We start from the raw sequence: 288,358 nt of genomic DNA on the forward strand, positions 1-288,358 counted from the left end.
CTACACGGTTAACGAATTAAAAAAAAAAAAAATTAATGTGATCATTGTCCCATACATAGAAATATGGGCCAAATTCGAAGAAAACCGTTTTAGTCAATCCTAAGATATCTTAGGATATCTTAAGTCCAAGGTCAGTGTTACACACATATGTGCATACGTATACAAATATATACACAAATATGTATTTTTGGTCTAGGTTTAGATGGTACTTAAAATAAAAATTTGAAAAAAAACCTGATACAACATTTTTGACACGATCATCATACTTTTCCGTTTAATATAGGTATTCCAGCTATACTCCCCGGGAAATTAAAGATGAGTTTTAATAGCAACTACTATAACTTCAGTTAATAGTTAATAATTTACAGTTTCAAATTCAGTATGAGAAACTGAATGATCCTAAAATAATATATAAAATATAATGAAACATGTTTTTCCCCGAACAGCCTGCACTTAAATTTTATCAGATTATATATTAATTAATTTATATTGCAGAGATCAATTAGTCTGTCCAGTGAAAGTAGGGAAGGTCCATTAGTAACAGATAAATCCACTTATTTCTGGTTTAATAATTCTTCTTCAAAAAAAAGTATCAGTACTTATGCTCAGAGATATATTTTTCGTAGAATTAACAATTATATATGTTTGTATCTCATAACTTTAATATGTACAGTATTCACAACACTGTTGTTCAGAATTAAAATTCAATAAAAAAATATTACTAAATATAACGTCATGCACACCATTCATCCAATATCAGCTTTATATCGTTACCAAAAAAAAAACTAATATAAGCCTATTTGATTACATCTCACAGTATCATATGCCTTGAATAGTATTAATTGTCTCTAACAGAACAGTGCACTAATGTTTATAAATATTTAATTTATTATATTCAAATTACAATGATAGAAACAGAAATAATACTTTCTACAATTAATTTTTATTTATAGAAAATGCGTCACCGTTTTCATCCAGGTATTCCTGAACAAGTGTTAACATGTTTCAAAAGATACGAGTATACTGCAGCACAAAAGAGGAGTGAGTACATTTATAAATTCAGCTATGTTATTTTTCCCTTCATCCCAGAGATGGGGAACAGAAATCTATTCCATAGTATTCATGAAAAAAATCTAAAATCTATTCTACGGTATTCATGAAAAGAAATCTGTAGGCGTAAGATCTGGGAATTTTGGGGCCCAGATACACTTTGAAATAAGCCTGCCCCTGAAAAATTAACACAGAAAATTTAACAAAACATCGATGGTTTGGGCTGTTACTCCATCTTGGCAGCCCGCTCCAATAATTTCTTCCTCATTTAGTTGGTCGACGAAAGGATAAATGATTTCATTGCAACAACGTTCTGAATTAACTTTCTTCTGGAAAAAACCTTTGTAATGTAATGGTCGTTCCATGATCTTATGCGAATTATATACAATCTCACCTGAGTGTTGCTACGGATCGATAAATGAAACTATGTTATATCTGAATTATATCTTACATTCGAAAATTATGTCTTCTTTTACAATTAAAAAAAAAATTCTGGCAATATTCAACAAGTTTAAGATCACAGTTACACTTGGGATATTCTGTATATTAAGTTCTTTATAACCCAAAATATTTTAAGTTTAATAGGTATAGTAAGTTTATACATTATATATTTTTTGTATAAACTCTTTGAAAAAATTGTCGGTAAAGGTCACATATTGGTACTTATTTAACCCTGACATTTTCCTTCTCGCTTTTAGTGAAACAAATTGTAGAACATATTTTCCATTTTAATAATGAAATTTTATACATATATATGTGGTAGGCGAATTAAAAAATCAGGTTTATTGTAATGGTCCGGTTAATTTGAAATAATAAATATAATCTAACCAAAATAAACCAACGCTCGCTTCGCTTGTTAACCTTGATTGGCCAGCGAAGCGAGCTAGATTAAGTTTGGTTAGATTGTATTTATAATTATAAGTAACAATGCAAATATATTGTATTTAATTTTTCCAATTAGCCGGGCGCATTGCAATAACACTGATTTTTCAATTTGCCTACGACATAAATACATAATGTATATAATTAAAAAGGGAATTTTATCAGTTTAAAAATACACTTCAATAGTATTAATCTGTGTAACAAAAATCTTTAAAAAAATAAATATAATATTTAAAAAAAAAAATTAAAATGTGATAACGCTATTTTTATATATATATATATATATATTTTTATATATATATATAAGAAATGTGCAGAAAAAGTGGGACTACAAGTTTCGTTTGAAAAAACGATGTTCATCGTTGCTCCAGAATAGAAATCCCAAATTTAAACACAAAATATGGAGTAATAAATAAAGTCCCTCACTTTACGTACCTTGGAAAATTTATTACGCCGAACAGCTCTGAGAAACCAAGTCAATTGGACCGTCTGCAGAAAGTAAGGAAAGCTCTAGGTTTAGTCCAAAAGTTCTACAGCAAGAAATCCCTCTCGCGCCAAACGAAAATCCGGCATTACAACACAGTTATTAAACCCACAGCATTATATGCCAGTGCAACGTTGACTTTAAATAAGAAAACCGAAATAGAAGGAATAAAAAAAAAACAGAAAAGGAAGATTATAAGGAATTGGGACCGAGACAAACTGAAAAAGGATACAGATTACAACCGAACGAAATTATTGAAACATACTCTAATATCGAAACCTACATAAGTAAAAGACGAATGAAATTCTTCGGATACCTTTACAGGCTGCCGGAAAACCGACTGACCAAAAGAATAATCGCGTGCTTAACGTCATTAAAAGTTGCAGTCCACTGGCTCAGAGAAACACGAAAAGATTTAGAACACGCCGGAATTTCGCTGGAGGGGATCATAGACAGAAACACATACAGAAATAAAATAGATAAATGGGAATTTAAACCAGAAACGCCGAAGCCTAAACAACATCGTCCGAAATGGTCTGAAGAACGGAAGAAGGCCTTTTCTGAAATAATGAAAGAATTTTGGAGGGAAAAGAAGAATGCCAAGAAAGAAGAAATATGAATCTTGAATGCTTAACGTCTTCCATTGGGAAGTTCTCGACTTATAATAATTATATATATTAGCATCCCCCCATTACGAATTCATCCGCGCTATGTAATTAATTGTGTTTTAGATAGTTTTATATTAAGAAATATATTAAGTCTTAGATATTTTTTATATTCCATATTTGATCAAATTCCATATTTTAAACATCATTATTTAGAAGGTAATATAATAGAGGATATTACAAATGGAGCTATTTTATAAATTTAATTCCAATTAATTTGATAAAAATAAAATTATATCTTTATTAATTGTTTTATAATCATAGAAACAAAAAAAAAAAAAAATACAAAAATGAGACTGATACAGTTTACAACATCGTGGAAAGAATTCATTTCCAAAACCCAAAAGTTGGATATTTATTTATATATTATTATTATATATTTATTTGGTTCAAAACCAAAAATAAAATAATTGTTAATATCTAAAACTATGTTAAGTGTTAAAAATTATTTTATTCCACGAAAAAAAACTGATACAGTAAAATAGATAAAGAGTTATATCAATCGTTTCTTCTTATTAAATTTGTCTGCGATTTGATCTAGCTTAATTTATCCTTGCCTGATTTCATCCACATGCACAAATCTGATTTGACGTACAATTCTGATAAACATAACTAGCCAGTCAATTTGATGTTCAAATAAACATAACTAGCCAGTCAGGGGTCACTTCGCTCACCCTTCCGGTCTAGCCAAGGGACTCTGCTCCCTGGACCTCTTGTGTTAATTAAACTCATACTTGTGAGAATAATAAATAAAAATAAATGGCTGTTCAATTTATAAAAAATATCAGTGTATTGTAATTTCTTCACAGCAATAGTTTGATCAGTACAGGCCTTAACTTTGAGTTATTGAAGAGTGTGGGTTCCAGAACAGTCTGCCTCCATTCTAAAAATATTAGTTATAACTTTTTACCAGTAAAAATGTATTTTTCCCGGTGGTTATTATTACCTGACAAACCCTGCTAGGAAGATACCGTACTTCATTTCTCTTTTTTTTAAAATACTTTTATTTTGTTTTAGTCAAGTAAATGAAGGCAGGTGCAGTCTGTTGCGTCGTACATACAGTAACAATTGCAGTGGCGGTGATGGTTGAGCCGCCGCGCTATTTACCCCCTTAAAAAAATCGTAATTCAGAAAAACTGAAAATTATTTTTAGATATTTATCTGTGGAGTACTTTTTAGCAGAAATCTACTGAATATTTCGTTTAGTATAGTCGTAAACGGGGAAAATTTGCAATCGTTGTTCAAAATATTTTTATTTTCTTCACCCCTTTCAAGGTCGAATTTTAGAAAATTAGAAATTGGCTTTTAGATATTTACATGAAGATTATACACGCCAAAAATAAAGTCGATATCTTCGTTTGTTATCGAGAAATTAAAAAAATAATGAATTTCATTTTACTTTATTTCAACCCTTTAAACTCAAAATTTCAAAAAGTCCTTTCTTTTTGTGCATTACACCGTAACAAGAACTTGTATATAAATTTTCATCAATTTATCTTCAGTAGGATTTGCTGGGCGTTCATGTATCAGTCAGGCAGTCAGAACAAGTTGCTTTATAACTACAGATGATAAATTTACAATTTAATTGCTGCGCTTATATATATGCACAGACCTTTGTAAAACACTTTTTGTTAAATACAAATAAATTTCTTTGTACGTAGAAAAGTATATGCACAATCTTGTTTTAAAAAGAATTAAAGAATGTTAAAGAAGATTTTTAAATATATTTTTTTTTTGAAAAACAATACAAAAAAAAATAAACAAACTACTACGATAAAAATGACGTTAATTATTATTAAGGAGCACTCGGGGAACCTTAACTTTTTCTTAACTAAGAAATACGAGACATTTACAAGTTTTAATTTTCATATTAGTTTATTACAAAGAACTGGAATTTTTAATCCTTAAAATCGGAATTTACCAATTTTTAATCGGATACTTTTCTGTTCTATTTCAAACAAAGACATTTATTGGATTTAGAAAAATCCTGTGTATTGTTAGCACAGATAGTAAATGCACGATTGCCGTTAATTTTACCTGTTTAGAAAAATACTTATATAAGAATTGCGAAGTCTTATTATATTCGTATATTCACAACAAAAACGTTCTCTAATCAAACGGATTAATTTAAGGCCGTTTTGTTTAATTGTAAAGTAAAAAATGACCATTAAATATAAATTTGAAATTTTAAGTAACCGAATTTTTAAAACAAGAAAATTTATTTGGACTTTATCTATAGCGGTGTTATAATACATAACCTGAAATATTGGTAAAATAATAAAGAAGCTATTTAAAACAGTATTATAAACACTTCATATTACCTCTAACGAAATTATTTTCTTGTAAAACAGAGAATCTCACAAAGAAAACTCCTCATTTTTCAGGATTTCTTTTTAATTTTATAGTGTTTTTTCCTTACAATTTGATATTTTTAGACTAACGACTTTCCAACTTTAAAATACTCTAAGTATAATGCGACTTGTCCAACTCTACAAAATCAGCGGTTGTCTCAGCTTTGAGCTCATTAATTTTTAAGTGAATCTTTGCCCAGAGAGCTATTTCTTCAAGTTTGGGAAGAGGATGTCATCCCTGGAGCGAAATATGACATGTGTTATACGATGCATCTGGAAGCACTTTAAAGGGTGTCTTAAATCTTTACGACAACAATGCGATACGTGAGCAGGCACATTATCCTGATGAATTTTTTTTTTTTTGTCTTCAGTCATTTGACTGGTTTGATGCAGCTCTCCAAGATTCCCTATCTAGTGCTAGTCGTTTCATTTTAGTATACTCCCTACATCCTACATCCCTAACCATTTGTTTTACATATTACAAACGTGGCCTGCGTACACAATTTTTCCCTTCTACCTGTCCGTCCAATATTAAAGCTACTATTCCAGGATGCCTTAGTATGTGGCCTATAAGTCTGTCTCTTCTTTTAACTATATTTTTCCAAATGCTTCTTTCTTCATCTATTTGCCGCAATACCTCTTCATTTGCCACTTTATCCACCCGTCTGATTTTTAACATTCTCCTATAGCACCGCATTTCAAAAGCTTCTAATCTTGTCTTCTCAGATACTCCGATTGTCCAAGTTTCACTTCCATATAAAGCGACACTCCAAACATACACTTTCAAAAATCTTTTCCTGACATTTAAATTAATTTTTGATGTAAACAAATTATATTTCTTACTGAACGCTCGTTTAGCTTGTGCTATTCGGCATTTTATATCACTCCTGCTTCGTCCATCTTTAGTAATTCTACTTCCCAAATAACAAAATTCTTCTACCTCCATAATCTTTTCTCCTCCTATTCTCACATACAGCGGTCCATCTTTGTTATTTCTATTACATTTCATTACTTTTGTTTTGTTCTTGTTTATTTTCATGCGATAGTTCTTGCGTAGGACTTCATCTATGCCGTTCATTGTTTCTTCTAAATCCTTTTTACTCTCGGCTAGAATTACTATATCATCAGCAAATCGTAGCATCTTTATCTTTTCACCTTGTACTGTTACTCCGAATCTAAATTGTTCTTTAACATCATTAACTACTAGTTCCATGTAAAGATTATAAAGTAACGGAGATAGGGAACATCCTTGTCGGACTCCCTTTCTTATTACGGATTCTTTCTTATGTTCTTCAATTGTTACTGTTGCTGTTTGGTTCCTGTACATGTTAGCAAGTGTTCTTCTATCTCTGTATTTGAACCCTAATTTTTTTTTTAAATGCTGAACATTTTATTCCAGTCTACGTTATCGAATGCCTTTTCTAGGTCTATAAACGCCAAGTATGTTGGTTTGTTTTTCTTTAATCTTCCTTCTACTATTAATCTGAGGCCTAAAATTGCTTCCCTTGTCCCTATACTTTTCCTGAAACCAAATTGGTCTTCTTCTAACACTTCCTTCACTCTCCTCTCAATTCTTCTGTATAGAATTCTAGTTAAGATTTTTTATGCATGACTAGTTAAACTAATTGTTCTGTATTCTTCATATTTATCTGCCCCTGCTTTCTTTGGTATCATTACTATAACACTTTTTTTGAAGTCTGACGGAAATTCCCCTTTTTCATAAATATTACACACCAGTTTGAATAATCTATCAATCGCTTCCTCACCTGCACTGTGCAGTAATTCTACAGGTATTCCGTCTATTCCAGGAGCCTTTCTGCCATTTAAATCTTTTAATGCTCTCTTAAATTCAGATCTCAGTATTGTTTCTCCCATTTCATCCTCCTCAACTTCCTCTTCTTCCTCTATAACACCATTTTCTAATTCATTTCCTCCGTATAACTCTTCAATATATTCCACCCATCTATCGACTTTACCTTTCGTATTATATATTGGTGTACCATCTTTGTTTAACAGATTATTAGATTTTAATTTATGAAATGACATCCCATTACATTTCATACGTGTGAAATGTAATGGAGACGGTCTATCGAGGTGTTTGAGATGTTAGTAAGGTTGGGTACCTTCAGTCTGTGATCATTTAACACGGCATTGTGGATTTTTTTTTACGATTTCTTCAGTTGTAGAGTTTTTGGACATCCCGTACATTTATCATCTTAAATGGATATACTAACAGATTTAAATTCAGCAGCCCACTTTTTTACTGTAAAATTGAAGAGAAAGAATCCTTTAAAGAGGAATCTAATCTTTTATACATCCGTCGATGTTAATCCTTTTAAAGTAAAGTAAAATGCAAGCATCTAAACCCACCATCTAAAGAATCATATTTGACAAACGTCATAGTCATTTGAATATACTTGAGCTACATCTATATCAAGTCGAGAACTACCCGAAGGCTCCCGATAAAAGTAATTAAATCGTATGTAAATAGAATAAAGGAAACAAAAAACATAACATTATATTTTAATTCGCTAAATAACAACTGTAACAACAAAATCAAATCAAAAATTTCTGTTATGTTAAGATATATATATATATATATATATATATATATATATAAATATCTGAACCTATAAAGCAACTTGTTCTGACTGATTTAATGGCTGATTCATCAACGCCCAGCAAAAACTACTTAAGATAAATTCATGAAATTTGTATACATAATCTTCTTACGGTGCAAGTGCACACTAAAAAAGGATTTTTTGAAATTCCAAGTTTAAAGGGTTAAAATAATGTAACAATGAAATTTACTACTTTTTTTTTAATTTTTCGGTAACAAATGATAACGACTTGATTTTTTATGTGTGTCCATCATCATATAAATAACTAAAAACTTATTTCTAGATTTTTGAAAGTCCGTGTTTAAATTGTTTTAATAGATTTTTAATCTTTTATTTTAAAGCCGGATATTTTTTTTTTTTTTAACAACTCGGTAATAATTGACGATCCCAAATCTTTAAAAATTTTGATCTTTTGTGTGTGTTATTTTCATGTGTATCAAAAAACCGATTTTTAGATTTTTTTGAAATTGGATCTTGAAAGGGGTGAAGAACGGTAAAAATAAAAAATTGAACAATGATTTTAAATTGTCAACATACCAAACGAGATATATTCACTAGACTGGAGATTGCAAATTATCTTCAGACAAATAAGTAAAAACCATTTTCGGGTTTTTTTAAATTTCAATTTTTTAAGTGTTCGATGGTGTACGGCGCAGCAGTTTAACCAATTCAGCCCCTGTTACTGTATGTGTGGCGCGACTGGCTACACCTGCTTCCGATTACTTGGTTAAAAAATGTAAAATAAAAGTAATTGAGAAATTAAAAAAAAAGAAACACGATTTTACGGTCACCTTCTAGTGGTGTTTTCCGGGTAACGTTAAGAACCGGTCAAAATACGTTTTTACCCGAACGAAGTATGGGTAAAAACCCATACTTAATAATGTTAACAAGTCGTAACTAGTATTTTTAAAATGTAGGATGACTCTTTTAAAACCCACTTTCTTAGATCACTCAAAGCCTCGGGTCCTGTACTGACAAAACTATTGCTTTGAAGAAATTACAGTGCACTGATATTTTTTATAAATTGAATAATTTATAAAATTATTCAATATATCCTGACCGCGGCGTGAAACGCAAGCAACCATGTAGCGGGGGAGAAGCTGCAACGAAGATTTGTGTGTGTGTGTGTGTGTGTGTGTGTGTGTGTGTGTGTGTGTGTGTGTGTGTGTGCATGTGCGTGTGTGTGTGTGTGTGTTAGAAATGGTTCTATCGCTAGAAGAACATTACATAAAAATGCACAGAATTTGAATCAGTCTCTTCATAAAACTTCAATAAAGAAAATAAAACATAATTTCTTTTGAATGGGGTGAAAACTTTCTTGGGGTAAATAAAAAAGCAGAAACGGCAAGTTTTGTGGAGAGGGGAAGAACTAGAATTTTTAGGGTTGTGGTGGAATGAACGGGGCGTAACTTCAATTGTCCACTGATTTAAAAAAACACCTCAATAACTGCTATCGTAGGGTTACGTCATAATACTCGTACATCTACTATTATTATTAAATCTCTTGTTGATAGGTAAAAATAAAGAGGAAGATAAATAGAGCCGCCCACTTTCCTGGATGACCCACCAAATGCACGGATGTAAATTCTTTCCGTGAAATGAAAGCGGTAGACTCGGCTATCCAATTATATTTGGAAATATTCCTTGATTCAATGTTATATGGATATGATCTTTTTATAACCCAGAAGAGTAAAGATAATGTCCTGTACTAATTATTTACGGAATACGGAAAGGAGAAATATTGCCAAGAAATGCAAAATCAGTTTTTACGAATGTTTTGAATAAAGATGTTTTAAAATTTAAAGTTATATTTAGGTTCAAGTGAAATGTTAACAGTTAATGATTTATTTGGAATTCACTAAAATTCAAATTAAAACAAATTTGATTTTAACAGGTTTAACAGTAATTATTATTGAACCGACCATCAAAAAACGGTTATTAATTCCATTTTCACCGGTGCTAAGTAGGGGATAAAAAATATTTCCACCTTAAAGCTAATAAAAACTTCAAATTTACTCAATACGACAATGGTTGCATGTGAAAAAAGTTTCACATGTTTAGCGTACGACAAGCCACATCTTCATACTATTTAAGCAGTATTTTTGTCATTCCTTGCCGTAAGAGTTCGTGATATCAAAAATTGTTCCAAACATAAGTTTTAGGTAATTTTTAGAGGACTAGCGACTATTTTAAACCGATTCGATACTGTGCCTATTAAGGGAGGTACGATGTTTTTGTATTCAAAACCCCATTTTTTCCACCCCCTACCATGGGCCAATGGTTTGTTATATCAAAAAACTTTATTAGATAAGTTTTTGGCCCTTATCCAAAGAATAGTAGGAACTTTAAATAAATTTGATATTTTACTTAATAACATAGTTATAATGATTTTTTTTTTCGAAACCCCCCTTTTCCATTCCCATGGTCCGATTTTGGCAGTTAACGAACTCGACCGAGATTTTCTGAGAAGTTATTTTTAAGGAACAATTTGAAAGTGATTAGCGCAAAACTACGGCAGTTATCGTGTCCACAAGAAATTAAAATATATATATACACACTTTTGAGCTGATGGTGGTTTTGGGTATGGGGATGTGAAACGTAGTGTGGATAGTAGTGGATGTAAAACGAAGTAAAATCATTAAAACCATTACAATAAGTAGCTTTCTTATGAAATCTACCTAAAACATTAGATGGTCCAAAAATATAATGAAATAAACTATTTAGTAATTTGGGGGTTTTACCCATTTACAACCCCTTAAAATTTGATAATTCATTCAGTTTGAAAAGTGATATTTTACATAAAAATAAAAACAATAATTTATTTTTTTTTTATTAAAGATCTTTAACCGATTTTGAATAAAAGTCCATTTAAAATCATGACCTCGTTTATATTAGAGTAAAAATCGGACCTTTAATTATTAACTATGACATCATTATTTTCAAGTCATTTAAATATGAAGGCATTTTTAATATTATTTCGTTTTATTAACTGAAATGTTTTATCTCTTTAATTTTTAAATAGCAAATCTAATATTTTTTATTACTTTAGACAGAAATACTCGTTTATAGTTCTATTTTGTAATATGTCGACGTTACAGTATAAATAATAAATATATATAAATATATAAAATTATTTAATTATAAATTAAATTATTATTTTGTTAGTATATAAAAAAATATAATAATAAATAAATATATATATATATATATATTATCTTTTTTTCTGTTTAGCTTCCGGAACTACCGTGAAGTATTACTTCAGAGAATGAATGAGGATGATATGTATGTATGTATGCATGTTTGTAAATTAAGTGTAGTCTTGTACAGTTTCAAGTCGAATATTCCAGAGATGTATGGTTAATTGAATCCCAACCACCAAAAAAACTAGTATCCACTATCTAGTATTCAAATCCGTAAAAACGTTATCTTGCCTTTGCTGGGATTTGAACCTCAGATATCTCGACTTCGAAATCAGCTGATTTGCGATGTAGAGTAAACAACTAGACCAACCCCGTGGGTTTACTAATTAAGCCTGCTACTCTTCAAGATCTGCGAAATCGAATCATTACAGCAGTGAATTCAATACCAGGGACCAATTACCAACATAGATAATTTGGGACCAATTAAAAACAGTTTTTTGTAAATCTCGATTTTTACATCCTTGTAGAAACAAAGGAAATATTGTTATCGCGAAAAATGTTAGTTTTCAGATTTTAACAGAAATTTCCATTTGACCATCCCTGAATCCATTTTGACTAGTTTCGGCGTGACTTCTGTAGTATGTATTTGCGTATGTATCTCATATAACTCAAAAACAAATTAGGCGTAGAATGTTGAAATTTTGGATTTAGGACTGTTGTAACATCTAGTTTTGCACCTTTCCTTTTGAGTGCAATCGACTTGATCGAAACTGTCCAAAAAAGCTCAAAATCCATTGGATTTTGGAGTTTTTCTTAACTGAAGTAATAAGCATTCATTGAGAGCTTTTCAACGATAAGTGGTACTTATTTTCATTGGTTCCTGAGTTATAGCCAAAAAAAATTTTAATTAATGAATATTTTGCTCTTACAAGGGGCAGATACATCGGTTCGAATCAGACTTCATTTCCTTCTTTTTTTTTTTTTAATAAGTACATAAAACTTTATTTCACTAATAACTTCAGATTTTTTTTTATTGTTATTATTAATTATTACTGTAAAACTTTTTTTACAATCATAGGATAATAACTATTAATAAATCAATATAATTAAATTAAAAAAAAGTTGAAAAAAGAGATTCCACCGGTGGAAAGGAAAGGATAAAAATAATTTTCACCTTAAAGTTAAGAAAAACTTCAAATTTACTCAATACGACAATGGTTGCATGTGAAAAAAATTACACACATTTTAGCATACGGCAAGCCCCATCTTTTAATTCCAGAAATATTTTGGTCATCCTTGTCGTATGAGTTGGTTATATCAAAAATTGTTTCAGACAAAATTTTTTACGTAATGTTTAGAGAACTAATGACCTCTTTAAACCGATTCGATACTGTGCCTATTAAGGTAGGTATGGCTCTGTTTTATCTTCTAAACCCAATTTTTTCCGCTCCTTGGGCCAATAGTTGGTTATATCAAAAAGCTTTACATATATAAGTTTTAGATCCTTATCCAAATAATAGTAAGAACTTGAATTGAATTCGGTATTTTACGTAATAAGAATGTTTTAGAGATATTTTGTTTTTTTCTGTTTTTTTTTTTGGTTTTGGTCATCCCTTGCCGTAAGAATTGGTCATATCAAAAGTTTCGACAGACAAAAGTTTTAGGTAATGTTTAGAGGACTAACGACTATTTTAAACCGATTCGATACTGTGTCCATTAAAACAGATAGGATTTCTTTGTTTTCAAAATCTCATTTTTTTCCACCCCCTGAGCTAATGGTTGGTAATATCAAAAAACTTTACTTACAAAATTTTTGGGCTCTTATCCAAAGAATAGTTGTAGGAACTTTAAACGAATTCGATATTTTACTTAATAAAAACGTTATAGCAATATTTTGTTTTTTCGTAAAATGCATCCCATTTGCACCCATATGGTCCGATTTTGGCCGTTAACGAACTCGACCGAGATTTTGAGTCGAGTTTTTTTTAGGGAACAATTTGAAATTGGCGCAAAATTACGGCAATTATCTTGTCTACAAGAAAGTGATATATATATATATATATATATATATATATATATATATATATATATATATATATATATACATTTGAGCTGACAGTGGTTTTCGGGTCTAGGGGTTGTGAAACAATGAAACGAGAAGATATGTCAAAATTTTCTGGAAGTCGAGTCATGGTACCCAATACAATAAGTATCTATCTTATACAATCTAGCTAAAAGATGTAGGACAATTTATATAAAAAAATATATATAACATATATCTTTTTCTGTTTGCATACAATGCGTTATAATCGTATTTACTGTCATTAAAGTAGCAGAAAATTTCTATTTATAAATTATTTTATAAGAGTGCATATAAAAATTTAAGTAATGTAAAGGTATAAATTCAGTTTGTTAATTACTGAAAAAGTTACATTTCAAAACTCAATTTACGCAGTTTCTATGAAATATCCTACATAATAAAGTAACAATTCTTGTAAACCCAATTCCATTATGCGCATTCAAATTAGTTAAAAATATATTTACTACAGTGGTTTAAACAACTTTCTTGAAATGAATTTTCTTTAAATAAAAATCTATGGTCTATAATTTTTTGTTCTTTAATGTAAATTCAACCTCACCATGAAATTAAAACTGTAAAAACTTATTTTTAAAAAAATTTATTTTCGAATTAAATAATCGAATTATAAAACTTTTTGAATACATGTAACAAACTTCCAAATTCTACCACGTAGTATTCCATAAAGTGGTACAACATGTCACTAATTATAAAATAAACTGTAAAAAGAGCATTCTAAAAAAAATTACTTTTAATCCTTTAATTCTATTTTTAAAGTTAACCTCAAATCTAAAACAAAGTTAAATAAAAATATTATCTTTTAGCTTAACTCTAACTTCCAAAAGTCGAAATCTATTTAATTTCTTTTTTAGCTTTTTGTTTTTTTATATTGATAATTTAATTTTAAAAAAAGTAATCCTAAAACAAAATCATAATTTTATACTTTAGTAATTTACAAAGATTTTTCAATTTTAACGGTGTGGTAAAAAAAAACAAGGATAATGCATAGCAACAACCTAAAAACGTCTGCTGATGACTGGAATCTAAAATTCTTTAAGAGTATTACTTATTATTTTTCTCCCATGCGTTTCTGATTAATATTTTTTTTTTAATTTTGGTCGAAAAATATATCGGTTATCAGTCCTAAACTGTATAATATAATATTAAATTACGACAATCCAATAAAAAAAAATCATGAGAACAAAAAAGAGGAAAATGAAAAACATATTCAAAACTTTTATACAAAAGCGAAATCTTTGTTTTAAAAATCCTACACTTATCTGATAAAAATGGCACCAGAAGGTGTTTCAGCAGGATAAAAAATTAATCATGAAAGTTGATCTATTTTGATAAAATAAAGTTTGAACGTATATATATATATATACACACACACGAGAGGTTTTTTTTTCAAGGTCCGATCGGTCACGAAATTAAAACCATAGTGAAAATAAAAAGTTTTTTATTTGTAAGAAGTACTTACATAGTTACGCTATTTCTCTACATAGTCGCTACTCCGATTTAAACATTTTTCGTAGCGTGGTACCAACTTTCCAATACCCTCGTCATAGAACGGAGCCGCCTGTGTTTTCAGCCATGTTTCTACGCTGGTTTGCAGATCGATGTCTGTACCAAAATGTTGTCGTCCTCGCCAGCGTTTCATGTGAGCAAAGAGGTGAAAATCGGATGGAGCCAAGTCCGGGCTGTATGGTGGGTGATCACACTTCCCAATGAAAACGCTGCAGGAGGTTCTTTGTTACAGCTGCAGTGTGCGGCCGAGCATTGTCATGGAGAAAGACAATGCCTGATGACAACATTCCTCTCCGCTTATTCTGAATTGCCCTTCGTATACGTTGAAGAGTCACGCAGTATGAGGCTGCAGTGATGGTAGTGCCACGTTCCATGAATTCCACCAAGAGAACTCCATTCCAGTCCCAGAACACAGTAGCCATACAATTTCTGTTTGAGAAGGTTCGCTTGAACTTCTTTGGAAGAATGAGAATGCATCCACTGTTTGGATTGTTCTTTTGTTTCTTCAGTTTCGAAATGAACCTATGTCTCGTCCCCTGTGACAATTTTGTTCAAAAATTCTTCTCCTTCATTGTGGTAGCGCTGGAGAAACGTAGGGAGGCGTCCATTCTCATTGTTTTGCGATGGTCGGACAGCATCTTGGGAACCCATCACGCACACAGTTTGCGGTACTGAATTCTCTCACTCACAATGATGTAGAGAGCTGAGCTTGAAATTTCAGGAAACGAATTACTCAGTACAGAAATTGTGAACCGACGGTTTTCTCGAATCGCCTCATCCACTCGCTCAACGAGATCATCGGTTGACACTCGCTTCCTTCCCTGACCGCCTGCATCATGAACATCAGTACGTCCTGCTTTAGAGTTCCTGCACCATTGTCGCACTTTGCTGTCACTCATTGAAATTTCACCGTACACATTACTTATTCGTCGATGAATTTCAGCTGCATTACACCCCTCAGCCTGAAAAAATCGAATTACCGCACGCATTTCACACTTGACGGGAGGTGCTATTGTTGTAGACATGTTTACACGCAGCTGCGTGTTCAGAACTAAACGAGGTGACGCGGCGTGATTGAGGGCCATACTAGAGACGCTGGACAAAACATATGCGCAAAGGTTCATCCGATTTTTGCGCGGGTTTTTATTTCGCGACCGATCGGACCTTGTAAAAAAATAACCCTCGTATATATACGAGGGTAAAATTTAACCCAAATATATATATATATATTTATATATATGGGTTAAATTTAACACTTTGTTGTTTATTTAAAGTTGGTTGAAAAGTATATAAGATTTTTTACCAACTTTTTGAAGAAAGTACGGTATTACTTCGGTCGCACGATGGAATTGGGGGTGAAAATGAATATTCTTTACGTTTCGAGGTATGAGGTGTACGAAAATTCCATTCACTTAAAAAATAATTTCCTTGTGTATATATATATATATATATATATATATATATATATATATATATATATATATAGGTATATATATATAGGTATATATATATATATATATATATATATATATATATATATATATATATATATATACCTTATAATATATATTAGGTATAAAATATTATAGCTCAAAAATTTCCAAAACTACTGGATCATTATATTGAAATTTGGATATACTGTCGTAGTGTATTTGAAGTTGTGCATGTAAAATTTTATTGATGAATGGTTCAGTCGTTCTTCAGTTACGCTCAATTTAAGGTCGATAGCAGACAACATAACCTCAATTGGAAGTTATGTTGACTGTGTAACGGTGTACTTTTCATCCCCACTTAAGTGACACAGTGGCAAATTGAAACTTGATGCTTGTGTAGGGTCTACTCGTTAATCGAACGTACTTAGTGCGTTGTACTCTGAAAATCATCAGTGCGTTTTTGACTGCGTAATATTGAGGGCGTCGGAAACGAAAGTCTTCTTGCGCAGTTCTGCACAGGTGGTTTTTTTTATTATTAAACTGATTTTAACCTTAGAACCTCAATCTAAATTAACAAACGATATATCAGAAAGTAAAATTTAAAAAAAAAAATATTTGCTACAAATATAATCTATTTATTTTTTTTTTGTTTTTTTTAATAGCATAAAGGAATAACAAAACAAAATTATTAATAATTTTTACTAATACTTATTCATTCAAATACAAAATTGAAATTAAAAAAATAAAATATATTACCAAAAGAAAAATCCAACAGATCAAGAAATAAAGCAATCTAATCTAATTTAACAGAAATTTGTGATCGATCGTGACAGATAGAATGAGAAAAATCAGTTGAAAACCGTATTTGGACACCAAGCTGACAACAGTCTAAATGTTTTCAAAGATAAATTATAGTTCGAGACGATAGAGCGACACTACGAATATTGCCATTGATGGATTGATTTCTTTTTTTGAAGATGAAGAAATTTTACTACAGAAGCTTTACTAATATTTTTTTTTACGATAAAAAGAATAGTGATAGAAAGGTAGTATTTTTAATAGAAGAAAAATATATTTATTTAGTTTTTTAAACACAGAAATATTTTTTTTAATTTCTGTAATTCAATAAACGAAATGTTTTTAAAAGAAAAAATAAACAAGGTTTGCAGATAAGGTGGAACAAAATTTGAAAATATAATGGAATTACATCTAAATTTTATGATGTTCGCGAAGTCACTAAACTGATAACGTTTTTGATTTTAGCTTGGTAGAAAAAGAAAACTAATAAGAACGAAGAATAAATAGAATTTAAAGGAACTGACGAATCACGGATCATTAAGGATCTTAGCGTAGACATTATTAAAAAACTGGCAAAAGAATTTACAATATTTTACTACCCTTACACAAACAACTGTTTACTGACATTACCTCCATATCATTGACCCGCTAGTTTCATCCTTAAGAATTGAACATAATATAATTTAAACTTAAGCTTTCATCACTCCGTACATACAATAAATTCGAGAATATAAAGAGAAAAATATAATTACTTTCCCCGCGAATGTACGTAGATAGCTACATTAAAAGTGAAAGTATTGGTGATTATATCAAAAATGAGGTATGGATTTTTGCAAACGTTTTAGAGTCTAATCATTTCATCTAGATCAAAATTCATATGTATGTATGTATGTATGTATGTATGTCACACTGCTTTTGATCGTACATTTCAGGATTGACCGATATTGTTCAAATTTAGCTGAAATATTTCTATATAAGGGGAAAATTCAATTTTTTTATCAATCTTTTTCATAATTGCTTAAGGTGGTGGGAAATATCGCAGAAAAAAATTTATCTTAATTTTCATTTTCAGGCATTTTAGAGAAAATATTATCAAAATAATTTTGCAATGGGTATATAAATAATCCAAATTATATTTCAAAAAATCAACCCCTCACCACTTCAAATCGAAATATATGTTTTTGTTCTTTTGTACTATCTATGCTAGATTTAAATATTTTTCAAAAAAATGTTAATAGTTTATACTTCACATATAGACTTAATCGGCGTAGCCGGGAAAATAATAAAATAAAGTTTTTTACGGTTTGTTACGGCAAGTTTTTTTTTTTTATTAATTCCCAATGACCCTGAATATTCAAATATCACTATGTTAAACGATTATTACGTTCATTAAAAACTGATTAATAATGAACGACGGAGATCAGACTATTATTATGAAAACTATTAATTTTTACTTCCTTGTACGAAGTAAAGGAAGTATTGTAATTGCGAAAAATCTCGGTTTTCAAATTTCAACGGAAATATCCATTTTGACCAGTTTCGGCGTGACGTCTGTACGTCCGTCCGTATGTATCTCTCGTACCTCAAAAAGGATTAGCCGTAGAATGTTAAAATTTTGAATTTAGGACTGTTGTAACTGTTGTAGAAACGAAATCTAGCTGTTCCCCTTCCTATTTATTGCAATCGACTGGATCAAAGTGTAAAAAAAGGCCAAAATCAACAAAAAAAAATCTAAATTTTGAACTTTTTCTTAACTGCTGTAATAAGCCTTCATTGAGAACTTTTTAACGATACAATCACAACTGCAACTTATTCTCATTGGTTCCAGAGTTATAGCGAAATGAAATTTTAGTTAATGAAATATTTTGATCTAATAAGGGGAAGGGCACATCGGTTGGAATTTGACTTCATTTCCGATTTTTTTTTTAAATTTAAATATATTGATTTATTAATATTTATTAACATCTGATTGTAAACTTTTTTTTACAATAAATAATAATTCAATAACAGCAATAAAAAAAATAATTAATAAATCAGTAGTTATAAGTAAAATAAAATTTTATGCACTTTTAAAAATGTGTGTATGTAATTTAATAGGCGTACAAGGAAGTCATGTAGTGTCCAAATCAAATTTGGTGAAACATATAATTATTTATTATTGATTGAAAATTATAATTTTGAATCATATTATTTTTATTTATACATTTGTTTCAGTCTACTTGATAATAATCATCGCTATAAAATTCAGTAAGCTTCTCCTGTTTCGTTTTCGTATTCACTTTTTGATAGTTACATCATAATAACAGAAAAAACATAGAATTAGATAGATACATGACTTACATTTATTTAAAGAGTAATCAAGGGACTTCTATTATAACCTAATATTTCAGGTAAGATTGTTGAATTAATAATTGTATTAATATTTGATGTTAATAAAATCTAATATTGATTAGTTAATATCGTTACACTAGACTTCATATACATATATATTTTTATAACTTTTTTTTTAATTTAAATATATTGATATATTAATAATTGACCCCTGACTATAAAAAAATTACAATAGCTAACATGATAATTCAATATAACTATTTGTTATAATTATATAATTCATAATTCAATAATAACAATAAAAAAAGATATGAAAAAAATCAGAAATAATTAGTGAAATAAAATGTTATATACTTTTCATTTTAATTCAAAAATTTTTACAGAGGTTAATAATTATTAATAAATCAAAATATATTTAAATTGAAAAAAATATACGTATACGAAATAGGATTCGAACCGATATGTCCATGATTACGGATCCGACACGTTCCCACTTACACCACATAACTTCTTCAACCATGTGAAACAAAATTAATATATAATCTAATATAAAATACTGAAACGGACACCACAAAAAATGTGATGCAATGTGGTGTCTACCACAGTGCAATTGTGTAACTGTCCACTTTATTAAAGAATCTCACTTCTTTCAAATGAAATAAGTTTAAATAAACTGCAGAAAAAATGTGTATATGTAAGACGTACTAGGAAGTCATATGGAGTCCACGTAAGACTTGTTTAATTATTAGACGTAAAAGAAATATTTGGTTAATTATAACAGTAAAAGTTGAATATGTAATAAAAAGTTGTTGTTTTAAATGCAGTAATATATTCTGTACATTCAAAGATAGGAAAAAGCGCAAATTACAGAAACTGTATTAATACCTAAAAATATTGTATGATACGTTATTAAACTAGAAATGACTGAAAATATCTTACACACGCGAACACGCACTCTCTCGCTCTCATTGATTATTGTTATATAATTTTTTTTTACCTCTAGGATCACCGTTAGGTATTGCTTTAGAGGATGAGATGAATGATTTGTGGCGTATGTGAAAATGCCATGTGTGACCGGGATTCGAACCCGGGACATCCTCATGAAAGCCCGAGATGCTACCACTCTCGCCACGAAGGCCGGCATATGATATAAATTTCACTTAAGTCACAATAAAATATTAATAAATGCTTTTAAATTTAATGATATCTATTCTAATATGTAAAAGTTGTTATTTAAAGTTAACAAACCATTAAATTTTGTTCGATTAAGAATAAGGAAGACACCGAACAATAGGGGATAGTGTATTACACGTACTATCATAATAAATAAACTACTTTATTACTAATTATTTATTTATAATGTCGGTATACCTCTATTAACCTACTATTCATATCTTACGAGTCTTTACAGTAATTTATTATGACATGAAAAGCTTTCAAGTAATTTAAAGTCATAATAATATATAACAATACTGTTCTAAATTTTACTTCAAGTAACTAAAAAACAAATCAATGTACTGGCATGCGCGCACAGATGTAGATAAAAACACGCTAACTAATTTGCTTCCTTAAACAACATAATACTCATCAAAAACAAGTATAAAAATCATAGATTTTTATAGAATTATTATTCCTATATTTGGGTAGCATAGTTGTTAATTGGTATACCTGAGGACAATTAGTAGGTGATGACGGATGAAATATTTATAATATTTCATAATTTAAATGTTTTATAACAGACAAACATTCCATAATATGGTTAAACGATAAGAAAAACACTAAAAACAGCAAGGAATTAAATAGAATTGTTTTGTATATCACGTACATTTGTAATACATAATTTATAAGCGACGATTAATTATTTTATGTTTAGGATTTATTTACATAACAAGAAGTTAGCGTGCAATAAAACCACAGAAAATAAAAAAATATGTGTACTTTAATACAGAAAGTAAAGATGTACTTGTGCTATAAACATTACTGTCGCATTGCTGATTTATAAAATATTCAGCTAGCAGTTGAAATTTACTGATTACAAACCCGTGTGTCTCTTAACTTTCTATCTTTTTCCTGTTTAGCCTCCGGTAGTTACCGTTCAGATAATACTTCAGAGGATGAATGAGGATGATATGTATGAGTGTAAATGAAGTGTAGTCTTGTACATTTTCAGTTCGACCATTCCTGAGATGTGTGGTTAATTGAAACCCAACCCACCACAGAACATCGGTATCCACGTTCTAGTCTTCAAATCCGTGTAAAAATAACTGACTTTACTAGGACTTAAACGCTAGAACTTTCGACTTCCAAATCGGCTGATTTGGGAAGACGAGTTCACCACTAGACCAACCCGGTGTGTCTCTTAAGTACCAGAATCGTTTTGTGATACTTTCAAATATTAATTAATTACGGCGCATTCACAAAAATCACTGATTATCATATTTTAAGATTAATCGCTGCAGTTAAATCAAAATGAGTACTTAAATAATAACCATTATTTTTAATCGATTCGTTCTTCTATTTATATATCCGAACTCGATAATAGGATTCTAGTCTGATACAGCCAGCAATACTATGTGTTGAGCTAAAGATAAAGTTATTAAATTCTGAAACACATCCCACATCTATTCGTTTCTTGGTTAAGTTCTTGCTGCTTAAAACATTATTATGAAACTTAGTAAACTTTATACGACTGGTTAAACGATGTTCTTTTCAAAGCCATTCTCCTTCTAAACTATATTACCGAGATGACAAACTATATTAGAAGAAAAATCTCCATTCGGTTATCGTAGATTTCGATCATATTTTATCGATAGTGCCGATTAATGTAATAAATAGTATGCATCATTTGTTCCATCGTCTTTTTTTATAAAATTCTGTTTAAATCATTCATTTTATAATTATTTAGCCGTCTGAACCTGAAGATATTTAATTATTTTTTAAACAAACCTATTAGGTAATTTATTTTTAATAACATACATTTACTTAGGTGAGGCATATAATCGCCAATAACTGCTCGAAGACCTGCTTATAATACATGTATTAAAAAACATGTATGGTCTAATTTTAAAATCACTCCATTGTTTAGCAGTAATCCAAAGACGTACCCTTTTTTCTACGTAAGATATAATTAATAAAATCAATCTTACACGTTTATCATAAGCCGACGATTTTTCACGAAAAGGAAAATATTTACCTTTAATAAAATGAAATAAACAAGCATTATTTAGTATTTATACATACTCTGAAGTCAATTTCATTTATACTAGTTTGCCTTTACCATAATGAATTAGATATGAGTAGCAATCTACTGTTCAACACGTTAACGGTAAAAATTAAATTACTTAATTTTTAAAAAATTCATTCATGAAAGGAATTTTATTTTAAACAGTACGGGAAAGAAAAAAGATGAATAGTAAGAAAAACCATGCGGATTTGTCTACCATTTTGCTGAATATATATAATATATACGCACGCGCGCGCACACAAACACACACATACACACATATGATTTATATTATTAATCATGGCCCGTTGGTATTGATAGAAATTAATCGTATAATAATTTCCACTTACCAATTATTTTTATTATTATGTCCAAGCGCTTTCAGATATTAATCCATCATCAGGAACATTTAAGTGTTATGGATTATGATTATTTCCTTCACAAATTAATATATTAAAATGAATTTTGAATATTTTTAAAACAAAAATTGTAAATAAAACAACTGGTCGTCAAAAGATAAAAATAATGTCGACGTTGTAAATAAATAAAGCTCTCAGTTGTTATCGTATTGACAGCTTTATACTGATATGACGGGCACCGTCGACATTATCTTTACCTTTTGACGATCAATTGTTGTACGTCAAAAGGTAAACGACCCCAGCTGACGAGTCATCCACTGACTCCGCGATCAGCACAGCAGAATCTCCTTTAACAGTATTTTGTTTCTGCTTGGGCCCTGCTAATGACGGAAACCGTGACTGTGCCTGCTTATTAGTCGGTTTCACCTCTTCTATATAATCATCCTCCATCTCAACCTCACTCTGAACTAGAGTAGCACCTGATACAACATCCTCCGACAATTAAACAGTTGCAGAGTGGCCATGTGACAAACCGGCCTGTCCTGATTGTAATCGGCAGAAAAGTACGTCAAAAATTATAAGAAAAGCAATAAAATAACTGAAAATACCGTCACAGCCACACAAACTTACTTCTTTGGCGGAAAATTGCTGAAACCTGTAGTTGGTCTATGGTTGCTAGGCACGAATCTTGAGCTAACGAAATCGTTAAAAAACGAGCCCCAAGCCTCTAAAACGACATAAAACGGGTCGAAACGTGACCGAACGGCCGCAATATTGTCCATAAACACCAATTTCGCTAAACGTAGTCCAATATTAAAAAGAAGTGGCTTAGCTCACCGTTGCTTAGGCAAGCATAGCGTAGCCTCGGGAGGCTTCAAAAAAAGATGTAAATAACACGGAAAACGAAAAAAAAATACGGAAACAAAAACCACATAACAGTAAATAGAAAATAGTAAAAACTGTAAACGAGTTGTTGCAGACTCGTCTAAACTCCACGAGACATCAGCTGACTCTCTAAACGTAACCTTATCTTGCTTAAACGTAATCATGATTCTTGCTTACGTCATAAAAAAGCTGTAGAAATCTTTTTGTTTGTAAAAGAAGCAAAAAGATAAACATAAAACACATTATTTAAATGGCTATTTCCAGGTGCTCACATTAGCATATAGGTACACATTTTTATAGCCTTCCTAGCTAAATCAATTGAGGCTGCTAGTTTAATCAAGAGTTACGAATCACATCGTAAAAGTTTGTTCAAATTATTAAAATTAAAGCCTTTTTAAATGTTATCTAAAAACATGTGAATTATTACGATGGTGCGAGTCGAGCATATGAAGCAATACCTATATTACATTTTTATTTGATATTATCAAAGTAAAAATAAAGTGACATACCTTCTCTTCACTAGCTATAGCAAGATAACGTCGATGTTGTTCATGAGATATACCAAACGCTTTTTGTGCATAAGAATAAAGATCCTCCTGATAATGCGAAAACTGACCGCTAGATGCTCCAACTTTATTCGTTATTGTATATAGCACCTCCACATAGAGTTGTTCCAACTGAAATTAAATAAAGAAAATGTCAATAAATAATTTTTATAATAAAACATAATAATTATTTTAAGTTATTGAAAATTTTTCTCAAACTGTCCGTCCAGTCTTTTAATCAGAAAATAATTGACAATTCAAAAATACGGTTTTATTTGTTCTGGTAATAAAATAGTAAGGACTGGAGAACATCCCACAATTTTGTAGAACATTTGTTATGCTTATTTTAATATCGTATCGGTATAAGTTTATAAATATCTTTGCAACGACAGAAGTTAATTTTGAGCCGTTTTCTTGTATAGTACTTGTTATTCAAGAAAACAGAAAGCACCAATTTTCTACGAATACCACAATCACAAGAACCGGTAGGTGCAACCGGTAGATTTCAACACTATGACTTACAAAGTAGGTACATTTACAATGTTTAAAGTATGTAATTTCTTACCCAAAAATAGGTACGTACCTGCCGGTACATGAATTCACATAACTACAAGTCCAGTACCTTTATGTTGGTACCAAGTTATTTTTTATTACGTTGATTTACGACTTGCCATCTGATATCTAATCTGATACATTCATAAAATACACTGGTTTAAATATATGTGTAATAGAATATATTAAATCTAGTTAGAATCTAATAGTTTCTGTGAGATTGTAAATCATTCAAGTAAAAACTACTCAAATGATTGAGCTGAAATTTAATTGAAATTGAAAAAATAATTAAAGATCAAATAAATTCAAAACTAAACTACAGAACCAAATATATAAATTAATTTGAGTCTACTATAAACACAAACTCCTATCCTCATACATCTTAAATTGATGACCGCAACAACGACGACCTTTTCCCACGACTGCCCCGGTAGATCTCTTAATTTACAAAAGAATAATCAAGAACATTTCAAAAGGATTCAAATACTACCTTACGCCAATGTAGTTGGCTTTCGGAAGCGAAGTAAACGCCTTTATCCTTCCACACACAGCTCCATCACAGAGTTACTAACGCATTCTATCATCGATCTGATCTGCTCTCGGAAGCGAGGTTCAATGCCCCATATATAAAAATGTTTGAACCATTTTCCAAAAAAATTATCTTGAATTAGTCCGGAAATATCAATCAAAATATAGGCGAAACACGTACTTTCGTACATTTACCGGAAATATCTAAATATCTATGGTTTTTTTGTTATTTTTTATGAAATAAAGGAGTGGAGTTACTACAATTTTTTTTTTTTGCAAAACCGACAACAGTTTTGACTGATCGTAACTAACACTTTTCCTTTATACGTACAGATGCTTGTCAGGGTGGCCTGTGCGTATCGCACGGTGGCCAAGGAGACGATTTTTGTGGTGGCTTCGGTTACGCTGGTGTAGTTATTGACGGACAATAATAACATTTATTATAATTATTAATAATAATATAATTAATTATAATTAGAAGAAATAGTTAATTTTCGACAGTAATAATAACTAACCTAATTCTAATAGAAATAGTAGTAGTAAATAATAAGTCTAATAATAATAAACAATTTCAATAATATTCATAGAGTCCGGCTCATCCGCTGCGGAGACATCATCGCTCATTAGTTTAGATTCGCTAGCAAAGATGCTAACAGCACCGGCGAAAGTTTCATCAACTGACGTCAGCCGAAGAACGTCACTGGCATCCGAAATAGAGGAAGACGATGCCGTGTCTGAGGCCTCAGATACGCTGTCATCAGAGGTTGAGGCCGTCAGAAGAATGGAGAAACGCAAAAAAAGGATGGCCGAAAGGAAAGCCTAGAAAGTAATTTTATTGGATCAGAAGTTATAAGAAAAACTAAAATTTTGATCATTTTTTGACACATGAAAATGTGAAATATTGAACCCTTTTTTTATTTTTATTTGAAGTGGGATGGGGCTAATGACCAAAGTAATCGATGCCCCTAAAAACCTCAACAAAAAAAAATAAATAAAAAAATAATATTCAAGAAGCTATTCCACTCAATAAGTTGTGTAAAAACAATTTGTTGTTTTGGGATACACCAAAAAGATTTATTAAAAGCTTTTAGATTAGACCGAGCTACAAGCTTATTTAATTGAATAATCTAATCCTAGCCAAAGAGTGAGTCGTAGTGTTTAGATTAACTTCAAAGTAAATTTGTATCGATTATATTTTTTTTCCTGATGTAGTAAAAATTATTATTATTCAATTTGATAATACTTTTTATAAAAAAATATACATGTTATGTCTTGAAACTAGACATGTTAGTTTTACATTAATATGTTTCTTAAGCTGTTGAACTATTTTTTTTTAATTTTAAATACAAATTATTACATAAATTTTATAAAAAGCATGTTAAATATCTTTTAATAAAAAAAAAATTGGTGTTACTATCATGCAGAATTACGGTTTTTAAAGTATATACCAATGAGTTCAGAACTTAATCCTGTGAACACTGTAATAAAATTTTTATAAAACAATAAATTTAAGAAGGTTTATAGCTACATAAAACTGGAAAAAATATAAATTCAAAGGATTGTAAAAATGAAAAGAATAAAGCAGGTAGAGAAGACTTTTTCGAGTGTGAAGTGTGTGTGTGCATCGGTCCCTAGAGACGAGTACGCTGGATTCATCAGAGTTCCTTGTTCAGTTTCGCTTGCTCGCTCTCATCATCTACTCTTTCTTTTCCTTTATCCTTACTAATCCAAGTTGCACGTTTCAACTAAAGCTTTCTGAAAAAATCTTCTGATTTCAACCACTTATCTGATAACGGATTGCAGAAAGTAGTATAAAAAAAAGGAAAAATATGAACAATATAGTTCACAAGAGAAAAGAACTGCACCTCCTTTACAAATGAAAGAAAAGTGCCAGTAAAACTGATTGGCATTTTATAATATTCTTTTGCCACATAGCTGGTTATCTCATTTTTTTTTTACTCGGCAAAAAAATTAATTTTAAATTCTACAAAGTATATATTTGTTTATTTTATATGAAAACATATTTTTTTCCGGGCTTAAATGAAATTTAACTATTACTTATAAAACAATTTTAATGACGAACATCCAAGTGTTCAGTGATTTTTTTATCATGGTGTTACATCCGTGTATTAAATTACTGTTTTACTATACATTACAAGCATTTTTAGTAAAATTTGTGTTTAAATTTCACAAAGTTAAAAAAACTAATCATATATAGCTTGATTTTTTTTTAATTGTTACTAGATGAAGAACTATAAAAAAAAAGAGAGGATGATAAAACTTACAGTGAACCGCATATTAAATAATAGTTCCATGAAAATAAAATCAATTTAAATTTTTTAAATATAATCAGAGGGATATGCAATATAACATTATAGATTAGAATTAGTTGGAGATTGAATTAGGTGGTCGCATCAGTGCCAGGTATCCGGTCAGTGAGGTCTCTTGCGGTCAGTTTCCGAGTTGAACCGTAACTAAAAAGCGTCTCTTGCAGTTGGTTTCCAAGTATCTTCGCCATTAAAAGGTATAAAATAACCTTAGCAACGCTACATCTGTCTTCAGGTTATAATGAAACTAATCGATTCGAATCTCAAAGGGAATTTTTTTTCTCTATGTTGTATAAATTTACAAACACTTTCATTTAAATAAATAGACTTTAATCGTTCTTTGTGGACAATATAAAATTAATCGACGTCGCTGTAAAAACATCAAAATTAGAAAATTTAATATTTAATCTTGATGTAAATGTTTTATATATTTTAGGAGAATTTTTTTTAAAGTAAATATTTGAAGATAATTAAATTACGTAAAAGATAAAATTAAAAATATTCTCATTAAAACTAAACCATATATTTAGAAAAAATATGGGGCTAGAAACCTACTTCCAATCCATGTGGGCATTGTACTGGACCAATCGGGATCATTTTCTTTTTATTCTGCAGAAAATAAATCAACAGATACGTCGTCTAGCGTTATCGGACCCCAAACTTGTCTCTTCCGAAAAATCCTCATTTATTCTTCAATTGAGGAAATTTCCGAGGTTAATATTGATAGAGAAATCATGTTTGACGTCAGTCGATGCTTAGATGACATATCTGCGTGTCATTCCAAGCAGAATAAAAAAAAGCTCGATCCATCCAGTAGAACAGACGGACTAGAAATAGGTATTGAACACGTACTTTACTGCGGTAAAAAAGAAAAGACAAAAACAACGGTTGGAGATGAGACGTGTTGTAAATGGGATGTAACCAATTTTTTTAAATATATTACTTTACTATGATAACGCTGTGGAGCAGCAAGGGGTCACTAGTTAATTAATAAGGCAAAGAAATTTAAACGTATTACTTTTACTACCTTGGACTTTCCAACAGAGTATGGTGTTTTCATAGCGTTACCAAAATATACGTTTTATTATCCGTGCTGCCTTTTTATGCCTTGATTGATATTCCTCTGAGACTGAACTCGGTCGGAACAGCAAATAAATTTTTTATTTTGGGGCCAACATGAATTTTCTTCATAAGGCTACGTTTACTAAACTACCAAGCTTTTTTTTAATAAAAGCTGTGTAGATCTAACGGAAAATAATATGAATATATACAAGAGTGTGCGTGCTTGTACGTGTTTAGTTTTTACTATTTTATTCTTAATTTATATAATAATTAAGATGAAATATTTTGTAAACATTATTTTTTTTTTTAAACTATTATAGTAATTAAACCACAAATTACTTATAACACAATATTTTCAGATTCTTTAAGTTTCTTTTATTCTTATCACCAGGGAATCGAAGGAAAAGTTGGTGTTAGATGAGCTTTCTTTTAATTCTTACTGGGTTTTCTATCATTTTTTAAATCGATCTTTTTATAGACTACATAATTTTTGTATTAAGTTGTTTAAGAAGAAAACCATCAGTACTCGACATAAAAATGTTACAGGAGACGAATTCACGGCAGTTTTATTTCAAAGGGACTGAAGAAAATGATGAAAATTAAATTAAAATGAAAACAAAATTTGTAAAAAAATTTGTTTTATACCGCATCGTCGGATCAATTTACGTGATCGGTTATTTGAAAGTCGTGTATTTTTTTTCAAACGTTTGTTTTTAAATTGTTTGTATAATTAAAAGAGTGAAAATGGCATTGTCACAATATGGGATATTTATGTCATCCTGTAACGTCACGTTTGGCTGGAAATTTAGTATAGCCATATATTTGGTATTTTTATATCCAGGTAGATGATCAAAGCAAAAAATGTCTATAGATTATTTTAGAAGAACTGAGAGAAAAACCCGAGATTATCTGTGAAAAACGCTTATCGCCCGTAATAAAATATTTAACGAAAACGAAAACTACGTTAATAACTAAAAAATTAAACAAAAAGTTAAAATTAACATCACAGCTAAATATCTCTTAAACAAATTTAACATTAATATCACAGACGTAAACACAAATAAAATTAAAATAAACGTAAAAATTAAAAATATAAAACTAATTAAAATAAATAGAATTTGTCAAAGTCGGAGAGGAATGTGTAAAGGGCCCCGTCTTGGATAACAGAATAAAAAAATTAAATAAAAATTAAAAGAAAAAACAACTACATTAAAAAAAATCCTTTTCGGCAGTCCAGAAGGCGGAGGGTAGATATGTCACCAGTGCTAAGTAGGGAATAAAAAAGATTTCCACCTTAAAGTTAAAAAAAAAAAAACTTTAAATTTACTCAATACGACAATGGTTGCATGTGAAAAAATTTCACTTGTTTAGCATACGACAAGCCCAATCTTCTTACAGTTCCGGCAACGTTTTCGCATCCCTTGCCGTAAAGGTTGGTCATATCAAAAATTGTTTAAGACAAAAGTTTTAGGTAATGTTTAGAGGATTCAGCTGATTTCGAAGTCGAGAGTTCTAAGGTTCAAATCTCAGTAAAGGCAATTACTTTTATACAGATTTGAATACTAGATCATAGATACTCGTGTTCTTCGGTGGTTGGATTTCAATTAACCACACATCTCAGGAGTGGTCGATCTGAGACTGTCCAAGACTACTACACTGCATTTACATATCATCCTCATTTATCCTCTGAAGCAATATCTTATGGTAGTTCTGTAGGTTAAACAGAAAAAGAAAAGGTACGGCTGGTAGCTTTCGTATGACCTAACCGCAAACGGCAGAGGACCACTTCCTCCCGATGAATTTTCTGTATGAAGAGTCAACACAGTATCTTTAATGTGTCGTGTTAACTGAAGCAGTCCAGTCACCTTACTGCTTTGCTCGAATGGTGTGTTTTATACAATTAATAAAATCTGATGTAGTAACATGAGTGGTGAAGGATGGGTGATTATTATCTCTTGATTAACAGTCCTGTATTATATAATTTTTTCACAGTTTTAGTTTCACCCCGACATTGTCATTCCAAGTCAGACGACCGTCAGTTTGTAGGCTTAGATTAGAAAACTGGTTTGCGGAAATAGAATACTACAGAGGAAAACCTTTTAACAACACTGCTGGGTAATAAAACTTATTAATTTTATTATTTCTAAAAAGTGGACTTTCGTCTGTAAAACTTTCTGAACTTTCTACTTTTGACGAGTACGTAGTGTAAGGTGATGCGTAGTAGCAAACTCATTATTAAAGGATAACGCTTAAAAATTACAAGAAGAAAAGTGATAAAACGTTTTTAATTATATTTGGCAAATTAAAACATAATAAATAGTGTCTTGTACAGTTTTAATGCTTCTTCAAAATTTAATTTATTGATAGCCCGTTCATAACGTTCATATTTTTTTTTTTGTAATAATAAGAAAATTAAGAAGAAACAGTTACCACGTTGGTAATGATAATAATAATAAAAATAATAATAGTAAATTTCTTTCTATCTTTTTTCATGTTTCTCGAACTTTATTTCTTAATAAAAAAGCGTATCAAAATCTTTATTATATTTCTCCTACACTTCAGTGAACTCAAAGAAAAAAAAATAGTATTAAAAATAAAAGATCATATAATCTTACATAGGGGTTACATTTCTTTTAAAAGGGAACTTTACGCATTAAATTAGTTCTAAAAAGTTGTAAAACAGGCTGTAGTATGAGTCAAAAGACTTTTGAAAAAAAAAGTAAAAAGTTACCACGTTCTACATTTTAAACTTAGTTTCTTCTGTTCAAAGTACAACACTTTACTTGGAATTTTCTTAATACTTCAATAAGCAACTTGATCAGCTTATATCAAATTAATGTCGCCTGTTAAGGTTCTTAAGGGAGCTTCTATCATTCAAGTTGTAATCTGACTTCATGGCTTTTTCTAACGTAAAATGAAAATAAATTATTCCAAGACATGATGTAAAATTACAAATAAATTAAAAAGAACCATTATTTTATTAAATTAATAGCGTTAATTATTGAAATAGATTTTTATTTATAATACTCGTACATGTATATGATTAAAAAAAAAATAGTAATTATTTTTTTATCTTTCGTCGTTCACTTGCTATATATATTTTATGTATCATAACGATTATTGCAATTGATTTGACATAAATCACAAATCACTCCAAAAAGTGGTAAATCCATTGTGAAGAACGAGTGTTGTTAATGATAGACTTGGGAAATTAAGGAGTAACGTAGTTTCCTTCTTTACGAAGATCTTAACTTTACAAAGTTAACGGTTTGTAAACTATTTACAGCTAGTTTACAGAAAGGCAGGTGACAGAAGAATCTAAGAAAGAAAACCGGCCCGCCAACACAAAGTGGAATCCGTCACGACGGAGCCCAATAGAGACGTTGCACCGAAGAGGCAGCCCGAGTGAAGGAAGACTACAAATTTCAATTTTACCTCACCAATCAGCCACCATCTTCTTTACCAAATTCTTACTATTATGTCCCCGGCCAGTACATGCGACTCCCTCCAGAAAGGGGAGCTTATTGCTTCCTCCAAACACTAGGGCCCCGATTCTGTTAGCCTGAAAGAAGCAAAAAGAAATAGGCAAAGGATTTACATGTCACTTTAGATAATTTTTCTCCATTCTCTTCTAATACAAATAATGATGACGCGGTCTCTGAGTTTCTTTCGTCTACATTTCAAACGACTCCTTCGTTAAAACCTTTCTCTATTAACGAAATTTCTGTTATCATTAATAAAAACTTATATCTTAAAAAAATATTCCGTTGGGACTTAATTACTGGAAGTATATTGAAACAATTACCGCAAAACAAATTGTTTTTTTAAAGCCATTCCAAGAATTTAATATTTTTCAGACCGATGTAAATTAATAGAAATCATTGTCATAGTAAAAATTATCGTGACCAATTTATTTATTGTTAGAAAAACTTCCATTTTATTTTATAGACTTATATAGCTTACTTAGCTTTTTCGAAGGAAAATAATTATTTAAAAATTTGCATTAAAAAATTGTGTTGAAAAATATTATTAATTACGTTGTATATGGTAGAACTAACTTTTAACAATATAAAAAAATCATCGATAAGATTAATTGAAAAGAAAAACCGCATTTTACTGAGAGGGTATAAAAAATTGAAAGTGAAAGGTCAATTAAAAAAAAAAAAAAAAACTCTATTTGGTTTAATCTTTCAAAAGGCAGAATAGAATTATTTTGTAAAATTAAGAACTTTCCAAATGAAAATTTCGCCTACGCAGAGGTTACTTAAATAAATTTAGCTAAGTAATCATTCTTGACTAATGACTTACGTAAACTAATGGTAGTTAGAGTATATGGATGTAAAATAGGGGCGTACAAATTCGCTAAAGATACTCTTAGCGCTTGTTTACTTAATTATTAACCCTTGTTTTGTTGATATAACTATTAATGTACCGGTTTTCATTTTAAGCCCTGCAGTCAAGTCATATATGCAACTAATAGCTTCTAAACAAATCTCAACAGACCATAACCCAACAACAAACAACCGCGTATGTATCTCATTTACCAAACGTGTAAACAATATGTACAACTTCTCAAATAACATAGTCATTAAGTCGGTTTACGTAACATTTAAGTTAACGGTAAAAGTAAATTTCGTTGAACGTATTTATAAATAAAACTACAGGAAAATAAATAAAATGAATTTTAATTAGAAAACGTTACTTATAATTTATCAAATGTAAATAAATTTATCGTATTCCAAGTTAAATTTTAATCGTATTTGTAAAATTTCATTTACGGGAAAAAATACTGTGTAACAAGAAAGTCTACCTGGCTATTCATTTTCGGATTATATGGATCAAAATAACAGAATGTTTATTTTTCTTTCGTGTTCCTTCCGTTCACCACTTTGTGTTAAAAAAAAAATTATATCTCAATTTCTTATTCAGGAATCGATTATATTTCTACCAACTTACTCTCATAAGTAGAAAATTAAGGTGAAACACGTTTATAAATTTAGAAATTATGACTGCATCAATTTTTAAACTTTTATAACTCGATAATAGTAAGTTTTATCAATAATACGTTTTAACGTCTAAAATTGTTTGGCCTTTTATTAAAAATAATACTACATCTTATTTTTAAATACTGGTATACAAAAACCCAAGTTACTGCAGAAAATTTATGAAAAGTTTTCAGCCGGATTTTTATTAACATCCGGCAATTTTTGACGAAAGTTGTACAGGACTTATAAGATCATCTGATCTAAACCCCACAAAAAAATGTAATAAGTTTTACCTTTGAGGACATAAAAATTACGGTTTATAATACACCAGAGCTCAGATTTAAAGGTCTTCCACAGAGTTTTAAAGAATATTTTCACAGTATCAGAGCTGCACTTCGTCGGCTACTAAAGTATATTACCACCAACGGAGGCTACTTCGAACATGTTCTCTAGAAATAAATTGCAAGTAATACTGGTATATAAATTATTTATGTCTATTTATTGTTTGCGTCGTTTAAATTTCGTCTAAATTTGAATAAATTTGTTGTTTATTGTAATTACGTTGAGTTTTCTTACCGTTTTCTTTTAATGATGACAAATCACACAAAAAAGAATATAATAAATTCATACCAGAAGAAAAGCTAGTCAGCTGAATCATACATAATGATAAAAATGAATATTTAATCCAAAAATATCAGAAAACTAGCAGACCCGGCAATGCTTTGCTATTGCTAGATTTTAGTATATATATATATATATATATAGATTAAATAAATACAATTGAAAGTCTGATAAAACATTAAAAAAAATGAATATTACGCAACTTCACGAAATTTAACTTTTCACTTTATCTCTTTTCCCCTTCTTCCCTTTTCCCGTTTTTCCCATCTGTTTTCCCTATTTCCCATTTTACTTTTCCTTTTCTAATTTACTTTTCCCTTTACTTTCCCCTTTTTCCTTTTTCTTATTCCCCTTTTCCCGTTCCCTTTTTTCCCTTTCCCCACCCATAAATCGGTCCAGTAGTTTTTTAGTCAATAGTGGACACACGTACAAATATTACCTTTCATAAATATATATACATAAAAAGAAAGTCTCTATATTTTTGTTTCGTATATATCTCGACACCGGCGCCACCTTGCGGGTATAGTTTTGGCAAAAATGTTTCTTTTCATGTAACTATTCTGAAAATGCGCCAAATCGGTCAATATAAATACAATTTTTCGAAATATCTCGATCCCCAGCGCCACCTAACAGTTTCATTTTTTTGCAGAAATATCTCTTTTCACGTAACTAATATATATTCTGAATATGACCTGTTGTTCGGATGAATGGAATAGGTACACATATCAAACAAACAAACAAACAGACATACATACATACATACATACAAACAATTATATATATTATATATAATTTATTATTATATAAAAATTATAATATATATATTATTATTATATATATATATATAAAAATATATATATATATAAATATATATATATATATATATTATATATATACATTATTTTTATATATATATATATATATATATATATAAAAATATAAGATTTAAAGGAGAAAGTATATTTTTGAGGTAAAACTGCAGAAAAGAATATTTCTACACTAGAGTGTTAGGGAAAAACTGCCTCCGGACACTATCTTTTTTAACGTCGAAACCTCTGTAATAATAACTTCATATCCTACGGAATCATAAAGTATTTTAACTTTATCCACCTTTTCCAGATGTTAGCACCAATTAATTTTACAATGCATAATTGCGTCTACCAAACGAAGATTTTCTTAACGATATCTGAAGTTGTTACTCTACATGTGAAGCCATATACATCTTTTAAAAACAAGTAATTTTAGTTTATTCTTTTTTTAGATAAGAGTGTAAATCTCACTCTCATAAAGTCATCGTTTTATAGAATTTAAATCTTATTATTTTCTTCTTTTTATTTTTTATAGTTGTATAAATTTCCTGGCGGATGTGTCAAAATTTATTTAGTGTATTCAAATTTGATATCTTTCAAAGAAACTGGGAAATTTGTAATGCGGTTTTACAAGAGAAGACTTCTAATTTTATTGCAATTCTTTTCATCTCCTTTGAAAAACGAAAAAAATTGTTGTACAGTTCTGCACAAGAGACCAAATTTTTGTTATTTTATTTTGTATAATTTATTGCAGAAGAAATATACAAAACATAAATTAAATGAGAAACCTGAAGGAGATATAATTTTTTTTTTAATATTAAAATAAATTCTCCGGTCGTAAGAAAATTAAATTATTATAACGGTAATTTGATGAAATAATTAAACATAGCAAGTAAACCTTAAATACAAGCTTCAAGTTTAAACTCGCTCATCACTCTAACTTACTGCATAAGCGCATATGAAACGAAATTAAATTGAGCATAACTGAAGAAACGACTCAACCAATCTTCATCAATTTTTCACTTGCATATTTTTAGATACACTACTAAAACATATCCAAATTTCAACAAAAATTTATTTACTAGTTTTAAGAGATTTTCAAACCATAAAATGTTATACTATTTTTGAGATTTTCGAGCTACAAAATTTTATACATCAATGGTACTTTCGTAATTCTCATCCCTCAAAACGTAAATAAAATCCATTTTCATCCTCCCCGCCCCACAATCACACCATGCGACTGAATAAAATACCTAAAATTGAGGTTATATTGTCTGTCGTCAACCTTAAATTAAGTGTAACTCAGGCCCGACTCAACGAATCTTCATCAAATTTTCACATGAACAACTAAATTACAATGTAGTTTTTGAGATTTTTAAGCTACAAACTTAATATATGTATATATTAATTTATATAACAAAATTATATTTTATGTGAATGGGGGTACTCCTTTTTACTTCTCATACCTCAAAACGTAAAGAAAAATATAATTACTCCCCCCCTCCGAAATCACATCGTGCGATCGAAAGTAATTCCATACTTTTCATCGAAAACTCGGCAAAATTTTAAATCTTAGAAGATTCCTACTAAGCTTAGAGTTTCTACATCTCCCAGTCTCAGCACATGTTTCCAATAGATGTTTAATTTAACTACGTAAAGCAGTTACTGACAAATTTTTCTCCCCCGTTACTTAAAAACCACCTCATGATTAACCGTACCAAATTACAACTTTCTACTATTTAAGAAGTGGCAGTATCAATGATGAGCCACTCAATAAGGACGTTATCCCATTTACATCATATAAAATTACTATATTCAACGGAGAAAACGTGTTTCGTGCATACGTTTATGCACATTTTATTAGTTTTTACCTACCAAGACTTTTCTTCTATCCAGCAGCAAAGACACATTTAACCTAAATTTTTATAATGTTTAATGGAAGCAACAAGCAAGATAGAATTCGTCGTAATTTTCCGATCCATAAAATTGGATGAAGGTAAAATAATAGCATATAATTTAGGTCTACGATTCTGGTTTCTATAACATTTAAAAAAGCGTTTCCCTACCTTTATTTTTTTCGTAATCCTTTTAACGACATTTTACACCTTCACTTACATATATTTTAAATTGATTAGATATAATTCAAAATAATTCGTTTAATCTATTATACATCTCCATAAGTCGGATGAGAGATCTCCGGCCATCTCTAGCATATGTTTTATAACATATAAAGTTATGAAATAGACTGGAATTTTCTGTCATTATTACATATTTCTGGATCTGAGAATACCCAAGAATGTTAGTATATTTACATAGGTATGATGGTGATATACGTACCCTATATTGATTACCACAGATATAAATAGTTTACTATACAATAGAAAAATACTTAAAAACTGTTTTTATAGAGAATGTTGATTTTATTTGACTGGTGGTTATTTCTGATTAAAATTAATAAAATAAAGTTATATATAAAAAAAAAAATTAATGAGTTTTAGCCGTCAATTTCTATAAAAAGTGTAGCGCCTCTTCCAAATGTTTTTCTTTTAATCTTCTTGGTACGTTTTTAAACTGTACAAAATCTTTTCATTAGGATATCTCTGGTTAAATCTATGATAAAATATAAAGTCACTTATTGCGGTACGTCATGTAAATAACTACATACCAACGTATGTAGATTTGTTTGATAAACAAATCTAGATATTATTTATGCATTTATACACTCAAAAGTAATTTTTTTTATGTAACAATAAAATCATACTTTCTAAAGGTTTTTTAGAGTCTCCAATTTACAGATTATATTATTAAACGTATGGATAAATGATTTAGACAGTTTACTGATAAACATTCGTCACAACAAATGCACTCACTTGTTGTAGGCTGTAACTGTATTCGGGAATAAATTCATAAGTCTGAAAACCGAACTCATATTGTAAATGTTGGACAGATTTACAACCTTTATTAAATTTCTGAATGCGGTTTATAAAGGGGAAATATGGTGAAATAGGAAAATGGTAGAGGGGATGATGGTAGGATCAACGAGATAAATGATTTCTCAAATTTAATACTAAACGTGTTGCACAAATTCTAATTTTTTATTTACATATTTACGCGTAAATATTTTTTATCTGAGTTTACACATATACTTAATTATAATTTCTTGTCAAAAATTCTGACAGCTAAATCTGGTTTTTCGTAGCATAAAACAATGATATCTACAGTGTATCTAAAAATAATTCGTTACTTTCTTTATTACACTACTGTTATCCTGAATTATCTAGGTTTGAAGCTTGCTCAGATATGGAATTTTCACAACCTAAAAAATTCACTTAATATAAAAAAAAGGTTAGTTAGCTGTAATTTGACATTATACTGGAGAGAAGAATACATAAATAATCGTCAGTTAGTGAATTTTTAAAATATTTTTAGTATACGATTTAGTAATAATTTGAGGAATAATGAATTTGAATTATGTGAGCTCTACTCTTTCTTTGATTCTTTGGCCATACACCTCATTGAGATGTCTCTTTTCTTTCCACGATATGATATCATACATCCTGAATCAGATTTTCTATCCACATAATCTATGATGAAACGTTTTTCGATGTAAAATATGACAGTAACTATTTGTAACTTATATTTGGGATATTAATGATAAAAAATTTAATAAAAAAAATCTTTTATTTTATAATTTTTTAAAGAAAAACATACCAACATACTTGGCGTGTATAGACCTAGAAAAGGCATTCGATAACGTAGACTGGAATAAAATGTTCAGCATTTTAAAAAAATTAGAAGAAAGAAGAAGAAAGTAAGGGAGTCCGACAAGGATGTTACCTATCTCCGTTACTGTGTAATCTTTACATGGAACTAGCAGTTAATGATGTTAAAGAACAATTTAGATTCGGAGTAACAGTACAAGGTGAAAAGATAAAGATGCTACGATTTGCTGATGATATAGTAATTCTAGCCGAGAGTAAAAAGGATTTAGAAGAAACAATGAACGGCATAGATGAAGTCCTACGCAAGAACTATCGCATGAAAATAAACAAGAACAAAACAAAAGTAATGAAATGTTGTAGAAATAACCAAGATGGACCACTGAATGTGACAATAGGAGGAGAAAAGATTATGGAGGTAGAAGAATTTTGTTATTTGGGAAGTAGAATTACTAAAGATGGACGAAGCAGGAGCGATATAAAATGTCGTATAGCACAAGCGAAACGAGCCTTCAGTATGAAATATAATTTGTTTACATCAAAAATTAATTTAAATGTCAGGAAAAGATTTTTGAAAGTATATGTTTGGAGTGTCGCTTTATATGGAAGTGAAACTTGGACGATCGGAGTATCTTAGCAGAAAAGATTAGAAGCTTTTGAAATGAAGTGCTATAGGAGAATGTTAAAAATCAGATGGGTGGATAAAGTGACAAATGAAGAGGTATTGAGCAAATAGATGAAGAAAGAAGCATTTGGAATATAGTTAAAAGAAGAGACAGACTTATAGGCCACATACTAAGGCATCCTGGAATAGTCGCTTTAATATTGGAAGGACAAGTAGAAGGAAAAAATTGTGTAGGCAGGCCACGTTTGGAATATGTAAAACAAATTGTTAGGGATGTAGGATGTAGAGGGTATACTGAAATGAAACGACTAGCACTAGATAGGGAATTATGGAGAGCTGTATCAAACCAGTCAAATGACTGAAGACAAAAAAAAAAAAAAAAAAATATTTTTTTCTAAGCCGTATCACTAAAATATTTTTTTTCACTAAAATAAAATATTGCCAAAATAATAATTTAAACCATATTTATAGAAAAAACTTTTATAATTTTAGATGAAAAAAGAACTTCTGTATTAGTGTGTGTCTTAAGTTTGTAGATCATCGATTTAAGAGATTTAGATATTTTTAATTTCACGCGGATTTTTCTATTATTGAAAAATTGGTTTTACGTTTACATTTTTACAAATAAACAATATAATAAAAACTTGTTAAAAAATTGAAATCGAAGAAAAAAGTCACAATAACCTGATAAAGAATGAATGAATAGTACTTATATATTCTACTAATAACACTGCTGCAGACTCTATTGTTTAAATTCGCTGTATGTAACAATAAAAATAATACTTTAATACTCGAAGTTTTCAACGTAGGTCAACCTAAAAATAATGCAATTGAAATGGAATGTAACTCATTTTCCTTTTTATATCTAATCTACCCTTTTGTAACCATTTTAATTCTCTTCCATATTTTTTGTGTAAAATTATTTATTGTCCTTACCGATTATTTTTTTTTAACAAGCATGGTTTTTGAAATATTATAAAACTATCTGTTCTAACTGCTAATTTTTTTTTTTTAATAAGGAAATAATTGAACAGTTTTGTTATAAATTAAAGAGTGTTTAAAATAATTAAATTTTAGGTTATAACTTAAAAAAATAAAAATATTATTACAGGTATTGTTTATGGGTGCAATATTCCCTCCAATTATTAAATTTAATCTCTTTTCATTTATTTATATTTTAAAATAGAAGGTAAGTTATATTATTGTTTTATAAATCAGGTAAATTTAAAAATCCTGTTCGAGCTTTTGCAAATGTTTTAAAACGTAATAAAAAGAAAGCAGACAAAGTATTGCAAGAATTTTCCGGCTAGGGCGGTTAATTTTTATGAAAATAATGAAAAAAATTGCTTCTTATTTTGCGTCCGAAATGTAATATAGGTGCCAAAGCTACGGTAATCTAATAGTTCTTTTAATAATAAAGAAAATGATATCTAATAATAAAAATTAAAAGAGTTAGAGCAAAAAAAACAACACAAAAAACAGAATATATATATATATAAATTTAATTTATATATATATATATATATATATATATTTTAGAGGCGGGAAATATGTTTTTGTAAAAACATTACTTGAAAACAATATATGTTTGTTAATACTGCTGAATAAATTTGCTTAACTAAATTTTATCTAAATTTAACATTCCCTTCGATAAAGTATAAAATAAGAAAAAGAACATTTCAAAGTAACTTTTCTGCATTTTCAGTCCGAAATCTATAATTAAAAAAAAACTTCGTCATATCTCTTTTACATGAAGTACAAAATATCAACAAAAAAAATTGACGATATTTAAACCAAAGGCAGATAAAGCAAAAGAACAAAAAGCATATATTTAAATTTTAAAAGGTCGGATTTCATTTAAAAAAAAAAAAAGTTGGATTATCTATATATGCGTTGTAGATAACAAATTTACTTTAATAAAGTTGTTTTTTTCTAAAATGCCTCTGAAAAAAAATAGAAATTGGGTTTATTTGCTGTACCTTCTAAATCCCTAAACGAATTTTGACAAAAGATAATGAGATTAATGTCCCATATATAGAAATATTCGAGCCAAATTTGAAAAAATCTTTCGTCAATTTTGAAATGTAAGACCAAAAAACAGTGCGATACATACATACGCACGATATTTTGGTGTAATGAACCACCTAGTTGGATCCTAAAAGGTAAACATTGGCCAAAAATCTAATACTTGACGTGAACACTCTCTAAAACGTGACGTGATCAGTTTTGTTATCACGTTACGTCACATTTTGTTATGTTATATTATAAAATAAGAAAATATTGGGAGAGTAAAAATAAATGTTTTATTTTCATTATAATACAATACTTTTCATAGAAAACATAAATATTTTTTGTAGAAAATATAACATTGGTTGATAAGCTACCTGTTGAAAACATAAAAAGAACTGGTCCAGAATTTACCTAGAAAAATTTAAATTACACGTAGTGTTATACGGATGATAAACCCCTTTGCGTGTTCACGTAGTCTTACCTGGCTAATACGGATAAACGGTCCTTAGAATATATGAATATATACTCGTACATACACGTATAATATACTAGCCGGCCCGTCTAGAACCTAGACCTTCCTGGATCAGGTTAGCTCAGGCGAATTCCGGAGCCAATTCAGGGGCTCCTCGGCGCCGCCATGGGGTAGAGCCAATTTTTCAGGGAGACTGGCGCCCTGGACACTCGCAGAGCTTGCTTTGGTCGCCATACATACCTACTCAGGGGCTCCACCCCCCTGGATCTCGCACTGTACGTTACCGTCATTATTGGGAGAATAATGCTGATAAACAATAATTATAGTATTCAGGCTGAAAAAGAAACTAAATTACAAAAGATAGAATAATATTAACTATTGTAACTTTTCTTTGCCATGGTGGCAGAAATATAATAATGAAGTTAAAAGGATGAATCTATTTTTTCCTTAATAAATCTCTAATTCACAACTTCACCCTTCTTGGGGGCGAAAATATAAAGAATATTTTTAATATCTTAAATTTCAAGGGCGTTAGGGCCTTAGTCAATGACTTAAAACCTTCCCTAGAATAATACGAATGTATCCTGCAAATTTGAAAGTAATCGGTTGGTTGGTTGGTTGGTTGGTTGGTTCTCACGCGATGCGATAACAAACAAACAGACAAACTTTATATAATATAACAAACTTCCGAATCACCGTGACCTGTTAGATCGAGAGAGTAACTGATGCAATTCATTAGCTCAATTCATTAAAGTTTGTGCTTCATCCGTAAAATCTTCACTACTACAAAAATATATTTTCTTTCGAAATTTTTCAAGATGAAATACATAAAAAAACCCTCTCAATTATGCCAAGAAACATGAGTAAAAATTTGGTTGCGGGTTGATCGAGTAGTTTTTTGTTCATCCCGAACAAACAAAACCCCTCTTGCTCTTTATATAATAGTATATAGATTTTCTTTACAGAAAAACTAATGTAATGGCACTCACATTAACTTAATTTAAAAGCTGTAATTAACGATTTACCAATACCAAAATCAGTGTTGGTTTAAATATCTCGTAAAACTTTATAAAATTTAGAAAATTCCTAAAACTATAATGAAATATGACTGAATAGAAAAATTCTTTACTAAGAATATGCGTTTTAAGAAAATACTGATGATGCTGTTCTGAACAAGTAAAACGCTATTATATGTTGAATATCAGCAATGATATACTATTCAGACGATACATAATCTGTATTTATAAATAAGAAATTTTGGTAGCTGTTTTATATATTTAACAAATACGTACTGTTATTTAATAAATTATACGTAAAATAATACATCTGTACTTATAATAGAATTTATGAATAAAGCATAAGGGAAGTATATTCTAATCCCATTAATTGGTAGTATTCATATATCAATACATTAAAATGTGCATCGATCAACTTTGCTGAAATATAATTTAAATGTATTTGTTCAAGAATTATTTTATCGACGAAGTATTCAGACGATATTTTTTTAAGAACCATCGATATGAATAAAGATGAATATTTTGAAGCGATATTATTGGTGAATTCGTTACGTGACAGACCACAAATTTTAAAGACTTAAAAACCAATTAGCATGATTTTTAATTAACCCCAGTGTAAACCAATCAATCGATTACAAAAGCGTAGATGTCCTAAGTGTTTCTAATTCTGCGGATATCTGCTTGTACGCACCGATGCATATTTACTATATAAAATTTCTACGTACAGTATTTAGTTACCTCTTTTGTGTGTATCCTGTGAGTGGGAGGAGGTTTGACCCCGACTGATATTTCTGAAGGTGGAGGTTGGTCTTCTCTGTGCTCTTGCATTGTAAGCAGACGTCTATTTTCAAGTTTCCATGACAACGCAGTATAACTTTCAAAAAATGATCCATCTGTCTCTTGTACGCTGTAAATAGAAATAAATAAAAAATATTATTAAATTTACTTCATTTTATTTGTAATCTAAGAAAAAAACATTTTTTTTTATTTACAAACATTAAAAGAATTAAAATATAATTTGTAATAACGGCTGTTTCTTAAACAACACAACGAATGAGATTGTAAAAATTAGATATCTTTAAGTTTGTTTTATGTTACTTTATTTTTCACAGCACGCAGTTAAATAATATTTTCAAGCATTATTATCATTTCCTTTATATTATTTCCACTATATATTTTACCAAGAAAAAGCGTATGTTTATTGTCGAGATTGTTTATCCGTATAAATTGTTCAAAAGTGTAAAACCAGAATTAAAATTGAAATGTCCTATCAAGTGTTTCCACTCAGGCATATAAATTATGTTTAATAAGTAAATTCCATAAGAATGGAAATGTAAAAAATCAAAACCCAGGGCGAAAATCGTTGTTAAACTCAGAAGCACTTGAAAATGTAAAGTAGTATTTAATCCATTCAGTAGGAAAAGCTTTTAGAAATTTATCGACTCAGATGGGACTGTCGACAACTACTGCTTTCTGGTCTTCAAAAATGTTTAAAAGCTGTTTACTTTCCGCTTTGATATTTTTCTTTGAATTGAAAAAATCAGCCCGTAAAAAAAACGTATTAGCGATAGTATTGTAGATAAAATGGGATTTAGACAATAAATTTTATTTTGTTTTATAAAAATAAGGACCCTAATATAAATCCTCACACATTTCAAGAAAAATCGTCGCAAGATCACTTAAAATGAACGGTTACCTGCGATCTCCTGCCAGAGTACGACATATTTTATTTCTTTAAAAAATTGTTGATATATCGTAACGCAATGGTTTACTGCATCGTTAAGAGGGAAATGGGAGAGAATATTAGTTTCAGGAAAATAGCACTAGCTGTCATTACACTGCTAAATGAAACAACAGCTACGTTGCAGAAAACTTGTAAAGAAAAAAACTCATTAAAAGTCGCAGAACAACTTACACCGACGGTGTTATTTCTACAAGTTTTTATAATAAAATTTACGCATTTAATAGTCAATTAACAAAGTTATTGCGCTCGCAACCTAAAAAAATGTATTTTTTGTCACAGATTTTTTCTCTTTAACGTTGGATATAATGAAAACTATGGGAGATAAAGTTCTGGGACATGTTTTATTCAATATTTCAGGTCATAAAACATAAACAATGAGAAAAAAAAAACTACTGAAGGTAAATTTATGAAAATTTTTATATACGTACTTCTTACGGTGTAAGTGCACTTTAAGTAAGGAATTTATGAAATTCCCAAGTTTAAAGGTTTAAATGGAGTAACAATAAAATTTAATATTTTATGAGTTTCTCGGTAACAAATGTAGTGTGCGAAACAAATGTTTATGTGTAATCTTTATGAGAACATCTAAACACAAATTTCTAGATTTTTGGAAAATCAACCTTAAATGGGGTGAAGAATGAAAAAAATTGAATTATTGCAAATTTGACCTATTTACGACTACACTAAGCTTGAAAACGGTGGGTCTCACTCTTTAATACTTTGGGGGTTGGCATCTCCACGGGACCAGCCTCTGCAGATTTTTTCCACTACACTTAGGGCGGCTACTTAGGGTTGTTTTGGGGTGTTTGCAGCTTTCTTTAACTAATCGCGTTGTTTCGAACGACATTGTCTATTTTCTTCAAAGGGTAGTCCGTGATAAGTGGCAAAGTAAATGGAATTCTAACAAAGACAATAAACTTGTCTCACAGTGAACCAATGTCACTGTGGAGCTCTTCATGCAGGAATAACTTATTTGGCACTCAAGGCTCACTCATGGTTACCTCATGATTCAGACCGACGCATCCGTTTCTGTTCGCTGCGACTGCCAACTAACGGTACACCTCATTCTACTTTAAACTGGGGCAATATATTTCCAAATTTTTGGACGTTTTTTTTCTTAAATATAATATAATCAAATTCTCACTAATAGACGAGTTGTGCCAAATTGCATGACTGTAGCGAAAATAAGTTTCTATAGAATAGAATCTATTATGAAGCTCCTTTATTTTAGAAAAATAATAAAACCAATTCGCACATATGATTTACGTATATATGTAAAACTACATAAATATATAAAACAGTTATATGTAAACTGTACTTTACAGTTATATGTAAAACTGTAGTAGAATTTTAATATTTTTTTTACACAGGGCAAGTCAAACAACAATAAATAGAATAACCAGGACTATTTTCATTTATTTTTAATCTCAGAACTTTCCAATTCTTAGTTTATATAGCAACAGAGAAACAAAAATTATTTTTTTATTTAAAAAACGTTGGCTATGAAATTACTTATTCATCTTTTTATAACAAGAAAACTTACATGATTTCAATCCATAACTTGAAAGAATAAATTTTCAGTCAGTTTCTTTGTGTAAATAAGTACACTTACGGTTTTCTTTGTGTACACCGTGCAAATATAGGGAAACCATACACTGACTTCGAATCGTAGTTCAAGAACAACTGAAACCCGAATATAATGCCTTTGAGACATTTCTATTTTACTTATTCATGGTCTGTATAGCATACCCACACACACACACACAAATATATATACACACACAAACACACAGAATCAAAATTTTGCCTAAGGAATTAGTAATTTCAAACGATTCAAATATCTGAATTATATAACCTTTGATATTAGTTACGAACAAAACCAAATCAATATGTTTGTAGACATACAAAGGTCTATTTACAATATAATAGAACATTAACTCCGGAAAGGTCAATATTTGACTTTATTTAAATCTATTTAATTGCGGTTTACGATCGTATTTTATACACCTGCTGCAAATGAAGGTATATCTTTTAGTGACCATTTTTAGATTTAAGTTAAAACTATTTCTTCAGAATAGGAAATTGTTAAAACAAAAAGCTATAGAAATATTGTAATATTCCTATAAGATATTGCTGTGAGTATTTATTACGTGAGGAATTCTAAATGTTTATAATTCAGTGGAATATTTTTATCGTTTGCATAAATTTTGTTAATTCTGTATTTCTGTATTATATGTATTTCTGTACGTCGCAGTGTTTCTTAAATTTACGATTGGGTAATAATCAAAACTGATTATTCTGAGAGTAATAAGATGTTTTATTATACAGTTATTCTCTTTACAGACAGTAAAGATATTAATCGTAGAACTTAATATCACCTGAATTTATGAAAGCAATGCGTATTATAGGCGACAGTAGGATTAACTCAGTGATAAATGGGAACAAGAGATAACTCGTACCCAAACACAAGTATAAAAACTTTTAACCGACTGCAAACAACAAACGCAAATATTTCAACCAATTACAGTTGCTAATTTAGTAACCAATCACAACCCGTAAAGAACCTAACCAATCGGAAAACACTAAATTAAACCAATTACAGTTTTTCATTTAGTAACCAATAATAACCCGATAAGAAACTGACCAATCGGAACGCAATAACTTTTTTTCTTTTCATTTTCTTCCTTATTTCTTCTGAGTTTTCTGTTGTTTGGGAACATTAAACAACAGAAAAAACAATTCATTATTATTAAATTTTAAGTAAAAGAATTCAATATATACTTAAAGATCTACTTAATTATAAGGAATCATCATCATAGTAATCAACATATAACGATATCTGCAAGACTAAAAAAAATTATTATAAATTAAAGGAAAATTTACGATAATAAAAAATTATTTTATCTGTTTTATTAAAATTAAATAAACTACTAATGATGAGAAACCCATTCACAGTAATCAAAATTAAAATAAAAGTTTTCCTTTTAAAAAAATATATATATAATTGGAAAAAATGTTTAGAATAATTTTTTTCATAATTTAAAATTAAAGAAAAAATTAATTATTGTACTTTTGATGATCTTAAAACCGAGAAGTTATATTACAACGGTAACCTACCAGGGGCGAACCCAGCCACTGAATTTGAGGGGGGTCATTAGGGGTCAAGGGGTCCTACTCCCTTCTAATTAATATAATATTGGATACATACTACATATTCTGAACTATTTTTAAACATAAAAAATCGTTTAACCAATCATTAGTGTTGTGTCCTTGGAGTGTGTGTGTACGTAGGACAACTTTTGTTGCTAACACGGGGACAGAAATACATGAACTTACCAGCAAATGCGAGTGGAACCATGTGAAAGGCAGTAATAACCCCGCAGATTACTTTTCACGCGGATTTTACCCAAGGCAAATTCATAAGAATCAATTATGGAGGCACGGAATCAAATGGTTATCTGAAAATCCTAGTCAGTGGCCAACTACTGAGCTTAAACAAACTACTTTAGAAAAACGTAAGGAATCAGTACTTGTAATGTTTATCATTTTATCTGAAATTTGGGAAAGATATTCAACATTAACCAAGCTTCAAAGGGTTATTGCATTTTCTTTGCGATTTATTAATAATTGTCGAAAACCACTCAAGGAGAGAGTAAATAATAAGTTTTTAACAGTCGATGAATTAAATATTGCTTTAAATCACTTAATCAAATTGGCACAACGTGAAAATTTTTCAACTGATTTGAATGAGTTGCAACAAGGTAAACAAGTTAACAATAAAAGTACATTAAAAAAACTAAATCCATTTGTTGACAATGCTTCCATCATTCGTGTGAGAGAAAGATTAGAACTGTCAAATCAAGAGTATGGCCGAAAACATCCAGTACTTCTACCTTCCAAGCACCGACTTATCTACGTAATTATGGCACAGGAACACATTAAACAGTTACATGCTGGACCACAGCTTTTGCTTTCTTCAGTCCGTCAGAAGTACTGGCCACTAAATGGACGAAATATTGCACGAAGGATCGTTTAAAATAGTGTTATATGTTTTAAAATCAAACCTATACCATCATCGCAACTAATGGATAACCATCCAGCAGCTAGGTTAGAACTTATAAAACCATTCGTCAATACCGGATTAGACTATTGTGGACCGTTCCATGTGCGTACCAATAACAGAAGAGGTACTACACCAAGAAAAATTTACATTGCTTTGTTTGTATGTTTCACCAAAAGAGCTCCATAAGCTTTGTCCTCTTCCAAATAAACTGACCTAAAATGTGATATTTGACTGTTTACCTGTATTATATAATTTATTATTAATGTTTAGTTTTAGTGTATGCACAGACAATTTTGTATTCTAAGTTGTATTGTGTAATAGAGTTTGTTTTATGTTCTAACAGACTGTATTTTGTTATTTTTAAATTGTACACTTTAGTTGTATTTTCTCTTAGCAGTATGTTCTTGTGTCTGTGTGTGTATAACCTTTGAAGGGGTTGAAGGGGTTCCCTTCAAGGTGGGGGGCATGTTGTGTCCTTGGAGTGTGTGTGTGTGTGTGCGCGCGCGCGCGCCCGCGGGCATATGTGTAGGTTATAGTCATTGTTGCTTGTGTCAAAACGTTGTATTGTGCAGGTGAAGTATGAACATTTTTGCGGTGTTTCATTTAGTAGTGACCGAATAATAATCAAAATAAAATTATTTTGTGGTGCTACCAGCACCTATTTTTATTTCTTGTGCAACCCCAACAATTAGTATTGCTGTAAAAGAGGCAAAAAGGGACGGTTTCGCAAAACCTTAAGAGTGCTTAAGTTTCTTCAATTTGATTTCTATTTATAAAAATAAAGCTTAGTTATTCTGTGTGACCATCACGGGGAATCCAGAAACTAAATTAACTTTAAGCTCGACTGTATAGTCATTTTTTTCTAACCTCTGGGACCATCGTTAGGTATTACTTCAGAGGATGAGGTGAATGACAATTTTTGTAGCGTGTAAAAATGCCATGCCTGATCGGGATTCGAATCCGGGAACTCCGGATGAAAGGCAGAAACGCTACCACTCGCGCCACGGCGGCCGGGCGACTGTATAATCCTAACAACTTTAATCAAAACTGTCATACAAGTAATTAGAATTATATAATAACATAAGATGGGATTAAAAATAAGATGAAGAGTTGAAGTTTTAGTTGATATTATTTGTTCATTCATTTTAATATTTATAATTAAACCATTAAAATCCAGAATTTTACACATTTTATTTAATACAATAATTTATTTACAAAATAAATTCAACTGGATGCTTACGGATCTTTGCATACCGATCGATAACGCGATCTACATCAATTTGCATATCGTTATGAATATGCAATAGTATAGAGCAAGTGACATCTGCCTTAATTACCTATTAAGAAAAAGATATATTCACGTTAGAGTTACAACTGGTATTTATAGTGTTATTCTTTTCAACTGGGTTTTCAAAAGACCTTCGAGCCTCCCCGCTGGATCCGTCACTGTAACTTATATGATAATACTCGTACTATAGCTTGTATATGCTTTCTGAATCAAGAATCACAAAAATAAATAAAAAGATACTTCAATTAGAGAAATTCGGACGAAATCCGTTTGAAATTTCAAAAGAAAATATTTTATATAAAATTTCAACAAATTTCATTTAGTGGCATTTTTTTATTATATTTTATCAGATCCTTTTTTTTAATTACGGTTTTTGTTAAAAACCATATCATATGGTAATAAATACCGCATAAATATGTGTTATAATTAACTCTTCTAGTACATTTCATTTTAAATCCCATGAAGAAACTGATTTAATTACTGAGAAAAACCTAGAAATATTTTGATAAAAAAAATTATAAATAGGTAAAGGGAAATATGGCTTCAGTTCTGTAGGATACGTTAAGATATGAAATGAATCAGTTATAAGAAATATGAGGGTCCTATATCAAAATATACGAATAATTCTGCCTAATTTAAACTTTTTGGTCAATGGATTTTTCAGATTTGAGGAAAAAGGGAAAAATTATTTTTAGACAAAACCTTGAATACTCCCCACTTTGACTTAAAAATTTTTTAAGTAACTTAAAAGTACTTTCACGATAGTAAAGCTCAATTTTCTACGATCGCTACACAAAAAGTAAAAATTTGAAATGGTGAATGTTAGCCTTCTCCCTCGTTTTATTTGACAAAATTTTAACACCATCAATGTCTCTTGTATAGAAAATTTTGAGTCATTTCTGAAGAATTATGATGAACCAATTCGGAGATGTTAATCAAAATACATGGCAATATATATGCACGTACATATATATTCCAAAAGGTTTTGTTTTTTTTTGTGTTTTTAACCTGAACTGATCTCTATTTTCTCTTAATAGCTAGCTAACTTGCTGTAGTCGGGAAACTAGGTTTCAATATTACATTTCAATTTTCTCTCCATGTTCATCGAAGAAGTGCTGTGTAGGGTTATGGGAGTCTTCAACCAGACCAATCTTTGAGTTAATCTTCTCCCTCCCCTACTTTGTTATTTCATTTCCTAATACTAAAACATTGAATGGAGTTTACTTACTTAATTTTACATAAATTAATAATTCTATCAAGAAGTAAAATGATACTGTATCACTTAACCACGAGAGTTATTTTCACTTTATTAATTATTTATCATTGCTAGTCTCAAAATAATTTTTTTTTTTTTTAGATACACACTAAAACTAAAGTTTTTAACTCTTGTCATATAATTCAATCTCGGGTAGGTCTAGACTTTTTTATAAGTTAACTGGTAAATTAATGTAGTTAATCATTTTAAAAGTCTGGTATTTTAGTGTATTTATCTTAATATAATTTTTTTTTTTAATGTATATAAATGCAAACATAACATGGAGTAATAAAACGAATCGTGGCCACGGAAAAGTGGGATGACCTAATCATTCATTATACTAATTGTCGTTCAGATATGACGAATTCTTTAAAGAGAATATTTTCAATCGGTTTAGCAGTTTTTTGTTATATAAAAAATTATTTTTTTTGAGAAATTTTTTTCGTTTACTGATGGTATGACAGTTCTTCAAAAACCTTTACATAAGAATTACGTTCTACCCTCAGAAGTTCTTTATAGTACTAGTATATAACTTTTAAGGAATCTAAACGGGAATTACTTTCTAATATAAATATATATGTGATAATTTACTTGCTTCCTACAAAAATATAACCGATGAAAACAAAAGATTTTTTTTTATAGTCAATATTTGTGATTATTTCAGATAATTAATCATAAAGTTTTTCTAAATTAAAGATAAAATTAATGAAAATATCTACGTAGAATAAGTTAAATTAAAGTACATTTCATTAAATTTTAAAAGAAAAGAAAATATTTTTCATTTAAGTAAGTATGAGTATTAGAGATTATATTTCCAAAACAAGGTGTTGGAATGAAAATGAATCAAAACGTGATAATGTTTTTTTTTTAGTTTTTTTTTTAATATTATTTAAAAATTCATATCGATTTTGTGGCTATCTAAATTAATACTGTATTGTGTAGAAATTTTAATTTTAATTGATGGACGAAAAATTAAAAAATCACTATACACAGAGTGTTTCTAAAATGGTGGCCTGGCTATACTTTTTCCGATTCTACTTATAAAACTAAACAAAAAATATCATTAGGAAAAAAGCAATTTCTCCTTCGTTTTATCAATGCCCGCCATTTTGTTATTTTTATATAAAAATGTGTATCTCAAGTTCGGATAGAGGAATCACATTAATATTTTGTAAGCTGCTTCATCTCCATAAATATTAGTTTTATCAAAATGTATGTTACTTTGCTAAAATATTAAGCATTTTATTTTGAACAAAATGACACTTTATATTTTTAAATCGGTTTACAAATAGTCGTGTTACGGCAGAAAATTATAATTGTAATTTTGTGCAGAGAATATGGCAGAAAATTGTAATTTTGTGTCTGTTTTCATGTCCACAACTTAACAGAATTAACAATAAATAAATAAAAAATTAATATTTAATCGAACTGAACGTAAAGTGGAGGACATGAAAACAGACACAGAATCGCATCAATTTTCTGCCATAACTCGGCTATGTGTCAACCTATTTTAAAAATTAAATCAAAATAAAAGACTTAATATTTTAGCAAAGATATAACCACGGATTGAAAAAGAAACGTGGCCGCCATTTTGTAATTTGCAAAGATATTTAAGTCCTAATTTTTTTCTTATTTTAAAACTTTATTACCAAGATGCTTTCCAAATATTAATGTGAGTCATCTATCCGAACTTGAGATATAAATCTTTACATCAAAATAACGAAATGGTGGACAGGAGGAGAATGAACGAGAAATTACCATTTTTTCTAAGGATATATATTTTGTTTACTTTTACAAGTAGAATCCGAAAAATTATATATAGCCAACCCACCATTTTAAAAAAACTATATATATAAAAGACTATGTAATATATTTTGATTCTATGAGACCACTTGTAAAATAAATTTTATTTTAAAGAGAATATAAAGCAAAAACGTAATCTGTAAAACAAGAGTTTAATACGTTTTAATTCAAATGTATATCTCAAAAGACAATGCATTCGATAACGTGATGATGAAAAGAATTCAATCTTTTAAAACAATGAAAAATTAACATACTGTTTTATCAAATATATAAAAATGAGATGAAGCTAAATTTAACAATCTAACTTTATTGTTATCTCATTAACAGAAACAGACGGCATTTAGACGATTTCATTAATTTCTCATATTTATTTACAGTAAGAATAAGAAGTATTCTATATAATATTCTTCTGGTAAAACATATTTAATTGTAACTCTTATACTTAAATAACATTGTCATACTAATAAGTATTTTTTAAGTACGATTATTTTAACAGGTATCCATGTTAGGAGTCATAAATAAAAAGACTGTAGGTGACGAGACATGAAATAATGTTATCTGAAAGCCATTCCCAAGATCATAAACCCAGGCCAGTATTACAAAAGATGGAGGAGTAAAATGGTTTTCCACTGCCTTATTAATTGAGGCAATCATATTGTTGAACATCAGCAAGCCAACTACTCGTATATTAAAATGTGTTCTATTTTTGACAACTACAAATTATAACTTCACATTTTTTTTTTTTACTATAGTTGTTTAGAGTAAACATCAAAGAAAGAAACTCTGCGTAGTGCATCTTTTGCACGTCCCTTCTATTGAGAAACACACATAATATATATAGGCTCTATCCAACAGGATTACGGCTTACGTTAATGTAATAATTGAGAATATTATTAAAATATAATATACATATTCCGATTTGACAATTTTTAATAAACTTCTATGTATATATATATCTGTACATATAAAGCAACTTGTTCTGAGTGACTAACTGACTGACTTACCGATTTATCAAAGCTGAGCAAAAATTACTGAAGATAAATTGATGAAAATTTGTATGTACGAGTATTTCGTCTTATGGTGCACAATAATGAAGGAATTTTTTTTAAATTCCGAGTTTAAATAGTTAAAATGAAGTAAAAATGAAATTTACTATGTTTTTAATTTTTCGGTAATAAATGAAGATGTTAATTTGATTTTTTTGTGTGTATGTAATCTTAATGTGAATATCTTAAAACTAATTTCTAGATTTTCTGAAATTCGACCTTGCAAGGGGATGAAGAAAGGTAAAAATATTTTTAACAATGATTACAAATATTCCCTATTTACGACTAATACTGAACGACCTATTCAGTAGAACTGGCCTAGCAAATAGTCTACAGATAAAAATATCTTTAAAGAATTTTCACATTTTTTCAATTACGATTTTTTAAGGGATGCGACGGTGAACAGCGCAACTGCCACTTATTACTGTATGTGTGACGCAACTGGCTACACCTCCCTTCGTTTACTTGACAAAATATATAAAATAAAATTTAAAAAAAAAATGAAAATCAAGTTCGGTCATTTCCTAGGGGTGTTTTTCTGGTAACAATAACAACCGGGTAAAAAACATTTTTACGGGTAAACAGTAATTCTACGACCTGTACTGATCAAACTGTTGCTGTGGAATATCCCCCGGCTAGACCAGAAGGGTGAGCGAAACGACCCCAGGATATACACATACCAGGATATATATATCCTGGCATATACCAATACAATATATATATATATATATATATATATATATATATATATATATATATATATTGTCGCCCAATGGTTCGACGGTACGTAATTCTAAATCCTGAAAAGGGCCGCTGTTTGGTCCGGAATTTGGTCCTCGGACGAAGTCAGGGATTTGCGGCTCGTCCATTGAAGTCCGACCGGACTTTCCCTCAGCGGCAGTTGGGTCCCCACTACAGCATGGCAGTGGTGGCCCCCAGAGCCCCGCAGTGTCGGGTCGGCGTCGGTCGTTCTTCGCCGGCGCGGCCGAAGCGGTTCTCCCCGAGCGATTCCACGCTAGGCCGGATTCTGCTGTTGTGTCCGTCGGCTAGGGCGATTTTTGCTGTTCAAGTCCGGCGAGCTGGTGCTGGAGCGGGAAGGTAGCGTCCGCGGTCCGCGGCTAGCGGCTCCCTCGGCGGGTCGGCCATGCGAAACCCGGCGAGCTGGAGGTGGAGCGGGAATTTAACGTCCGCGTCCAGCGGCTCTCTCGGCGGGCCGGCTAGGCCTGCTGCTCCGGCGGGATGTTGACATCCACCGGGAGGTCCCACGTTGAGCCGACCAGGGAAAATCTTCTGTCTTCTTCAGGTAGTGGTCGACGATGAACTGCGACGGAGAACTGCGATGACAACTGTGCGGTTATCTGCGCAGTGGGAGTGATGCTTGTATCGGCGCGTCCGTATATTGTGCGCCCCGCTCACATCATTGCTACCGTTATCGCCCGCCGATATTAAATTAGGCATATATGTGGTAACAATATGTATATATATATATATATATATATATATACAACATTCTCAGATTTGGCATTTATTTATCTACTTTATTTTTGTCGTGGAATAAGTAATTTTTAACACCTAACATAGTTTTAGATATTAAAAATTATTTTGTTTTTGGTTTTTAAACGAGGACATTCTGTCGATGCTTTAGGTTTCCTTGATTTGTAAAAAATGAATGCTTTCCACGATGGTGTATACGAATTAGTAAACATGTAAATAGTAAAGTAATGTATAGAGGAATGTTTTGTAAAAATATACATTTTCTTTTGTTTCTATGGTTGTAAAACAATAAGTTATGATATGATTTTATTTTTATCAACTTTTTTATTGCCGGTGAATGAATAGAAGCTCAAATCTGTATTATTTATCATGTTTGGCAACAAAAAAAGGAACAGATAGAATGAAGTGTAGACTCGGTTTAAAGCTGGTATAATTAATGATACTATGAACACCAAAAGTTTAGTTCACATATAAGAAAAAGATAATATAAATTCGACGAAAACAATGAATTACTGATGTTGCAAAAACTATTTTTATTAAAAAGATTGACAATCTTACTGTATGTCATTTATCTTATAAAAAAATAAATTGTATTTTTTTTAAATGAGGTACCACAAAAAGTTAGATTATCCTTTACTAAGTGATTTTTATATTAAAGAATTTCTTTAAAACGTCTGAAAAAGATGAAATCTAACATACACAGTATATAATTTTAAATTTAAAGAACTGTTAGTTGACTGAAGTTTTGCTCATATTCAAATGGGATGTTATTAAACAAAAAAATTATGTTGTTTTCAGGGATGATTTAAAAATATTGTACATATTTTGTCGTCCTCATATATAAAATAAAACATATTTTACTTAAATATATTATGTTTAATAATCTCGGGTTAACCAATCAACAATACAAACTTATAAATTTACTACGTTTCACTTAGAATTATCTACGCTTTCTCAGATGACAACACATATCACCTGAGGAAACTTAGAGAAATCTAAGTGAAATGTAATGTTCAGTCGACCTCTGTGGCGCGAGTGGTAGCGTCTCAGCCTTTCATCCGGAGATCCCGGATTCGAATCGCAGTCAGGTATGGCATTTTCACACACGCTACAAATCATTCATCTCATCCTCTTTGGTAATACCTAACAGTGGTCTCGGAGATTAAACAAAAAAAAAAAAACAAATGAATTATAAAAGTGAATTTAATCTATAAGTTTGTAGAGCTGATTGGTTAACGCAAGAGATTAATAAAGATAATATTTTTAAGTAAAATATGTCTTGTTATTATATCTAGTTATATCCAATCAAGAGGAAAATAAACTTAAATTACATTTATGTTAATATATATATGATTTTCTATAAAAATTAGAAAATGTGAACATTATCACAATCTGCAAACTAATATTCTAACTGCTGATAAACACATTTAGTAAGCAACGGATTGGTCGAAACGGACCAGTAAAATGGCCACCTCGATGTCCCAGTCTCACGCCAGCAGATGTTTTCCTTTGGGATTGGATGAAGTCATTAGACTATTTCGCTCATATTGGCAAACAAGAAGAATGGAGCTTCTATTAGGAATAATAATAATAATACTATTAGACTTCCCAGTTAGCATGAATTCGCTAACATGGATCTTCAGGGACTGATAAAAATTATTCTATTTAAAATCTTATCACTTTTCCGATCCACTTTGTGTTTAGTTTCTAATTAAAGTGGAATTTCTCAAATTTGTGTTAATTTTATTCGGCGTTATTTACATCACTCTTCTCAGATTAAATTCTGTATAAAGATAACTAGAAATGTTTGTTTACTGGTAATTTAACAAAAGTATTTTATTTCAAACCTAAAAAATTGTATTTTCCGACAAAACGTTTTCGTGTTTTACCCCGTTTTTCTTAAAACTTAAATGACAGAGGATCAAAAACCATAAGGAAGCACCAAATTTACCCTTCGATTTATACCCCAAGATTTTAGTATGATTTAATTTCACAGAGGGAGCAGAAATCAGTGTTGAATGTTCGGGAGCCGAAAGATAGATAACGAACTGTTTTTTACTTATTTTTGGTTATAGAATCATTTCGTTAGAGATTGCCGTGCAATTTGGAATCACTCTGTATATATAAAATTGGAAACTCAAACCTCATGTCAATTTCACTAAAAAACTTAAAGATTTTTTTGACATTTATTTAAAGAGCTTTTATAGTTTCATAAACTATAATTAAAAATTTTGTTTTATCAAATTATTGTCAATTTATAATTAGCTTAATTTTCTTACAACCTTAAACATCTATTTTAATATTTAATAAATCATAAGACTGCTAATATGACTTCCAGTTGTATGTAATATAAACAACGACAAATGATAAATAATTAATATCATCCACTCTCATTATTTAGTGGTAGATTATTACAATATTTCATAAAAATTAAATACCGACAAAGAAATTATATATAAAATAAACCACAAAAAGAAAATAAAAAATTAAAATAAGTTCAAACAGATTAGAATAATATCTTCCTTAATCAAAGACAAGCTTTGCATCAATTGAATTTTAGTAGATAAGACTAGCATTGTTTTTTGTTAATTCTAACAATTTTTGTATTATAAGAATTTTATATTACAAAAATTTAAACATCACTGATAAAAATGGTGGACATCTCCGTAAAACTTATTATTATTTCAGTGTTTCAACATAAAAAAGAATGTGTTTTAACTGAATAGAAAGAAAAATTAAGTACGCAATTTTTTGTTTTGAAAAAAGAAATACGTCTGATATCCGTTCTTTTTCTTTTATTATATCTTACAAAAAAACTATGTTGAAGTATTTTTACACATTCATTTTCCTTTAAATAAATCCTGCTTTTATTCTGAGCATTCCATAAAAATAGATTTTTAATGGTTTTTTATGTCTCTCTCTGTGTCGTTCTTCCTTGGCTACAGCTATTCTCTCGTTGATTTTAGATTGAAAATTAAGTATTCGGCTTTCAAATAATTAAATTTACTACTCATTCTCTTATTCCCGCTGAACATCAATCAAAATCATTTTTTTTTCAAAATATATAAAAATAATGATTTCATAATTATTTTTTATAGAAAAGCAATTTTGATAATTGATTCTTATATATTTTTTAGTGCTGAATCCTAAAATAACCATTTTTCCCCCATCAAGTCAGGGATTTTGGCGAATCGCAAATTTTAAATAGTGGATGGTATATTTGGATAGACGTTGTTTTGTTATTCTTCAAATTGAAACCACGGGCACCAGTCGAACAAAAGTATTTCAATCACTGGTTAGATTTGGAATTCCAATGATGTGGCTCTCGCCCCAAATGATTGGAACTCCAAATCTGAACGTTTCTTGTTCACCCTTTGAGCATCGTCTAAGTCCTTCAACACATGTGTAGCAAACGTAGCGGGGTGCCCAAGTTTTATTTTGATCTCCTATTTTCACTCCGAAATACGTGAGATACACTTGTCGAACGAAACTTTTTATATTTCTTTTTTGCCTTTCCACCAGGCACCTCTAACTCACCAAAAATGTACCACAAAGAATCTGCAGAATATTTGCAGCTTCTTGAAACAATTTTGAAAAAGAAAGTTTGATTTATGGCCTGAAAATATATATTCTACTGACAAACGCGTTTGATCACGGAGGACGGAAAAAACTTGAGTTACATAGGCCGATAGTTGAAACAGCACTGATAGTAGTTGCACGGTGCATGAATGGTGCGGATAGCTCCCAATAAACATGGTACATCTTGTTAAGTATTGTCACAACCTGTCGGCGAAGCTCTCCCACCGTCTCGTCATCATCAACCCAAACGCCCCCCCCCCCCCAAACTTTTCAGACCACTCAAATGTTTAGCTATAAGGATGCATAGTATAAGCCACACAACTGGTTGCACCACTCTCCAGTTATTTGACTAGAAATTAAATATAAAAGTAATTAAAAAAAAGCGAAACAAAGAACTGTAACTTCCTAGCGGTGCTATCAGTAAAAGGTTAGAGCTTGTACTGATCAAACTGTTGCTGTGAAGAAATTCCAATACACTGATTTTTTTATAAATTGAACAGGCTTTAATTTGTATTTATTATTATTCTCACAAGTATGAGTTTAATTAACATAGGGGGACCCAGGGAACATAAACCCCTAGCTAGACCGGAAGGGTGAGCGAAGCGACCCCCTGACTGGCTGGTATATATATATATATGTAAAATCACTATATTGGAATATAAAAAGTATTGTACCGTTAAACAATATTCTGTTTCAAAAATCGATTCGTTTGCTCTCTTATGTACTGATATTATATCAAATTTTCGAGCTGCGAAAATACGTTTTTGACATTTTATACATCATAAATCAAGAACCTGACCGTTTGTCTTTGTCTAACTTTTTCTAATATTAAAAATAAGGAGAAGGCAAATATAAAAAGCTTTATGTAAAGTTTAAATAATCGAACGTTTCAATTTATCTCCTCTTTAAAAAGACAAACCAGAATAAATGGAAAAATGTAATAGAAGTAAGTTTAATTAATTACATAACACATGATAAGTACATATATTTTTTACAAATTATTTTTAATTATTATTATTATTATTTTACTGTTTCTATTTAACATTACTTTGTTGGGTATTAGATTTAGTTTTTAGAAATATAATTTTTTTCCATATTTGATTTTGATTTCGAACATGTTTGCCGTTTGGTTTTTAATTTTTTAGTGCATTCTAGACTGGCAAACCTAAGATTTAATACAGATACTTAAAACAGTCACTTCGCGTACAAGGGAATCAGCTAACTTCTGTTTCCAAATAAATCAAGTTGCACTATATATACCGGCAGCTTCCGAACTGTAACATGATGTACTCTCCATGACGTCGGCTTTTCTCTTTCTAATGATCGATTATTTTTTTTTATACAATGAACAAAAGTTGAACAGTATCATTAATAAATTAAAAAACTCTATAGATATTTCACATGAAGTTTCCGTTAATTCGGCTATTTTATTTTATAAATTCTACTTAGTCTATTTAAGTTTTAATCAACTTTCTAGATTCTATTTGTGTACTACAATTACATTCCAAATTAAATGGATTTAAAAGTTCAGTTAACAAGGAATACTTAAGAGTAATTGATAAAATTTTCTTATCGTTTGTTAGATGTTAACGGTAAAATTTAAAAATATATAAAAATCGAATAAATAAATTTTATTATTTTAAAGCCCCAATTCAAAAAGATTGAGGAATGTTACATTGCAATATGAAATTCTTTAAATTAATAATCTATACCGATTATATTTGGTTTATCTGAAAAAACTATGCTACTTTTATTCAACATGCTCTTTCGTTATTCAGTGGAATGCATGATGGTGGAAGCCAAATTATTCCATCAAAATTCATTGATAGAAAAGTATTTGTAAAATGTTTGCTGAATACAAAAAAGAGTTATGATTATTAAAATAAACTGGAAAACAAGAAAACGCTGAATAATCATTTCTTCTTTACAGAAATATTTCAAGATTTAAAATATGTAACTATAAGAACAAAATGAGTAATCTAATCTTTATGAGTAGTAATCTTTCATAAACTATTGTACTATTAATATTTTCTGTAGAAATAAAAAATTAAATGGAGAAAAACAACAAACGATTTTGAAATAAATTTATAAAAATTTTAATTTTTTTAAATTTACAATACCAGTGAGATTTGAAAAAATTGAAAACTATTATACTGGTAAAACATTAAACTAATTATCAACGATAACTTTCATAGAAGTGTTGACTAACATTCAAGTAAATTTACAAAATTCTCCTCTTTTTTTCGTCAAAGGAGGGGAAACCTTTAATAGGTACAATTTGATCTCAACTCGAACCCCATGATGGTAGTATTCTCTCTTACGAGCCTATCCACTAAAATCTCTCCTCCTCTACAACAAGGGATGCCGGGCCCTCCTTACGGTATTATCACATCCCCCAAAGGGTCTGGTTTCCATCCAACCCCCATTGCTGGCTCCAAGCCTCAAACCCATTGGGATCTTGCGGAATTTCTTTACCTCAATATTCCGAGACGTGGGCCGAGACGTGGAGGCCCGTTAGAGTTAAGGACATTCCTCTGGGCTGTCTAATACTTAACTGCAGGATCCGGCCCGAGGAAGAAGAAGAAAAATGAAGAAAAAACTACCAAAATACACCGGTATTCACTACCTAGTATTCAAATCCGTACAAAATTAATTGCCTTTACTACGACTTGAACGCTGGAACTCTCGACTTCGAAATCAGCTGATTTGGGAATACGCGTTCACCACTAGACCAACCCGGTCGGTTTCGGCATGCTTCCCTATGTTGCAAGAACCGATCGCACATGAATAAAGTGTTTTCTGCGGTATCCTCCTTCCCGCAATAGTTGCAATCCGCGGAGTCTCAGCGTCCAATATGCCTTAAAACATCCGTGATCGGTATGGAACTGAGTCAACTAGTACCACAGTTCCCCGTGTTTTCGGTTCAACAATTCCTGAAGATCAGGGATCAGTCTGTAGTTCTATCAGTCTTTCGTCGACTGATCCCATCTCTCCTTCCACCTGTAGTCAACCGATGCCTCCGCATCCGCTGTACCCACACACCTGTAGATCTCTTTCCTCTTTCGAAACGAGGGGTGCAACTTCATTCACTACGCCGGCGGTACCAACTCACCTTCTACAACTAGCTTAAAGTTTTGGGATCTGAAAGTTAGATAAACAAAAACATAGATTTAAAAAATTATGACAGAAATCCGTTATGGCTCCTGATGAAAGAAGAAATATGTTAATATGGCCCTCGAACAGGTAAATCTATCAAAATTGAAACAAATGAAGTCGATCCTTCCTAACCTGTGTGGAATTATTAAAATACTGAAATACGGTTGACTATGCGGAAATTTAGGAAAAACGTTAATAAATTACTTTATCTTATTTACCAAGAGTAGAGAATTTAATTCAAGGAAATAAATGACGCTTTCAATTATTTGATACTAGATTACCTTTGACAAAGATTACCTTTGACAAATGTATAAGTTAAATTTTACTTTTTACGAGTCACGAAATATTAATTGATTAACCATTTCACTCGTCTCCTGACGATTTAGCGGCTACGTACAGTTCAATTCCCACAGCTCCTTACGGATTTGACCCACCGGGTTGGTCTAGTGGTGAACGCGTCTTCCCAAATCAGCTGATTTGGAAGTCGAGAGTTCCAGCGTTCAAGTCCTAGTAAAGCCAGCTAATTTTACACGGATTTGAATACTAGATCGTGGATACCGGTGTTCTTTGGTGGTTGGGTTTCAATTAACCACACATTTCAGGAATGGTCGAACTGAGAATGTACAAGACTACACTTCATTTACACTCTATATAATTTTCACTTGTATAATTAGCAAGTTCCTCGCTTCATTCAGGCAGGTCCTATTCTAGTCTTTGACGAGATTACTACAAGTTTCTAAGAACTCATCAAGTCTTATTTCATTACATTTAATACAATGAACTTATATAAAGATTTACAAGTTATTAATGTTACACCTATAAATGATATTTACAATTACAATAAAATCATTATTATTAATGTTATACATATAAAACATATAAATAATTATAATCACCAATATAGAACTCAAAGACTCAATTTATTAAAAGAATCAGCACCACTTTTTGACATACAGTTTTATTGTTTTCATTTCATTTATTGTTAACCAGATTTCTCCATTTCCGTATTTTTTAGTGAATTTAAATCCATCTAATAAATTCTATTTAAGTTACCTAAGTACAAATAAATTATTTTGCTAAATATTAATGAAATAATTATAAAAATAAGATTACGCTGAAAAACTGTTTACAAAAGTTTTATTTAAAATCTAAAACTTGATGACCATTTCAACTGATCATCCCAGTAAACAATGAATAAAAACCGTAATATAAGAAAGGCTTTTAATAAATTTCATAATATAAATTATTAATTTCCACAGTTAAACATTCTATTTTTCAAATGTATTATACGTTATATGCATTAGAAAACACCAGTATTAAAACTATAATGTATATAACTGCATCAATTAAATAATCGTTTTGTCATTTAAAATACTGGCCGGGCAGTACACAAAATAAATGCATAGTAAAGTAATGGACAACAGTAATTATAATGTATGTCAAGTATATAATCCAATGAGACTACAAAACCGGCCAGTAACTTATATATTTATAACAAATTAATCATACATGTACATGAACAGAGTCTTTTATAATTATAATTTTTAATTTCTAGTAATATTATTTTTTTAAACTAAAATTAATTCATTAAAAAAGTTATATCGTTTTAAATTATTTAATTACAGACTTAAAACTATTTATTTAAATTATTTAAGGGCATCAGAGCCTTGGTTCGGTATACTGGATACTTACCGTGCTATATAAATATCAGTACGCGTGTGTACCTGCGCGCACCATGCCATGCTATGCGGAACAACCTTTACTTTACATATTGAGCAGACCTATAATATATAATGTGCGTCTATTATCTCTACATAATTAATTTTTATTTAACGAAAATAAAATATAATTTTGAAAAATCCTGAAAATTTTAACAATCTGAAGCGAGAATAAAACACGTGAATGTAAGTAAATACTTAGATAAATCTAAGTAAATCTTGAGTTATAGTAAACAGCAGCTGATCATTCATAATTATACTTTGCAAAGCGATGACATACATCAATACAAAGTATATTGTCTAAGTATTAGTATGAAGTATAAGTACAAAGTAAGTATATGCCACACTTACGTTTATTACAGAGTACCGCTTTGTACTCTAATAAAATTTCACAGAAAAATAATACATTAATCGACAACAGTACTTACGGAACGGTGAGTATTTTTATGTAAGGTTGTTTGATTAAGCTTGAAGCTTATGCGTTGGATATGGAAATGGGATTTTTTGTAGCGTATAAAAAATGCCAACCCTGACCGGGATTCGAACCCAGAACCACCGAATAAAAGACCGAGACGCTACCACTCGCACCACGGAGGCCGGTTTGTAAAAAGGAATAAAAATATAAAATAAATTATTTTACTTTTATAACTTTTTAACCGACTAAATATCATCTAGATTAAATTTTAAGTAAAATTGTGGTTTTTCAGGGTAATTTGTTTTCAAATATATTAGTTCATTATTACAACAGTTTATATTTACATAATTAAAGTTATACGTTTTACGGATTATTTGTAAACTTAGTTCCCACTATCACACAAGACACACAGGATAAATAGGAAGTGTACTTTATTTAGTAAAAAAATAAAGTTCTTAAGCAAAGTATAAATTAAATGTAAAAAAATAATCATATATTTTTTTTAATTCACTATGCGTTTGAAAATACACAGAAAAAATTTTAATTAAACTGCAAAGAACATACATAAATTTGAATCTAAAAAACACACAAAGCTACAAAGAATGTATTGACAGTTAATTACCACTAATTAATAAATTCTTTAAAAATTAAACCTGCAGGTAATGCAATACTCAAAACGGTATGAATATAATTAGAAATCAATTGAAAATTAATATAAAGAAAAATATTTTCGCGGTATATTAAGCATTTATTTTACAAGAATTTTCAACAGACCAACAGATCTATTTGAGGTAATGTACAGTAACTACTATATTGTAAATAAAATTCAAACATTATAAAAAATTTATGTGCATTTTCCTTAGAAATAGAGTAAATTTAACGAAAAAGAAGATTAATTTTCAAAATATTTAGCACGTTAATTCTCAAAATTAGAACTTAAATACGGTTAAATGATTGAATCGTGCAACTATTTTATTAGATGAAAAAATAAAAAAATACGTAGTACAAAAATAAACAGAAATTTTTTTTAATGATACAGAAGAACAATTTTTTTGTTATTCAATTATTTCTTATTTTTCACATGTGTTTCTGGTTGACCTATATGTGAATATTCTAAGAACGATTTTTCTTCTTTCAAAAATATACTCAGTAAAAATTATAATTCCTTTCTTTATTTTTTCAAATTCTTATGTAAGAGCAATTGTTCATTGTACTTCTATATTTTAATTTTCTATATAATAATAAAATAACAAAGGACAGATCTCGGAAGAATTAAGAAGAAGGGCAAATTTAAGCACTTTGGTGAAGTTATACGACCAAATGGAGTGGACAAGAAAGCAAACATCGTCAGGATTAATAACATTCTTAACTCCTATGGCCTAAAGAAGGACGTTTATAATAAGAAATAGATCTCAAGGATGGGTAAGATCCCATCCGGGAATTTTATACGCGACAGAAGGCGTAGCTCTGAACCGATGGGAAATAAATAAACGATACTAAGCAAACTCTTAGAGCCCAGAAAAACTAACGGTGGTTGGAAATTAAGGAAGAAAGAGGAACTTTACCGTTAGTTAGATAGAATCCGAAAGCAATACGTAAGCAAAAATTGGCTTTCTATTGACTTGAAGATGAATCCAAACAGATGAAGGGAATTTTTGATAATTGTAACTGTGACAAGACGAAAGTTAAACGGTTCAAGAAAGTTAAAGGAGACCTACGGATAGCAAACATAAACGTGACGGATTTAAAAGACGGAGTGATTCTTAGGAAAAATTCTTCAACTTAAAAGGATCCAGAAGGAGAAGAACCAATGCACTAACCTAAAATGAACAGAAGAAAGAAGGAAGCGGGACAATGAAAGAATTAAGGAGTATTAAAGAACTAAAAAACTACTGTAGAAATTAACTATTCTATGAGGTCCTACTGTGATCGATGTCAGAAAAAAGACTATATTGTAAAATAAATAAATAAAATAAAATGTAATATTTAAATAAAATTATATTATAACTAAGTGGTTGCTGTGTAATACAATACTTGGATTTAAATTAACACAAGGGAGAAAATTAAATTATCACAAGTTGTACTGTAATCTTGACTGCAGTGGAGAGAAAGAGAAAGAGAGAGAGAGAGATATAAGTAGTTCTTGAGTTTTCTATTCATAATATCATTTCACGTGTATAGTGTTTTTAATTTAAAACGTTTTCCGCTTTTTTTTATAATCAACAAACGCAGATGTTTTAATATTCCAACAAACAATATTGTATAAGACACGTGATTAAACTTTCATGTTATAAGTTAAAGTACGTATTTCAAGATACAACAAAATAAACCGACTTTACTTGCTCTTTCTTAGACGAACTTTTCAATTTAATAAGCGTTTTTCATTTTACTTAAAAAGAAAAAATATAATATGTCTTACTTTTCTGGCGCATGGAATAAGTTTTATTATTTTTTTTTCATGTTATCAATAAAATAAATAAAAATTTCATTAAAAAAGTATCAGAATTTTATTTACTAAATTATATGCTAAATTTCAATTCACATATGATTGTACCCAAAACCAACCGTGTAGTAAAATAACTATTACAATACACAGAACATGATCTTATTTTTAGTTGTAGTAATCTAAAACATAAAACAGTAAAAAAAAACTCAGATATAGTTTTCCCACGAATAAATAATACAAGATTTTGACCACTACTCCCATCAATAATATTATTAATTTCAATATCAATCGTAGGATCAGGTTCAGGAACGGGATGAACTGTTTACACAACTCTATAAGCAGAAATTGCCCATTCAGGCCCATCAATTGACTAACAATCTTCTCACTACTCATTGCAGGAGTAAGTTCAATTATAGGAGCGATTAACTTTATCGCAACGACAATAAATATACGATCAAAAGGAATAACAATAGAAAAAATACCGTACTATTTTGCTAATCAGTACTAACTACTGTAATCCTATTACCAGTACTAGCTGGAGCGATTACGATATTATTAACAGGCCGAAACTTCAAGATATCATTCTTCGACCCAACAAGAGGGAAAGACCCCAATCTTATATCAACATCTGTTTTGATTACATTTGTAAATTGATAATTAATAAGAAATTAAGTAATAAAAGTGAAAAATTTCATATGAAATTGCACGAATTATAAGGTTTTATTTCAAAAATTTTCTACATAGAAATACTTAATTACTTAAAAAAAGAAATACTTATTATTCATTAAATTTATCTGTTTGTCTATTAATCTATAATAAAGAATCACTAATCTGATTTGAATCAATGATCTTTATCGTTGCAAAAACTTCTTTTCAAAATAAAGAACAAAAACTACATTATACAACTTTTAAAAATTTTAGTGTTTTTATATTTTGTAGTTTAATTTTCATTCTATCCAATTTTAACAGGAATAAAATAAACCATTAGAAAAAGTGAAAATTGATAAAAAAATAATACCTTCATAATTATTTCAATTTTGATTTTAAAAAATAGACAAAATTGAAAGCTAATAACTACTTGTTAATTTTCTATTTTGTACTGACTTCGAGAAGTCAAAATTTAAAAGAATAATTGAAAAATTATTACTTTTTTACTTTTTGAGTACTTTTTTGGATGTTTTTATTATTATTTGTTTTTAAATTTATTTTGTTTTAGATGTTTTACTTGTATTTATATATAGAAACGTTATTAGGTAAAAGCGTAGCCTGTATTAAAAAATAATATTTGCAGGAAATCAGAGTTTTGATAAAAATATGAATCAACGCGAGAAAATGTGAAAAAGAAACAACTACCAAGCGAAAGCCAACGCTCAATTTAAAATTGAATGTGCATTTTCCTTAGAAATAGAGTAAATTTAACGAAAAAGAAGATTAATTTTCAAAATATTTAGCACGTTAATTCTCAAAATAAAAACTTAAATACGGCTAAATGTTTGAATCGTGCAAGTATTTTATGCGATGAAAACATAAAAAATACTTAGTACAAAAATAAACAGAAACCTTTTTTTAATTATATAGAAGAACAATTTCAAATCGAATTCTTTTAAAATTATTTAAATCTTCATTTTAAATTAGAATTGTTAAACAAAATATTTTCAACTAATTTCTTTTAAGTTTTGTGAAAAAAATCGTATCACAATAACGTTACCTTAAATAACATCCTATTATACTTAGGTATAATAACAATCAATCGTGACGTCAAATAAATTTTAATAAATCTTATTAAATGTCTACATAGATTACGAAATATTTCATTAAAAAAAGTTCCACTTTATTTACTTGGAAGTGATATATATATATATATATATATCCTTTTTTGGCTGATCCTTAAATTAAATAAGATCTTATTAAAAATAATTTAATACATTGAAATAAATTTTAAAGTTTAATTAACCTAAGAAATATAATTATATTAGAATAAGTATATTTAAAAATACATAATTATTAAAAAAAAAAAAAAAAAAAAAACCTTATGGTTTAACTCTTATCTTAAGTTTTAGTTTAATAAGATAATTACATATGTTTTATTTAAATATTTTTGTTTGGTTCCTTAAAAACAAATTTATTATTATAGTAATTTCATTTTTTTTAAATTAATATTAAGCATTCTATAAAATTTTAAGTTTATTTTTATCTATTTTGAACCATTGTTTTTATTTTTTTGTATAAAATTAGGATAATGCTAGGGGTAGCTTTATCTTATGTTTTTGAAGCTTTAGATTATTAGCTTTTAAGTTTATTTTTATCTATTTTGGGCTATAATTTTTTTATTTTAACTTCAGTTAGGGGTAGCTTCGGAGTTATTATTTTGCTTAAGGGGGGAGATCCTTTTTTGGGTGTATTTTGTTTTATCAATTATTTATAAATTTGGTTTTAAGGTTCCTCTTTAATATATTTTTGAAAAAATTTGATTTTTGTTTTAAAATTTGGCTTTAAATTTATAACGCATGTCTATTTTTGTTAGGTTAAATATCCCTAATGGTTAATTTTTATTTTCAGTGTTAAGGTTTTTTAATTTAATTTTTTTAATTTAAGTTATATTTTTTAGAAACAAAAATTGTTGTGCCAGCATTTGCGGTTATTCCTCAGGTTCAAGTTAATTTTTTTTAGAAGTTAGTCTTATTTAGTTTTAATATTTTGTATTTAGGTGAAATTTATATAATAAATTTTTTTTTCTATGTAAATTTGAATTTAGACCAGGATTAGATACCTTATTATTCTTAATTAGTAATTTTTTTCTAAGGTAGTATATTTTTTATAATTGAAATTTCAAAGATCTGGCGGTTTTTAAATCTTTTTAGAGGAACCTGTAATTTACATGATATTCTACGATTTTTTGTACCTTTTTTTTCTTGTATATCTCTGTCGTTGAGTGTAATGAAAATTTATTTTCTTTTTCTTTTTAAAGATTTATGTTAGCTCAAGATGCAGTTATAAAAAGGTTATTATGAGTTACATTAATTTTTGTTTTTTGATAATTTAATTTGATAATTTAATTTGATTAAATTTGAATTTTGGATTTAATAAAGGTTATACATATATATATATATATATATATATATATATATATATATCATTTTTTTTTATAAACAATTTAATTGCTTTTAATTGAAAGTTTGAACAAATTTAATTCCCACTCATTACTTTCACAGATGTAAATATTCAGAGTTCTTTGAATCAATGGAATTTTTTTTTTACTGGTTTAGCAATCGTACCAAACATCTGCCTTTCTACACCCGATTTTCATTAATATGGTCTAATATCATATATACAAATATTTATTTTTTGAAGTATAGAATGATCGTTCAACTAACTCATAAAGGCTATTTACCTGAATAAAAAGCACACGTGAAATACCATAATAAAAAAATTTAAAGGGTATTAAAAAAACCTGGAAACTTTAAAAGAACGTTAGCGTAATGGTAAATTAATTTTAAAAAATAATAAATTTTATTACAAAACAGAATAGCAACACAATTCAAGTAATAAATTAAAATGCAATAAAAGATATTTTGTGTATTTTCAACTAAGATCTTAATAAACTAAAAATTTATTTTTCAAACAATCTCAAAGATTTTCGCTAAATTTAAGCGAGCTTAAACGAAGTTGAAAATCAGATGGTACCTGAACTCTGTTTTCTGCATTAATGGTTCTTAAGTAGTAGATATAATTACAAAGAAAACAGCTTTGACTAACGCTTTTTGTTCCACAGAAGTTTAAAAGCAAAACTGGGAGATACACATTGAAATTATAGAAATTTTTCACTTTGAATTGAAAAGTCTTGCTAAATCTTAAGAACAAAAGTCATTAAAAAAAAAAAGCGTGAAAGAATATTTAGTCGCATAAATAAAGTTACTCGTGCCTATCATTTTTATACTGAAAATATATATTTTTCAAAATATTGATTGATCCTCAAACCTTTGTCAAAACTTTGTTTTTTCTTTTAAATTTAAACTTTTTACTTCTTTTCACTTCAGTATTTTCAAACAAACACTATCTTGCGACTATTTGAAAACTTTTCTTACGTACAGAATAGAGATTGCTATTAAAAAAAAAAGAATAAAAGAAAAAATCACTGAAGATATTATATTGTAATATAGGCTATCAATAAATTGACTTAAAACCTTAAATTAACAAAAATTGACTTACCAATTACCGCAAAGTTACAAAAAAAAAAATAAATAAAAAATAAAACTAAAAAGAAACAGGAATAAAAATTCAATTCGGTAATAAATAGATACAGAAAAATGGATTTATTCAAAAATAAGAAGAATGTTATTCCGATCAAGGGATAATTTTTACTGTTCATAGAAAATATCTTTTTACGTAATTAAAAAATTTATTATAAAAAAGTGCAATAAGAAAGGGAAACTGTCAACTAAACTTTACGATTTCCAAATGCTTAATTATTATTATAAATGCAAAATACAACTGAAGAAAGGAAAAGTATAACCTAACAAAACACAGATGTAGGGTTTGCCGACACGCACCTAAAGACACGTTCAGGGAAGTCCTACAATGTAGTTTTTTTATGCACGGCCTACAACAAATACACACACACAACGTAATTTAAAATACTTAGCATTTTATTTAAATACAGGTGATTCAAAGAAACGGGCAATTTTAAAAATTAAATAACGTCAATGAAAAAACGTTTTTAGAAAATGAATATTATTTCACGTAATTGTACAAATGTTGCCATTTTAGGATAAATACATTTTAGTTTATTTTTTAAAGATGACATCTTGCAGGTGACCTCTTCTTCTACGTAAACACTCACGAAGTCTCTTCGTTAAATTGTTCATGGTTTGACGTAACATCTCAACTGGAATTTCCGCAATTGCTTCTCGGATCTTTGCCTTCAGTTCTTCCGTTGTAGCAGGTCTACTGTGGAACGCTTTGCTTTTAAGGTGACCCCACAAAAAGTAATCGCAAGCTGAGAGATCAGGCGATCTGGGGGGCCATCTAATGTCACCGTTTCGTGAAATGACACGTTGTCCAAACAATCGGCGTACAGCTGCCATCGATATTCGTGCAGTATGTGACGTTGCTCCCTCTTGTTGAAACCAGGCTGTGTTAAGAATCGGTGGAAATCTCTTTTGTTGTTCCACAACAAAGGTTTCAAGCACGGCTACGTAACGAGCCGACGTCACTGTAATCGCAAGACCGTTGTCATCTTCAAGTACTTATAACACCGTAAGATGACATAGCCCACACACGATCACTTTCTGGCTGTGCAGTGGACGCTGGTGTAGCTGCGTAGGATTTTCTTGTGCCCGGTATCTGAAATTTTGCTTGTTATCAAATCCACTGAGGTGGAAATGCGCTTCGTCTGACATCCACAGTTTGTGAACAAACTCTTCGTTATCATTGATCTTCTGAAGCATTACATTACAGAATTGTGCTCGCACAACTGCATAGTTCGGTTTCAGTTCCTGGACGATCTGCAACTTGTATGGATGGTATTGCAAGTCCTTCACTAACATTCTTCGAACACTTGAACTATGCAGATGTAAAGATGCTGAGAGACGACGGATTGACCGATGTGGACTTCGTGTGACAGCATCTTGTAAAGCTTGAACGTTCTGTGGTGTACGGACGGTTCGCTCACGGCCTGGAGGTTTCTTTTTCATTGCCGAACCGGTTTCCTCAAAATTAGATATCCATGTTTTGATTGCATGTGCTGATGGAACACGGTCGTGCCGTCCCAGATTAAAATGACGGTGAAATTCTCTTCGCACTCCCTCCACACTGTCATTGTTTTTGTAAAACGCTTTGATAGCAAATGCACGTTGCGTACCACTCCAAGGATCTACGACAACTAAATGGCAGGTTAGGTTAGAGAGGCTGACGCCACTTATCAAGTGGTACCAATCGCCCACGACTACCAACACAACTTTCAAAATTTCCCGTTTCTTTGAATCACTCTGTATAATATTTTTTTCGTTTATTTAATTCAATGATTCTAACTAAAGCGCGCGCGCATACCGTATTTAATTCGCGCGGTATTAGCGGTACTAGCAGTAACGGTCAGCACTAACTAAACTAATGTAATTTCACAACTTACATAAAACACCTTTCACTTGTACGGTCAGAAGACTGGTGTAGCCGCGAAGCTTAACGCACAAGATATCGAGTCGATCGGGCGATCGAGTTCGGGACCCAGCCAGACCGAATTACTTTTTCATATTTGAAATATTATTCATTTATTTAACTCTACCGCTCATCTGTGCCAACACAACATAGCAGAGGACTACAAGAGCTGAACGTCAGTGCTATCGACCTTTGAAATATTAAATAAAATAAACATTAATAGTTAAAGTGTAAAAAATAATTTGGTTGGCAACCCTGTGGAATTTCAAATTTCCCGGTCCAAGATTACGAGGAAAAAGGGAATTACCCACAGGGAAAAAGGAAAATTTGAAGATGGCTGACTACAACACTAGCGCTAGGTTTAGTGACAGGGAATACTATTGACACAGTATGCCCACTTAGCCACTAGTTTAGAGTTCTTTTTTTGGATAGGTGTGCGATTTTGCAAAAAAACATTTTTGGGCAAATATTGTTACTTTCTAATTGTTAATAAATGTGCTTAAGAAAAATATGACCTTAATTAGGCGAAATCTACAGATACTGAGGATTACCTCGCTCTACAGCTTCACCCCCTTGACCTTTTAAGTTGAAAATTTAATGGCATCAATGCCACATACATAGAAGTAATGTGACCAAGTTTGGTCAAACTTTGTCGAGTAGTTTCGGAGATATAAGGTGATTTAAAAGCCAACACCAAACACACGTATATAAGAACATTAACATCCGATGAATTTCCGTCTGATTTTTTTGGTTTTTGGGTTCGTTAGGTGTCAAAATGTCAAGATTCGGTGATAACCTCATATGCCCAAATTGGACCGATTACAATACTTTCTTTCTAGATATAGTTCTGGTGTACCGCTATCTAGACGGAAAAGTAAACATGTTGAAAAAAGAGAACTCTTAAAAGTGGTTTAACAGTTGAAACAAAATTAAAATTTCACTAGTTATTTCACGATGACATAACTGTCGAATTAATAATACGTTTGAAGTTTAAAATTTTTGTATAAATTAGTTTTAAAAAAAAATGATTTATGATTCAATATACTAATCTCTTACTACTATTCTATTACTATAGGGAACAGAACGCAAGAATGGCGGGAGTTTCAATATTTCTCTCTACAGATCGCAGAGCCTGGACAATATCCCTTGCTGCTGTATCTTTCTATTATCGGGCGGATTTCATCGGTTATTTAGTGGCCGTTACAAATTTTAAGTTTTATTTATGGTCGGGTTTGGTAATTTGCGTTCCTACCGTGAAATTTATTTACTGGTTCTGACCGTGAGAGACTAAGCTTATGAGCCTAGTAATCCCGGCGTGATTCCCCTTCAGACCATCCCGGCGGATGGACTAAAAGAGGCGTATTTCTAAGCCGTTTAATACCAAGTCATTTCGGTACCAGCACTTATGGGCTAACAGGAGTGCTCCTAACGGAGCCCTAGTTATTTGAAGGGAGAAATGCACCCCGTTCTCCGGAGGGAGTCGCATATGCTGACTAAATGAAATTGTGGTCTCTTCGTGGGACGGTGTGGGGTGTTGTCTAGCTTTTTATAGATTTAACAAAATTTAATTGCGAAAACGATTACTTTCGTGGCCGGAATTTTCGTGCGGTTTTTATTTATAGGTCACACGATCTAGAGGCTCCTAAGCCCGGTTTGTCATTTTTTGACTCTCTTACCGCCTCTTCACGGTGGTTCGTTTAATACGGCACGAGGCCGTTTTCTTATACCCTGTGGAGTACGGTTCTCTCGGCAGATGTCCAGGCTATTACTATAAGAACGACAGGAGTTCAATAGAACGAACAAGCGTGGTGTGACGTTAGTCTAAGGTAAGTATTTTCCTGTGTGTAACATTTAACCTTTTACTTTAAATTTAGTTTCAAACTTAAAGTGGTTTGTTAAAATACTATACGAACTAACACGAAGAAAAAATTCTGATGAGTATTCCATTTAAGAGCATCTGCAAAAGTATTTGACAGCTGTAAATAGTTTTTCTCCTATCACGTTTCATTGTCTAAAATAGAGTACGGGAGAAAATAACCAATTTATCTTAATTTTACTGTTCGTAATGTTAACCTATGCATTGTTCACCACATTAATTTCTTTAGTTTGACATACCCGGTGACTAACTCGGATTCTCTACATTATCATATTTTCCATGTCTAATTAGTTTATTAATTTAAAAAAATAATAATTAAACATTATACTATTTTTTTTAATAACTTGAAACTTATTTATATAAATTTTTAAGCCGTTTAATACCAAATTATTTGCTGATCAAAAGTAAAATGTACAATGACGGCATTAAAGGTAAGTGAAGCAGTTATTTTCTTTTCTATCTAATAAATATTTTATGGTTCTTTAGATATAAGATAGCAAACACGTTTTAATGTTTGTTCATGTGGTAAAGGTAATGTACTCGTATAAATATATATATATATCCTTCCTTTCCCATAAGTAAACAACTTCCATCTATATAAATATACATACTTAGTTTGTTTTACGTCATTCAAAAGATGGATGAGTAAATAAAACAAACGTTTTTAAAAATTCAATAATGTTTTATTTATAAATTAAAAAAAAAGAAGAGATTTCACTACAAATTTATTTATAAGTTAATTCCGTAACTATAAGGTTATTTAACAGCATTTTGCTGAAAATTACATTCTGAAGATGACCAGGTTACCAGTTAGGTTTATCCACACTTCAAATCGAATATTTATGTTATCCATCACCACATATACACTAAAATTCAGTAACTTGGTTGCGAAAATTCTCTTTTAGTTTTTCAGTTTCGTGGCGGTTAATAATTGAATACCTCACACCTACAAATATATTTATAACAAAACAAAACGGTGTGAGATCCGGCGGTATCATGGGTCAAGAAGTATCAACTTTGTCTGAAAACAAATATTTAACTGCATTCATCGCAAGTGTCTTAAATCATAAGGTTGTCTGAAAATTATCGCGTTGAAATCACGTGATTTCAACGCGATCATTACAGACATGCATCTGTAATGATTTTAAATTTCTCTTTAATGATTTTAAATTTTGTTCGTTGAGAAAATAAAAATTGTTCAATAATTTGGACTTATCGCTATGACGGATCGGTAACAGCATTTTCATTATTTTCCTCAAAGAAATACGAACAGATTAATCCAGAGGTCATATTGCAATCAGTACAGCGACTTTTGTAATTTGCTGTATTACGTGACAGATTTCATTTTGGTTATTTGTTATTCAATAGTAAAAGTTTTGTTTGTTCATATAACCACGTAAGTGGAAATATGATTCATCATTCATTAGTGTATTAGTAATAACGTTTTTGTTATCGCTGATAAGATTAATAAAAAATACATTAAAATTTTTTTTTTTTTATTTTGTTCACTCTGGTATTAAATCTATTAAAATGTAGAAAATAAAAAATATGTAAAAAAAATGTTTTAAAACACCACTGCTAAATTTAACGTAGTAAAAGGTAAAAAATAATTTTAGGACGGTATCTCAGAATAGACTTGGCAACAAGGTTTGATGGTAATATGTAAGATTAAGTGAAAGTCATAGCTTATAATTAAAAATCTTATGTTTTTGCCCATTTTTTCTTATGCGTGATGAATGCATCACCCTAATTCCCCCCCTAAAGAGTGGGGTACAATGATTTGTACTTTGTCATTCATCACGCATAACAAAAAATTAACAAAGAGATTTAATTTTTAATTTGAAGCTACGGCTTTCACATAATCTTACATATCACCACCATCAAAGCTTGTTGTCAAATCCATTCTGAGATACCGTTCTAAAATTATTTTTTACCTGTGAGTGCGTTTAATTGTGATGTTTAAATTGCATTTAAGTGATGTTTTAAAAATTTCTTTACATATCATTTTATTTTCAACTTTTTAGGGAATAATATAATAATGGTTTTTAAAAGTTGTTTTTATATGTTTTTTTTTATTTTCTATTTATTAGTCTTTATAAGTTTATACTTTGTAGCTGCGCCAAGGCACAGATTTGAGCGTATTTCGTGAAAGATCGGATCAGTACGTTTTACGGCGGGCGAGTGCAATCAAAACATAAGACTGAACGGTTTAATTTCCGGATAATCAAGATCCGGTAGATCAAGATTCCCATTGCATTAAACAGCTAGCGCTTGATCTACTGATATATACGCCGTTTCAATTGTGAAAATTGGACGAGCGGTTGCCGAGATATTACGGTGGCACCTCATCAGGAAGGGACGCACCCCTTCCTCAATTTCTGAACGCCGCCACGGGTACACTGTCACCGAGAGGGGTCGAAAAAAATTTTTCAGAGCGCTAGGACCGACAGTTTTTGAGGTATTTGTGATCTTCGTCCGAAAATTTGGATCCGGTTTTAAAGTATTAAATTATTCCAAAATTTCGGTCGCTGCTGTACAGAATTTCTAATAGCAATTATACACCCTATATCACACTTGTTTATAAAACTAATAGCGTGTTATCATTTAACTCCAGTCGGTTGTTATAATAGGTAGAGCCCTACACTTAGGTAAAATTATGTATCTCAAACGTGTGCGAATTTTAAGTCCAAACTTACCGAAACAGGCTAGGGTTTTGGTTTGCTTAGCATTTCTCCCGCTACCACTCCATTCGATCGCCCTAAAGTATAAGACCGAATGTCTGTGCCACAAATGGCTACTGAGCCTCGAAACAGTTTAGCGACCGGTGTCCTAACTAGCTCCTACAGCTAACCTGAAAGCGTGAGCGTAATAAGCGTGGTATCACACACCATTCGCTTGTGTGTCGCACCGCCCACTTATCATATATCACTAAAATGGGTAAGCGAACCCCGTCAACTACTAAAACATATATGACTATCAATAATTAAATTTATCTCGTCAAAGATAGTAATTCGCTGCCACGCCTAGGCCGCTGAATTCCAGCTAGTACCTCTCCACCATTAAAGCGCTGGCTGGTAGCCATATCTCTCGATTAACTTCCTACAGCATCGCGATAGGAGTCCTTAAGCAAACTTCTTCTGTAGCAGCATTAGTCTCGTTATTTAACAGTGGCTACAAAAAAAAAATATTTTTTTTTTTTGTATGGAATATATTTTTTTTTTTTTAATCGCATAAAATACTTTTATGATTCAATCTTTTAGCAGTATATATTAGTTTTACTTTTGAGAATTAACGTGGTAAAGATTTGAAAATTACGATTTTTTTTTTTAATTTCTAAGGGATTTCTAAGGGACGCATATAAAGTTTGGAAAATGTTTGAGTTTTATTTACAGTGAAATAGTTACTGTATTCAACCTCAAATAAATATAGGCTGTTGAAATCTCTTTTAAAATAAACGCATAATATTCCGTGACAATGTGTTCTTACACATTTAAGTCACAACACACGTGACAAAATTTTTCTAATTATATTCACACAGTTTTGAGTATTGTACTTCCTGAAGGTTTACTCTCTATATATAAAAATGTTGTTCGTTTGTGTACGGCTTCAAAAACTCAAAATGTTCTGCACCGATTGAGCTCAAATTTTAGCACGATATAACCCGCATCAAAGATTGTTTTCATCTATTTTTAAGAAATCTATCTATTTATTTTTAATTTGTGTAGTTTTTTTAATAAATAAGAGGCTAATAAATCAGATGGAAATGTAAACAAAGGAAAACCAATCAGATCAATGCAAGATGGCCGCTGTCAAACACAACGACCAATCACAAAGAGCCCGTATGGCCGTTGCCAATGTAAACAAAATCACAACTGATTAAGTAACAAATTTCTTTGAATTATATTTAACAGCTAAAACATCTGTATTTTATTAAAAAAAAAAAAAAAAACTCCAACAAAAAGAAAAGCCACCAAGAAGGATGACTTACAGTAAAAAAGTTAAAACACCCAACTTTCTTATAGCCCAGATAGACTTAAGACTATGCAAACAAAAAAAAGTCGAAATAACCAAATACGCAAAAAATAATATCCCTACATAATGACCAAAAAATCCTTTGTTAGGTTATTTTTTTACATATATATATAACCAAACAATCGTTTTTTGGTCATTTAGCGTTCTTTGCTATGTAAAAGCAAAGAACAAAATTCACAAATAGTAACACTGAAACCACACAACTAAGTATTAGTTTTTTTTTTGTTTTTTCTAACCTCCGAAACCACCGTTATGCATTGCTTCAGATGATGATATGAATGATTTATAGCGTATAAAAATGCCATGCATGACCGGGATTCCAACTCAGAACCACCGGATTAAAGTCCGAGACGTTACCACTCGCGCCACGGAGGCCGGAAAACATGTTCGTTAGGAGCCGAATAAAAACACGACTTACCAATATGGCGTTGTGTGTCAAACCAATTTTATACGGACTATAATTACTTTTAATACGCGAATCCCTTTGCAATGATTGAACATTAACTTAAACCGTTGAACCTTATTCCTTTTGAACTTAGCCACATTTTGATATCACTGTTTTCCTATAACACGGCTGGAATTCTTTTCGTTTAATGATAAGAAGCGTTGTCGAAGACAATAACCAAAATCTCTTCCAAAGGACATATAAACCGCTAAACTATTTCTAAATAATTCAAATTCGTGTAATTTTTTACGAATCGCGTTTTTATCAAAATCTCACCTTTTTCTCAATTGACCTGCGGGGTTTTGTTTTCTTTGGAGACCGTAATTCATTAGTAGATTCATACTCGAGAATCACGTTGTACACTGAAGCAGCACAACTTCTACTTACGTTAGCAGTTTGTTAACATCTGAAATCAACGGCGTTTGATTATTCTGTAATTTGTAAACATTACTCTGCTTTCGTAAACATTTAAAATGATGTGTTTTTTTCGCACGACAAGGGCTTTTTTTCGCAGCCCACAAATCGTTATATATAAAAATGTTAAGTCCGTTTGTATACGCTTCGAAAACTCAAAATGTTCTGCACCGATTGAGCTCAAATTTTTGCACTTTATATAACCCGCATCAAATATTGTTTTTATCTACTTTTCGCATCAGTCACATACCCGCGACTGCGAGAAAACAGTTTTTTTAACGGTCAGCTGTGTTTCAGTGACCGCGCCATCTGCCGGAAGCGAGGGGAACACTCGCCATACTAGCTAACAACAACCGCAGTCACATGTGAAACAATACCTGTTCCCAATTACATTGTTTATTAACAAAAAAAAAAAAAAACGTATCCACTTGCATCTGATTCAGATTATTATACAATCTGAATTAAATATTCACTTTAATCGAGGCACTTTTGTGTGATCGTGTCGTTATTGAGCTCCGCCTTTCACCAAGCTCTGAATTTATTAGAAAACGACCAACAGTGGGATATATGTATTAATGACGCGTGCAACACTGCAGATCCAAACCAAATTAGCAAATTATTCGCAATTATATTGACCGCTTGCTTCCCTTCATCTGCTACAGAGTTATGTGAAAGATATCGATCGCATATGGCTGAATATACTTTGCATAGAGTACGCCTACAAAATACCAATATGACCATGGAATTTACAGAAGACATTTACAACGAAGCATTGATAAATATTGAAGACAAGTGCTTAGCTATTGCAAATAAAGTTCTTAGTCAATTGGGAATGCCAGCACCCACCCGAGCTGCGATTGCTTCATTTGATGTGGATTTACGCCGTGAACAGCGTTACAACATTGGTGATCTTCAGTCATATGTCCAAACAAACATTCCCAAATTAACGCGTGAACAGAAAGCATTTATGATCGCATAATGCAAATGATAAATGACGGAGTTGGGGGGGCCTTCTTCTTGGATGCGCTAGGAGGAACTGGGAAAACATTCCTCATTAGGTTGATTCTAGCAACGGTTCGATCAAAAAATGACAATTATCCTGTTGCGGAATATTAATCAGCCAAAACTCTGCAATGGCACGCGACTTGCAGTTAAGAAATTGATGAATAACTAGTGGAAGCAACGATTTTAACGGGGCCTTTCAAAGGTGAAGATGTCCTCATTCCTCGAATACCCATAATCCCTACCGATACACCATTTTAATTTAACAGATTGCAATTCCCAATTCGATTGGCATTTGCAATCACAATCAATAAAGCTCAAGGTCAATCTTTAGAATTGTGTGGTTTAGATTTAGATGCGAATTGCTTCTCACATGGGCAACTGTATGTTGCGTGTTTCCGAGTCGGCAAACCAGATAGCCTTTATATCTACGCAGACAGTGGAAAAACAAAAAATATTGTATATCCACAAGTATTCCAAAATTAAACTTCTATGAAACGTATGCTTTGTTTTGTTTCTCATTTCTCATCCATGCAACCACAATGTGCCACAGCGAAGCGTGGCGGGTAGAGCTAGTTTTTAAATAATTTATTAATTAGTTATAGTTAAGTAGTAATTAACTGTCAATATATTCCTTGTAGCTCTGTCTGTTCTTAGTTAGCAATTTATGTATGTTCTATGGAGCTTTAGGAAAATGTTTTTGATAAATTTTCAAATGCAATAAAATAATGTAAATAATTTCCTTTTTGAGGGAACATTTCACTTAATTTTTTTTTACCAAAATTAACTACGCCGGTTAACTATTACTTGAAAATCATAATTTATAAATTTCTTATAGACAATCAATCAATCTTTGAATGTATTTATATTGTTGAACTTCCCTTATTATTTTCAAATGTTAGCTAATCATATAAAGAACGGTTTAATATTTGTACAATGATATGAAATATATATTTTCCTGACCTGTTGTATTCAAGTGAGAAAATCAGTGTAACTTTGTATATTACAATATAACAAACGTGAAGGTAGAATAAAGTGTTAGCCTTTATTCTACCTTCACGGTAGAACATGCACACTGCAAATTGTGATATATTCTAGATTTTTAAATGAAACTGTCATACTATCATACTCGTATTTATTGTATCAAATGGATACAGCGACAATTTTTATTAGTTGTATCTTACGAAAGATTTCGTTTTAAAAGTGTTTAAAAATTAAATTAACCGCTTAATGTGGACTAATACTTCGTTTTTAATGTTATGAAGTTGTATAATAAATATACAGGTATATAAACTTATTTTTCCATTTAATTTAACGCAATGTACAGATGTAACTTAGTATAAATGTCTTGTAGCTTTATAAAAAAAGACTTATTTTTTCATAATAAAAACACATTTTCTATAATATAAAAAAAGATTCTATTGATTTTCTTTATTAATCCGCAATGGATTAATAAATAAAACGCTATTATATGTTTCGTTTAATTGTTTTTGTTACCTAAAATTGTATTTTTAATGCTGTTCCGATATACGAGAATATAATAAAGAAATTCCTTTTTTTTCAATTGAATTTTTAAAATTCCAAGTATTTTATGATTAAAATTAAAAAAATATTTTCTAATAGAAATTGCCTAAGAAAATATGTTTTTAATATTAAGCTGTTTAACGAATGAAATTTATTGAATACTAAGTACGGAATGTGTTACCCTACCGTTCGGATAACGAGTATTAAAAAATATAATAAAAGAAAAAAAATTTAAAACATGGTTTTAAACAAACCTAAAAAAATGGATTACCCAATAAACATAAATAGGAGAGGTAATTTTGTTTTCAACAAAATAATATGTATAAAGAGTTATATTTTTGCAAGCCACAATGAAAATCACGAGACGCGATCTCACTTCTATTTCCATCTTAACTTTAATTCATCCGAAAAGATTTACTAGATATTGTATATTGAAGCTATTATTTCCATTTTGCATCAAATCCTTCTTCATATTTAAAGAATTTATGAAGAAATTGCGCCTGCTTTTCATTGTGGTTTTGCGAAAATAGACAACTTTATACATATTATTTAGTTGAAAACAAAATTGTCTTATTATTTGTCTTAATATTTACTGGGTAATCTATTTTTTTAGATTTGTTTAAAAGCATGTCTTAGCAAATTTTTATTTAATTTTATACTATTTATTAGTACTTTCTTATTTATTATATATGCACATTTCTATATTTTTACATTTTTACATTTCTATATAACAAATTCTAAATTTAAAATTAATTATAGGGTATCATAAACTAAGGAATAAACAACTGGTAGTTACTTTTATTGATTTCAAGAAAGCATATGATTGTGTACATCGAAAGTACCTGCTAAAAATCCTGAGAAATTTAGGGCTTCACCCAAAACTAGTCAAAATTATCGGACTAACACTAACGGATACCAAATCCAAGGTTAAATTCAGGGGAGAAATATCTGATCCATTCGACATCAAAACAGGACTGAGACAAGGAGACGGACTGTCACCACTTTTATTCAACTGTGCCCTTGAATTTATAATACGGGATTGGAAAAAATTAAATAAAGATAACGTTAAAATAGGAAAAGGCATCTCAGTAAATTGCCTAGGCTTTGCGGACGATTTAGCCCTACTAGCCCAAAATATAGAAGAGGCCAGATACCAACTGTCAACAATGGAAGAGATTGCAGGAGAAATTGGTCTAAAAATTTCACACGAAAAAACCAAAATTATGGTGAGAGACCCGCTATGCATAAGCAAAGTAAAAATAAACAATAATGACATAGAACTAGTAGAAAACTTTAAATATTCGGGGGAAAACATCACACACAACCTCCAATAAAATCCAAACTGGAATGAAAGATAAAAACTGGGCCCTTCAAACTGGAATCAAACAGATAATTGAACTTTGGAAAAAGAAAAGCAGACCGAACTGGTTATACGAAGTACAGAAAGACATGGAGGAATTAAACCCATTAGAACCTAAAAACTAGAAACCCTTAGAAATTACTGGCAGAAAAGAAAAGCTGAAAAACAACAAATCAGCAAGAAAAGAAAGAACTGCCAAAAAAATGAACTAAAGTGATCCATTATAGTCTTAAAAGTAAAAAAAAAAAATATGCACATTTATGTATTGCATTATTATATATTTTTTATTAAGTTTAAGAAATAATAATAACAATATTAATAAAAAAATCAAAATAATTAAGAGTAAATCAATTAACAGCATAATAAAATCAAGTACCAGATTTAATACAGAAGGGGATGAAATCGGGCAAAAAATTACGTTATACATTTTCCGTCATAAGTTGGTTATTTATTAACCGATTTTCAAAACTAAGGAAACATTTTATTCGAAATAGAATGCTTAAAATTTCTTAAAACGTAATATGATAAAACTAAGGACTACCATGAAACAAAGGATTGAAAAATTTACATGGCTGCCATTTTTAAATTTGAAACGTGTTTACAATAATATTTTTTTATTAGACGTCAGTACAACGTGTGTACCAGATATTATTGCGATTGCTCAACTCGATCTTAAGAATAAATTTTTCATTAATAAAAATAAAAAACCGGACAGAAGGAAAACCAAACCGAAGTCGACATTTTTTGTTGATTTTGACACTTAGGTTAGGAGAAGACCAATTTGGATTCAGGAAAAGTATAGGTACAAGGGAAGCAATTTTAGGCCTCAGATTAAAAGTAGAAGGAAGATTAAAGAAAAACAAACCAACATACTTGGCGTTTATAGACCTAGAAAAGGCATTCGATAACGTAGACTGGAATAAAATGTCCAGCATTTTAAAAAAATTAGGGTTCAAATACAGAGATAGAAGAACAATTGCTAACATGTACAGGAACCAAACAGCAACAGTAATAATTGAAGAACATAAGAAAGAAGCCGTAATAAGAAAGGGAGTCCGACAAGGATGTTCCCTATCTCCGTTACTTTTTAATCTTTACATGGATCTAGCAGTTAATGATGTTAAAGAACAATTTAGATTCGGAGGAACAGTACAAGGTGAAAAGATAAAGATGCTACGATTTGCTGATGATATAGTAATTCTAGCCGAGAATAAAAAGGATTTAGAAGAAACAATGAACGGCATAGATGAAGTCCTACGCATGAAAATAAACAATAAGAAAATAAAAGTAATGAAATGTAGTAGAAATAACAAAGATGGACCACTGAATGTGAAAATAGGAGGAGAAAAGATTATGGAGGTAGAAGAATTTTGTTATTTGGGAAGTAGAATTACTAAAGATGGACGAAGCAGGAGCGATATAAATGCCGAATAGCATAAGCTAAACGAGCCTTCAGTAAGAAATATAATTTGTTTACATCAAAAATTAATTTAAATGTCAGGAAAAGATTTTTGAAAGTGTATGTTTGGAGTGTCGCTTTATATGGAAGTGAAACTTGGACGATCGGAGTATCTGAGAAGAAAAGATTAGAAGCTTTTGAAATGCGGTGCTATAGGAGAATGTTAAAAATCAGATGGGTGGATAAAGTGACAAATGAAGAGGCATTGCGGCAAACAGATGAAGAAAGAAGCATTTGGAAAAATATAGTTAAAAGAAGAGACAGACTTATAGGCCACATACTAAGGCATCCTGGAATAGTCGCTTTAATATTGGAAGGACAGGTAGAAGGGAAAAATTGTGACAGGTAGAAGGCAGGCTACGTTTGGAATATGTAAAACAAATTGTTAGGGTTGTAGGATGTAGGGGGTATACTGAAATGAAACGACTAGCACTAGATACGGAATCATGGAGAGCTGCATCAAACCAGTCAAATGACTGAAGACAAAAAAAAAAGACTATTTGTCCTATCATAGGTTCCTTTCTCAATTCTCCTTTAGTCCTATATACCTTTAGTACTTAAAACATTGAAAATTCCTATTTCATTTAAATTAATTTTTTCCCAAATATATGACACGCATGTATTTTTGACTGATAAAAAGATATCCTAAACTAGATGAAACTCAATTATTAATAATACCTAAATGCTAATAAAGAAAATAATTAAAGGAAGTTAACAAAATTAAAATGTATTCTTTTACTTTTAGCTCTTCCTTCTTATGATTATCAAACAACAGCTTTATATTATTTCATTTGTACTTAATTAACCGTAGTTGTTAGTTTAAAACAAAACGAAAACATCGCAACTTATCTCTCTAAGCATAATTTAGGTTGTTTGTGGGTTAAAACAGTACCAGGTAATGATATCAAATGGTCTGTTATATACCGGTTGTATTATTACATTAAAGCTACTTTTAAAGGGCTTCTACTAATGGTTCATTCATTAGGGATATCTTGCTAAGGTGTGAAAAATATAAAAATTATTTTTAACAACAGTTATATTTTAACAACAGAAACGGTAAAAAAAGCGATGTTCAATTATTTTTCCACAAAAATTCATTTCATTTAAATTAAATACTGTAATGGTGTATATTATTTTATAGAAATGAGTAAAATTCGGTTCTATTTTACTCATAAATATTTAATTTTTTCCTTTGCTTTAGTAAAGTAATTCATTAAATTACAAAACTATACTTTTTTTCATTGATACTGTTCCATATATTTTTCTTAAGAGATATTATTTTTCTTAATAAGACATATTTTTAAATTTTCTTTAAAATTAAAATGTTGAGCTTATTGAAAATATTATTTAATTTACATAAATTTCACACCATTGAATTTTAACAACTTAAATGAACTCATACATTAATAAAGGATAAAAATATTTCTAACTTTATGAAAAAATAATGTTACTGTAGTTTATATTTCTTTCTAACTAGGAAAGACCTGAAATTAACAAGTTTTGTAAGGTTATATATATATATATTCATTTGTAATAGACAAAATAATAAAGTTAATGTTAAATAAAAAAATAAAGTTGATCCAAATATACCGGATATAAGCAGAGTATGGGAGATAGTAATTTTTCAGCTGTTAAATATAAAAATTTCAAAATTTAGAAAGTTCTTTACGTTGAAACGATCTATTTTTCGGTATGGGAGACCATTACACCCTAAGCATTCAGGTGGCCTCTACGGAAGGCAATTTAACACTTTTAAATTTAATGGAGCGGGTTGTGATAAACCATTTTAAAAGGGATTAAAAGTAAAATTAATGATTTAAAAACCTTTAGACTACGACAACTATAAAAAAAAAATTGGCAGCCATTTAACATGTTTTATCAACTAGTTTTGAAAGTAGCCTACATTAATCCTCATTAATATCTCGTACATCAAAACAGATCTACTTCAGGTGGAAAATCTGCAAAACTTCTTTTTTTTTTTAGTTTTTTACTGTAAAACAGTTATTTAAAGAGTACTATACGTACAGCACTTTTCAAAGTAATTGTAAAAAACATTACATTCTGTCATTTAACAACAGCTGTCGTAGCCCAAAGTAATTTAGTCAAAACGTTTTTTTCGAAATTCTTTAAAATGATGTAACACAACCCTTACCCCTTTCTATTTAAATTTTTGAATTGCCTCTCTTCACTGACACTCCCTGGGGCCTTGGGTCTCATACTAAAAAATAAATAGTTTCGAAGTAGAAGAATTTGCAAAATTTCATTTTTCTGTTTAATTATAAAATGTAATTTCAAGAATGCGTTTGTTACAACCGGTGTATAACATAAAATTTTTATAAATTCATGTAATAAAGATAAATTATTAAGTTATGTATCCAAATTAAAGTTAGTTAAATATTTAAGTTAGTTTTCTTTTTACTTCACAGAAAAAGAATAACTAATAAACCTTGTTGTTACAAATTAATTTCTGAAAAAATGCTTCGCGAAACTGTCATTGAAATAAATCTGAATATTAGAAATATTCAAGAACAGTAATAAGTTTATGTTGTAAAAAAATACAATTAAACAAATACGGTATATAATATAAATTATTAGAAGTCATAAATCTTTTACATTTCCGGCTATAGCGATATATGCCGCTATAGCAGCTATGAATATAACGGCAAAGTGTGTAGATCGATAAAAAAAAATCTAAAAAATTGGTTTTTGTTTTAAATTTTGTGTATTAAGGATATATTTTAAAAAATCTCTTACGAAAAAAAATGTATTTAAATAATTTACTTAATTATTTAAATAAATTGTAAATACACTGCGAAAAGTTTTTACTTCCTTGTACGAAGTAAAGGAAGTACTGTGTTGGCGAAAAATTTCGGTTGTCAGATTTCAACGGAAATATCCATTCTGACCATCCCTGATGCCATTTTGACTAGTTTCGGCGTGACGTCTATACGTACGTATGTACGAATGTATCTCGCATAACTCAAAAACTATTCGCCATAGGATGTTGAAATTTTGGATTTAGGACTGTTCTAACATCTAGTAATAGTAGTGTAGTTGTACACCTCCCCTTTTCATTGAATCCACTGGACCAAAAGTATCCAAAAAAACCCTAAAATACAAAAAATTTTATTTTTGATTGCCAAGAATAAACGTTACTCATTTGTTTCCTGAATTTCGAAAAGAAAAGTAAAGTGAATAGATGTTAGCGTTTGCCAGTGTCGGAAAAAGTAGTAAGTACTTTTTTTATTAATAAATCCATAAACGGAGACAGTAAAAAGTGGTCACATTACAATATTGTGATGTCGCGTAGGTAGCGTACCCCCCGCGGCTTTGACCGCGCCGCGCGCGACGTTTCAATATTGTAATTTGACCACTTTTTATTAATTTTTGGTCTAAATTTTTTTTCAGATATACAAAAACAAACTATTAGAATCGACTTAAAAACTGATCCTGAACATAACATTTCCCGGTTGTAACACGTTGTATAAATGTATATAATTATTAGTGAACCACCACACAGTCGGGTAAAAAAAATATTACTAATAAAGTAGGGACAAAAAGTTCAACCTTTCTCGCCTTTCTGTTCTTTTAGGGAAGTCTCTAATAATAGCTTTGTTCAGTATTTATTTTTTAATACGTACCTACTACACGCAAACATTACAAATATACTTATTACAACATAAATATATCTTTATCGCAGGTGGGTTGGAAGAGATTTCTTTTAGGAATAAGCCTCGCCTTTTGTACCTACGTATTTTTTGTAATTTGTGCATTTTTTGTTTACTGACGTGTACAATAAATTGTCAAATAAATAAATAAACAATAAATAAAATAAAAGTAAGATAACAAAAAAGCAGGTAAGTACTTACTACTTTTTCCGACACTGGCAAACGCTAACATCTATTCACTTTACTTTTCTTTTCGAAATTCCGGAAACAAATGAGTAACGTTTATCCACGGCAATCGTATTTATATTAGTGAAGAAGCAAACAAGTTCATGCAAGATTGCTAGCACACACACCACAAGTCGTATTTCGTCCCTTTGCACGTCTGAACAAGCGTTGGACGGCGGCGGTTTGCAAGTCTCGACACGTTTGTTGTACTGAATATGGAATATGCAAGTTTTTACAAGTAACATTCGCTGAGCTTCTCAAAACATTATCTGCCTAGATTGATACGCAAAGTCAAGCCAACATTTTAGTTCTTCACTATCGAAACCAGATGAATTTTCGTGGACCCCCGCTTACGAATCGTGAACCCCGATTTTTTTGTCACGCCAACGTAGACCCCCGTCGAGCCTCCCGTGGACCCCTGCGGGTCCACCTGGACCACTTTGGGAATCAATGCTTTTGAGGATGACTGAGTATGATATGTATGAATGCATTAAGTGTAGTCTTGTATCTTTCAGATCAACCATTCCTGAGATGTGTGGTTAATTGAGACCCAACCACTAAAGAACACTCCGTAACCACGATCTAGTATTCAAATCCGTAACGCGTTTCTACCTCCTAATATCTCTCAGTTTTGAAATACGAATCCGTTTCTATACTTTAATATCATCCTGCATAAATATCCAGAACACAAATAAATTAACCACGGCTAAATAATTATACGTACTATGTCATCATTATTTTCCAATTACATTTGCTGTTCGTAATTATAATTTATAAATGGATTTCTTTTTCCTATAAAAGAATTTTTTTTCTAAACGGAAAAAGAATCTTCTTATTTTAATAGATAAACTTTGACATCTCTTCCTGATGTAAGAAATTATAAGGTTAAAAAGTTAAAACTAATTTGTACTTATAACGAATCTTCCAGTTTAATTTTTATTATGTTATAATGTTAGAAACGATTTAATGAATGAACTTACTGAAAAGACTTCAGCCGTAAAATAAATTTTATATTCTTTATCTGTTTACACTTAGATAAAATAATAAATATTACTTATAACATTAACGTAATGAAAACCTTTGTATTTAAATTTATTAGTTCTGACATTTACTTTCCCGTCTAGCGCTATAGCAGAGCTATAGCTTTAGAAGGGAAAGTATTCTAATCGGTCCAATTTGGCCACATGCGGTTTTCACCGGAGCTTAACGTTTTGACACCTAAGGAACCCAAAAAACCGAACAGAAATTTTCCGGAAGTTCGTATGTACGTATGTATGTTCGGCCTTACACTTATATTTCTAGAACTACTGGACCGATTTTCACCAAACATTCTCAGATTACTTCTATATATGGGGCATTGATGCCGCTAAATTTTCAACTTAATAGGTCAACAGGGTGAGGCTGGAGTGAGACTATAGAGCAAGATCGTGCTCAGTATCTCTAAATTTCGTCTCGCCTCGCCTTTCTTAAGCACATTTGTGAACGTTTAAAAAATAATATTACCAAAAAAAATCACACCCCCACCCCAAAAAAATCTCTAAATAAACTAACGGCTAAGCGGGTATACTGTGTCATTAGTACTCTCTCACACCCCAAGGAGCGCTAGTGTAGCACCGACGTAGCTGTAGTCAACTGCTACGTTGTGACGTCATAGGTGATCAATAGAATTAAATAAATTAATAACATTTAAAGTGTAAAAAAGTATTTAAAGTGACCGCTAGTACCGCCACGCCCGCGCGAATGTAATACGGTATGCACGCGCGCTTTAGTTAGAATCATTGAATTAAATTAAACAGATAATATTATATTTAAACAAAATTATAAATATTTTTAATTAAGTTGTGTATGTATATGTGTGTGTAAACTGTGCATCAGAAAAAAGCCGCGTGACGGGAGAGTCCTACAACTGTGTTGCCAGCTTTTTTAAGTTAAAAAAATATTATTTATATTACATAATTAACGAACAATTTACTTTTTTTTGTATTAACTGTTAATTTAAATACGGTACCAAAAGATATAGTAATATCTTAAGACAAATTATAATATTTTCTACATTTATAAAATTTTATTCACAATGTAATTCATTGTAATGTATTCATTGGTTTTCTTTTAAATTTTATCATAAAACAGAACTTATTGTTGAGTATTATGAATAAATTTAGATATTATTACGAATAACGGCTGTAGGATATTCAACAGGTAGTATTATCATAAATCGCTTGTCACCGTCTTTCTTCTTTTTGTAACCATTATTCCTTGTAACATTAAAAAAAAAATCTTCTATTGTAAAAATAAAGCATTAAGGAAATCGGTTTTAGTTGTTTTATTTTTCTTTACAGTATGTTAATAGTTTATATTTACTGATAATAAAACTGAAATTTTCGGTATATTTTAGTTAAAAAAGAAAGATGAAAATAAATTGAAGTATTTGATATATTATTAATCACAAATATTAGTACAGCAAAATGAAAAAAAAATGATGAAAAAGGGAAAAGAGTAGACGTGCAAAGAAGAATTATAAAATCTATAAAAACAAATAAACTATATTGAATAATGGATATAAAGAGAAAATCTGCAACTAACGAACGCTTTAAAAGGAATGATAGAAGGAAAAAAGAGAAAGTGAGATACTGAAAGACAATATCAAGATTTAAAAAGAAGTAAAAGGACAAGCATGGAGACCTATTATTCGATGAAAATTTGCTACATGGCAGAACAAAAAGTATGCTACGTTACTCCTTTGCAAGAAAGTAATTTCCGCATTTTTTTATTGTAATACAAAATTTAGAAATTTATAGGACGTTTTACCTCGTTTTATTACCGTTTTTGCAATTTTGAATGCTAATAATTCGAAAACGAAGGCATTTATCAGAAAATCATCCGAAATAAAGCACCACCAAAATAAATTCCACCTACAAAAACAAAGTAGAGTAAATAACAATAGATTTACTCTATTTTTTTTTTTTAAACAGTAGCATCAGAAGAGGGATTTATCTGTACCAAACACCGGAAATCACAAGTTAAACCTGCATCTTTGACAAACCGCAACCAGTTGGCAACCGCGTCCCTAGTTCCTACAGTTAATATATCTACCTATTTAAATCCCTGGATAGCAAAGTCGGGATCTTTTATTATTTAGAAACCATCAATAATAGAATAGCCGGAAGACAGAATAACGGAAATGATGGTGTTTAGTTTATTATTTGTTGACTTTAAATTGAAACTTTCTACGTGTAAAGACAATCGGTAAACATAAGCGCCATCCACTCAATATTAACTCTTCCTCCAAAAACACTAAAGATATATGGTAAAAATTAACTATTTAAACAAGTTACACTTCAGCAGTTATTTTTTCCCCTAGTATATAGATTGGCGTTGATTGCAACCTCAGTATTTATACCTTACAGTATTTACTCGTATAAACTTATGTATAACGAGTAGAAAACTTGAGATGATCTTAATATGGGGCCTATAAGACTAAAACAATACTTTGATCTAATTTTACTTCCTTGTACGAAATAAAGGAAGAATTTTGATCGCGAAAAATGTCGGTTTCCAGATTTCAACGGAAATATCCATTTTGACCAGTTTCTGCGTAACGACCAATTATCTCGCATAACTCATAAACTATTGTTAATCGTAGGAAGTTGAAATTTTGGATTTAGGACTGCTGTAACATCTAGTAGTGCACCTTCCCTTTTAATTATAATCGGCTGAACCAAGAGTGTCCAAAAAAAGCATAAAATCCGAAACAAATTGGATTTTAAACTTTTTCTTAACTGCAGTAATAAGTCCTCGTTGACAGCTTTTCAATGATATATCATAAGTAGTACTTATTTTCATTGGTTCCAGAGTTATAGCCAAATAAAATTTTAATTAATGAAATATTTAGATCTTTCATTTCAGATTTTTTTTTTTAATTTTAATGTATTTATTTATTAATAAGTGACTGTAAAACAATATTTACAATAAAGAATATTCAGTCATAACAATAGAAAATAAATGAAAAAAAAAAAATCAGAAGTTATTAGTGAAATAAAATTTTATGTACTTTTAAATTTTAATTTTAAAACTTTTACAGAGGTTAATAATTACTAAGAAATCAATATATTTAAATTGAAAAAGAAAGTTAAAAAAATATACGATGAAGTCGGATTCGAAACGACGTGCCCTTGGTTACGGATCCAACACGTTCTCAATTACACCACATAACTACTTGTGTGACCTGAAATAAAACTAACATATAAACTAGTATAAAATGCTGATATGGACACCACAAAAAAAATGTGATGCAATTTGGTGTTCGCCACAATGCAATTGTGTAACTGTCCACTTTCTTAAAGAATTGGAGGATCGGATCTCGCTTTCAAATAAAATAAATTTAAATGAAATGCAGCAAAAAATGTGTAAATGTAATTTAATAGGCGTACAAAGAAGTGATGTGGTGTCCACCTCAGACTGTTTTTTATAAAAATTAAGATTAAATGATTTCATCGAGTCAATATCCTGGTATTTAACCGATCAGCGAGAATATCTTATTATTATTCTTTGTTATTATTTCGTTTTGAAGTAAAAACTAATTCTTAAAATGTGAAATACTCAATTTAATATAAAAATTAGAGTACTGATCAATTGCTAGTCTTTTTTTCTTTTTTATTAATTCACCATAAAATTTGGAAGACTATCAATGGAAATATGAATATCATTTATGTCAATTTTAAAAAATTGTATCATGGGATACAAATTCAAGGATGAACTGTTGCTTTTATTATCAACTCTGAATTCTTTCTTTAAATGCTAAAAATATTGGTAAATCAGATTGAAGATATACTTAGATACCGATTAGATTTTTAAAAAAATTTTATCAGTTTTTTTTTTCATTTATATGAAAAGAAAAAATTAATTTTCTCGGAATTTGAAAATAAACGATCATTTTTCCGGTTCGGTTATTTATTCACACATCACTTAAATTTTTAAAATATACTAATATCATTATATTTTTGTAGGGAAACTCCAAAAACATTAACGTATAATATTAATTTAAAAATATATATTTTCATCACGCATTGGTTTTAATAAACGTAAATATATTTCGTAAAACCTTTATCAACGATAGAAATTTATCAGCTATCTGTTTATTTTTTGTCTATAATTTTTACAAATACGCTCTCTTAACAGTATTATTTTTATGAGCGTTAAATTGTTTTGAAAGTATAAAAACCTGATTCGATACACTATCGGAATTAGTTGTGGTTAACGTAACAATGCGGTAACAATTCATTTTTTTAAACATTTTTACATTCCTGGCTGTTGGAGTAAATAAAAGAAAGTATTACTATCGGTAAAAAAATACACTCCCGCAGGATTTTTGTATTTCTTGAGGGTTAGAGATTCTAAAAAAAATATTTTTTTACTAAATTTAGTATAAATGTAAGCAATTCGTAAGCGGGGTAATCATTATTTGGTTTAATATATTGCAATGATATAATCTGATTATTATGAAATTTGGTGTGATAGTTTTTGTACTCGTATTTGCCGGATTTCTGCTCAATTTCAGTAGTCCAGACTAAACGGGCTGCAAGTGTGATGGAGTACTGAAAAGGTCGGATTACTGAATGTTAAAGAATTACATAGAAATTAACAATTCAAAAAAAAAATTAACAACAGACCTTATTGACATTATTGATAAAGAAGATTTTTTATAAGTTCTTACTTATTGACAAACATTTTTTCTACAATAAAGTCAGGATAGTATTCGTTCTACAGCCAATACATTAATAACTACAAAACTTTAGTAGTCATAGTTTTGAAAATATTTTTTAAAGTTTTGTTTATTTGAATTCATTTTAAGTAATTCTTTTTAATAATACTACAATTTATTCTTACATGTAAAAGGCTGTAAAATTTTATAAGAAAATCGTTCAACTTAATTGATTTTATAAACTTAAAGATTACGAAAACAAAATTTACGAGAAATGGAATGATTTATAAAAAATAGAAAGAATGAATTGAATTCGGTTATTTTATGTATATTATAAATTCTACAAGTCTTTATAAAATAATATTTTATAATATAAAAAAATATCAAATAAGATTGACAGCTGACACTGACAAAAAAGTGAACGCTCTGTGGTCATATGTCTAGTGAATTTTGTGACCATCCGCTACGTAGATAGATGGATAGATAGAGATATTTGCAAACTTACCTGCCCTGCACCTGAGCTCTGGGAATATCGAAAAGGTGGGGTCATTGAGCCCCAGCCGTCTAGCGGGTACTAAACCCCTTTCCCATATCGAAGCAATCGATCTGTAAAACCCTAAATGCATTGGTTTCCCCTTTATAAAAAAAGAAAGAAAATATTAAGTCCTTTTTAAAATGATGAAGGAAATATATACATTTTAAAATCGGAAAAGCATTAGAAATACGTAAAAATATTAATAAAACTGAGATATAAATTACGTACATCACAGTATTTTCTTGAGATTAATTTCAGTACTTGTACTGTAAAATATAACGTGAATTCTAAATGTTTAGAAAAAACTGCTTTTCTTCTTTTGATAAAAAAGTACAGAAAAAGATTTCATAGAAAAAAATTATTTATTTATAAATAAATCAATATCGTTCAAAATACTGACAAAATGATTTTTCTACTATGCTAAAAAGTACATTTTTTTTACTCTTTAACATTATTAAAAACTACGGAATTAACTTTTAAGTTAAAGGTACTAACTATTCTTTCGAATGCCATTCGAAACGAATTAATAGAATTTTCAATGTGCAATTTTTGATAATTCATATGTTATTAATTTACTCAATAAATGAAAGTGCTCAATTCGAGTTAATATTTTATCTATGTTACATATTTTTTACGTTTATATTCGTCCCAAAACTAAGCTGAAGTTGGGTATATGAACTTTTATTACTTGTTTTCAGGTTGATGTTTGCTTTAAACAATCAAAATTTATAGAAAAACTTATGTCATTTACATATCCATTAAATTTCTTAATTTCCTGGTATCATAGCTCTAGAGCTATACTGCTGGAAGGAAAGTATGAAAATTAGTCAAAAAATGGGGTACGGGTTTTTGCATTTTTCAACGTTTCATGGCCCAGGAACCCTAAAAACCAAACCGTAAGGGTAATGTTAGTGCGTACGTACGTACGTATGTTATGTGCGGTGAGATGTTTGAAACATAATAACTTTTGACCGATCTTAATGAAATTTTATACAGACTGACGTATATGAGGTAATTTATTGGTAAAAACAATAACTGCAAGGAGTGGAGGAAATTTTTTTGAAGTAACTTTTTCAAAATTTTGCAAATATAATCACACTTTATATTAAGTTACTGAGCTTAAAATAAAGCGGGGTATAAAAATAAGCATGCACGCATGTACTGTCACGCGTGAATCCTTATTTTAACCACACATCTCAGGAACGGTCGAACTGAGACTGTACAAGACTACACTTCATTTACCCTCATACATATCATCTTCACTCATCCTCTAAAGTAATACCTGAACGGTAATTCCAGAGGCTAAAGCAGGAAAAAGAAAGGCGTATAGTGCAAGTGACCCAAAAAAATACTTTGTTGGCAATATTACTCCAATAAAAATTATTTATCTATAATTTTATACAAATTTTATTGAAGCCTCCCAAATTTGGAGAACAAAGTTTTAAAATATAGATTTTTTGAATTTTTTAAAACTTGTTTTTCACATATCGTTACTTTTCCTCTATCTAAGAATAAATTAAAAACACCAGGAAGTTTTTTTTTATATTTTTTTATCAGTTTTTTTTATTACCCATCTTGATATTGTAAAAATTTCTTGCACACACTAGTATAAAAAGCTCGGGGCTGAGAAATAAGAAGGAAGATGAGAGAGCCCATCGCCCTGTAGTGGGCCTGGTTTTTCAAAACTATTATAAACTTATCATAATTTTGAAAAATTCTTTCTCCCTTAAAGAAATTACCATAATGTATACAACAGAGATAAAAATAAAAAATAAAAGAGATTGCTTAAGTATCAGAACATCCCAGAGATTATCTGTAAATTACCACAAACTTACTCTTTATATCTGTATCAGCTTAGGAATTGAATACTGAATAGAAATTAATATTATCCGCGACTACCTTGTTTTTGTTTTAATACGCAAATAAATATATTCTCTTTTTTCCACTCAATTATGTGAAAGAGACAATGTTAAAAAAAGATACTAAGAACTATAAGAAAAAACTCGTAACAATTATTTAACCCAAAAAAAAAATGAATGAAAAGAATAAAATTATTCTTAGGATACGGTTATATAAATATTTCTTCTATCTTGAAAATTGAATGATAATAAATAAGAAAAAAAATCATACTATACTCAAAAGTTCATTGTTATTTGGTTTCAACAGATCAGAATAATTAAAAAATTGAATGAATTAAAGATTAAATTTAAAAATTTATGTTAATTAAAATATCATTATAAAAAATATTTCTTTTCTCGTTGCATTAAATATTAATAAAAAAAAAAGAAGTATATAACTGAGAAAAGAATGAGGAAAGTGTTTTGAAAGGCCATCAGTCACAAAACATTTCAAGGAGTTACATAAAATCAGTCAAACAAATGATAAGGATATAAGAATGAGAGTTTGGGAAAGAGAATAAAAAGACGGAAAAAGAAAAAGGACGGGAAAAAAAGAAAACGAAAATGACAGAGGGTAAATGTAACGGAGACGGCAACAGACATCCAAACAGAGAGAGTAGAATGAAAAAAAAAAAACTAGAAAACACATTATTTACCCACAGCAACATTTACGTTAGGGAATTATTTTATACATAAAACATTATTTTCAATGCAATTTTTTGGGTTTTTTTTTTTTTTATCTCTCCGAGAAATTATACTACACAATCCGTCATAGTCAAACGCCTGTAGGCTATAGATAAGATGCAATAATACTATAAACAAACATATAATTTTTCCGGATGATTTGTTTCTGTCAAGAAGCTATAAATATTTGATAAACTCGTTAAATATAAAGTGAAAGAGATATACAGATGACATCACAGTTATTTTAGATGAATTACGGTTTATAGACTCGCGTAATAAATTTAAAATGTGAAATGTGTATGTAATATTTCATACAAAAAAGAGGAATCCACAAAAACTTTATTTAAGTATATAATCAGGATATTAGAGTCAATTTTTAAATTCAAATTTATTGGAATTTCCTGAGTAATACTGTAAATACAGTAAAATATTTTCTTATAATACAAACAATATTCTTTTATTTGTCTGCCGGCAACATCCAATTACTTTTGGTTTATTTTTTGAATCGAAGAATAATAGGAGTAGAAGAAATAAGAGTGCAGATATAGAGATTAAGTTTGCAATATTTTACAGCTAATCTCACAAAAAAATTATTCTGATCCTTAAGAATCCTCCTTCTTTCTGAATAATACTCTTTATGAGATATTTTTAGGAATTTCTATTCAGAATTTTTTTTTGTCAGCTTATCTTATTGTTATTATTTCTTTTCTTTTTTATTTTCTACTTTTGTTCTACAACGGCATAATCTCTTTAAGTGAAAAAGAAGTAAGTAGCAATCAACTTTAACAAACTTGATTCTTGAAAACTAAAATGAATTTTGAAATAATATGAGGCAAAATCTTGAAAAAAACGAAACTTCTAGTCTGAGCAGAAGGGTAACGTCTTATGTAAAGAGCAATAAAGAAGTTTACATAAAATTCATTCGGTAAGGAACTTCTGTTATCGTTCCCAAAGAGGGAAAGGGTAATGGAAAAACTTAATCCGTTACAGATGGCATGTAAAAGCAACACATCTTTCGGCCCTTCTGTAAATTATAAATACATTTCATAGAGGCCACCGATAATTTCTGCAGGAACGGCATAAAAAGGTTAATTGTACGATCGATCAGACCAGACCTCTCGTCACGCTGCAGTAGAAATTCTGTTCTAAATCGATGACGACAATGCTTGAGGGAATTTTCTTTTTAAATGGGAAAAAAATCACAACATTGTTGTAGTGGACAGATATAATATTCGTATATGGAAATAAAGAAAAATCCAGGATAGTATTTGAATCGATGAGGGACAGTTTAAAGTCAAACATAATAAAGTTTAATGCTGTAATTTAATTAACGTCAGTGGGACATTAATTTTGGCAGGAAAGTCATCCCAAGTTATTTGTTATCTAATTTAAAAAATAACGTACTGGTATCTTCATGATAGAAACTGAGGTGTTAAAGACTAGGATTACTATTGCTATCACATCTTCGGCAATCACATCTTGGTTATGGCAACCACATCTTCGGAAATAGGTCCACAAATGAGCCGAAATTGAATTTTGTTAAGGAATGCTCAGAGGGAATAAATAAGCTGTCAATGAAATTTATTGAGATTTGATGAGTTTAGCAGTAAAATACCGTAAATCACATTTTGTGATATATAATTTTTCAGTTAAGAAAAAAACTTTATAGTTTATAAGTTATTTCATATTTCCTTTATTAAATAATTATAATAATAGAATAAATTTGTTATAAGGAAAAAAATCTATCTTTGAAGAGTTTTAATTTATCCCCGACATTGAATTTTGGTCATGACAAAAATTAGTACAGTTAACGGAATGAATTTCGTTTGAACGATACGGATGGAAAATTAACGAATGATAATACCGATAATACCGAAAGTCCGGGATTCAATTCTCGGGTGGATTCACTCGCATACTTCTTATATATACTGTAGGTATACAGGTATACCTCGGAGGAAATACCTAGGAAATTCTTCTGGGGCTTTCTTAACCTCTTCGACTCGTAAAAATAATGCAAAAGGTTTTACAAACATATCTCTTCGAATGCTTCGTTTGCTAGTTACGGGTACAGAAATATTTAGCTCGGATTTCAGCTATCCCGGTGAAATAAGATTGTACTGAAATTTTTAGATTAAGGAGCAAAATTAGTCTTACTTGTTTCAGCGTGGACGCAACGAAGATAACTTGTGCCAGTACTACGGTGCAGTTGATGATGTCGAACACGTTATCTTCATGTGCGATAGGTAGACAGATTCACGGGTGCGGTGTGTAGCGGTGACGGGCTCTCTTTACGCCAACAGTATTGTTGGTATCATGCTTACGCCGAAATATGGAACGCTGTCTCTTTGATGGTGAGAGGCAATATCACGGGAAAGGAGCTGGAAGCGTAGAACAAGGTGTCAGCCTGCGGGGGTGGGGGGCGCCCGTCTACGTATCGTCGTGAATGTGTGTTTTTTGCTGCCCATTATTCGAATTTACATGTATCCTCCATTTTTCTAGCCAATCGCTGATCAGGTATAACATCGATTGTAGCTTCGTTGAGGCCAAGTCCAAGAAGTCAACTACTTCCTTATCATCAGCACTCCAGCCGTCGTGTGGATTAAATGTCTTTCAAAGACGTGCAACAAATAAGTCCCGTTCTTGTTTCTTGTTTGTCGATCATGATCTATGACCTACCATACGCTTTCAATGGACAGAGTGATGGTTTAGATCGCTGAATATCCCTCGTGGCTTTCCACAGAATGCATCCTTCTCTATCCGAGTGGGCAAAAATTTTCCATATAATCTTTGAAAGTCTCATTCCTAATTGTCCTCGGCAGACTTTTCAACCTCCTCGCAGCCCTGTTTAGGGATGTTCTCTCCTCAGGTCTCCTGTAGTATTACCACTTCATCCTGAGTTGCCTGTTTGTATTAATAAGATCCATAATCTCTTTCGAATAGTCCGCGTCTCTTGTCTTCTCATATCGCTCCACAGATTCTGAATCGCCAGGCTCCCTCTCGCATGATCATCGTCAAATATTACGTGGCATAATCGACGTCATCAGAACATTTCAATGGAATCGGTTCGACTGGCTCCTCTTCAATCTAGCGCCGATTGAATTCAGTCTGTTCTATTGTTATGACGGATAGATTATTCCCTCTTTCTATATGTGTAATAATTATGTGTGAACTTATAAACACCACAAATAATTATATAATAATCAAAAAGAAAAATTTTAAATGTTAAACCTTATCGTTAAAATAATTGTCAATGGTAAATTGGGAATATTATACATCCTTTATTTTTGAGATAATTATGAGGGGCATCTATCATAGTAAAATTATGCTAATATATTTCACGTTGAAGGAAACAACTTAACTTTTATTAATAAATAAAATATAAAATTCGGACAACAGAAAGATATCAGTTTACACTCGTAATTATCGGTACTACGAAAAAAATATAGGAATGAAGTAGAAAACCAAACTCAAAACATATTAAATTAAAAAATTATTCGAGCTGGACCGAAGGTGCAAACATATCGGAGAGGTATCTGTTGAGAGACTAAGGAATGATTCCTGAAAGAGGGCAACAGCTCGTTCAGTAGTTGTTAGGAGCGTGAGTCACAATGACTTAAACGGCCATATCAACATCACTCAGTCCTCTGAGTACTGCGCAGCTGAAAGCAATGGAAAACTACACCTGTTTTTTTTCCAAGAAAATGTAGCTCTCTGCATTTTCATTTAACAAAAATGGAGGCGCCTTCCTTGGTAAAATATTCTGGAGGTAAAATAGTCCCCCGTTCGGATATCCGGGTGGGGACTACTAAGGAAGGGGTCACCAGAAAATTAAAAAATAACATTCGACGAGCCGGAGCGTGGAATGTTAGAAGCTTAAAAAAGGTTGGTAGGCTAGAAAACTTTAAAAAAAATTGTTGAAATGTAGGATGTAGAGGGTATACTGAATTGAAACGACTAGCACTAGATAGCGAATCTTGGAGAGCTGCATCAAACCAGTCAAATGAGTGAAGACAAAAAAAAAACAATATTGATTTTACTAGTATAACAAAACAACTTACTAAAAGTTAAAAAAAGAATGCTAAAATAAATATTGGGATCCAAATTATATTAAATGTTTCGAAATGTGTAAAAGTATTTTGTCAAACGAGCCAATATTTATCCAGATTTTATGAAAGAATTTAACCTTACAACAGATGGCAGCAATTTTTCAATAGGAGGTGTATTACGCCAAAATAAAATAGCGTAGATCTACCCATTCCGTATCAATTCGAACTCTCAGCGAAAGAAAAACAAATTATTTCACAATAGAAAAAAAATTACTCGTTGTAGTTTGGGCAACAAAATATTTTCGTCCATATCTTTACGGAAGAAAATTTAAAATATTTATCCATCGTAAAACTTTATAATGCCTATTTTTTATTAAAGAGCTGAACTACAAACGTTTAAGGTGACGAATAAAATTAGAAGAATTTGATTATGAAATAGGCTATAAAAAAGGAAAGAAAAATCAGCAAGCGGATACGTTATCAAGGATACAATTAAATATAAACCAAAAAATAATTAAAATTTTTGAAACCATGGCAGGGGATACAAATGAAATAGATCAAATAATTAATGCAACTGTTAGTTTAAATTTTCCTGAATTAGATGACCAGTCGATGAGTGTAAATATAGATGACAGTAACACCAACACCTTCTAAATCACTACAAGTAGTTAATATCGACAATATTTCTTTTAAAAACAAAAATATTTGTCAGTTATAGATAGTTTTTCTAAGTATGTACAAACATGTTTGATTGCAAGATAACAAGCAACCGAAGTAGATGATAAATTATGAAATTATTCTACACATCTGAAACAATTATTTCTGATAACGACACGGAATTTAATAATAGTATAATTTATTAAACAATTAATGCAAATACACAAAACTAAAAACATTGTAAAAACACACAACATTCACCATCGTCTAATGCAATATGTGAAAGATTTCATTGTTCATTATTTGATCATATTAGAACGAAAACTACTGAAATAAGATATGCTTATTTCGCGTGCAGCAGTAGTACCCATTCTGTTACAAAAATTAACAGTTTGAAATTTTTTTCGACATATTAACCCAGATTCAGTATTAGTAGCAGATATACAGCAGCAGGTAATAAAGAATTACGTTAAAAATCATAAAGATAAAGTGAAAAAAAATTATACGTACTTGTAAAGGAAACTATTGAAAAAAAATAATTAAAAATTCTAGAAAAATATAAATATAAATAATGATGATTTACAGGAAATCCCACCTGATGTTTATGTCAAGACTGTTCAAAAACAAATTAAGATGAAAAAAAATATTATAAAAAAAGAATCAATTCAATAAATAAACAAAGAAATAAAAGCAAGATATTATAAAATAAAAAATAAAATTTATCTGTCGAAAATTAAACGACCTCAAACAATTAAGCAGATATAAAAGAAAATCCTTTCCTCTAATAAAAAAAACTGAAATCTTGGGTGTCATGGACACCAAATGACTTCCTTGTACGTCTATTAAATTACACATACACATTTTTGCTGCACTTCATTTAAACTTATTTCAGTTGAAAGTGAGATACAACTTTACAATTCTTTAATAAAAGTGGACAGTTACATAATTGCTAAAATATTAGTTTTTATTAACATCAAATATTTATACAATTATTAATTCAACAATCTTACATGAAATATTAGATTAGAGTAAAAGACCCTTGACTACTCTTTAAATAAATTGTTTACCAAATAATCCAATAATAAAAACTGATTATTCTACACCCTAAGGTCAAAATTAATATTTGTAACCAGTTATACAGGAGTTCACCAAACGTAAATTGTTTAATTATTATTAACTTTTATTCGTATACGACACACCAGAAATCTGAACTGTAAAATGTATTTTATTTTTCTGTCAAATAATTAAATAAAATATTTTTTTTTTTAAATAAATATACAATTTTTATAAGAATTTGCTAAGAAAATCCAAAAATAATACGATTCTAAATCATAATCTCTAATTAATATTAAATAATCAGATGTTTTACTAAACCTATTCACATATGTAATAAGGTCCACATTTTTAATAGTACATAAAATTTTATTTCTCTAATAACTTCTGAATTTTTTTCATATTTCTTTTCTTTTATTGTTATTATTGAACAATTATTTATTGTAAAACTTTTATTACAATTACAAGTTAATATTAACGAATCAATATAAATTATTAATAAATCAATATATTTAATTTTAAAAAATGTAAAAAAAAATAAATTAAAAAAAGTTAAAAAAATAAAGAGAATAAGGAGATGAAGTCTGATTTGAACTGATGTGCCTTCCTCTTATAGATTTTGCTGTAACTCTAGAACCGATGAAAATAAGTACCACTTATAACACATTGTTGAAAAGCTCTCGATAAGAGCTTATTATTGCAGTTAAGAAAAAGTCCAAACTCCAATTTGTTTTGGATTTTGGGTTTTTTGGACACTTTTGTTTCAATCAATTGCAATAAAAAGGAGGTGCACAACTAGATGTTATAACAGTCCTAAATCCAAAATTTCAACATCCTGCCGCTAATAGTTTTTGAGTTGTGAGAGATATATACGCAAAAACTAGTGAAAATGGATTAAGGGATGATGAAAATGGATATTTCTGTTCAGATTTGAAAACTGAAATTTTTCGCGATCACAATACTTCCTTTACTTCGTAAAAGGAGGTAAAAACCAATCAGTATTTATATCTTGCTTGTAGTAGGTCTTTCCTGTTGCTAAAAGGAATTTGTCCTGGAGCAGCCGAATTAGGGGATATAACTATTATTCGGAAATAGTTCCAATAGAACTAGAGTTAGCCAAGTTAGAAGCCTCATATAAATACATTTATGCATTATTACAGTTTAGATAAAGTATTTCATCGTTTAGAAAATTTGAATAATTTTTATGAATATGTATTTAACCGTTTCAATAATAATCAATGTGCCGCAAGTAAAAAGGAAGATTTTGTAATTAATAATGGTCTTAAGTCCAGAAATGTAATTAATTATTTTATTTGTTAATCATACGAAAATGTTAATATGTGAAAAATTATAGTTTTGTTAAGTAGTAAAATAAGAAAAAAAGGGATTGTTAATGGAGGTTGAATTGTTAGATTGTTTACTGGTAATTTAGATTAATATAATGGAAAAAGATATGAAAAACTGTTAGAACAAATAAAAAATAAACAAGATGATATTGTAAATCCGATTATAGATCAGTACTCTGGTCTAATTACCACTCTCATTAGTGGTGAAACCATTAATCGCCGTTTTAGAATTACAGGGCGTACAAAAACATGTCTTAAAAATGAATGCTTTAACGAACTGGTTAAGTAAGATAAAAACGTATAATATTGATATTATTCACAAAACCAAACTGAACCTGATCATTTTTAAATTTAATTCTCAACAATAAAATGTATTTTGGTATTCTGTAATTTATAAACCACCTGTCTTCAAAAAAAAAAAAAAACTATCTTATAATTCCATCCACCAATTTCTTTTATTACAAAAAATCAAAATACATTTTGTAGCTGATAACTAGCATTACTTCCGTTATCTCCCATCTGGATCAGCTTACGGTGTAGACCCGGAGTCTGTTCCTAGGAATTCTTACTAAAGTGAAAATTGTTTTACAACAATTTACCTTTAAAATACTCTAACTTTCTGACTTAAACTATTTTATATTATAGAATAAATTGAGGGTGGGTAAAACCTTTCAGACTCAACTCAAGTACGCATCCACAATCTGCACGCCGACGTAGATTACTAAAATCAGGCGTCAGAGTTATAAATTCACATGAACTTCCGTTGTGAAACGGCTTTGGCAGTTTCCAACGACATAGCAATTTTTTGGCTGTGTAATCGTTTATACCGGTTAGAATCTGAACACAATTTTGATCCTCTGAATAACCATTAAAGGTGAACCTAATCGTTGAAAGTTGAATGAAACAACTTCTTTGAATAATATTGCTCGTGCCACAAAGCTTTACCGTTATTGAAAGGCCTCTTATCCCTCTTATCTGACCTCAAAGTTGGAGGGTGATATGATCCTAATCACTCAAAGAGAAGGAAAATCGAACATCTGCTGTTTATTCTACTGACCTAACCCTCTGCAAGTACAAAATCCATCAACCATTCACAATAAATCCTCTTTTAATAGTTGAAAAATATCACTTTTTTGTACATCCTTAGCATCTCTATGTCTAACATTAAATTTAGGGGCATATATTTCTCCCGCGTGGATATATCTATATAAATAAAAATGTAAATGTTCGTTTGTTCAAAATCTTAACTCTCCGAAAGTTCTTCACCGAATCCTTTGAAATTTTTACAAAACGTTACATTAAAATATGCGCTTGTATATTAAAATATACCTACTATTTATATACCAAGATATCACACCTCTGACAGGTAAAAACATGCTTTTTTTACAAAAAATCGCTATCTGTTAGACATGAAAGCAACACACGCTAAACATTATATTTTATGATTCCATTTCAATTTTTCCGATATTCTGCTATAGATTAAAAAACTACTGGACTGATTTACCCTCGGGGAAAAAGCGAGAAAGGGAAATAGGGAAAATCGAAAAAGATAAAAGGGAAGAAAGTAAAAAGGGATGAAGAGGAAAATGGAAAAAATAAAAATGGGGAAACGGAGAAAAGGAAAACCGGGTGGGAATGGAAAGGAGGAATAGTGAAGAGGAAGGGAGAAGGGAAACAGAAGGGAAAGGTGATGGGGGAAATGGAGGAAAGGAAAGAGGAAAATGAGGAAAGAGAAAAGGGAATGTGGTAAAAATGAGGTGGGAAAAAGGAAAACGGGGAAAGGATAAAAGGAAAGGTGGAAAGGGAAAAGGGAAAGGTTAAATTTTGTGAAAGTTCCGTAATGTTCATTTCCTTAATGTTTTATCAAACTTTCAATCGTGTTCATTTAATCTATATGTATATTAAAATCTAGCAATAGCGAAGCATTGTCGGATCTGCTAGTGTATATACATATATATAAAATTTGGCAGTAAATAAGAGCAATGTCTGCCTAGATAAAAATATACGCTGCAATTTTAATAAGTCTGCGTTATCAGCATTTAAAAAAAAATTATTTTCTGCTAGAATTATTGTTGATAACATTATGATGTTATAAGATTCAAACTGTTATAAAAAAAATAACACAGATAACTAATTGTATTTGATTTTAAAGGCTCTTGTTAAAATGGCGTTAAATAAACGGTAATGTCAAGAATAATTAGTCTGTAGGGGAAGAGTAAATTCCAGACAGTAATTGTATGTTATTAAAATTATACTTATGCTGTAAGCTAAAGATTAAATATTTAAAATTGAATTGAGAAAGTCGTATAAAAATTAAATATCGTATTTTTGTTGATAATTTACGCGCTTCTGAAGACGTCTATTAATTTTTTTGTTTTAATTTTGTGAAGTAGTATTAAAAATCTTTTCTAATTACTTTTCATTTTTAATGTTGTCATACATTTATTGATGCTAAATGAAAGAATTATTTTTGTCAGATTTCAAAATTATGAAATATAAATATCAGAGGAATGCTTGGTTGTTAAAATCCGGTAGATTTATTTTATTATTATTGCACTTGAAAAAATGAAAAGTAGGCAATTATTTTAATAGACACCCATCGTTTTTAGTAAAATACAGCCAGATCGTACTAGCAGTATAAAAAAACATTGATTTTTAATCGAAACTAGGCATAATCTTATAATGAATAAATAGTTTCTCTTTCTTTATTAAACATCATAATACAGTTACGTATTTAATTTACAAATTCAATTACAATTTAGGACTAAAGGTAACGATAATTAATGTTTAATAAAGTTATTGGAGTGCAAAGTTCCCTGTTTCAACAAGCTGGACAAACTAACTATAAAGGGAATTAACACACAAATGAGGATTTCCCCTAACCATATTAACTCCTTAATCATTTCCACCGGCTGAGCTTCGATTCTGTACACTCGATCCCTCGATATTCTCAGTACGGCATGATAGCAAGTGATAAGCGTTTAGAAGGTATTATTTGAAACAATAGCCTACTGTAGTATTACTTAAATACCTGTTTGTTTTTATCTCTAACAGATAAATCCATTTCCTGTCTAAAATACTGACAGCATCTCCCTAGGGGAAACAATAAGCCTATGTATAAATGTCATCAAAACTAAATTAGTTTACTATGACATAACATACAATTTTTAAACAAATTATTGTTAAGCAATCCCTTCGTGGAATGAAGAAATTAAGACGGGGTAAATATAATTCATCCGTTATTAATAAACAATATTTAAAAACATTTTTAGTAATAATTTATTTTACGTTAAGAAAGTTATCATTTAGGTTCGTTTCCTAAAGAATTTCTAAGGAAAAGTTATTCGTATCTTCATTGTACATTCGTTCTGCAAAATGATCGATCTAAAACTAAAGTCAACATTTTGCAAAACCCTCCCAAAAAGAAGAAAACGTGGGTCTTCCCAAACTTTAAAATTGAAAAATTCCAAGTCGATCATGTTGCGATAACAGTTAGAAATCGAAAGGAAAATCTAAACTTCAAGAAAAGAGGAATCAACGTGGACTCAGATCACTACTTTTTGGAAAAAAAAGTTAAACTTTTTTGGAAAAAAAAGGAAATAAAAGTTAAATTGCAACCAAATAGTTCCAAAACGAGAACGTCCAGAAACCCGGAATAGATAGGAAACATTAGGATATGATCAAGAAAAGTATTTGGAACGACTGAAAAATACGATTTAGACAAAAATTTGAACAAAATTAAAGAAACCAAGGCAACGAAAGCAATATCGGAACTAAAAGGAAACAGAGAAATAGATGGTAAAATGGTAAATGCTAAACGGCGCTGGAGAAAAGAGCAGCAGCGTGGAAAATCTGAGACACCACAAAAACAGTGGACAAATGTAGGAAGCAAAGGAAGGAAACAACGAAAACAGTAAGATATACCAAGAGGATATACGACCAGACATAACTGAAAAACTAGAGTAAGACTTCAAGATGCATAACACTAGGGATTTCTACAACATCTTCACAGGAGAATTAGGAGGATACCAGCCAGCAAAAAAGAACAATCTGAACATCAAGCAGCGAATTCCCCGAGGTCCAAGAAAGACCAAAACGAATATGAATGAATGAATATATACATATAACATACAAACCTAAAAGGAAGACGATGAGAAATTAACTATTAAGAAGATGGAACATACAAATATAAGATGGAAGTAGGAGAAATTTTAAAGGAAATGTATAAAGGATGGATGTACTGCAGATTAATAAGTAAATTGGGGCAAATAGGAAGAGCTTTTATCTAGAAAAGATTTTGCTAATGTCAAATATAGGCAACTTAAATTATTATCTTGTCTATTATAACCCAACCATGGTTACTTAATTTGGTGATAGATGGAAGAGGAAAAAAGAAAAACAATTGAGAAAGAAACGGGTTATATACAGTAGGTAATAGAGGATGTAGAACGTTAAAAGAAAATTGGAATTAAAGATAAAAAACTGAATAGAATGAAAAATCAAGCTAGCCAAGTGAGCGATTTAAAAAAAAAAATAGTAAACTTCTTCCCATCCCTAAAATGAGAAGCTTTTAATTTAAATCTTTTTAGGGAATTGAAAAAAATCACTCAAAACTCTACACTTAAAAAATTATTCCATTTTTATAAATATATTTATTTCAAATCTTGGTTACTTACTGCAACCGACAAAAAAAACTTTTAGCATTTATTTTCTAAGGAGATGGAAAATTGAATTTTAGTTTCGTAATGAAGCAGGAGTATTAAAATATTTGTTACGTCAGTAACTTTTCTAGTAAAAATTATGATATCAGCTTTGTTGATAAAATTTCAGGTTTTCGATTCCTGTAATAAATTTCATTTTATAGAAAATGTTGTAGTTGTACTTCTTCAATTTATGCAATCATGTTTTTAGGAAGATTTCACAAGAAAGCTGCTACCTATTGTAATTTTTTTTTTTTTTTTGTGGAGGGCGAAAAACGTCTGTACGTTATCATCGCCCGGGTATTTTTTTTTATGAAAAAAATAAATAAAAGTAATTAAAACTAGTACGTAAAATTAAAACTTAAAATAAAAATAAAAAATAAAAGCAAAACAATTAAACAAAGTCCGAGATGGGTGTAAAAGGCCCATTCTCGGATAACAAGAGCACAAAAATGATACAAAAAAGTAAAAAAAAAATAAGCAACAAACATAAAACATAGAACTAGATTAAAACTAAAATAAAGAAATTAAATAAAACTTAAAACTAATATCACTAGAATCTTAAAACTAATATCACAGACTGCGTCATTAAAACATAAAAGCTAAAATAATAAATAAAAATATTGTAATGGGTACCATGATTTTACTTCCGGAAAATTTCGACATATCTTCGCGTTTCACATCACCCAGACCCCAAAACCACTGTCAGCTCTTAAGTTTATATATATATCTATATTTCACTTTCTTGTGGACACAGTAACTGCCGTAATTTTGCGCCAATCACTTTCAAATTGTTCCCTAAAAATAACACGACCCAAGATCTTGGTCGAGTTCATTAACGGCCAAAATTGGATTTTCATCATAAGGGTGAAAATATGGTGGGTTTTCCAAAAAAAAAAAAAACAAAATATATGCTATAACCTTTTAAGTAAACCATTAAGTAAAATATTGAATTCGTTTAAAGTTCCTACTCTTCTTTCGATAAGGGCCTAAGACTTATCTAAGTAAAGTTTTTTGATATCACTGGCCCAGGATGTGGAAAAAATGGGATTTCGAATACAAAAATATCACACTTCCCTTAATAGGCACATTTTCGAATCGGTTTAAAGTGGTCGTTAGTCCTGTAAACATTACCTGAAACTTTTGTTTGAAACAATTTTTAATATGACCAAGCCTTACGGCAAGGGATAATTAAAATATTGCTGGAATTTTAAGATGGGGCTTGTCGTATGCTAAACATGTGACACTTTTTTCATATGCAACCATTGTATAGAGTAAATTTGAAGTTTTTATTAACTTTAAGGTAGAAGCTTTTTATCCCCTACTTAGCACAGGTGAAATCTACCTTTCTACCTTCCAGCGTGCCAAAAGAGATTTTTTTTTAAAAACCTATAAATTATTAAATTTATTTTTTATATGCGCAGTATTTGGAAGAGAAAGAATGATAGGTCTTTTGTCGTCTCATTTCAAATGTTCTGGACTCGAATTCTAGCCAGAATTAACATTTTTCACACGCTATGAGACTCATATATTACCACCAACAACATTAATAGGGATAAGTTTGTTTTTCAAGGAATAGGTAAATATATAAATAATGGCTTTTCCAATTTTTTTATCTTCTTCTGCTTCCTTTATAAATTTTTCTCCCTTCAAATTTGTAAGAAAATATATCGCACTTTTATTTAAAACACCATCTTGAAATCCGTCATTTACGTCACATATATTATACCACCCTGTTACAAAATTTACTTCAAAAATGTCATCGTAAATATAAATAATTTCAGTAATTTAAATTAAAGAGTTGTTATGTTGCTAATTTAACCACCGACTTTACAGATAAGTTTCCACTTGTTAAAAAAACCAAGAGACAAAAACAAAAATCATAAAAAAGCATTTGTCATCGTAATTATTTTTTACATAATTTTTTTTAGTCTAATCCTTCAACATGACTGACAGACGTGACAAAAACAAGTTTTTTTTAATACATACATTCCATGAACTAAAAAATTGTTTTAAAATATTTAAAACACAAGTATTTAAATAGGGGTTGAACAAACTGTCACAATTATTAAAAAACAGTAAAAAAGGAGAAAAAAAATTTATTAATTAATTTTCATTTATTTTACTTTTAATCCACCTGGCTTACCTTTTTAATAATAAATCTAAAACATTAGGTATGTTAAAAATTGTTTTTACTATTTTTCGAATCTGTTTAATGTAGAAATTAAATCTTTCAGGTGTTCAAAAAAGCATTAAAAATTGAATAATTTTAAAGTTTAGTTACATATTTTTTTAGAAATGCTTAATTTATTATAAGTTTCAAAATCCACAAAATTAAATATATAATCGTGTAAATCAACTTATACATTCATTATTATTTTTCAAACCGCTACTTCAAGGAAAATGAAATTAAGTTGAATTCATTACAGCTTTTTAGCATCTGATATAAAAACTTTAAAAAAAGTTACACATTTAAATGAAGAGCATTTTTAATTTTGTGATCATTATTTACCCAATAATGAACACAATGTATCAGATGATTATAGTGCATAGTGCATAGACCATTCTCAGGAATGGTCGAACTGAGGCTGTACAAGACTTTTTTATTTTTCCTGTTAGCCTCCGGTAACTACCGTTTAGATAATTCTTCAGAGGATGATACGTATGAGTGTAAATGAAGTGTAGTCTTGTACATTCTCAGTTCGACCGTTCCTGAGATGTTGTGGTTAATTGAAACCCAACCAGCAAAGAACACCGGTATCCACGATCTAGTATTCAAATCCGTGTAAAAATAACTGGCTTTACTAGGAGACTTGAACGCTGTAACTCTCGACTTCCATATCAGCTGATTTGGGAAGACGCGTTAACCACTAGACCAACCCGGTGGGTTAAGGCTGTACAAGACTACACTTCATTTACACTTATACATATCATCCTCTGAAGTAATACCTGAACGGTAATTCCCGGAGGCTAAACAGGAAAACGTAAAAGAAGTAGCATATCTTAGCAGCATTATTACTTTTATCTTTTATTAATAATGTAACTTCATAATCGGCTAAAACTATTTGCAACGCTTACATGTTACATCAACGTACAGTTTATAAATTACAAGTAATATTATAGTTATTAAATAACCGAAACGTTTATGTAGTTCTTTATTTAAATTTAAATTTTAAATAATCGAATTCAAGAGATACTTTAATTTTTTAAATATTTTATTATTAAAGTATGGAAAGTATTTAATTTTTTGTTTAAACATTAAAAAATATTAGCATACCTAATTTTTATACATCTCATATTAAAAAATTATAAAATAATTTTTTTTTACAAAATTTAATGTCAGTATTTTAATTTAGTATTTAAAATAAATGGATTATATCAGGAATAATTTGAAAGAATAATAATAGTTTTTTTATATCCTAATTTTAAATCAAACCTGAAAATGCAAATACGTTAATCAGCCGAACTGGAAACTGATGAGCCTTGGAAATTGTACAATGTGATCATATGGGAATAAACTTCTGAGAAGTTACGATAGAAAGCAGGTGTTCTTGATGAAGAGCAGTTCCTTCAGGAAAAGGCACGAGTAAAAGAAGAAAAGTAACTTTTGTAGACTTCTTAAAAGGCTTTCGTGGAACTGAACAAAATAAACTTTAGTACATCGTAAACGAGCACTGTTTAAATGATAAATTTTAAACAACGGAATCTTAAATTCACTGGAAAAAAGTTAAACATAGATTTAAACATGAATTTATTAAGTATGCATGTATTATCACATTATTACTATTATTATTACCTTCCCTCAGCTCTCTTGCCCCATATATATATATATATAAAGCAAGAGAGCTAATCTAATATATATATTAGATTCTTATGTTTTTGTACTTTATTATTTTATTTTTATTTAATAAGGCTTACACACCCTAAATGAAAATTTTTGTCAGTTATTTTCTTACAAGGTGTATATGTTTAATAAACGAAAACGCATCAATTAACTAAGAAAAGATAATTTCACCCATTTTCACAAGAATTTTCATTTGAAAATGTTTTGAATGGAAGAAACCCTGAATGATAAAATCAGTTTTTTACAGTTTACTAGCTGAAGATGCATTTTGAGAAAAATTAAAGAAAACGAAGGGATCCGTTCTTTTCTACAGCATCAGTAAATAAATTAATTTAAGTTACAATGGATAATTTAATTTGCACTTCCTTAACTGTACGTCGAACTTTAAGGTTCATTCCCACTTTCACATTTGTAAATTTTTGTGTATTCTCAGTTCATTAAACCAGAGAGCATATATACGTGTAGTTTTCCTGGTTAATTTAATTAACGTTCCCTCAAAAATTTTATCTGAATCGACCGACAGAAGTCGGTGTGGAATCATTTGATACCTTGACGTAGTGACTGTTTTAAGACCCATACGAATTCTTATTTTAAATTAGTCGCTGAGATATCTCGATTAGAATGCCACTGAGGTAAGCCTTTGCAGATGAGAAACGCTATGTTCCCATAAAACTGCTCTCGTAATTGAGTGAGCGAAGGCGATGCAATATAGTTTTACCTACAACCTGTTGTAATGAGTGTTTTAAGATCCCTAATGAAGTCGGTAACTATAAGTTACTGAATAATTGTAGAAAACTAAATTGTTTTAGTTTGTTGTTTTAGTGTGAATTTTGCCTTTCGAGGTAATAAGAGAATTCATCGTAATACGACGAGCCGGATTATCAAATGTAAAAATATTCAAATAATTTATTTTATTGTTTTAATTATTTTTATTATATTTTAGAATTATTATTTATTATAGACACATTACAGAATTAATTTAAAAGTAAAATAAAAAGGCGATAAATTCTTCTTCACATTCTTGCCACTGATTGACGATGTGCCCTCTTCATTTTCACTCTCACAAGGCTTATTGTTTGTTTAGTAAAAGCAGATCAGTTTTTAAAAATTCATACGACAAAAAGTATTTTTATTTATATTTTAATTTAAAAAAAGATTCGATTAATATTTTTCTAACCTATATTCTATATTTGAATCGGATTAGTAATTTTATTATTGCATGATTTTATTCCAGATATAGTAGAAAAATTATTATAAATACTTATAATATAACTTTTTCAACATTAAACACCTTTATGTACGAGTAATATATTGCTTTAACAAACAATAAAATTTTTGTTTGCTGCTTGTGGTATACTTCATTTTTATTTAAGGAAGAACTGACGGTGTGAAAGGGGGTGTCCTAAAGTCTGGAAAAATCTCTAATTAAGGTACTATGGGAAGGAATTTAAATGCATAATTTTATACGTGCCTAATTTTGGATAGCTCATCGCTCGATGATTGTAAAGATGTTTTAATTCCACTTTCAAAGAAGTCTTTCATTTATCTCTCAAACCGGGTAATTTTTATTGATCTCGTCAGTATGATTATTAATATTTTCCCCTCTTATAGTTCAATCTTACAATCTACGATTTCTACTTACAAATATATCGATACCAATCTCACTAATGGAGAAACCATTAGTTGCAGTTTCGGAACAACAGGACTTACATAAACATGTCTTCCAAACTAATGCATTAGCGAATTGGTGTAACAAGATAAAGGTGCATGGGTAAATATTCATCTTATCCAAAAAACTAAACTGAACCTGTTAGTTTTAAATTTAATTGTCACCAATAAGAAATATTTTGATGTTCTTTTACTGGTAAACCCAGTCAAAAAAAAAAAAATTCTCTTATTTTTCTTTTATTCTCATATTATTCCAAAGTAAGATAACGCACAAAATAACATCAAAAACAATTAGGATTTACGAGTAATTTCACAAACTACCAGTACTAAGAATTTTTTTTTAATGTCTATTTTTGCATAGCTATAATGCAGTAATTGACATTAAATAAAATAATTTTTTATTTAAGACTAAAATTTTTCCCCTATAATTATATATATATATATATATGTCGGAGAATAAAGTACAGTGGAGTATCTTCCGACAAAACGATGAGAATATTCTTTAGAATATCTGTATTTTTAGTAGTTTTAAGAAATGTACTATTACTTGTAATGTTTTGTAAAATAAGGTTTAAATTGTTTTATTGCGGTAGGCTTAGGCCTAGGTAGGCACATGGTTGTCAACGTAGTCGGGATCCCAGGACGATAGGGGTATCATAAAATTAATAAGGAAAAGGAAATATGCAGTAGGTATATTATTTGAGAATATGGAGAAAGGGTAGTCTTGCTTTGGAACCCAGATCGAACAGACGTCCTGGTGGTCGCGAATTCGTTATTTCCCTGAGCCTCGGTCTATCGCAAGTTGTTTTAGTATTGTTTGAGTTCTAAATTAATCTTATATTATGATTCGTGTACTGCTGAGTTATTGATGGGTGATAGTCATCATTTGTAATTGTTTCATTGTACGAGTTGTCTACTCATTTTTATTGGTTGAGCTTTATTATAGTCTTATATATTCTCCACTTGTAATAATAAAAGTGAGTGAAACACAAAACGTTGAATCCCTGACAAATCTCCTCGCCTCTCCGACATCAGAAGTGGGATCGTCTCCATCTGGTCCATCACCTGATCAGTGGAATACATTGTTTGAGTTTATGAAGTGTTGTATGCAAAAGCCATTATCGACAAAGAAAAGTGTTGCGTTACCACGATTTAATCCAGAGAGTGCGGGATCGGATTCTGTTGCTTGGTGCTCTGCAGCAGAACTGTGTCTATTAGAAAATCCTCTTCATCGCGCAATGTGACGTGTTTCAAATGTGGGGTAGCTGGTCATATTGCGCCAAACTGTACGGCTCCAGGTAGCAGCCGTAGCGGTCCAGGGAAAACAAGGAGACTGGTAGCGTCGAACGCCGTGTGAATCGTGTTGTACTAACAACAATAAAAGCTTACAACGAAAAGCTTCAAAAAGCTGAACATGTTTTTTTCTTGAGATGTGATTTTTTAAGAGCTCTTACCCTCAATGTATTATATTTTATCCCCAAAACACAAATACAATTTCAAATAAATCGTTCGTATAAATAAGTACAAATCGTTCGAACAAATGATTCGTCCGTGCGTTCCGCGCAGCTGCCCGGCGCTCCACGTGGTCTGCTCTGCGCCAATAGCAGCTAAAATGTGAGCACATACATCAAACAAATAATCCCACGCACAATCCTTTTTATGGTAAAAAAGGTTTTTTCTTGTTTCCATGGTTATACAACAATAATTAAAAATATAATTTTATTTTAATCAAATAATTTTTTATAATTGAATTTTATAAAAGAGCTCCTTTGGTAAAACCCCTAGTAATAATTACCTCTAAATAAAAGATTTGTTAAATATCGAATTTACCAGTAGAAATTATTAAAAGAGAAGGATCAACATTTAAAAATTTTTTCGTTAAATTATATTATTATTTGAAGTGATTCTAATCTCTTTTTTAAAGAGGTATTTGTTACAGAATAAATTTTTGGGGAATCATTTTAAATTTTACATATTTACACTATATATGTACTTTTAATAGTGGTCTATGTAAAAGTTATAAAACTTTTTCTTTATTTTATTTGCAGATGATTTATAAAGCATGACAACTATTATATTATTAAGCATAGAAAATGCTTAATAATTAAGCATTTTATTTGAAGATGCCCCGGTTATAAAACGATCTACTTATTTTCACTGAGACAACTACATCAATGAGTCTTCATGGAGGATCTAATGTTTTTAATGAGAAGAGTACCTAAAGTTAGAGGTATAAAAGATTATTACTTTGAATTTAAAAGAAAAATATTTAACTATTTCTGTAAATGGCGAGAGGGGTCGACGTAATAAAACGATATTTTTTAAAACTTAAAAATTTATGTCGACTGTTATTTTTTTTTTAATTATTTACATAGTATTAAAGGGTTTTTATTAGGCCAATAATTCTTTAATAAATAACTAATCTGATGTAACGTAAGTAGCTTTTAAATTGAATTTAATGTAGTTTTTAAATTAAAATTTTACGCAAAGCATTGGCATATTCACAAGTTTTATTCAATAACGTCGTAATATTTTTTAACAAGAGTTTTACTATTGCGATGCGAAGTTTTAATAAAAGTTACTAGAATAATTCAGTTCTTATAAAAGATATATAAGAATATTAATGCCATGAAATGGAGTAATGGAAATGAAATAAAAACAAGAATATTTTTAATTATTTCCAAAAAAAAAGGTTGTAGTTATTTGTATTACATCCATTGTTAATAGCGATAAATAACGATAAAATTTCATAGCTAATCTGCTTTTATACTTTGGTATATATTATTTCTCTTTTAGCTTGTGCTAGTGGATAAATATATAAATACCTAAAGGATGCTGAATTAAGTACAAACATGTAATATTTATTGCTATTATTTTTTTTTTCTTTTGTTCATTTTTAGTGCATTTTAAAAATGCTGGTTTTATTATTATTTGTTTAATGTTATTGAAATATCGTCTCCGGCAATTTCAGAATAAAAATCATTTTTTATAATTTTCTTGTTTATTTAGTGTTTGATATAAAAATTGAAAAGAGCAAAATTTAAAGCTTTTATTTTTCTTGCGAACCAAGTTGTATGACATTCTACTGATGATAAATATTTTCTGTATAATTGCTTATGTGCATTCTATCAAAAATGCATACCTCTTAAACACTTTTTAAAAGTAAGTGAAAAAGAACCCTTTAAAAATCTTAGATCTTAAATGATTATTAAATTTTGCTTGATTAGTAAAGTAAATTTTTGATAAATAGCAGTAGTCTTTTTTTTTAATTATTTAACGCCTGAAATAAGAATGAAGGATAAAATTTGTAGTCTCAGAAAAAAAAGTATTTCTATTTTACCCTATAAGTTATATTTAAACATGAAAATTATTCTGATATTGGTCATATTTGTTTATATTATTTATTTAAAATCTGCTTAGATTTTTTCCCTCAATTTTTCATTTTTAATTCTCAACGTGCCGTTGCAAACTGTTCGACTTTTACAATAATCAATCTCTACGGTTCAATGAGATGAGAATATGAATGACATATAAATACGCTGTGGTTTTGTACAGACTCAGGCCAGTCATTCGTGAGATGTATGTTTAGTTAATTGAACCCCAATCACCAAAGTATACCGGTATCTCTTATCTAGTATTCAAATCCGTATGAAATCCTTTACTAGGATTTGACCTTCAGAAATTTCGACTTTGAAAATCAGTTGTTAAAAAAACAAATGATTTGCGACGATAATTTTACCACAAGACCATCCCAGTGGCTTTTACTTAAATTAAAGCCACTTTTTTCAAAGTTTTTATTGGAAGAATTTCATTAAAGAAAATTTTCATCATTTCTACTTATAAAGCAAATATTACTAGTGTTAATAGACCACAATTTGCTAAACATTAAACTAAAATCATGCCTCTAATATTTCTGTGATTTGAAAATATGTAAAGATAAATTTACGGAAAATGATAAATATAGATTTTATTTCAAATATAAACACGACGTGAATAAATTAAATACTGCTACATATTCTACAGACCTCTAGTGCTAGTTGAGTAAGTGTACTCGTACCGTACGGACGTGTCGTTGTGCTGCTCCGCGATTACAATATTTTTTGACTGGTTTTTCCGGGGTTTTCTTGAAGACATACAATAGGTATTGTTAGATGAGTGTTTACTGGATGTGTGTTGAAATTTGCAAGATTTTTGGTTAAGGGAGGGATTTTTTATAGTGATTTTTATCGTTTCGACCTTACTGTCACAGACAATATGGATTATAGTGGAGAGTTTCTTCGCTGAACGTGATTATTCGGTTATCTCCAGCTGATAACAGATAACATATCAGTAAACAGTAATATAATTAATATAAATGTTATTTACGATAATAGTTAACATCGGTATCTGAGGTAGCTTTTCCCTAACACAAAGGATGGCACAAAGTACTTCGGGGACTCAGAGTAGGCCTGGCACCCCACAACGTAAGGTCTCGGATCTAAAAGGAAAAAACGTATCAGACAGTCCTCTGAGGCGGATATGGCGTCAAATGACCTCAAAGAGATTACAGGCAGCTTGGGGGCAGCCATGATGAAATATAAACAACATTTCGGGAAGGCCATGTTAAATTACATGCATGAACATAAAAGGGAACTAAAGAGTCTTTACATGTCTCTTAAGCAATTACAAGAAGTGTCAACACCGTTACAGATGTCTTCACAGTCCACTCAGACTGACCCAGTACCGGGCTTGGATCATGGCGATATTCTGAATCAGGACTTAAGATGACGAACTACATGAGTCACTGCCTAAGAGGTGGTCTACCTGGGCATTGAGCAAGGCTAAAATTGTCACTCTTCCCGTGGAGGGGGCGGGTGAAAATATCTCATTTTGTCGACGTTTCCAAGTCCAGGAGAGCTGCACTGGAACAGATCAAGACGGACATGATCTTGCAAGATACTTCCTCGTTTATTGAGGGTCAAGAAGGGAAAACGATCCAGAGACGTATATTTGCCGTATTCTACGAGTCATATAAGGGCGATAAGCTGACGGCCAAGTGTGCTCTCGGCTCTATAAAGAGGGTCCTAAAAAGGTCACCTATTGTGATCTTTGTTCTACCCACTGGTCCTTTCGGAACATCATTTGAAAGATAGTGATATACTTGCACAGGACGAAGATGAGCCTGTTGCCTTGGTGGTACTCAGGAGCGCGGACGCGAGTAGGACGCGTTCCCGCTCAGCTTCGGTGCGACACCTCCTGTGGAAGGAAGTAGTGTTGTAGTCGTAAAGACGCAAGGGAAGTCATATACTGACTTACTTGACGTTGGACCTTGAAGTCCAACGTAACAAGAGAGGAGGCTGAAGAGGTTCTATTCCTAAGACGGGGTAGAAATGAGGAGCTAGAAGTCCGCATAAAAGGAACGCAACAGGCGGAGAAGTTTACAACTACCCTGAAGGACAGGGCGGCCGAATTACAAGTTGGCGTTCGTACCCGAGGTGATAGCCTCGCGGTGGTCCACATCAGGTCTTCAAGGGCTGAGGTGATTGATTTAAGGGAATCGTTCCGAATCTCCTCATTACGAAAAGCGTACGGTGACAAGCAAAATGTTACGGTTACGACTAGTTAACGCTAACAAGCTAGTAGCCAATAGAATAAAAATAGGGTGGATCCATTGTCGGGCCTACATTCGAACCGAATCTGTCAGGTGTTATAAGTAATGGTCAACGGGCACAGAAGTGCCGACTGTAAGGGTCCCGACAGAGCAACATTGTGTTACAACTGCGGAGGTGTTGGACAAGTTATTAGAAATTGTAGAGAGGCCACAAGATGTCTCGATTGGAACTCAACCGAACATCGCACCAGAGACAGGATGTGCGTTGAAAATCAACATGACTAAAATCATGTTAACAAACGCTAATAGAAGTATTCTCTCACACGATTTGGTAGGAGAGGTTGCAAGAAGGCATGACATAGATATTGTGGTCATGTCGGAGCCTAATCGATATACGGTGGCCAGACATGATTGGTGTGCCGATACAGCTGGGGATGTCGCTCTGTACAACGTTACTGGTCGGCATCGTTGGCAGCTTCTTCACCGGGAAGAAGGCATAATTGCGGTGGAAACGAGACACAATCATTGCAGTTTATGTGAGTCCCAACATTCCTCTTGAGGACTATGTAACCTTTGTCGGCGCTATGCAAGATGTCATTGTGAGGTCCCCCAAAAGCGTTGTCCTGCTCAGCGACTTCAATTGTAAAACAGTGATAGCTGGTTATTCTCATAACAATAGGAGGGGCTTAGTATTGATGGAGATCTTCCAAGCAGTGGGCCTTAGATGCCTTAAGACGGAACTCCGACGTATGTGGCGGAGTACACTGGCCACACCAGTGTACTTGGCTTAGTGATGGTTGACGACAGGTAGGGTAACGACTGTTTCCAAATGACTGTACTAAATGAAGAAATAGCTGACGACGGCACAGATAGAGCTCGTGGTTAATAGAATGACTACAAAACTCTCCAACGGCAGGGTTTTTACCCCGGAGGTGCTTCCAGACCTGGTCTAGAAGCACCTAATGGCACCTGTTACACGTAGGCGCTTCCATCCAGTGTACTGGTGGACACCGGAAATTGCCGCTTTATGACATTCACTTCAGGCTCGGCACCGCAGAAAGCAACGGTTGAGAAGAATAAATAGTCCTGCCTGCGATGATGTACCTGACCCCCCTTCGTCACTGCTAGAAGGACCCTTAACTTCAAAATCAAAGAATCCAAGAGATCGAAATGGCGACAATATTGCCTTGAGTTGGATGCAGATCCGTGGAGGCGGGCACACCAGGTAACGACAAAGAAGCTTGGAAGGCGTCTACCTGCCCTCACGGCTATACAGCGAACGAGCAAATTAACATACTTTTCCCGGAAGGTGACCGGGATATTGTAGAACATATTAAATGCGTCGTGGACCATTCACTCAGGACGAGGTGGCATAGGCAATTGCCAAACTGCGTGACAAAAAGAGTCCGGGTGCTGATGGCATTCCGGCGGCCGTTCTTAAGAGGCTTATGAAGGAGGTCCCTTGCGAACTGACAGACGTCGCCTGTTTCGGGCTACAGAATAGGTCTTTTCCAAGATTTTGGAAAAGACAGATGTGCCCATCTGTCACATCAACAACATGGGCAAGACGGTAGAGAGGCTCGTACCCGGCAGATTGATGCAGGTTGAGGATGGACTCCAAACTAGTCAATATGGCTTCAGGCGAGGACGTTCCACTTTACAAGCCTTCAGGCGGGTAGTCTCCTCGGCAGGAAGAATATAGTGGGACATGGTGAATGCGGCAGATTTCGCTCGTGATTTCACTGGACGTTCGTATTGCATTCGACTCAGTAGGGTGGGAAGCCATCATGGCGGCTCTCACAGCTAAGGGGGTCAGTGATTACATCAGAAGGCAGATTGGAGAATATTTCTATGACAGGCAAATAAGAATTGAGACTCTGGATGGTCCAATTAACTGTAGTCTTGGCCGGGGAGTTCCGCAGGGATCAGTGTTAGGCCCCCTCCTCTGGATTCTTGTTTATGACGGTGTTTTTAGGCTTGCCATGCCGGTGGAAACTGAACTAATTTCTTATGCCGACGATCTCTGCATTCTTGTAAGCGGAACTACGAAAGAAGAGGTGGAGGTAAAAGGAAATCAAGCCCTAGAAATGGTTTATACATGGTTGGGTGATCATGGTATAGATCTACCCGTACATAAGTGCGAATACATCATGTTTACTGGTCGGCGTCCGGTAAGAGACCTAGTCTTAAGGGTAGGCGGCCAGACTATAAATAAGCGGACGTGTATACGCTACCTGGGAGTCCTGTTGGGCAAAAATCTGAAATTCAGTGACCACGTCCTGTATTGCTGCGAAAAGGCCGGAAAAACGGTTCGGTCAATCAATGCCTTGTTGGCTGGCCAGAGGGAGCCAAGGATATCGAAGAGGAGCTCATCGCCTCGATGGTGGCCTCTTCTTTGCTATATGCGGCCTCGGTATGGATCGCTGCCACAAACGTTAGGCGTAATGTTGTGAGCCTTCAGTGGGTTCATTGGAGTGTTCTCCTTGGTGTCATCGCAGGATATCGTACGGTCTCGTATGATGCGACTTGCGTCCTGTTGTCGGTTCCTCCTCTTCCCCTTCCCGTCGTTAGAGGCAGGCAATGCTAATGACTGAGACCCTTTCACTGGCGGACGGGCTGGAACGACATAGTCGGACCTGGTTACCGTCCGCTGGGGATTTGAGGCAGGCAACAAATGATCCAACCGGGGGAACCAACCTGCCGTGCCGGATTTTTAGCCGGTGGGTGGGGGCCTCCTTTGAGTTTAAGGACACGCCCCCGGGCCAAGTATTTGATTGGATGTCCACCCCGGTGTGTAGAGATATATAAATTTAAAAAAAGTAAAAAAAAACCTCTAGTGCTGCTACTCAGAGGATAAAATGGTTTTCAAAAACACGACTATACAATAAAAAATAATCCTTCTTTTTGAAGAACTGATAACTGAATTTCCTTATTTATATAAAGAAAATGAAAATCCTTTATTAAATCATTACATGAGATAAATGTTTAATTAATTTTTTCCTTTCCAGTAAACAATAGGGAAGAAATATTCCAGTTCTAAATTATACTTGAATTCAATATAGTAAACTTATGGTTCTTTTCTTTAAAATATATTCAACGTGTTGATATAGGTTGATAAGTGGTAAGAAAGACGTCAAGGTATAGTCGGTTTTAAATAAAGCAGTGTAATAACTTTAAATAAAAATAAATCATGTATCCTTTTTTTAAAATCATTTTATAATTAAAAAACCAATAACCTTATTTCATTTTTTCAAAACACCAGTTTTGAACAACAAAGAATTTTTCTTTATTATAAGCTGATTCAGCTGATGTATTCTGTTAAGATACTCGTATGCCGTTAGGCACAGTCAGAAAGATGGTTTAAAAAAGAAAATGTTTGGTTACATGTTTTGAAACAAATTTCGTACATGGATAGAGGATTGATACTGTTTGGTACAATAACATTTTTACTTTCCTGACATCATATTCTAGAGCTACGCTGCAAGAAGGAAATTATGGTAATCAACCAAAATATAGGGTATAGATATTTTTGTATTTCTCAACGTTTCATGACCCAAGAACCCCAAAAAAACAAAACTGTGGGTGTAATGTTCATGCACGTATGTATGTGTGTTGGCGTATTTGAAGCTTAAAAACTTTTGACTGGATAAACAGATTTTGATGAAATTTTGTAGTCTTATACATGGGACAATTTTTTGTTAAACTTTTGTGGAGACAGTTTTCTCAAAATTTTGCAAACGTAACTACAATTTTTAAGCTCAGCATATGCTTGCGTGCTTATCTTACCATTTGTGAAAAACCTTTTCCCAAAATCCCCCCGTTCACCAAAAATTAAAAAAATAGCTATCTTTATATTTAGTGCATATTTTTTTAAACTGAAAGTCTTTTAATGCCTTCCTAGGTATAGTAGTACTGCAATCGACCAAAAAATATACTTTACGAGGAACATTGTTGGCAGGATAGCAAATCAAAATTTAAAAATATAGTTTTTTAATTTCTCAAACCTTTTTTGCTTTATTTTTTTTTTGTCTTCAGTCATTTGACTGGTTTGATGCAGCTCTCCAAGATTCCCTATCTAGTGCTAGTCGTTTCATTTCAGTATACCCTCTACATCCTACATCCCCAACAATTTGTTTTACATACTCCAAACGTGGCCTGCCTACACAATTTTTCCCTTCTACCTGTCCTTCCAATATTAAAGCGACTATTCCATGATGCCTTAGTATGTGGCCTATAAGTCTGTCTCTTCTTTTAACTATATTTTTCCAAATGCTTCTTTCTTCATCTATTTGCCGCAATACCTCTTCATTTGTCACTTTATCCACCCATCTGATTTTTAACATTCTCCTATAGCACCTCATTTATAAAGCATCTAATCTATTCTTCTCAGATACTCCGATTGTCCAAGTTTCACTTCCATATAAAGCGACACTCCAAACATACACTTTCAAAAATCTTTTCCTGACATTTAAATTAATTTTTGATGTAAACAAGTTATATTTCTTACTGAAGGCTCGTTTCGCTTGTGCTATTCGGCATTTTATATCGCTCCTGCTTCGTCCATCTTTAGTAATTCTACTTCCCAAATAACAAAATTCTTCTATCTCCATAATCTTTTCTCCTCCTATTTTCACATTAAGTGGTCCATCTTTGTTATTTCTACTACGTTTCATTACTTTTGTTTTGTTCTTGTTTATTTTCATGCGATAGCTCTTGCGTAGGACTTCATCTATACCGTTCATTGTTTCGTCTAAATCCTTTTTACTCTCGGCTAGAATTACTATATCATCAGCAAATCGTAGCATCTTTATCTTTTCACCTTGTACTGTTACTCCGAATCTAAATTGTTCTTTAACATCATTAACTGCTAGTTCCATGTAAAGATTAAAAAGTAACGGAGATAGGGAACATCCTTGTCGGACTCCCTTTCTTATTAGGGCTTCTTTCTTATGTTCTTCAATTGTTATTGTTGCTGTTTGGTTCCTGTACATGTTAGCAATTGTTCTTCTATCTCTGTATTTAAACCCTAATTTTTTTAAAATGCTGGACATTTTATTCCAGTCTACGTTATCGAATGCCTTTTCTAGGTCTATAAACGCCAAGTATGTCGGTTTGTTTTTCTTTAATCTTCCTTCTACTATTAATCTGAGGCCTAAAATTGCTTCCCTTGTCCCTATACTTTTCCTGAAACCAAATTGGTCTTCTCCTAACACTTCTTCCACTCTTCTCTCAATTCTTCTGTATAAAATTCTATTTAAGATTTTTGATGCATGACTAGTTAAACTAATTGTTCTGTATTCTTCACATTTATCTGCCCCTGCTTTCTTTGGTATCATAACTATAACACTTTTTTTGAAGTCTGATGGAAATTCCCCATTTTCATAAATATTACACACCAGTTTGTATAATCTATCAATCGCTTCCTCACCTGCACTGCGCAGTAATTCTACAGGTATTTCGTCTATTCCAGGAGCCTTTCTTCCATTTAAATCTTTTAATGCTCTCTTAAATTCAGATCTCTGTATTGTTTCTCCCATTTCATCCTCTTCAACTTCCTCTTCTTCCTCTATAACACCATTTTCTAATTCATTTCCTCCATATAACTTTTCAATATATTCCACCCATCTATCGAATTTAACTTTCGTATTATATATTGGTGTACCATCTTTGTTTAACACATTATTAGATTTTAATTTATGTACCCCAAAATTTTCCTTAACTTTCCTGTATGCTCCGTCTCTTTTACCAATGTTCATTTCTCTTTCCACTTCTGAACACTTTTCTTTAATCCACTCTTCTTTCGCCAGTTTGCACTTCCTGTTTATAGCATTTCTTAATTGCCGATAGTTCCTTTTACTTTCTTCATCACTAGCATTCTTATATTTTCTACGTTGATCCATCAGCTGCAATATATCGTCTGAAACCCAAGGTTTTCTACCAGTTCTCTTTATTCCGCCTAAGTTTGCTTCTGCTGATTAAAGAATTTCCTTTTTAACATTCTCCCATTCTTCTTCTACATTTTCTACCTTATCTTTTTTACTCATACCTCTTGCGATGTCCTCCTCAAAAATCTTCTTTACCTCCTCTTCCTCAAGCTTCTCTAAATTCCACCGATTCATCTGACACCTTTTCTTCAGGTTTTTAAACCCCAATCTACATTTCATTATCACCAAATTATGGTCGCTATCAATGTCTGCTCCAGGGTAAGTTTTGCAGTCAACGAGTTGATTTCTAAATCTTTGCTTAACCATGATATAATCTATCTGATACCTTGCAGTATCGCCTGGCTTTTTCCAAGTGTATATTCTTCTATTATGATTTTTAAATTGGGTGTTGGCAATTACTAAATTATACTTCGTGCAAAATTCTATAAGTCGGTCTCCTTTTTCATTCCTTTTGCCCAGCCCGTATTCACCCACTATATTTCCTTCCTTGCCTTTTCCAATGCTTGCATTCCAATCTCCAACTATTATTAAATTTTCATCTCCTTTTAAGTGTTTAATTGCTTCATCAATCTCTTCGTATACACACTCTACCTCATCATCATCATGGGCGCTTGTAGGCATATAGACGTTAACAATCGTTGTCGGTTTAGGTTTTGATTTTATCCTTATTACAATGATTTTATCGCTATGCGTTTTGAAATACTACACTCTCCTCCCTATCTTCTTGTTCATCACGAAACCTACTCCTGCCTGACCATTATTTGACGCTGAGTTAATTACTCTAAAATCACCTGACCAAAAGTCGCCTTCCTCTTCCCACCGAACCTCACTAATTCCTACTATATCCACATTTGTCCTACCCATTTCCCTTTTTAAATTTTCTACCCTACCAACCTTTTTTAAGCTTCTAACATTCCACGCTCCGACTCGTAGAATGTTATTTTTTAATTTTCTGGTGACCCCTTCCTTAGTAGTCCCCACCCGGAGATCCGAACGGGGGACTATTTTACCTCCGGAATATTTTACCAAGGAAGGCGCCTCCATTATTGCTATGTGAAAATGCAGAGAGCCACATTTTCTTGAAAAAAAAGCAGCTGTAGATTTCCATTGCTTTCAGCTGCGCAGTACTCAGAGGACTGAGTGATGTTGATACGGCCGTTTAAGTCATTGTGACTCACGCCCCTAACAACTACTGAAAGAGCTGCTGCCCTCTTTCAGGAATTATTGCTTTATTGCTTTATTTAAACTTTTAATACTACTTATAAAATTTATTATAACTCATCTCTACCCCTAAAAAAAAAAATCGTAGGCAACTTTTTATTGGTTGTACATTTTTAGTGGACCTTTTTTTAGTTTCTTCCATTTAATATAGTAAAAGTAGAAAAATCAACAAAAAAACACTTGGAACGGCGATTTTGACGGTGGGGAAACAGAAAATTAATCGGTTTTTTGATAATGATAATTTTACAATAAAACTTCATCATAAATTAATTACCCCTTCCCCTCAAAAAAGTCATTTTTCATGTATAATTATTTTTTCATAATATAAGAATAAATAATCATTGCCAGGGAAGTATTACAGCTTTATTGTCTTTTTTACTTTCTTATTCAAAGAAAAAAACGTAGTTACCTGGTGTGCTGAAATACAACATGAAAAGAGGTTTTTCGTCTTTATTTTCCAGCTATTCGACAACTGTAATTTAGAGAAGATAAGTATGTCAAAAAAATTATTTATTGTTTTTATTTTATGTGGGTTTATCTGCATTACCATCTGTGTTTCTACTTTTTATTGAAAAAGGCCACTTATTAATTCATTGTATAAATATCATTCTTTACTTAAAAGGGTGTAAATTTTGGTAACTTTTGACGTTTATTATAGAATACGAATCTTAACAATTTACAATGGTCATTTTATACGTCTCTTTATGACTTGAAAATTTAATAATCTGAATTGTTATAACGTAAAAATCAAATGTAGTAGACCCTTATTTTCAATTAATCTCCTCTTTCATCAAACGGTGTTTTTTCATAATTAAATTTTTCTTCCAAATAGGTTATTTAAATTTAAATAACCTAAGGAAAACTTTTTTTTTCATCTAACTGAATTTTTATACAAATATGAAAGCAATAAAAAAAACATTTTAAAAATATACCCCATTAACTTTAAGTAAATTAATAACTAATTATTCTCGTTTGGGCGCTTTTACAACTAAAGTATCATAGTTATTGACCATTCAAATAGCAATTATTTCAGACAAAATTAAAAATATAAATTAATAAAACTGTAATGATTAGTTTTTTTAATAGTCTGTCCAATAAAATAAACATTTCATTTTAAAATAATTATTGCCTTAGGCGTAGAATGGTGTCTGTAAAAAAATTATTCTTTCAAAATACCATATTTATTCGAGTAAGCGCCCCCGAATAAGCCCTTCACCTCGATTTTCCGGACCGAAAATCTAAAAAAAAAAAAAATTAGTATATACCGATATTTTAAAGTGCAACAGATATGCTAAAAAAATACGAAAATATTCAGAAAGTAAAGCATTTAATTCGTTCATTTAATTACAACATTAATATTACATTAATAATTAATTACCGTAAGTACCAGTTTAGTTCAGAATCAGTAGGCCGAAAAGAAAGTATCATGTTGAAAAGGATCGTTTCATCAATACACTTTTAATATGGGATTTTATTTTTAATTAAACACTGTCACAGTCAATGTCTGTAGAAGAGTTACCGGTAGTCTGCACGTCGCTCTGCCAAAGTAATCGCCTTCACTACCATCAAGTTCATTAGATATTCCACATTTTTAAAAACTTTTCCTTACTAATTCCGTGGAAATACCTTCCCGAGCATCTTTTATCCAAACACAAAGCCGGTTAAAATCTGGGCGTTTCATTCCTCCTGTAGGCGTGAGAAAGAAATTTTCATCAGCCATCCATTTACTGTACAGTTGTTTTAATGCAGATTTGAACGGTTTATTAATGCAGACATCTAGTGGTTGCAATAGAGATGTCAATCCGCCTGGAATTATTACTTGGTCTGTCATACCCTTTCTTAAAATGTCTTTCACTTTATCAGTCGTATGCCCCCGATAACTATCCATTACTAGCATACCGGTATTTTTTTTTATTAAGTAAATCTCCTGATCGCTTTTGACACACCTGACTAAAATTAAGGTTTCGTCCATCCAACCTGATTACTGTGCTTTGATAATATAACTCCATTTACTTGTACGGTAAGAACAGTTTTTCTTTTAAAAATAATGTACGGAGGTAATTTTGATCCATCAGAAGTAATGCAAAGCATAACACTACTTGTTTGTTTTTCATTACCACTAGTGAGAATCGTAACACTTTTTTCACCTTTTTTGTTTACGGTTATGTCAAACGGCATTTCAAAATATACGGGGGTTTGATCAGCGTTTCCTATTTGAGAAGGCAAACAGCCTTTACCTTTTCTAAGATTTATTATGTACTTGTGAAAATGTAATATTTTTTGTTCATAAGCGTCTGGAAGTCGTTGAGAAATGGTCGTCTTTCGTCTTATTGACAAATCATTTCGTGCAAAAAATCGTGTTATCCATCCACGGCTTGCCTAAAATCAACTTTATTCACAGATTTAGCGATTTCATGAGCATATGATTGACACATTTCTGTCTTGACAGCATAACCGCATTTCCTTTCTTCCATAACAAAGACATACAATTTTTTTTCTATATCTGTGTATTTTGGTTTTAAGCCACGAAAAGCCCTTCTATTACTAGTGCCTTTCATCAGAAGTTGTTTCTTCTTACGCCAGTCTCGCATGCAGCTTTCATCTACGTCAAATTTTCTTCCTGCCGCCCGATATCCAATTTTATGGATTTTACAGTAAATTATAAACGCGCAGATTTTCATTTACTGTAAAAGATCGTAGACGATGTCCTTTTGTACTCATTTTAATGCCGTAACTAAAATAAATCACCGTATTAAACTTTACAAGATAAACAGATAAAATGCACATAACCGTCCACATAGAGAAACAGTACAATGACTATGGCGAATAAACAAGACGACGACGGGTAACTGATACTGTAACTGTACTGGCATTAGAACCGGATGCAACTTGTACAGAATGAATCAGTTTTATAAAAATACCGTAACTTCGTTCCTATCGATAATATGAACAGGATGTTAATAATTAAGGATGTATTCTGTATAAGCGGCATCTGGTATTGATAAACGAAAGCCTAATGTAATTATATTTTTAGCTATGTTTCAAGTAAGCCCCGCACTCTTATTTTTTCTCTCCAATTCCAAGAAAAAAAGTAGGGGAGGTACTCGAATAAATACGATAACTGCTGAGTAAAAGACAGTACTGTAAATACCAAGGACACTGTCTTCAAAACCAAAAATGACCAAGGTTGTCGTATATAATTGATCACGGTAATCAACTGTACTTTAAATACTGCATCATAAGTCAAATTTTTTCACTAAATATGCTGATCATTTAAAATTATATATTAACATTTAAAAAACCTATTGCTTATTTGAAATTAAAATTTTGTCACGGACAAAGTCAGGATGTTAAACAAACGATTGTCGACTTTTTCTTTTACTAGCAAGGGAATCGGTAAAAAAACAATAAAAGTTTTTATTTAATTTTTTTTTTTAATTTATAAAAATCATTTTGCCGTTCATTTTTACTAAGAAATAAGAATTAAATTCGTAAAAGGAACCCGGAAGAAACTGTTTAAAATTCACATGAAATTTTAAAAACGCTACACGACAGTTAAATTGAAACGTTTACAAGTTTAATGTTGGTCGATCAAAAACTAATTATTACTGGAGGGAGATGAGAATCTCTTTCAGAATTACAAAAAAATTATTTTTTTACAAAAATTTATAATAATTTACTACTTTAGTTTCAAATAAATTTGTTTTAAAAGTTTCATTAAAATCAGAATGCAGAACATTCCGTTTTGTTGTACGGACAGAATACATCATAACACATATAAAATCTGAGATAACAAAATAATTCACTTCAATATTGAAAAAAACCCAAAGATATAATGAAAGGAAAAATTACTTGGCAATTTATAGACAAAATCTTTGATTTAATATAAGCTTAAATAAAATATATACTACATAATGGATACCGGTGTTCTTTGGTGGTTAAATTTCTATTAACCACACGTCACAGTAATGATCAGCCTGAATTTGTTCAAGATTACACATTTACAGTTACATTTCACTAATAAGTCGCTAATGAATTAAAAAAGTTGATAAGTAAAAGTATATTTAAAAATGAATAAATAATATACCATGAGAGAAAACATCACTTTTCTACTTCAAATAGTATTAAATAAAAGATTTTCTTATTAAATCGCAGGTTTTTTCTGAAAAAACAAAATTGTTTGACGGATAAATAAAAATCCAAAGGAAATTCAAATAATTTTTAAAAAAATATCGTTGAAATTTTTTTAAAATAATTAGTCTATATAAAATCAGTTTTGCACAAAGCTATGAATAAATATAAAGGAAGATTTTTAGGATAGAATATTCAGCAGTATTTTATCCAACAAACAGAATTATTTAAAAATTATTATATTAAAATAATGATGGAATGAACGGTAAAAGATGATAACAAAGTCAGGATAAACAATCGTCATAAAATATTTAAAAAAAAAACTACAAATCAGGTTAATAAAAAAATTAATATTGATAATAATTATATACGATAAAATTATAGTGTATAAAAACAATGAGGTAAAAATATTGAAAAAACCATAATTAGTGTTTGTTACATATAACAATAATTTTTATAATCTTTACAATACAAATAAAAATTGACGAAGATTTTCTGTTTGTGTATATCTGTTCTTTTTATTATTGTCATTTAAAATAGTAAAGATATTTTGTTATTCAAAAGATGGTTGTTGGCTTTCTTATCGATATCTAAATCACGGATGATTTTTTTTTTTGCCTAACATTTATTATTTTCTACTTTTTACCACAGATAAATTTCATTCTGCATTCGAATTGGATGTCAGTAACTGAAAAGATGAACCGATGTTTTGGATCTTTTCCATGGAAAAAATAATCGAAGAAATATTTTCTTTTCATAGTCAGCTATACGAATTGTATAAGTATATCATATTATATCATATTTAAACGAGATCACCGCCTGGGCATCATGCTGAAATGAGTTGTAAGGAATCGGTCGTTTAGATACCCGATACTAAGCAGAAATTACGTAATGGTGTTTCGAATTATTTAGCCGTAGACATTTATTTTCTGGAAAAAAACGTAAGTCAGAATCCGAGAAAATGTATTCTACAGTCTCTACGATCGGACAGACAGTTGTCAATAGTAAAAGACAGCAACAACCGTATCATTCATAATCGATCCTCTCACCGAAAAACGGTTGTCCTCTTTCACGGAAAACATTTTTCCTTACCATGTAAGAAAGTTATAATTAAATAGCTATAAAAATAGCTCTATTAAGGACTTTCAGCGTCCTTAAATAGACCATATTTGAAATTCATTTTCATAAACCAAGAAGAAATAAAAACGTTCAACTGAATTTTTGATTGACACCTGCGACAATTGTGTTCTTAATTTTGATTTTGTAAATAACTATTCTTAACCCCAAAAAGACATTTATTAATTTGTTTCTTTACACTATTTTTCCTTATTTTTGTTTTAAGTGTAACTTAAATAAAGTTCTGATGGACTAGCAATACTTCCTTTATTTTAATTACATTTCCCAGGAGTAATGAAATTCACTACACAACTGTCCCTAGTATACAGAATGAAGATATGACCTGTGAAACCGAATATCGCCTGCACTTCGGTAGATTTGGTATTCTGATACATCAAACTATATTTCGCTCGGTGAAAAAGGTAACATGAAACAAATTCATGAAAAAGGTAAGTTCATTTGTCATACTCCTTAGAAAGGTCTGGCATCGAATGCCAATAATATCTCACCAACCAATTAAGATACAGCATGGGTCGTATGGGTTTTAAAATACTCACTATGTGAAGCGCATCAAACGGTCCCACACCGACGTTTATCAGTCGGTTGAGAAAACCTTTTTGAGGGAACGTTGTTTAAATTAATCAGAAAGACTGCAAGTATATATGCTCTCCGATTGGTTTAACGAAATGAGAATACAAAATTCTGAAAATAATGAATTCTGAAGAAAAAAAATATATATACGTTAAGCATTTTGAAAAATGACCGTCAACAAAGCACAGGACAAAATCTGGACAGAGAAGAAATTTACCTACCGAGTCAGTGTTCAGCCTTAGAGAATTGTACGTTATCACGCGAAAAATCTTTTAAAAATATGATAGTGGTGATGAACGCTAAGAGTCGACACACAGCTAAGGAAGTCCTATTAACAACAAATTAAATTATCTATTATAACTTAACTTAGTTATTGATGCTGCGAAGCAGCACAGATCCCTCAGTTTGCTTTAAGTTTTCTCTAAAATGAATCCCCAGCAAATAAATCATAAAAAAATTGATTCCATGAAACAGGGAATGGAGCCTTCCATTCAAAAATTTTTCAAATAAAAATTCCTTTGAAAGTTGGTGAAATGTTTTTCTCTTTTTTTTTATTTTTGCGCATTCAAATGTTTTACTAAAAAAAAATAGATCTTGTAAGCGAATAAGTAACAAACAAAAAATTTTCATTTAGAGTATAAACCCTATTAAATAAACATTAAATAGTAACATACATAAACGCACAAATGTCGTCTCGTTTTGTCGACTCTGTAGAAAAACTGTACCTTATTATCCCTCTTCACTTATCTTTCATTCTCCTTTTTTTTCTACAAGTTTTTGCTTCACGGTAATTTCGATCTAGATTTAGGATGCTAAGATATGATCGGGAAAGTATGCCGTTGTTTGTAAGGTTTTATGGGACAGCACTGTTTATTAAAACTAACCGGAGATTCTAATTCATAACCGGTGGCCAGTAAGAAAATTCTACCTGTACTGAGTTGGTTCACAAATAAAAACGGTTTTCCTACTTTGGCTAAAACAATAACAAATATTGTAATGAATTTTTCAATTTAAAAAAAATATAATTAAATGTGTTCTTTTTTTAGAAAAAAATGGATCGGGTCAAACATAAAAAGTTTATTTAGTAACGTTTGATTAAAGCAACATAAATCCATTTTTGCCTTTTTAAAGGCAAAATTGAAAGGCATTATAATTGTAACGCAATAAAATTTGGTCAGCAATATGTTTCTTTGTACCGTAGCCACGCTACTGGTATTTGTTTATAAATTTCAGTAGCCTTTGTGCAATCAGTAAAATAACACTCCCTTTGTTTATTTTATCCCTTACCGATCGATATACACTAATTTATTTTCTCTTTTTATACTTTCTCACTCGTTCACAAATTCTCGTGCTCTGTCTCCCATACACTGACTCGTAAATATATATATAAACTCATGAAAATCGACTACTATTACAATCATTCCTTCTGTAACAACATCGATAATACAGTACAACTACACTGAGCGTTCACGAGGGTTTGTGATGCTAACGTGATTAGTAACAGGATATTGCTGGTAACGGTAGGGTTCCAAGGCATAGCTTCCGCACAACGGGCAGCCACTAATAGAAGTACGTCTCTTCCTCCATTCCTGCAACGCTAGTCTTTTCTTCCGTTTTTCTATTTAATTTTCTATCTTATAAAATACTGAACCTTAACGCTATTTCTGACCCCCATTGAATAGAACTGTATACTACGAAGCACAATGATATGTTATTTTCTTACTAAGAAAATTATTACGCGGAAGTTATCGTTAACTTTATACGAGAAGTTTGTTTTTCATGTAAGATATTCAGAAGGTTTTTATTTTATTTTTTTAAATATAAAAACAAAAATTAATATTTATGTAAATTGGTATGTGTATTTTACACATAAAATCAAGCGTTAAATCCGAAGGTACCATTAAAATTTTCTTGTATTTCATTTCCCTTTATCTTTATTTTTGTTTGATTAACGTACTTCGGTGAATGCGTTTTGTTTCATACAGTTTAGTTTTATATGAAAAAATGCAGATAGATGGAATAGAATTTCTTTCATATAAATTCAATGACACGACTTTTACTAAGCCTAGCAAAATTTTTCCATTGGCCAGAGTTGTTGTAAATGAAAAATACTAAAACCCATAGTAGAAGCTACAAACACCAAATGAAAAGAGCCCAGTTTTATTCTTGATACCGGGACACTTTTAAGTATTTGAAATGTAAAACCCACTAATCAAAGTTATTTTTTCTAGGATTAGTAATAATCAGGAAAAAAACCATTCTTTGATAAACTTATAGAAGATATTGTTAAAGAAAAGAATGTAATTAACACTATAAGAGTGTTCATAAAAGTAAAATGTCAAGGAATGTGATTACAGGAAATTACATAATTCTGCAGATTAACTAGAAAACATGAAGAACAATGTATTTTATCATTAAAAATGATTACTCTAATTCTGGAAATTAGTTGTGTGTTTTATCACTTTGCCAACAACAGCTTGAATGTGAACAAACCTGCCAAAAATTAACTGATCCACCATACTGCAAACACGGATATTTTTATTTAAAAAAAAAAAATTTCGTCTAATTTAAAAAAAAATCCCTTATTATTTACTTTTATTACTACCATGTACAGCTAACTGTATTAATATTTCTTATTAATGATACAATATAAGGATGAGATGTGTAAAAGTATCGCGTTTTATAATTTTAACATTGACAAAATTTAAATTATTAAACTGGAATTATAACAGATTAAACATATTATTTTTCCCAGAAAATTACCCACTCACTTTCTCGGGATTCTTGATGATTACAAGTCATGAAACGAAATGAAAGATCTTTGTAACACAATTTTTTATCACGACTAATCTATCTTGGATTTTTTTTTTAAATATAATTATAATTCTATTTTAAAATATAATTCTATCATGATGAAAACAAAATTATTAACAGCATAAAAAAGAGAAAAAACGGAGAATAATTTATCATTTTCTACTGAATGTTTTATTCAGAATAACTCTGCCGACAAGCAATAAAAAAAAAAAAATTAAACGAAGATTATGAGAAAAATATCATATGATAATGTGTTGTCGCACTTGGTCACAGTCGTTTGTAGAACAGACTGATGGCCATAAGATATTGTCACGACATGTTCCAATAGAGAATCAAAAGTTTTATCCCGAGTTGAGTAATTTATTCCGTCTACTGCTCCCTTGACGATTTTCCTTTCATCATTGAAAATATAGTTTTTCAGAAAAAGGAACAGAATTTAAGGTTCAGAATAAAACACATGTAAAATGATCTCGATGAATAATTTTTCATGTATTTTATCTCAATACAAAATCTGAAAATTTAATACTGGCAGTTTGTGAAATAAATCGGAAAGCCTAATTATTTTTTTTTTTTTTGTTTTGTGTTCGTTCAAACATACAACCACTTTATTTTTTTTTAATTTATTCAGATTAAATAAGTGGCTTATTTGATTTTGTATAAAGTATACTGAGAACAGACTTTGCTAATGTATTTAGAAAATTTATTATCTGTGATCTTACTTTGGAATAATATGAGAATAAGAGAATAATAAAAGATTTTTTTTTATTTAGACAAAGGGTTTAAAAATTAAATAACACCAAAATATATCTTACTCACGACAATTAAATTTAAAACTAGCAGATTCAGTATAGTTTTGTGGATAAGATGATTAGTTTTCCATGCATCTTTATTATAATACACCATTTCGTTAATGCATCAGTTCGGAAGGAATGTTTATGTAAGTCCTGTTGTTCCGAAACTGCAACTAATGTTTTCACCATTACTGAGATTGGTATCGATATATTTACGAGTAGAAATAGTAGATTGTAAAACTGAAAGAAATTATTTAAAAGTAATGGCGCGATCATTAAAAACTACATAGTTTGGGAAATGAATGAAAGACTTCTTTAAAAATGGAAATAAAACATTCTCACAAACATTGAGCGATCCGTAAATTGGTTATGTATAACACTCCCTTCCATAATTCCATAATGCCAGACTTTAGAACACCCCTTTTTAACTCCGGTACTTCTTACGTGATTAAAACTGAAGATAATATAAGTTGAAAATATATATTAATCACTTCCTTGTATAAAGCAAAGGAAGTATTATGATCGCGAAAAATTTAGGTTTCCAGATTTTCACGGTAATATCCATTTTGATTAGTTTTGACGTGATGTTTGTACATACGTAGTATGTATCTCGCATAACTCATAAAAGATTAACCCTAGAATGTTGAAATTTTGGATTTAGGACTGCTGCAACATCTGGTTGTGCACCTACCCTTTTAATTGCAATCGACTGAACCAAAAGTGTCCAAAAAACCCAAAATCCAATTTTTTTTTTTATTTTGGACTTTTTCTTAACTGCAGTAATAATCCCTCATCGAGACTTTTTTAACGACATATCATAAGTGGTATTTATTTTTCCTGGTTCCAGAGCTATAGCCAAATGAAATTTTAATTAATATTTTGATCTTACAGGGGGCAGGCACAACGGTTCGAATCCGACTTCACATAAATATTTTTTTATTATTAATAATTATTAACGTCTGACTGTAAAACAATTGTTACAATAAATTATATTCAATAATAACAAGAAAAAAATGAGAAGTTATTAGTGAAATAAAATGTTATGCACTTTTCATTTTAATTTTAAAATATTTACAGAGGTTAATAATTATTAATAAATCAATATAATTAAATTAAAAACAAAAAATGAAAAACATGTAAGTATATAAAGTTGGATTCGAACCAATGTGTCCATGGTTACGGATCAGACACGTTTTCACTTACACCACATGACTTATAAATATAAACTGCTGATACGGACACCACAAAAAATGTGATGCAATTTGGTGTCCACCACAATGCCACCACAATTGTATAACTGTCCACTTTATTAAAGAATTGGAGGATCGTGTCTCACTTTCAAAAGAAATAAGTTTAAATGAAGTGCAGCAAAAAAAAAGTGTATATGTAATTTAAGAGCGTACAAGGACGTCATGTGGTGTTCACATCAGATTTTTTTTAATTTATTTTTTATAAGTTAAACATAAAAGTATTTACAGTAGTAATCTTTCAACTATTTCTGGGAAAAAAATCATGAAATAATAAAATTAATAATCCGAATCAAATACAGAATGTAGACTAGAAAAATATTATTTAAATTAAAATATAAATAAAAAATATTATTTCGCCTATACATTTTTAAAAACGGATCTGTTTTTATTAAACAATAAACGTTGTTAGAGAGAAAATGAAGACGACAAATCGTCAACCAGTGGCAAGAGTGATGAAGAAACGTAAATATCAAAAATATGATGACGGCTATTTGAATTATGGATTTGCGTCAACTGAAATTAATGGAAAGAGATGTCAGATTGTGTGCTGTGTATGAATGTTTTGAACCAAGTAAGTTCAAACCGCTCATTTCAGCGTAAGTAGTTTTTTTTTGCTTGGCATTTCTCCTGCCACTAGCCCATTCGGTCGCTCTAAAGCATAAGACCGAATGTCTGTGCCTCAAACGGCTACTGAGCCACGAAACAATTTAGCGACCAGTGTTCTAACTAGCTCTTTAGGCTAGCTAGAGCTAACCTAAAAGTGTGGTACCATATACCACTCGCTTGCATATCCCACCGCCCACTTGTCATAAATCACTAAAATAGGTAGGCGCACGCCGTCAACTAGTCAAAGATAGCAATTTGCTACCACGCCTAGGCCGCTGAATGCCAGCAAATACCTGACCATCACTAAAGCGCTTAGAGCCTTAATCTGGCTGGTAGCTAACCATATCTCTCGGTTAGCTTCCTACAGCAGCACGGTAGGAGTCTTTTCCCAGTTACCCGTAGTTATTTATACCCGTAAGTATAAATCTCTTGGCTGCTTTAGGAAAAAGCTGAAAAAGTTAAATCAACGAAAGGGTAAATTTTTTGAGCAGACAACAATAATAACAGGCAATGATTTGCTAGCATCATACAAGATAACACATAGAATGATAAGAAGCCCCGTATTATAACAGAAGAGCTTATTCTAACGGATGCTGTAGATATGAATATTATGTTAGGCGAGTCTGCTGGAAAGAAACTTCAAAAGGGCCTTCAATAGATGCTTTAAAATCATTCTGCTTCAATGAACAAAGGGACAGATCGGCTGTTGTTAAGTTAGGACAAGCTCTTGGCCCGGGGGTATAAATAATCGAAGGCCAGCGAATGGAACATCCTTCCTTCACCTTAAAATATTAAAATGTAGGCAAACCCCTCTGACTACCGTATGCGACACGCTCTGCGAACAGAGTATATTGCATCCTTGTCAAAATTACACCCCACCAAGCGCATTCTTGGCAGCTCTTCACAGGTCGGACTCAAGGGGAATCGTGCCAGAAGAAGAACTCATAATAACAATGACCAGGTTTCATTGTTCATTAATAGAGAGAATAAACTAGTTTATCTATGTTAAGCGTGTATAATTCTTAAATAAATTTCATTATTGATTTTGTATCTGGAATGTCACTACCACAGTCAATTCTAAATTCTGTGTTAAGTTTTATTAATTGTTGTAAATTTCATAATAGAATCAGTAATTATTATTTGTGATATAAAAAAAGATTAGAAAAAATATGTGTGTGTGTGTATATATATATATACACACATCCATTTCTCAACAGATGTTTATCAAACTGATAATGAGGGATAATACTGTTAAATTTTCCACTAACAGAATGTAAAAGTAAGATTCTGTAAAATTAATATCTCAATCCCTTGGAGCATTTTAATCAACCGAAATCCATTACAAAGGAAAAAGTAATTTTGATTAAGTTGTAGATTAACTTTTTTAAACAGAATTCTTTCCATACTTAAAAAAACTATATTGGTAGTCGACGTCGATTTTTCAGTTGAATATACCAAATGGCTCAAGGTTAGTGGAATTGAGATCCCAGATCAACCGATGATCTATAAACTGGGTGTGCACTCAGTCCCAAAGCAATATTATTCCAGTAACAAATAAATGAAATTATAATAAATATAATATTAAAACTGTTTAATATTAGTATTCGATTAATAATATACTTTTCTTATTTAATATTTTCTATTTATTCAGTATGTTTAATACACTGTATTTTTTTTTTAATTTTATTTTACGTATATATTTTCTGTAAATAAAACAATATGAAGGAGAATAACGCGATTCACGATAGTGAAAATTTTGCTTGGATAACAGCACGTAGTATATGAAAATGTGATACTAAAAATACGGGGTTACATGCTTATACGAGTAACATTACTGACATGAGTATATGCGATCTAGCAAGGAAGTTAAAATTTGTATTGGATTATACACGTATGATTCTAAAACCAAATATATATACACAGAAAAAATAGATTATTTATTTCATTTTTTATTCGTAAAACATACCGAATATATTTAATTCAATAAAGTGGATAATGAACTAATCAAATGAATTAATTATAAAAACTCTTCATTAATTACTCTTCATTAACAGGTCAGAAAAACATTTTAGGTACATTTTATTATCATATTATTCTAATGGTCCAAAGGAGGCTTTTAATTAATGTCGTCCTAGATTCTGCAGAATTTAGAATTTTTAATCACCTTATCATAAAACCGAATATTATTTATTTAAGGCTTTATATTTTAAGAAATAAAACTTTTACTTAAACTAAAATAAATCTCGTAGAAAGAAAAAATAATGGAGAGTGGCGAGTACAAAAATATAAAAGAAATAAAATAGAACAAGAACAATTGGAGATAACGTTCGTTTAAGATATTTGATTCTAACCAGAAATTACATAATGATGTTTTAAATTAATCAGCGGTCGTCTAGTTATTTATTTTCTGGAAAATCTTGAATAGAATCCCAGAAAATGTATTCTACAGTCTCTTTGAACGGACAGTCGCTCACAGTAAAACAGCAACAACTGTATCGTAATCGGCCCTTTCTGCTGGTACTGGTAGTTATATTTTTAATTAAGAGCGATTTTGTTTCAAGACAGGGTTTCCTGCAACCGGTATGATTATAACATATCATGCACATACAGACTTGTAACAATAGATGAAAACCTTTTTCAAATTTTATTCGTATATTAAAAAAATTTGGTAAACAAATGTTCGATCATGGAAGCATCTGTTATTTCTTTTTATTAATTGGTTTGTTAAAAATAGATTTTTTACGTTACTTTTATATTAATTCTGCAATATTTTTATAAGCAGTAATTTTAAATCAATAATTAAAATAGTAAAGCAAATCATTAACAAATTATCTGAATATTTCTACATTTGATAATCTGGCATGTGATGGTGCGATGAATACCCCTCATGAATATTCCTCATGGGAATGGTGCCCTCTTAATACATCTAGAAGCCGAATTCACACGTAAACAACAAACTAGAACAATCTAAATTGCATCGACTTCGTTCACTCAATTATGATAGGAGTTTTACGGGAACGTTTACATTGCTCATCCTCAAAGGTTTATCTCAATCACATTCAAAAAGAAATATCTCACCGACTAATTTAGGTAAAGAATTCGTACGGATCTTAAAACACTCACCACGTCAATCGCATCAAATGAGCTCACATCGAATTCTATTGATGAATTCAGATAAAATTAAGGGAACTTCAATTAATCTAAATAAACCGAGAAGATTCGCCCAGCGAGGTGATTCCTGGGAGGTAATCGTGTTTCTAAGTAGAAATATAATGTAAGCCGGATTTATCCAACTCAGTGGCTGTTCGCAAGTTTTCGCAGAGAAACGAGATAAGTTTCTTGTATCTTGTGCTATACCGGTCTGGGAAACACTTATAGAGGCAATTGTACAAGTATTCAACTGGATTATATCTCATATATAGAGGGGGTACGAAGGATTACGAATTATGGCTGGAATGCAGTACGAACATAATGAAAAATCCACTTTTCGACATAATGAAAAAACGGATCTTTATTTACAGTTTATTTTTAATTAGAAATATACAGGCTCATTCACGGGAACCGGATGTTTTTAAAATAATCATAAAAAATTGAATATTTACTTTAAAAAAGTTTTATTGGTACTGAAACACTTGTTAAATCAAAGCATTTGTTACTTACTCATGAACGAAAAATTATGTTCAGCAAGTGATGTCCATTTTTGGCAATACATTGTTGTAGCCTTTCACGGTAACTGGCCTCAATTCTTTGCAGCATGTCTACATCAATCTGGGTGACGTGATCACGAATTGCGATCTTTAGGTCCTCCAATGTACGCGGTTTATTGCCGTACACACGCGACTTCAGAAACCCCCGCAGAAAAAAATCACAACTACTCAAGTCGGGGGACCGAGGGAGCCAAGGAATGTCGCCGAATCTGGAAACGATCCGTCCCGGAAACAAGTTACGGAGAACAGCCATCGTTGCCCTCGCTGTGTACGCTGTAGCTCCATCCTGCTAGAATAAGACATTTTTAAAATAGATTCCCCGGTTTCGTAACTCAGGGATGAAAAACGTATTCAACATCGCAATGTAACGATCAGCTGTTACAGTTACGGCAGTGTCATTTTCTTCAAAAAAATATGGTCCAATAACACCGACCTTACCTATTGGACACCAGACAGTCACCTTTGGGCTATGAAGTGGTCTCTCGTGAAGCCGATGTGGGCAATTCTGTTTGTTGATGAAGCCATTCAGATAAAAATTGGCTTCGTCACTCATTAACAATAACAAATTTTCATTTTCTTCAAAAACGGTAAGCATTTGTCGACAAAATTGTAATCGCTGCGTGAAATCTTGCTCGTTTAACTGCTGCAGACGGCTATCTTGTAAGGATGGAAATGCAGGTCTGTATGCAGAATTCGTCTTACCGTACTTGTGCTCGTTTGAAGCGCTGCTGAATGCCTCTGAATAGAGCGGCGTGGGCTTCTGACAACGGCTTCCCTTACTCGTTCGATGTTCTCCGGAGTGCTAGCAGTTCGTCGGGGACCCGGTGGTTTTTTCTTCAATATTAAACCGCTTGTTCGAAGGTTGTTTACCCATCGCAATATTGTGTTACGAGAAGGGACACTTGCATTACGATGGATATTAAACTGACGGCGGAAATCTCACTGAACAGCAGTTACGGATCCGTAATTTCGCACAAATCTGTCATACGCGTACAAGTTTGGTCTAGCGTCCACGGCTTCATCTCAACGACTAAAATGCTATGAACAAAGGAAACGTCAGACACCAGCCACGTGCCCCTCCCACCACGAACGCCCGAGTACAACCCACTTCAAAAACATCCGGTTCCCGTGAATGACCCTGTACAAACATTCTTTTTTCTAATCTGCTTTACAAAATTCTAGTGAGATTTGCTTATTCAGATGATTATAATTTTTCTCCTAACGAAATTCACAGAACTTTTACCAGAAACATAAGCACGTTTTGGTGTGGAAATAAACTTGAGGACGAAATTCTGTATTTAAATAATAAAAATTCACAAAAATGTTAAGCTATTACACGTTTAGTATGTTTTGATTTAGTAGGTAGCAGCACTGAACAAAAAAACAGAGGGGAGATCAGAGTAGATGGCTGTGGCAAACTAATCAACTACGAAAGAAAAAAAACTAAATTACCTGATTATAGAACAACTTTACCGATTTTTGGATTTACTCATCTTATGAAACAAAATTCGTATCGCTTATCATTTGACTGTTTAACAGACATTTTTTGTTTACTTTAATTATTACTAAATAAAATATCGAAATAAAATTCTTAAACATCTTCTTTTTTTGTTTCTTTTTTTTATAATTTGTTTCGGTTTCAACATTTGGGAAAAATTTGCGCACACTGGACGGCTTTACTCACCGTCATTTTAGATTATGTTAAAACTAATGAGGATTTCAGTAAATGAATTTTCCCTACAAAAATTATTCAATTTTTATAACGTTATCTTTAACAATTCATAATGTAGATTTTTCTTATTATTAACTATAAATCGTTAACTAATTTCTTCACATGTTTTGACACTTAATTTCACAATAATTATTAATACCATTTAATTAAATAACTGTTTTTAATAAATCTTCAATTTTAGAAGTGTTTATTTCATATACAAGTATACATAAAATGTATATAAGTATGTATGTGTATATATGTATATTTATGGAATACGTGTAAATAAATCTTATCAGAATAAGATATACAAGGATATACAAGGATATTTATCTTTCCCTATGCATATACAATAAGGATATCTGTCAATAAACAACATTATCTTGTTTTAATTATTTAAATAATAATAATAATAATAACAATAATTATTGTGGATATCAGTTTTTTCCTACAATTAAAACTAAAGAACTGGTATTTTTTAAATTCTAATTTTCGTATTTAACCTGGGCATAGGTAGACATCAAACAATTCCTGTGATTAAAAACATAACCGTTAAAACAATGGATTCTAAATATCAATTTTTTTTTTAATTCATTTTAGTCAACAATTAAAAATGACGTTTCGCTTGAATTGAAACGACGTTAAAAAATTAAATATAAATGCAAGGTCCTTTCTAAAAAGAATTATAGATAACAGTCATAGCTTCTAATTTGTTTTACCTAATAAAGGCTGATCTTGTATTATTTGACGCAGACAGGCTTAATAATTACTTAGTTAATAACAACAAAATGCTGTTTTCTCATCTTAATCAAAAATCATACACATCTTCCTCAAAACAGTACATCTTGCAAATAAAAATCAAATGAAAAGCTCGAAACTTTTATTAGTGTTATGGATCATAAGAAAGAGGAAATAAACTTCTTTCATATGAATCAGAACATGAAGGATTGAAATAAAATATAATAACCTTTCTCATAAAAAAAGGATGGTGCGTGGGTTTGTTTGTGGTATGTGCTCACATTTTTATTTTATCTGCTATTGGTGCGAAGCGGACCACTGGCGGTGCGCCGGGCGGCTGCCCGCAGCGCATAACGATTCATTCATTCGAACGATTTATACTTCTTGATACGAAAAATTAATCTAAAATTATATTTGTGTTTTAGGGATAAAAAAGGAAACATTGGGGTTAGAGCTGTGTTAAAAAAATCAGAACTCAAGAAAGAGCTAAAAACGTTCAGAATTTTTAAGCTTTTCGTTGTAAATGTTTCTGAGTTGTTAGTACGCTAAATTCATGAACGTTGTTCAGTTACAGTTGGCAAAAACATTTAAATCATATTGAATGAAACATCATTTTAAATCACGGGTAATGAAATATAAACCATATAACATTTTCGCGGCGAGCCCGTCTTTTTTCTAGCAATTAATAATAATAATAACTACTCTATGGTTTCTATTTAAAATAGATAAATGTATTTAACGAAAATCATTATCGAACCGCAATCAGGGATGCCATACACAAGCAAGTTAATCCGTTCAGTCATTCAAACATCCGTAGATAAGATAAATTTCGTTTATCACTAATAGAAATCAGATTAAAGGGAAAAAATTGGCGATGTGTTATTTTCGTAAATATATAATTTTTATATGCTATTTTTGATAGAATATAGAATAAGCACAAATAAAATATAATAAGGAATATTAAAAATATGATGATTATAAAAATATAAGTAGTGATAAAATATATATTTAGATTTTCAGGAGAAGATATATCGCCTACAACTGAACTTTTTATTTCAAAAAATCATTCGAAGAAAAGTTTTGTTAAATAGTCTGGGCACTCTCAATTCTTTCTGAAAATTATTAATGGAATAATTAAAAGGGAATTAAAGTCTTAAAAGGGTTGAAAAAACCCCCTTTTGAAAGGATTGAAAGGAGCCGCCTGTATTAAGGTGCTAATTAATATTAGTACATTACACAGTCATAAGAAACGTTGTAACAAGTAGTGTAAGTGTAAACTATTCTTCTATTTGGAAAGCATCGTTATTCGTAGTTTCTCTACTAAATAAGAAAAATTGACAACTCAGTTGTAAATCATTCCCATCACGCGGCTCTTTTTTGATGCACGATTTACAGACTCATACAAACACAACTTAATTTAAAATATTTATAATTTTGTTTAGATAAAATATTTTTTGGTTTATTTAATTAAATGATTCTAATTAAAGTATTTCATTCGCGAGAGTGCGGCGGTATTAGCGGCCACTTTAAATACCTTTTTTACACTTTAAATATATTTCATTTATTTAATTGTACTGCTCACCTGTGACGTCACAACATAACAAACGGTAGTCGTCTGCTATGTTGTGATGTCACTGTTCATCTGTACGTCAGTGCTACACTAGCGCTCCACTTAGTTAGGTTTTACATGCAGTAAACCCCTTAGTTACTGGTTTATTTAAAACATATTTAGGGTGGGAGTGCGATTTTGCAAATATTATTTTTTAATTAACAAATGTTCCTTAAAAAAATAAAACCTTAATTGAGCGAAATCACTAAATATTGAGGGTGACTTTGCTCTACAGCTCACCCCCTTGACCTTTTAAGTTGAAAATTTAACGGCATCAATATATAGAAGTAATATGACCAAATTTAGTTAAAATCGGTTCTGTAGTTCTGAATATATAAGGCGATTTAGAATGCAACACCGAACATACACACATCGGGAAAGTTTCCATTTGGTTTTTGGGTTTTTTGGGTTCCTTAGGTCGTCAAGATCCGGTGAAAACCGCACGTTAACAAACCGATCCGATTGCAATACTTTCCTTTCTAAAGCTATAGCTCTGTTATAGCGCTAGACGAGAAAATATAAAAAAAGATCATCTTACCTCGAATAGATAAACGAAGAAAAAGTCAATTGTTTCTATATAATTAGGAAAACCCCATGTCAAGTTATAAATGAAAATAAATAAATTGTTTAAGAAAAATTTTCAAAAAATTTCGATTTAAACAAACATTACATTTTATTAATATTGATATAAAAAAACACAGTCCTATCTTTTTTGTGTAGATAATTTAAATGTGGTACATTCATTTCTACAGTGAGCAGAACTCGTTTATCTGTAATATCAAAATTTTCAGAGCTCAAATGAATTTTTGTACTAAGAAGGAATATTCAGAACTTAACTAGTAAAATTAATGGTGCTGTTTGCAATACACCCCCACAAGTAAAATATTATACTTCCATCAATCCGGTCTGAATTGCTATTAGTATTATTATAATGACGCTCAATTTAATACGGTATTCTCCGTCTTTTCCGCCTTATATTTCCCACCTACATAAGTTTCTCCTATTTCCGATTACAAAGATATCGTTAACTTTATTAACGATAAATAAATAAATTTTAATAACGTTTCGTAACTCGAATATACTTTTCTGTTAATTAAATTTTTTATAATTTATTTTTTTTTAAATCCTAAATTTAAAAATAGAAGATAAACGTAGTTTTTTTTAACAAAAACATGAAAACGCGTAACATATAAACAAGCTGAATTTGACACTTAAAAATCGAAGAATATTTGTCTAGTGAAATGTGAGAAAGAATATATGCAAGACTTAAACTACTTACTGGTATATTAATCTGATGCTCATATACTAACGTTCTAATGCAAATGATTGCGAACGACGCAAAAACCGATCTGACATATTAGGCACAGAACTGAGATATACCAGAGCAAACAAAAAATCCGACGTGGATACCACATTATAAAAAATTACTAATTTAAAAAAAAAATCTTCTTCTGCTTTATCCTCCCTTCTTTTATCATTAATGATAAAAGGGGGCGGAACACAAGTCAGCTTCTTATTTTCTGTATCTATCGCCCGCCAATTGTTTCATTTCCTTAATACCTTTTCCGCTTTTAGAAGATCGCTTCAAAAAATCCCTTCTCCTTTCCAATAATCATTTTAATGTACAAAAAAAATTCTACAAACATTCTTATCAACTTTTTTTTTTTTGCTAATAATCTATCATTTTGACAATTTTTATAACTCTGGATTAAATTTATTACCAAATGACTGTTAAGCTAACCCCAAGATGTTGCAGGTGTTAAGAGGACTGCCCCTTGAAATATTCTTTAATTCTTTAGCTTATCTGATTTTTGGTAGTATTAGTTCGTTTATCCACTTCCCGTTAAAATAATGTAACTATTTTCTGATACATCACTGATTTTATATGGTTTGTAGTATGTAGTTATAAATGATATTTGTTCCCTTGAAGACAGGAACGACTAGGTTATATCCGCTATAATTAGATATGAATGAAAGTTACGCTACTCTTTGGATATCATAAGAAATGGGATCGAAAAAAAGGTTGATCAAGAGAAACCAGGCAGAAAAGAAAAGAGAAGAATTTCCCTTTATTATAGTTGTAAATTTTATTGGGCTAAGCGGTATGCAGTGTGTATTGAACTATATATGTGAGTGCATAAGATCGTATTGGGAGAATAAAATTTCTGTTCGAAGTAACTTGACCGGCTCTTACTAAAATCAGGAAAAGTTTGTGAAAATACATTAACCGTTACTCTCATCGGAGCAAAAAAGAACGTTTATACATATTATAATATAATATTGTTATGACGTGTTATATGTACTAAATGAAGAGAAAGGAAAGCTGTAGTAAGGTGATTATCCAACACATTCCCCTAGCAAATAAAAAATTCAATATATAAATTTAATACGGCTAGAAATTGTATTTTCAAAAGTTAATCTACCTGCTATTTAAATTATTATTTTAATAAATATAAATAGAATAATTTAAATGTTATTAATAAATAAATAAAATAATTTATCTTAATAAAATTAAAGCTGCAAAAATGTGTGTAAGAAACTGTTCACAACTGTTCTCCGTTACTTTTTAATCTTTACATGGAACTAGCAGTTAATGATGTTAAAGAACAATTTTGATTCAGAGTAACATTACAAGGTGAAAAGATAAAGACGCTACGATTTGCTGATGATATAGTAATTCTAGCCGAGAGTAAAAAGGATTTAGAAGAAACAATGAACGGCATAGATGAAGTCCTACGCAAGAACTATCGCATAAAAATAAACAAGAATAAAACAAAAGTAATGAAATGTAGTAGAAATAACAAAGATGGATCACTGAATGTGAAAATAGGAGGAGAAAAGATTATGGAGGTAGATGAATTTTGTTATTTGGGAAGTAGAATTACTAAAGATGGACGAAGCATGAGCGATATAAAATGCCGAATAGCACAAGCGAAACGACCCTTCCGTAAGAAATATAATTTTTTTACATCAAAAATTAATTTAAATGTCAGGAAAAGATTTTTGAAAGTGTATGTTTGGAGTGTCGCTTTATATGGAAGTGAAACTTGGACGATCGGAGTATCTGGGAAGAAAAGATTAGAAGCTTTTGAAATGCGGTGCTATAGGAGAATGTTAAAAATCAGATGGGTGGATAAAGTCACAAATGAAGACGTATTGCGGCAAATAGATGAAGAAAGAAGCATTTGGAAAAATATAGTTAAAAGAAGAGACAGACTTATAGGCCACATACTAAGGCATCCTGGAATAGTAGCTTTAATATTGGAAGGACAGGTAGAAGGGAAAAATTGTGTAAAATTTTTTTTATCGTTTTTTTTTTTGTAATAAAATACAGATGTTTTAGTTGTTAAATTTAATTCAAATAAATTTGGTCGTTGTGTTTGACAGTGGTCATCTTGCATTGATGTGATTGATTTTCCTTTGTTTATATTTCTAAATTAAAAATGTACAAATTAAAAATAAATAGATAGATTTATTAAAAATAGATGAAAACAATTTTTGATGCGGGTTATATATCGTGCTAAAATTTGAGCTCAATCTGTGCAGAACATTTTGAGTTTTTGAAGCCGTACACAAACGAACTTAACATTTTTATATATATATATATATCTACATTTACCTTATTCATTTCCCTTTTTAAATTTTCTACTCTACCAACCTTTTTTAAGCTTCTAACATTCCACACTCCGACGCGTAGAATGTTATTTTTTAGTTTTCTGGTGACCCCTTTCTTAGTAGTCCCCACCCGGAGATCCGAACGGGGGACTATTTTACCTCCAGAATATTTTACCAAGGAAGGCGTCTCCATTATTGCTATGTGAAAATGCAGAGAGCCATATTTTCTTGGAAAAAAACACCTGTAGTTTTCCATTGCTTTCAGCTGCGCAGGACTCAGAGGACTGAGTGATGTTGTATCCCTGTATCCCTGAGCACTCAAGCCCTCTCACCAACGGCAAGCCTCTCATGATTCATAGAGGAGAAGCATTTGGAAAAATATAGTTAAAAGAAGAGACAGACTTATAGGCCACATACTAAGGCATCCTGGAATAGTAGCTTTAATATTGGAAGGACAGGTAGAAGGGAAAAATTGTGTAGGCAGGCCACGTTTGGAATATGTAAAACAAATTGTTAGGGATGTAGGATGTAGAGGGTATACTGAAATGAAACGACTAGCACTAGATAGGGAATCTTGGAGAGCTGCATCAAACCAGTCAAATGACTGAAGAGAAAAAAAAAACTGTTCACAAATTCTAAGTAGTGTTGCAATGGCTGTAAATTCTTTCTTCATCTATTAATTTCCTTGAATAATAACGAAAGGATTTTCAGGCTTAGATTACAATTTTTTTCTCCTTCAAACTTTGTATTTTTTTTTTTTTAATTACCATTCTAACTTCTTATTTTCTCCTTCTTTCTCTTTCCATTATTCTCTAAATTAAAGTATATCATTGTTATTTGCTTTCTATAACAAAAAGTTTATTTTGTACTATAGAAATTCTAATTTTAAAAGCAACAAAAAATTGAATTGTATTTAGATCATTAAAATAATTATAAAATAAAACAATAAAAATAGGCGGTGAGTACGAAGGTCTCTATGATCATTTAATTATTCCAAAGTATTAAAAATTGAAGTTCAGGTATACATGGAATCGAATTGTAAAAATTCGATTCCAAAATATAATGAACTATATTTTAGAAATTGTATAATCTACTTTAAAATTCTTTGAGCAAAATTACTTTCTTCCCTGTAAGAATTTTTAAGAATTTTCAAATTTCTTTTAACAATAAAAATGACGTTAAAAAAAGTTTATTATCATGACAAATTTTATTACAGAATGTCGGTTAACCGAGCGGGATTTGGTTGTCGTTTTAAACGACAACCAAATCCCGCTCCCGATATTTTGAACCAAAGAAATAAAGCCTATTGTTATCCAGATATACGTAATAAACAATAATCGTATATTTAATTCAGATAAATGAAAACAGCTAAAATTACTTAAGGAATACAAACTATAAAGTTGAATCAACAGAACAGTTTATCTTGCATTATAAATATATATATATATATATACATACGCGTGCGCGCATACACACACACATACACATACACAAAGTGCATCACGAAGTTCTCCTGGGAGTTTCATAACTTATTCTATTCGTAAAGTTCATATAAACATATATCATAAAATGTTTCGTTTGTGAGTTACGGCTGGTGAAAACTTCAGCTACACCGATGAAATAGGGTCATACTGTAATTTTTATAACCTTAATTAAGAAACACAATTAGTTATTTCTTATGGTTTTCGACCTGAAAATCGAATAAAACAAGTCGTTGAACCGTATGCGCAATAATTACGTTTATTCCAAAAACCAATCGTTTTTGGATTAAACCTAACGTTTTAGGAAAAATAAAAAATTAGCAAAATTTCAAGGCTATGCAAAACCATATAGAAACAATACTTTAAAGAAAAATCTCATGTGGACCATATGACTTCCTTGTACGCTTATTAAATTACATATACAACATTATTTTTTTTTAAATGAAAGTACATAAAATTTTATTTCATTAATAACTTCTGATATTTTTTTATTTTATTTTTTTTTTATTTTTGTTACTACTAAATTTATTGTAATTTTTTTTTAAATCAGAGGTTAATAATAATTATTAATAAATCAATATATTTAAATTTAAAAAAAGTAGATGAAGTCTGATTCGAACAGATGTGCCTTCCCCTTATAAGATCCAAATATTTCATTAATTAAAATGTTATTTGGCTATAACTGTGGAACCAATGGAAAATAAGTAACACTTATGATATATCGTTGAATAGTTCTCAATGAGAGCTTATTACTGCAGTTAAGAAAATGCCCAAAATCGAAATTCTTTGGATTATGGGCTTTTTTGGCCACTTTTAGTCAAGTCGTTTATAATCAAAGGAAAGGTGCACAACTAGATGTTACAAAAGGCCTAAATCCAAAATCAACGTCATGCGGCTTATCGTTTTTAGTTATCTGAGATACATACGTATGAACAGATATTACGCCGAAACTTGTCAAAATAGATTCAGGGATGATCAAAATGGATATTTACGTTGAAATCTGTATACCGAAATTTGTCACGATCACAATAGTACTTTTACTTCGTACAAGGAAGTAAAAAGGGAAATTTCTGTTAACAATACTAATAAATCCAGACCGTATAAAGAAAAAATTGGAAATATAAAACTGATAAAAATATTATAAACACCGAATAATACAAAAACATATTCTGGCTTGATCTGTATGTATTTTTTTTTTTCATGGTTTGTGCATCAATTATCTATCTGTATTTGTTAGTTCCTTATATAATTCCTTATATAATTATAGTTACTAATAGTTATTAATTAGTTAATAATTGTTAGTTACTAATTTTGTTAGTATTTCTTTTATTCGTAGTGTTGAAATTAAAAATGATAGTGAAGTTATTTGACTAATAAAGTTGATATTGTTTTTTTAATGTGTTTACTATTATTTATTATTGAGTATTTTGAAAAGAATAGGGTGGATTGTTGTTTCGATAATAATAGTAGCACGATTATGGAACGGGTGATTTTTGAATTGAAGAGGTGCTATAATTTTTTTATTGAGGTTTGTTTTATTCCTGTAAATGGTATGATAATTAATGATATAATTATTGGTTTATTAATTTTAGGCTTATTTGTATTGAATATTTACATTGTTCTGTTCGTGGTGATGATGTATTTTTCATTTTGACTATTTGTACTTTTTTAAATTTGGTTCTTTTCATTATCTTTTTTATATTGCTTTTTTATTATAATAGTTTTATTTTATTTCCTAATTTTACTAAAAGAGCCCAATTTCCTACTTTTTTTTACCTGCTTCAATTATAAACAGTATAGTTTATATATCATTAATTTTATTCATTTGTTTCTGTAATAATAAAAAATCATACCTGAATACTAACTTAACAAATAGCCTTTCCTGTGTTTGTATAATTATAATAAAATAACATTAAAATTTATAATTATAATATCGATAAATATTTGTATTAGCAAGCATTAAAATTATTATTATTAGTGTCTGTCTTCCATTTGAGTGGAGTAATTATGACCCAAACGCTCGGTAAGGCGAAGCAACATAAAGAGTCCCGGTGAGGGTACCCCCTCGGAGGTCTCCTTATTTGAGGCATGGCAACAACAGACCGAGCCCCGGCTGTCTGGGTGAGACCTTGGGAACGACATAGCCGGGCCTAGGATATTGCCCAGGTGGTTTGAAGCAATGACATTCCCCGGAGCTGAGTTTCTGTTTGAGTGCGTGTCCGGCTCTGGGGGTCGAAACAAATAAAAAAGAAAAAAAAAACGCTCGGTAAAATGAAGTTTCTACCATTTTGTTTAAGTTTTGGTTTAAGAATCTTATTGCTGTTGTATGTATGTACTCGTATGTATGAGAATAACTATATTTTGGAGCCGGTGAAGAGTTAGGTCCAATTCCTATTTTCTCCAGACTTGATGCAAGACTTTTTTATTATGAATATTTAAGCGCATATCACAAAGGAAATAATTACTTTGTTTGCCGAATAACATCACTTTAAACCCTTCAACTAGCTTGTTATATTTTGAAAATTTTTCCTTGCGTATTGATCCAATGCGTGTTGGGATTTTTAAAACGATGAGTTATAGTCAATTAGAATAATATCCAGGCGATCACTGGATATTGCCCTCTCTGGATGGACGGTTCTATTGTGATATAGTCGGTAAAGGGTAAATTTTACTTCACCGGCCGAATACTTCTTATAATATTATAAGTATTTGTCATTTATTTTACGCAGACCCTCCGGTCTCTGATGTATTATTCTTTTCCTAAAAAGGATAGTACAACGTTAACAGTAGTACGAGTACTAATTATATATATATTTTTTGTAATTAAGAATTGGAAGATTTTAAACGCAAAATCTGTAATAAATGTAATTGTTCTACTGGGTATTATATGAAAATTCTTAATGATATTTATCAATTATACAATTAAACAAATTTTAATTACCTCAAAACTATTTGTAAAATGACAGCTTCTTCTATTATTTTACTAGACGTGCAAAAGTCTGGTTGTATTTGTCAATCTAAAATCAGTAGACTACTATCATCTTGGCGGAGTAGTAGCGTATCGTCTTTTATCCAGAGGATCCAGGATCGATCCCGTACACGTTTTATGCGCTAAAAAATTTCCATTTCATATTCCCACGGCACAAGCTACGAGTTTATGTGTTTAAACATAAAAAAAAAACAAAAAAGAAGATTTATTACTTCAGAATTATACTATAACCGATCTTCAGTGCTTCAAATAGAAATAGGGTGAAGAATGCCGTTATAGTGTTTGATTTATAAGTACACTGATATAAATCATTTTTTTTTTTTTTTTATATTTACGAATTCAACAATTAAATAATGCTTTTAATTATTACGTAAGCCAAATTAAAATATAAAATAAACATTGATATACGTTAAAGATATAAGTAAATATGAATAATCTGAATACAAACATGAAAAAAGTAATTAAATTGAATTAACTCTGATCCTTAAAGAGCTTCCATTTCTTTTAAGTCAACAATTTTATTAACTGAACACGTAAAACGAACGTATTTGCTTTCGAACAAAGAGTATTATATGATATTTATTTTACTCGTTTAAAAAAAAAAAAGAAGAAATTAATCTATCAACGGTAATTTATATTGGGTAATTCAAGGATTTTTTGTGTAATAAACTACATTTGTAAAAGTATAAATGAATAAAAATAAATAAATATATACTAAATTGTATAAATTAACACAATTTGGCGTTAATGAATTATCTAATTTTAGTTTAAGTAGTTAAAAAAAAATACTTTTTTTAAATTAAAAACAGTATTTTTTAAATTAAATAATTCACAACAAAAAAAAAAATTACACAACTTTAAAATCTAAATTAGTAAACATATCACAATTGTTTATCACCTTGATTTTCCTTTCGGTTATTTTTTCTTAGATATTTTCTCCATCCTCCTTACGGCTTCCATCTCTGATGACAGTGTGTCTGAGACCTCAGTCTTTTTAAGATACCAGTGATGTTCTGCGGCCGGCACCAGGTGATGTCGAACTAGATGGAGCGATAAGCATGGTTGTTAGAGTCCAAACTTGGTGCACTCTCCAGTGACAAATTTGGGGTGGCAGAAGTACTCGCCCTCTCCTTAGGTGTCTTCTGGGCTTTTGGAGATTCCATATCCGCGTGTTGTACAGTCTCTGTATCCGATGCTTTCTCTATTTTTACCTGCACCTGCGTTGCACAAACCTCAGACTTTATCTGCACCCTTGCTATCACACCTTTCTTCGCCTTATTACTGGTCAAAGGACTGATGTTTTCGGCTTTTCCACATGTCTCCCCTTATCCTTATGTACAACGTCCATCTGCGGTTACATCTTTGTGGGTGTTAATGGTTCCTTTTGCTGAGTAGATTCCATCTTAGCATCGATGATTTTCTCTATCATAGTAGAGCGACTTGGCGCAAGAGCAGAAAGCAACTGCTCAACGTTAACTTTGGATGAAGAAGGGGCAGTAGCTCCTTCTATGTAAGTCGTTGTCGGGCAAGGCGTTTGACTGCTAACAATTTTCCTCCCTTCCGAATAACTTATTTTTTGCAGCGTTTTAACTTCCTGAATCGCCGTTTCCAATTTGTACAACGGATAGTTTCTTGAATGGCAGTTGTGGATCTTAACACGGATCGCCTTCATGAGGTTCCATTCCACACAAGCAAATTTCTTGCCTTTCACATCTGATTGCAGTGTGTCCGAAACGTAGACACTTAAAACATCGCATTGGTTGCGGTTTGAATGCGCGCACATCTAGACGATGTACGTGCACGTTTTCTCAGGCAGATTAGGCCTGTTTAACGTTAAACGTCAACGCAGAAGGAAGAACCTCGCTGTATCGACTCATCGTAAACCTGCGTCATTGAATCACTCCAGGGTTTGACTTTTCCTCCACTATTTCTTCAGTACAATTAAGATCACGGCAAACAACATCTACTTTCAGTGAGTTTCAATGAACTATGTGGTTGATAGGCACAGGAAACTCACCGATCATCTTTAAGGATTAAACATTTTGGCTTTGAGTATCGTTTTCAGCTTTGATGTCCAAATCATTGAAAGTTTGAGGATTTTCGTTAACAGGATAACCAGCACAATTTGTTATCTTTAGAGCAATTAAGAATGGACTGACTATCTGGAAGTTTCTATTCTCTCTCGTAACAACTAGTTGCCTTGGTCTGGGCGCATTGCTGCTAAAGAACCCTTTTCTAAGTCTATCTTATCCTTGCTTAGTTATCTCTTCGCTTCTGGTGAATCGGCTGTTTCTAAACGACGGTGTTTACGTGCACCCTCTGTCACGATGAGGTGTTCAAGATTCTGCATGATATTTTCTGTAGCAAGACTAGCGGCGGGATACACTCCCACTCCAATGCTACTAATCTTGGAGGTCCACTCAGTATTCCGGTGGAACCGGCATATGTCCTGGCAAAGAGCCTATACGCAATCTGTGCAAGGACTTCAGATTCCTACTCACCAAAGCCTTCAGGACTCTCATGCACCGATATACATGGGTATTCTGACCCCGAAGGGGAAGATACCCGCCATATTACAGATCTAAACGCCACACTACCCCCTCGTACCTATCCCTGAGAGGCTTTACCGGGGGTCATCTTCAAAGGCCGCACGACGTATTCCATCTTGCCTTTGTCAGGATGCCATCGATGTGAATGCCACACGCGACATTCCAATCGGTGTAAGACGCCTATATAGATCCTACTGTTAAAACAAGTCTTAAACAAAACCACCCGTTGATCTGATTCCCTAAACCCACTTACGGTAGAGCGAACCCAACACGTAATGCCAACTAAACAACGCAAACACCAATTTCACCAATAAAATAAACACCTACTAAAACAAAATAAAAACCCCTGAAGGCTTACCTATAAATATAACACTCGGCTGCAATTGGATAACGTCAGAGAATGATTTTTTTTAACAGGTGGTGTGGAAACAGTCTTCACCCGTTCACCCATCCCGGCTTTAAAGCCATGTATGTGACCCTGTAATCTATCATTTCATTTCACGGTTAACAAATGTAGAAACCTTTAAGTCTCCAATGAATCCCTCCACCTCATCACATATTCTGTTAAACATATCAACCAAATCAGTGACAACCTCATGTAAAACTAGGTCTGTTGATGCCAACCGCGTCTCCAGTTATCTTAAAGCAACAGCTTCAGCCTTCTCCGCCTTGAGGGGCGGCAAATCTGACTTCACACGACTAACAGCAAAACCAAACACCTCTTCCACAAGCCTCATGTCAGAGCCAGAATCATCATTCTCTTCCTCTACTGCCGTGCTGGCCATCTCCACAGCAGTCTCAGATGCCATCTTCGACCTACTTCCTTTCTTAAACGCTGCTGCTCTGATTTGGATTGCTTCTGTGTCCGACTGGACACACTTGTCACAACACTAACCGCATCGCTTTCCTCCTGAAAGGCCCCCAATAGCCTTTCTCAATCGTACCTCCTTTGAAACATTACGATCTCCTAGACACAATGAATAAGGACTAACGAACAATCATCACCAAATAGAACAAACCAATAATGTAAACAAACAACCAGCAGCCAATCAGAAAAGACCAATATGGCTGCCGTTGCTAACGTAAATAACCGTATCCCAAAGCCGAGTAACTAATAAAAAAAAATACAAAAATCTTAAAGCAAAATATTTAACAAAAACAAAAGAACAATAAGAAAAACTCCAAAAGAATGCCCCCCGAGGGGAAGACCTAATCATCCATCGGCAAACAGCCCAAGTAACCTAAAACTACCTAAAAATTATAAAAATAACAATCCTAATTAAAACCTTAAAACAAACACTAAAAGCAAAAACAAAACTTCTAAAAACCTCCCCCAAAAACTGAAAATCTAAAAATAACAAACCAAAATACTGCAGTTCAAAAAGAGACAGAACTATAAAATATCATCCACACTAGCCGGCACTACGCGTCGAACCACATGCATGAGCACCTTAGCTACGTGCTTGGCATCGCCGGGAGCATGTGGGCCACGGAAGGGTCTCCTCTACACCTGCAATAACATCGACCATGGCCAGCTCTAAATCTAGTGTAAGTCCATTTCCAAATCATTTTCAAAGTACATGATCTGCTGCAGGTGGCCGAAAAAATCCCCCAACCCAAAATAGTGACCTGGAGGTGGAAGAGAGGATAGAAATGATCACATTTCCGAGGAAAGTACTCGGAGACGCGTTACCTAACTTGGTTACACCTGTTACCCCCCCCCCCCCGGACGTAAAATGTAGGTGGTATGTTCTATACTGGGGGATTATCTAACTCAAGGCATTATTATTATTATCTAGATACTTACTGGGCTCAGTGTCTTTATGACCTATGACCTCTTTGTTTGCAAATGGTTGCTGAAAAATTATTAAAACTGAAAAACTTAATTCATTGTATAAACACATATATTTAAAAATATATTAATTTTACCTTAACATTACAACAGAGATTATTTACTACCACATAATTATATAGTTTATTGTTTTCGGGTTACAAAATGCAACTCGAAAACAATAATATTTAATGAATAATTATTTTTTTTAACTAATGGCGGTTCTCGGTATTGAAAATACAGATATGATAGCTTTAAAAAAAAAATAAAATCGCTAGAGAAGTGTACAAACAAAAACCTCAAATTAGAAGTGTACAAATAAATAAGTAAACTGTGCTTTATGTCAGATTACAGGATAGATTGCCTAGTTAAAAGAAAAATTCTATTTAACCAAAGATGAACAGATGAATAGATAATGTAGGTTTAGTTAATCAGTAGTTTCCGCTTAATATGATATGAATATTTATAAATTTTAATAAAAAATCAAAAAATCTAGCACTTCCATATATATATATATATATATATATATATATATATATATATCACATATAGAGAGATGCAAGAAGAATGAGTGAACTTTCAGGTTATGTCTAGTTTTGAAAATAAAGAAGAAGGTTCATATAAAGATCCGCTTTGTTAAAGAGCGGATACACTAAAAGCAAACAACACTAAAAGCTGGCGGAAAATTTGCACTAATTTCTACGTCTTCGATAAAATTAAACCAGACTATAATTCTTGGAAGTCAAATTAAGGGATAAATTTACTAGTTTTATTTGAAATATTACCCGAAAGATTGAAGAAGAAAAAAAATAGGTCCCATAACGTTTAGTACTTTTGGAGAAATCTGGGATAAAAGACAATTGCAGTCGCAAACAAACTATTCCATGTTTGGCGAAATAAATGTTGATGAAAACATTTAAAAAAATGAAAAATTAAATTACCTCATGTTGATGAGGTAATAAATATAAAATGGTTTTAAACAAACTTGCTGAGAATTTAATTCTGAGTAAAATGGTATGAATAAAGTTTGTAAACGTAAGAGTACAAACGGTATGAACAAACACAAACGTAAGAGTTCTGAAATGTATTTACTAGAATATTCAATTCTTTTGTTTTGTAATATTAAGAATTTTGTTTCGTCGTTTAATATCTATTTAAAATCTATTATATTTTAATAGGTTTTCTTTTTAATAAACTTTGAAAATCTTTTATCAGACGACACTCGCTAACGAAGCGTTTCCAGACCTGCGTTTATATGAAGTTTCTTCTTTATTTCCACCAGAAGAACGGCCCAGAAAATTTTGATAAATTTATCGTGAATAACCCGTATATATATATATATATATAATTTTGTTGTCTGAAATCCTAATTTAAGATCCTTAAAAATCCTAAAAGAAACCTTAAAGATCTTAAAATAAAATAAAGATAATTTATAATACGTCCTTGAATTTCTTAGCGTCTTACAGGGACGTATTTTAAATTCATATAGACAATTTAAAGAAAAAATATGAATATTTTTCATTTCTTAAAAGATTTTATTAAATACATTTGAAAGATAAGAAATATGGTTTATTTTATGATAAAGGAAAATAAGAGCATTTAAAATCCTAAAAATATTCTTTCAACATTATAAATAAAAATAATTAAAATTTATTAAAAACACATTTAAAAAAAATTAAAATAAAATTCTCACAGAAAACAAATTACAATCTTTTCCTTATCAGTTTTTTATTTCATTCAAAACTGAATACATTGCGACTGAATAAAAAAGGGATAAAAGGATAAAAAAGGGATTAAGTTTTAAACAAAATAAAGTAAGTACTATCCTTAGAGGTATTAAGAACGTAGGATAATATCTATTTTTAAAATTACTGGGTGTGAAAAAAGAGAACTTCTTAAGTATTATTAACAGAATAATATTCAGGAATATAAATACGGTATTATAATTAATTTTATTTAATGACGTATTAATATTTAAAACAAAGACTGTATCTGGTAGATACTTTTTAATTATTAAAATTGACAAATAAATTTTAAGTGAAAAATAAAAGTCTGAAAAGATCAAGGAAGAGGATTAATATCAGTTGCTGATCTTATTTTCAACCAGACGAGAGTAAAATTAAAATGATTATTTTTACGTTATCGTGTACTTAAAATTAATTTCCCTGGTTATTTGAAACGCTTTGTATAATGTATTATTTTAAAGAAACGAAAAGCGTGCATTAATTTCTTTATTGGTTCATATTACAAGTCGGAATATTTACTTCACAGAGGATGTGACCGATATTATGCATCTGATGTAAAGAGTTATCGATCGCAGTTGCTTTCCTTTAGTATAATAATGTTAACTGTGTTGTTGTGTTGAAACAAGTAAAACTGTCGATCAGTAGAACTGTTTTTACCACGTCTAATACGTTAATGCTAATTCACGGATTGTAAACTGTGTTTTCTTTTTAGGAATTTATTTATAATTTGTTTTGGATATTACCTTAAATTAATTATTTTTCTTTATTGTAGAAATTTTTATATTATTTTGTTCAATAAATGAACCTGTTATCTAGTGAACTCATCCAATGTATAGGCCTATGCAAATAAAAAATTCTTGTTTCATTACAAACAAGCCAAAAAAAAAAATAGAATATTATTGTAAAATAGGATAACTAGGAGAAAACTGTTCTTTTAGAAACTTTTGTTAATTCAATTAACCGTTCTTGTTTTAAATATACCAAAAAAGGTTTAATAAAAACGTAAACTTTCTTGTTGAACTTAATAGATAACCGCTTAATTACGTTATGTACAATTACTGAAGTATGCATTACGAAAGAAGTACAGTTTATCTTTGAAAATTTATACCGTACGAACAACTAAATGGAAAAATGTGTTTTTAACGTCATTAAAGATATTTCTTTTCTGATTGATTGTTAATGGGTTCCATTTTATTTTGAAAAAAATAATGTATGTTATAAAAAATACATTGTTTTTTTTTTCATTTCCCAAATTCAAGTTCCATTATTTTATTAACAGATTATTTAAAAAGATTGGTGTTTGAGTCTATTTAAAAAAAATGTTATCAAATAATAAATATTTTTCAAAAACCTTTTTTGATTATCAGTTTCAACATCTTATAAAAAATAAGATGTTGTTTCAGCTCTCAATTAAGTAGAAAATTTTTCTTTTTGCGTTGAACTATATGCTTTTAACACCATTATTCCGCAAATAGTTTTATATTTAAATCACCAACGAGATGGAAAAAGGGTTGTGTTCGAAAAAATAATTTCATTTAAGTTATCGGTTACTAAAATTCTCGGTTATCTGTTAGAATAGCGGTATTATCATGTAAGTGAAGAGGAAGTACAGATCTGCTACTTATCTGTACGACTATTTCGCCGAGGAGGACTGTGTTAAAAGTTTTATTTAAAACTCAATCTCTTCCGTTAAATAATTAAAAGATTCAGCTTTCCAGAGTAAGTTTTTTCGTTTTACGACATATAATTTTTACATTATAATCAGGAACTCATTACCTGTTTGTTACTCAAGAGCACAAAAAGTACGTAAAAGAGTTTACTACACGTACGCATCTGATAAATTTAAAAACGATTAGAAACACGTTCTGGTCTAAGTAGAAAGAAAAAGTATTTACACAAAAACACAGAAGTTAGCAAAAAATATTTATAATATATACGTATCTGTATTTCAAAGCTGACTTTGTTACATGAAATATTGATAAAGTCAGTTGATTTCTTGATACAAGATAAAACATCAAAAAGGGAGAAAACATTACTAGAGTTTCATAAAAAAAACTTTTTCCCTGAACCCTTTCAGATTCATTTGTGCAAATCGGTTATGGTTCCCTACACAGTGGACTACGACAACTTTAAAAATCGACAGAACAAAATTTGATCGCTACCTAGCGGAAAAAGCCAATACTGCCGACACAATTTCCGTTCAACCGTGACGTCATTTCCGCAGATTTGCACAGTCAATTGTGTTAGTGCCGCATTGCTTCCTATAAATACAAACCACCCTCTATCACCATAATGACATTTCAGTTAGAATTATTTATCATTCTGCAGCACCCTCGTAAAGTTCCTACCTAAACTTTATAGGGTGCTTCGGGTGAATTTGAATAGAGTCTGCTGTAGAATTGTAGAACGTATTGTAAAAAAAAAAAAAATGTAACTCCTCATAAATGTCAGAAACAATTTCTAACGTAACACAATGTAAAGTAGAGAAATTCCTATACATATTTAACCGATTTGAAAGCATCTGTACATTCGTAAAATAACATTAAAATTTTGTCTGTAGTTTCTAAGTTTTCGTTCTGATTCATGTGTTATGCACAGTTCTTTGTATTCTAAGTGGATTAAAAGTTTTGTTTGTTCGTTACAGTAACACCCAAGAACGGATAAACAGCTACAGCGTTCTATCTAAATCTTCTTTCAATACTTATCTAAATCTATAAATTTTAAAATGTTCTTCGACCGTAGCATCGCATTCTTATACATAATTTTTTTTTTTTACATTCTCTTTCCAAGAATCCACTTAAAAATAAATTTTACAAGGATAAATTAACGTATTCAATTTTTTTTCAATTAATCGTCCAATCAATTAATTAATTAATGTGGTTTGTTAGTTTTTAAATTTCACTTCTTTGGTTCAATTATCAAAATAATTTTTCTTCAATTTTTTAAAATCTTTTTTATTTAGATAAAATAGAGTATGTACTATAACATATTTAAGGTTGTAATGCTAAAACAAAAATTTCGAAAATTGTAAAAACTTTTTTTTTTTAAGAATGACTAAATTTCTAGGTTTCAACAAAAATGGTGGACTAATACTATAAGACTAAATGTTTACTAGGGAAGAGAGATAAGTGTATAAATATAAATTAATTACAGTATTATAATCTGAATCCTCGTTAGAAAAAAGTAAAAAGAAACGAAATTCTAATAATTTTCATTTCAGCCCAAAAAAACAATTAAAATAACTAGACTAGTATACAAGTCCATAATTTTATAAAAATATATTCCTTTTTTTATATCCTTTGAAATTTTGCTTTTATTACAACTGTATATAAAAACATTGTCTATATTTAAGCAAGTAAAGACTATCTACTATTGGAATTTGAAAAAAGCTCATATGTACTTAGGTACGCACTTAAGATGTTATACTTCTTTAGCGTGATAAAAAGAAGAATTTTTTTACGCATTCAAACAAATTTGAACTGAATCAAACTATTGAAAGACGACATTAAATACCGTGAACAAAAATTTGAATAAGTAACACTTAAATTAATATTTATTTGATACAATTTAAAAAGTACTGAAGTACTCGTTGTCTCGTAAAACAAACTTCATCGAATATATTTCGATAAGTTTAGTTCCATTAATTCTTATTAATGGGGGAGGGGAGGGTTATGATATGAAAAATACGATACAAATGGTTTTATTTTATGATAGAGTATTTTATCAAAAATTTGTTTTTGGTAAATTTAAAAATTATTTATGCAAAATCAAGAATTTATCTGATGTGTGCTATTTTCTGTCTCATTAAAAAATATAATTTTACTCGTAAAAAATAATACACACATAAATATAACCTCAAATCTTGATAACAATTTTCACAAAAAAATAAATAAATATACGCTGCAATATAAATAAAGTTTTATGAATATGAACAACAATATTCACAGTTTAAAATGTCCATCTTTAGAAATCCGTGTATATAAATATATATTTATTACGACTCAACATCTGTTATGTTTACAACGCGTGCTAATCACTTAATTTCTTTGAACGACTGAGAGAATTAGACACTACACGTATGTGCATTCAAACTGATCCACTTAAGCCTGCGCAAATTTTCATGGTGTGTTACATCGGCGCGCGCAATTTCCGTAACTTGCTGAAAATACACTCTTATCATTTTTTCTAACGCACCAAAAGAAATACAGCTTAAAAAAACGAATGGTTAATACTGATAGTAACTTTAGACGCTGCAAAAAACTAGTGATACATAAGCTTAGAATAAAGCGTTTTAAATCGGTCATATGCTTATTTGGCTCCAAAGTTAGCGTAAAATGTTTCACTTTAATGAGTTAAAACAATGTTTTAGGTATTTACCTAATTATTGCACCCATGATTATTTTCCATTAGTTATGTTGAAAACCGATTTCAACAGGTGGAAAAGATTTCTACGTTTTATACTTTGGCCAGTTTGGACGTTACCTGATTTCGGGTTAAAAGTTAAAGTTATACTGCAGTAGTGCATCTAAAGTTGTGCATATAAAAATTTGATGATTAGTTGAATCGTTCTAGAGTTACGCTCAATTTAAAGTAGACAACAGACAACACAACCTACTTTGGAGTTATGTTGACTGTATAGTGATGTATTTTTCATACGCGCTCAGTTAGCCACAATGGTAAGTGAATGATACTTGATGCTTACATAATTTTTTTCCTGTTTTTGTTTCTTCCTCTAAATGAAATAAAAATTACTAATAATAATAGTAAATTTAAAAAAATTATCAGCTTGCATTACGGTGCGCAAGCGTGCAGCCGGGTTAATTGTCCGTCAGCAGATTTTTAGAAACAGGTGTCATCTTGTTCAAAATAAAATGCTTAATAAATTTTGTAATAAGTAAAAACATAAACACATTGAAGTTTAAAAGATTACGATAACCGCTAATTTGAAATTTTTAAAGGTGAGTTTTTCAAGATTTTTTATTTTGTAGAATAAGACATTTATTATTTTGTATTAGATTTTCTAGATTTAATTAAAGTAGATTTGCCCCCGTTCCTGAGAAATAACGTTTTTGTTGAAAATCAGAACATGACGTTCAGAAGAAAAACAAAGCAAAGTAGGACATATGTCAACATGAACATTTTTGCTCATTTTGGTGTTTTGAATCAGTACCTGAAGTTCGTGGAATACGCCTCGGAACACTCTGTATACTTTCCGTTACCCAATTAATTGATTCTATTAACGGAAGTTAATAGAAAATCTTAACTAGAATTCTATACAGAAGAATGGAGAGGAGAGTGGAAGAAGTGTTAGGAGAAGACCAATTTGGTTTCAGGAAAGGTATAGGGACAAGGGAAGCAATTTTAGTCCTCAGATTAATATTAGAAGTAAGATTTAATATAAGATTAAAGAAAAACAAACCAACATACTTGGCATTTATAGACCTAGAAAAGGCATTCAATAACGTAGACGGAAATAATTAATTCAGCATTTTAAAAAAATTAGGGTTCAAATACAGAGATAGAAGAACAATTGCTAACATGTACAGGAACAACACAGCAACAGTAACAATTGAAGAACATAAGAAAGAAGCCGTAATAAGAAAGCGAGTCCGACAAGGATGTTCCCTATCTCCGTTACTTTTTAATCTTTACATGGAATTAGCAGTTAATGATGTTAAAGAACAATTTAGATTCGGAGTAACAGTACAAGGTGAAAAGATAAAGATGGTACGATAAGCTGATGATATAGTAATTCTAGCCGAGAGTAAAAAGGATTTAGAAGAAACAATGAACGGCATAGATGAAGTCCTACGCAAGAAATATCGCATGAAAATAAACAATAACAAAACAAAAGTAATGAAATGTAATAGAAATAACAAAGATGGACCACTGAATGTGAAAATAGGAGGAGAAAAGATTATGGAGGCAGAAGAATTTTGTTATTTGGGAAGTAGAATTACTAAAGATGGACGAAGCAGGAGCGATATAAAATGCCGAATAGCACAAGCTAAACGAGCCTTCAGTAAGAAATATAATTTGTTTTACATCAAAAATTAATTTAAATGTCAGGAAAAGATTTTTTAAAGTGTATGTTTGGAGTGTCGCTTTATATGGAAGTGAAACTTGGACGATCGGAGTATCTGAGAAGAAAAGATTAGAAGCTTTTGAAATGCGGTGCTATAGGAGAATGTTAAACATCAGACGGGTGGATAAAGTGGCAAATGAAGAGGTATTGCGGCAAATAGATGAAGAAAGAAGCATTTGGAAAAATATAGTTAAAAGAAGAGACAGACTTATAGGCCACATACTAAGGCATCCTGGAATAGTCGCTTTAATATTGGAAGGACAGGTAGAAGGGAATAATTGTGTAGGCAGGCCACGTTTGGAATATGTAAAACTAATTGTTAGGGATGTAGGATGTAGAGGGTATACTGAAATGAAACGACTAGCACTAGATAGGGAATCTTGGAGAGCTGCATCAAACCAGTCAAATGACTGAAGACAAAAAACGGAAGTTATTTTAGAATTACTTATTATAAAAGAATATGTGTTACATTCTACTTTCTTTCTAAGAAACGAGGTATTTTATAAGTCGTTAAATCGTTACATCCTAAATATTTTGAATCATTTCAACAAACTCCTTAAATGACTATAGCAATGATTCTCAACCTTTTTAGGTCCATGACCACCAAAAAAATATACAATTAATATTTCGTAACCACACCCCAATGAGACCTAGGTAAAACTATTTACGTTGATTGCGAGGGGTATGAACATGCATGTATAAGTGTACAAAAATGACCAATTTACAGGTTCCAACTTGTTCTGTACGGGTTCCTTGGTATTTGGTTTGCTTGCATAATATTCGCTGTGAGAGCGTCATGTTCGAACATGAATATGATACATCTGAACAAATCGTGCTTTCAGCAGTTTAAAAGAAGTGTAAGGGATTACAGAATGTCAGTTTAGTTTCAAATGCGAATCGTGCGTCTGGTGTCTTTATTTAAGTTTTTAAAAGCTTAGTTTCAATGAAAATAATAATAATTGACGTTTCGGTTTTTTAGTGTGCTGGTCAAACGATGTAACTGTGATTTTTTTTCAATTAGATTCTTCTGAAAAATGAATAAATATGTGAAAAAACTAAATGTGCCAGCTACATCCAGTAGAGGCAATTAATAAAATGACAAGACTGTATAATGACAGTAATTTAAATTATGGTTTTACTTCATTCGATCGAAAGCCACAATACGTTGTTTTGTTTCAAGTTCTTTTCGATGAAAGCAGGAAACTATCAAAATTATTTCGACACTTTGAAAGTGAACATTCGGATCGTAAAAGAAATCCTTCGAATTTTTCGAAAGAAAATTACATACTTTGAGAAATAAACAAGCTTGTATTTGTAAATAACCGTATTGATAAAAGTAGATTTGAATCATTTTATCTCGTAGCATTAAGAATAAATAACATCCCTAAACCCCCATACAATCGCAGAAAACCTGATTGCCACCTGCTGCAACGGTATGCAAGAAGTAAAAAAATTAAGAAAAAATTCTGCTTTCCAACGACACAATATCAATTCGAATCGATGACATGGCTACCGATGTTAGCGATCAGATAATTTAGAATGTGAGTTTAAATGAATTTTTTAGTATTCAATTTGATGAATCAACAGATGTAGGAAATATGTTTTCTGAAATGTGAATGCAATAGGGACAGATCAGTCAAAGAAAATATGTTGGTTTAAAATCAACAACTAGACAGAACAATGGATTTCTGAAAAAAAATTAAAATTGTCTTTACCAGGGGCGGAATGAAGGCACTGCTTCCTTTACAGACACAAAAATAATGCCGGAAAATCTCAAACAAATTATTTATAAAGCTATAAAAATGGTTAATATTACTAACAGTTCAACGTTATAGAAAACGATGTTTGCTAAACTAAACGATGAAACGGTCAAAAAGAAAAAAAAAATTTTTTTTTCCATACAAAAGTCAGATGGTTATCTCGGGGGAAAGTACTAACCCGGTTATTGGTATTGCGAGATCAATTGATAATCTTTTTCCAGAATAAACAAAACGCCATTCTGAATGTTTTTTTTTGTTTTTTTTTTTACAGAATGGAGTATATGTTGCTGCTGGCTTACTTAGCTGTATTTTCGCAATTTAACGATTTGAAAATGAATTTACAAGGGCGTGATAAAAAATGTATTAATGATAGACAACGTTCATGCTTTCATTATAAAAATTGATATTTGGATTTTTGCCTTCAAAGCAAAGATTTTTATACGTTTACTCACGAGAAAAATTTGGACGAAGTAGATACTACTATTCACCACAGTTGTTTATCATAAAGATGTGTTTGCGTGAGCTAAACTTTCAGTCGGCGGAGTATTTCCCGGAAGATAAATATGTTTTCTCGAATAGATGAGTATTGAATTCATTTAGCGAAAACGTTGTTGCAGCTGCTAAGTTACCGTTTGAGATTTACGTCAAGCTCGTTGAAATATCTGCCGATAAAACGTGTTAAAACTACAATTCACATCTGAAGATTTAGATACGTTTTTGCTTGCTCGTCGAAGGGAATATGGAAATTTAGTCATAAAATCATTGGTAGTATTAATTACTTTAATCATGTCTTACCTCTGTGAAAAAATTCTTTCGTCTGTGTTGCGGTATAATCTAAGTAAAGGAGTCATCTTTTATAACTTGAAAACAATTTCCTTTTGTGTGTTTGTAACATAGATCCACGAATGGAGAAACTTTTTAATGACGAACGCAACCATGTCGTTAATTTATTTTCTTTACATGTGTATTTATAAATATTAAGTAAAATGTTTATAATAAACGATTTTTTTTCATAAAATGATTTCATTATTGTTTACGTGTGAAGTTATACGCTACATTCGTGACCCCATTTCACTGCGACCACCACATTGGGAAACTCTGGTGTAAGGAATAAAATTGCTTTGTTCTTTAAATATTTTTCAACTATTTTTTGAGAATTAATTAACTGATTAACTTATAAGAAGAAGTAAAAGCTTTCTTTCTACTTAACATAACGCAGATAAGATTTTTTTTAACTGGTCAATAGCTTTGATTTAACAAGAAAACTTTTTTCCTTATAATTGAGTATTTAACTTATTGACAAGATGAAAGATAACTCGTTTTGTAGGTTGAATTCAAAATACATAAAAGGACTCCGTTCAGCTGAATAAATAAAAAAAGATCGACTGCTAAATTCAGGCTGTTAATGAGATTTTTGATTATCTCGTCGGAATTAAAGTTGAAGCTGGAAAGTTAATACCATTTTACGTCATTGATAAAGCAGAATAAACCAATCTTTATTTTCGTAAAAGTTTTACATTTCACACAAAATAAAGCTATTAAAAAAGATTAATTAAGCATATAATAGGAAAAAAAGTATTGTATTATGAATTTTTAATGTAAATAAAAACAGTGAATAGAAATAATTATGCTCGACTAAATAATTTAAACAGAATATACACCAGTAATAAAGATTGAATTATAAACAAAATTGAATTGTCGGCACAGCAATTACAAATCACGTAAAAACAAAATTATAGTTAAAAAACGTCTGCTGTGGACACTACATGAATTCCTTCCTTGTACGCCTATTAAATTACATATACACATTTTTTTTAATGAAAAGTACATAAAATTTTATTTCATTAATAACTTTAGATATTTTTTCATACTTTGTTTTTATTGTTATTATTGAAATATTATTTATCGTAAAAATTTTGTTACAATCAGATATTAATAATTATTAATAAAACAGTGTATATATATATAAATTTTAAAAAAAGGTTAAAAATAGGAAATAAAGTCTGACTTGAACCGATGTGCCTTCCCCTTGTAAGATCCAAATATTTCATTAATTAAAATTTTATTTGGCTATAACTCTGGAACTCTGAAATAAGTACCACTTATGATATACCGGTAAAAAGCTCTCAATGAGGTCTTATTACTGCTGTTGCAAAAATTGGATTTTGGGCTTTTTGGACACTTTGGTCAAGTCGATTGCACTCAAAAGAGAAGTTTCACAACTAAATGTTACAACAGTTCTAAATCCAAAATTTCAACATCCAACGGCTAATCGTTTTTGAGTTGTTATACATACATACATACGTCACGCCGAAACTAGTCAAAATGGATTCAGGGATGATCAAAATAGATGTTTCCATTGAAATCTCAAAACTGAAATTTTTCACCATCACTATAATTCCTTTACATCATACAAGGAAGTAAAAATAGAGGAAATTATATGTCAATAACATTTTAATAACTATTAATTCCTTCCTTGTAAAAAGTGAAGAAAATATTGTGATCGTGAAAAATTTGTGTTTTCAAATTTCAACGGAAATATCCATTTTGATCATCCCTGAATCCATTTTTGACTAGTTTTTGGCGAGACGTAAGTACGTATGTATCTCGCATAACTCAAAAACGATTAGACGTAGGATGTTGAAATTTTGGATTTAGGACTATTGTAACATTCAGTTGTGCACCTTCTCTTTTGATTGCAATCGACTGGTCCAAACAAACCCAAAATTTAAAAAAAAATGGATTTTGAACTTAATCTTAACTGCCTCATTGACTAATTCTTACTTAATAAGGCCTCATTGAGAAATTTTCAGCGATATATCATAAGTGATACTTATTTTGATTGATTCCAGAGTTATAGCTAAATAAAATAGTAATTAATGTTATATTTGGATCTTTGAAGGGGAAAGGACTTCATCTCCTTTTCTTTTTTTTTTTACTTCTTTTAATTTAAATAAATTGATTTACTAATAATGATTAATCTCTGTTTGTAATAAAAATTTTACGATAAATAATAATAATTCAATAATAACAATAAAAACGAAGTATGAAAAAATATCTAAAGTTATTAATGAAATAAAATTTTATGTACTTTTCATTTAAAAAAAAAAAGTGTATATGTAATTTAATAGGCAATAGGCGTACAAGGAAGTCATGTTGTATTCACATCAGATAATTTTAAAGACAAACATTTTTAATAAAATATAAAGTATTTAGTAATAAAATATTTAAGAAAATAAATGACAAGAAAATAATTTTGATCAAGCAATAAATAAAGTTCCAGCTTTATAAATATTATTATTTTATAAATACTATATACGAGGGTTATTTTTTTTCAAGGTCCGATCGGTCACGAAATTAAAACCACAGTGAAAATAAAAAAAAATGTATTTGTAACAAGTACTTATTATATAGTTACGCTATTTCTCTACATAGTCGCCACTCCGATTTAGACATTTGTCGTAGCGTGATACCACTTTCCAATACCCTCATCATAGAACTGAGCTGCGTGTGTTTTCAGTCATGTTTCTACGGTGGTCTGCAGCTCGATGTCTGTGCCAAAATGTTGTCCTCCTAGCCAACGTTTCATGTGAGCAAAGAGGTGAAAATCGGACGGAGCCAAGTCCAGGCTGTGTGGTGGGTGATCAAACACTTCCCAACGAAAACGCTACCGCAGCTTCTTTGTTTCAGCTGCAGTGTGCGGCCGAGCATTGTCATGGAGAAAGACAATGCCTGATGACAACATTCCTCTCCGCTTATTCTGAATTGCCCTTCGTAGGCGTTGAAGAGTCACGCAGTATGAGGCTGCAGTGATGGTCGTGCCACGTTCCATGAAATCCACCAAGAGAACTCCAATCCGATCCCAGAACACAGTAGCCATACACTTTCTGTTGGAGAAGGTTCGCTTTAACTTCTTTGGTTTACTGGGAGAATGAGAATGCATCCACTGTTAGCATTGTTCTTTTGTTTCTTCAGTTTCGAAATGGACCCATGTCTCGTCCCCTGTGATAATTTTGTTCAAAAAATCGAATTACCGCACGCACTTCACACTTGGCGGGAGATACTATTGTTGTAGACATGTTTACGTGCTAGGTGCTTATTCAGAACTAAACGAAGTGACGCGGCGTGATTGAAGCCCATACCAGAGACGCTACGCAACATATATGCGAAAAGGTTCATCCGATTTTTGCGCGGGTGTTTATTTCGCGACCGATCGCACCTTGAAAAAAATATAACCCTCGTAGCTCAAGTATAATTTTGCTATAATTATCAATTTACCCAGCAAATTTCATTAGAATTATTTAAAAATAAACCAATAAGTTTTATGTTTGATCAAACTGGAAAATTTTCATATTTTATTTTGCCTATATATCGACTTAAGAGAAACCTGTACCGTTTTTTTTTCAATTTATATTAAATTAATTATTATAAAAGTAATATTAAAATTTACGTTGAAGATTATTATTAATTTGCAAAGTAATAAATAAATATAACATTAACCTTGTTGTAAAGAAAAAAATGAAGTTATCTTCTTTTAAATATGTATAATTTATCTTATAAATTTTAAAGAAGAAGTATAACAATAGAAACAGAAGAGGAACACAAGAAATAGAAATATATTAGATGATTCAAGCAACGATGATAGTTCTCAGCCTACAAACTACAAACGTGTCATGTTCTTTGTAACCCGATATAGCGCCGTTTATAATCGAATGGTTGCAGCTGAGCCATAATACTACCGAGAGAAGATTTAATCCGCAAAACACCGTTGATCGATAGATATATCAAATGAAGCGTATCTTACTTCAGAAGCTTCACTTCAACTTGAAGAAGATGTAACGCTTATCTATTACAATACAAAATGAACCGACGGTCTGTTTAATTTCATTAAATGGAATAATTTTAGACAGATTTAGAGAGAAATTACATTAATTAAACTCGAATTGCATATCTCAACTTGATTTAAATTCTACGGAATGAATCTTTCTTAATCTAAATCTGTACTAGACTACGATACTAGAAATGAAGCCAACAAGAAGCATTTATAAATTAATTGATACCGTTTATGTGCAATTAAATTAGACTCCTAAAGAGCTTCCTTACTATTTTTCACTTACGAATTAAAAACATTCAAAACCAAATTATAAATTATGTAAAAAGTTCCACCGTGTTTTTTTTTTTTTACATTTCATTTTAAAGTTTTACCTTAATAAATTTAACTCGTTAAGCCCTATTTTGAGAACTTGAAAATTATTGACAACTCTGAAAATATTATGTTAAAGCGATAGTACACTACAAATTAATTCTTAAATTGATTTTTTTGTTGTTAATACCATGTTTTCCAGTATTTTTAGGGTTGTTAGCAGTAGGTAATTTTACGATCGGTGGGATTTTTACGGTTGTCCTTCGTGACGTCATCAACCTCCTATAGTAATCATACATCGGATGATAAATCTTATTTGATATCGTTCGTTTTCTGAATTATTTTCAATATTTAAATACTCAGGATTCATCGGAACCATCAGATGATTATTTTCCAATTAATGTTATAAAAATTACTCGTTTAATGATGAGAGTGAAACTGTTTTCAATCATCGTCTTTACTGGATAAAATAAAATCTAAATTACTAGCTCACTAAAATCTATATGATACTCAGCACTAGAAGTGTTCATCATAAGAGCTATCCTAGCTGTTTGTAGTAGTAAGATTTTACTGCAGCGTCTGTGATTGTAGTAATGGAAGTAATGTACCGGGTGGCTTAGTTTCAATCCTCATCAGTATTTACTGTATAATACTTCATCGTCTGCCGTGTTTCTCTCAACTTTAATATATATAAATTTATAAATTTACCTGCCGTATAATTAATTCATAAATAACTCGATTCAGTCGGCGCCAAATGAAAACGTCAAATAATAAATTAATTACTCTTACTACTTACTGTTATTTACTTATTTGTACGCGTAACTTTCGAGACAGTCTGTTACAACACCAAGCGGTTTGTTTACAACAAGATAGCTATTAAGGCAAATGCGTTATATGCGGCTGCATCCACGTCCAGCGGCCGGGCCAGTGGCCGCACTGCATCCGGCCGAACAAGCGGCCAGCAAGGTAGTGGCTGCGCCTCGGCTGTACAGTCACAAAATGTATGTCTCGAGAGAGCTGCAGTTTTGTATTTATATAATCGCTTGAAACGGAAAAGAAAAAAGTATTGGGTACATTTCATTTTACGGAGTCTTTTTTCAATAGGCATGTTTTATAATTTTTTTTGTGATCTGCGTCGACATGAAAAAAAATTTCTATTTCACAAGAATATCAGCCAAGAGTTTTGATTAATTATTAAATAATACTGTAGACAACGTAAGAAGTGAAAGCACATCACTGCGTCTGCGCATAGAAAATTTTTTTGTCTTCAGTCATTTGACTGGTTTGATGCAGCTCTCCAAGATTCCCTATCTAGTGCTAGTCGTTTCATTTCAGTGCACCCCCTACATCCTACAACCCTAACAATTTGTTTTACATATTCCAAACGTGGCCTGCCTTCTACCTGTCACAATTTTTCCCTTCTACCTGTCCTTCCAATATTAAAGCGACTATTCCAGGATGGCTTTGTATGTGGCCTATAAGTCTGTCTCTTCTTTTAACTATATTATTCCAAATGCTTCTTTCTTCATCTATTTGCCGCAATACCTCTTCATTTGTCACTTTATCCACCCATCTGATTTTTAACATTCTCCTATAGCACCGCATTTCAAAAGCTTCTAATCTTTTCTTCTCAGATACTCCGATCGTCCATGTTTCACTTCCATATAAAGCTACACTCCAAACATATACTTTCAGAAATCTTTTCCTGACATTTAAATTAATTTTTGATGTAAACAAATTATATTTCTTACTGAAGGCTCGTTTCGCTTGTGCTATTCGGCATTTTATATCGCTCCTGCTTCATCCATCTTTAGTAATTCTACTTCCCAAATAACAAAATTCTTCTACCTCCATAATCTTTTATCCTCCTATGTTCACATTCAGTGGTCCATCTTTGTTATTTCTACTACATTTCATTACTTTTGTTTTGTTCTTGTTTAACTTTAATGCGATAGTTCTTGCGTAGGACTTCATCTATGCCGTTCATTGTTTCTTCTAAATCCTTTTTACTCTCGGCTAGAATTACTATATCAGCTTATCGTAGCATCTTTATCTTTTCACCTTGTACTGTTACTCCGAATCTAAATTGTTCCATAGAAAATCATTGTTGGAATATTTATCGAAAGGCAGATCCCATTTAAATTGGTCTTTATCTTCAAATATGAATTTTTCTGTATCCAAATCCATTTCCGACCTGTTCAGTTTTATGCAAACCTATCTAAAATTATATTAAATTGTAATTTTAGAGCGTAATTTAGCAAAAAGGTGCTAACGTATTTTTTTTAAATTAGTTTTTTATTTTAATTATTTTTTTAAATATTTAATATTTTTTATTAAATATAAAAAATTATATATTTATTTATATTTTTTTAAATATTTATACAAAGAGAAGAAAAACTAATTTAAAAAATATACGTTTGCACTTCTTTGGCTAAATTACTATTTAATATAATTTTCGATAGGTTTGCACAAAACTGAACAGGCCGCTGTCTGATCGCATATTGTCCGTCTGGTGTGCGTGTGGTCCCATTACAAATAATATAAATTTTGCCGCAAGATTTCGGTTGGTCCTGGCGGCTGGCGGCTAGAACGACAAATCTCTGGCCCCAGCGCCACTTGATCGTACCGGTCACTCGCACGTTCGTTTACAAGACTTCCACACAAATTGGCCAGCTACTTTCCTGGCGGTGCCCAAAGCCGCGTAAGTACGCGTTTGCCGTTAAAGTGAATCGCGTATAGTAACTCACTTTATTCTTAAGTGGGATTGCTTGTATAGATAACATCATTACTCTAAGAGAAATGAATTCCGCTGGTAACTCAGACGTTTACCAAAGTTGTTAACTCAACCGTAATAAATTCCAGAACAGGTAGTACAAAACAACAGATTAATGCGTACTATTCCTCGGAAACAAAGTATTCGCTATTACCACTGTGAAAAAATAAAACAAAAAAACAATATCAAAAGAAACTAAATATAAATTTACGTATTTGAATATTTAAATGTCAACTTTTACAGGAAATGATGTAACATGCTTTTTTACTTATTTCTTGAGAAATAACATTCAGTATTAGAAAGCCGGCTGCAAAATTACTAATTACTTTCTTTTTTTTTATTGCTACGCTTAAAATATAATTTTTCCATCAGTAATAATATTGAAATCTGCTGTTATGCGTAGCTTCTTACTATTTATTTGCTTATTTATCTTGTTCTTTAAACAAAAATTTCGAATAAAGAGCTAAAGTGTACACTGGAAAAGACAATGAAAAAAAAATTAGAAGTTCATTTCGGTTATTAAACAATCATCATCAGTATTTGTAAAAAAAAAAAAACGGTACAACTAAATATAAATATAGAAAAAGAACGCATTCAAATTTCTTGTATTTACAAAACAAAACAATAACTCACAAATAATGCAAAACATTTTTAGCAGTCTAATTATCAATTACAATTCACTTTAGTTTGTAAACTGAGCTTCAACTACCTTGAATGAACATCATAACTCATTTAGTTTCACTTACTTAGAATACATCAATAAAAATCGATGAAAAAATTTAACTTAACTATAATCACGAAAGTTTATTATTTAATAATTTTTAAATTTTATAAACGTTTAATGTTCATATGACAGAATAACATTCATAAATTTTTAACCAATCTTAAAATTGTAAAATTATCAAAAAAGATCTCAAATTGTCGAACTAATGATAAAAGTCGAAAGTTTTTGATTTATGCCATTTAAAATCTTTAAAATATTTATTACATTTCTGAAATAATTTTTTAAAAAAACAACCGCCATTTTAGTAAAGTTTTAGAAGAATCTGAAAGTTTTATTTAGAATTTGGGTCTTGTTTTATAAAAATTTATAAGATTTTATTTTATAAGATTTTCTGTTATATAGATAAACTTACGTAGATAATTTTTATTTATATTTTTAAAAAATAATTCAATCAAAGTACGCTCCTTTACTCTGATCCGCAACAATAATTAAAAAAAGGTTAAATATTACAACTTAATAAGATTTTCACAAACAATAATCGATGGTAGTGAACAACAATAATTTTTTTTTTAAGAACTTGCGATAGAAAGAATCTACACCTTACTAAAGTTAAATTTTTAATTTACTGCATGAGTTGGGTGCATTCAAGCGAAAAATTACTGTATTAATTTTCAATAGCTGTTGCATAAAATGCTTAGTTTACTTTTATTCACTTATAATAATACTAATAATACGAATTAATAGTTTTCCGTTTACACTAAAATAATATAAAAATTGATATTACCCTTGTTCGTAACCGAACTTAATTAAGTATTCTTATCCAAATACATTGTTTGGAAAAAATCAATTAAGGGAATAATTGATATGTTTTATTCGTTTATTATGTTTATTAAGGGAATATGTTTTATTCGTGACAAAAATTTGAACGTCTATGCCGGTGCGATAGAAACGTTTTGATAACAGAGATATATGGCGCGAGTGGTAGCGTCTACGCCTTTCATCCGGAGGTTCAGGGTTTGAATCCCGGTCAGACATGGCATTTTCACACGCCATGAAAAAAATTGTCATTCATCTCATTCTCTGAAGTTATACATAACGGTGGTACCGGAAGTTAAAAAAAAAAAAAACAAAGATATACGATAACAAATATGCCGGTTATTGAATAAAAATTATTAAAAATTAAATTTATTTCATGTTCCAAATATTTTAAATTATTTTTATTGGTTTTCCCTCATTTCAAAATATTAAAAAATAGTACAGAAGCTGCAAGATAAAGAAATATATTGAGAAGATAGTAGCACATTTAAAGGGGTGATGTTGAGAGATACTGATAAATATTAAAAAATGTAAATTAAAACCCGAACAATAGATCATTAAGATAGAACATTAATTAATTAAAGCATTATATTTAAATCGATTGATAGATTATACAAACTGGTGTGTAATATAAATGAAAAAGGGGAATTTCCGTCAGACTTCGAAAAAAGGGTTATAGTCATGATACCAAAGAAAGCAGGGGCAGATAAATGTGAAGAATACAGAACAATTAGTTTAACTAGTCATGCATCAAAAATCTTAACTAGAATTCTATACAGAAGAATTGAGAAGAGAGTGGAAGAATTGTTAGGAGAAGATCACTTTGGTTTCAGGAAAAGTATAGGGACAACGGAAGCAATTTTAGGCCTCGGATTAATAGTAGAAGGAAGATTAAAGAAAAACAAACCGACATACTTGGCGTTTATAGACCTAGAAAAGACATTCGATAACGTAGACTGGAATAAAATGTTCAGCATTTTAAAAAAATTAGGGTTCAAATACAGAGATAGAAGAACTATTGCTAACATGTACAGGAACCAAACAGCAACAGTAGTAATTAAGAACATAAGAAAGAAGCCGTAATAAGAAAGGGAGTCCGACAAGGATGTTCCCTATCTCCCTTACTTTTTAATCTTTACATGGAACTAGCAGTTAATGATGTTAAACAACAATTTTGATTCAGAGTAACAGTACAAGGTGAAAAGATAAAGATGCTACGATTTGCTGATGATATAGTAATTCTAGCCGAGAGTAAAAAGGATTTAGAAGAAACAATGAACGGCATAGATGAAGTCCTACGCAAGAACTATCGCATGAAAACAAACAAGAAGAAAACAAAAGTAATGAAATGTAGTAGAAATAACAAAGATGGACCACTGAATGTGAAAATAGGAGGAGAAAAGATTATGGAGGTAGAAGAATTTTGTTATTTGGGAAGTAGAATTACTAAAGATGGACGAAGCAGGAGCGATATAAAATGCCGAATAGCACAAGCGAAACGAGCCTTCAGTAAGAAATATAATTTGTTTACATCAAAAATTAATTTAAATGTCAGGAAAAGATTTTTGAAAGTATATGTTTGGAGTGTCGCTTTATATGGAAGTGAAACTTGGACGATCGGAGTATCTGAGAAGAAAAGATTAGAAGCTTTTGAAATGCGGTGTTATAGGAGAATGTTAAAAATCAGATGGGTGGATAAGTGACAAATGAAGAGGTATTGCGACAAATAGATGAAGAAAGAAGCTTTTGGAAAAATATAGTTAAAAGAAGAGACAGACTTATAGGACACATACTAAGGCATCCTGAAATAGTCGCTTTAATATTGGAAGGACAGGTTGAAGGAAAAAATTGTGTAGGCAGGCCACGTTTGGAATATGTAAAACAAATTGTTAGGGATGTAGGATGTAGAGGGTATACTGAAATGAAACGACTAGCACTAGATAGGGAATCTTGGAGAGCTGCATCAAACCAGTCAAATGACTGAAGGCAAAAAAAAAATATTTAAATCAGAAAATAGTTTAGAAATAAAGCAAATTAAGCGGTTTGATTTTTAAAAGAGAAGTAAAAATTCATAAATTACATGATGTTTTATTTTAGTTAAGGAAATACAAGACATTCAAAAATATAATTTCCAAAGGAGAAGAAATTGTGACAGAATATTAAAATTAAAATGACAATTATAAAAACAAAAAATAATAAAAAAAGCTGACAAACAGATATCTATATCTGTGTTTCCTTTCCCTTACAAATAAAACTTAATTTGAAATATTTATAATTTTATTTAAATTTGTATTTTCTTTAATTATAAATTACAATAATTCTAATTAAATCGTGTGCGCATATCGTATTTATTTCCCGCGGGTATGGCGATACTAGCGGCGATGGTCGACACTAATTAAAATAATGTAATTTCACAACTTACATAGAACAAATCTCGTTTGTACGGTCGACAGACTGGTGTAGCCGCGAGGATTAACTCCCCAGGTACCGAGTCAACAGGGCAATCGAGTTTGAGATCCAGCCATACCGAGTTACTTTTTTACGATATAAATAAAATTCACTTATATATAAATAATATTACACTTTATTAAATATTATTCATTTATTTCATTCTACCGCTCACCTGTGACGTCACAACATAGCAGTCGACTATAACAGAATCTTTTCGGTGAAGGTGCGATTTTTTCAAACTTTTTTTGCAAGTATTGTTATTTTTTAATCGTTAACAAATTTACCTAAGAAATATATTACCTTAATTAGGCGAAATCTCGAGATACTGAGATCCATCTTGTTCCATCTTGTTCTACAATCTCACCCCCTTGACCATTTTAAGTTGAAAATTTAATGGCATCATAAATGGCCCATATATAAAAGTAATCTAACCAAGTTTGGTCAAAATCGGTCCATTAGTTTCGGAGATATATGGTGGTTAAAATTTAACACCGAACACACGTACATACGAACATTAACAGCCGGTAAATTTCCATCCGGTTTTTCGAGTTCGTTAGATGTCAAAAGTTCAAGATCCGGTAAAAACCGCAAACGCCCAAATTGGACCGATTACAATCCTTTCCCTTCCAGAGCTATAGCTCTGCTACAGCGCTATCTAGACGAGAAAGTAAAAATAATCATAATAAAATCAAAAAATAAAACAAATATTCACGAGAATATATTTAGTAGAACTCGTAGGACCCAAACAAAAAATCAGAACTGATGTGTACCCTCCAAGTTTCAAAACTAGATTTACAATACACATTGTATTTACGCAGTAAGCTTAAAGCTTGTGGAGTGGAATATGAAGTAGAAATTTTGTCGCTGAATTTGAACCCGGATACCTTACGGACGGAAGGCTATCTCTCCATCATAGACAATAGAATCTATGAGTTAAGATTGGCACTTCTATTATATTTTTAAGTGAAATTCTTTGAAATGTTATAAAAAACTTACATAAAAATACCAGCACAACTAGTATAAAGTAGATTTTATAAAATTTTCTAAGTCGTTTCCACAGTTGTTGGACATCAAGAAAAAAAGAATAAGTTATATTTAAATTATATTTACAGATAATCTGTGTTGAAATTTTTTTAATTTAAGAGAATTTAAGATTAATTTATTACTCAAAAAATTAAATTAAATTAAATTCTTTTTACTTATTATTCCAATGTTTTTATCGAGCTAAGTTAAGTAAAAAACTTACTTAGGTTTATAAATTAGATTTAATTACTTAGGTCTATAAATTAGGTTTTCAATTCGGTGATATACAATCACTTTAACCTTCAGTTTAGTAAGATGATACATTGATACCACAAAATGTTAATAATTTCTGATTTTTTATGCAAAAAAGTTTTAACTTTCATTAATTTTAATTTAATTAAAAAATCTCTCTTAAAATAAATATTTAAAATTATTGTATAACGTCAAAAGGAAGATAAAATTATTTTTTTAGAAAAATAAAAGGTACGATGGCTTATTCTTAATACATTAAAGAAGGTTCTCGATGTTTAAAATAGAAGCCTGTTACCGAACTCGGTAACCTTTTATTATTAGTCTGATATATGACTATCATATAACTTTGAATAATTTATAAGATACTGAACATACTAAAGCTATATAAAGTCGGATAACTCTTGAATCTTAAATTGTTGAACTTCCTTTAAAACTCTGAGCTTCGTACTTAGTAAAGGATTTAATGATTTTGATTTACGAGAAAGAACAATAAATCTTGTGTTTGTACTTTGTAGCGAACATTTTATATTACCTTTAATACACAATTAATTTTAATTAAAATAAAATCAATTAAACTTTTAAGAAAGTAATTTAATTTTTTTTTTCAATTCGTTAAGTCGTTTTATATTATTCTAAAACGGTTGGAGAGCTTTGTCATTAGACGATGCGTTGAAAAGTTCTTTATTATTATTAGTAAATCCCTGCTTTAATAACTGCTTTTAAAAATTTAAAGCGATAGTAATCTGACATTTTTTACCTAGTTTGCTAATTTTTTTTTCAAGTTGTTTCAAAAACAAAAATTTAGTGGGCTCACTAGCAATAATATTATCTACAAGAATATAAAAATACAAAAAATAGCATAACGAACGGCACAAAACAGAGGAATAAGTTGAAATAGTAGAGGATAAGTTGCGCACCTAGACCTCATAATAAAATAATGGAGAAGTTCATTCGTGGAAACTGTCAGATGTGGCAAGAGTTTATACTCTTAGTAGATACTCAGAGTAGATACGGCAGAGCTCATTGTTATACAGCAAGCTCTTCGTTACACATAAAGAGATATTTCTCTCGAGAATATTACAAAAAATTTCTACAAAGAGAGAGTGCTGATATTCACTTAAATAATGCACTCTTTAAATGCATATAAGCACTCCCATTCTTTAAGTGCACTAACTTAAAGAATGGAAGTGCGCTAAGTGCTATACGGAACAAGAACGTTGACGATATCCTCCTTATCGCAAATATCCTGTCCATTCAATATGCATTAAACCGAATGAAACAGCGATGCGTATTTGTATGAACTCCAAGTTATCTCAGGAAATGAAAGCGCAGACGAAGTTGCCAGACTTCGTCTGCACTTTCATCTCCTAATAGAAAAATACAGAAAATACCATAACGAACACCACAAAACATTATAAATAGAAGATAATTTCCACACTGCTTATCTCTGAGTCGCTTTTACCAAGTTGGATTGAGAAAAAAAAATGACAACAAATGTGAAAGGAATGGTTCATTTTTTTCTGTTACTAGTGGCCTCTCTTATAGCAGTGAAATAATCACGTAGTAATTAATTAAGGTAATTAAACTAGATATGTTTTAATATACATTAATTTAATTAAACTATATTCTATACAATAATTTTCGTGTTCAATAAAATTAATTCAGACTGTAATTCTTGAGACCCAAATTAAGGAATTAATTTATTAGTGGTTTTTATATGAAATCTAGTCTGAAAAAATGAAAAAAGAGTAGATTCCAGAACTGAATTATTAATCATTTTCGAGATTTGGAATAAAAGACAAAATATTGAGGGAAATTATTCAAAAACCACAGTTTTATGTTTGACGTAAAAAATTTGTCAAACACGTAAAAGTTTTAAGTAAAACCTTTTAGGGGATTTGAATCAGAGCTGATTAAAGCCCACAGAAACTAGATACAAACTTAAGAATTTCAATGTTTATTAAAAAAAAAAAAAACATATTAAATGCGGTAGATTTTAACTAGGTATTAAACGAAACAAATGTTTTAATATTACGAAAACAAAAGAATTAAATATTTTTGGGAAATAAAATGAAAATTTATAAAAAAGAAATGAAAAATTAAAACGATATTAGGAATTTTTAAGCGAATTAAAAATTAATTTTATTTAAATTTGGTTGAAATAATTTATTTCATAAGTTGAAATACTGACAGCTAATCCAACAATTAAGTTTTTTGTAATGTATTCGAACAGCAAAATAACGTGTATTTTATTATATAATAACGCCTTATAAATTTTCAGATGAAATATAAGCAGACATCATTTCTTACGAGAAAACTTATGTTTATATGTACTTTCTTCTTTATTTTCACCAATAAAATGTGTTTTGAAAGTTTTTTACTTACCTCGTGAATCACTCTAAATACATATATATTTATTAGAAGATAATACTATTTGGTAAGAGAGAGTATTTGTTTCTTCGGTATAAATATTAAAAAACTACTCGATCAATCGCAACCAAATTTTTACCCATGATTCTTAGCATAACTGAAAAGTTTTTCAGATATATTCCATATAAAAAAATCTATATATATAATCGATATTTATATATATCGATATTAGTGAAGATTTTCGGGTTGAAGCACAAACTTTAATAAATTGAATTAATGAACTGTGAGTCTATGTGAACTGGGTTTGAACCGTACGATTCGAATCAATCGAATGAATAATATTAAAAAAATAAGCTTTATTTTTGCTTTTTTTTTTGTTGAAAAATTTCCTTTCTTGTGTTGAAAAAAATAAAGCAAATTTATTGTAATTATTTTTATTATTTCATTGCTGTTGCAATTTTTTTTTTAATTATTGAAGCTTCTCGTTGTAGTTTTGTGACCCAGTTCGAAAGAAACACTTACTTTTTTACATCTTAAATATTATTTATTTATTTAATTTTCCCCCTCACCTGTGACGTCAAAATAATAGCTGATTAACTACCAATTTTGAAATATTAACTTAAATAAAGTAAATAATTAATATTTAAAGTGTACAAGATAATTACGCTGACAACATCAAGAGGGAAATGGGAATTTCCCGCAGAGAAAATGTAAATTTTAAAGATGACGGTTGTACTTCAAATTTTCCGGTCCAAGGTGGCTGCATCACGTGACCAAAATCCTACAACGGGATTGGCTGGCGCAGTACTCCCACTATTCCACTAGTGCGTTAAATTCATGAGATGTTAGTAGGATTGGTGCTGGAGCGGTATGAATCATATATACACTGCCTACACATTTGAGTTTTGCCGGACTGTGTCGAGCATTGGCTATTAAACAAGGTTGTATAATCGTGAACTCTTTTTTGTTAAAATGCGGTTATTTGTTAAAGAACGCGTATTGTGATGAAAACTTCTTTAGAAACGAAATTTTAAAACATATTAGAAAAAATAATTTTCACCAAAAAAAAAGCTTAAGATTTTTATTTGACTAGAAAAAAGGTGGGCATAAGGCCTCCAGCCGCGAACAATTTATTACTATTAAATGAAAATATTAATTACAAAAATATTCACAACCCAAAAGGTGTAAAAATTATTTAATACTTATTTATGTTCAAGTTTAACGGGATGCAGTAAATTCTATTTTTAGTTGTTTTTTTGGTTTTTTTTTACCGACTTTTTGGGGTCTCGCACGATATCACTTTCGTCGTATGGATGTACTGGAGTGATGGGGGTGAAATTAAATTTTCCTTACGTTTTAAGGAATGGGAAAATACCATTCCTTAAAATGTAATTCCCTTTGTAAAAGATTTGCATCTCGAAAATCTCCAAAACTTTTCGATCAATTTCAATAAAATTTAGGCATTCTGCAATTCTGTACCTGAAATTTGCATGTGAATATTTAATGATGATTGGTCGAATCGTTCCTGAGTTATACTCAATTTAAGGTCGACAACAGACAACCTCAATTTGAGGTATTTTTTTCGGTCACAAGGTGAAGGATGAAATTGAATTTTCTTTATGTTTTGAGGTATGAGGATTACGAAAATGCCATTCATATATAAAATTTTGTGGTTTGAAAATTTTCAAAACTACTATATCAATTTCACTGAAATTTATATATGCGTAGTAGTGTACGTGAATTTGCGAATGTGATATTTGATGATAACTGACTGAGTATAACTTCAGTTCCAGCTTATGTTGATTGTACTAATGTATTTATCACACGCACTTATGCAGCGAGTCAAGAGTGGTGAACGAGTTTAAACTTAATACTTGTATGTAGCGTCTCTACTCGTTATTTTTAATTATTTTATCAAATTACGGTTATAGTAATTTAATTTTTTATAAACAGAAAATATGTTTTAATATTAAATAAATAAAAAAAGATAACTCTTAGTTTTCACATGTAATTTATGTTTTGCACATTTCTTGCGCAAAAGAAATTACACAATATAAAATAACTAAAAGTCGGGTTTTTTTAATTAAAAAAGGGATTTTTTAATTATCATTATTTAAAAATTCTTCAATGAAGTATAAAAGAAAATTTTTTAATTGTATTTTAAATGATGCGGTATTTTTTTTTTAATTTTTAACAGACGTTAAAGCACTTCTCCCGTTTCGTAGATGTAGATTAAGCGACTACTATTTTATCAAAGATTGGTTTTTCATAAATACAAACGCAAGGATAATTTACATTTTTAATTTTCTAATTATTGGTCTGTATTATAAAGAGATGTTTTCTGTTTTTACAATGTTTAAACATGATAAAAAATTTAATACAAAAGGGTTTTAAAATTTGGTCAATTATAACACTAGAAGAACAGTTTTAAACCTTAGAAGGTTTTTCCTAACATTTAGTTAAATAATTTTTTAATTTTCTCTATGATACCCCCCATTTCCGTGGCGGAGTGCTGGCATCTCTTTCATCCAAAAGTTGTTGGTTCGAGACCCAATGAGTATGGCGCTTATTCACACGCTATAAAAAATTCATTTCATTATCATACATTTTACATAGTGCCAGCCAGAATAAACAAATATATAAACGAAATAATTGCTGATGGGCTCCTCTGCTTCGAGTCAATTATAATAATTCAGCATATCTATTTGTTTAATTGTGTCAAAAAATAAAACTATCATTGTTTTATGCATTTTTTAAATTATTATTTAAATATTAAGTCTTTGGATATTTAAATACAAGTAGTTAATTAAGAGACAAATATTAGATTTTATTACACTAAAATGAAATAAACTGTACAAATTACTACTAACGAAATCTTGTACAATAACGAAACTTCCGTATTGTGTGAAATTTAAAGAATCACAATATTTTCACCTCATTTTTAGAAATTTTTAATAACTTATAATCGATATCTTCTAAATTTTAGTATCGATTTGTTGCGATAACAATCGATTATAGTTTTTTTATATATATTTTTTATAATAATTGATGCAGCTCTCCAAGATTCCCTATCTAGTGCTAGTCGTTTCATTTCAGTATACCCTCTACATCCTACATCCCTAACAATTTGTTTTACATATTCCAAACCTGGCCTGCCTACATAATTTTTTCCTTCTACCTGTCCTTCCAGTATTAAAGCGACTATTCCAGGATGCCTTAGTATGTGGCCTATAAGTCTGTCTCTTCTTTTAACTATATTTTTCCAAATGCTTCTCTCTTCATCTATTTGCCGCAATACCTCTTCATTTGTCACTTTATCCACCCATCTGATTTTTAACATTCTCCTGTAGCACCGCATTTCAAAAGCTTCTAATCTTTTCTTCTCAGATACTCCGATTGTCCAAGTTTCACTTCCATATAAAGCGACACTCCAAACATACACTTTCAAAAATCTTTTCCTGACATTTAAATTAATTTTTGATGTAAACAAATTATATTTCTTACTGAAGGCTCGTTTAGCTTATGCTATTCGGCATTTTATATCCCTCCTGCTTCGTCCATCTTTAGTAATTCTACTTCCCAAATAACAAAATTCTTCTACCTCCATAATCTTTTCTCCTCCTATTTTCACATTCAGCGGTCCATCTTTATTATTTCTACTACATTTTATTACTTTTGTTTTGTTCCTGTTTATTTTCATGCGATAGTTCTAGCGTAGGACATCTATGCCGTTCATTGTTTCTTCTAAATCCTTTTTACTCTCGGCTAGGATTACTATATCATCAGCAAATCGTAGCATCTTTATCTTTTCACCTTGTACTGTTACTCCGAATCTAAATTGTTGTTTAACATCATTAACTGCTAGTTCCATGTAAAGATTAAAAAGTAACGGAGATAGGGAACACCTTGTCGGACTCCCTTTCTTATTACGGCTTCTTTCTTATGTTCTTCAATTGTTACTGTTGCTGTTTGGTTCCTGTACATGTTAGCATTTGTTCTTCTATCTCTGTATTTGAACCCTAATTTTTTTTAAATGCTCAACATTTTATTCCAGTCTACATTATCGAATGCCTTTTCTAGGTCTATAAACGCCAAGTATGTTGGTTTGTTTTTCTTTCATCTTCCTTCTACTATTAATCTGAGGCCTAAAATTGCTTCCCTTGTGCCTATACTTTTCCTGAAACCAAACTGGTCTTCTCCTAACACTTCTTCCACTCTCCTCTCAATTCTTCTGTACAGAATTCTAGTTAAGAAAAAAGCTGATTTTGAGCTTAGAAGAATGATTTTAAGCTTAGGAGCTTAAAATCATTCTACACTTCTCATAAATTAATTTATTCATAAATAATTTCAAAATCTCTTTTAAAGTATTTTTATTGTAAATGAAGAAAACATGAAAAAAATATATTAATATTTTATTTTATTTTATATTTTTGTAAAATAACAAAACAAGAAAAAATAAATGAATAAAGAGTGTAACTGTCATTTTTTCACTAAAAATTGAGTCGCTTAATTCCTATTTCAATAATACCGAGATTAATTTCATTCAAGGTTAAAGGAATAATCCTCTAACTATTTGAAATATGTTTTTATTTATTAGAATATTATCCAGTTTATATAACTGCCAACTTCTTCTTTTTTTTTTAAGATGATCAACTTGTCATATACATTCACTTTATAAAACAATAAAATCAATAATATATGGAATATTTTAATATTCTTTTCCTCATCGATTAGTTCATTCTTTTCCTGATGGATTAGTTTCACACATAAGCCTGAGGCTTGTCCAAGGGAATGTAGAAATGGAATTTTGTAGCGTATGATAGATGACATGCCTAGCCGGGATTGGAACTCGGGACCTACGGACGGAGAGCCGAGACGCTATCACTCCGCCACGGAGATTGGCGGAGTGGTATTTAGTTATAGTATATCTTTTTTGTATGAAAAGACATTATACAGTGTTCAACTTAAAAGAAGCCCCAAATGACTCAATAGTTTATGCTAATCGCATATTTATATTAAAATTGATATATTGGTGTGAGATGGGTAAAATAATGTGAAAGAAGTTGGTACGACTGGTGCTGGAGTGGGGAGAACCGTTTATTGCCCCGTTTATTGCCTGCAAATTTGAGTATTGCAAGTCTGTGTCGAGCATTGGCTACTGAACAAGATTGCGTAATCGTGAGCTCTTGTTTATAAAATGCGGTTAACTGTTGAACAACGCGTATTGGAGATGAAAACTTCTTTAGAAACGAAATTTCATGTTGCTTGTCCGCGAAAGTTCAGGAAGGAATTTGAAAAGGAAGCACCTATGACAATTGTTGTTATTCAGAAGGTAGTTAAAAAATTTCCTGAAACAGACTCGGCCAGAAAAGTGCCCGAAGCAGGTCAGTTTTAATTAAACAGCTCGTACAGAACAACATTAAAACGCCTGTTACAAGATCTCCTCACAAATATTTGCAGAGAATAAGCCGGGAAAAGAACAATTCACTAGGTTCAGCCCACACAGTGAGAAGAATGCTAAAATGCTATCCTTACCGAATGCAGGTTTTCCATAAGCTAACTAATGCTGATTACGCAAAAAAGCTTCACAATTGTCAAAGGTTCAATAATTTCATTCGAGGCAACAATGACATTTTAGATCATTGGGTTTTTCACAGATGAAACCTGATTTCACTATGGTGGGTATGTTAATAGTCAGAACTACCAGACCTGGGGTACTGAAAACCTGCACGTTTTCTTTAGAGCTCCCTTACACCAACAAAAATTACGCTTCTGATATACGGATTCAGGCGACGAATAACAGGACCCTTGTTTTTTTTTTTAAATGTGGATGATTATTACAAAAGGATGAACGTGATAGCTAGTTGCAACAGGATAGCGCCACACTTTCCTTACACCACGCTCTACTATGGAGAAGTTAAAGGATTTTTTCAATGAAAAATCATTTCTAAAGGATTTTGGCCACGGTTTACTTAAAAAAAATTGTTTAATGGAGCAATCCACACACCCTGCAGGTATTGAAGACAAATAATACCAATACCATCCAGGAATTAGACAAGGTACAGCTAACAAGAGTAGCCACTCATAGAACACTCATGACACACGCATAGAAGGGGATAGACATCATTTTCAGCAACTTCTGTAAATTATTACGTAAGTATTTGTCAATAAACTATTATTTACGATTAAATAAGCCATTCAAGTCGAACATTTTAAGGAAGTTCAAATATTTGTATGTCAGTACCAATTTTAATAACCAATTATGTAATCAGTATGAAGGTAATAATGATGTTTCTAAAAATATATAAATTTTAAGCAATAATTAAGCCAATTTTTCTTTTTAATATTACTTTTATATATTTTATTAATGTAAAATAATGATAATAATACTGAAGCCATTTCTGTGAAGAAAATTTCAAGTCCTGTATAAAATTATCGTGTAGAAATTGTATTACATTTAGAAATACTTTGTTTCTCCGTCTGTGTCTACAACATTAGTAACTTCTTATTAATCTCAAAAAATTAATGAATCCTTACTTCATGGTTGAAAAGCTTAATTAGTAAAAAAATAATAATAAGATTTCAAACGCAAACGAAAGTTCTTAGTAAAAAAAATTGTTATTTTTACTATTTCTTGCTTATTTTCCATATTTTTGGAAAAGTCCACTTTTCTGCTGAAAAACCTAGCACTCCAATTTTTCTCGTTTATTTCACATTTAAAATTTTTAAAACTTTGTATGAGCACAAATTAAATAAACTTCTATAAAATGTATTCTAAGATATCAATTCGGAGTTTGGCCAATCATTACAAAAACTTGGATTCGTATAATTCTCGTGTGTGTTCTGTTTCTTTTGTTGCAGATACCCACAGCCACCACAATTAACAAATGGTTTCTTCACTGCGGCCACGCGGTCCCACAACCCCTTCCCGGACACACGTGTGTCTGGAGATTAATATTATGTAGAGTAAAGAACTTCAGTTTGCTTCTGAAAAGGCGACCGCCGCCCCAAAACCGCGATCGGGAATAGGTATCACCAATTTTTTGTAAGTTCCCTATTCCCTTTCCTTTCAAGAAAGAAGAATGAGGGAACGAGCCCAGCAGCCATCAGCCCAGCAGTCACCTGCACAGTAGCCACCTGCCCAGCAGTCACCTGCCCAGCATGGAAGAAAGAAGAAACCTGCACATTCCCCCGTTCAGCCCTTCGGGGCCACGGGAATACTAAGGTTAATGGTATGTAACTTCGGTTACTGCCAATTCTCGGAAAGTGCAGGCCAAAGAAGAATGAAGAGGTCATCGGAAGAAGAAGATGAAGAAGAAGGAAGACCCTCTACTCGTCCCAACATCACGGACAGGAGTCCGGAACAGAGCCCAGCAGAGATGCGTCCTGAAAGGCAGCCATAACAGACGTGGATGAAGAACTTCTACACAACCCTTCCTTTAAAACTTACATATAAATTAACATAAATCAGCAATTGCGACTCCTCCGGAAAAGTGAGAATTACGGAATGAGTGCAAAGTTAGCGGGAGTTTATAGATTCTCCCTTCGGATCGCAGAACCTGGACAGAGTCCCTTGCTGCTGGATGATTCAATCGGGCGTGTTTTTAAAAAAGTTTATTTTAAGTGACGGGTCTAATTTTTCAAGTTTTGTCTTAAGTATTTAGTGTTTTAAGGACGGATTTAATTGCATTCCAATCCGTTGTTAAACCAGCGTTATCAAACCCATTTTATGGGCCGATCGCGGAAGGCTAGGCTTATGAAACCTGTCCTCCCGACGTAATTCCCCTTCAGACCGACCACTGAAGTCTTTTCGGTGCTAACGCTTCATAGGCTAGCAGGAATACGCCACAACGGGGCACTAACTATATGGAGGGTCCGTATTTAATCAAAAAGGTTTTTAAAATTATAATACCTTTATGCAAACGCATTTCTAAATTTACAACGAAAATCCTTTCTTTACTAAAAAAAAAAAACTTTTGTAATTTAGTTGTTTATATTAGTTCAATCAATAAAAATATTGGATAAAATCAACTGCTTATTCTTTTGCAATGCTAATATTACAAAGTTGTTAATACTATTCTGTTTGAAAAAGGGAATTATTTTATCATTATTAGTAAAATAATTTTGCAGATAAGATCTGCCTTCATATTACTTATTGATTAGGATTATTGATGTATAAAATAGCATATACTTATTTAAAATTTAACATACCATTATGAAACAGGAATGCGATAGCATTGATAAAAAAAATTTACCTTATCATCAGGCTAAAATTATTTTTTGCCTTACTCATCACAATAAAATTTGGCGTAAAAGAAAGGGTGGTCAGGTTCAATTTTTAATAAATTACAAACCTATTTAAAAAATTATTCCACCAATTTATTTAAAATAAAAAAATTATTTTACCGAAATTTAACGTGTTCAAAAAATATGACCTTCAACAGTTTCCAGTATCGAGTATTCATTTTTTTCTTGTTCTTTTACTTGTCATCTTCACATATTTTTACTTCCTTGTACGAAGTAGAGGAAGTATTGTGATCGCGAAAAATTTCAGTTTTCAGATTTCAACGGAGATATCCATTTTGACTAGTTTCGGCGCGACGTATGTATCTCTCATAGCTCAAAAACGATTAGCTGAAGGTTGTTGAAATTTTGGATTTAGGACTGTTGTAACATCTAGTTGTGACGTCCCCTTTTGATTGCAATCAACTGGACCAAAAGTGTCCAAAAAACCCAAAATCCCAAAAATTTGAATTTTTGACTTGTTCTTAATTGCAGTAATAATCCCCCATTGAAAACTTTTCAACGATATATCATAACTGGTTACAGAGTTATAGCCAAATAAAATTTCAATTAATGAATTATTTGGATCTTACAGGGTAAGACACATCGGTTCGAATGAAACTTCATCTCCTTTTCTTTTTTAATTTAAATATATTGATTTATATCAATATATTATAATTAGTAATTAATTATTAACTTCTGATTGTGGTAGCGTTTTGGACTTTAATCCCGAGGTCCCGGGTTCAAATCCCGGTCAGGCATGGCATTTTCACGCACGATACAAATCACTCATCTCACATCTGAAGCAGTGCCTAACGGTAGTCCCGGAGGTTACACAAAAAAAAAAACTAAAAAATCTTTTACGATAAATAATTCAATAATAACAATTAAAAAAAAAAAAAAAATATATATATATATATATATATAAGAAGTTAATGAAATAAATGTTTTTTGTACTATTCATTTTAAAAAAATGTCTATGTAATTTAATAGGCGTACAAGGAAGTAATGTGGTGTCTACATCAGATTTTTTTTTGTACTATTCACATCGTATATTTATTATTTTTAATTATTATTAGTACTAAATTTTACCACTATTATTGGTATTCTTAATTATATATTTTATGATTTTTATCAATATTTTACCAAGGATTCTTTTATTGGTTTAAGCAAATTCTAGAGCATTTTCATCTGCGTTTACTTCGTAAAATATGCATGCCTACCTATTTATAATATGATCAAAGTAATGTATAAATATGCCAAATTTGACTAAAATATGTATACACAATTCGGTTTTTCTTTGATTCTATTTACGTTGTAAATACGTAACGGTTGATTACTAAGTATTTAATAAATATATTTTTTATAATTTACATTAATAAAAATCAAATTATGAAAGAACCTTTCATCCATTAAAATACAGGAAATAAAACATAAAAAATGAATAAACCATTTATTCGAGAGAAACTTACTTAAAAAAAAGAGATTAATAAAGAATAAAATACCCAAAATTTCTTTATAGTGGAAAATACAGAACGAAAAGTTGGAACACATCGTATCTCGTTTTATACTCCCAAGTAAACATAAGTCCTCGTCAGCAAATTTCTTTGTCAAGATGTACTCGTAAGTTGTAGAAATTTCGTTACCCCAATAAACTCTACCAAAACCGTAATCCCTTTATTTACAACAGTTTTATTTTACTTATATAAAAACAACATTTTATCTTTTTAATAAGTTTTATTATTTAAATCATATTCAAACTAATCTGTTATATCTGTTCTAAATATACTCGAAAATGTAGGAAATTCTTAGTAAGTGCGATATGAGCATAGAATTTTTCATCGTCCTACTCGATCTTAAATTATTTCTGTAATATTTAATAACAATAGTTAAATTAGTTTAAGTTTAATTATTAATATTTCTTCACGTTCTGATTATATTTAATGACTTTTTTGCAGAACTATCTGTTTCCATGATGCTGATTATGAATTTTTGTACTTCCTATCTTTCTTCAGCAGGATAATACAGAGTAAATCCGTTTAACAAACGCCCGTTCATTCGATTGTCACATTATCAGAACGTGGTATTTCAATGTCCATTTTTTTTCGTACGTAGTTAGTTTTTGTCAAACTTCAAATTTACATTTCTTTTGTAATTTTAGTATAATTTCTGCTTCATTTCAGATTAATAAATTACATACGAGTATAATAGAATGAATTTAATAAGAAAAAATAGTTTTACATAGACAATCATGAATAAATTACAGACCCCATCAAATAGTTACGTGTATTTATAAACAAAATTCATCTTTTGCAAACACAACAGCCAAATGAACTCGACCATCCTCATTCAAAGAAATGCGTGTGAGAAATGCAGGTCTTTTTTAAGCCTAATTTTTTTTTAAGTTAAGGCTGAATTTATATTTAATGCGTAGATACTTAAAAACTATCTCAAACAAATCTTTATACCTATATTTTATAATATTATATTTTATATTTGCACCTTATCATGATCTTAAAAGAATTTATAATATTTTTTAATTATCCAAGCATTCATTCAACCAGACCACGTTTTGTCCTGACTAATCCGGATGAGGGGGTTTTATTGTAAATCATTTCCCAGATAGTTCACAATAAACAGTTTTCATTAAAAACACTTCCACATAATTTAAAGGTGCCATCAACTTAAAATTTGTAAAACATGAAATCGATGCTAAATTTAAAATTAAATGTATAAATACTTTTATTACGTTTAATATTCATACAATAATTTTTTTATTTAATATCTTGTATTTTATCTTATAGACACTAACGTTTTTCCTTTTTTAATTTCAGTCTGATTAATAATAATCCGAAATAGTTCCACACCTTTTAATCCCAGATTTATGAGCTTTTACTGCATTTTTCAAGATAATAAGGTTATAATTGCTTATTTTAACAAATGTTAATTTGACTTAAAAATACTTTCCCCTACTGAATAACGGCCTTATCACAGGCTAGAAAATACAGGGCGTTTCATAATGTTCTTCAGAGTTTCGAAAATTTCTTAACAAAAAACTATTTCACTCATAAGAATAAAACAAGTACTGTACGAAAGAGTACTTCAAATAGCTTTGTTCCACATATACTAGGCAGTTAGTAAACCATTTGCTCGCTAGGCGTTAACAGTAGAGAAAATGGCTGCCACGGGAAGCGAGAAGTCGTTTTGTGTGTAAATATTTCACTTGTCAACGTCAGTAATTTCTGTGCAACGTGGGTTTGGGTTGAAATTTCATAAGGAGCTACCAAGTGACAATTCAATTCGTGCATGGTATATTTACTGAAACTGGTTGCTTGTGTAAGCGAAAATCAACCGGTCGTCCATCAACCTCAAAAGTCAATGTCAGTGTGCGTGCAAGTTTCATTCGCAGCCCGTCAAAATCGACTGCGGCTGCAGGCACAGAATTAGGAATTCCGAAAACAACAGTGTGGAGAGTTCTCCGTAAACGTTTATTATGCAAACCGTAGGATCTTCAATTAATCCAGCGTCTTTCTGATGGAGATAAAACACGTAGGGTCGATTTGTTTACAGTTACAGGAAAAGATGTTGTTAGATGAAAGTTTTCTAAACAAGATAATTTTCAGCGATGAAGCTACTCTCCATATTAGCGGCAAAGTAAACCGTCATAACGTGCGAGTTTGGGGAACTGGAAACCCACACGCTTACGTGGAACACATTCGGGATTCTCCGAAAGTAAACGTTTTTTGTACGATCTCTCGTGAGGTGGTATGGGCCGTTCCTTTTTTTGGAAACGACAGTAACCGGCATGATATACCTGGATATATTACAATTATGGCTTACGCCTCAGCTACTCAACGACTTCATTTTCCAGCAAGATGGTGTCCTGCCCGTTTTCATAACGAGGTTCGACAGTAGCTTAACACAACATTACCTCGACGCTGGATAGGACGTGCGTCTGAAAACCAACACATTATGCTGTGGCCACCAAGATCACCAGACCTCACGCCATGTGATTTCTTTCTCTGGGGTTACGTGAAAGATAAGATGTTTATCCCACCGATGCCGCACGATATCGCTGAGCTAAAGGATTGCATAATCAATGCAACAACTCTATCGAAAATGACATGTTAGAACGAGTTTGGCAAGAGCTAGACTTTCGTGTTGATGTGTGCCATGTCACCAGAGGACCACATATTGAACATGTATTTCAATAAATGTTCAAAATGTTTAACAAAAGCTGTTTGAGTCCCTCCATCACCTCGTACAACTTTCATTTAGGTAAGTGAAATACTTTTTTAGTACTGAATTTTTGTAACTCCTAAGAACATTATGAAGCACCCTGTATTAATCATGTCAAACATTTGAGTTATAGGAAAAACTAATCATAATTTCTTTTAATGAGAGTTATGATATTTACTGCACAACTAATTATAAAAATAAATAAAGTTGTACTTGTAGGGATATCAAGTGTTTTTCGGGTGGATAAGTTTAGAATAACTACTGTGAATAGGTTAATTGTAGAATGCAATGGGAAATAATCTTCAGTTACTCTAATAATCCTGGCATTAGGTGCTTGTAATCCTTCAGAATTTCTGTCATTTTCGAGAACTTTTACGTCTTGCGTTGCGAAAAACCATTTTAATAGAGCTACTTCCAGGCAAAATAATTGATACAAAAACTTTTTTTTAACAGATAATTTTTTTAAAAACAGTTAAACTTTTATTGTTTTTGGTCATATATTCTACGAAAGCTGTACCAATTTTGTTTTTTTAACCATACCAACGGTAGAAAATTATATCACATTCTTATATGCGTTTTTTTACGGTAAAACTAATTGGGTATTTGAATATCGATTAATAGATTTGGCGCTCTAGGGAATTAATTGTAAAAATATTTTAAATAACTACTACCCTTTTGTAGCCATTTACGTTTTATACTCGACGTTTTCCAGAAATCTTAACATTTTTCCTATATACAGTGGGAAAAATAAAATGAAACTATAAATCTTATTTTATATTTCAAACAGAAAGATTTATAATTTTTATAGAAACATATATACTTATTTATTTTTTTAAATTTATTTTGAATCACAGCAGAAACAGAAAACTTTTCCCATCTTGTTATAACCTAGAGTTCTGGAATCTCCGATACGACATGTGCCGGCTCGGCTGCTCGGTGGTGAGGCTTGATCTTTGCGCCTTTTAGGAAAAGATCCGAAACAGAAACCCGTTCGCGGTCTTTGTAGTTCCCGCCATTTATGATTCTGGCGGGAAGGTAGGTGTTTATATAAATGCCACGGAAGCTGTATCGCGCCAGTACGAATTTTCCTGGACACAACTACCTCGGCCCTGAAAGGCCAGTCGGTCAACGGGCCCCCGGTCGACTTCGACGATCAGATCGCGCTTGACCACGACCTCGCCTACGAATCAGCCACAGAACAATCATCACATCCGTGCGGCTGGTAGAAAGGAGATCGGAAATTTTAGTGGGGATTTCTGTCGGACTGGGAATCGGCATAGCCTTGTCGGTGCTGCTAGTTTATCCACAAAATACGCAGTTAAATCGGTTACTGGAGTATTATATCCAAGAATGTTGGGACGTCGTACATCGGAACTTGAGATGGTTGATGAACTTTCAGCATAGGTAGCTAAATTACTGAATAAAACGTCAGGTCATTAGTAGACCGCTGGAGCTGCAGACATTACACACTGCCGATTTTCAACTTAAAGTCCGCCAAGCTGACTTTCAACCATCTTCAATTAATGTGGTCCTCGGCTTATCAATTAATAACGAACTATTTACAGTAAATTATATAAATGGCATTAATACAATGATAGATAATTTCTAGATGAATTAATTTTCATGATGAAGTCAGAAATTTACTGACTAGTCTCGAACAGTAGAGATCTTAGAGAAATAGTTTGTTTTTTCAAAATATTAAAACTTTATTTTATTTAAACTTACGTTTATCAGTTTCGATGGATTAAAGAACTGTAAAAAATTTATCTTGTTTTTTTTATTCTTGAAAAAATAAAAAATTATATTGATTTTTAAATTGCATTAAAAAATTTATCTCCTGAATGTCACCTAGTTTTGTCAAAACAATTTCCTCTTATTCAAAGTAATGATAAATAATTAATAACTGTAAAGTACAAAGTAGGATTAAAAAGTGGTAGGACAGAATTTCTGTAGCGCAAACGGAGCCCTTCGGACCACCTGTGCGCGGTAGTGGGGAGCCTTCCGAAGAGACCGATATTTTTTCCAGTCGCCTGCGGGCAAGCGGAGAGTAAGCACGTCGATTTCCGTGAACCTCTGTTAAGAAGTGTCGTCGCGATCCGAGATGGATAAAAATCTCGAGCAGCGTTACGCCATCAAACTCGGGAAAACCGCAACGGAGACCCTCAGAATGATTAAGGACCCCTACGGGGATGCCGCCGTAAGCCGTTCAACAGTGTTCGAGTGGCATAAGCTGTTCTGAGAGGGGCGGGAGCTCGTCGAAGACGACCATGATGAAAATGAAAATGTTTGATGAAAATGTGGCCAAAGTGAAGGCGCCCAAATTTCGTATCCCCTGGACAGACTGTGAATGTCAGTTTTTACATGAACGTGCTTAACAGGTTGCGCAAACGCGTCTTCCGCGTGCGGCCAGACATCGCCGGAAGCTTCACTACGACAACGCGACGTGCTGCTGCTGAGAGAGTTTCTGGCCAAGCACAGGGTTGCCACGTTGCCTTCCTTACAGTACAGATCTGGCATCGCCGGACTTCTTCCTCTTTCTCCGGCTCAAGCGGGACCTCAAGGGAAACCGATACAGCTCCATAGAAGATGTCCAAGGGGCCGTGACGGTATATCTGAAGGGGATCCCGGAAAGCGAGTTCCAGAAGGCGAACGCGCAGCGGAAATCGCGTTATACGCGTTGTGTCGAAGCACAAGGGTGCTATTTCAAAGACTACTAATGATTTGTATCGATTAGTTCAATAAAAAAATTTTAATTAATTCAGTCCTACTATTTTTTGATCCTATCTTGTAAGTATTAGTTTCTCACTTAAATTTTTTCTGAAATCTTAGGTCGAATTTAGGCTAATACTTTGAAAATATAACGCCTCAAATCTATTAAATAATTCAAAACAAAGTATAGTAAGACATTAATCTATCGATGAATGTCACGATATGTTTATCAAACAGATATTAGTACTTTTTTTTTGATGAACTACTAAAATTAAAAAAGAAAAACCATGAAAGTACAACTTTATGAAACGTTCGAACAAAAAACAAAATCAATAACCTAAAACTTCAAATATAACTATGGCCATGTTTTACAAAAAGAAATAAAAAAAAGGATCAAAGGAAGAATGCATTCAATAAGGGTTTCAAAAAAAAATTCCCTAGAGTAAATAAATTTCCCCATTGCACTGAACATTATTTTTATATCTATTTATTTATAAAAATACCTTGATAATAAATAAACAATATATCAAACAAATAATATGGCAAAATAATTAAATATTTAGAATGGGTTTTCCATATTAATATAAATATATATATATTATATATGTAAACACGCTGTTGGCTATGCATATACCATTGACAAAAAATAAGGTACAACAATATTTTATTTAAACCAATAAAATTTTAACGTAAGTTTTTAAAACGAACTACGAATTAGTTTAAACATCAACGCTGGGAATTTATTTTAAAAAATAAAAGAAATACGAACTGAGGAGGTGTTAATAAAGTTCTAAAATATATATCTATATATAGTAACACAACTATTGATAATAATTGAATTTTACTGCTAAATATAAATAAGTAATCATTTAAATGCTTTAATATGATAAAACGTACACGTAAGAACCGCAGAACGAAAAACTTAAACAGTAAACGACTGATTTGATGTACCGTAAACACTCTCCAAAGTGCAATAAAATCGAATAACATCTAGACGGCAAATTATTACCACTCATCCAATAGCCACACGACATTATTATGCTCTAAAAATATTTACAAAAAATATTCGTTTAAAAAAAAAATTAGCATAATAGTCAAATAAAAAAATATGAATAGATTTATTTAAAAGGTTTTTATCATTATGTTATATTTGAATTAATTCAATTTTTTTTGTAGATGTTTCCCAAATGATATAATGTTAAAAGTAAAGAAACAGTTTTATAATAAGAAAGAATTATGTCACAGCATCGCGTCAAACCATCTATATAAAATAACATAACATTTCTATGCTTTATGTTATTAAATAATACAAATATACAACAAGGAATAGAATAAAAAAATTAAGACATTTAAAAACTTTTTCAGGAATGTACGGATATTTAAATCATGATATCAAAGGCCAGAATGATTACCGTCGTTCCAGATGATATAAATAACGTATTATTAATTTAAAATTATTTTCTTGTATACCTTATTAAGTAGATTTCATAAGAAAGCTACCTATTGTAACGGATACCATGATTTGACTTCCGGAAAATTTCGACATATTTTCGCGTTTCACATCCTACTTTCTTTTCCTGTTTAGCCTCCAGTAACTACCGTTTAGATAATACTTCAGAGGATGAATGAGGATGATATGTATGAGTGTGAATGAAGTGTAGTCTTGTACATTCTCAGTTCAACCATACCTCAGATGTGTGGTTAATTGAAACCCAACCACCAAAGAACACCGGTATCCACGATCTAGTATTCAAGTCCGTGTAAAAATAGCTGGCTTTACTAGGACTTGAACGCTGGAACTCTTGACTTCCAAATAAGCTGATTTGGGAAGACGCGTTCACCACTAGGCCAACCCGGTGGGTTCGCGTTTCACATCCACCAGTCCCCAAAACCACCGTCAGTTCAAATGTTCATATATAAATATATATTTCATTTCTTGTGGACACGATAAATGCCGTAATGTTGCGCCAATCACTTTCGAATTGATACATAAAATATATCGATCCAAAATCTCGGTAGAGTTTGTTAATGGTCAAAATCGGACCCTGACGGTGGAAATGGGTGAGCTTTTTCGAAAAAACATAATATCGCTATAACTTTCTTATTAAGTAAAATATCGAATTCGTTTAAAGTCGCTACTATTCTTTGAATAAGGGCCTAAAACTTATTAAAGTAAAGTTTTTTGCTATCACCAACCATTGGCCCAAGGGGTGGAAAAAATGGGGTTTTGAAGATAAAACAGAGTCATACCTACCTTAATAGGCCCAGTATCGAATCGGTTTAAAATGTTCGTTAGTCCTTTAAACATTACCTAAAACGTTTGTCAGAAAAAGTTTTTTATACGATCAACTCTTCGGCAAGGGATGACCAAAACAAAAAACAAAAAAAAAACAACAGAAAAATCAAAATATCGCTACCACTTTCTTAAGTGAAATATCGAATTCGTTTAAAGTTCTTACTATTCTTTGGATAAGGGCTTAAAACTTATCTGAGTAAAGGTTTTTGATACCAATTACTGGTCCAACTTGCGGGAAAAATGAGGTTTCGAAGAGAAAAAAGTTCATACCTACCTTAATAGACATAGTATCGAATCGGTTTAAAGTGATCGTTAGTCCTCTAAACATCCTTTTCTGAATCAATTTTTGATATGACCAAACCTTACGGCAAGGGATGACCAAAATGTTGCTGGAATTGTAAGATGAGGCGTGTCGTGTGCTAAACATGCGAAACGTTTTTCACATGCAACCGTTGTCATATTGAGTAAATTTGAAGTTTTTCTTAACTTTAAGGTGGAAATCTTTTTTATCCTCTACTTACCACGAGTGAAATCTACCTCCACCTTCCGGCGTGCCGAAAGGGATTTTATTTTATTATTATTTTATAAATTGAACTGCAGTTAAAATTAAATATCTAACTTACAAAAAATGCATCAAACATTACATCAACAAAAAAAAAATCATGAATAAAACTAAAAAAAAGGAATTCATTTAATAAAAGACGAAAATTTACTTACCCAGAAGTAGCTTGCTGATCAACTTCAGGCCAAGAAAGACGACGCCTACAAAAAGCAAGAGGTTGTCGTGCATGATGAGAGGGTTGCCTAAACGATCCAACCCTTCGAGGACCTTCGATCGTTCGTCTACGTGGAGGTGTTAAAGTTCCTGGTGCCGGTACTACTTTAGGAAATCCTGGTATAGATGCTGAACGGCCACCGGATCCGCTACTTTCTTCTGTAACTTCAGGAGGAGCGGCTCCTGGTTCTTTACTTAAAGAAAATCTTTTAGGACTCAAGCTAAGGTTAGCTACGCTGCTTGTAACATATTGTTGCAGCGAGTTGAAGAAGCTCATCCTGATTGTTAACTCCTCACATTATCACATTACCTGAATAGATAAGCAAACAAAATTATTAGATATAATATTTATAAATATTAATTAATATATTTATATTATATATAAATATATATATATATATATATATATATATATATATATATATATATATATGTTAGGACTGGCTCAATTAAATTCTTTGATAACGGCTCAAACATTTTTACGATGAGGCAATAATGAAATTAAATTTTCGACTAAATTAAAAAACTGAGAAAGGTAGTTAGATATTTTTAAATTTTGACTTTTAATAGAGCGGTCGTAGAAAATTGAGTTTTAATGCGATGAAATTACTTTTTTTGAAATGAAGGACATCGATTGCTTTGATTATTTTGTCCTACGAGAATCAACATTTTAGCGTATTTAAAATACCATGCCTGACCGGGATTCGATCCCAGGATCTCCATATGAAAGGTTAAGGCACTACCACTCCGCCACGGAAATCGGCTGAAAGTACTTAATAAGTTATTTAAAATTCTAAATTTTTAAGTCAACCTGATTTACGGTTGGAGAGATTAATATTTTCAATATTATTTCTAAACAGATTTCACTTGATATTTTGAAAATTCGTTGACCGTTTGAAATTTAGTATAAATATTTGGCTATACATATATCCAAATATTTTTCCTGATTTCCAACCCCATCAGATAAAGGACATCACGGTAACCATTTTTTTTTTTTTTTTTTTAAATTATAATTTACTTAGCCTTGTTGAATAACATGAACCGAATTGGATCAACTTATTGAAAGTAAATAATTACCCCGATAAAAGCTTCAAAAAAACAAGAAGATTGAATAAACATTCGTACTTTAACTATTACTTTTTAAAACCTTAATTTGCAAAACTGAAACTGTATGAAGTATTAATGTTGACATAGGAAACTTTTTTAAAAAGGAAGCGAATTATGAAAGGTACTGGAGAATTATAAAGAATTTTTTGATCTGTTTTTCAAGCTTAGCTATTATTAAAAATGTTATTTGAGGTATCTATTGAACAAGGGGGTTCAAATGGGAAACAAGTTTTTTTTTTAAATATTTGAATTTTTTTTAGCAATTATACTCAGTACAACATAATGTTAATAATAAAATTCAATTCATTAAAGGATTGACTGAAACAAAATATTCCTTACTAAGAATTTTGATACATTTTTTATTAAAATTTAATTTCTGCTTAATTTTTTTCGGTAAAAAAATAATTTGATCAAATCGTTCGCAATTTTTTTTTCCTAAAAATATTTATTTATAACTCTATTGTACACTAGATGCAGCATAATTAATTAATGTTTAAAACGCTATGCCATATTTGAAGTAACAATCTGTCACAAACAAAGGAGGAACATCTGTCATAAGGAAAACTTATGGAACCCTTATTTAAAAATTTATTTTCAAAAAAATTTATAAAAAAAGATTAAATTTAGTGGATATATAAGCATAATATTTACAAAACAAATCTAATTTACGATAAAAGATTAACAATTATCATAAAGATTAACAAAAAACTCTGATGAGGACACCACATGACTTCCTTGTACGGTTATAAATTTCATATTCACATTTTTTTTTTTAATGAGAAGTACATAGTTAAGAAAAAATTCAAAATCCTAATTTTTTTTTTTTTGGTTTTGGAAAATACAAGATAATAAATAAAACATTTATTGCAGGAATATTAAACATAATAAAAATATTTATACATTTAATTTTAAATTTAGCATCGATTTCATGTTTTATTACAAATTTTAAGACGATGACACCTTTACGTGGAAGTGTTTTTAAAAACTCTTTATCCTGAACTCTCTGGGAAGTGACTTACAATAAAAACCCCTCATCCGGATTAGTCAGGATAATTAAAAAATATTATAAATTCTTTTAAGATCATGATAAAGTGCAAATATAAAATATAATATGATAAAATATAGATATAAAGATTTGTTTGAGATAGTTTTTAAGTATCTACGCATTAAATATAAATTCAGCCTTAACTTAAAAAAAAATTAGGCTTAAAAAAGACCTGCATTTCTCACCCGCATTTTTTTAATGAGGATGGACGAGTTCATTTGGCTGTTGTGTTTGCAAAAGATTAAGTTTGTTTTTAAATAGACGTAACTATTTGATAGGGGTCTGTAATTCATTCACGATTGTATATGAAAAACTAATTTTTCTTATTAAATTCATTCTATTATACTCGTATGTAATTTATTAATCTGAAATGAAGCAGAAATTATATTAAAATTACAAAAGAGATACAAATTAGAAGTTTGACAAAAAATAACTACGTACGTAAAATAAATGGACATTGAAATACCACGTTCCAATAATTTGGACAATCGAATGAATGGAAGTTGGTTAAACGGATTTACTCTGTATTATCTTTCTGAAGAAGGATAGGAAGTACAAAAATTCATAATCAGCATCATGGAAACAGATAGTTCTACAAAAAACGTCATTAAAGAAAAATATAATCAAAACGTGAAGAAATATTACTAATTAAACTTAAAATAATTTAATTATTGTTATTAAATGTTACAGAAATAATTTAAGATCGAATAGGACAGTTACGATGAAAAATGCTATGCTCATATCGCAATTAATACGGATTTCCTGCATTTATATTTAAATCAGATTATTATGAATACGATTTAAATAATAAAACTTATTAAAACTTAATTTTGGTAGCCTGCGCCGAGACTGGTGGCGGGGGACTAACCCACTTAAGCTCAGGTGCGGCTGTTACCGCAGCGAAGAGACAGGCTTTTTTACCTTCTCCTCCACCCGTTTCAATGTGTGGATCCCGCCAAGGACCTTCCCCGTTGCGGTTTGTAGCCCTTGACTCCTTCAACCACCTAGTCTACCTTGCCCGACAGCCGATCAATGTCGTGAGTCTAAGACACGGTTAGCGCCTTAGAGGCCGTCACATTTTAATGCTAGCTCAGTAACCGTCGAGCTACACTCAGACAAGTACGAATCGTCAAGCTGCTGAAACTCGACCGAAATGGGAGACTGCTTTTTGAGGAGATTTTGGATCATGCGACCCGCATCTTTTCGATCCGTCCTAAATTTTTGGACCCGAAGTTCACCTTCACAGGCTTCTCCTGGAGACCTCCTGCTTAGGGCAGACCAAGACACCGCTGTCCTCAGTCACCCTCGACTTAACAAGGGGACGCATTTCCGACTTGTGCCCCTCGCCACCGTGCTTTCCTCGCGCAGGTCCAGCTACCTTCCCTGCACAACTCGAAACAGAAGCTACCGTAAGTTTTACGTGCAAGGCCACCTGATCGCGAGTGGGTAGGAGAACCTCCCCGCGCAGACCGCTGGGTCCTTTGCCGGAGCCCGTGGCCTCGGTGGCCACGGGCCTGCTTATCGACCTTCGCGGTGCGAAGGGGTCAACGGCCACCAAGTCCTTGGTGAGACCTACCAAGTCATCCAGGCTATTCCCCTTCGGATTGCTGCTTCATGCCGCTAAAAAAAAACTAAACCAGCTGCGACGCCAGGCACTACATTTACAGCTTTTAAGATCCTACCACCTGACACAAGACCAGGTGAGCGTCCGCAAATGTAATCCGAGCAAAGCTGTCTGTTCTTACACAACCCCGCACGAATAGTCAAAAGCTAAAACGCTCCTAATATATAACCACCGGCGAGGTCGGAGCGAAATCGCTTCCCGAACCTGCCAGACGCCTGAAATTTCCTTGGCTTCACGAACTACGAAAACAGGGACACCGGCACACAAAGGAAACGTCCTTATTTAGCCGGCGGTGGCCCTCCTGCAACACACTACGCTGCTGTTTCGTATAACACTCCGCAGCAACTCAAGTTGACTAACTGCCACCAACCATTATACAGCCTCGACGACGTGTACGTAGAACACTGTTCTTGCAGAAATCGCACCGGTATTTCAAAGCAAGTTTACAATACGGGGCCAGAGACATACCAATTAATTTGCTTGGAGGACAACCCTTAGAGAGTACGTCGGCAGGATAATCTGAACACTTAACGAAATGTCAAATAGCATTTGCGGTATTATGTTGAATTTCCGAAACTCTATTGCTAAAAAATATCTTCCAAATAAGATGGTTGTCTATCAATCCAGTAAAGTGCAACCATAGAATCAGTTTACAAGTTTACTTCGTTAAAATTTATCTTTACCTTTATTAATAAGCGAGTAAGTAACAAACAGCCACATAGTTCAAGTCTTGGTAACGTTATTTGTTTTAGAGGGGCCAATTTTTACTTTGAACACAGATGAAATTGTATTGTCAACAAATAATGTTCGTATTAAATACAACAACCGTAGCCCTTTTTTGAGGCATCAAAAAAACCATATAGTTTAATTGACTTAACCTTAATGTTATTATTAGTAATTATATATCTACTTATTTTTATAGATTCAATTGAATACAACTGATTGTATCCCATATCAATCAGTTCTCGATATTTAGCCGATTTTCTTGTCACAAGAAGTGGCAGCTTCAACGTACCTGAAGCATTACTGCGTAAAAGAATTGTCACCCTTTGCTTATAGATTTTATGTCCCTTAACAGCAGAGTCCAATTTTGCAGCGAGAGCTTTTTTAGGTAGCATTTTAAAAAATAATCCCGTCTCATCAGCGTTGAAAATCTGAGATGATGATAAACTCATGATGAGACGATGAAACTGTTCTTTTATAAATTTCGAAATTTTCATTTTATAATTTTTGCTAGCAGCATGATCCTCCGATAGACTGTCCCCTGATATACTGAGCTGACATATTCTGTGGTGAGCCTTCCACGTATCTAATCAACCTGAACTTGTTGTGAATGACGGATTCCATCTAATTTGTCATTTAAAATCAAAGCCTTACATTGTAAAATGGTATCTGATATAGGAACCCCTATGCTCCCTGTCTTGGGTAAACCACATAAATAAAGGCTTCGTCTAGCTAACTATTTTTTGCCTTTCTGAGAGTCGCCCTGTTGCCTAAACTGTCTTTTTAGTCACCATTTTCGAACAGAAATCTTCAATCTCTTTTCTGTGTTTTTTCCAGACCGAAATAGTTTGCTTTCCAACACCTAATTCATCACACATCTTTTTTACAGATTCCCTCTTCTCTATACGAAATAACGCATTGAGTTTTTCTTCCATAGAAATGAATACCTTCTTTCTGTTAGTTGCCAATCCCAATATAATGTATAACATATAATGTAATACACCAATATTTTGGTATTAAAAACCTGCTTCACATGTGGACAACTGGAGAGTTGTCCACAGCTCTCAAAGAGGTGGACAGGAGTAGTACATATGCGCAGAAGGTGGACCTGCGCATATGTACTACTCCTCTCCACCATCTACGCATGTCCGTAACCCTCTACGCGGTCCGTTAACCGTTAACCGTGGAACGAAAATGAGCTAAAGAAAAGCATGTGAAAATAAAAATGTATGTAAATTTTAATAAAGATGTATGTAATTATTTACAAGTGTTTAAATTTTGATTTCTTTTGAAGTCGACTCTAGATTATAATATTCAAATTGATAAAAACTTTATCAATTTGATATAAATTTTAAAAAGTAGAAATTAAAAACATTAATTGAAAAAGTGTCACTTGTTACTGTTTAGTATTTTTTAGCACTTTAATGTTTTACTTTTCAAGCCGAATTTTTTTTAACTTATTTTTTTTTTTTACTAACATCTAAGATTTTATATAAAAATAAGGAAACGAATCAATTTTAAACTTCTTGTAACATCTTGATTATAATACACTTTTCTTATTAAAATTTTGTGGAAATCTTAAAATATTCAATCGTATTTTATTTAATTAAACTGTACCACTCATAACTGACACCTTAATCATCTGCAGAGATCTGTATTATTTTACAAAAATTAATTAAATTTTCTAATTATAAAGATTGTATACTCTTTAAAGAATGTTTTCATAAATTTCTATTTATTTATTTTTTTTAATCAGCAGGTTTATCAAATGTATCCCACCGGTTCATTTCAATTGGATTTCCTTTATTCAAAAATATATTAATGAAGTACAAAGTTAGGATGAAAAGAAATTTTATTCGTAATCATCGTATTAAAATAACATCTTTTTATTCCTTCGTATTTTCAACGGTATTGCATTTTTCAGATAAAAATAATTTCGCTAAATCTAATTTAATGTTTTTCATTAAAACACGGAAAGATTAATATAAGCTAATTAATTGAATAAATATGTTTTATATTAATGAATCTATAATTAAATACGACTGTTTAACGCATTTACCCAAATTACCGGCTTATTAACGTATTAATATGTATGTGTGCGCGTGTGTATATATGAGTGCGTATATATGTAACGGGTAAATATCTCTCGATAATGAATTAGATCAACTTACAGAATTTTGGTCTTACAACATGTAGCTTTTAACTAATTGGAAGACTTCAAAGGCAACGGTCTACTCTAAATACTCTAGATCTTTGATTGTTGTAAACTGAAATCAGCAAAACAGGTTTAATTGCATAGTTTGTAGAACTAATAGATGCGCGAACAAATAGAATTATTAATTACGTTGTAATTTTAAAAAATTAATCAGATCTACGTGTTATCCAAATGCATCGTTTTCTCTTAAATGAAAAAAAAATAGTAATAATAGGTAAAAATTATACATATATATTTTAAATAAAAGCACAAGGAAAACATTTTCTTTATATATTTCCTCCCTTTCGACGATCACTGAAAATATATATTCACAAATCAACATCATCACATCACATCATTTCTGCCCAAGCAAAGGATTCCTGCATAATATCAGTCTCCATTTTCCCCTACTTCTATTCCCAGTATAGCAGACCTTTCCAGATCGCACATCCCATTCGTCTATAGACGGGACGGAAAAATATTTGAAAAAGTTCTCACACTATCTCATAAAATGAGATCACCACACCTTCACATCTATTTGTCCATTAAACATCTGCGGATTGATGTTCGGAAACTGGTCATTGAATTATTTCTTTATCTACGTCTTTGTGAACGTTTCGGTCTACATAACCTTAGCAAAATACCTGGTCAGCTTTTCGTGGTAGTTCGCTTATGTTTTCAGCGCTTTATATTATTTCAATTAGTGTTCCTAATATGGTATAGCTTGTAAAAGTGAGAATATGCTCTGACTTATGGGATATTTTTAGAACTACGTACTAACGCAACTTGCCGAATGAGGTCTAGAATAAATAGAGGTTGCTTCTGAAGTAAATAGAGTAGATCGGAACTTTCATTACGACTATTCGAGCTTTAATCGATACATAATACATTTATCAGAAAATCACTCGACACCAAGGCACCTGGTTGGTGGACATTCTGTATACTGATAATACCGATATTAATCAGACAGATGAGTAGAGTGGGATGAAGTGGGCATGAACTCCAATCACAACCGCAGATGGTCTTTTTTGCGATAACATAACGGGATTCATCACGTCCACAGGGGAATGGAATGTGCGGTCTGAAAAGGTATTAAATGTTTGAGTTCCCCCATCTTTTTTTACATCCTTAATATATTTACTCATTTCAGATTTTCTATTGAATTTTCTAACACTTTTTTAATCGATCTTTCTCCTCAATCATTTGATTTTTTCACAAAATATGATTTTCCATTTTTTATTTTAAAAATATGTAATAAATAAGTATATTGCATAATGTAATTCATAAAATATTTAATCCCAGTTAATTATATAATTTATTATAATAATTATTTAATTTAATAGCAACAGACCTCAATGGACGAGTATTTGTGTCAGTCTTTCACTGGAAGGTTCCGAGTTTGAATGACGGTTACGCATGGCATTTTTCATAGGTTATAAAGTACCATTCCGTATTCCCACATACTAACATCGAGCTTATATGATGAATTAAAAAAAAATAATTAAATTTATGCAAGAAACGTCAACCTTCCAACTTGCAACATCATAACAAACCACGTTTCTCAAAGTTTTTCGACCTTAAATTGAGCGTAACTCAAGAACGACTAAAAACAAATCTATAGCAAATTTTCACAAAACTTCAAATATTCAACTACGGTATATCTAATAAATAAAAAATCTACAAAAAAAATAATCAAAAAATAATAAATAAAAAATATTAAAAATATCTACAGCATATTTCAATGAAATTGATCTAGTACTACATTCTCGAGCCACATAATTTTATACATATGAGGTCTGTAAATAAAGTAATGAGACTGGTTCAGAAAAACTTTTAATTTACAATCCAACTATACATGGACTCTATCACCTTCGAAATATTTCCCCTGGGAAGCCACGCAACACTTCACACGGTTTTCCCATACTTCATAGCAGTATTGGGACTCAGAAGCCGGAATATCCTTCAGATGGTTGGTTACATTTTTTTTTTGTTTTGCACTGTTCCAAAATGGTGTAATTTGAGATGTTTTTTTAAATTCGGGAAAGATAAAAAGGCGCAGGGACTCAAGTCATGTGAATAAGTTGGTTGAGGAACTACAGGAATGCTTTTCTTTGCTAAAAACTCATTAATTAAGAGTGCAGCATGACAAAGTGTAATGTCATGATGCAGCATCCAATTGTCTTTGGTCTCACGCGGGCAACTCTTTTCCGCATTCTTTCAAGAATTTCTCGGTAACCACAATATTGATTTACAGTCTGTCCTGTAGGCAAAAGTCCTTATGGACAATGCCATTGCTATCGAAGAAACAAATTAGTATGGTTTTGATCTTTGATTTGCTTCATTTTTGCTTTTTTTGGGACGTGGTGAGTTTGAAGTGTACCACTCCTTGCTCTGGCGTTTTGTTTCTGGGTCGCACTCAGATATCCAAGATTCATCATCAGTAATAACATTTTTTTAGAAAATCAGGATCAGCTTCAATTTGTCCCAAGAGATCGCGGGATACCTCCACCTTGTTTTTCTGTTCAACAGTGAGGTTTTTTGGGACCAATTTTGCACAAATATTTTTCATGTCCAATTCGTTTATCAAAATTTGATGGAATATGGTACGGTTCAAATTCAATTGTTCTGCAATCATTCTGACAGTTAATTGCCGGTCGTACCGTATCAAGTCTCTGATTTGCCGAACATTGTCGTCACTTTTTGACGTTAACGGTCTTCCAGAGCGTGGATCGTTGCAACTGATTCCCGGCCATCTGAAAATGCTTTAAACCACCTAAACACTTGGGCTCGTGACAGAGCGTCAACTCCATACGCCCTTTTCAATTTTGAAAAAATTTCAGTAGCATTCTCACCGAGTTTAAGACAAAACTTGATTGTACAACGTTGCTCATAATTATTTTTGCTCATTTTTATAACGCGCAACAAAAACTAGTTTCACGAAAAGTTTGTTTACGTTTCACGTGGCAACAATAGACCAAAAATATTAATGCCTAATATAAATCACCTGTTTATATAACCTTACGTCTACTAGTGACTTCACAGTGTTGCTACTTTGGCTGCCAAAAAAAAAACTAGTCTCATTACTTTATTTACAGACCTGGTAGGCTTATAATTAAATAAATAACGAACGAAAATTTAAGTGGATTTTCATATTCCTCCTATCAGAAAACGTAAAGCAAATGGTAAACAAAAATCAGTTAGTAATAAATAGTTTAAAGTTATTAATGCAGAACATCTACAGTTTTTAAAAGAACCGTAACCATAGGGTTTAGGCTAGAAAAAAATCAAGGGTCAATCCCGAAAACGACATAGCCATCTTTTGAAATAACAATATCCCAAATCAGGATTATTATTATTATTAAAGTGAGGAATGAAGTCGTTTCCAGTCGCTCTTTGGACTACATCATACAAATTTTTGTATATCAAATACCATGCTCGTTGAACCAGATCATATCCAGTCTCTCGAAGGACACGTCTAACCATCTCAACGATGTAGTCAACATTATTACTCTGAAGGAAAACAACTTTGTTTAGTACTTATTTTTCTTCCTTTCTAGATGATTTAAATATATCATAGCAATAAAAAAGATTAATAAAAAAGAATTGGTGGTATCCAGAAACAAATTAATTTACCAATTTTTATTATTGCAATAAATTTAACACACTGTTCCCGCTTAATAAAACTACTTGAGGAATTTATACGTTTTTTTTTTGTTTTTAATTTACGATACACTACAAGAAGCTTTATAATGCCATTAAAACAGATACCATTTTACACTATTTTATTTTACTGAGAACTCGAGAAACACATCGTTTATATTAGTTTTCATAAAGTGTAAAAACGTGATTTTTAGGCTCTTTTGAAGCTTACAAGCTGAACTACTTCCATTATAAAAAATTCTATATTTTCTTTAAAAAGAAAGTTTAAAATAAAATAAATCCTTTATTTTATTTCATGTCGTTTTACCGCTCTTTTTTGTGATACTAGACATATTTAAAATCTCTTTACCCTCTGAATTACGTAATTGGTTTGTTCACAAAAGTTACATTATATTTTCATACAAAAAATCATTATATCAATTTAATTGATTTATATCTTAAAAATTAGTAACATTATTAAAGTTTTTAATAATATACCTAGTTCTTTTAAAGGCGAAGAAAAATTATGTACTCTTGAGATAAAACCTGTATAGGAGTTACCATCAAATATTTTAACTGCATTAAATGAATAAAAAAAGAATATAACATAAAGGCACTGGGCCACCTATAACAAAATTAAATGAAATTATACTTATTATTTACAATAAGAATTAACGTCTGACCTATGCCAATAAACCTTGATACCCTTAGAACTACATAACAATAGAACAATTTTCGAGCATTTTAACACTCCAAAATACCAACATAAATTTCATTTATTTTATTTGTTCAAATGTTTGTAGATAATAATGAAAAATGACTGACTATACAGAGAAGACATATCAGCTTAAAGAAATAAATATTCCACATTATCTTTTTCTAAAAGCCATAACTTAATACTAGATTTAAATTTTGTACAAAAAAGTTCTTTATTTGATCGGGTATAGTGTTATAAAGTTGTAATTTACCTGTAAATTACTAAACTACATTACAGTTTTACGTGAAATATTTGTGTTTTGTATAAAATTTAATAAATTTAATTCATTATTATGATGTGATAAGTTTCGGTTTTAAATTTACCTTAGAGATGAAATAATCCCAATTAAAATTTGAGTCTTATCTATTAATCATAGCATACATTATCGGAACCGTCCAACCCATAGTTAAGGAATACAGTCTTTTATATTTACTCGATCAAAAAGAAAAAAATTAGCAAGAAACCTTTGGTTTGAAATTTCAAATTGAAAATTTATCAATCTCGTACTGAAACATTTTTTGTGATTTCTCGCTTAGGATGCATTTTAGCAAAATATCTCATTACACAAGAATAAAATAAAATATAATAATATTTAAAGTAGAATTACTAAAGATGGACGAAGCAGGAGCGATATAAAATGCCGAATAGCACAAGCTAAACGAGCCTTCAGTAAGAAACATAATTTGTTTACAATAAAAATTAATTTAAATGTCAGGAAAAGATTTTTGAAAGTGTATGTTTAGAGTGTCGCTTTATATGGAAGTTAAACTTGGATAATCGGAGTATCTGAGAAGAAAAGGTTTGAAGCTTTTGAAATGTGGTGCTATAGGAGAATGTTAAAAATCAGATGGGTGGATAAAGTGACAAATGAAGAGGTATTGCGGCAAATAGATGAAGAAAGAAGCATTTGGAAAAATATAGTTAAGGGAAGAGACAGACTTATAGTCCACATACTAAGGCATCCTGGAATAGTCGCTTTAATATTGGAAGGACAGGTAGAAGGGAAAAATTATGTAGGCAGGCCACGTTTGGAATATGTAAAACAAATTGTTAGGGATGTAGGATGTAGAGGGTATACTGAAATGAAACGACTAGCACTAGATAGGGAATCTTGGAGAGCTGCATCAAACCAGTCAAATGTCTGAAGACAAAAAAAAAAATTATAATATTAAGAAACATATAAAAATTTTTAAAAACTTGCTTTATACTTTTTAGTAATTGTTTAATCAGATTATTATCACACATTGCACGAGTTTAATTAGTAGGTTAATTTCGATTTCAAAAGATAACATGATATATTGAAATTTTAATATACGGATTTATAAAATATCACACAAATTTTCAATCAAACATTTTTAGTACACAAAGTAACGAAATAGTGAAGTTTTTGTTTCATGCAGTGAACTACCACAAGCTGTGTGGATGATACGGAATCGAGTGAATCATGTGAAGCCGAGTGAATAGTCAGTTGCATCTCAACATACTGCCTGCCAAAAATCATCTGTGTGTGTATATATATATATGCGGTGTGTGTGTGTGTATGTGTGTGATGACGAAATGTTGTCAAATTTGGAACCACAAAAATTCAAATAACCAATTTTTTTATTTTTTTATCCGCGCCCCTAATTTATCCCCGTACGGGAGAATTTCTACAAAAGGAATGGTGGAATATCGTATTGTCACCCGACCTTAGTAAATGTGAAAAATTTCATCTATCGGCAACGTCAGGAAGTATGTTAAATTAAGGATGCAAGATTTGAGGACAGACATGAAAAAGAAACAAGTGAGTTAAAGAAAAGCAAGTAATAATTTGATTTTTCCTTTTGCAGTCAAATCAATCTTTAATTTAGGAGTTAAATAGCCCTCTTCTTCTTTTTTTTACTAAGAACAAAATATTACTGGTTTTAGTAATTATAAGCCATCAATTTTTATACGACATCAATAAATATATTTATTTTTTTTAACATTTACTATGCTATAACAATGTATATTTTAAAATTTATTAAAAAAATGATTTCAGAACAAAATATTTTAACTATTATTACTATAAACTGAATTAAACGGATTTTCTCCGAGTGATTATTCCTAACTATTACCCGTAATTTAATTGATGTTCTCCAAAATCGTTTGAGAAATCCCCCAAGATAGAAGAATTTCCAAAAAAAATTTCCATTTAGTGAAAACATCGAAAATAGTTTACTTTCCTGGCAAATACAGCTAGAATAGTTATATTACTGGAAAAATATAGTGATCTTGTCAAAAATGGGGTATCGGGTTTTGTGCAAATCTTTACGTTTTAGGGTCCAACTAGACCAAAAACCCATACGTAAATATGTATGTAGATATGTGTCACACTGCGTTTGGCCTTATATCTCAGGATTGGTCAAACAAATTTTCTTCAGATTTGGCTCTAATGATTTTATATATGGAGCATCGATCATTTTAGGGGAGGGGGTGGCATCGAACATATTAATTTTTTCAGAATTCGTTAAAAGGGTGGGAGATATCGAGAAAAACTATTCCAATTTTCTTCAGAGGAATTTCAGAGAAAACTTTCTTAAAACAAATTTGTTACCTACAATGATTATATAAATAATCCTTTTTTTTTCTAGAAATCAACCCCTACCTCTTAAAATTTAAATGTACGGTTTTTATTCTGTTTAAATACTTCTCAAAAAGTTATTGAATGTTTATTCTTCATATATAAAGCTCTAAAGAAATGTTACATTATACATCCCGGATCTAAAATGCAGAAAAGTTCTTTAAAAATGCTATTTTTTTTTTTTTTAATTTTAATTGAAAGGGGTGTAAGATTTAGAAAAAACTTTACTTAAGCAATTTTACAAAATTGCTTAATATGAATATTTTTGGAAAAATATTTCTATTCAGAAAATATTTCTTATTTTTAGAAAAATATCCTGAATAAGAACATCTTTAGAAAACTTTTTTTAAATTTATTTCCCTAAGTCTAATAAATATATATTTTATTTTATGTTGTTAGTTTCTACTCTTTTAATTTTTATCAATAAAGAAATATTTTGTGTGTTCTCCTCATCACTTAAACGGGTAAGTAGCTTCGGCACCTATATATGGTCCGCACCCACAATGAGCAGATATTTTCATCATTACTTTCATAAAAGTTATTCTTTATTTTATAAATGTTATATTTTTATTATTTTATACTTGACTGGAGTATTTTAGTACCGATTTCCTAATATTTAACATAAACGGTTTTATTGTTTTTTTAAAGATATCAAACCCTTTACCCTTTTTGTGAAAATATATATACATATACATATATATATATATATATATATATATATATATATACTCATCAAAATGAGTCACACCAAATACACGTCTTAATTTTTGTAAATGCTCTTTTACACACTATATTCGTGGTAATTAAAAATGAAAAATTAGGAAATGATTTAGAACTGAGAAGAATCAAGTTTTTTGTTTCATAATATAAATTATTTATTAAATATTTACAAAAGAGTTGGTATAATTTTTTAAAAATCGATTTTAATGTGGAAATTTTTTTCATAGGTTATTTTAGTCTAATTTTTGTTTTAATATTTTGTTTAAAAAAAAAAACGCACCTTTAAATTTTTCACTAAAATTTCTTCTCGGCAAGTAAATTTAAAAAATAAATTTACTTGCCGAAGGAGGGCTACAGTCTTCAATCAAAAAGAAAAAACATTCTAAGAAAAACTGTTTAAAGTCTATAAGCATCAGATAAAAAAAATTACGTATACTAATCTTTCTTTTTCTCTCACTCTTTCCCCACCCCGTAAGTATGTACAATGTATATATGTACGAAATAAGAACATGATAAAAGACTAACTTTAAAGTAAATCCTGAAAAGCTTGCAACGGATCAATGAATCTAATTCTAGTCGAGAATAATATACTTAATCTTTTCTTTAATAATAATTTTCTTTTTTTCTTATTATCTTCTTTTTACCTTTGATAAAGTCTACTTAGTTTTATTAGGCTTACTAATCTTAAATCTCATTATTAAACTTCTTTCAATACGGAATGTTTCTTTTATCTACGCAAAATACTTAATTAACCTCTTTTTTCTAATTAATTGGATATTTATAAGCTTATTTTAAATTAACAAAATTACACGGTAAAAAAGCGCGACTGGAATAATTAAGTTGAATAAATTTAACGCTTAAAAAAATAAAAATCAACTTTTAAACCGACCGATCTTTTAATATAGTATATTCATTTAAATAAAAAAAAGTAAAAACAGTTTACAAACGACAGCGGTTTTTTAATTAAAATTAGGTTTGAGATTATCATCAAATTCTTTGTTACTGAATAGCGAGGTCGGTTACAAATTTTCTTAAACTTTTACCGTACGATAACAGTCATTTCATTGGTATATACGCTTTCCTGTACTTTATTTTTGAGCCAATTAATACCCTTTACATTTTATTCCCTTCTTCTTCTTTTACTTGTGCCTTATCAGCAAACTTGATCGTAATTTTATTCACCGTTGCCCTGAAAAGAGATCTATTTGACATCCCAAAATATTGTCTTAGCCATGATGTCTTCCGTCTGCCTGGACCACATATCGTTGTACCATTCCCTGTGTAACTAGGATGTAAAATGGAGTATTTATCTAGATGTTTCATGAAGTAGCCAGCCAAAATAAGATAATTTCCGGACTTTAACTGTTCTCTTGTTCGTTTTTCAACCGGTTTTTTTTTTTTTTTTTTTGTTACCGTGGTTGTTAACTACTTTTGGAAGGTCCTTTAAGATCACATCTCGAAGGCTTCAAGCTTTTTAAAAAACACCTCAGAGAGTGTCCAGGATTCTACATCACACAACAGGATAGAGAACACCTGGCATCTGAGCATTCCTATAAGCAGGCCCGATGAAAGGTCTATTTCAAGTTCTCTTCAGATTTACGAGTTAGTTGAATCGGCGTGCGGTGATTGTTTTTTTTTTGCTTTTCGAAGCTGAAAAACTGTTTAAAATTTATTACATTCGTAAAAAATACGGATAAATTGTCGACAAACCGTAAACAGCGCATACACTATTGTGACATGGATATTGAATAAAACCAGCTGTGTTGCAAAAACGCCCAGGATTTCAGCGCAAAGACTTCATGTTGTATCATGATAACCACACAGCCCAGGCAACTCGAGAAACCATCTACAAGTTGTATCGGGTAGTACTACTACACCTCCCCAAAAATATTGTCCTGACTCGGTCTCATCAGATTACCACTTGTTTGATCCGCTCGGTCAGATTGCCGCAACGTTTTACCATGCACATAGTAAAACACGTTTAATGGCAATGAGGACGTCAAAGAAAATGTGCTAAATTAGCTCTGACATCAAGACAAAAATTTTTTTAGCAGCAGGCGTAGATAGCTATTCATAGGTGAGACAAGACTATTAATGTTTCTGAAAATTATATTGAAAAGTCAAAGAAAAAATTGTCATATTGATTAAATAAACCGTTTTAACTCCAGAGCAAGATATGTATTCAATTAAAGAATGACCCTCGTACTAATACGTGACATTTCTGTTAAGCAGGACACGCTTTCTCATCTAATAACTACAATTAAAAATTTACTACTCGATAATGTGTAAGTAAACTGGATAAATTGATCTACAAAATCATTCATCTTTAAGTTCAATAATTAAAATTAAATCGTTCGATACAATGGAAAAAAAATCATTAGATCGGTATAGAGGTTTTTTTTATTTTACGTCAAAATCGGAAGAAACAACCGTAGATATTTATATATATATGTAATGCTCAGTAATCGAATGGACAACGTTAACCGATGTAGCCTTGTAACGATGCGATAATAGTATTAAAATTTAAATAAATAAATAAAATAATTCAGCATTTTATCGAAGGATTTACGTTGAAAATGTTTTTATATCGATAACCAAACGTATAAATATTTTACAAATCGATCGAATAAAACTATGCTTTTATCGCTTTGGTTATAAAAGTCGATCGTATATTTTATATGTTATTCTAAAGTAATAAATAATATTTTAAGTAATAAATAATACGATTGATATATAATTAGTAAACGTTGTATAATTAGTGATTCGTTGTAAGCAATTTTTAATACTGTTGTTAGCCACTGAAAAATATGAATGGATTTGACTATGTTTACAATATACATTTTATATATTTTAAAATAATATATTTTATAATAAAACCCAGTTTAATTAATTTAAAAAAATAAATAGAATAAATAAATAGAGCAGTAATTTCAGAGTATAGAATAAAAATGTACAAAATTAAAACATTGTTTTTATTTCTACAGAGTTTATTCATTCAAATAAATTAATAACAAGACTTTTGTTATAACAATCAAATAATAAAAATTATATTAATCTTTTATTACAAATTAAATTCTCTTAAGTATGTTTGGAGAAACTCGTTTTCTGTAATTTTTACAGTCCATTTTTAATATTACACAAAATGTACTGAACACTGCGGATCCGAGGAGATACTAACAAATGCGCATTCTCAGATCACTCTAATAACTTAACCAAACTAATAATAATTAAACGAAAAAGTAAACACACAAACTGGGCTAAATTCCAATAATTATTTTCTGTATTAATTTTCATGTCTACAGCAATGGCAATATTTTTTTTTTATAAGAATAAAATTACAAGATTATATTGTAATTATAAGAATAAGATTAGTATTTTCAATCTGCTTTTTTCCCCTATATGTTATTGTAAACTTTATTTCTTATAACTCGTATGAAACACTAACTGATTAACCTACAATTTTTCACTTCATCTAATTTCACAACAGCTTTTTTGTGTAAGACAGACGTGTCTAGTGAGTTTTAGCGAAAATTTATTCTATACCGAGAATAACCAGGTATTATATTGCAGACTATATTATCTATAGACTATATTGTGTATTATTATCTTAGTATTGTCTCAAGAAGTAATATTTTTACTCTTTGTCGTTTTTAAATAAGCGAAATAACCATCCATAGCGCGTTGCTATGGACAAGCTACAAGCTGTTACTCCTAGTAACGAAGAATCATTGCATGTAATAAATAACCTACTATATCTCAAGTAAACCCTAACTTACAAGGTAATAGAATACGTGGTCTTCTAAAGAGCTCTGACAGGGACCCTTGAAAATCGTCACGGTGTAAGTTAATTAGAGACGACATTATCAATAACACGAGTGATTTTTCAGGCACAAACAGTGAAAGTGAAATTACGGATTTTGGTGAGGTTTGCCTCACCAAAATCCTCCCTGCCAAACAACACCAATATTGGGCGTACAAAACGAAAATGTCAGTTGGCAAAATGATGAAATTCCAGTGGCAAAATAACGCCAACGCATAAATTATACTGAACCTAACACTCGCGTTCAATCAGTTGGTCCATCTACTTTTGTTGTTTCTACGTCATATAAATTTAGTCTTCTTGAAAAAATTGTTAACAACGAAGGTTCTCATGCTAAAACATTAAAACCAGAGCCTATTTTTGTAATAGGCATTAATGCGTAACTGAATTGAAAAATCTGCTGTCAAAATCATTTCCTAATTTTTAACGTTCTGCTAGTGATATTGAAACATATACGAATATTAGGTCAAAAATGATTGAAAACAATATCAGTCACTATAAATATAAACTCATATATCATGCATCACTTGGAAGATAAATCAGTAATCATTGATGAATTGGCGAAGTTAGGCCGCGAGGTTAGAAACGTTACTAACGTTCTACATCGACAAACGAAGTAACCGATGCCACTTTATTTCGTTTTGACGTGAGATCTCTCAACTGTACAATTGTAAGCTTTGAAGCTCCGTATGTTAAAAAAATTGTCCAATAGAGATGTTTCCAACGCTTTGAGCATACCAAAAATCTATGGAATCGCCCGCACCGTTGAGTAAAAGGTGATGCAGATCATGCCACAATAGCCTGTTCTAAGGCACCCAAGTTCTAGCTTCGTGCGTCAACTGCGGCGATCAACACCCGCGAGTTACAAAGGGTGTAAAATTTATCAACAGTATAAAACTAAGGTTTATTTATTCTAAATTTTCATGGGCTCATGAATGTCATCAACCATATGTTTCAAAGATTTAAACGAACGCTTGAAAATACTATGGACAGAATGATTGGACTATACGTGAATCGCCTTGGGAAAAAATGAACAACTGTTCCAAACTAGCAATCTGGAATGCTTTAAAGGGTTGTCTGATAAAAAACTAAAATTACAAACTTTTCTAAATATTAATAAGATAAACGTAATGCTTATATCTGAAACAAGATATACCGACAGATATTTCGTCAAGTTTCACGGCTATACAATATATTGCACCAATCACCCAACAGCGAATGCACACGGCGGTACTGCTGTTATTATTAAAAGTACTTTTTCTTATAACGCTTGAACACAAAAAGGACATTTTACAAGCCACTACCGTGGTTGTCCACGATGAACGATCACAATTTTCTTTCTCTTCGGTTTATTGCTCACTAAGGCTTGCTGTGAAGGCGGATCAGTTTACATCATTCTTTAGACGCTTGGGTCCGAGATTCATCTGTGGTGGAGATTGGAATTCCTACACTGGGAATCGCGATTAACATCACCAAAAGGCAGGCAACTTTTCAGATCAATGACTGACAATAATTTGGAGTGTTTATCTTCTGGAGAACCAAACTACTAGCCTACAGATCTTTATAAGATTCCAGATCTCCTGAATGTTTTCATTTTCAAAGGTACTTCTCAAAACTATTTACATGTTGAACCACATTTTGGCTTGTCGTCAGACCATACACCTGTTGTGCTAACGATATCTTTTGACGTTATGCTAACTTCTCCATCTCCCACTCTGCTTAATAAATTGACCAGTAAACGACGATTTCAAGACTTTTTGGAGGAAAATACAAGGTTGGACGTGTCTTTAAAATCACCGGCCGATGTGGATAATGAAGTACACGAATTGACCAAATTGATTTAGTCAGCGTCGTAAGCCTCCACTTCAAATTTGTATTCTGATCCCCCGGCTTAAAACACACATCCGTCTTCATCAGAGAAAATATAGAAGAACGCCGGAGATTACGACGCGTATGGCAGAGAACTCATTACTCTGCTCATAAAGGAAGATTTAACAGGGCTTCTCAAGAATTAAATGATTAATTCAAACTTTCAAAAACATTTCGTTTCAATCTTATATTGAAGATACCTATGGATAGGCAGTCTGGTAAATATACTTTATGGAAAGCTATTACAAAGTCGTTCAAGACACCCCGGCAGTCTATTCCTCCTCTCCATAAACATAACAAAACAAGGGCGAGAAGTTTTCAAGAGAAGGCAAACTTATTTTCTGAGCACTTTTCCGACGTGTTACAACACAATAATATCGAAACGGATTCAAATTTCCTTACCGATTAAATGCTTTACAATCCAAGAGGTTTCTTCAGTGATTAACAACGAAGTACATCCAACAAAGGCGCCGGGATGTGATTCAATCACCGGTCAGGTTCTTCAACCATTACCTCCACAAGTGATACGTTTAGTCACTAATTTTTAATGCTGTTATTCGAATCGGTCATTTTCCTGGTCCATGGAAAATTTCACAAATAATTGTTATAAAAAAACCGGGTAACGAACCAACAGATGTTAAATCTTATAGGCCTATTCAACTGCTTCCAGTGCTCTCTAAAATGTTTGAAAAGCACTTTTTAAAAAGAATGAAGTAGTTTGTAAATGATAAAATTCAAAATCACCAATTTGGGTTTAGGGAGAAATATGCTACTGTGGAGCAAGCAAACAGAATTTTTAATGTTATAAATCATGCTCTAGACAGCAAAAAAATACTGTCCAGCGGTTTTCCACGATGTCAGTCAAGCTTTTGACAAAGTTTGGCACGTAGGGTTGCTATATAAATTAAAAAAGGTGTTACTGCATGTTTTCTATGTAGTGCAAAGTCTTACCTAGCATATAGATAACTTCAAGTTAAAGAGTTTTTAACAGATTTGTTCCTAATAAAATCAGGTGTAGCTGAAGGAAGCGTTCTCGGGCCCATTTTTACTGTCGACTTGCGAATTACGGCAGATACAACCGTTGCAACGTTTGCTGACGATACTGAAATTCTTGCTACCTATGAAAATCCAGCTACTGTATCTCATTATATTCACGATTATCTCACTCTTCTCGAATCCTGTCTTACAAGTTGAAAAATAAAGATAAATGAAACAAAGTCGAAGCACATCACACTCACCCTTCGGAAGGAAAACTGTTAATATCTTTCTCAAGAATGTAAATATTTAGATTTTCATCTTGACCGGCGCCTTATTTGGGTAAAACATATCTAAGCAAATGCAGTTAGACCTAAAATTTAAAAACATGTACTGGCTAATAGGACACAGATCTCGGCTCTCAGTGGAAAATAAATTATTGATTTATAAATCCATCTTGTAACAAATTTGGACTTATGAGTTTGAATTGTGGAATACAGCGAACAATTCCATACTTAACCGTTATCAGACAAAAATACTGCGAAACTTATATAAGTAATAACCTCATATGTAATGATTTTAAATTACGAACCGTAAGGCAAGAAATCTCTCTGGTCAGTCAACGATATCAAAATCGTTTGGATCGACATCCAAATTATATGGCAGTCAATTTATTGGATAACACTATCAGCGATTTTTCAAGATTAATGAGAAACAATATTCTTGACTTGACATAGCGATTCAATTAAGTAGTTTTACAGACCAGCTTTACGAATTTCTCTTCAATTTTATTTCTTTTCGTTAACTTTTAAGTTACCACAGGGTTTGTAGCTTCTTAATATTCATTCCGAATCTAGTTGTTCAATTTTAATTCGGAAGAGATTGTAAAGTTACTGCAACATTATAATAAAAGTAATCTAGTTTTAATACAATACATATAATAAATCGACCTGACATTATTGCTTCTATTTATTTATATTTAAATTAAAGCGTCGACACTGTATGAAAAAGTTCTTTAAAAAATTTATGTTTAAAAGTCAACGCTCGTATATTTCAGATAAGATTCTATCATTCATGATTAAAAACATTTATCTATACAAAATGTTTTATAAAACTGTTCGGAAAAGATCGCGTTTAGTAAAATATTGGAATGGTGTAAGTAAAATAGAGAAGAGCGAGCTGAATACAAAAACATAGTACAAGTAATCACTTTCCGAGTCACAAACGTTATTAAAAGAAAAAAAAGGTAAAACCAAGAGAAAATAAAAGCAAATAAAGTTAGAAACGTCGATATTCAATCGCAGCAGGTACTACAATTTGTTTTGTTTCAGTAAATTTAGTATACCTCTACAAATGTACAACTGAATGTTCATTCGTATCAGGTATGCCACCTTCAAGTACGGGTATTCATCTTTTCTATTAAACTAACAGAAACAAACTTCATTTACTTTACTGTAAAAGATCACGAAAATGCCTATTTATTTATTTTTCTTTTCATATATAAATAAACATTTAAAATGGAAATATTGTTAACATATATTTAAAATTTTATTTGAAAAAAATATATATATATAAATAAAAGACAATCTTCTCCCTAATAACTCAAAAACTGCTTAACCAATCTCACAATTTATTATTATTATTTATAGTTATTTTTATCATTATTGTTATTATTATACGACTGCCCAAAAAGAAGATAATGTTTTTAAACTGTATGTATGTATGTATGTATGTATGTGTATGTGTTTGTTCCACCATACCAGCTCAACGCCACCGATTTAGATTTATGATTTCCCGTTGGAATCGTATTACATTACAGGGAGTGTCATAGGTTATATGAATATGTACATATACGATCATAAATGGATAATCGATAGTATTTTCAACATCAATTTATTTCTATCGAAAACAGTTGTGTTTTAAAATCTGCTACGATATTGAATGAATGAATTACAGCAGTGTAAAATGTATTATTATATTTTATAATTATTATTGTTGTTGTTATAGTTTATATACATTTAAAATTTTTTGACAGGCAGTATGTTCGTTCATATAAAGATATTCTTTCATCCTCTTTTTGTTAGTGTTGCTCTTGTTTAAATGTTTATAAACATTTAAGAAAAAAATCACATGATTTTTTTGACGGGCAGTATGTTCGATCACGTAAGCATGTTCTTTATTAGGGTATCTATATGTTTTTATGTATGTCTACCGTAGCAACTCAACGGCCGAACCGAATTAGATGAATGGCACGCGTTGGAATCCTTACGTTTCCAGCAGTGTCATAAGGCTATATATATATAATATATATATATAAAAGTATTTGTGGCCGATTGAAGCACAAACCCAACAACTAATGAATAGAATTAATGAACTGTGAACTGTAAGTCTCTATGTTACCTGGGTTTGAATTAAATGACTCAAATCAATCGAATAAATAAAATTATAAAAAATTATGGAATTATAAAATAATATTAAAAAATAAATTTTAAAAATTTCTGTTCAATAATAATGGGCTTCCTGTGGAAACTGTGAATGAGGCTAGAGTGGTGAAGTAGTGCGCAGACCTAGCAAGACTAGAGCAGTCATCACCATAAACTGCTAACAAACGGGGTGTCCCTGGAGCGTTGTTTTGGAAGGTGCAACGGGATGTTCTTATAATATCTCTGCAAACAATCGTCCGATTTTCAAAATTCAAACGGGGTATTTGTTAGCAGGTTAAAGGCTAATTTTTGCATGCATCAGATACACTCTCGATCTAATAACACAAAAGATATTCAGAAATGCTGCAACCAATCTTTTGATTTTCAAAATAGGGCAAAACCAGAACAAAAGAGAATGTTTGTCAACAGCTTTTTTTCGGCAGTCGTGTTTTTTAATTTATCTCTTGTTATTTATAGTTCCATGTTATTAGTTTACAAGTTTAAATAACAATGCGTCCAAAACGACAAAATATTTGTCATACATAATAACTGTCTAAGAAAGTCGATACTGACATAGACATCGCTCGAAAGAAACAATGACAACCTACATAGATTAGATATCTTAATATCTACAACGGCATTAAATTAAAAGAAGTTTTAGGTTATTTATATTTCGTTTTTTTATATCCTTTTACGAAGGAAATATTGTGATACCAAAAAATTTCGTTTTCCAGACCCCCTTTCAATGGAAATATCCATTTTGACTAGTTTCGGAGTAACGTCTGTACGTACGTACATATGTGCGTATCTCGCATAAATCAAAAACGATTAGGATGTTAAAATTTTGGATTTAGGACTGTTGTAAAATCTAATTGTACACCTCCCGTTTTGATTGCAATCGACTGAACCAAAACCGTTAAAAAAAGCACAAAAGCAAAAAATAATTTGGACTTTTGTACGTTTTCTTAACTACAGTAATAAGCTCTCATTAAGAGCTTTTCAACGATACATAAGTGGTACATACTTTCATTGGTTCCAGAGTTATAGCCAAATAAAATTTTAATTAATGAAATAGTTGAATCTTACAACGGAAGGCATATCGGTCCAAATCAGAGTTCATCTCCTTTTTTAACTTTTTTTTTTTTTAATTTAAATATATATATTTATAATTATTTATTAACCCCTGATTGTAAAAAAAAATTTACAATAAATAATCCAAAAAGAATACAACCGTAGGTAAAAGTCTGGTAGATATTTCTTTCGTTCAAAAAACAAAGATTTCTGTAATAAAAATAAAACTGTTTTTAACAAAATGATACTAATATCGAAAAAGGTAATACACTCACTACATTTCTATTATCGAAATCTGTAATCAATTTGGAATTGTGTTTAAAAAAATTACATGTTAAATATGTAATAGATAAACAATAATACATAATAAACAGTGTTTAAGCGTTCTATATAACAAGCAAAAAATAAGAAAACTGGCCCGATTTCATTTATTAAACAACAAATAATCATAAGAAATGATTCTCCCTTTTATCGCAAAAATATTTATTTTCACCTAACTAATTTATATTCGGAATATGAGCAAAATCAGACCATAAATTCAATTTTCCGAAATATCTCGACCCCAGCCCCACTTAGCGGGTCTATTTTTGAAATAAAAATTTGGTTTCACGTAACTAATATATGTTCTGAATATGAGCCACATCAGACCATAAGTACAATTTTTCGAAATATCTCGACCCCAGGGCCACCTAGCGGGTACAAACAAATTCATAAACCATCTCGGGCAAGCGCACAACTCACGAAAGTTTCATCGCAAACTGGTTAATAGTATAAAAACGCATACGGGACAAACAAACAAACATTCATTTTTATATAAACACATAAGAAGATTGAATGAACTTTTTTTTATTTCTCCATCAATTAGTTAAAATAGTTCTAATTGAAGAATAAAAACTTTACCCACCGGATTTATTTCTGTATTATTTATTCCTTTTTTAATAAAACTAGTATAATCTCTTTTAAACTAATACTTTTATTTTTTTTAAAGAGGTGAGATGGGAATTGAAAAAATTGTTTCATCTTCAGTAATTTCATTTACATTAGAGCATTTATTATTAAAACAAGCTGTAGTATATTTTCTTTTAAATATTACTATTTCAAGTACATTATCAAGTTTCAGTACGCTACCAAGTACTAAAAGTACTGCTACGCGATTCGTAGTCACCTTAAAAAATGAAAAAATGACATATTCGAGTCCAAAAATTCAAGGTATTTTTTGAAAGTATTCTTTATTACAAATCTAACTGAACTGGAATATAATGCAATCAGTATACAGGAGCTCACTAAACGGAATAGGTTAATTATTATTAACTTTTATTTATACGACAAACCAGAAATCTGAAAATTTTTAATCACCAACTCACGAAGATACTATTAATACTGATAAAGTAATACGAGTAATAAGGGGAATTTTACTCTATCCTAATAGTTCACGTAAGTTTGTTGGATTAATAATTGTATAAATATTTGAAGTTAATAAAAACTAATATTTTATCAATTGTGTAACTGTACACTTTATTAAGAATTAGAGGATAGTATCTCACTGAAATGAAATAAGTTTAAATGAAGTGCAGCAAAAAATGTATATATATATATATATATATATATATATATATATATATATATATATATATATATATGTATAATTTAATAGACGTACAAGGGTCATGTGATGTCCAGATCAGATTTTTTAAGTTACAAAAATGTAAAAAAAAGTAAATAATAATATTAATATTTGTATAGAAGACAAACTTTTATACCTTAGAGATTAGTATCCGGTGATTTTTTTTTTATGAAGGCGTTTTCAAGAAATTGAATTTGGTGTTTGAAATTTAAAGTTTATATAAAGGAAATTCATAAAAGGACTATTAATTGGGACAGATCGAACGAATATGTTCTATTTTAGGCAAAATAAACAAATAGGCTAGAGGTAGGCTAGAAGAACATCCAATCTACTTCCATAGAAAAGCCGCAGAGTATTGGAAATGCAAAGAAGGGTATTAATAAGACAAACTACGTGAGATGTCATAAGCGTTTCATATACGCAATTTGTAAAACTTGATAAATAAGATTTTTTTACTGTTTGTTTAAACTTTACCTTAATTTGATTAAAAAATAATCTAAAAATTTCTCTTTGTAATGCATTCAGGAGTAGTAAAAAGATAATGATTACATTTAATCATTATCAGAAAAATTATAACGACCAGAAATCTGGTTGTTGTAATTTTTTTTATTCAATAATTTCTTTGAGAAATTATAAATATACATCTACTTGCTTTATATCTTTAGATGTGTAGTAATCACAACCAGAAAAACTGAATGTTGTAAATATTTACGAAGTTATTAATCCGTATCATTTAAAACAACTTATTTAGAGATAAAAATATTATTAAAATTAGATTTACTTGTATTATTGGAACGATGATAATTATTTAGTTTTATTAGCGATGATAAAAAATGTCTATTATAATAATAACTTAGTACATGCTTATAAATATATTAACTAAGATCAAATTCATATCATGTAGCAATCGAAACTTACATTCGTTAGTACGTAATTTAATGGCAGTGAACTGTAGAGCAACCAAAATCACTCTGTACCCAAACGCTCGATGTTTACAAGAATATAATGATGGATTACGACATTTTGAGGTTGGCTGTCTTCACCACAAACACTTCCACATCCGTTTAAGTAACGGTTTCAGTTAATACTCATTATCGATTTCTGAAGTTATGTATGTACACGCAACTTTTATCGATAAAAATTTATGTTATTAATTAAACCTTATAACTTTTTTTTTTAATTTAATGTATATTTATTCCAACAAGTTATTGAAACTTTCCTATATTTTAAATATTTTTTTAAAAAATGCAATAAATTACCAAACAACAGAACTTTCTTCTTTCTACAACAGTAACGATTTCAGTAACGCTCTTTTCAATTTATCTTCTTTTACACTGAATAGAATAATTTGCAACCATAAGACATTAATATTTTAATAAAATAAAATATTCTAAATATTAAATGAAATATTCATTTCATTCTGAAATTAATATATTCTGTTTGTTAGGAATATATTTTCATATTAATACGCTAAAAAGATTTAATTCTTTTATATCATATTATACTATATTATTACAATTATAATTATTATAATTATTATCATTATTATTATTATCCTCAATACAGGGAACACGACGGTGTTCCGCCGCCCAGGAATATTATTCCTGATATTTCCCTCGCCTGCAAAGAGCTGGTCACGCTCGTTTCAGGACTGGAGAGTTCTCCAGGATTACATCGGTAGTGACCACCAATATATCTCATTTAGAGTCCTAGATGGTAAACGAGAGAGCCCGGGGCCCCCACGGCTGGTGAAAAGATACAACGTCAATAAAATCGACGAGAAGAAATTCAAAAGAAAGAACTTCTCAGGGGTGATAGCCTCTGAAAACATCACCAACGGGGGGGACGCTGGCGCTGAAGCCGTAGTTGCATCGACCATGCGGCTGATCGCTTCTGCATGCGACGCTTCCATGTCCCACGGGGGGCCAAGGAACCAGAAACGACTCGTGTACTGGTGGACACCGGAGATTGCGGGAGCCGAGCGTATCTTCGACTAAGACGAATAGCGCAACGTGCAAGGAATCGCACAGACGCAAACTCCAGGTTAGCCGAGTATAAGACTGCAAAGAAGCGTCTCCGTCGAGGCATCACGTGAGCAAAGCACGCTGCTGTAGAGAACTGACGGAGACCGGTGATGCAGACCCTTGGGGGCTGGGTTACAAGATAGTAACTCGGCGATTGGGGGTCTCGCAGTCACCAGTTCCACTAGACGAGGTTAAAGCGGAGCACGTCGTTAAGATATTGTTCCCGGCCCATTCGGTCCGTGCCAAGCGGGACTTCGGTGATGTGGGCGACTTCCCGCTCTTCTCGATGGAGGAACTGAAGGGAGTCCTACGGTTGCTGAAAAGCAAAACCGCCCCTGGTCCCGACGGTATATCGACCGAGGTACTCAAACTAGTGGGGCGGTGCAGGCCCAGTCTTCTACTAGACATGTATAATGCATGTCTGAAGGCCGGGTCTTTTAGCGCCAGGTGGAAGACCGCGCGTCTTGCGCTAATTCCCAAGGGAAAAGAAAACCCAGAGTCGCCGTCCTCCTACCACCCGTTGTGTATGCTTGACAAGGCTGGGAAGGTATTGGAGAAGCTGTTAAAAAAAATACTGGTTGCGGCGATGAATCAGGCATGTTTCATCTAGAACGCAAATTCCAGTTGACTTTGACTATAACACAGACTGCTATTTCAAATTTAATTTGGAAATATTCCAAAAGATGTTTAATTACATCATTCACATAACCTATACCTTTGTTTTTTGTTTTTTTTTTTTTGTTATTGTTTGATAGGTTATAAAAATCGAATCAAAAATAATCACCGAAATTATATAATTTTTTTTTTGAAGTTCTAGAAAAAATTTCGTGGTACTTTTTCGTTTCTGCAAAGAAAAAAGTTTGCAAGTTTTTCACCTGGAAATAACTCAAAATTGCAGGAACTATAACCAGGTTGGAGAAATAACCTAATAACCCGATATAACCATTTATATTACAATTTGTATAACCGTTTATATTTATTTATTTTATAAATATAAACTAACCAAACTTAACCTATGCTCGCAAAACTTGACTAACTAACAGTAATATTTCAAGTATTTAAATAATAAATTCAGTAATTACTGCAATTATTTATTATTTAAATAATCAAAACATTACTGTTAATTAGTCGTGATTAGCGGGGAAGCGAGCGTAGGTTAAATTTGGTTAGATTATATTTATAATTATAAGTAATAATACTTACATTTTTAATATGTAAAATAAGTTAATATGGAGAATATGTAAAACAGCACGTTAGTGTGTTTTCTCTAATGTATGTTAGTAATTTTTATGTGAAAAAATGCGAAAAAAGGGAGGGCCTAAATTATGTGACTCCATAATTTATTTATTTTTAACTCATATAACTTATTTTCAAATCGATACGAATGAAAAAACTATTTATTAGAGTTATTAGAGATTTATTAGAGTCGATTTTTAAAAAAATAATTTAAATCGATTATTTCAAAGAACTCAGTGTAACTTTGGAGTCTAGTATCCAGAAATACTAGAAGTGAATTGTGCACCATCTGAATAGTATGGAACATGAATGAAAAATTTCAAAACATTTGGTTAAATATTCTCAAAGAAGTTTGCGAACAAAGATTTCTATAAAGTTGGCCCGAAAGGGTTCCGCACGATTATAACAAATTTCCCAAACAATCCATTTTAAATTTGTTAAAAAATGCTTTAAAAGTTTATATTTTTTCATGTATACAATATGTTAAATATTTATTAATTTTTATTATGTAAAATAAATTTTTAATATTAAATTAACGACCACCAATATCCTAAACTAACCGGTCAGTTCCCATCTAGCTTGAGAACTCTCTACCTCCTGGACCCCCGCTGTGTTTGTTATCCACATGGTTGTGAAAATAATAACGATAACTAGCAATTTAGCCTGAAAAGCTCTCTTTCCTCTTCGGTTCCCCTTTTCATTTCCGAGCACCCCAATACGACTAGACTTCTGTCACGGCACCCTTATGTCGGAGATCGGCGTACTAAAGCTAAAAATTAGAGCTAAAGCCATTTCTATTCTCTTATATGACCGTGGTAGCTCTACAATGACATCAATATGAACTCGTGAAAAATTTAACAGCAACTCGCGCTGCAAATTAATTGTAGCTCGAGTCTGGAAGTAACAAACCCTTGGTCAGTAGCTAACCGTGAATCATACACTTCAACTGTTTCAAAGAAGAGAGATACTCTTGCTTTTTTAGCAGACTTTAAATAATATGAAAGTAATATAATATAAATAATAATAGAAAATAATATAACCACTTGAAAGTATATTTTTTTAACTTTTAGACAATCCAATATCTACAGCCAAAATAAACAATCAAAACTCATAAAAGTTCGCTAAATATGCTAATTGTAATAATAATAATAATATTAATAACAATCATACGATGAAATATTAAATTATTTAAAAGTATACAGATCTCGACTCGGAGATCATTTCTTTTAGTTAATGAATAGCTTTAATATCTTAACCCCTATTAGAAATATCGTGATAATTCTAATTGGAGATGATAACAAAGTCTCCTCTAAGGTGTAAATCTAAGGAAAGTTTTATTAAAATCTGTCCCGTAGTTTTCGCGTGATGCGCGTACAACGAAGACCCAATTATTTTAAATGTATAAAATAACTGTTTCATTCTTGAAATTCGAGTAAGATAACTAATTTTATACGTTACATCTATAAATTTTTTGCAATTGTATATAACAGCTGTATATTAGATCGCGTATCATATATATCATTCAACAAAAGAATATTAAAGTCGTTATTAGGATAGGTTATCACTCGTAACACCTTCGTTTAAGGTTCGACGGTATGATGGTAACACCTCATCAGTAATGGTATTCAAGAATATATAAATTTATAGAGTTAATAAAAAACACAACACCTGAGTCCTTTTTCTACAATGAAAAGAATAGAATTCACAGATTAAAAATATTCAAAATTTAAAAAAATAAATAAATCATAGTCTATATCTTAGTTGAAGTAGAATTACGTATTATTTATACCCCCCCCCTTATTTTTTATTAATTATTAAAACAAATTATCCATTCATTAAATAGAACATTAAATGATAACTTCTATTTGGACAGAAAACAATTCACCCATTTTTCATAAAAATTGAAAATATCCCATAAAACATTTAGTAATAACGTAGAATATGTAATAATATAGCGCTGTTGATTTAATATTATTTAGCTTGACATCTGTGTATTAGTAAGTTAACTTTGTATCTAACTCAAGGATATTTGAAATGTGATATCAAGAGAACGATGCGGAACAATATGTTTAGTAGGAAACTTTTTGCACGTTGTGTCAGATAAAGCTGTTACCGTTTGATTATTTTACTCGGTGGAGGATGACGTTGTGACTCTATATAAATTGTTATTATACTATCCGTTTAAAGCATATACATTCAGTCATTTACTTATCTGTCTTTTATTTTTCTAGTTTTATTTGAAGTATTTATAACTACGGTATAACGTTATTGCTGTTCCTCGAATAAATTTTTCTGTTTTTCATTGAGGTCAAATTATCTAAAGTCCAAAAATAAAATAAAATTTCAGTACGGTAAAGTTAATATAAAACAGCGGTGTAATAACTAATTAGGGGCGCTTTGGTAAAATATTTGTTTTAGAATTTAATTTAAGAAACTGAAGAGACAAGAATGGTAATTATTTTTTCGCAAAAAAGTTTTATATGAAACATTTTTTCGTTTTTCCCTCATTTCTCGGTCAGAGTGGACAAAAAAAATTATTTTCGAAAAATGAGGGCAAAGATGTTACTTTTTCAAATAATTTAAAAGATCTAATAATAACTTGATCACTTTTGTACATAAATAGCCTTTCCAAAAAGAATTTTAACGTGAATTTGATATTATTTTTATAAAAGAAAAAAATAATAATAAAATAAAAATACCTGTATTACCTAGGACTTAAAGAGTTTTAGAGTTATTCTCGAAAGATCTATTATTTAATCCTTTAGTCATCAATTAAATAAAAACACACTCCTATCTGATTTGACACTTGGGACGCTTAAATTTTTTTAAATTACAACGAAAAACAAACCTACTTTCCAAAGTTTCATTGTGTCACTAATTAGTTCCTTCTTAAAAAACTATTTTTACAATACTATTTGTTTTAATAATTCTTTTTATATAATGATTATATATATATATATTTCTTAATATTTTGGGAACAATTAAAAGTACATCATGAAATTTGGTGTAAAAGTTTCTGTTTTAGAGGGATAAAGTTTATTAAATCTTTGAAAAAAACGGATAAAGAATGAAAAGACAGCGAGTTGATTTTTTTATCTAAAACTATGTGACGTAGGTACTATACAACGTATTTCCCTACTCTTCAACAACTCGTGCTAGTACACTTATACCACGAGCGGGAAAGTTCCCTATGGCACTCGCATCGGAGGCATCTTGGCTGAGGCTTGACTGAAAGGAGTCAATGCCGAGATACTGAAGATGATCTCCGGTAAAGCCGCTAAGGGCTAGGTACGGAGTGGATGGCGTAGCGACCGAAACCGTCACATGGAGGGCGTCTTCCCCTATGAGGTCAGTACACTCATAGCAAAACTTTTAAAACGTATTACTGACTATTACTTATTAATAGTGCCATTTGCAATTTCTTATATATTTTAATATTATATACACGTGATTACTCATTTAAATTAAGTTAACAATAATAAAGGAAAAACTTTCTAATGAATTGGTGCTTCTATAATTAATACAATCAATATATATTATAATATAATTTTTTATATAAGCCAACAATTTTTCTTTTACAGCGTAGTTAACATTTTACAACATCTTCTACGCTATAGCCACGGTTAAGTACAGTCGAATAATGAATTACATAATAATAATTAAGTAAATTAATAATTATTATTAGTAATGACATAATATCATTATGTTAATTTCGAAATTTTTCTTTAGATATCAATATAACTGTAGGTATTGCATCAACATAATTATATTTTTTGTGGTTGTTAAATTTATTTACCTTTAACCCTTAATTGTATTTTATAATGCGTACTTTTATAATGTAATAAAGAATATTAAATACTTTATAAATGTATACTATATTAAACGTCAGAGGATAGATTATGGTATGCAGTATTACTTTTATTGTTTCAGTGTATACTTGTAGCGCAAACAGACTATTACTACCACAACAAGCATTACGTCACAACGCGCTAGATTAAAAATTCAACCTATACAAACCACGCCTTTCCCTAGAAAATCAATTTAAAAGGCTTTTTACGCATCTTCTATTGTTCTAATCCATCTGCAAACTGATTAGTCTACCTTACTGGTTCAGATTTTATACCTGGTAGAAGAGACTTAATAAAACATTAAATATTTTTTGTTGAAGCCCTAAAATATAGTATCTCCTTTACACCTTCCAATATTTTTATCGAGTTCTATACATAGAATCTCCGGCTAGAAAACTAATGACTTTCCTAAGATTTTGTTTACCCAGTCCCAGTTGAGAAATAAAAAAAAGATCTTTACCAAATTCATCAATAAGAAACCTATAAATCTTTATATTAGGTGAGTTTTTAACATTTTTTAATTCTTTCAGATATCCGCTATTTTACTTTAGTTCTGAGAATTAAACAGATTTTCATAATTTATAAGAATTTTACTGATAAATTTAGATCGAACGTAAATAGTTTTTCTCCCCTTCTTGATTTTAAAGTCGGTATATAGAATTCGTAATAATCCATGTTAATACTTAAGAAGTGCAAGTATACTTGACAGATTTATCGAGTAAATATACAATTTATTTTTTTATTTACATTTATAATTATTTTATAATTTACATTACCTTTATATAATTTATATTTACAGAATATTATTAGATTTTTCATCGCATTAACGTAGTACTTCAATGATAAAGGTGATATCATCTTATTTACATTTTCCCTTTATTTCTGATGTTATTGATAACAAATTAATTTTAGATTTAACATAAGATCAGTATTTACAGAACCATTAAAATAGAGTCGAAAGTCAGATTTTTATAAAACCGATATCTTTATACGAAAGGATTAAAAATTGGTGTTTTTTCCACAGAAAAAAATACTGTCGTAATTTATAACTATCTTACTCAATGCCCTTGCAAAATAAATTTTAAATCGAATAAATGTACTTGTACTCTATTTTGAAATTATAGTATTTCTACTGAGTTTTGCTGAAAAAACATTGATTTTAAATTTATGACACTACTTTAACTCAGCTTCAAATAATGGGCACGCAGGAGTAGGTTTCATAATGAACAAGAAGATAGGGAAGAGAATAGAGTATTTCAAAACGCATAGCGATAGAATCATTGTAATAAGGATAAAATCGAAACCTAAACCGACAACGATTGTTAACGTCTATATGCCTACAAGCGCCCATGATGATGATGAGGTAGAGTGTGTATACGAAGTGATTGATGAAGCAATTAAACACGTAAAAGGAGATGAAAATTTAATAATAGTTGGAGATTGGAATGCAAGCATTGGAAAAGGCAAGGAAGGAAACATAGTGGGTGAATACGGGCTGGGCAAAAGGAATGAAAGAGGGGACCGACTTATAGAGTTTTGCACGAAGTATAATTTAGTAATTGCCAACACCCAATTTAAAAATCATAATAGAAGAATATACACTTGGAAAAAGCCAGCCGATACTGCAAGGTATCAGATAGATTATATTAAGCAAAGTTAAGCAAAGATTTAGAAATCAACTCGTTGACTGCAAAACTTACCCTGGAGCAGATATTAATAGCGACCATAATTTCGTGATAATGAAATGTAGATTGGGGTTTAAAAACCTGAAGAAAAGGTGTCAGCTGAATCGGTGGAATTTAGAGAAGCTTGAAGAAGAGGAGGTAAAAAAGATTTTTGAGGAGGACATCGCAAGAGGTATGAGTATGAGGTATGAGTAAAAAAGATAAGGTAGAAAATGTAGAAGAAGAATGGGAGAATGGTAAAAAGGAAAATCTTAAATCAGCAGAAGCAAACTTAGGCGGAATAAAGAGAACTGGCAGAAAACCTTGGGTTTCAGACGATATATTGCAGCTGATGGATGAACGTAGAAAATATAAAAATGCTAGTGATGAAGAAAGTAAAAGGAACTATTGGCAATTAAGAAATGCTATAAACAGGAAATGCAAACTGGCAAAAGAAGAGTGTTCAGAAGTGGAAAGAGAAATGAACATTGGTAAAATAGACGGAGCACACAGGAAAGTTAAGGAAAATTTTGAGGTACATAAAATCTAATAATGTGTTAAACAAAGATGGTACACCGATATATAATACGAAAGGTAAAGCTGATAGATGGGATAGATGGACTAAGTTATACGGAGAAAATGAATTAGAAAATAGTGTTATACAGGAAGAAGAGGAAGTTGAGGAAGATGAAATGGGAGAAACAATACTGAGATCTGAATTTAAGAGAGCATTAAAAGATTTAAATGGCAGAAAGGCTCCTGGAATAGACGGAATACATGTATATTTACTGCGCAGTGCAGGTAAGGAAGCGATTGATAGATTATACAAACTGGTGTGTAATATTTATGAATAAGGGGAATTTCCGTCAGAGTTCCAAAAATGTGTTATAGTCATGATACCAAAGAAAGCAGCGGCAGATAAATGTGAAGAATACAGAACAATTAGTTTAACTACTCATGCATAAAAAATCCTAACTAGAATTCTATACAGAAGAATTGAGAGGAGAGTGGAAGAAGTGTTAGGAGAAGACCAATTTGGTTTCAGGAAAAGTATAGGGACAAGGGAAGCAATTTTAGTCCTCATATTAATATTAGAAGTAAGATTTAATATAAGATTAAAGAAAAACAAACCAACATACTTGGCGTTTATAGACCTAGAAAAGGCATTCGATAACGTAGACTGGAATAAAATGTTCAGCATTTAAAAAAAATTAGGGTTCAAATACAGAGATAGAAGAACAATTGCTAACATGTACAGGAATCAAACAGCAACAGTAATAATTGAAGAACATAAGCCGTAATAAGAAAGGGAGTCCAACGAGGATGTTCCCTATTTCCGTTACTTTTTAATCTTTACATGGAACTAGCAGTTAATGATGTTAAAGAACAATTTAGATTCGGAGTAACAGTACAAGGTGAAAAGATAAAGATGCTACGATTTGCTGATGATATAGTAATTCTAGCCGAGAGTAAAAAGGATTTAGAAGAAACAATGAACGGCATAGATGAAGTCCTACGCAAGAACTATCGCATGAAGATAAACAAGAACAAAACCAAAGTAATGAAATGCAGTAGAAATAACAAAGATGGACCACTGAATGTGAAAATAGGAGGAGAAAAGATTATGGAGGTAGAAGAATTTTGTTATTTGGGAAGTAGAATTACTAAAGATGGACGAAGCAGGAGCGATATAAAATGCCGAATAGCACAAGCGAATCGAGCCTTCAGTAAGAAATATAATTTGTTTACATCAAAAATTAATTTAAATGTCAGGAAAAGATTTTTGAAAGTGTATGTTTGGAGCGTCGCTTTATATGGAAGGGAAACTTGGACAATCGGAGTATCTGAGAAGAAAAGATTAGAAGCTTTTGAAATGCGGTGCTATAGGAGAATTTAAAAAATCAGATGGGTGGATAAAGTGACAAATGAAGAGGTATTGCGGCAAATAGATGAAGAAAGAAGCATTTGGAAAAATATAGTTAAAAGAAGAGACAGACTTATAGGCCACATACTAAGGCATCCTGGAATAGTCGCTTTAATATTGGAAGGACAGGTAGAAGGAAAAAATTGTGTAGGCAGGCCACGTTTGGAATATGTAAAACAAATTGTTAGGGATGTAGGATGTAGAGGGTATACCGAAATGAAACGACTTGCACTAGATAGGGAATCTTGGAGATCTGCATCAAACTAGTTAAATGACTGAAGACAAAAAAAAGACACAATTTTACTGGGTGTTCAATATACGATGTACCGAATGTGTACACAATGTGTTCACAAATATCCATATGTGTCGAATAGCAACCGCGAAGATTTTTTCATTACCATTATCGGAAAATTTTGACTGTTACAATTAAATTAACAGCATCCTTTCAGGAATAATTAGACGGAAATTAGGATAAGAATAATTGTCAACATAAAACTGATCCTAATGACTGTTACCTGATAATAAAATTGTAAGACAAAAGTTCTTTTTTTTCCTGCTTTTCTTCGCTCGCTTTCGCTCCAAAGTAGCTCACTTTCGTCCCACGGTTAATGGATAGTTTTTTTGGAGCGAAAAACGCCTGTGCGTTATCATCGCCCGGAATTTTTTTTAATAAAAAGATAAAAACACTAAAATAATAAAAATAAATAAGGCTTAAAACTAATATAAATTATATAATAAAAAATTTTAAACTAAGTTAAAAAGGTGAAAAAAACTCAAAACTAATATCACAGACAAAGTCTTTAAAATATAAAAGCTAAAATAATAGAAAAAGGAAACTATATAAAATTTAACTAATTCCAATAGTAAGTGCAAAAGTCTCCCTACTCGGATAATAAAATTAAAGACATAGAACCAAAAAAATAAAAATTGAAAGTAAGGAAAAAAATTATTAAAATCCCTTCTAAAAGGGATATTTTTATTAAAAAAATATACAGGACAATATTAAATATTTGCAGTAACCTAGTACTACGCAAAAACAGAAACATCCGGTTCAAAATTTCATTATCATTGTACAAGATACCACGGATAGTACACAAGCGCAGAAGGTGGGGAGGAGTAGTACACGTTCGCAGAAGGTGGAAAGTAGTATAAATTGACAGTAGGTTTTTTGGGATGAATATCGATGTAGTCGATCAACCAACGTAACGTTTCGAACAAATACCCTTGTATGTGATATCGAAAACTCCCGTAAATATTTAAGCATCGTACTAATAAAAAATATTTAAAAAAAATTTAAACATGCTTTTAAAAAAAAGTTAAAAAATGGATTATCCAGTAAACACAAATAGAAGATAGTTTTGTTTCCAATAAAATAATACGTATAAGTTGTCTATTTTCTCAAGGTCACAATGAAAAGCATGAGGCGCGCTGTCATATTTATATCTCCATAAATTCTTTAAATATGACAAAGGTCATATTTAAAGATGCAAAAAAAAGGAAATGATAGCTTCAATATCTAGTAAATCTTTTTCGGTGAACTAAAGTTAAGGTGCAAAATAGAACTGAGGTCGTGCCGCATGCTTTTTCATCGTGGACTTTGCGAAAATAGACAACTTTATATATATTAACAAAATTATGAACATAACAATATTATGTTCTATTTTGTAGAAAATAATCTGTATGTAACCAATATATTTGTAGGTTAATAATTATTATTTGCTGGGTAATCCATTTTTTTAGATTTTTTTAAAAGCTTGTTTTAATTTTTTTTTATTACATGTGTAAATTATATTAAATTAATTAAACCTATTTTAGTAATGTGATCGTATAATTTTCTATTTTTACAGAAATAAAAAGTGTTAAATAAAGGAATAAGAACCGGTTGATAACAGATTTTATTTTTAGTTGCTGAGCATAACAGGAAATTAGATAATAAATAATCTCATTACAGTTGTTCTCAACAATATAGGTTAAAACCTGTTATCAAGGTTTATAGTCTTTTTATTTCGTTGTTGCTTCATAAATGAGGTTACGAATTTCCTTATTTGTTGTTGTGCTCTGTAATATAGATTAAAATTTGTTACCAACATTTTAACAACCATAAAAATTGTAAATTAACATCCTGTCGCGAATTCGTTCGTTGAAAAGCTCTCAATGAGGGTTTATTATTGCAGTTAAGTAAAAATCCAGAATCCAAAAAATTTGGCTTTACTGCACACCTTTAGTCAGTCGATTACAATCAAAAGGGGAGGTGTACAATTAGATGTTACAACAACCCTCAATCCAAAATTTCAACATCCTACGGGTAATCGTTTTTGAGTTATACGAGCGTACTTACATACGCAACGTACAGACGTACTGGTGTACGTACAGACAAAGCGCCGAAACTAGTTAAATGAATTCAGAGATGGTCAAAATGTATATTTCCGTTGAAATCTGAAAACCGTAATTTTTCGCAATCACAATACTTCCTTTATTTCGTACAAGGAATTAAAAATGGTTGAAACCATGCATAGATTTAAATTAAATATGTAATCCATTCATTTTTCAAACAAAACACAAAGAATCGCGAATTATTTTGGAGGGGGGAAAAACACTTACCAACCGTATGTCAGCTTATAGAAATCCCTGTAAGAAAGAATAATTTTAAATCGCATGATACCTTTTTCAAGTATCAAGCTTTCATTAAAATGAAAACTAAAACCCAGTTTGTTACTAAGCAAATACTACTATCTCACATTACTATCTCATTTCGGTATTAAGTAGGTGCAATTTATAAAATTCTTTGTTTTTTTACAAAAAAAAAATAATAATTTTTCGCTTTACATTAACTATTCCGGTCTTTCTGACCGGAGTAGATAATTAATTTTTTTTTATAGTAATGATGTTTTGCTATATAGAGGACCGTCTCTATTAACAACTGATATCTACTGTATTTTTTTTAATTTTTTTTTTTTTTGGCTTATGAATCCCATTTGTGTTTGGTTCAGTAAAAAATGAAACCTCCTAATTTGTTTAATTAGTCTAGAACGGGACAGTTGTTACCTTGTGAATGGTTTTACAGTTTCACCACTGATTATACCTATTACTTAACAGGTTCTGGTTATAGCAACTTATTTCATGTAAGTTAAGTTAAAGTTTAAGTAGAATACAAATCATCTAGATTAAATTCTTAAGTGTCCGAAAGCTTCTTTAAATTATAGAAGTATTTATTTCGTTAATAAAGAAAAAATCAAATAATAGTCGTACAACAAATGATAAGAATTGTGAAACATAAAAGACATAAAAGTTTTTATAAATAATTTTTTTTTTATTCAGATGGGTACTTTATAGTATGTCGTATATCATGAAAGGAATGGATAGGCGTGCTAGACAACACATAAAAAGAGGAACTGCCCCAGCATTTCCCTAGATACGAGGTGTGATCAAAAAATACGGTGAATGAATTTTTATAGCGGCAACTGCCGACGCTACATCCATTTGCTGTAATTTGTCCAATAGAGCCGCTAGAGTGAGGTTGTGTTTATCGTGTCTGTCTTGCAACATGGATTTTAAACAACGCATTAACATTAAGTTTTGTTTTAAATTGCAAAAGAGTGCCAAAGAAGCTCACGAAATGTTAGAATCGGTGTACGGCGATAATGTGGTACCTTTGAAGACTGTGTACAAGTGGTATGACCGATTTAAAAACCGAAATGAGTCTGTTGAAGACGAGCAGCGTGCGGGACGTCCAGTAACCTCAAAAACAGTTGAAAATGTGCAAAAAGTGGAAACACTGGTTCGTTCATACAGGCGAATGACTATTCGAGAGCTATCGGAAGACCTTAATATCTCGTACGGCTCCGTTCAAAGCATTTTAAATAATGAATTGCAAATGAGACGAGTGAGTGCAAAATTTGTTCCCAGACTTTTGAGTGATGAACAGAAGGAAAATCGTGTCTCAATTTGCACGGTGTTGAAGGGTCGTCTTCATGCAGATCCGGACTTCATGGCCAAAACTGTAACTGGAGATGAAAGTTGGGTCTATGGCTATGACCCTGAGACCAGAATGCAGAGTTCCCGATGGAAAACCAGTTCATCTCCTCCCCCTAAAAATGCACGTCAGTCAAAATCCAACATCAAAGTCATGCTCGTTGTTTTTTTCGATAGTGAGGGCATAGTGCGATCAGAGTTCGTTCCAAGGGGAACAACTGTAAACTCTGAATTTTATAAGGGTGTACTGTAACGTTTGCGAAACGACGTACGAAGAAAGCGACCAGAAAATGGACCGATGGCTTCCTTCTTCACCACGACAACGCGCCGTGTCACACCTCGCTTCTCATTCGCGAGTTTTTGGCCGAAAAAAGTGTTCCTGTCTGTCCACATCCGCCGTACTCACCGGATTTAGCACCATGCGATTTTTGGCTCTTCCCTAAAAATTAAAACTGTGCTTAAAGGAAAACGTTTTGACACCATTGCTGACATTGAGAGGGCCACGACCGAGCAGCTGAAAGCCCTTCCGAAAGACGCCTTCCAGAAATGCCTCCAGTCATGGAGTCAACGTTGGGATAAGTGCATTGCTAGCCAAGGACAGTATTTTGAAGGAGATTAAATCGAATTCTATGTAACCTTATTACTTTTTTTAATAAAAAATTATTCACCGTATTTTTTGATCACACCTCGTACATCAAGATAAATTACGATAAAACCTTCTAGAACAGCATCACAGAATTCACAACTCCTTATAAGGTAAAAAATAACTGCAACTGAAGTTTATATAAAGTATTTAAAATATAAACACTTGAAATAAACTTAAGGAAAATAATTAAGAAATTATTTATAAAAAATAATTCACATTTGAGAGGAGTGATTGAAAATTATTTTGGATATATTTATGTACTTGTAAAACGGAATGCAAAAATTCAGGATTTTACTTTAATTTGTAAATTACTGAGAAATTATTTTAAAACTTGACAAATTAATATTTTTTCTATGAAGGAAAATTTTTTAATCGTATTTTAAATAAATTGGTGAGAAGATTTATCAAATGGTTTGACAATTTATTAAAAATCTTAATCAATAATATTACTCACTATTATGGAACAGCTCAAATAAATGTTTTTTTTTTTTTAAATTGTAATTGATTTAATAATTTTTTAATTAATTTTATGATTTTTACTAATTATTTAATACCAATTAAAGTACAATCCGTTCGTGTATCAATAACACAATTATAAAATAAGAAGAAAAATATTGAATAAAAACGAGAGTTAAGTTGGATTAAAAAAGAAAAAAATGAATAATTATCTTAAGAGTTTTTAATTAAAAAGGTCCGGGCAAACTTTTTCGTCTTAAAAACTTCCGTGCCTATTTTCCTGTGAAAGTTTATAAAGTTATACTTTTAAACTTTAAACTTCTTACTTAAATTTTTAGGATATTTAAATATTGTTGAAAATTACTTAATGCAAAGTAATTTTTTTAACAACACCTTATACGTACAGCGTAAACTCTTATCCTGAACGCTTATAAACTCTTTTTTGTTTAAAATCTTTCTAATCGTTCCAACAACTTACATATACAGCTTATCTTGATCAATTTAAAAACCTGTCTATGAGATAAGAGTATACAACATACCGCATAGATAAGTAAACAAAGATAGACTTTACGTTTTAGAAAAAGAATGAGACTTTACTAAACGCGATAGGTTTCTTAGTCGCTAGCTTTAGTGCGACTTTTCGGTTAGAATCCGGAATCCTTGGGATGAAATGTTTCAGTTTCACCCAAAGAATCGGTAAACTGTTGGCCGCAATATATGAGCGGTTGGCTTGTCTACCAGAAGATAAACACTGGTAGAAACCAGAAATGGAGCCATGCAGCGGCTACCACCCCCCACAGAAACTATCCGTTGAAGAAACGAGAGAAGGTTAAAGGTTAGTTAGAGAAAAGGATGACTAAAATTTGTGTGTGAATATGTGTGCGCGCGCGGGTACATGTTGCGCGTGCGTGCTTTTTCTGTGTTTGTGTGTACTGGCTTTTTATTATGTAAAAACGTATAATAATGATTTAATTTTTTTTTTTAAATTAACAAACAACTTTTAACGATGCTTAATCAGAAATATAGTGACTGTTATATATATAAAGTTACTTCAACTGGGACTTCCGTTAGGAGTTGATCTTTTTTACATTTTACTCCAGATCTAAATATATCGAGCTTCAATCAAGCTAACAAACTAACAGTTATATAACCTTATTTTACCGATTAAGGCAAACTCCTAAAAAGAGAACTTAAGGTTTTATGCCTCCAGTAAGAAACGAAATTTAAAATGAGAATTCTCAGGAAAAAAGTTCTTATACAAAACCAGGAACGCAGTGGAAGTTAACTTTTAAATAACATCATCAAGAAACAAAACCGAAGGAAAAATCTTAAAGATCCAGGAAGAACTACTTCAATAACGTCAAGCGGTACTCGAAGTTAATATAATTTAAAGAAAAGAAAACAGAAACAGAAATGGTAGAACCATAACAAAATCAGTGGGGTTTTATAAAACGTGGTAGGGTGGAGGGCCCTCACCCTGAATACTGTTATTGCTTCTGGATATTTATTATTTAAAAGTCTGAAAATATATAAAAATTTAACTAATGAAAATTATGTGCACTAAAAATCGAAAACCATTAGTATAATAAAATTGTCAACATTTTATTTTTATTATTGTCAACATTTTACACTGTTTTATTTTTATTATTATTATTTTTTTTATTTATACTATAATTAATAATATTAGATAATAATAATTAATAATATTAAGAAGCCAGAATGTTTTCATTCCTAAAATAGGACCAAATCAAGAACAAGTAGGATACAGACCAATCACACTAATAAATAACATGGGTAAGTTAGTCGAAAGACTACTAGAAACCCGACTCAGAGAAGAAATTGAGGAAAAAGATTGTTTACATGAGGAGCAATATGGTTTTAGAAAAGGCCGGACAACGATAAACGCGATCGACAAAGTTAAGACCTGGGCATTAAATAGTAGAAACGGCACGTGGAGAACTAGGAAAATCCCACTTATTATAATGTTGGATATAAAAAATGCTTTTGGATCTGTTCCTTGGAAAGCCATTATCGCAGCATTACAAGCCATGAATATAAGTGATTATCTAGTTAACCAGATTAATCAATACCTTTACAATAGATTCATTGAGGTTAAAACGTTAGAAGGAAAATCCACTTTTGAGATATTTGGAGGAGTTCCACAAGGATCAGTCCTTGGGCCTATACTGTGGAATATTTTTTATGACAAAATTTTTAGATTGGATTATCCCGAGGGGGTTTTTGTTGTTGGATATGCTGATGACATTGCTATCCTAGTGGAAGACAGAGAAGTTAATAACCTAGAGGATAAAGCAAATCAGGCGTTACGAATAATTGATGAATGGCTGGCAGGAAGCATGCTACAGATATCCCCTAACAAATCCTGTTGTTTGGTGTTTTCAGGTAGAAGACCTATTAGAAACCTCAATATAAACATTAGAGGAGAGAGAATTAAGGAGGTCAAAGAAGCAAAGTATTTAGGGGTTCTTTTGGATAAAAGCCTAAGATTTAGCAAACACGTAGAGATGATTTGTAAGAAGGTCACTCCTTTGATTAAGGCATTGAGGACTCTTTTCCAGAACCATGGTACACCAAAAATGGTAATAAGGAGACTGATAACTGCGACTACCACGTCAGCAATTTTATATGCGGCCCCGATATGGGGAGATACAATGAATATTCAGAGAAACAAAACAAAATTAAAAAGAGTACACAGGCTTGCTTTACTGCGTGTAGCCGCGGGATACAGAACAGTGTCATACGACGCGTTGTGTATATTAACGAAGGTTATACCCATTGATTTACAAATTAAAGGAAGAACACTTAGATATAGGGGTATGTCCAAAGATGAGGTTGAACGGCTAATTGATCAAGAGTGGCAGGATACATGGACACACTCTAGAGTTGGGGATTGGACCAGGCGACTAATCCCCAACATAAATACGTGGACTAGTAATAGACTAGGTAATGTAGATTTTCATACGACACAATTGTTGACGGGGCATGGCTCGTTCCGCCATTATCTGTTTAGAATTGGAAAAAGACCTACCCCACAATGTGTGTACTGCCCAGAGAGTGATGATGCGGAACACACTGTGTTTGTATGCCCAAGATGGGCTCCAAATAGAAGAGAAATTTCGGACAACGGACTTACACCTGAAAACCTCTTAAATTGGATGGTCTATAGTGACGATAACTGGGATTGGTTCCGTAGGTTTGCCGGGGAAATCTTACGCACCAAGGAAGAAGAGGACAGAAGAAGGAGTTTGTGAAATTAGGGTAGGGAGGACAGTCCCTCCGTGGAGGGCCCGTACGCCGTGGTGTGCGGGTTCCTGAGAAGGGGGGAACTCCTGGGGAGTGTGGGACAAATAAAAGACCGAGACCCGGTTGGCGGTGCCGCTCCTGCGGGTGCCTCGGCGCTTAGTGGGGTCGGTGCCGCTGAGGCAAAGGCATAATGACCGAGACCCGGTTCCCTGCTGAGGGGATGGGAGGTGGCGTAGCCATACACCGTCTCCGAGGCGGGGGATTAGAGGCAGGCGAATAAAATAAAATTAAAGATCCGAGACCGGGGGAGCTAACCTGCCGTGCCGGGTGTACAACCGGTAGGCGGGGAACGCTCCCTTAGAGTAAAAGGATACTCTCCCCGACTGAGTATACTTAAATGGATATCCGGTCGGGGACAGTAGGCAAAAAAAAAGAAAAAAAAAGTATATCATTTAATTGGGGAATTTTAAAAAAGATAATAATATATGTATACAGTTGGTTTAATTTTTGAACACAAACAGGTTTTTTTATAAAAGTATGTAAATTATTTTGGTAACATTAATTTTCATAAAAAATGGTCAGCTAAGATAAGATCTGACCCATAATTTAAATGGCTATATATCCGAATAAAGAAAAATTGTTTCTTTAGCTTGCCCCAAGGTGTACCACTGCATCCGTATTGCATCCGAGGTATCGTTTGTTTTTCTTGAAACTAATTGAATATTAAAATTACAATAATTTCAATATAAAATATTTATTTTAGTTTTGTAAAGCTGATAAGAATTAACTTACTAATTTTTGTACGAAAATATCATTATATCTAAAAGAAACTTTTAATCTATTAATAACATGTAAATCTGTTCATGGAGGAAACTTAACCGTAAATAGACTCTTTTATTTTCAAATTACGGTATAATTTCAACAACAAAAATATTTTTTACAATGTATTAAGTCTTAATGACAATAAAAATTCATTGTCTGGTGTTCTGCCTGGTGGCAGATCCTTAACCCTCTGATGTTTCAATCCGCTTTGTCCAGAGCCTTCTCTTTTGTCCCCATGATCTAATCTTCAACTCATTTAATAACTTCATCCTCTTCTTCCTCTTTGTTTTTCTCCTTCTACTGACCAATCCGTGAATTGTCAAGATTCCATTTCCTCTAATCGCATGTTTAAACCGGTTTCCTTTTTTTGTGTAGTTGCCGAAAGTCCTCTTTCTTCTCAAATCTTGTTCATTACTTCCTAATTTATCACTCTTTATCTCTCCATCTTACTTTCTCCACATCTCAAAAGCATCATTCTAGTCCCTCTCCGTTTTCCTTATTATCAGTGCTCCACTTCCGTACAAGGCACTACACATAGCGTTTGGCTAACCTCTTCCTTAACTGTAAGTCCTGCCCTATACTGCACAGTAAGTTCCTCTTCTTACTGAAGCTTCCTTTGCCAGCGCTATTCTTCCTTTTACTTCCATTTATCTTCTCCAGTTCTTTGTCACTACAGTACCCAAGCAAATGTAATCTTTTTCTTTTTCTATTCTTTCATTTATCTTTATAACTTAATCCCTCTTTATTGTTGCTTCCTTTTGTTGTTTAATACAAATAATAAAACTTTTAAAATAAAATCTCATCGTTTTGGACTCATTTTTTAAATTTTTTTTATGAAATTAAAAAAGGAGGAACAAAATGGACACGAGAAGGAAGAGAAAAATTCTCAGAAAATAAAAAAATGAAAAAACATTAAGAGAAAAAACTAAATGAAAATGACCGTACACCAAGCGGTCCTTCAGCTGGCCAAAATCGAAAAAAAGAGGGATTTATGGATATTCATTTCAACACGATGATGTAATGAAGGAAGCAGTGAGGTTGTAGATCAAGGAAAGACTACCGGCATTCTTCACTGACGGAATGAGAAAATAGGTTCTCCGTTGGGAGAAATGTCTAACTGTATATGGTGACAACGCGAAAAAAACAAATGTAAAGTTTTTTAACAAATAGAACGTTATTTTTACGCCCTATAAATTTCAATCGACTATCTTTTCATTTGGGAGTACATTAATTTCAGCCATTTCTTGTAACTATTAGGTCAATAATATATATTTTCATTTCAAATTAAAATTTTTATCAACAAAATAATCTGATCAAATCTGAAAAAATTAATAAATTTCTTCTTAAGCAACTATAATCAGAATATTAGTTAATTAAGCACGTCATAATACAACATAAATAATAAATAATTTGCAGAAATATCCTGAAGACATTTTAATTTTACATGTAATAAATAAATTGATTGATAAATTGATTTAAAATTGGCAAACTTAATATGTAATAATTAACTTTTTTTAAATACTTTTGCATTTACTGTAAATTTTTATAACTCACTATGTTTTTAAACAAATGAATTGTAATAATTTATAATATGTTTGCTAAGATATTAAGCCTTTTATTTTGAATATATATTTTTGAAAATCGGTTAACGAATAGCGGAATTATGGCAGAAAATTGAATGTTGCAATTATGTGTCTGTTTTCATGTCCATTTTACGTTCAATTCGATGAAATACTAATTGTTTTTATTTATTGTTAATTCTAGTATGATAAATTAGTATCAAATTAACTAATAAGTTTCTCTCAATAATAGACCTAATAATTATGATACAAAATTACATCAATCTTCTCCCGTAACTCGACTAATTGTTAACAGATTTAAAAAAGTAAAAATATCATTTTGTTCAAAATGAAGGATTAATATTTTAGAAAATAACATAAATGTTGATAAAATTAATATTTATGGACATAAAACGGATTGAAAAATAAACTTGGCAGCCATTTTGTAATTTGCGAAGATATTTAAGTCCTGATTTTTTTCTAATTTCAAAACTTTATTACCAAGTCGCATACCAAATATTAATATGATTCGTCTATCCGAAATTGAGATAAATTTTTATATAAAAATAGCAAAATGGCGGACAGCGGGAGGACGAAGGAGTAATTTACATTTTTCCTAAGAATATATTTTTTGTTTAGTTTTAAAAGTAGAATCCGAAAAAGTATAGCCTGCCCACCATTTTATAAACACCTGTATACATTTCTTTTATATAAAAAATTGTTATTTTAATTCTGAGTTTTGTTTCATTAATTTGTTACATGGAACTAGCAGTTAATGATGTTAAAGAACAATTTAGATTCGGACTAACAGTACAAGGTGAAAAGATAAAGATGCTACGATTTGCTGATGATATAGTAATTCTAGCCGAGAGTAAAAAGGATTTAGAAGTAACAATGAATGGCATGGATGAAGTCCTACGCAAGAAATATCGCGTGAAAATAAACAATAACAAAACAAAAGTAATGAAATGTAGTAGAAATAACAAAGATGAACCACTGAATGTGAAAATAGGAGGAGAAAAGATTATGGAGGTAGAAGAATTTTGTTATTTGGGAAGTAGAATTACTAAAGATGGACGAAGCAGGAGCGATATAAAATGCCGAATAGCACAAGCTAAACGAGCCTTCAGTAAGAAATATAATTTGTTTACATCAAAAATTAATTTAAATGTCAGAAAAAAGATTTTTGAAAGTGTATGTTTGGAGTGTCGCTTTATATGGAAGTGAAACTTGGACAATCGGAGTATCTGAGAAGAAAAGATTAGAAGCTTTTGAAATGTGATTGGTTTATAAAGTGAAAATGAAGAGGTATTGCGGCAAATAGATGAAGAAAGAAGCATTTGGAAAAATATAGTTAAAAGAAGAAACAGACTTATAGGCCACATACTAACGCATCCTGGAATAGTCACTTTAATATTGGAAGGACAGGTAGAAGGAAAAAATTGTGTAGGCAGGCCACGTGTGGAATATGTAAAACAAATTGTTAGGGATGTAGGAATTAGGAGGTATACTGAAATGAAACGACTAGCACTAGATAGGGAATCTTGTAGAGCTGCATCAAACCAGTCAAATGACTGAAGACAAAAAAAATATTGTTACTCACTTTTTCTCAACAAAACCAAAAATATTCTTTGTCTGTCTGTTATTGTTCGCGCTGTATAAATGCTCATAGAGTTTTACCCTTCTTTTCGTCAATGTTCGTTCAATATTCTCCATTTCGAAAAAAACTCTTCAACATTTCTTAGTTAATAATTCCATCTTATATTTCGGATCAAATATTTTTCTGAAAATTCTTTTTTCAACTCTGCTTATGTTTTTGTTAGACAATTTTTGTAGTGTCTTTGAACTATATAAGGCATCTGGAAGATTTATAGTTTTAAAGTGTCTTAATTTGGATTTTTTGATATGAATTTTTATTATTCAGGTCTCCAAATAAATGATACATTATTTTCATTAACTGTGTTTTAGCTTTCATTCTTCTGTTTCTAGTCCTGTTTGGGTTATTGCTTACCCTAAAACTTTGAATTTATTTACATTTTTGATTGTTTTATTTTCTTTGTTTTTAATTTGAGTATTGAGACAGCCATTCCAATATTTCGTATGAATTTATAACCTATTTTATTTCCATGTTTTTCTAGTATTTGGAGTTTTTGTGGTGCTTATTCTATTTTTGCTAAAATTACTAAATCATATGCAAAAGTAAAAATATCAATTTCAAGTCCTTTAGAAGTTTTCTAGTTTTACTGTTTTTGAAATGTTTAGGTTTTTAGTCTCTTTTGCCCATTTTCTTACAAAGTTTTTAGGGATGCAGTTGAATAGTATTAGGAGAAGTCCATCGTCTTGTTTTACACCGGTCTTTATTTCAAATGGATCTGATAATTCGCTTTGAAGTTTGACTTCTGTTCTGTCAATTTTTCTTTAATTTTTTTTTCACTTTTATTATAAAAGAAGGTATTAAGTTTAAGTTTTTAAATAACCGATAAAGATGTAGCTCAACCCCTGTATCAATAGCCCCGGGAATAAAAACTTTGTTATTAATTCAAAAATATGTTTAAAATTGATTAGTGTTGTACATTTCACATAAAATAACAAAATTTTAGAGCAGTATAAAAATAAATACAAATATATATAATATTGATTATTATAGAATATAGAAATTCTAAATAAAAGTATCTCCCATAAGGATATTAAATTTCAAAGAATTTATGTATAAGTATACACATTCGAGAGACATAAAAAAACTTTTATTCGCGTTACAAAAGTTGTAAATTACAAATCAAACAATTCTAAACTTTCATCTAATTTTCTACATCATAATAACTCAATTTCTTTCAGAATTTTGAAATAAAAATTGCTTTAATAAATTCAGAGTTACCGCATGAAAGAATTTTATTCAAAAAATACAAAGTTTTTATAAAATTCTAATTACGAAATAAAAAAACAATTAAAATTATCCTATTAAAGAGAATTTCAAGTAACAATAAATGTAGCTTAATAAACCGTTTGGTGCTACCGATCGTCAAGAGTTACTCAGCTGTTAACATCATATATCATATTATACCCTTTCATTATATTATATTGAATTTGGAAAATAAAATTAAATTTTTGAAATGTGGTAAAACTTATACATCTCAAATTCTTCTTCAGTCATTGATATTTATAGTAAACGCGTGATAAATATTCATTTTCCGGAATATAAAAATAATATTTTAACCCTTCTTCCCTACATTAACGGTAAACATTTTAATTTTTGATTAGTTTATAATTGGATAAATATTGAAATTAAACTTAATACAAGATAAGTAAATGGATGTCATTACATATTGACATCAGTAATAATGATAATATCATCCTGTATCAGGTTATCTTCTTAATGGGTAAACTATTTTAAAACCACAGTTAAATTTCTCTAAGGTTTTACGAAAAAGCTAATAAAATATGATTTAAAACACTATTAACCTAGAAGTTTTGATCTGTAATGTAATGTGATTTAAGCACACCCGAGTTTAAGGACAATTCCTGAAGAATAATTTTGGGAATATTAATGTATAACTTCACATCTAGTTTTTTATGTAATCTATTTTATAAATATAGCCGATATTTTCTAAGAAATTTTAAATTTCATTTTTTTGAGGTTGGAATAAAAGAAAAGTACTCCATTTCCAGCAGTTACCTAAATCGATTGCCATCTAACATTAACAAGTAATCATCCGATCCAAATAAAATATGAATTACTAGGGGGCTACGTCCCTAGACTCTGGCTGTATTCGCCAACCACATAGTTGTGAGAATAATACTGATAAATCAATTAATGTCTGAAAAGCTCTCTTTCCTCTAATTTTCCCGCGTCCTTGACGTAGAAGTTCTGATACGCTCCTGTTGTAAACGAAGCTACAGCTCGAATTTAGGCATAGCGCTCTCGATCAGAAGCTAACGGAGAATCACGCAATTTAGCTGTTTCAGAGGACCGAGATACTCTCATTTTTTTAGCAGACTTTGAATAATAAGAAAGGTTACTTCATATTCTTGAAAGCGTATTTTCTTTGCCAATATCGACCGCCATACTAAATAATCAAAAACCATAAAAGTTCAGTAAATGTACTAATGTAAGCTAATTACAATAATAAAGAACTAATAAATTATTAAATATTTTACAAGTATTCATTAAAGAAAAAAAATTTAATCGTTTAACACAGTAACAGAAATATAATGAAGTAAAAGGATTAAATTTTTTTCTTTAATGAATATCTTTTACATTAAGCCCCATTAAGTATATCATGATAATTTTAACGGGAGATAATGACCAACCTTCTAAGGCAGGGCTTCTTAAACTGTGGGTCGCGACCCCCAGGGGGGTCGCGAGACTACTGAAAGGGAGTCGCAAAGATCTGATACTTTTCAATCATTATAAATAAAATTTTAAAATTAGTATACACACTACGTACAAATATAAATACAAATAAAAATCATACAAAATACTATTGTAGTTTTATTATAACTATTTTTTGAAAAAAGTGGCAATGCAAAACTGTTATGTAGGGCCTATAAATGAAAATATGGAAGTAGCATTTAAAATAATAAATACAACGCGCTCCTCGATTTTCAACTGAACGTTCGACATTGATGTCTGGCCGCCGGCGTCAGTGTTTGCAAGATAACTTAGTGATTATAAGTACCCAGACGCCGCGTCGCCTTACACATACAATACGGAAGCATAATCAAGCTAGGCTAGGCGAATCGGCATATTATTTTTATAAAAGAATAATAAAAAAAATTAAATGAAAGCTTCTTTTTCGGCGTCTTTGTGATACGGTGCCTTTGTGCGCTACACACTTTGAACACGCCATGCGTCGGGGTTGATCTGATCGTAATTTGTTGTCATTGCACTGGTAAAGATTCGAGTGTAGTTATTTTTCTGTCTGTACTTCAGTTTGGACTCAGCTTTGTCTTCGTAGTGACATGTGTGTATTTACTGTGTAATTTTCAGTTGGTGTTTTTAATTATTACGTTAAAGTTCAACTACATTTTGTTTAATTATTTATTATTATTTAACCATCATGGATAAATGGCTAATTAAAATTCCAACTAATAAGTCTGCCACGCCGTCACAACCAAGTTGCAGTGCTTCAAATCCGACTTCTAGCAAAACAAAAAAAAGAAAATATGACGAATCATATTTGCAGTATGGCTTCACATGCTCTTCTCACAACAATGAAGAACAACCAGTGTGCTTAATTTGCAAAGTTTTGGCTGCAGAAAGCATGAAACCGTCAAAACTGCAACGACATTTGAATACTAAACATGCAACGTTATCAAAAAAGCCAATAGAATATTTTGAGCGTCTTTTGCAAACATCAAATAAAGAAAAGAACACTTTGGAGAAGTATGTTACTTTGAATGATAAATATCTATTGGCATCGTATGAAGTTTCGTATTTGATAGCAAAAACGAAAAAGCCTTTTACTATTGGAGAGCAACTTTTACTACCTGCAGCTATAAGAATGTCTGAAATTGTTCATGGAAAACAGTATGCTGCTGAAATTAGTAAAATTCCATTATCAAATGACACTGTGTCCAAAAGAATTTCAGACATTAGCAATGATCAATTTCAACAGCTTCTTATGAGGCTTAAAGACAGCTCAAAGTTTGCAATACAACTGGACGAGTCGACAGACATTTCAAAAATGGCACAGTTGTTACTTTTTGTAAGATATATTTATGAGGGAAGCATTCATGAAGATATACTGTTTTGTCGTCCTCTGGAAGGTCATACTCGTGGAAAAGATATATATAAAAAAGTAAATGAGTTTTTTGAAAAAGAAGGATTAAATTGGAAAAATTGTGTTGGTGTGTGCACGGACGGTGCTGCAGCAATGACCGGACAAGATCTTGGTTTTACAGCATTTGTTAAAGCTGGAAATGATCATATTACATTTACACATTGTATGATTCACCGAGAGGCACTTGTTAAAAAAATTGCACCAGAATTAAACACTGTGTTTTTTGATGCAGTCAAAATCATTAACTTTATTAAAAGTCGAGCACTTAATAGTCGATTGTTTAAAAATTTGTGCATTGATATGGATTCGGATTATACAAGTTTATTGTTACATGCTGAAGTTAGGTGGCTATCAAAAGGTCGAAGTTTGAAACGATTATTAACTTTAAAAGATGAAGTTCTTATATTTCTAACAGAGCAAAATTCTCATTTGGCCGATTATTTTCAAGATAATTTATGGCTTCTCAAGCTATGCTATTTGGCAGATATTTTTGATAAAATCAATGATATGAATTTATCAATGCAGGGAGTCTGCGTTAATATGTTTATGTTAAAAAATAAACTTGAGGCCTTTGTTAAAAAAATTCTTATATGGAAGAACAGAGTGGAAAGTGGATCGCTCGAAATGTTTCCATTTACTGACGAGTATATAATTAGTAACAATATTTCAAAAAAAGATACTCCTATAACAAAAATTATAGTTAATCATTTGAAGGATATGGAAGTTTACATGCATAGGTATTTTCCCAATGATATCGATACACAACAATGGATTTGCAATCCATTTTCAATTGAAATGGAAGAAATTAATTTTTTAAACTTAAAAGCACAAGAAGAATTTGCCGAATTAACAAGTGATACTACCTTGCGACTTAGATTTTCTCAAGTGCCTGTGCATGAATTTTGGATAGAAATCAAATCAGAATATCCCCTACTATCGGAAATGGCAATGAACAAATTACTGCCATTTTGTACAACATATTTATGTGAATCAGCCTTTTCCACATTAACTTACATAAAATCAAAATACCGTTCAACTTTAATAAACGTTGAAAATTTATTACGATCTGCACTAACTCAAATTGAGCCTAGATTTAATTATTTGTGTAAAAATAAACAATCACATCCGTCACATTAATATTGTTTGATGTTAATAATATGTTTTTATTAAAAAAATTGTTACAAAAGTTTATTTTTTCTATTGAATATATAGATATAGTTTTATGTTTTCTTATAAAAAAATTGTTACAAAAGTTTATTTTTTCTATTGAATAAATATATATATAGTTTTATGTCATTCTATTTATTGTGTTTTATTACGACCGATATCCCGTCAACGTTTCCAATTATATATATGTGAAATGAATGGGTACGTATTCTTTAATCCTTATTTTATTTACATTGTAAAATAGTGCGATATTACATCTACATCTACGGTTAATATATATTTCATTATATGGTGGAGGGGGTCGTTTAAAATTTCCTAAGCTTGAAGGGGGTCGCTATATAAAAAAGTTTAAGAAGCCCTGTTCTAAGGTATAATAAGGTATAACCTGTCTAAAGTTTTATTAAAATTTTTCCAGTAGTTTTTGCGCGATGGGCATAGAGGGATGATTATTTAATTATATGTAGATACAGGTATTATAGAAAAAATTCTTATATAAAATTTCTGATTCGTACGTTAATTTTAAATTAAAATGTTATTTGTTTTAAAGTAAATTTTTTCTCACAGATAGAGGATGCCTGAGAGACAGATAAGTTAAATTCCTCAAATTTATTTCATTATTGATGATAGATTTTTTCTTATCTTAAATTGGGTTTTAAATTTTACATAATTTTTTTATTTTAATCAGATTTTATGGTCAGATTCAAAAATTTTCCTTTTTGACTAAATAACAAGATTGGTCACATAAATAGGAGTAACAGCAGAAAAATAATTGTAAAAAGTATATTGCACCTAATAAAATATTAATAATTATATCAAATTGTCTGAGAAGGGTAATTTTTACTTTAATAATAATTACATATTTCATTGCTTAATTTTTTTTCCTTTAAAAAAATAAAAATGTTAAATATTTGTGGATTGTTTTTTTTACTTATTTTAAAACAATTGTAAAAACTAATTAACTGTATAAATTATATCGGGAAAGAAATTAAATTTAAAAGTAACAGGAATTAAATTCAGAAAAATAAATGCGACAGAAAGGTTACCATTAGTCATTTAAATTAAGATAAAATTTTTGTAAAACTAAATAATTTTGTTAAGTCGCTTATTAAAAAATTATTAAGAACGACGTATAATGTGAATAAGATAAAAAAAGGCCGGTTCAAACCAGGTGAGCTTTTATACAAAAATTAAAATCAAAAGTAGATTTAGAAATCGCAAAGTTATTAATTAATTTTTTTTATAAGAAGCTTTATGATAGCAAAAAATAGATAATAAAAAAAAAATAGGAAAACAAAGAATATTTTTTTTAATATACTACGGAATAATATTGAAAGTTATGGGAGTTGATAAAGTACGAAATAAGGACATTTATGACGAGTTGAAGGTGACAAAAACTCTCATTCCAGAGGGATTAATATTAAGATACCCACGATAATAATTAAATCGTACATTTAAATTTATTTGGTTAAAATCGTCAAGGAAAACAAAGATTAGAATGTATAAAATAAATAGTTTAGAATGTAAGATGTAGATATTGAAGCTAAAATTTGAGATTTAAGCTAAGAAAGATAGAATAGCATAATGATAAAGAATAAAGAAGTGTATTAAACCAGTCAAACTATTATGATACAAAAACCAAAATATTGAACAAGACGAAGCACAGTATTTGATCATTAATTTTCTTAAGAATTAAAGTATAATCTAAAATTAATTCATTAATATATATATAAAATAAAAAATTAAGACAATTACAATTTATAAAAATAGATATTTCAAGAATTAAAAGTAAATTGGAATAAAAGTTGTAAAACTAGAAGGAAAAATATATATAAGTAGATAATTAAACGGTTTAATTACTTCTTTTGTTTTTAATTCTTTCGTAATTTTCTCAAAGGATAACTTGGATGTGGAAAGAAATCTCTCAGTTCCCAACCCTAACTCTTAAGCGTCACAGTTTCTTTACTGAATCTCATTCCAATAATATATCCCCCTCTCATATAGGTACTCTTCTCGCCGATCCACCGCGTTTTGCTCGACGGTGCATGAAAGAGAATTCTCAATTTAGTTACCCGTACTTGAACAACGATGTCGTTTATCTTACGTAATTCATCAAGTGAACACTTATATTAACGTACTGTGTTAACGTAGCCTTTAAAGAGTTCTCTGTGGTATATAACATGATTAAAACAAATGAGTTATTTGTTGTAGTAAAATAAAACAAATTTAGATGCTGAATATTTGTTTACAAAAGTGTATTTTATATATATATATATATATATATATTTCCCTTTTCGCTTCAAGTCTTTTATTTTTTTTTTATTCGTTTTACTAATCATTTCTGGATTTTATTGGAAATTATTATTCAAGTAAAATGATTAGGATGTCAGCTGATACAAAACTAATTTTAGAATACAACTAGCATCCCCCATACCGGCTTCGTCCCGTATATTCATATAGAACTTCAAAACTTGAAAATAGGTACTTTTTAGTAATTATCGGTGGGCTGTTATTTCAGAGTTATTGCTATTCATAAATTACCAGGAAAAAATGTTTAGATAAAGAATCTATTCCCAAAACCAATTTTTTAATGAAATGAGGAGAATATTAAAGTTGTTCAAGAACTATTTTACCCCCAGCATATAGAAGTGCAGACGTTAAGGTCATTCCGTTTTTTGGGTACAGCAATGATTTCATATATTAATCGTGTTACCTATTTGATTATCAACCGAGATAGTTAATTTTAGAGTGATAATCAAAAGCTGGTCTGAGATCTAACACATTTATATAAGGTTGAACTTGATTTTGAACCGAGCGCACACATTGCTCTTCAAGTCTTTGACAACGTCTGGTGTAGATTCACGTTGTCTACAATCGTAAATCCTATTAGCTCTAGAAGTTCTTTTTCCTGTCTGTGACCTCGAAGACCTAAGTCTCAGACAGGTCTCAGACAGAGAAAATATCAATATTTTTAATATTGTATCGTAACGTTTGTATTGTATTGTATCGCTTAGGCGTTATGAAAATCGAATCTGTGCCAATTATGGGTATGGTTTACCCTGATGCAACTTCTTTGTTCAGGATATAAAAATCTACAGAGTGGAACTTTGCTTGCGTAAGACCGCAGCCAGATTAACCAGTGAAATCAAATTTAGTAAAACGCATAACTTCCTGAAGAAGTCGATATCGACATAGACAACGATCGATATAAACAACAACATTAATTTTAGTAAAAGAAGTTCTAGATTATCTATTTATTATTTATACGTTCTTTTTTTTACGATTTATATAAAAGTGAGATTGGCGAGGTTTGAACTACGGTAAAAATTCTGGGGATTATAAGAAAGCTACAGTTAAAATCTCGTAATGATCGGTTCAGTAGTTTTCCCGGTTACATTAACAAACAAAAAAGAAACTTTTTCTTTATATAGTCGTGAGATACGTAATATAACCTACTAACAGAATTGATTTGAGTGTTATTTTCTGCCCTTTCTACGACCCACTTTACATCCTAGGATCCCTTCCTAATGATCCGTTGTAACTCTAGCATGGATAATATGTTGTAAAATTATTACTTAACACACATATTATGTGTTATAAACATATGTATTACCTTATCACACAAGGTAATATGTTGGTAAACATATTGTAGTAAACAATACTTAGCCAATGGAAAAGAATTTATATTGGAGAAGACGATATTAAAATTTTTTTTTTTAAATAAATAATTCACTACAAAATCTTGAAGCTTGTGCGCAGAAAATTTTACAGAGTATGAATTTTGCAAATTTTCCGGTATTTGAGCGACGAATCAATCAAAAAATGTCATCAGTAAAATAGTTATTTGAAATTATATTTGAACGAATGAAGTGGCATTTTTTTATTATAAATCACTTGTAGTTTTAAATAATAAAACATAATCTAATCAGGATTATAGTTTCGAAATATTACCCGTTACATTATTAACGAGATGCAATTTTAAAATGTTTAAAAAAATATTTATTTATTCATTATATATTATTAACACAATATTCATTTAAATGTTATTGATAATTCCCTTATCTTTACTACTGAAATCTGAATTTCAGAAAACAAAAAAAAAATTAAAGCAGACAAACAAATGGAAAACATTTCTACGAGTTTAATTTATTCTGATTTGAAGAAGACGCTACCAAGCTGTCAAACGAATTCACTTACTGACAAACTATATTTATGAAAACACAAAAAACATTATTTTATAAATAAATTGAATAAATAATTTGTTTGTATGCTCAATAAATATATTTTCACAATATACTGTGAAAATAATCTAAAAAGTATATACTATTGACTTATTTGCTACAAGAAAATATTTTTGGAGATTTTTTGAATTCGAAAAAAGGAGTTTTCAGGAATTTCACTGGTTTGCTGTTGCCAGTCATTTTAAATAATCGTATTTCAAGTTTTACTGGCAGTAAAACTTTTGTTCCTCAAAATTGTTTTATAATATCCTAATATTATGAGAAATAATGCTGTTGTTTTTTTATTACAAAATTTTAACAAAACTTTTCTACTGTCTTAACGAGCTGTTATATAATATAAAACCATTCATGATAGCCATTATCAAGTGTACATCAAGGATAAAAAATTAACAAACTTGTAATTTTATTTAAGCGTTTGAAGTAACCAAGGTTTTTATTTTCTAGTATTCTGTTTAATACACTAAAACTAAAAACTTTAAGATTATTAGTAATTTCTTTAAACAAATTACGGGGTCAATATGATAAAAAGACCGAATTTACTTTCAGTGAAAGAATTTTTTCAAACTTGGTGATCAGATCTCAAAGTGCAATGTAACATGCATGTATAAATAAAACAATTCGTAAAATTTGAGCAAGCCAATCAGTATCAGACAATTCTGTGTCTATGCTAAATTTTGATTTTCTAAAATACTTTGTTTTTTCTACTTATATTTGTCACAATATTTTAAAGTTAAGGTCTCTTCAATTTTTAAGGTAATTCTCAGTCAAAAAATTGTTAATAGCCACCTTAGATCATGATAAAAATGCTTCTTAAAGTGGAAGAAGAAAGAAGAGTTTTGTTTTTACTCTCAAATTTTAATTTGGGTTTTTTAAATAGCTATACAATTATAATATTGTAACCAACCACTCTAATATTTAATGATACATAACGGGGTAATGTGATTATTGTCAGTCTTCAATCCAACTCTAACGTCCTCCAAATAGTAAAGATTTACCGGGTGAGCCAAAAGACACTTTTTTTTGTCTTCAGTCATTTGACTGGTTTGATGCAGCTCTCCAAGATTCCCTATCTAGTGCTAGTCGTTTCATTTCAGGATACCCTCTACATCCTACATCCCTAACAATTTGTTTTACATATTCAAAACGTGGCCTGCCTACACAATTTTTCCCATCTACCTGTCCTTCCAATATTAAAGCGACTATTCCAGGATGCCTTAGTATGTGGCCTATAAGTCTGTCTCTTCTTTTAACTATATTTTTCCAAATGCTTCTTTCTTCATCTATTTGCCGCAATACCTCTTCATTTGTCACTTTATCCACCCGTCTGATTTTTAACATTCTCCTATAGCACCGCATTTCAAAAGCTTCTAATCTTTTCTTCTCAGATACTCCGATTGTCAACGTTTCACTTCCATATAAAGCGACACTCCAAACATACACTTTCAAAAATCTTTTTTCTGACATTTAAATTAATTTTTGATGTAAACAAATTATATTTCTTACTGAAGGCTCGTTTAGCTTGTGCTATTCGGCATTTTATATCGCTCCTGCTTCGTCCATCTTTAGTAATTCTACTTCCCAAATAACAAAATTCTTCTACCTCCATAATCCTTTCTCCTCCTATTTTCACATTCAGTGGTACATCTTTGTTATTTCTACTACATTTCATTACTTTTGTTTTGTTCTTGTTTATTTTCACGCGATAGTTCTTGCGTAGGACTTCATCTATGCCGTTCATTGTTTCTTTTAAATCCTTTTTACTCTCGGCTAGAATTGCTATATCATCAGCAAATCGTAGCATCTTTATCTTTTCACCTTGTACTGTTACTCCGAATCTAAATTGTTCTTTAACATCATTAACTGCTAGTTCCATGTAAAGATTAAAAAGTAACGGAGACAGGGAACACCCTTGTCGGACTCCCTTTCTTATTACGGCTTCTTTCTTATGTTCTTCAATTGTTACCGTTGCTGTTTGGTTCCTGTACATGTTCTTCTATCTCTGTATTTGAACCCTAATTTTTTTTAAATGCTCAACATTTTATTCCAGTCTACATTATCGAATGCCTTTTCTAGGTCTATAAACGCCAAGTATGTTGGTTTGTTTTTCTTTAATCTTCCTTCTACTATTAATCTGAGGCCTAAAATTGCACTTAAAGACACTTAAAGATTTAAAACTAAAAATAAGTTCTCTCAAACTAGATACTTTTAAATTTCCTTCTCATATTCTAAATAACGAATGTTGGGAAATACGTAATGAACCAAACAAGTGTAAAAATCATCAAATTGCAATACGAAAATCAAACGATCCGTTGTTTATCATTTAAATATCACACATGCGTTATCTCCATCTAATAAATCCTCATTCAAGGTAAGCGACATTGGTCTTCTTGGTTCACGTTTTCAGATGGAAAGATCTGTCAAGGATCTTCCGCGCACTGGAAGATCCAATCAAATCGCAACCGTGCCAACGTTCAAATGTTACGGAAAACATTGCACAAGAACAAAAAATATTGACTTGGCACCACTCTCAAGAACTTAGCATTAGTCGAATTTCTAATGAAGGGCAATTAAAATAATTAAAAAAAGTTTTTATTTAAGATCCATCTCGTACAGCCACGAAATAGTCAGGAACTACTCAGTTATTTGGACTGGATTGAAGAGAAGACTTAAAAAGAACTGAACTTTATTCATAAAGTAATTAAGAGGAACACAATTTCATATAAATGGTTTCGTAAAATAATTCACTAAATTTTGAGCAACGGAAAATTCTATATTTGTTCATAAACATGAACTGCATCCACTTAAAGTCACGATTTGGTGCCAGGTAACATCTCAAAGAATGATAGACCCGCATTTCTTTGATGAAATCTAAGATGAAAACTTTGATAAAAGGATGAAAACTAAGTTAACAGTTACGGGTAGGTGATTGATACCGCAAAATGTTAATAAATTTTGCGCTCCCAGCTGTAGAAAATACACCTGGAATTTGGTGGAAGCAAGACGCAACATATTTATCAAAAGAATCCATATAAATAGTGAAAAAATTTTTCAAGAAAGAATAATTTCCAGGGACTCTGATTTTCCTTGGTCACCACGTTCACCTTATAACATTAGGCTAGATTTTTTACATGAGGTAAATTCTACGGGAACGAGTAATTGCCTATAACCTTCAAACCATTTTTGAGCTTAAGATAAATATTGAAGAAAGTCAGAAGGTTCATTCAGACATGTTACAAGTTGTTAAGGAAAATGTGATTAATATGATGAACAATTGAATAAATAAACATACTAAAGTTAATTTAAAGTTTAATTTGTTGTTTCTCAAAAAAACTAATTCAAGGGTTTCATCTATTTAAATCTGCGTCAAAAATTTGTTAAATTGTTTATTAGGTAAAACGCATTAGCGAAGGAAGAATTTAAAGAATACATTAAGGATGAAGATATTTAAACTGGACTATTAATTTAAATTTGTTGTAATGAAGAATGAAATCTTAGAAAAAGTAGTAAAAAGTTTTAGCACGACAAAACTTTTTATGCACTAATACAAACAATATATAACAAAATAATTTCAGAATGTTTTTAAGCAGTCGCACGGAAAAGTAAGTAAAGAATTTCTACTCTGACCTTTCGATTTTTTAAAATTTTTAAATCGAAAAATACTTTCCAATGAAACATTTTGATATCCAGTACTTTTCAACGCATGTTAAACACAGTTCATGGACTAACACAAAATTATATCATTTCTTTTTCTTTTATAACTTTTTAAAATATTCGCCTCGCTTTTATTAATCTAAACATTAATTACCAGATATATCGTAAGCGTCAAGAAAAATAAATCAGGATATTATTAAATTCGAGAATGAAAGGAAAACATGTTAAAAATAAAACTTATACCGATAAAATAAACTTATATTAAACATTAACAAATTTTCTAACGGTTCAACTTAAAGCAGAAATATATTATCATTTTCTGTTAGTCTGATAAAAAAATAAGGTATATTCTGAATTCAATTTGAATACATACATATTTCATATATTCATACTGATACTTGAAAAATTTCATGTCCTACTGGATAAAATCAAATTTAAACATCTTTTATTGCGAGCACACATGTGTATGTGCGTGTGCCCTCGCGTATGTGAGATTAATGAAATATATTGCTGCTCTTAATTGAAATTGAGATTGGTGTTTTTATTAAAGCCGAGTGTCGTAGGGTTGTAATGAGCGCTACCTATGTTGTGTGTATATAACTAATGTTACGATGTTACAGAAAATTAATATTAAAATGTCTTTTCGATTCAAAGAATTTTTTTATTTCATTATTTGCATTTATGAATAAATGTATTAAATTAATACTGGAATTAATAATTTCTACTATTGAAATTTCATATTTATCGGCAATTCTTTTAATGGAATTTATTTTCAAAAAAAAATGAGGATTTTGTTGTTTATTCTTGCTTGATAAAACATCCGAGTTTTATTTATCATGCTGCTATTTTGTAATCAGTTCCTATTAAACCTAGACGATAACATAATGATATTTTTTTCTTTCACTTACGGGAGTAACAAAAATAAATAAATCATGAAAATACACGGTTCTTACTATTTGTTGTAACCAAAGTGGACTTTTATAAACATTTGAATGAAATGAAAATAATTTTCATACGAAAACAAAGTTTATAGAGACACATGTCTAACGTTGCGGGCTGCCTAAGGCTCAACTTATAACGGGGAGTAACTACTAAGATGACTGTCCGGCAAATCCGAAAACGTAATATTTTCTCAGAAACTTCCTAACTGGATGTATAAAACTTTCAGATTCATATAATGGTAACATTATTAAAAAATTCCTTGTTCTATACAACTTTTTTTCTTTTTTTTTAAATTAAAAGCCATAAATATATATACGTATATATTCTTTTTAATTCAGCCATTAGGGAGTAAAATACACATTGTTGTTTAAATTCAATTTTAACTCTTTCCAATGAGGTAGAGGTAAAATGTGCTGGCGATAAACAGCATGATGACATATCTAATCAAAAAAAAATTTTTCCCCGGTTAGTAAATAATAAATACAATAAAAAAGTTTAATGACTATCCTGAAACGGTAATGTATATCACCTCTTTCTTTTTGTAACAAATAAAAAGGTAAAGTCATTATATTTGAATGATTTTATAAGATATTAATTTATAATTTTATTAAATTTATTTATTTTTGGTTTTATGCAAATGCGGTTATTATTAATTAAAAATGCCTGACTGACTTGTTTGATAAGTTTTACCTTACTTATTTATACGTAATGATTAGAAGGCGGATTTTGCAACCGAAAAGTAGTTTCACCCGTTTGGATGGGCGGGTAAGACGGATGTAAAGTCATCGCTTCACCACAGGGGGGAGGATACTTGCGATCAGTCGACGAAAGGTAGATAGACCTACAGATTGATCCCGGACCTTCAGATGACTGTTCCGAAAGCAGAGGTACGAGTCGACCAAGTCGTTACCGGTGATGGGGATTACCTGTGCCCGCGAACGCTGATACCCTCCGAAAAATGCGATTATTGTGGGAAAGGATAATACTGCAGAACACACGGTGTTTGTGTATGAACGGTTCTTGCAGCATAAGGTAATACACAGTAGAGAATTCGGTGTGCTTATCGCAGAGAATATACTGGGACTATGCTGCAGACCTAGCGATGATCATCCGAATAATTCGGATGTTGGTTTACATCATCTGAACAAAGATGGTGAAAAGTGCGGGAGTGAGGATTTCCCTATGGATCACCTTTAAGGCAGGTTCTCGGCTACCAAGATTAAGATTAGAAAAAAAACCGCAAGACCTCGCTGGATTCGAGAGCCAGGAATGGAAGTGGGAATAGAGACAAGAAAGATGGTGTCCTGTGAATACTTTAAGGTAAGCCCGGTATTCCTCGTTGTAAGGGGGTGAGAAGGTTTTAGTGGGTAGGTCCCCAAGGGTGAGTGTATACAACACTATCATGGGTTCCAAACAACATTTTTCCTATAAGTGGTTTTCCCTCCTCAGACGAAATGATTTCCTACGGCTTGTTTCATTAGAACAAACATAGTATAAATAAACCTCTCGGACACAATGAAGTTTTAATTTTAAAAATGAAACTCCAAATTTTAATCAAAACGATTTATTTTCAGTCAAAAATTACTATGAAAATACTATTAAATTTACATAGTTTATTTTCAATAAAATTATTTACGTGATATTTAAAAATGAATTAAACTTCTAAAATATTTACAAACTTCTAAAATATTTACTTTTTCTTTAAAAAATTATTGGTGGTTTCTGTGTTTTTGTTTTGTTTTTTTGCCTTCTGTATCAAAATATCCATCTGTACCTAAATAAGTTTTTCCTCCTTAAATTCAGATTTTGCCAAGAACTTCAGCTAAAGTAATCAGACTACAATATTAGCAAAAAAGTTATTTTAAGCAAACGTTCTGTAACGTTCTTTCAGGGTTTGTTTTGACGTGTTAGAAAAAGGTAATAAAAATGACACCTAAGCAGAAAATTATTAATAAATATCATACAGTAACATAAACCTTTTTTTCCGTAATACCAATAAATAATAAATACTAACAACATTCCTAAAGGTTTAACTTAAAACTAACTTATCTGATAGTTATAGTTATATTTGATAGTTACCAATTAATAAAAACGTACATATTACGTGTAAAAAAAGAATTCTGGAAGACCTCTCGTGTTACAAAAACAAGCTGATAATTTTCAAAATGTGCACCAATGTTATCAACGAGATAAGCTATTTTAAAATTGCAGATTTATTTCCCAAACGACCGCGAGGGAAATCTTTGTGGAAATGAATCAAAATGACCCCTTATAAATGACAGTTTGTACATATTAAAATAACGACGACAAAGTCTTACGTAGAGCTTTCTGTGTGAACATGTAAAATCGTATTGAGGATCGTTAACGATCCTTCCAACGATACGTTTACGTCTTCCAACGGATTTTCTTTTATCGGCTAATTTTTGGTAATGAGTGTACGTTTAAAAAAATAATAATAAAAAAGGCACAACGTAAGAATCCTAAGAACAGACACCCTAAAGAAACTCAGTTAATGAACGTGTTTTGTGGTTTTTCTCGCGAAAAAATCTTTTCAAAATTTTATTTAAAAATTTCCTGTAAAACCAAGTTAGTAATAATCTCCATGTTTGTAAAATATTTTTTTTTTTATTAAACATCAAATGTTTCTGTTTCTTTTTTTAATCATCCTGTGTTTTATATCAAAAAGTAATCGTTTACAAATAATGACAAAATGATTTTCATTTGACATATCAACATTATTTAATAACAAAGTTATTATAACATCCATTTAAAGCACAGCGTTGCTTATGGGCGAATTTTTTTATAAATGTTTTTAATTTTACAAATCAATCCTCTACTTTTATGTTTATTACCGATTTTACACTTCTTAAGAGTAAAAACAGTTTTTAGTTTATATCAATTAAGAGAGAGGTTTAATTATAAACTACATGCAGATAACAGGAAATGTTCAGCAGATTTTTTGTCAGCTTTTATCATCATATATATTTTTTCTTTAGATTTTAACAAAATTATCCTTATACTTTGTATTTCACCTAATAAATTACTTATCACACAAATAAATAGTTTACAAATAATTATTACAGATTTATCTTAAATTTTTAATAAACGAGGTACTAACTAAAACAATATAATTTTTTTTAATTACTCGATTTTTTTTTATTACTTTCTTTCCAATTTCCTTCACGTTTTTTACCTTCAAAGGATAGGTTTTGATTGATAAAATTTTTTTTTATTAGTGGAAAAGTTTTTTGCTATTCAATTCTGTTATTATACTAGTAATTCCACAATTTAAAAAATAAATCTGATGAATAATAAAGTCCTACTAACGTTTATAAATTATTTCTAATTTCTCTGAAGTAAAATATATAATTTGCATACCAAGGTCAAAATTAATATATAGCGGTAATTAAATTGTTCATTTAAATTATCTGAGAAACACTTACCTAACTGAGTAATTATTTTAGCTCTAGACGTACTAGGATATCTTAGTTTAGATAAAGAGATGTGTCCTAGCCGACTGAACCTTTGACAAAAACTAAGCGCGTCTTCAGGTTAGCCGTGAATTTAATACAGGGGTTGATGCTTTTAATTAGCAAACACCTTCCCTATATCAAGAACAGTAATTTGCCTTGCACTGAGCGCTTTCATTACACACCTTAGAAACAACGTAAACCCTATTGCTTTGTATCTTAACTACACATCTAGTTTAGTAATTTCTTTCTAGTATCACTCACTGCCTCCCTTTACTCATTAAATCTCTCTCGTCGCTTAATACTAAAAAACAAAGCAATAATGTTTGTCCAAGCTGAAACTAATTAAACTCTCTCTCTCTCTCTCTCTAATGTGTGTATGTGTGTAATAATGTGTGTATGTTCAAGTTTCTGTAAACTACATTCCTACATTCATACAAATAAAAACTACAGTAATCATTAGTAATTCTAGAAATGATACAGAATAAATTTAACATCATCTAAATTTAAAGTACTTTAATTAAACATAAATGTCCTGCATTTTATTTTCTTTAAAAAATATCGCCATTTAGATAACAAGAATTTATTAACAAAAACAAACTAGTTTTTTAATTAAAATTTCCTAAAAAAATATATATATATATTTTTAGGACTTAAATGTAGCAACATGCAGTAATTAAGGATATTTTATAATCTATCAAAATAAGTATTCTAAGCAAAATAATAAACTTTATCTTCTTGTAACCAGATGACTTCACAAGTTTAAAATGGAGATATGATTCATTAAACAAAATACTAGCTGACTCGGCAATGCTTCGCTATTGCTAGATTTAAGTATATATACAGATTAAATGAACACAATTGAAAGTTTTATGTCAATTATTGTATTTAGTTGAAATAAGATATTTACATATACATTATTTTTATGTTTTGGATTACATAAATTGTAATTAATGTTTTATTCAATTTTAAGTTCATTACAATGTTCTTGGATAGACAATGTTTTTGGTGATTCCATTTGGCAAATATACAAACAAATCCCTTGGTCCAAACAAATCCAATTGTCAAAACAACAGCACTACTTATCGGATTTAATTCAAACCACTTTCTAAACACAGTAGTCGGTGGAAAATAACTTTTTAACGGAAAGAGATATGGCCACAAAATCATCACACTTAATACTGAGCATTAAGAAACTTACAAAGCATTACGGATCTTCAGAAAATTTAACCCCTCACTTTATAAAAGTGACAATGGAAATAAATCCAATTGTCAAAACAACAGCACTGCCCTATCAGATTTAATTCAAACCATTCTCTAAACACAGAAGTCGGTACAAAACACCCCTAACTTTCTTTCTACTGGTCAGATCGAGAATTTCAATAGCTTTAAACCTTCTCCAGACAACGCGAACCATTTTGCAAAAACTCTTGCGCAGCTCAGTCCAGTAGTTTTTTAGTCTATCGCAGACAGATATACGAACATTGCATTTTATATATATATATATAGATTATATTATAAATGAGTATAAGGATTTTAATTCAAAGATATGTTTAAATAAAACTGCAGATCATTTAAGTAAAAATAATTCCGGGTGCATTTTCCACAAGACTGGATTAATAGTATTTTAGTTGAGATTTGAATGACCAACTTTTACCCAAAAGGAAATTTCAACGATTAGCTTTATTTTGCAGTTACAGGATAGGAAACAGTGTTTTCCAGCGGATCAAAAAAAATTCAAAATTATTTTACCCTTTCTCAAATCATATCAAGGATGCACAAAGTTCTACACTAGCCTAGCTTATAGGAAGATCATCATGAGTCTAGCAATGGCTGGCCTTCGCCGATGATTCTGGAAAAACCGACCTCAAATTATAGTTTCTTGATGTAAGATATATTTTTTAACGCGTGAAAAAAGTTTGCCTAGCCTGATGGGAATTTGAACCCAAAACATTCCGGATAAAAGATAGGGACTTTTATCCGGAAAAAAGTATCTGTTTATGATCATATTATTTGGTTATTGAATTTAAAACTCTATGGAGTCACAGATCTCATTTTAAATACTTACTAAAATCATACAGAATACTGAAAACTTATAATATTAAACTATTGAAAAGTATACTACAAAATTTGATGAGATTAAGAAATTATTTCAGGCCTTAGTGGAAAAAAATTATATATAAATATACTTTTCTTTAATTAGAAATTTAAATAAAATTGACTAGAAGAACCACATTAAATACCCCACATTATAATTTGTTATATCAAGTTGGTCAAGTGTGATTATGACCCCCTTCCAGAGAAAATATATTAGTTGGGTAAAAAGTAACTTCGTAATTTTGAAACCTGCGTATCTTATAAATTTAAAATAGATATTACGATCAACTTTAAATGGGTTTAAAAATTTAGTTTCCATTATTTTAATTTGCTTGCCACTGTACTGATGTGCATTCCGAGCTGATGTGCATTCCGAAAAGTGCTGTTCACTCTCTTCAAAATTTGAATGAAGAATATTGATTTCACAAGTTAAAGGCGAGAATCTTCTTTCTCTTTTTTTTGTTTAATTTCTTTTAAAAAGTTTTTGAGATAATCATCAGTTAAATTGAAGTTTGAGATGCGGCAGAAAATAATATAAGGCGTTTCCTATTCCAAAAACCTTTTGTACCGATAGTTATAATAAATAAATATTTTTTATGGACGTTGTAATCTGTTCAACTCGTGAACAATAAGCAACCCACCACGGCCCAGTGAGATGAGGATATGTATGACATGTAAATGTGATGTAGTCTTGTACAAAATCAGGCCGACCACTCCTGCCTGAGTTGTGTGGTTAATTGAACCCCAACCACCATAATACACTGAAATCCACTGTCTAGAATTCGAACCCGTATATAAACTACTAACTTTACAAGGATTTGAATCTCAGAACCTTCGACTTCGAGAATCGGCTGTTAAACAACTGATTAACGACACCCACTGTACCACTAGACCACCCATCAGTGCTCTATTGAACTAATAATTCTTCTAAAGTTTCAACTCGATATACCTTCTAGTATTTTTATCACATTTTCTTAAAAACACAACACAAGTAGATTTTCAGCAACTTTCATTAAGAATTCAGCAGGAAAACCGAATATGACTTTGCGGATACTTTATCAAGATCATCAAGATTCTGAGATTTGGTTCGATTCATTTCATTGTCGACAGATCCCAAATGTAATAAGAAATCTGATGGGAACACCACATGACTTCCTTGTACGTCGATTAAACTTCATATAAACATTTTTTTTTTTTTTTTTTTTTTTGAATGAAAAGTCCATAAAATTTTATTTCATTAACTTCTGATATTTTCTCATATTTTTTATTATTATTTATTTTAAAAGTTTTTTACAATCAGAGAGTAATAATTATTAATAGATCAATATATTTAAATGAAAAAAAAAGTTACAAAAAAGGAGATGAAGTCAGATTCGAACCGATGTTCATTCCCCTTGCAAGATCCAAAAATTTCATTAATTAAAATTTTATTAGGCTATAACTCTGGAACCAATGAAAATAAGTACCACATATATATTGTTGAAAAGCTATCAACAAGGGCTTAATACCGCAGTTAAGTAAAAGTCCAAAATCCAGTAAAATTGGCTTTCTTCGACACTTTTGGTCAGTCGATTGCAATCAAAAGGGGAGGTGCACAACTAGTTATTACAACAATCCTATATCCAAAATTTCAACATTCTACGGTTAATCGTTTTTTATGTTGTGCGTGCGTACATACGTACGTACGTACAGAGATGACGCCGAAACTAGTCAGAATGGATATTTCAAATCTGAAATCTGAAAACCGAAATTTTTCGCTATCACAATACATCCTTTACTTCGTACAAAGAAGTAAAAATAATCTGGTCTGAACTTTTTACAGATCATTCTATAAACCTCCAGCAACCTATCCAGTGTTCTAAATAGTCCTTACTGGGCAAATCCTTAACATCAAGACAAAATGCGTGGTGAACGTCAAAATTTAATCAGCTCACGCGCTTGTTCGCTTGTAGACATTAAGGACTGAATAAAATTTTCTAGAAATTTAAAATGACGTTCAGCGTTTGTAAGATACCTCGCATCTGATAGGGTACAAAGTACAAGAACACATGATACTAAACCGTAGTGTCACTTTTTGCTAATTATGTATTCTTTCAACATTTTACTGTGAAGATCTAACCAAAAATGTATTTTATGGCGATTAACGATGCCGATAACATGAAAGACAGCCACAACGCTTCATAGAATATTTTCAACAGCTCTGGATAATTGTTATAACATGTAAGAATCATTTCACAAAATTTAACATGATTATCGCATTCTTCCGACGACAACTCTTCCCAGGATATATGATTACAATGGCAAGCAAATTAAAAGAATGGCAAACAGACCTTAGAATGATATAAAGCTCATCATAATATCTACTATATCATTGTAATATCTACAAAAATATTCAAATTTAAAAGACAGATACTTTTCACCTACCTAGTATAAATTTCCTCTTGCAGGTCATAATCATACATTATTTTACCATCAAATCCTCTAACTTAACTTATAAATATTAGGGACTTTATTAACTACGGATTCACCTTCTACTGGATTATTTACTGTAATTATGGTGAAGCTATTGAAGATTTTAAGACCGTCGAAAACAATTTCTACTACTTTTCTTAGAAACTCTTGCGGTAACTAATTATTCAAATATTAAGTGTGTCGTATCCCAAATTTTCTAATTTTCCTGTGAGTTTCAACAAATGATAAGCAAGAAAATGTGAATTTTATGCTTGACTATCACTCATATTCAATTAAAATCCTTCAAGAAAGGAGATTTATCGACGTGAATTCAGTCTGTTTTTTGTCGTATTTAAATATTTTAGAAATCCCATTAAGTATTTTTCTAATCGATAACATAATATGTTCACCCAAAACAAGAAACCGAGACCAAGCCCATACTGAATTTAAAAAATCTGATGTGGACACCACATGACTTCCTTGTACGCCTATTAAATTACATACACACATTTTCAAAAGTACATAAAATGTTATTTCACTAATAAGTTTAGATTTTATTTCATTTTTTTTTTTTTTATTGTTATTATTGAATTATCATTTACTGGAAACATTTTTTTACAATCACGGGTTAATAATTATTAATAAATCAATTTAAATTTAAAAAAAGGAGATGAAGTCTAATTCGAACCGATGTGTCATCCCTTGAAAGAGCCAAATATTTCATTAGTTAAAATTTTATTTGGCTATAACTCTGAAACCAATAAAAAAAGTACCGTTGAAAAGCTCTCAATGAGGGCTTTATACTTCAGTTAAGCATAAGTCAAAAATCCAAACTTTTTTGGTTTTGAGGCTTTTCTGGACACTTTTAGTTCAGTCGATTGCAATCATAAGGCGAGGTGCACAACTAGATGTTACAACAGTCCTAAATCCAAATTTCAACATTCTACGGCTAATCGTTTTTGAGTTATGCGAGATATATACGTACAAACATACATGCGTACGAACAGACGTCACGCCGAAACTAGTAACATGGATTCAGGGATGATCAAAATGAATATTTCCGCTGAAATCTAAAAACTGAAATCTTTCGCGATTATAATACTTTCTTTACTTCGTACAAGGAAGTTAAAATCGAAGAAACCGAAGGGAAAAAATGGTTAATAATCTTTTTATTTTTTCCTGTTTAGCCTCCGGGAATTACCACTGACGTATTACTTCAGATACTGAACGAGGATTCCAAAGATGTGTGGTTAATTGAAACCCAACCACCAAAGAACACCGGTACCCACGATCTAATATTGAAATGCGTATAAAAGGAAGTGGCTTTACTAGGACTTGAACGCTGGAACACTCGACTTCCAAATCAGCTGATTTGGGAAGACGCATTCACCAATTGACCAATCCGGTGGGTTATGGTTAATAATCTAAACGAAATTATTATTACTTTAGATAATTTTATGAGTTGAACGTTGAAACGTTTGAATTGCAATTTAAAAAAATAAAGGTTTAAAACAGTTATGATCCAAAAATTGCAGGATAATTCATTTCATAAGCGATGCGATTTCGATTTATTATATTTTTTCTTCGATGTTTTTATCCATATATCAAATTTTATGTCTTCTTTTACAGCGGAAGGTTTTCATCACACGAGGGAAAAAATCTGTTGTTTTAAATTTTTCTTACATGAGTATGGCTTAATAAAGTAAACTCCTTCCTTAAGCTTGTTATATTTCATAAATTATTCAAAAACAGCTACAGATATAAAAGTATCACATTAATTAATTTTATATAGTCAAATCAATTTTTCCTTATATATAAAAAGCCACTATCATTTGTCTGTAAATGCAAATAAATCTGAAAACGAAGTTATTCAAATAATATGCGTTCTTTAAGTATATATACATGACGTAGATTTACGGTTAGTTGTAACTAACAGAAACTCTAGTTTACTCGATTAAGTAAGCATTCAATTAGGTAAGTTGTAGACCGTTGAGTATTCAATGAACCGTGATTCTATTCAAATCTAAATTTAAATCTGTTTTAGAATTAAATTTCATTGAAAACGTAATTTAGACATCGTTTTATTTGGAAGCTAAACAATTTAAAACTGATAATAAAACTAAAAGTTTTAAAAGTATTCGTAGTATTTTTAGCAGTAATAAATAGACTAATGATTTTTTCAGTGATTTTGTGTCACTGAAAAGAACTTTACCCAGATTGCAAAATCCTTTCACGTAATTTGTATTTAATTTTTATAAAATAATAATTTGTAATTGTAGTATTTACTTATTTAACTTACAATTCATTGTTACAGGAAACGATTAGTGTAAAAATAAATTCAAACTCTAATTATTAATTTTAATTCAGTAAAAACCCGATTATCAATAAAAAGTTTAGTAAAACGTTCCCGAACGAACATTCTTATCGTTATTATTATTAATTATTAATTCATTTCTTTCAAAGTTATTGTCTCTAAATACTACTTAAGCTGCATACGCTAAGTTAAATTAGTTTATTTATCTCGTGTTTCGGCGAATTTATTGTTTGTTTTTTTTTTTACTTCCATGTACGAAGTAAAGAAAGTATTGCGATCGCAAAAAATTTCGATTTTCAGATTTCAACGGAAATATCCATTTTGACCATCCCTGAATCCATTTTGACTAATTTCGGCGTGACGTTTGTAAGTTACGTACGTATGTATCTCGCATAACTCAAAAATTAGCCGTAGGATGTTGAAATTTTGCATTTAGGACTATTCTAATATTTAATTGTGTACCTCCCCATATGATTGCAATCGACTGAACCAAATGTTTCCAAAAAAGCCCAAAATCCAAAAAGGTTTGGCTGCAGTAATAAGCTCTCATTGAGAGCTCTTCAACGATATATCATAAGTGGTACTATTTTTCAACGATTCCAAAGTTTTAGCCAAATAAAACTTTAATTAATTATATATTTAGATCGCACAAGGGGAAGGGACACATCGGTTTGAATTCGACTTCATTTCCGATTTTTTTTTTAAATTTAAATATATTGATTTATTAATAATTATTTATTAACCTCTGATTGTAAACAAATTTTTACAATAAATAATAATTCAATAAGAGCAATAAAAAAAAATGAAATAAATCAGTAGTTATTAGCGAAATAAAATTTTATGTACTTTTAAAAACGCGTATATGTGACTTAATAGGCGTACAAATTATTAATTGAAAATTATAATTTATAATTGTATTATTTGTATTTATGCATTTGTTTCAGTCTACTTGATTATAAACATCGCTATAAAATTAAGTAAGCCTCTCCTGTTTCGTTTTTGTTTTCACTTTGTTGGTCATAATAACATAAAAAACATACTATTAGATAAATATACTACTTACATTTATTTAAAGAGTAATAAAGGGACTTCTACTCTAACTTAATATTTGAAGAAAGATTGTTGAATTAATAATTGTATAAATATTTGATGTTAATAAAAACTAATATTTTAACAATCGTGTAACTGTCCACTTTATTAAAGAATTGGAGGATCGTATCTCACTTTCAAATGAAATAAGTTTAAATTAATGCAGCAAAAAATACGTATATGTAATTTAATTGCCGTACAAGGAATTTATGTGGTGTCCACATTAGATTTTTTTAGTTATTAAAAAGTCAGTCTTCCGCCATTTTAGTGTCTTATACTTGATTTACAAAATTTATTTTGTATATTTTACGTATACTATTAAATCTTACCTTCGTGCGTTTGATCCAACTTGCTATCTTACAACGTTACTGAATAATGGTTTTACAAAATTTTCATTTTGGCGGCAATTTTGAGGTGAACCCGATGGCCATTCGTGTATTTTTGTAATCCTTTAAATATAATGCTTAATCCGTAATGCTGTGATCTGTAATGCTTAATCCGAATCCGTAATCAAAGTCAAAATCCGAGACAAAAAGTGTTCATACACACATATATTGTATTGAATTCAATAACGAATCATTCATTCATTGAAAATACATTGATAGTTTTAAAAAAGGTCTTTGAAAATATATTAATAATTTATTAAAAAAAAACATATAATTACAGATAAAAAAAAACTCTACTGGATTTTTTTTACACAGAATAATTTCTAGAGATTTTAAATATCTGAAATTATTAAATTGTCTAAGTTCAACAGTCTAAAAAATTAACAATAATTATAAATAAACCACAATCAATTTAAAATCGAGTAATAATACTTTTAAATTATCTTAAAATAATAAACAAATTTTAAGATAATTTCTTAAGAAAGAAGCTGGTAGAAGCTGCGCTGAACAAAATCTTTACTTAAAATCCATTTTACAGTACCAATAAATAGCAAACCTAATACCAGTATTTATAGATTTCAAAGAAGCGTATGACTCAATTCATCTCTCTGTTTAGAATGCTTAAAGAATTTGGAATCGATAACAAAACTGTAAATATAATTAGAGAAACACTTACAGAAACTCATTCAAAAGTAAAGTTTTTAGGAGAATTATCAAAACCTTTTGAAATAAAAACAGGAGTAAAGCAAGGTGACGGATTGTTTCCGATCCTCTTTTAATTGTGCGTTAGAAAAATCAGTCAGAGAATGGAACAAAAGGTTAAAACTAAAAATGAATAGGAATGTTAAAGTAGGAACTAAAGGAATTTAATCCCCGTAAACATCCTCGGGTTTGCAGATGATGTAGTAATTTTGGCTAAAAATTAAAAAAAAAAGATTAAGAATTAGAAAAATGTACAGATAAAATAAGTTTAAAAATCTCCTTGGAAAAGACAAAATAATCAAAGTTTCACAAAATAAAATAATTAAAAGACCAAAAAGATTTAAATATCTGGAAGAAGTAATAACACCAAATGGTTTGAAAGAAGAAGGAATGAGAACTGAAGTAACAAAAATGCAAGCGGCTTCTCATTTAACAAAAAAACTTATAAAACAAAAAATCCCTTTTAAAGAATGCGAAAATTAGGTATTACAAATAGTCATTTTACCAGAAATCCTATACAGAACGGAATACTTGAAAAATTTTTCAAACATAATTAAAACAAAGAACATATAAAGAAATCTTCACCGCCCTAAAATCGTCAATGGAGAATATAGGCTTCAAATCTTAGAAGAAATTTACGGAAATTTGGAAATAATAGAAAAACAAAAGTCGCATTGTTTTAAGAAGTTAACAAGGATTTAAAAATATTAAATATCTCAGAATAAATAATTGAAAATAGAAATACATTTAGAAAATGTTTTTCAATTATTGGTATTATTATTATTATTGGTATTATTTTTATTATTATTATTATTGGTATTTCTATTTTATTTTTCAGTTATTATGATTATTTTATTTTAATGTATTCTATTATTATTATTATTAAAATTTAGTCTAAATTTCCAGAAAAGCCGATGACTAAAAATGAAAAATTAAAATAGAGTAAAGATAGAAAAGAAAAACGCAGGGAAAGAATGAAACAATTTTCGAAAAGGAGAAAGAGGTCTAAAACTGTGCAGCGTGATCGTTAGATGGTCCATTCGAGAAAAAAAAATTGAAAATAAGATAAGCTTCGATTTTATGAATATTTAATAATTTATTAATAAAAGATATTAATAAGAATAATCGGAAAAAATTAAATATATTAAAAAAGTTCAAATATTTATTATTAAAGATCAAACAAAAACATATCTATACACTAGAAAGTTTGATATCTTCGGATAGTACAATTTGAAAAAAAGTACTGCCTTTCTAAATATTTTAAAATAAAGAAAATTTATAAAAAAACAAATTAAAAATAAAAAACAAGAAAAATTCAAGGTTTTAAGATTAGAAAAAATTCCATTAAATGTTTCTAAGTAAAATTTTGTAGGTGTATCTTCACATCCGGTTTGCTCAAAATAAAACATGTAATTTTAGATTAATGTTATAATAACAAACTTAATAAATACAATTAGAGTTATAACTAAAGTTGTTTCTTGTCTGGCGTTTCGAGTCTGGATGTCTTAGTTTAAATGGCAATTCTAATTCTAAAGGTACAGAGTTCTAATTAGGAAAAGGATTTATTTCTATTCAAACGACAGCTCCCCGGGGTTACAAATTGATGGTAAACTTATCCTATTAATGGTACGTGAGATTTCACGTTACGATAACCGCCGAAGAACTAAAATAATTTAAATAATCGATGGATCAAGTCATTACTTGATGAAAATCCACCATAACAATATATGTTATTTGATTTTCGCAAAAAATATATTTAAAAAAAATTCAACATCTCTTTTGGTACACAAACCTTCTTCAGGTGTTAAAGAACAAAATACATAGTGTACGAAAAAATTATGATTACATAGTATATAAAAAATACATAGTATTCTGTTCGTAACACCTGAAGAAGGTACTGTGTGCCGAAAGAGGTTGTGATTTTTTTTTAATAATAAATTTTTTGTGAAGAAAATAACAAACAATCAAATAACATATTTTGGTTTTCTTTATTAAAGGAATTTAATTAATAGTACTTCAATAGTGAACCTAACTTATTTTTTACCAAATAAATACCCTTTATTATTATTGATATCATTATTATTTAGCAACCACTAAATGAAATACAACACATTCTCAGTTAAATTTTTAAATTAATACTCGTAAATATCTTACTATTTTCTTATATGCCCATGGTTTTTTTTTTGCAAATGTGATATCTTACGGGAAATAAATTAAAAAAAAATCTCTCATAATTCAACGTAAAATTAAATAATTAATAATACACAAAGACACGACGTATAATAATAAAGAACGATCTCCAAGACAATATTATAAGCTTATAAATAAAATAAAATTTTATGAGGATATGCATCTAACATTAAATATTAGAGACTGAATGAAATGGTATTTAACAGGAATGAAATTTTGATCTCTGGTTCAACTGCAGCAGCGGTGGCTTGGTCAAGGAAAACTTGGTGGCTTGGTGGAAAGTTATCCACCAAACTCTTATATACTCGTGTTTAAAAAAGGATATCAACCAACATTTCGAAACGGAAAATTCTATTGAAAATCATTAAACATGTTTTTCTTCCTAATATAAAAGAACCTTTATTTCAGAATTTAATTAAAATCGGATAACGCATGACCGTTACTACGTATACAAACGCACAAACAATCAGATGATTGAAAATTGAATAAAAATAGGAATTTTCTTTCTCGTGGTCAATAATAAATCACTTTAAATAACCCTTAAATTATTTTAAAACTGTCAAACTTTTGACAGTTTAACAGTCAAAACGTCCAATTTTTTTTTTCATTTTTTTTAACTGCAGCTGTTACAGAATAATAGCTAGAACAAAACGGAATATATAGGAGTTAATTCCTATCTGACTTTCTCTCATTCAAGTCAATTATAGACATCCAATTCATCTAGTTATTGTTCCGAGGAAACAGACTGCACACATTTAATTGCGTAAATAAACGTATCTGAGAAGTTACTCACGGAAGATATCTCCCGATTTCTAAGTAACCAATCGAATCTGTTTATAACTGGAATTGTCGAGTAATTTAGTATTGTCTCTGAAAGATATTAAGTAAAAGAAAATGTCACAACAAAACAGAATACAGAGAAATATCTGCCCATCTTGGATAAGAAAAAAACAAGAGTACTTGTATATAATACGTACCTGTAGGCCAGTAAGAAAGATTACGTATATATAATTATATAATACCAGATATCTCAAAACACAAGATTAAAATACGTTATTTTTTAACTAATTTAAATATACCACATCACAAATACACCTAAATTGAATTTTTTTTTTTAATAAATCTTCCCTCACTGTACTGTAATTCTAATACATTATTATCATCTCCTAATTTTTTACTATATAATATATTATATATAGAAATTAAACCACATTATTATGTAGAATATTTTTTTTGAAAGTCCTTTCTTTAAATTTTTGAATGGAAATTTTGTCCCTCTCTTAATTCGCAATCCCTTCATTACTGGTATAAGGGAGAACGAAGCCGTAGAATTAAATCTTTACAGTTGACACCGCACACAACAATTAGTTCACTTGCCTTTACTTTCAACTACCTGAAACTCCATCAATATAATAGTATATATGGCAAATAAATGGGACTATATGTGCGAAGCCACTATGAAGGCTTAACTTAATTTTTAATAGAAAATCTTATTTGAAAATTTCATCAACTTGAAACAAAAGTTATAACTTTAAAGGTGAATATCGGGTCCTTTCTGAAATATTGGAAGGGAACGAGATATTGGAGTTAGTAAAAAAGTTACTGACTTACAGGCTTCCTTATACTCTTTGAGAGTTCACTTGATAAAAATTGTAACTAATATCACTACGCAAAAAAACTTAATTTGTGTATTAATACAAATATAAATACATAGACTATTAAATAATAATGTAATATTCACTTATTGAAATATAAAAAAATAAAATACTGAAGAAAGCCGATCTTAGTGATAGCATCTTTGACTTTTATACGGAAGTTCTGAGTTCGAGTTGTTTTGGCATAGCAAATTTTCCAACGTCCAAATATTTTTTATTTTTTTTTTTAACTGCAGCTGTTACAAAGTAATAGCTAGAACAAAACGGAATATATAGGAGTTAATTCCTATCTGACTTTCTCTCATTCAAGTCAATTTTTTGACATCCAATTCATCTAGTTATTGTTCCGAGGAAACAAATTCCACACATTTAATTGCGTAAAAATAAAAGTAAGGAAATGTATTTTTCTTGTGTCACATTTCTCATAAACAGCTGATTGTAGTACCAATATAACAAGAAAAAGTAAAACATGAATATCTGTAAATGAAATCAGAATCTGATTGAATACAAGACAAGATCGTTCTTATAAAAACGATCCCATTTAAAGACAAAGATTAAAGAAATAAGTTTTTTCATTCAAGAAATGAGACGATCTAAACAATCTTAGAGAGGGGTTGAATAATTATCTACGAAAATACAGAGGATAACGGAGTGATCAAACTTGTATGAATCACGCTAAACCTTCTAGACATCAGATTCGTTCGGAAAGTTTTTGACACAGTGATGGCACAAGTATGAGCTTATGACTATGATATTTGTCAAATATAGCTCTTTAGATGACATGCTGCGAAGTTTCAGACGCATGAGTTTAGTTGCTTTTTTTTAGCGATCGAATAAAGCAAGTACGTTTTGAAATTTTCTGAAAAATGGATAAAATTAGAGTTCGAGCTGTTAATAAGTACTTTTTTATATTTTTTTAGGTGTGAAAAAGCTTTCCGCTCAATACTTGTCGCATCTGTTCACATTTGAACAAAATCACTTTCGACTAATCGCTTCCCAAGGGTGTTTAAACTTATTTAACCGAGATTCCGCTGAATTTCTTCGACTTTTACAAAAGTAGATAAAACATAGATTCACCATTATACGCCAGACAACAAACAGCGGGTGGGAGCAGGTGAAAGTGCACCATTATTTCCTTCTTCCATCCTTCCACTACCTGAAGAACCTATTTTCCAGTTTTGGACAAATCGCAGTGTATTGAGGATAATAAAAAGTTGGTCTAAATATATTGAATTTTAAGAGAGATAGGAAGCAGTATAAATATAAGAAAGGAGGCTTAGAAACAATAGTCATCAAATCAGGTTGATTCAACTTTGTTTCTGTCGATGTACTAGTAGAGAGCCAAGTAAACTGAATGAAATGTTTGATGACTTAAATGAAGCTTGCGCAAGTCAGAGGATGAGTATACAAAAAAGAAGACAAAAGATTAGATGGAAAAGAAGAAAAGATTGAGATTAAGGTAGGAAACGAAATTTTAGAACAGGAGAAGAAATTTCAGTAATTAAGGAGCTTTATAACTGATACCTGACTTGCACATTAGAAATTAAAATAAGAATATCAAGAAGTAAGCAAGCAATTATTATTAATAAAGAGGGAAGACTGCTGTGTCGAAAGTTAAACTTGGCGTTAAGGAAGAGATTAATGAAACGTTTTATTTGAAGTGTGATACACTATGAAGCTGAAACGTGGACGATGAGAAAGGCAGGCAGAAAACGAATTGCGGCTTTTGAGATGAGGTGTGGTGCAGAATGATAAATGTCATATGGCAAGAACATGTAACGAATGAAGTATTAAGGAGAATCCAAGAGAACAGGAAAATCCTAAATACGATTGAATATAGGAAAAGGAACTGTCTAGGATGCGATTAGCAGATGCAATAAAAGGCTTGACGAATGGAAGGAAAGGAAGGGGAAGGAAAAGATTTCAAATGACGGATGACAATATGGAAAAAGGAAAACATTAAGAAAAAAGAGGTTATCAAAGGGTAAACAAGGTGGAGAACAGCAGCCGTGTCAGGACCTGCCCTAATGGCAGAACACTATGAATGAATCCCCCTAAATGGACGACCCCACGTCCGATTTAAAAAAATTTAGAAAAATGTTCTCATTTCATAGAGTTTAGGTTAAACTGTACCTCAAATATAAAGTCAGATATGCAGTAACACACACGCAAATATGTTTGCATCCAAGATAATTTTTTACTCGATGGGCCTCAAAACAAATAAGTTTCCATAAATTCGAAAGGAACTTTCGATAATTGTATTACAATTACTTTTATACGGATTTGAATACTAGATCGTGGATACCGGTGTTCTTCGGTGGTTGGGTTTCAATTAACCACACATCTCAGAAACGGTCGAACTGAGACTGTACAAGACTATACTTCATTTACACTCATACATATCTTCCTCATTCATCATCTGAAGTAATACCTGAATGGTAATTCTCGGAGGCTAAACAGGAAAAAAGAGACAGATTAAACAAAAATCGTTTTGATCATTTTTGTAAAAATAAAACCGCCCTCCCGTACATAAAACAAGTATAGGAAGACCCAAATAAAACAATATAGTAATAAAAAAGATAAAACAAAATTTAGAGAAAGATTCGCAGAATACAATATGAAAAAAGAAAAGAGTTCATTTGCTGGAAAGAAGAACAAAAAACACAGGTTAGCGAAAGAATGAAAGAATTCTGAAAGAGAAAGAGGGTTAATCAGAAACAAGGAATTGAAATGATATTTGCGTGGTCCTCTGCCGGCCTGTTCGAAAAAATAGAAAAGCGATACCTGTTGGTTAAAATTAAATTTCCTTATTTTCGATAAAATATAATATACTTAGCCGTAACAATTAGGTAATTGTATATTTAGAAAATTATTTTAAAAAAAAAGCTGTTCAATTTTTTTTGGAATAATTTAAGAATTCAATTTAGATATAGTCTTTACCAAATTTTCAATCGGTTTGTAAATATTTTCTTTAAAATTGAAATTTATTTAATCTATAACGTATTTAAATGGGAAAATAACTTAAAAACATTTAAATGGGAAAACATCGATAGAAAAATAATTTAATGACGGGAAATATGAAGGTTTCTTGTAAGAAATAAGTCGTAAAAATGAAGGAAACAGGCAGGCAAGATTCATTTAGTACCGGTAGTTTAACGGTCTTTCACAGTAACTTGAGATTTTTTTCATTATTATTTTTACGACAAAAATAAAAAATTTATGATTAGATTGCAGGACTTAACAGCTTCAATATAATTTACTAACGTAGTGCAGTTTAATAGATATTATATAGAGACCGTAACAATTATCAAGGCCGCTCTGTTATTACATCAGAAGCTTCCAATTTTTTTTTAAGAAAAAAGGAAATGTGTGAAATCGTTATATTGTTTATGTGTTATCAAGGAAGGCAAGTAGAATGTAATGTAAAAGGAAAAGAAAACTAAAAAATAATAGGGACGGAAAAGAGCAACAGGTGTAGCAATACCTCATCCCTTATTTCTACTTCCCGACACCCCGTTTTCCCCTTTACTACTACCTCACATCTACTACTATTATTATTATTATTATTATTATTTCTACCGCTACTCTCAACCATCCCTCTGGCACCTCTGATCTGTTACAACTAACCCTCCTACGGTATCCCTCAACGACCGAGCGAGCAACAAGGCTAGATTACACCCCCGACAGGAGGAGAACACAGCAAGAATATCCCGGAGGCCATTTCTCCTGTAAACAAACGGTCTAATTTACTACCCAATATTAAGCCTTAATATAACACGCCATTATTCACCGACTAATCCCCTATTTGGATCCAATACTGCAACGGCTGTTGCTGCCGCCACGCTTCATTTTCATTCCTATTAATAATGTTAGCGTATACATGATTAAATGCAATCGGAAGTTTAGAAAACAGGATCTGTAAAAAAAAATCTTCACAATTTAAACGTGTAAGACTGTATTCTGAATTAAATAAAAATATAGTCACCAAAGTTTACGAGTTAAGGACAATATTATAAAAGCTGACAATAAGGTTGTAATATTTTTTTTTTGTTCGTAAGGATTACTAAAGAACCACGTTTGCATAATAGTTTGTAACTTCTTTTGTTTTTCCAATCCAATATTTTTTTTTTTTTTCACTGTTAATGTTTTCTTCCTCGATCCACCTTCTTACTTTCTTCCTCCAGTTCTCTTATCCTTCTCTGGAATCAGACGTTCTTAGATAAATTTTCTAAATTGGTCTCTATTTAAAACAGATTTCTTTGGAGATTTTTAAATTTTAAAATCGTTTTAAAATTTAAGATCGTTTTCTACTTCTTTAAACCGGCTATTTTTAATACTTCTACTGTTATAAAAGTTAAATATATATTCTATTAATCTGTTTTCGCTCATTCTGTTCTAAATGCTCGTAAAATTGTAATCTTCTTCTCCGAATGATGTCTTTTTTCTGGATTTTTATAAATTTCTGTTTCACTTGTTAGTTTATAAATTTCGTCCTGGTAATCGGGTCCGTATGTGTTTCTTAAAATTCTTTTTTTATATTTTACAAAAGAACAATATTAAAAAAAGCCGATAACAAAGTTGTTATACTTTCCTGGCGTTAGTTATTTATATAGTGGTAAAATAATTACACGTAAAAAAATTTACCTCAGATTTTTTTTTTGTGAGATGGAAGTAATATATGGTGAATGTGTACTATAAAATTATAATTATATGTTTAAAAAATAAAAAAAAGAATATTCAAATTCAAAAAAAAAAAACGGTATTTTTTTCTGCTGCTCCATCCCAAAATCACCTTTTAATCTTCTTTTGATTTTTCAAAGTTTACTATGTAAACGTTTAAAAATTTTTAATTAATTTTTTTTTATTTACTACATAAATGTAATCTATGTTTACTATTTTTTGACTTTAGACGGAAGAAACTAAAAAGAATTCCACTGCAAACTGTACAACCAATAAAAATTACTTAACATTTCTTTTTTGGGGGTAAGGTTAAATTATGATGAAATCTTATTGTAATATTATTATTAAAAGTTTATTTATAAAAAAATTTTGAAAAATTCAAAAAAGCGATATTTTTAAACTTTGATTAGCTACCACACCCCATAGTATTACTCCGAATTGTTTTGGGCCGCTTACACTACTACTATGCCTAGGAAGACAAAAAACATTTATTTAAAAAATCTACAATAAATAAAAAGATACCTTTTTCGGTTTTGAGCAAAAGGAGATTTTGGGACAAATTTAAAAAAAAAATGGTAACGTAAGTATACATGCGTGTAATGAGCTTAATTCTCTGTACTTAACTGCAGAAAAGATAAGTTTCCGCCAGAGTAAATCATAAATTGAATCAAAACTAATTCTCCTATATAAGGTAAAACTGTTTCCTTTTGTCCCCTTATTCTATCTAAACAGATTAATATAAAAGGAATGGTGCCACAAAACGGGCAAGATCCTTGTGGACACCCAATCTTTCATCTTTTACAAAACTCACTTCC

At 30.8% G+C, this 288,358-nt stretch overlaps 1 protein-coding gene across 1 annotated transcript; it reads right to left on the reverse strand.

The window, feature by feature from the left end:
* Positions 1–20,914: 20,914 nt before the first annotated feature.
* On the reverse strand, positions 20,915–203,422 carry LOC142326854 (uncharacterized). The gene is made up of 4 exons (XM_075369589.1): positions 203,066–203,422; positions 43,836–44,004; positions 24,336–24,503; positions 20,915–20,926 (listed from the first exon to the last, which is right to left on the reverse strand). The coding sequence occupies exons 1-4, from the start codon at positions 203,398–203,400 to the stop codon at positions 20,915–20,917; spliced, it is 684 nt and encodes a 227-aa protein (XP_075225704.1). The 5' UTR covers positions 203,401–203,422.
* Positions 203,423–288,358: the final 84,936 nt, after the last annotated feature.

Source organism: Lycorma delicatula, chromosome 6 (assembly GCF_047948215.1).
Source record: "Lycorma delicatula isolate Av1 chromosome 6, ASM4794821v1, whole genome shotgun sequence".
In the NCBI taxonomy this organism is placed as follows: domain Eukaryota; kingdom Metazoa; phylum Arthropoda; class Insecta; order Hemiptera; family Fulgoridae; genus Lycorma; species Lycorma delicatula.

What these genes read in the sequence shown, in the direction of transcription:
- LOC142326854 (XM_075369589.1), bottom strand. Translation starts at nt 203,400, where the DNA reads ATGAGCTTCTTCAACTCGCTGCAACAATATGTTACAAGCAGCGTAGCT. An exon ending in GATCAGCAAGCTACTTCTGG is followed by an intron (nt 44,005 to 203,065) that starts GTAAGTAAATTT and finishes TTCTATTTACAG; the next exon opens with CGTACAAGAGACAGATGGAT. An exon ending in ACAGGATACACACAAAAGAG is followed by an intron (nt 24,504 to 43,835) that starts GTAACTAAATAC and finishes ATTTAATTTCAG; the next exon opens with TTGGAACAACTCTATGTGGA.